General features: G+C 50.2%; 12 protein-coding genes, 1 long non-coding RNA gene and 2 pseudogenes across 39 annotated transcripts; 9 read left to right on the top strand and 6 right to left on the bottom strand.

The window, feature by feature from the left end:
- Nucleotides 1-12,134: 12,134 nt before the first annotated feature.
- LOC306646839 (olfactory receptor 7A40-like) lies at nt 12,135-13,120 on the bottom strand (annotated as a pseudogene). The gene has a single exon. The product of its transcript is annotated as an olfactory receptor 7A40-like (transcript).
- Nucleotides 13,121-26,874: 13,754 nt separating this feature from the next.
- LOC306646834 (olfactory receptor 7A40-like) lies at nt 26,875-27,858 on the bottom strand (the record flags this gene model as incomplete). Its single annotated transcript, XM_079115588.1, has 1 exon — nt 26,875-27,858. One exon carries the CDS (start codon nt 27,856-27,858, stop codon nt 26,929-26,931), a length of 930 nt encoding a protein of 309 aa, XP_078971714.1. The 3' UTR covers nt 26,875-26,928.
- An 18,098-nt stretch (nt 27,859-45,956) lies between these two features.
- On the top strand, nt 45,957-46,925 carry LOC306647093 (olfactory receptor 7A17-like; the record flags this gene model as incomplete). The annotated part of the gene is made up of 1 exon (XM_079116117.1): nt 45,957-46,925. The coding sequence occupies one exon, from the start codon at nt 45,957-45,959 to the stop codon at nt 46,923-46,925; it is 969 nt and encodes a 322-aa protein (XP_078972243.1).
- A 4,020-nt stretch (nt 46,926-50,945) lies between these two features.
- Nucleotides 50,946-75,919, top strand: LOC306646829 (adhesion G protein-coupled receptor E2-like). Of its 9 annotated transcripts, none has more exons than XM_079115571.1 (21): nt 50,956-51,039; nt 52,545-52,595; nt 52,745-52,864; nt 53,382-53,537; nt 59,597-59,728; nt 60,956-61,087; nt 61,654-61,800; nt 62,232-62,378; nt 62,502-62,548; nt 62,658-62,735; nt 63,138-63,315; nt 65,968-66,075; nt 66,407-66,630; nt 66,807-66,986; nt 68,140-68,337; nt 69,547-69,782; nt 70,756-70,822; nt 71,422-71,513; nt 72,521-72,689; nt 72,771-72,875; nt 74,983-75,919. In XM_079115571.1, exons 1-21 carry the CDS (start codon nt 51,009-51,011, stop codon nt 74,989-74,991), a joined length of 2,607 nt encoding a protein of 868 aa, XP_078971697.1. In that variant the 5' UTR covers nt 50,956-51,008; the 3' UTR covers nt 74,992-75,919. The 9 variants fall into 9 exon arrangements, 8 of the variants coding, with proteins under 8 accessions (XP_078971703.1, XP_078971700.1, XP_078971702.1 ...); XM_079115570.1 differs by having other exon boundaries at nt 74,943-75,919; XM_079115574.1 differs by lacking the exon at nt 61,654-61,800 and having other exon boundaries at nt 50,947-51,039; nt 74,943-75,919.
- ZNF333 (zinc finger protein 333) lies at nt 70,927-94,331 on the bottom strand. 2 transcript variants are annotated; one of them, XM_079115597.1, is made up of 10 exons: nt 94,061-94,331; nt 91,783-91,826; nt 90,318-90,441; nt 88,156-88,238; nt 84,573-84,660; nt 81,678-81,757; nt 80,834-80,960; nt 80,350-80,448; nt 79,607-79,683; nt 70,927-71,133 (listed from the first exon to the last, which is right to left on the bottom strand). In XM_079115597.1, exons 2-10 carry the CDS (start codon nt 91,783-91,785, stop codon nt 71,056-71,058), a joined length of 759 nt encoding a protein of 252 aa, XP_078971723.1. In that variant the 5' UTR covers nt 91,786-91,826; nt 94,061-94,331; the 3' UTR covers nt 70,927-71,055. The 2 variants fall into 2 exon arrangements, with proteins under 2 accessions (XP_078971723.1, XP_078971724.1); XM_079115598.1 differs by lacking the exon at nt 70,927-71,133 and adding an exon at nt 75,007-76,766.
- Nucleotides 94,332-98,745: 4,414 nt separating this feature from the next.
- On the top strand, nt 98,746-99,597 carry LOC306647092 (coiled-coil-helix-coiled-coil-helix domain-containing protein 2-like; annotated as a pseudogene). Its single transcript has 2 exons — nt 98,746-99,086; nt 99,198-99,597. The product of its transcript is annotated as a coiled-coil-helix-coiled-coil-helix domain-containing protein 2-like (transcript).
- Nucleotides 99,598-108,761: 9,164 nt separating this feature from the next.
- On the top strand, nt 108,762-144,328 carry ADGRE3 (adhesion G protein-coupled receptor E3). Its single transcript, XM_079115578.1, has 16 exons — nt 108,762-108,959; nt 114,024-114,074; nt 116,177-116,299; nt 119,646-119,801; nt 121,354-121,391; nt 125,873-126,056; nt 126,976-127,101; nt 129,578-129,762; nt 130,954-131,121; nt 133,209-133,406; nt 135,341-135,576; nt 136,074-136,140; nt 136,324-136,415; nt 137,386-137,554; nt 141,060-141,171; nt 142,750-144,328. Exons 1-15 carry the CDS (start codon nt 108,887-108,889, stop codon nt 141,168-141,170), a joined length of 1,977 nt encoding a protein of 658 aa, XP_078971704.1. The 5' UTR covers nt 108,762-108,886; the 3' UTR covers nt 141,171; nt 142,750-144,328.
- A 2,112-nt stretch (nt 144,329-146,440) lies between these two features.
- Nucleotides 146,441-159,386, bottom strand: CLEC17A (C-type lectin domain containing 17A). Of its 2 annotated transcripts, XM_079115596.1 has the most exons (12): nt 159,133-159,386; nt 158,984-159,058; nt 157,849-157,881; nt 157,725-157,775; nt 157,602-157,643; nt 157,308-157,349; nt 156,555-156,698; nt 156,409-156,471; nt 155,379-155,474; nt 155,031-155,182; nt 152,520-152,629; nt 146,441-149,506 (listed from the first exon to the last, which is right to left on the bottom strand). In XM_079115596.1, exons 1-12 carry the CDS (start codon nt 159,173-159,175, stop codon nt 149,374-149,376), a joined length of 984 nt encoding a protein of 327 aa, XP_078971722.1. In that variant the 5' UTR covers nt 159,176-159,386; the 3' UTR covers nt 146,441-149,373. The 2 variants fall into 2 exon arrangements, with proteins under 2 accessions (XP_078971722.1, XP_078971721.1); XM_079115595.1 differs by lacking the exons at nt 146,441-149,506; nt 157,849-157,881 and having other exon boundaries at nt 151,493-152,629.
- A 9,303-nt stretch (nt 159,387-168,689) lies between these two features.
- Nucleotides 168,690-172,429, top strand: NDUFB7 (NADH:ubiquinone oxidoreductase subunit B7). The gene is made up of 3 exons (XM_079115599.1): nt 168,690-168,874; nt 171,837-172,005; nt 172,244-172,429. The coding sequence occupies exons 1-3, from the start codon at nt 168,763-168,765 to the stop codon at nt 172,371-172,373; spliced, it is 411 nt and encodes a 136-aa protein (XP_078971725.1). The 5' UTR covers nt 168,690-168,762; the 3' UTR covers nt 172,374-172,429.
- Nucleotides 172,430-172,498: 69 nt separating this feature from the next.
- Nucleotides 172,499-199,339, bottom strand: TECR (trans-2,3-enoyl-CoA reductase). 2 transcript variants are annotated; one of them, XM_079115593.1, is made up of 13 exons: nt 199,202-199,339; nt 175,207-175,257; nt 174,664-174,715; nt 174,250-174,294; nt 174,052-174,155; nt 173,859-173,974; nt 173,668-173,773; nt 173,506-173,578; nt 173,372-173,415; nt 173,242-173,299; nt 173,075-173,163; nt 172,814-172,859; nt 172,499-172,732 (listed from the first exon to the last, which is right to left on the bottom strand). In XM_079115593.1, exons 1-13 carry the CDS (start codon nt 199,214-199,216, stop codon nt 172,605-172,607), a joined length of 927 nt encoding a protein of 308 aa, XP_078971719.1. In that variant the 5' UTR covers nt 199,217-199,339; the 3' UTR covers nt 172,499-172,604. The 2 variants fall into 2 exon arrangements, with proteins under 2 accessions (XP_078971719.1, XP_078971720.1); XM_079115594.1 differs by lacking the exon at nt 199,202-199,339 and having other exon boundaries at nt 175,207-175,479.
- LOC306646849 lies at nt 176,747-201,643 on the top strand. Of its 5 annotated transcripts, XR_013759977.1 has the most exons (7): nt 176,747-177,616; nt 183,911-184,046; nt 197,531-197,700; nt 198,242-198,422; nt 198,707-198,880; nt 199,230-200,788; nt 201,060-201,643. It is a non-coding gene; the product is annotated as an uncharacterized lncRNA (long non-coding RNA). The 5 variants fall into 5 exon arrangements; XR_013759978.1 differs by lacking the exon at nt 197,531-197,700 and having other exon boundaries at nt 176,751-177,616; nt 198,297-198,422; XR_013759979.1 differs by lacking the exon at nt 197,531-197,700 and having other exon boundaries at nt 176,751-177,616.
- A 5,977-nt stretch (nt 201,644-207,620) lies between these two features.
- DNAJB1 (DnaJ heat shock protein family (Hsp40) member B1) lies at nt 207,621-211,208 on the top strand. Its single transcript, XM_079115587.1, has 3 exons — nt 207,621-207,913; nt 208,928-209,508; nt 209,784-211,208. Exons 1-3 carry the CDS (start codon nt 207,703-207,705, stop codon nt 210,012-210,014), a joined length of 1,023 nt encoding a protein of 340 aa, XP_078971713.1. The 5' UTR covers nt 207,621-207,702; the 3' UTR covers nt 210,015-211,208.
- A 7,383-nt stretch (nt 211,209-218,591) lies between these two features.
- Nucleotides 218,592-230,195, top strand: GIPC1 (GIPC PDZ domain containing family member 1). Of its 8 annotated transcripts, none has more exons than XM_079115582.1 (9): nt 218,592-218,740; nt 222,439-222,493; nt 223,898-223,977; nt 226,993-227,310; nt 227,787-227,972; nt 228,060-228,240; nt 228,893-229,005; nt 229,287-229,368; nt 229,463-230,195. In XM_079115582.1, exons 4-9 carry the CDS (start codon nt 227,023-227,025, stop codon nt 229,612-229,614), a joined length of 1,002 nt encoding a protein of 333 aa, XP_078971708.1. In that variant the 5' UTR covers nt 218,592-218,740; nt 222,439-222,493; nt 223,898-223,977; nt 226,993-227,022; the 3' UTR covers nt 229,615-230,195. The 8 variants fall into 8 exon arrangements, with proteins under 8 accessions (XP_078971708.1, XP_078971710.1, XP_078971711.1 ...); XM_079115580.1 differs by lacking the exon at nt 218,592-218,740 and adding an exon at nt 219,870-219,959; XM_079115581.1 differs by lacking the exon at nt 218,592-218,740 and adding an exon at nt 219,870-219,959 and having other exon boundaries at nt 223,898-223,981.
- Nucleotides 230,196-231,346: 1,151 nt separating this feature from the next.
- On the top strand, nt 231,347-235,392 carry PTGER1 (prostaglandin E receptor 1). Its single transcript, XM_079115989.1, has 3 exons — nt 231,347-232,181; nt 233,224-234,191; nt 234,693-235,392. The coding sequence occupies exons 2-3, from the start codon at nt 233,241-233,243 to the stop codon at nt 234,957-234,959; spliced, it is 1,218 nt and encodes a 405-aa protein (XP_078972115.1). The 5' UTR covers nt 231,347-232,181; nt 233,224-233,240; the 3' UTR covers nt 234,960-235,392.
- A 155-nt stretch (nt 235,393-235,547) lies between these two features.
- Nucleotides 235,548-259,336, bottom strand: PKN1 (protein kinase N1; the record flags this gene model as incomplete). Of its 3 annotated transcripts, none has more annotated exons than XM_079115986.1 (22): nt 235,548-235,813; nt 236,144-236,224; nt 236,307-236,414; nt 236,620-236,762; nt 236,855-236,931; nt 237,013-237,075; nt 237,204-237,380; nt 238,516-238,607; nt 238,693-238,768; nt 238,847-238,926; nt 239,854-239,947; nt 240,033-240,174; nt 240,272-240,347; nt 243,398-243,541; nt 243,627-243,736; nt 246,742-246,936; nt 247,729-247,942; nt 248,307-248,452; nt 251,666-251,801; nt 253,012-253,163; nt 254,328-254,622; nt 259,096-259,336. In XM_079115986.1, 22 exons carry the CDS (start codon nt 259,114-259,116, stop codon nt 235,610-235,612), a joined length of 2,826 nt encoding a protein of 941 aa, XP_078972112.1. In that variant the 3' UTR covers nt 235,548-235,609. The 3 variants fall into 3 exon arrangements, with proteins under 3 accessions (XP_078972112.1, XP_078972114.1, XP_078972113.1); XM_079115988.1 differs by lacking the exon at nt 259,096-259,336 and adding an exon at nt 258,031-258,087; XM_079115987.1 differs by lacking the exon at nt 259,096-259,336 and adding an exon at nt 255,314-255,567.
- Between the last annotated feature and the right edge of the window lie 8,261 nt (nt 259,337-267,597).

Below are 267,597 nucleotides of genomic sequence, written 5' to 3'. Positions count from 1 at the left end.
AACAATTCCACCACCAACCACAGCAACCTCACAGCCCTGGACAAGGGTGGATGAACTTGCTCTTGGCTGCCAGCCTCTCAGAAGACCTCCTGCAGCACCTGCTGGGCTCTCAAACTCACCTGGATGAGTATTCTGGATACAAGTCCAAATTCCTCCCTGGGTGGTTGATCACGGACCCTGAAGTGATGTGCCACACGAGACTGCAGGAAGGGGCCAAGTTTCAGATCCCAAAGCAGATGCAGAGCTCCAAAGTGAGGAAGCCCACTCCACAAACCAAGGCTCCACACTGCTGAGGGGCACGGCACGAAGATTTCTCTCTCTGAGTCTGCCCATGAGGCACATTTCCCTCTTGTTATTCCAGCATTCAGACATCATCTCCCTGTGGGACTTGGCTCCGCACTAAAAGCAATTTATTTCTTGCTGATTCTCTGTTCCCAAGATGACAAATTAAATGCCACGTGAATTAGTCATTATTAGTTTTCTCCAAAACTGTTCTGCCTTCTATATAGCTAACCTCCCACACCTCACCCCAGGCCTGACAAAGATTTTTCTGAAGTCTAAGCCTGAGAAACCTTCTGTGACCAGATCCCATGGATCCCCATGGGCTTCAGTTCCATCTCCAAAAAGTTCACTATTCCTCTCTTCAAATATGAATGAACTGTGATTGCTGAATACAAAATCAAACGACTACAACCCTTGGCTTCATGATACCTTTGCACATCCAAAAAATATGCTTATAACACAAGCTAAATGATTTCATTTGATCTTGTACTCATAAAAATTTAATAATTCAAAGAGAAACATTTGGATCTTTTATGCATTGCCCTGTGATTAGCAATGCATATAATGATCCTCTCATTTAGTTTCCACAAAAGCCCATTCTTTGTGGTCTACTTTGTTGTTCACCTTACCCTACATTCAAACACATGGGTCCAGAATGGCCAAGTGATTTGCCCAGTTGGACCTTTTGGGTGTTATGATCTCAAAGTAAGAATTTTAGAGGACACAGAAATATTCTGTCCTTAGTAGATTGGAACCACCATAAAGGCAGGACCCATGGGCCTGGAACATAGCTGGTGCTCAAAAGTTCCTTGCGGTGTGAATTAATACATAGATCATTTGATAGGGCAGATGGTTTGAGATGTTAGTACAAAGTGCTGCTAAAGAGCTCAAGAAGGTGGATGAGTGAGAATTCACACCAGTGGGAAAGAAAAAGGCATAAGGCTTACAAACATGGAAAAATGGGTTGGGGACAGCAAACAAAGGAAGCCTAGAAAGACAGAGATCGGGAATGCCTCAGCAATGACTAGGGAAGGGGTCCTGAAGAGGGTGTGTGCTCTGCTGTCCTTGCAGTAGTGAGCTGCCATGTTGGAGAGGCCCCCGTGGCTACAACCAAGGACAGCTCCTGGTGCTGAACGTGAGCCTTCTCCAGTAACTGGAGCTCAGTCCTACCAATGCAAGCAACTGAATTCTGCTTGTTTCCTGCATCAGCCTGGAGGAGACTCCACAGTTCCCACTGAGAACATAGGCTGGCCAATACATTTTTAAGGTTTTTTTTATTCACTCCATACAAACGGGGTACAATTTTTCTTTTCTCTGGTTGTACAATGATGAATACTTTGATTTGGCCAATGTGTGATAAGACCTGAGTAGAAAAAGCTACCATGTCATGCCTAAGAACAGGGCATAATAAATGGGTGTTGCTTACTATGTGGTGATTCCTTCTGAATCAATGCCAAATCACAATGCATATTCTATCTCTCCAATTAGTTAGGTCGTCTTTATTTAGGTCCTCCTCTCTATTTTTAACGGATGCAGAATGGTACATATTTTAAGGTTATGGTGTGCTATATTTATAAGCATATAAAAATCTACAATTTGGTCTGGGATTGTTGCTCAGTGGTAGAGCACTTCCCCAGCTCTGGGTTCAATTCTTGACACCACATAAAATAAAATAAATAAATTTTAAAAAGCTCTTTCCAAATATCTACAGTGTGTAATGATTTATTCGGGGTGATTAACATTTCCATCACCTCCAACATTTGTGATTTATTTGCATTGAAAATATTTGAAATAATGTTTTCCAGTGATTTTGAAATCCACCATAAATTATAATGACCTGTAGTCACCCTACTGGGTTATAAAAGATGAGCGCCTTCTCCTCCTAACTGTGTTTTTGCACCTAATCACACACTTCTCTTTATTCTCCCTCCCTCCAGCCCCTCCCAGGCTCTGGTGACCACTACTCTACTGTCAACTTCTATGAAATCAATTTCTTTAGCTTTCACTTACGAGTTAAAAGAAGTGGTACTTGACTTTCTGTGCCCAGTTTCGTTCGCTTAACATAATATATCCTGGGCCTATCCGTGTTACTGCAAATGACAGGATTTTATGGATCAGTTTTATGGATCTGTCACGTTACAATGTGTATTTCCACATTTTGCATTATCTATTAATCTGGAAATGGACTCTCAGGTGGATTCCATATCTTAGCTATGGTGAAAATCCTGTAACAAACATGGGAATGCGCACATCTCCTCAACATACTCATTTCCTGTCCTTAGGATTTATCCTACGTGGGAGAATTTCCAGATCAGATCGTTCTATCTTCAGATGTTTGAGAAATCCCCATACTGTTCTCCATAATGGTTAAGAATTCCTCTTTCTCCCCCTCCTGAGTGTTTGAGAATACTCTTTCTAACTGGGCTTGAATGGTTTCCATTGCAGTTTTGATTGGAATCCCCATTATAATCAGTGATAACAAGCATCTTTTCATTTAAGGGTCCCATTTCTTTCATCTCAAAATAGATATCCAGTGTCCCAAGCCCCATTTTTTGTAGATGTCATTCTTTCTCCCATGGATGTTCTTAACACCTTTGTGGAAGTGAGTTGACTTTAAATTGATAGATTTATAAATGCGCTCTCGATTCTCTCCATTGGTCCATCTGTGTCCATGCCACTACCATACTGTTTTGTCACTATTGCTTTGTAGTACGTTTTGAAGGCAGATGTTGACCTCTATTCTGCATGCTCAGGATTGTTTTTGCTATTTGGGATTTTTACAACTTCCTTAAAACCTTTTAAGATTGCTGTCTCTACTTCCGTGAAGAATGTCATTGGTACTGTTACAAATTGCATTGATTGCATGGAGTGCCTTTGTATGTTGGACATTTTAACAATATTAATAATTCCAATCCATGAACATGGGATATCTTTCCCTTTGTGTGTCTTCATCAATTTCTTTCAGTAATGTTTTCTAATTATTATAGAAATCTCTTACTTCCTTGATTTATTTTTTTCTGTGTGTCTAAAGAGATTTTGGAAATGGGATTGTTTTCTTCATTTCTATTTCAGATAGTTCATTATTTTTGTATATAAATGCTGCTGATTTCTGTATGATGATTTTGTATCTGCAGCTTTCCTGGATTTATCGGTTCTCTGTTTCCCAGTGAAATTTTTCCGGTTTTCTATCTAAAAGTGTTTTGCAAGAGGAATAACTTCTGGTGTCCTATAGCACAGTAAGTTCATTTTAGTTTTACAGCATCTCATTATGTGTTTTATGAAAAACTAGGAAGAGAGGACCTTGCACACTGCACACAAAAGGAAATAATAAGTGTTTAAGGCAATGGAAATGCTGGTAATGCTGGTTTTATTATTGCATGCTGTGCACAATATCAAATTAGCACTGAACCCCATGAAAATGTATAATTATGTGACAACTAAAGTGTTAAAAATCAGGCCACCTCAAATGAGACAACCTGACATTCTCCTGTCCTGTTTGGATGCCCTTATTATTGGAACCTCCAGAGCCATGATGAAGAACAATGGTGGGAGTGGGCAACCTCACCTTCCTCCACATCTTACAGAGAAGCTTCCAACCTATCCCCATTCACTAAGCCGTCTGCTGTGGTTCGTCATATACAGTCTTTACTCTGTTGAGCTATGCTCCTCCTATGCCTAACTTGTTGAGAGTTTTTATCATGTGGGGAGGTTAGATTTTATTAAATGCTCTTTCTGTGTCTTTTGAGATCATCATTTAGTTTTTGTCCTTCATTCCATTGATGTATCACACATTGATTTTTTTCTGTTGATGTGATGCATCACATTTATTGATTTGTGTGTGTACAACTATCATGTGAGAAAAATTGTGTGATATAAATCCTATTTGATCATGGTGTATCATCTTTTAATTCTATAATATGCACATATGGATGTGTCTAAATGAACCCCATGATTATGTATGACTACAATCAACTAATCAAAAATAATTTTTAATTATCAGTATATCTGCAAAAATACTACCAATTTTATCTTATATCATTGTTTTTAATAATGGGAAGACAAGAGAGGGTATAACAAATTTAAATCTAACGTCCTGTGTTAGTTAGTAGTCTTGGTAAGCTTGTACTCTACTTTGGAAATGCCGTAACAGATAAATGCACTTTCATCAAGAAAAGCACCCCTACTATTTTCATATCATGCTCTGTCTCTCCCTTCTGACTCTGTAATATTACCTTTGCATATTTGGGTGATTCGCTGATGGGCATATGCGTTCACAATTGTTATATCCTCTCATGAAATCCAATTCTTTATCTTTATTGAATGTCCCGTGTCATGTTCTTTACAGTTTTTATAACCAGATTTCATGTCCCCAGTAGGAAGGGCACATTCTTCCCAACTCAGAGATAACCCCAAGGAGACAAAATTGGAGACGGGTGGGGGGGGAAGGGGAAAATATAACAGAATGAATCAAACAATATTGCCCTATGTAAATTTATGATTTTTAATTAAAAAAAAAGAAATGACTGAAAGGGTACTGAATATATATCTTAGTATCTGCTGATGTCACTCAGGATGCACAGTGGGTATTTATTTACAAACTGATTTCCCTGTATTATTGGAGAGCCAGTCTCAATTCAAATGAAGTATTTTTGCAAACTGTTGGGATTTTGTGGGTGTGTGAATGCCATGCTGTGTAGATTTTGGTGAAGGAGGTGGTATACTCATCTTTGCCATGGTCTACGAATTTCTTGATAGTGATTTGAAGGGTAAAGAATGATACAAGAACACCATTTTGAAAGAAATCATGTTTGAAGAACTAAACCAGAGACATTGGGTATGTTTCATGTTTGTGGTGTATAGAAGAATTTCCAATAAAAGAAAGGATTTCGTATGTTGTATAAAAAAAAATTGACTGGAAATTTTCCACTCAGGTCTTGTCCCCAGAGGTCTAGCAGATGTATATGGCCTAGAGATGACAACATTAGAAAAAAATTAGATGGGAAGCGTTGAGTGTTGTGGGGTGCTACTTAAGAACAGACCGATCACCATTGAGAAGTTCAGACTTGTGAGTTTCTATTAGCCGGCTGGCTGACTGACTGGCATAATGCCCAAAAGGGCTATAGGGAGGACAGTCCCAAGATCAGGGTTGCAGGGTTTTTATACCATAAGTCAGTTCATTAATCATAAGTGGCTGTTGCTATGATTCAAAACTACAAACTCACATCATGAGATCTAAAATCAGAAGCAGAAGGGGAAGTGGGTCAAAATGACCTTAGTTGGGTACAAGTTAAAGAATGGTTACTAACATCTAGACAATCATTGTCTGACAGGGGACATTGTCCAAGAAAAATAGGAACCGAAGAGAGGACAATTTTACATTATATAAGAATTGCCATTTTGTGTTGCCAAACATGCTAAGCTAAGCAACTGTTGATGGGTACAGAGGCAGGGTATTCCCATGGGAGAAGCATTTCCTACATGACATGGGGTCTCAGGGTGAAATGGAGTCTGTTTGGACATTGCCCTGATAGCCTGCCCATAAGATTGAGAATGCAGGTTCTAGAATTCCGATGTTGTCAGTTCACTGAGCCAAGGACAGAAGGAAAATCTCTCCTGCCTTATGAACACGACTGTGCTCCATCCCCTGACGGTGAGGACCAGGTGCCGCCTCCACCACGCACAAAGCTCAGGTGCACATGACCACAGCAGAGTGAGCAGGAGCCCCAGGGTGAGGTCTCTGCAAATGATATAGGAGGACTGAGAAGCAGCTCCTCTAGGGGCATCGTCTGGGGTGAGGAAATGGGGAAAGTTCACTGAATCAGAGGAGAATTCCTAATGCACAAGTGCTTAGGGAAGAAGGAAGCCTCAGGACAAGTGACTACAGCTGATAAACAAGGGACCATGTTGTCATATTTAAATGAGGTCGTTCTACCTGTAATGTCCTGCCACGCCCTGGCACTTCCACCCTTTCTCACAGAACAAAATCCTGCCCATGGCAAGTGCCAGGGACCTCACCTCCCACACCCGTGTCTCACACTGTGCTGTGCCTTAGTGGTACAGAATATGTGCTCATGATACAGAATATAACTAAAGAAAAGAATCTGGGGAACAAAAAGAAAGGGAAATGAGAAAAGGTGAAATTCAGTGATTTCAAAATGCTGCATTCAATGAATTTTAATGGAGTATTAAAACTCAGTGAAACAATACATGTAGAACAAAATTCTGATTCTGTCATAATGGATTAATAAGTAAATTGGCAAATACCTAGACATGACAGAATACAACAAAGAATATTCCTTGAGTGTGGTGGTATCAAGCAGGCATTCACATACTGTTTATGCAATTACACAGGGAATCTGTATACATGGACAACTAAGAGATGCTAAAGTTGTATTTCAACTTCCTTGGAAAAGCTTAAGTAGATAATTAAGAGCTGGCATCAATGTCTATCCATCTTGAGGAAAATGAGGGTGGTCCCCTGTTGGGAGAAATCCTAGTTCTTGGCTGGCAGCAGTGAACGTCTCAAGCGTGTAAACCTGCGGGGAGAAGCGTTCCACTTCAGCCACCTAGGAAAGTACATGCTCCCCCAAATCGACCTAGTGTTACCAAGGGAACCCATATAGGAACCTGGTGGTCTGATCCCCCGCGGTGCCTTGTGATTGGGCAAGAAACCTATAAAATGTATAGCTGTCCCCGCAATAAACAAGATTGCAGGCTGCTCACCACAAGCTTGCTTCCACCCAACTCCCAGGGTCTGGGTCTTGGCTCCATGCCGCTTACCCCGTGTATGAGCTAGGCCCGCACAAGAGACGCTACAGTGCACTGGCACAAGAATCTTACAAAACAAGAAGAAATTAACAATCTCTATGTGAAAGGAAACAACACATCTCAGAGAAACATCAAAAGAGCGTCATTTAAAATTCATGGATGGGCAAATCGTCAGGAGTAAGTCAACAAAATCAAACGTAAGAAGATAAACATGTTTGATGACATAAAATTTAAAATGACTGATTTCCAAAAAAGTGGTTCCCAAAGTCAACTGAGAAAAAAAAATAAACTGAAAAATTCCATCATTAAAATGTAAATAATCATATAAATTTGACTTGTGATAATAATAAGCCAATCAAAAGGATGCATCATCTCAGACATAACAAATGTCCTCCTGTCCTGCATGCCCCTCTACAGGTGACAGGCATTTCTCCTTTCCACCTAATTCATTGCCAAGGTCCTGGACACATGCTCACTTACACTGAAACCACATGGAGCTTCCGCACCCTCTTCTCATGGGGCTGCCTTTGCTACCCGTCATTGTCAACAGGACCTGGCTGAGCTCACTCACTCCTCTTTCCACCATGATAAACATGGATACCAATGAATAATCAATCACTGCAGCAAACAACCTCAGTAACCTCTCAGCTCCAACCAAGGCTGCATGGGCTCTCAGGTGTCCACAGGTATATGTTCTTGGCATCTAGCTTCTCCCTGCAGCACCTGCTGGGCTCTCAGACTCACCTGGGTGGGTTCTGACTCGGTTCTGGTTTCTGACTGCAAGTCCAGATTCCTACCAGGATGCTGGACCTTGGAGACAGAAGCTCTTTCTCCAGACAAGGCCACAGACGGGTCAAGCAGCAGTTCCCCAAGCCACATGCAGGACTCTGAAGTATAAAACCAGGTCCCGAAGTACAAAACCAAGGTGGCACACAAGCAAAGGGACAGCAGCAGGGCAGATATCTTCAACTCTGTGTCTGCAAATTAGGCTCCTTGGCTGCTTGTTATCCCAGCCCCAAGGCATCAATTCCCTGCAGAAAATTGCTAAAGGTCAAAAGCAGTTTTTTCCCCAAGACACGAGGTGAAAGTCAGTTAGTCTTTATTACTCTGACAACTCTTCTGCCTTCTAGAGATCTAATACTTACACCTTATCCCAATCCTAAAATAAAGTTTTCTCCAAAGTCTAAGACAAAAGAACCTATATCATGACCACTGTGCCCCACAGCTTGGCTTGTGTTGGGGACACCACCCCAACATCTCCAGAAAATTTCCTATGCTTCTCTTCAACTACACTGCACTAGGATCCCTTGTTAAATGACTGTGACTCCTGAATCTGTGACTTCATGATGCTTTTTCCAAAATAACAGAAATAGGATGTTTATCATCCCAGTTAAGAACTATCACATAGAGATGTGTTTATAAAATAGTGGATAATTCAAAGACATAGATGTTTTATATGCATTATTAGCAACTTATGAGAATGCTCTGATTTAGTTCTTATTAAACCCCATCCTTTGTGGTCTATGTGTGCACGCCCTTATTCTTCCTTCTGTCTGGTTGCACTGGTTACAACTGGCAGAACCACGGTGAACAAGGGTGGGCATCCTCGACTCCTCCCACATCTCCCAGGACACACTGCCTGTCTTTCCCCGATCAGCACGACCTTAGCCATAGGCTTCTCTCAGTCCTTTGTGGAGGTAAATGACCCTGACACTTAATTGGTTGAGAGTTTGTAGCATAAATGGAGGTTGAGTTTTACCAAATGCTCTCTCTCCACTCCTGAGATAATTTTTAAATATCTTTGTCAAGGACATCGCCATATATTTGTCTGAGTCCTTACCTGACTTTGCTATCACCATAATGTTGGCCTTGTAAAATGAGTTTGGAAGGATTCCCATCCTTCCTTTCCTTTTCTCCTTTGGAGAATACTGAGATGACTGCCATCAGCTCTCCAAGTGTTTGGTGGAGTTCTTCAGGGAAGGCATCAGGTCCTGGCTTTACCACATGGGACATTTCCTATGACTGATTCATGCTCCTCTCTCATTATCATTATTTCCAATTTTCTGTTTCTTCCGGATTCACTTCATAGTAGCTTTTATGTGTCCAGGGATTTATACATTTCCTGTTGGTTTTCCATGAGGGTGGATAAGAGTTCAGAGCAGTTCCCCATGCATCTATATTTCCATCATACCAGTTGTAATGTCTCCAGTTTCATTTCTGATTCATTTCAATGTTTTCTCTGTTTCAAGTCTATCAGAAACATTTTTGCAGCTGTCCTACTGTTGCAGTGCTACGAACATCCTGCTATAATCCTTCTACTCCCAGGAAGCCCATTGCACTGGAACACCTGATAGCTGTTAACGTCAGAGCCAAGGGTCAAGGCTGTTCATATCCTCAGCTTTTAGCAATGAATGTTTCCCAGGCTTGGGTTTTGCCAACACCATAGGATCAACCAATGGCAGAGGCTCATTCACTCTCCACACATTATCCTTTGATTCTTTTTCCATTTTTATTTCTCTCAGGATACTTTACATTTCCTTGTATTTTATTCGTTGACCCACTAGTTGTTCAAGGGCATGTTCTTCAAGGACCTTGCATTTGTACATATTCAGAAATTCCTAGTTTTGATTTCTAGTTTCAAACTATTAGAGTTGGAAAGGATACCAGATATGATTTCCATCTTCTTGAGTTTGCTAAGATTTCTCTTTTCTTCCCTCTCCAAGTGCCACTCTGCCTCCCCTTCCCTGTCCAAGCCTCAGTCTTGGGAGCTTCTGTTCCTGCAACACAGCTTTCCTTCCCTACTTTTATCCCTTATCTTGCCCACTCTTGTGCCAAGTCTTACCCTTTCACTAGTGGTGTGCATATACTTTTATTTCATTCCGATGTTGCTACACTCAAATATATTACTTGAGAGACAACAATAATGTACTGTATGCTTTTTTAAATGGTGTTTCATTAGTGCCATATGATCATACTTGACTGTGGGGCTCAGTGTGACATGTTCATAGATCCACATAACTCAATATGCTCCATTCCATTCCCCGATACTTCCCCTGTGTCTCCTGATTCCCCTCCCATACGCTCCTGGTCTCCCTTTTATTTTTTACATTCATGCCTTAATTTCTGCACAACCATGGTAGTCATGAGATGTGCTCATACACACACATCATAATCTTGCCAATTTCATCTCCTGCTACCCTCGCTCTCCCTCAATCCCCTGTCTCTGCGGTACAGACAGAGGAAAGTGATGCACACTGCAAGAAGCCGGGAGGATTTTGAAAGTTTTCACCATGACACACTAATAAATGTTTGAGTGGGTAAATATGGTCAGCCCGACTTGAACCTTACATCATAGGTACATGTTTTCAACATGATCTGAAACAACAGTAAATGTGCATACTTTTTTTTTCAGCTAAAAATAAATCTGGAAACTTTCAGGGACAATTATAAAAATTGTAAAAGGAGACAAGGAGAAGGATGTGATATGACCAGAAAAGGTCCTGTGTCAGAAGAGGCTGTTGGGTGCATAAATATGTATAATTGCTGTAGCCTCTTCTGACATGGGACCCTTGGGCAGGGAAGTGGGGGCAGAAGGCACTTGGAGAGGACAGAAAAGAGAAAACCCAAGGGGTTCCTAGAGCTAAACTTTGCAGAATGTTCATATTGCGGTTTGAATATGCGTGTCCCCCAAAGGCTCCTGTGTGAAGGATTCCAGTGGATTGGAAGGACTGTGACCTAGTCAGCCCAGTCCCAGTTTGAATGGACTGACTGGGCAGTAACTATGGGCAGGTGGGCATAGCCACGGGAGGCAGGTCACAGGGGCATGCCTGGGAGGCTGTCTTTCCCTGGGCACCTACCCTGCTGCTCCTTCTCTGCCTCCTGCCTGGCATGAGGTGAGCAGAGCTTCTCCACCACACCTGTCTGCCATGCTGATCTTCCTCACCTTGGGCCAGAGCAATGGACTCAACCTCTAGAACCAGGAGCCAACATAAATTTTTCCTCCTCCAAATTGTTCTTGGGTATTTTGGTCCCAGTGATGCAGGGTTGACTAACCCACATCCCCACCCTCAGCCTTTAACCAAAGTCTGAGAGTATCAGCCAAGGTTAGCAGAAGATCCCCAGGTGACTCTTAGTTGACAATAGACTTAAAAAGGAACAGAGACATATGAAGACATGGAAAAGGCCAGAAGATGGAGAGTGGTATTCGCACATGATATTGTTACAGTGTGTTCAGCCACAAATATGTAACAACAAGTCCTAACAATATATACAACTCTGAATCAACAATTTTAAAAGGTGAGGAAAAAGAACGAAAGATTTACCAAGATGCACTCCAAAACCAAAAGCAATATTTTTTAAACCATTTATTTTGGGATAGTATTCTTGGTAGCAAAAGTTTGTTGACGCTACAAACAGTGCCAGCAGAACTGAACATATTCAGAATAACCTGCTAAATCTCTCTTTGTCATTTGCTCTGATATTTATAAAAGCAATAGTTCTGACTACCTGGTGGTTCATATTTATTTCAGATAATAGTACCAAAAAGTGACCATGGGTGAGTTTCCAGTTAACCTGGATATAGAGCTTAAGTTCATTTGAGCAGAAGTGGGTTGGATCTCAGAGGCACAAATCTTCAATCTCAGAGGCATGACTGGACAGGAGACAAGCTCTTGTGCATGCCTGTCCCACACAGTCAACTGTAAATCCACCACTATGTGGATCTTGACATTTTAAGGAAAAGCAGTTAAGGTAGCAACACAGAAAGGAACAAAGAACAGAAAATGGAAAAACAGAATTTCTCCTTCATAAAATAAAGGAAACAGCCTTGGTGACCAAAGTCATTATTCCACTGGACCAGTGCAACTCATCAGGGTATCAGGCTCCCGGGAATCTGAAAAGTGCTTCTGATCTAAGGTGGAAAGGACATTGGGAAAAGGGAGAGAATGTTGAATATCAGAGAGAGGACAGAGCTTCCTCATGAGCATCCTTAAACACTAACGCAGTTGAGAAGAAAGGAAACTGCACGAAATTCACAGAAAGCACAACCTCTATTTCCATGGTCTAGATAAAGAATTGCAGTGTCTGGTTCAGTGTCTTTGAGTCCTGAGTCCACAGGCACAACTTGGAAAATGTCTCCTCTACAGTTTCCCTCGGAAAAGTCTTCTCAGAGCTCCCGTGAGGTCCTTATTCCTCAGGCTGTAGATGAAGGGGTTCAGCATGGGGGTGACCACGCTGTACATCACCGAGGCTCTTGCTGTCGATTGTGAGTTCTGGGTAATGGAAGAACTGAGGTACACCCCCAGGAGTGTAGAGTAGAACAAGGAGACCACAGAGAGGTGAGAGGCACAGGTGGAGAAGGCTTTGTACTTGCCCTGAGCTGAAGAGATTGCACGGATGGAGGACACTATCTTGGAGTAGGAGTAAAGGACCCCAGCAAGGGGGCCACCTCCCAGCAACACCGCTCCAAAATACATCACCATATCAATGGAAAACGTGTCAGAACAGGCAAGTAGGACCAGCTGGTTGAGTTCACATACAAAGTGTGGGATCTCCAGGTCTGTGCAGAAGGACAGCTGCACTGCCATTAAGATATCTATTAAGGAATTCAAGGCAGTGGTGGCCCAGCATGCCAGCACCAGCAGTCCACAGAGCCGGCGGTTCATGATGACCGTGTAGTGCAAGGGGTGACAGATGGCCACATAACGGTCATAGGCCATCACCGCCAGGAGGAAGTTGTCCAAAACACCAAAGAATATGAAAAAGTATATCTGGATGATGCAGCCTGTGTAGGTAATGACCTTGCTCTGGGTCTGGATGTTCACCAGCATCTTTGGGATGCTGGTGGTGGTGAAGCAGATGTCTGCAAAGGACAGGTTGGCGAGGAAGAAGTACATGGGCGTGTGCAGGTGGGAGTCTGAGATGGTGGCCAGGATGATGAGCAGGTTCCCCAGCACAGTGACCAGGTACATAAACAGAAACAGCCCAAAGAGGCAAGAGGTTGCAATTTGGGGTCCTCTGAAATTCCCAGCAGAAGAAATTTAGAAATGCGTGTTTCATTCCCTTGCTCCATATATTACATGTGACTAGTGAAAAAATACACAGAAATCATTTGATATTATTATTCAGTACTAACCTGAAATAATATTATCTTTAAAGTATACTGTCAAGACTAATTCCTATATTTTGTTTATGATCCTTTTTCCTTTAAGGGATTCCTTGCCTTCTCTGATATTGAGTTCCTCTCTCACTCTCAGTCTTTCCTCCACACAAACTTTATTTCAAATCACTAGAACTAACTCTTTCTTCTATTGAGGGATATCATTTTATAACAATGTTGATCCAGTCATGGACTCAGCAATGAAAGGTCACTCCCAAGACACTGAATGTCCCTTGAATCTAATGAGGAAGAAATAATGGAAGGAAGTCAGAGCAAATGCAGGTAGATAGAGCACTAATCCTCACACGCTCAGGTGTGACGGGTACACTGAAGTTCTTAGGGAGAAAGGGCACTGATAGTGTCATTTCCTTCTACTTCTTCAGGCAAGATCAGCCCTGAGGTGTCACTTGAGTTGAGCCCTCCAGGGAGACAGGGAGGTGGCCACAGAGTTACCTGCAGCCATGTGTGTCTGGCAGAATGGGGGATGGTCAGTGCAATGGGTCTGAGGGGATTCTCATTTCAGATGTTCAAGTTCAACCAGGAAGCCAGAGGGGCAGGAGGATAAGGGGGAGGGAGAGGGACGTGAGCTGGTGTCCCAGGGTGACGAACACAGATTCCCCTTGAGGCGTCTCCTGGTTCTCTGTGAATTGGGACCACCCTGTTTCTCTCAGTGGCTTATGCTAGAGGTTCTGTGTCATGAGTCGCCTTCTGGAATACTCTCAGCCCAGGTCCCCTTTCCTTAAAGGCCTTAAAGTCAAACACAAGCACACAGGCTCACACGCACACACACACACACACTCAGCTGCAGTCCAGGGCAACCTGGGCTGAGGTCAATGCCATGTTCTTCCCATCTTCAGTCCCCTATTTAAAATAAATAAATACCCACCAAGCGCTCAACAGCAAGTTATTTTTCTTCAAAAGGAAGGGTTAGTCCTCAGAAATTTCGGTTTGTCACTCTGCCACACACTGATCCATCATGGAAAGGTGACTTTGAACTCTGCATTCAAGGTAACACAAAGTTCTACTCAGTAAACATGAGTGACTCTAAGGATAAAACAGTGCATTGAACTCAGGTGCATCTAAGATGTTGCTAGGAGGACAAAAGAGCTGCTTCCTTCTGGCTGCATCCCAACTCCAGTCACCTTCCAACCACCAGCAAAGGTAACGGAAAATCAAGACACATTTCTCGAAGGACAGATATAGTATTTACTCGGTGCTGACAACAGATTAAATGTCCATATTCAAAAAAGAAGAACAAAGATTTTTAAACCAACCAAACAACAACACAAATGTGGGTATTCTTAAATGAAATACTAGAAGACATGTGTCTCCTGCACCATTCGATTAGAGTTGATTAGAGTAGCTGCGTTTTTCAATTTTTAATTGACACATAGAAGTGCACATATGAAGCCTGCACTCCCTCTTCCACAGGGCTTCCTTTGCCATCACGTCATTCTCAACAAGGACCTGCCATTGCTGAGCTCACTGTCCACTTCCCTTTCCAGCATGGTAAAAATAAACACATCAGTCAATTCACCAAACAATTCCACCACAAACCACAGCAACCTCACAGCCCTGGACAAGGGTGGATGAACTTGTTCTTGGCTGCCAGCCTCTCAGAAGACCTCCTGCAGCACCTGCTGGGCTCTCAAACTCACCTGGATGAGTATTCTGGATACAAGTCCAAATTCTTCCCTGGGTGGTTGATCACGGACCCTGAAGTGATGTGCCACACGAGACTGCAGGAAGGGGCCAAGCTTCAGATCCCAAAGCACATGCAGAGCTCCAAAGTGAGGAAGCCCACTCCACAGACCAAGGCTCCACACTGCTGAGGGGCACAGCAGGAAGATTTCTCTCTCTGAGTCTGCCCATGAGGCACATTTCCCTCTTGTTATTCCAGCACTCAGACATCATCTCCCTGTGGGACTTGGCTCCGCACCAAAAGCAATTTATTTCTTGCTGATTCTCTGTTCCCAAGATGACAAATTAAATGCCACGTGAATTAGTCATTATTAGTTTTCTCCAAAACTGTTCTGCCTTCTATATAGCTAACCTCCCACACCTCACCCCAGGCCTGACAAAGATTTTTCTGAAGTCTAGGACTGAGAAACCTACTTTGACCAGATCCCATGGATCCCCATGGGCTTCAGTTCCATCTCCAAAAAGTTCACTATTCCTCTCTTCAAATATGAATGAACTGTGATTGCTGAATACAAAATCAAACGACTACAACACTTGGCTTTATGATACCCTTTGCACAACAAAAAAATATGCTTATAACACAAGCTAAATGTTTTCATTTGGTCTTGTACTCATAAAAATTTAATAATTCAAAGAGAGACATTTGGATCTTTTATGCATTGCCCTGTGATTACCAATGCATATAATGATCCTCTCATTTAGTTTCCACAAAAGCCCATTCTTTGTGGTCTACTTTGTTGTTAACCTTACCCTACATTCAAACACATGGGTCCAGAATGGCCAAGTGATTTGCCCAGTTGAACCCCTTGGGTGTTATGATCTCAAAGTAAGAATTTTAGAGGACACAGAAATATTCTGTCCTTAGTAGAGTGGAACCACCATAAAGGCAGGAACCATGGGCCTGGAACATAGCAGGTGCTCAAAAGTTCCTTGCGGTGTGAACTAATACATAGATCATTTGATAGGACAGGTGGTTTGAGATGTTAGTACAAAGTGCTGCTAAAGAGCTCAAGAAGGTGGATGAGTGAGAATTCACACCAGTGGGAAAGAAAAAGGCATAAGGCTTACAAACATGGAAAAATGGGTTGCGGACAGCAAACAAAGGAAGCCTAGAAAGACAGAGATCGGGAATGCCTCAGCAATGACTAGGGAAGGGGTCCTGAAGAGGGTGAGTGCTCTGCTGTCCTTGCAGTAGTGAGCTGCCATGTTGGAGAGGCCCCCGTGGCTACAACCAAGGACAGCTCCTGGTGCTGAACGTGAGCCTTCTCCAGTAACTGGAGCTCAGTCCTACCAATGCAAGCAACTGAATTCTGCTTGTTTCCTGCATGAGCCTGGAGGAGACTCCACAGTTCCCACTGAGAACATAGGCTGGCCAATACTTTTTTAAGGTTTTTTTTATTCACTCTAGACAAAACGGGTACAATTTTTCTTTTCTCTGGTTGTACAATGATGAATACTTTGATTTGGCCAATGTGTGATAAGACCTGAGTAGAAAAAGCTACCATGTCATGCCTAAGAACAGGGCATAATAAATGGGTGTTGCTTACTATGTTTCCTTCTGAATCAATGCCAAATCACAATGCATATTCTATCTCTCCAATTAGTTAGGTCGTCTTTATTTAGGTCCTCCTCTCTATTTTTAACGGATGCAGAATGGTACATATTTTAAGGTTATGGTGTGCTATATTTATAAGCATATAAAAATCTACAATGTGGTCTGGGATTGTTGCTCTGTGGTAGAGCACTTACCCAGCACTGGGTTCAATTCTTGACACCACATAAAATAAAATAAATAAATTTTAAAAAGCTCTTTTCAAATATCTACAGTGTGTAATGATTTATTCGGGGTGATTAACATTTCCATCACCTCCAACATTTGTGATTTATTTGCATTGAAAATATTTGAAATAATGTTTTCCAGTGATTTTGAAATCCACCATAAATTATAATGACCTGTAGTCACCCTACTGGGTTATAAAAGATGAGCGCCTTCTCCTCCTAACTGTGTTTTTGCACCTAATCACACACTTCTCTTTATTCTCCCTCGCTCCAGCCCCTCCCAGGCTCTGGTGACCACTACTCTACTGTCAACTTCTATGAAATCAATTTCTTTAGCTTTCACTTACGAGTTAAAAGAAGTGGTACTTGACTTTCTGTGCCCAGTTTCGTTCGCTTAACATAATATATCCTGGGCCTATCCGTGTTACTGCAAATGACAGGATTTTATGGATCAGTTTTATGGATCTGTCACGTTACAATGTGTATTTCCACATTTTGCATTATCTATTAATCTGGAAATGGACTCTCAGGTGGATTCCATATCTTAGCTATGGTGAAAATCCTGTAACAAACATGGGAATGCGCACATCTCCTCAACATACTCATTTCCTGTCCTTAGGATTTATCCTACGTGGGAGAATTTCCAGATCAGATCGTTCTATCTTCAGATGTTTGAGAAATCCCCATACTGTTCTCCATAATGGTTAAGAATTCCTCTTTCTCCCCCTCCTGAGTGTTTGAGAATACTCTTTCTAACTGGGCTTGAATGGTTTCCATTGCAGTTTTGATTGGAATCCCCATTATAATCAGTGATAACAAGCATCTTTTCATTTAAGGGTCCCATTTCTTTCATCTCAAAATAGATATCCAGTGTCCCAAGCCCCATTTTTTGTAGATGTCATTCTTTCTCCCATGGATGTTCTTAACACCTTTGTGGAAGTGAGTTGACTTTAAATTGATAGATTTATAAATGCGCTCTCGATTCTCTCCATTGGTCCATCTGTGTCCATGCCACTACCATACTGTTTTGTCACTATTGCTTTGTAGTACGTTTTGAAGGCAGATGTTGACCTCTATTCTGCATGCTCAGGATTGTTTTTGCTATTTGGGATTTTTACAGCTTCCTTAAAACCTTTTAAGATTGCTGTCTCTACTTCCGTGAAGAATGTCATTGGTACTGTTACAAATTGCATTGATTGCATGGAGTGCCTTTGTATGTTGGACATTTTAACAATATTAATAATTCCAATCCATAAACATGGGATATCTTTCCCTTTGTGTGTCTTCATCAATTTCTTTCAGTAATGTTTTCTAATTATTATAGAAATCTCTTACTTCCTTGATTTATTTTTTTCTGTGTGTCTAAAGAGATTTTGGAAATGGGATTGTTTTCTTCATTTCTATTTCAGCTAGTTCATTATTTTTGTATATAAATGCTGCTGATTTCTGTATGATGATTTTGTATCTGCAACTTTCCTGGATTTATCGGTTCTCTGTTTCCCAGTGAAATTTTTCCGGTTTTCTATCTAAAAGTGTTTTGCAAGAGGAATAACTTCTGGTGTCCTATAGCACAGTAAGTTCATTTTAGTTTTACAGCATCTCATTATGTGTTTTATGAAAAACTAGGAAGAGAGGACCTTGCACACTGCACACAAAAGGAAATAATAAGTGTTTAAGGCAATGGAAATGCTGGTAATGCTGGTTTTATTATTGCATGCTGTGCACAATATCAAATTAGCACTGAACCCCATGAAAATGTATAATTATGTGACAACTAAAGTGTTAAAAATCAGGCCACCTCAAATGGGACAACCTGACATTCTCCTGTCCTGTTTGGATGCCCTTATTATTGGAACCTCCAGAGCCATGATGAAGAACAATGGTGGGAGTGGGCAACCTCACCTTCCTCCACATCTTACAGAGAAGCTTCCAACCTATCCCCATTCACTAAGCCGTCTGCTGTGGTTCGTCATATACAGTCTTTACTCTGTTGAGCTATGCTCCTCCTATGCCTAACTTGTTGAGAGTTTTTATCATGTGGGGAGGTTAGATTTTATTAAATGCTCTTTCTGTGTCTTTTGAGATCATCATTTAGTTTTTGTCCTTCATTCCATTGATGTATCACACATTGATTTTTTTCTGTTGATGTGATGCATCACATTTATTGATTTGTGTGTATAGAACTATCATGTGAGAAAAATTGTGTGATATAAATCCTATTTGATCATGGTGTATCATCTTTTAATTCCATAATATGCACATATGGATGTGTCTAAATGAACCCCATGATTATGTGTGACTACAATCAACTAATCAAAAATAATTTTTAATTATCAGTGTATCTGCAAAAATACTACCAATTTTATCTTATATCATTGTTTTTAATAATGGGAAGACAAGAGAGGGTATAACAAATTTAAATCTAACTTCCTGTGTTAGTTAGTAGTCTTGGTAAGCTTGTACTCTAATTTGGAAATGCCGTAACAGATAAATGCACTTTCATCAAGAAAAGCACCCCTACTATTTTCATATCATGCTCTGTCTCTCCCTTCTGACTCTGTAATATTACCTTCACATATTTGGGTGATTCGCTGATGGGCATATGCGTTCACAATTGTTATATTCTCTCATGAAATCCAATTCTTTATCTTTATTGAATGTCCCGTGTCGTGTTCTTTACAGTTTTTATAACCAGATTTCATGTCCCCAGTAGGAAGGGCACATTCTTCCCAACTCAGAGATAACCCCAAGGAGACAAAATTGGAGACGGGTGGGGGGGAAGGGGAAAATATAACAGAATGAATCAAACAATATTGCCCTATGTAAATTTATGATTTTTAATTAAAAAAAAAGAAATGACTGAAAGGGTACTGAATATATATCTTAGTATCTGCTGATGTCACTCAGGATGAACAGTGGGTATTTATTTACAAACTGATTTCCCTGTATTATTGGAGAGCCAGTCTCAATTCAAATGAAGTATTTTTGCAAACTGTTGGGATTTTGTGGGTGTGTGAATGCCATGCTGTGTAGATTTTGGTGAAGGAGGTGGTATACTCATCTTTGCCATGGTCTACGAATTTCTTGATAGTGATTTGAAGGGTAAAGAATGATACAGGAACACCATTTTGAAAGAAATCATGTTTGAAGAACTAAACCAGAGACATTGGGTATGTGTCATGTTTGTGGTGTATAGAAGAATTTCCAATAAAAGAAAGGATTTCGTATGTTGTATAAAAAAAAATTGACTGGAAATTTTCCACTCAGGTCTTGTCCCCAGAGGTCTAGCAGATGTATATGGCCTAGAGATGACAACATTAGAAAAAAATTAGATGGGAAGCGTTGAGTGTTGTGGGGTGCTACTTAAGAACAGACCGATCACCATTGAGAAGTTCAGACTTGTGAGTTTCTACTAGCCGGCTGGCTGACTGACTGGCATAATGCCCAAAAGGGCTATAGGGAGGACAGTCCCAAGATCAGGGTTGCAGGGTTTTTATACCATAAGTCAGTTCATTAATCATAAGTGGCTGTTGCTATGATTCAAAACTACAAACTCACATCATGAGATCTAAAATCAGAAGCAGAAGGGGAAGTGGGTCAAAATGACCTTAGTTGGGTACAAGTTAAAGAATGGTTACTAACATCTAGACAATCATTGTCTGACAGGGGACATTGTCCAAGAAAAATAGGAACCGAAGAGAGAACAATTTTACATTATATAAGAATTGCCATTTTGTGTTGCCAAACATGCTAAGCTAAGCAACTGTTGATGGGTACAGAGGCAGGGTATTCCCATGGGAGAAGCATTTCCTACATGACATGGGGTCTCAGGGTGAAATGGAGTCTGTTTGGACATTGCCCTGATAGCCTGGCCCATAAGATTGAGAATGCAGGTTCTAGAATTCTGATGTTGTCAGTTCACTGAGCCAAGGACAGAAGGAAAATCTCTCCTGCCTTATGAACACGACTGTGCTCCATCCCCTGACGGTGAGGACCAGGTGCCGCCTCCACCACGCACAAAGCTCAGGTGCACATGACCACAGCAGAGTGAGCAGGAGCCCCAGGGTGAGGTCTCTGCAAATGATATAGGAGGACTGAGAAGCAGCTCCTCTAGGGGCATCGTCTGGGGTGAGGAAATGGGGAAAGTTCACTGAATCAGAGGAGAATTCCTAATGCACAAGTGCTTAGGGAAGAAGGAAGCCTCAGGACAAGTGACTACAGCTGATAAACAAGGGACCATGTTGTCATATTTAAATGAGGTCGTTCTACCTGTAATGTCCTGCCACGCCCTGGCACTTCCACCCTTTCTCACAGAACAAAATCCTGCCCATGGCAAGTGCCAGGGACCTCACCTCCCACACCCGTGTCTCACACTGTGCTGTGCCTTAGTGGTACAGAATATGTGCTCATGATACAGAATATAACTAAAGAAAAGAATCTGGGGAACAAAAAGAAAGGGAAATGAGAAAAGGTGAAATTCAGTGATTTCAAAATGCTGCATTCAATGAATTTTAATGGAGTATTAAAACTCAGTGAAACAATACATGTAGAACAAAATTCTGATTCTGTCATAATGGATTAATAAGTAAATTGGCAAATACCTAGACATGACAGAATACAACAAAGAATATTCCTTGAGTGTGGTGGTATCAAGCAGGCATTCACATACTGTTTATGCAATTACACAGGGAATCTGTATACATGGACAACTAAGAGATGCTAAAGTTGTATTTCAACTTCCTTGGAAAAGCTTAAGTAGATAATTAAGAGCTGGCATCAATGTCTATCCATCTTGAGGAAAATGAGGGTGGTCCCCTGTTGGGAGAAATCCTAGTTCTTGGCTGGCAGCAGTGAACGTCTCAAGCGTGTAAACCTGCGGGGAGAAGCGTTCCACTTCAGCCACCTAGGAAAGTACATGCTCCCCCAAATCGACCTAGTGTTACCAAGGGAACCCATATAGGAACCTGGTGGTCTGATCCCCCGCGGTGCCTTGTGATTGGGCAAGAAACCTATAAAATGTATAGCTGTCCCCGCAATAAACAAGATTGCAGGCTGCTCACCACAAGCTTGCTTCCACCCAACTCCCAGGGTCTGGGTCTTGGCTCCATGCCGCTTACCCCGTGTATGAGCTAGGCCCGCACAAGAGACGCTACAGTGCACTGGCACAAGTATCTTACAAAACAAGAAGAAATTAACAATCTCTATGTGAAAGGAAACAACACATCTCAGAGAAACATCAAAAGAGCGTCATTTAAAATTCATGGATGGGCAAATCGTCAGGAGTAAGTCAACAAAATCAAACGTAAGAAGATAAACATGTTTGATGACATAAAATTTAAAATGACTGATTTCCAAAAAAGTGGTTCCCAAAGTCAACTGAGAAAAAAAATAAACTGAAAAATTCCATCATTAAAATGTAAATAATCATATAAATTTGACTTGTGATAATAATAAGCCAATCAAAAGGATGCATCATCTCAGACATAACAAATGTCCTCCTGTCCTGCATGCCCCTCCACAGGTGACAGGCATTTCTCCTTTCCACCTAATTCATTGCCAAGGTCCTGGACACATGCTCACTTACACTGAAACCACATGGAGCTTCCGCACCCTCTTCTCATGGGGCTGCCTTTGCTACCCGTCATTGTCAACAGGACCTGGCTGAGCTCACTCACTCCTCTTTCCACCATGATAAACATGGATACCAATGAATAATCAATCACTGCAGCAAACAACCTCAGTAACCTCTCAGCTCCAACCAAGGCTGCATGGGCTCTCAGGTGTCCACAGGTATATGTTCTTGGCATCTAGCTTCTCCCTGCAGCACCTGCTGGGCTCTCAGACTCACCTGGGTGGGTTCTGACTCGGTTCTGGTTTCTGACTGCAAGTCCAGATTCCTACCAGGATGCTGGACCTTGGAGACAGAAGCTCTTTCTCCAGACAAGGCTACAGACAGGTCAAGCAGCAGTTCCCCAAGCCACATGCAGGACTCTGAAGTACAAAACCAGGTCCCGAAGTACAAAATCAAGGTGGCACACAAGCAAAGGGACAGCAGCAGGGGAGATATTTTCAACTCTGTGTCTGCAAATTAGGCTCCTTGGCTGCTTGTTATCCCAGCCCCAAGGCATCAATTCCCTGCAGAAAATTGCTCCAGGTCAAAAGCAGTTTTTTCCCCAAGACACGAGGTGAAAGTCAGTTAGTCTTTATTACTCTGACAACTCTTCTGCCTTCTAGAGATCTAATACTTACACCTTATCCCAATCCTAAAATAAAGTTTTCTCCAAAGTCTAAGACAAAAGAACCTATATCATGACCACTGTGCCCCACAGCTTGGCTTGTGTTGGGGACACCACCCCAACATCTCCAGAAAATTTCCTATGCTTCTCTTCAACTACACTGCACTAGGATCCCTTGTTAAATGACTGTGACTCCTGAATCTGTGACTTCATGGTGCTTTTTCCAAAATAACAGAAATAGGACGTTTATCACCCCAGTTAAGAGCTATCACATAGAGATGTGTTTATAAAATAGTGGATAATTCAAAGACATAGATGTTTTATATGCATTATTAGCAACTTATGAGAATGCTCTGATTTAGTTCTTATTAAACCCCATCCTTTGTGGTCTATGTGTGCACGCCCTTATTCTTCCTTCTGTCTGGTTGCACTGGTTACAACTGGCAGAACCACGGTGAACAAGGGTGGGCATCCTCGACTCCTCCCACATCTCCCAGGACACACTGCCTGTCTTTCCCCAATCAGCACGACCTTAGCCATAGGCTTCTCTCAGTCCTTTGTGGAGGTAAATGACCCTGACACTTAATTGGTTGAGAGTTTGTAGCATAAATGGAGGTTGAGTTTTACCAAATGCTCTCTCTCCACTCCTGAGATAATTTTTAAATATCTTTGTCAAGGACATCGCCATATATTTGTCTGAGTCCTTACCTGACTTTGCTATCACCATAATGTTGGCCTTGTAAAATGAGTTTGGAAGGATTCCCATCCTTCCTTTCCTTTTCTCCTTTGGAGAATACTGAGATGACTGCCATCAGCTCTCCAAGTGTTTGGTGGAGTTCTTCAGGGAAGGCATCAGGTCCTGGCTTTACCACATGGGACATTTCCTATGACTGATTCATGCTCCTCTCTCATTATCATTATTTCCAATTTTCTGTTTCTTCCGGATTCACTTCATAGTAGCTTTTATGTGTCCAGGGATTTATACATTTCCTGTTGGTTTTCCATGAGGGTGGATAAGAGTTCAGAGCAGTTCCCCATGCATCTATATTTCCATCATACCAGTTGTAATGTCTCCAGTTTCATTTCTGATTCATTTCAATGTTTTCTCTGTTTCAAGTCTATCAGAAACATTTTTGCAGCTGTCCTACTGTTGCAGTGCTACGAACATCCTGCTATAATCCTTCTACTCCCAGGAAGCCCATTGCACTGGAACACCTGATAGCTGTTAACGTCAGAGCCAAGGGTCAAGGCTGTTCATATCCTCAGCTTTTAGCAATGAATGTTTCCCAGGCTTGGGTTTTGCCAACACCATAGGATCAACCAATGGCAGAGGCTCATTCACTCTCCACACATTATCCTTTGATTCTTTTCCATTTTTATTTCTCTCAGGATACTTTACATTTCCTTGTATTTTATTCGTTGACCCACTAGTTGTTCAGGGGCATGTTCTTCAAGGACCTTGCATTTGTACATATTCAGAAATTCCTAGTTTTGATTTCTAGTTTCAAACTATTAGAGTTGGAAAGGATACCAGATATGATTTCCATCTTCTTGAGTTTGCTAAGATTTCTCTTTTCTTCCCTCTCCAAGTGCCACTCTGCCTCCCCTTCCCTGTCCAAGCCTCAGTCTTGGGAGCTTCTGTTCCTGCAACACAGCTTTCCTTCCCTACTTTTATCCCTTATCTTGCCCACTCTTGTGCCAAGTCTTACCCTTTCACTAGTGGTGTGCATATACTTTTATTTCATTCCGATGTTGCTACACTCAAATATATTACTTGAGAGACAACAATAATGTACTGTATGCTTTTTTAAATGGTGTTTTCATTAGTGCCATATGATCATACTTGACTGTGGGGCTCAGTGTGACATGTTCATACATACACAAAACTCAATATGCTCCATTCCGTTCCCCGATACTTCCCCTGTGTCTCCTCATTCCCCTCCCGTACGCTCCTGGTCTCCCTTTTATTTTTTACATTCGTGCCTTAATTTCTGCACAACCATGGTAGTCATGAGATGTGCTCATACACACACATCATAATCTTGCCAATTTCATCTCCTGCTACCCTCGCTCTCCCTCAATCCCCTGTCTCTGCGGTACAGACAGAGGAAAGTGACGCACACTGCAAGAAGCCGGGAGGATTTTGAAAGTTTTCACCATGACACACTAATAAATGTTTGAGTGGGTAAATATGGTCAGCCCGACTTGAACCTTACATCATAGGTACATGTTTTCAACATGATCTGAAACAACAGTAAATGTGCATACTTTTTTTTTCAGCTAAAAATAAATCTGGAAACTTTCAGGGACAATTATAAAAATTGTAAAAGGAGACAAGGAGAAGGATGTGATATGACCAGAAAAGGTCCTGTGTCAGAAGAGGCTGTTGGGTGCATAAATATGTATAATTGCTGTAGCCTCTTCTGACATGGGACCCTTGGGCAGGGAAGTGGGGGCAGAAGGCACTTGGAGAGGACAGAAAAGAGAAAACCCAAGGGGTTCCTAGAGCTAAACTTTGCAGAATGTTCATATTGCGGTTTGAATATGCGTGTCCCCCAAAGGCTCCTGTGTGAAGGATTCCAGTGGATTGGAAGGACTGTGACCTAGTCAGCCCGTCCCAGTTTGAATGGACTGACTGGGCAGTAACTATGGGCAGGTGGGCATAGCCACGGGAGGCAGGTCACAGGGGCATGCCTGGGAGGCTGTCTTTCCCTGGGCACCTACCCTGCTGCTCCTTCTCTGCCTCCTGCCTGGCATGAGGTGAGCAGAGCTTCTCCACCACACCTGTCTGCCATGCTGATCTTCCTCACCTTGGGCCAGAGCAATGGACTCAACCTCTAGAACCAGGAGCCAACATAAATTTTTCCTCCTCCAAATTGTTCTTGGGTATTTTGGTCCCAGTGATGCAGGGTTGACTAACCCACATCCCCACCCTCAGCCTTTAACCAAAGTCTGAGAGTATCAGCCAAGGTTAGCAGAAGATCCCCAGGTGACTCTTAGTTGACAATAGACTTAAAAAGGAACAGAGACATATGAAGACATGGAAAAGGCCAGAAGATGGAGAGTGGTATTCCCACATGATATTGTTACAGTGTGTTCAGCCACAAATATGTAACAACAAGTCCTAACAATATATACAACTCTGAATCAACAATTTTAAAAGGTGAGGAAAAAGAACGAAAGATTTACCAAGATGCACTCCAAAACCAAAAGCAATATTTTTTAAACCATTTATTTTGGGATAGTATTCTTGGTAGCAAAAGTTTGTTGACGCTACAAACAGTGCCAGCAGAACTGAAGATATTCAGAATAACCTGCTAAATCTCTCTTTTTCATTTGCTCTGATATTTATAAAAGCAATAGTTCTGACTACCTGGTGGTTCATATTTATTTCAGATAATAGTACCAAAAAGTGACCATGGGTGAGTTTCCAGTTAACCTGGATATAGAGCTTAAGTTCATTTGAGCAGAAGTGGGTTGGATCTCAGAGGCACAAATCTTCAATCTCAGAGGCATGACTGGACAGGAGACAAGCTCTTGTGCATGCCTGTCCCACACAGTCAACTGTAAATCCACCACTATGTGGATCTTGACATTTTAAGGAAAAGCAGTTAAGGTAGCAACACAGAAAGGAACAAACAACAGAAAATGGAAAAACAGAATTTCTCCTTCATAAAATAAAGGAAACAGCCTTGGTGACCAAAGTCATTATTCCACTGGACCAGTGCAACTCATCAGGGTATCAGGCTCCCGGGAATCTGAAAAGTGCTTCTGATCTAAGGTGGAAAGGACATTGGGAAAAGGGAGAGAATGTTGAATATCAGAGAGAGGACAGAGCTTCCTCATGAGCATCCTTAAACACTAACGCAGTTGAGAAGAAAGGAAACTGCAGGAAATTCACAGAAAGCACAACCTCTATTTCCATGGTCTGGATAAAGAACTGCAGTGTCTGGTTCAGTGTCTTTGAGTCCTGAGTCCACAGGCACAACTTGGAAAATGTCTCCTCTACAGTTTCCCTCGGAAAAGTCTTCTCAGAGCTCCCGTGAGGTCCTTATTCCTCAGGCTGTAGATGAAGGGGTTCAGCATGGGGGTGACCACGCTGTACATCACCGAGGCTCTTGCTGTCGATTGTGAGTTCTGGGTAATGGAAGAACTGAGGTACACCCCCAGGAGTGTAGAGTAGAACAAGGAGACCACAGAGAGGTGAGAGGCACAGGTGGAGAAGGCTTTGTACTTGCCCTGAGCTGAAGAGATTGCACGGATGGAGGACACTATCTTGGAGTAGGAGTAAAGGACCCCAGCAAGGGGGCCACCTCCCAGCAACACCGCTCCAAAATACATCACCATATCAATGGAAAACGTGTCAGAACAGGCAAGTAGGACCAGCTGGTTGAGTTCACATACAAAGTGTGGGATCTCCAGGTCTGTGCAGAAGGACAGCTGCACTGCCATTAAGATATCTATTAAGGAATTCAGGGCAGTGGTGGCCCAGCATGCCAGCACCAGCAGTCCACAGAGCCGGCGGTTCATGATGACCGTGTAGTGCAAGGGGTGACAGATGGCCACATAACGGTCATAGGCCATCACCGCCAGGAGGAAGTTGTCCAAAACACCAAAGAATATGAAAAAGTATATCTGGATGATGCAGCCTGTGTAGGTAATGACCTTGCTCTGGGTCTGGATGTTCACCAGCATCTTTGGGATGCTGGTGGTGGTGAAGCAGATGTCTGCAAAGGACAGGTTGGCGAGGAAGAAGTACATGGGCGTGTGCAGGTGGGAGTCTGAGATGGTGGCCAGGATGATGAGCAGGTTCCCCAGCACAGTGACCAGGTACATAAACAGAAACAGCCCAAAGAGGAAGGGTTGCAATTTGGGGTCCTCTGAAATTCCCAGCAGAAGAAATTTAGAAATGCGTGTTTCATTCCCTTGCTCCATATATTAAATGTGACTAGTGAAAAAATACACAGAAATCATTTGACATTATTATTCAGTACTAACCTGAAATAATATTATCTTTGAAGTATACAGTCAAGACTAATTCCTATATTTTGTTTATGATCCTTTCTCCTTTAAGGGATTCCTTGCCTTCTCTGATATTGAGTTCCTCTCTCACTCTCAGTCTTTCCTCCACACAAACTTTATTTCAAATCACTAAAACTAACTCTTTCTTCTATTGAGGGATATTATTTTATAACAATGTTGATCCAGTCATGGACTCAGCAATGAAAGGTCACTCCCAAGACACTGAATGTCCCTTGAATCTAATGAGGAAGAAATAATGGAAGGAAGTCAGAGCAAATGCAGGTACATAGAGCACTAATCCTCACACGCTCAGGTGTGACGGGTACACTGAAGTTCTTAGGGAGAAAGGGCACTGATAGTGTCATTTCCTTCTACTTCTTCAGGCAAGATCAGCCCTGAGGTGTCACTTGAGTTGAGCCCTCCAGGGAGACAGGGAGGTGGCCACAGAGTTACCTGCAGCCATGTGTGTCTGGCAGAATGGAGGATGGTCAGTGCAATGGGTCTGAGGGGATTCTCATTTCAGATGTTCAAGTTCAACCAGGAAGCCAGAGGGGAGGGGCAGGAGGATAAGGGGGAGGGAGAGGGACGTGAGCTGGTGTCCCAGGGTGACGAACACAGATTCCCCTTGAGGCGTCTCCTGGTTCTCTGTGAATTGGGACCACCCTGTTTCTCTCAGTGGCTTATGCTAGGGGTTCTGTGTCATGAGTCACCTTCTGGAATACTCTCAGCCCAGGTCCCCTTTCCTTAAAAGCCTTAAAGTCAAACACAAGCACACAGGCTCACACACACACACTCACTCACTCACTCAGCTGCAGTCCAGGGCAACCTGGGCTGAGGTCAATGCCATGTTCTTCCCATCTTCAGTCCCCTATTTAAAATAAATAAATACCCACCAAGCGCTCAACAGCAAATTATTTTTCTTCAAAAGGAAGGGTTAGTCCTCAGAAATTTCGGTTTGTCACTCTGCCACACACTGATCCATCATGGAAAGGTGACTTTGAACTCTGCATTCAAGGTAACACAAAGTTCTACTCAGTAAACATGAGTGACTCTAAGGATAAAACAGTGCATTGAACTCAGGTGCATCTAAGATGTTGCTAGGAGGACAAAAGAGATGCTTCCTTCTGGCTGCATCCCAACTCCAGTCACCTTCCAACCACCAGCAAAGGTAACGGAAAATCAAGACACATTTCTCGAAGGACAGATATAGCAATTACTTGGTGCTGACACACAGATTAAATGTCCATATTCAAAAGAGAAGAACAAAAATTTTTAAACCAACCAAACAACAACACAAATGTGGGTATACTTAAATGAAATACTAGAAGACATGTGTCTCCTGCACCATTCGATTAGAGTTGATTAGAGTAGCTGCGTTTCTTCAATTTTTAATTGACACATATAAGTGCACATATGAAGCCTGCACTCCCTCTTCCACAGGGCTTCCTTTGCCATCACGTCATTCTCAACAAGGACCTGCCATTGCTGAGCTCACTGTCCACTTCCCTTTCCAGCATGGTAAAAATAAACACATCAGTCAATTCACCAAACAATTCCACCACAAACCACAGCAACCTCACAGCCCTGGACAAGGGTGGATGAACTTCGGTGAGCTGAGGAACATGTTCTTGGCTGCCAGCCTCTCAGAAGACCTCCTGCAGCACCTGCTGGGCTCTCAGACTCACCTGGATGGGTTTTCTGGATGCAAGTCCAAATTCCTCCCTGGGTGGTTGAGCACGGACCCTGAAGTGATGTGCCACACGAGACTGCAGGAAGGGGCCAAGCTTCAGATCCCAAAGCAGATGCAGAGCTCCAGAGTGAGGAAGCCCACTCCACAGACCAAGGCTCCACACTGCTGAGGGACACAGCAGGAAGATTTCTCTCTCTGAGTCTGCCCATGAGGCACATTTCCCTCTTGTTATTCCAACACTCAGACATCATCTCCCTGTGGGACATGGATCCACACCAAAAGCAATTTATTTCTTGCTGATTCTCTGTTCCCAAGATGACAAATTAAATGCCATGTGAATTAGTCATTATTAGTTTTCTCCAAGCACTGTTCTGCCTTCTATATAGCTAACCTCCCACACCTCACCCCAGGCCGACAAAGGTTTTTCTGAAGTCTAAGACTGAGAAACCTACTTTGACCAGATCTCATGGATCCCCATGGGCTTCAGTTCCATCTCCAAAAAGTTCACTATTCCTCTCTTCAAATATGAATGAACTGTGATTGCTGAATACAAAATCAAATGACTACAACCCTTGGCTTCATGATACTCCTTGCACAACAAAAAAATATGCTTATAACACAAGCTAAATGTTCTCATTTGGTCTTACACTCATAAAAAATTTAATATTTCAAAGAGAGACATTTGGATCTTTTATGCATTGCCCTGTGATTAGCAATGCATATAATGATCCTCTCATTTAGTTTCCACAAAAGCCCATTCTTTGTGGTCTACTTTGTTGTTAACCTTACCCTACATTCAAACACATGGGTCCAGAATGGCCAAGTGATTTGCCCAGTTGAACCCCTTGGGTGTTATGATCTCAAAGTAAGAATTTTAGAGGACACAGAAATATTCTGTCCTTAGTAGAGTGGAACCACCATAAAGGCAGGAACCATGGGCCTGGAACATAGCAGGTGCTCAAAAGTTCCTTGCGGTGTGAACTAATACATAGATCATTTGATAGGACAGGTGGTTTGAGATGTTAGTACGAAGTGCTGCTAAAGAGCTCAAGAAGGTGGATGAGTGAGAATTCACACCAGTGGGAAAGAAAAAGGCATAAGGCTTACAAACATGGAAAAATGGGTTGGGGACAGCAAACAAAGGAAGCCTAGAAAGACAGTGATCGGGAATGCCTCAGTAATGACTAGGGAAGGGGTCCTGAAGAGGGTGAGTGCTCTGCTGTCCTTGCAGTAGTGAGCTGCCATGTTGGAGAGGCCCCAGTGGCTACAACCAAGGACAGCTCCTGGTGCTGAACGTGAGCCTTCTCCAGTAACTGGAGCTCAGTCCTACCAATGCAAGCAACTGAATTCTGCTTGTTTCCTGCATGAGACTGGCGAAGACTCTGGAGTTCCCACTGAGAACACAGACTGACTAATACTTTGATTTGGTCAATGTGTGAGAAGCACTGAGCAGAAAAAAGCTGCCATGTTATGCCTAAGAGCAGGGTGCAAGACAGGGGTGTTGCTTTAAGGCACTTACAATGTGGTGATTTCTTTTGCATCAATATCAAAACAAGGTGCACATTCTATCTCTGCAATTATAAGTCTTGATTTTATTTTTAAAGAATGAAGAATTGGACGTATTTGGGGGTTATGTTGTGCTATTTATATAAATGTATATAATGTATAATGATTTATTCAGGGTGATTAGCATTTCCATAATCTCAAACATTTATGATGTATTTGCATTGGAAATATTTAAAATTAACTATGTTTTTGCACCTAATAACACACTTCTTTCTAATCTCCCTCCCTCCTGCCCATCCTAGACTCTGATAACCACTATTCTACTGTCAACTTCTATGAAATCAATTTTCTGTAGCTTCCACTTATGAGTTAGAAGATGTGGTACTTTTCTTTCTATGCCCAGTTTCTTTCAATTAGCATAATGTATCCTGGATCTATCCATGTTACTGCAAAGGACAGAATTTCACTCGTTTTTATGACTCTGTAACTTTACAAAGTGTACATATGCCACATTTTTTACCCATTCATCTGTAAGTGGACACTCAGGTTGATTCCCATATCTTAGCTATTGTGAAAATCCTGAACAGACATGGGAATGCAGGCATGTCTTCAGCAAACTCATTTCCTTTCTTTAGGATTTATACTAGGTGGGAGAATTTCCAGATCTTTATCTTTAGGTGTTTGAGGAATCTCCATACTGTTCCCCATAATGGTTGTATTAATTTACATTCCACCAACAATGTATAAGAATCCCTCTTTCTCCCCCTCCTCACCAGAATTTTTGTATGTGTTCGAGAATACTCATTCTAATTGGGGTTTGATGGTTTCCATTGCAGTTTTGATTGGCATCCCCATTATAATCAGCGATAGCAAGCATTTTTTCTCTTAAGGGTCCCATTTCTTTCATCTCCAAATAGATATCTAGTGTTCCCAGTTCCACTTTTTTGTAGACATCATCCTTTCTCCCATGTATGTTCTTAACGACTTTGTGGAAATGAGTTGGCTTTAAATTTATAGATTTGTGAATGTGCTCTCTATTCTCTCCATTGTGTCATCTGTGTCCTCGCCACTACCATACTGTTTTGTCACTATTGCTTTGTAGTATGTTTTGAAGACAGATGTTACCATTTCTTCACCTCTGTTCTCCATGCTCAGGATCGTTTTCATTATTTGGGAATTTTAGTGCTTCCTTAAAACTTTTAAGATTGCTTTCTGTACTTCTATGAAGAACATTATTGGTGTTTTGATAGGAATTGCATTGAATCCATGAATTAATTGCCTTATGTATATTGGGCATTTTAACAATATTAATACTTCCAATCCATGAATTTGGGATATCTTTCTCTTGTGTATGTCTTCATCAATTTCTTTCATCAATGTTTTCTAATTATTGTAGAAATCTCTTACTTCCTTGGTTTATTTTATTTCTGTGTGTTTAAAGAGCTATTGAAAATGGGATTGTTTTCTTCATTTCTATTTCAACTAGTTAATTATTGTTGTATATAAATACTGCTGATTTCTGTATGAGTTTGGCTCCGTAGCCTGCAACTTTCCTGTGTTTATTAGTTTTCATTTTTTCCCAGTGAAATCTTCCAGTTTTTCTATGTAAAAGATCATGAAACTTGGATAACAGGTACCAAAACATAGTTTCATAAGCAGAAAATCTTCTGGTGTTCTACAGCACAGTAAGTTCATATTAGTTTTACAACAACTTATATGCATTTTATAGAGAACTTGGAAGAGAGGACTTTGCAGCCTTCACCCAAAAGGAAGTAAGTGTTTAAGATGATGGAAATGCTGGTAATGCCGGTTTTATTATTGCATGCTGTGCACAATATCAAATTAGCACTGAACCCCATGAATATGTATAATTATGTGACAACTAAAATGTTAAAAATCAGGCCACCTCAAATGGGACAACCTGACATTCTCCTGTCCTGTTTGGATGCCCTTATTATTGGAACCTCCAGAGCCATGATGAAGAACAATGGTGGGAGTGGGCAACCTCACCTTCCTCCACATCTTACAGAGAAGCTTCCAACCTATCCCCATTCACTAAGCCGTCTGCTGTGGTTCGTCATATACAGTCTTTACTGTGTTGAGCTATGCTCCTCCTATGCCTAACTTGTTGAGAGTTTTTATCATGTGGGGAGGTTAGATTTTATTAAATGCTCTTTCTGTGTCTTTTGAGATGATCATATGGTTTTTATTCCATTGATGTGATGTGTCTCATTTATTGATTTGTGTATGTAGAATCACCATGTGAGAAAAGTTGTATGATATAAATCCTATTTGATCATGGTATATAATCCTTTTGATATCCTATAATCATTCTTTGGAAAAGATACTGGATATGACATCAATCTGCTTGAATTTTCTGATATTTGTCTGTGGCCCAACACATGATATCTCCTGGAGAATGACCAATGTGTGCTGGACAAGAAAGTGTATTCTCTTGCTGATGTCCTGTGCGTGTCTATAGGTCCATTTAGTCAAAAGTGTGAAGTACAGTGTTTCCTAATTTTCTGTGTGGATTATCCAAAAGTAGTATATTAAAGTCCCTTACTATTGTAACATAATCCCTCTCATTTCTGGAATCTATAAAAACTTGATCTCATGAAAGTGGAAAGCAAAATGGGGGTTATCACAGACTAGAAAGAAAAGGGAAATAAATGATGGAAGGCTCATCAATAGATACAAAATGACAGATAGTAGGAAAAATTCTGATGTTCTATTGCACAGTAGGGTTAACTATAATATAGGTAACTATAGTTAAATTTTCCACTCAGTTTTTGTTCCCAGATTCCTGGCACATATATATATATATATATATATATATATATATATATATATATATATATATATTGCCTAGAGATTACAACATTAGAAAAAAATTAGATGAGAAGCTTTGAGAATTCAGGTTCTGGAATTCAGTACACATCTTGATGCCATCAGTTCACTGATCCAAGGACAGAAGGAAAATCTCTCCTGCCTTATGAACAGGACTGTGCTCCATCCCCTGACGGTGAGGACCAGGTGCCGCCTCCACCACGCACAAAGCTCAGGTGCACATGACCACAGCAGAGTGAGCAGAGTGAGCAGGAGCCGCAGGGTGAGGTCTCTGCAAATGAAATAGGAGGACTGAGAAGCAGCTCCTCCAGGGGCATCGTCTGGGGTGAGGAAATGGGAAAATTTCGTTGTTTCAAAAATTTTCAGTTGCCTAGCCAAGAAGGAAGCCTCAGGGCTAACTGCAGGCTCCTCTCTCTGAGCATCTCCCTTACCCTCTGCTCACTCTGACCTGTTCCACAGCCCTCTCCCTTCTCACCAGGAGCCACCTTGCTAGTGCCCTCCAGGGTGATGCTGGCTTGCCCTAATGTCTTTCCTGGTGTCCAGTCTCCTGCTCACCCACAGGCCTTTGCACATCACAGCCACCTGGCTCCACCACTCACACATTCAGTGACCATGTAAACCACCCACAGTGACTTCTGCCATGTGCATAACTGACAGCCCTCTCCTCTGGTGTGTTTCTAGGCAGACAAAATGCTGTCATTGAGCAGAAGGGACTGATAAAGCTGCTGCCACTGGTAAGTGCAAATTAATCTGACTTCCTATTCATATCCTGTCCTGTTCGCCTTCAATGAGCCAAACCTGGTCTATGGATGTAACATTTTTGAACAATATTGAATACAACTTTTTTGCATCGTGTAGCTGCCAATTGCTGCAAATAAGGAAGAAAATTAAGTTTGTGTGTTATTATTTAGCCTTATCAAAAAGACTTTTGAGTAGACTTTTCCAATCAATTTGAGTTTGTCCATATTAGCATCTGGATGTGCTCTATTTACATTTACACAAGATGTGAAGCTGCAGTTGCTTCTTCTTCTCTAGGTCGCATTGGTTTGAAACTTCAGAACAGCATTGGGTAGCAGTAGTGTCACTATATGAGCCTCATGTGAATTCCTCGATTCCATGTCAGAGTGACTATACCTGACAAACAAGGGAACTAGTTTGTCATATTTAAGCAAGTTCATTCTGCTTTTTCAGCTAATTCCATGAAAATTTTTGCATCTAATTACATGATCCTATAATATCTAAAGGATCTTTTTCTTGCTTGTTGTATTATAATAAGTGACCAGCATGAAATCTTCATTGCTTTCTTGATCACATGCCACCTGTTCATTGAATTTAGTACACAAAGTACAGAGTATAGCTAATTTGTTAATTTGTCTGTGATTTGTTCTATTTGTCCTAATTAATAAAAGTAATGACTGCTTTATCCTGTAATGCTTCTAAGCTATATTAATTTTCATATAATTCCAAATAACATATAGAGATTACAAATAGCTGACAGTTCAGAATTGCTAATCTGGCATGATGTCTTTTTGGGTGATGGATTTGGTTAGTGATGATTTCTTCATTGATTGGTCTATTATACTTTTTAATTAAAAATTAACCAAGCATATAGAAAATGAGGCATTCTCCTCATTTATGGGAATTATACAGTTCCAACTTTTAAAGTTTTACCAAAATTGTAATTATTACTATGATATTCAAAAGTAATTCAAAAGGCCCCTGAGATAATTCAAAAGGCTGCTGAGCAGGTAGTTGGCTGGGTAAAGTCAGCTCTTGGTACTAAATTAGGTTTTGAGTCTGGGTTTTCCAGTTAGCAGTGGTAACAAAGGGGAATTTGGTGGCACTGAGGAGCCCCAATCTGACCAACTGCGGAGAAGTCACCACCAAGCCCATGCTTCCTTTCCTCAGAGCACTGGGTTCAAGCTCCAGGCAGCCAGGTTCCTGATGGCTGTGGACTGCTCACTTCCTCTGGCTGCTGCTTCTCTCCTGGAGACGTTTACTTTACATGGAACCAGAAACCCACACAGGGAGTCCAGTGTTTCTCCTCCAGGACTTTCTGAGGAGACAGAGTTCCAGTCTGTTCTCTCTGGGCTGTTCCTATCCTTCTACCTGGTGGTCATCAATGGGAAACTTTTCATCATCCTGGCCACCATCTCAGACTCCCACCTGCACATCCATGTCCTTCTTCCTCTCCAACCTGTCCTTTGTGGACATTTGCTTCACCTCCACCACCATCCCAAAGATGCTGGTGAACATCCAGAAAAGGAGCAAGGTCACTACCTATGCAGGCTGCATCAACCAGATGTGCTTTTTCACAGTTTTTGGACTCGTGGACAATCTACTTCTTACTGTGATGTCCTGTGACTGCTTTGTGGCCATCTGCTGCCCCCTGCCCTACACTGTCCTCACGATCCCCAGGCTGTGTGCCCAGTTACTTCTCCTGACCTGGTCATTGGCATGCTGAGAGCCCTTCCTGAGAGCTGAAGTGCAGTGAGGCCTCTTTCTGCACAGAGATGGAAATCCCACACTATTCCTATGAACCCCTGAGGTCCTCAAGCTTTGCTGCTCTGATACCTTCATCAGTAGGGTCATGGTGGACATGGTTACAGGCATTGTGGGCTTTTTTCCTCTTGCTGGAATCCTTTTCTCTTATTCTAAAATTTTGGCTTCTCTCCTGCAGATCTCAACAACAGGAGGGAAGTATAAAGCCTTCTGCACCTGTGGTTCTCACCTCTCAGTTGTCTCCCTGTTCTACAGGACCTGCCTGGGCGTCTATCTCAGCAACACATAGACATGCGACTCCTGGACAGGGGTGTTTGCCTCCATCCTGTACATGCTGGTCACTCATATGCTGAACCCCTTTATCTATAGCCTGAGGAACAGGGACATGGAGAGGGCCTTGAGAAGACTTCTGTGCAGCCTGCTGACCAGATGGTGACAGCAACACTGACCCTGTGCCTGGACAAGTGTGACCAAGGGCAATGGAACAGGGCCCTTCATGCTTTGACTCTGCAGCTTTCCTGGCTAGACCCCAATGCAGATGCTTGCTTACTGTGCTTAGGGGCCACTTTCAAATATTTTATGATAAAGGGTGTCTACAAGTCTTTTGTCCATTTTGTATTGTTTTCTTCTTTTGGATTTGTAGAAGTGATTACTTAGTTTTTTGTTGTTTATTTGTTTTGTTGCTGTTGTTTGAGACATGGTCTCTCTGCGTTGCCTGGGCTGGCCTTAAACTCACGATTCCCCTGCCTCAGCCTCCTGGGTAACCGGGATGACAGGTGTGAGCACCATGCCCAGATTTGCTTGTGGGGTCTTTTGATGAGCAAAACTGTAAAATTTTGATGAAGCCCAGTGTTGCTCCTTTTTTTTAATGACCTTTCATTTCTATGGATCAGAATTTTGGATCACGAGAAGGACTATTTGAGCTCAGAAAGTCATCCAAATGGACCCCGACCTCTGGGAAGTGAGATGTCTTCAGTTGAAATCCTACTTTGAATTTGGGGGTCTACCTTTTCCTCAGGGTTCAATATGAGCAGCAGCAGCTGCCGCCCACAGCTCCCTGGCAGCTGCTCCGTCACCAGTCACCAACTCCCTCTCCACAGTCCAGTGACTGCCGAGCTGCAGCGCTCATGGGGTTCAGGCTCAACTTACCACGGTCGAGCTTCTGATGGGCTCACTGGGAGCACCATTTAGACACACAATTGTTTTGAAAATCAATCTTATTGATTTATACACAAACTATCTCAGAAGAGAGGAGAGGGTCCGTGGCCAAAATTAAAAAGTCTTTAAAGTCTGAAGCCTTAATGTTCTATAAATTAATATTCTCATCAAACAAATTTAGGGTACGGCATGTGAGTCACTGCAGGAAGAGAGCACGTAACTATGGAATCAGGATGCCTAGCCTTTTCATCAACTTCAACCTTTTTAAAACTTTTTGAATAGCACACAAATGTTTATTTTAATGAGGTACAATTTTATATCTCAATGCGGGTGTATAATATGCACTGATCAAATCAGGGTACTTAACCTTTCATGTCCTTAAACATTATTAAATTTTTGATAAGCAATTAATGATTGCATATGTATATGTGTTGTATTTCAATACATGGAGACAATATATATGGAGCCCTGGGCGTGTTGGCACATGCCTGTAAGTCCAGCAGCTCAAAGCTGAGGCAGGAGGATCACAAGTTCAAGGTCAGCCTCAGCAATTTAGTGAGTCCATAAGCAACTCAACAAGACCCTATCTGTAAATCAAATATTTTTTAAATATATGTATGGATCAAATAGTAAAAGGAACGTTTCAATATCCTTATTGTTGCTTTGTGTTGAGTCTCCGAGCTCCTGTCCTCATTCATCAACTACACAGTAGGTCACTGTGAAATCTGGTGACCCCGTGCTGCAGAACACAAGCCTAATTCCTTCTCTCCGTCTGGGTTTTGCTTCCCGTTGCCCAACCTCTGTCTATCCCCACCTCCACCAGTCTTCCCCACCAGTCTTTAATTCCCATATAAAAGTCATCTGGGGTTGTGGATGGAAAGAAGTGTGTGTCCTGCCTTGTCCAGCCAGGTGATGGTTAACTGTTAAGCATTCGTTAGATCCTCTGAGGAGTGTGTTGCTCTCCTTTGCAGAAAACACACCAAGTCCCAAGCTAGAGTGCTTTCCCATGAGCACAGCCTTGGCCCCTTCACTATGGGCTTCAGGGTGTGTGGCTCTGACCCAGGTGCGTTTTGCCCCATGTGCATAATCATTCTGGGAGTGTGGCTGAGGAAAGAGCTCCACAGAAAGGAGCCCAACCTTCCTACATAGAGGAAGAAAAGGACGTGGCAGAATCTCAAAGCCTCCTGCAGCTTCTTCCCAGGGAGCAGGTCATGTCTGCCCTCATTCTATCAACTAATGCAGGGCACTTTGCATTAGGCTTCTCCAGAGAAAGTAGACAATGGTAGATGGAGATGATATGAGATCGACTCTCGTGATCACAGTGCCTGAGTATTTGCACAATGGCTGTGCAGACCCAGAGAAGCCAACCATGTGCCTCAGACCTAGAAGCCAGAGGCCTCAGTGCCAGGGAGGCCAATGGTGCAGCAGCCAGTCCAATATAAGAGATACCAAGACCCCAGAGGCTGCTTGTGCCAGTGGCAGCAGCCAAGGCTTAAGAAACTGGGGACAGATGTCCAGCAGCAGCAGCAGGAGAGAACACACCAGAAGCAGCAGCAGCAGGAGAGAACACACCAGCTCCAGAGGAAGAGGCAGCAGAGAGCTTCCCCTTCTTCTGTTCTGTTCAGTCCAGGGCCCCACATAGACTGTTTTGTCCACATTCAGGGAAGCTTCATCACTCTGTCCACGACCAATCTTCTCTGGAAACACTGTACCAGAGATACACAGAGTTCAGATTTACCAGTTTTCAGGGCATCCTGCAACCCACTCAAGGAGACACTCCAAAATTAGCCACCCACTTGTCCATATCCAAAGTCACACAGGAGGGATATGCATTCCTGTCAGACAATACAGGGCCAAGGCCCACAGTAGTGGGTAGGGTTGTATGTCCTCCTGCAGAAAATGTGGGACAGATAACTAATTGTAAAACATAAAATGAGCTCTCCATGGGGCAGAATCAAAGAGGAAAACAGTTTATATTTCCGGTGTCATAAAAAGTTTATAAATTATATTCTATGGATATGCACCAGGAAGGATGAGAAGCAAGGGAACCTCAGGTCTGGTCACAAGTCCTGCATGGGTGAGGGAAAGGGTTCTATCAGAGGGTTGGTCTGACTGTAAATTAATTGCTAAGAAACTTATGTAGTAGCAAAATCACAAGAGACAATTATCTTTTGAAGCAGGGGACATAATGGATTGAGCCATGCTAGGATCTGGCTCTAACAAGAAATGGAGCCCTATCTTGGTTTATTTATAGTGGTACAGATCAAAGGGGGACTGGTAGGAACTTCTGTGAGAAACAGGATGGGGTAGAGTTAAGGAAGCCATTTTGCTCTAGCGGGTCACATGACACATCTAGGACATGCAAATTTCCCAACAGTGAGCCACTCTGCACAGGAACCACATACTTCAGGCTATCTGAAACAATCTCTCATGACTGCCAGTTCCTGAAAACCAGGTTTCCATGTCTGATGGCTCAACCAAGTCTGATTTTGCTAGTCATAGATAGCTCCCTGTAAGGGAGGATAATTTGATGCACCAAGAAACATCAGTTTTATAGATTTTCCCAAGAGTAGAACATAGGATAACAGCTTTAAAAGTCTGAAAATCCTTACTGTGCCTACTTGGAGCCATGAGTGGGTCAGAGATGGTGTCCATGAGTCCAAGGAGAATAAGGTAAGTGGACTCTGAGCTCCCTGCCTGGGTCCTGAGACCATGTCCTCTCCACCACCACTCCCTGTCTCCCCGGAGCAGGTCAATGCTGTACTCACTTCCTGTGCCAGGAAACCCTTGTGATGTCACAGTGACCTGAGCCAATGAGGAGCAAGGCGATGGTCACATGGTTGCTATTTGTGGAGCATCAACTCTGGGCAAGTCATTTCCTATGAGCTTAGCCTCAGCTCACACAGAAACCCCATGTAGAAAGGGGAAATCTACCAGATTTATATATAAAGAGCCAAGGACAGTAAGTTTGATTTCCTATCATCAGGGAAACATTCAAGAGGCAAATGTCAACTTGTTTAGGCAGAAGCTGAGCTACTGAGTCCACATCTGACCACCTAAAATCATATCTGAGGTGGTGGAGGAATTCATGGTGGAGAAGGCCTCAGGATGCATGCACTTGACTCTGATGCTGAGCCTCATGCTCCATAATGGAACCACTGTGTGATCCAGCCATTCCACCACTGGAAATGTTCATCCAAAGGAAATGAAGTAAGCATCTCACATACTTCTGCACTTCCATATTAATTGTAGCATTATTCAGAATAGCCAGACATAAACACTTAAGTGTCCATAATGGATGGATGAATAAAGGAAACACCATATGTATACTCAGGAGAATATGGTTCAACCATAAAAATGGAAGAAATCCTTTCAATTGTGACAACACAGATGGAAGTGGATGTCCCCATATAAGTGAAATTAGGGAGATTAAGACAAATGCCACATGATCTCACTCATATGTGGAATCTAAAAATGTTAATTTCATAAAAATAAAAAGGGTAAAATAAATGGTGGTCACCAGGGACTGATGTGGTTTGTGGGAGAGATGTTAGCTAAACATCCAAGGTTCAGCTAGATAGGAGGAAGAGTTCAAGAGATCCACAGCATGGCGACTCTAGTTAGCAACAGAATCTTTAAAAATGCTGAGTGGACCACCACAAAAATTATCGTCATGTGAAGTGATGCACCTGATAATTAGCTGTATTTAGTCATTCCACAATGTATGTGTTCTTGAAAACATTATGTCATACTCCATAAACACAATTTTTCCATTAAATAAAAGAAGAGAGATCCACCATCCAAGATTGGCAGCCTCAATGCCAAGTGGGAGCTCCTTCAAAAGTACAATCTCTGACCACTCTAACCTGCCAATCACAACCTGCATTTCGACAAGATCCCCAAGTGACTCATATTCACACTGAAGTTGGAAAGATTCTGGTTGGGAAAGTGTTTCTCAAACTCCCCGCTGTGGACATTTGTGCTAAATAACACTATTATGTGTGGCATCCTGTACTTTGCTGGCCAGTGAGCTGCATCCCTGGCCTCAACTCCCTAGGTTCAGTACAAATCCCAATACGTAACAACCCAAAACTTCCTCAACCACTGCCACCATCATGCCTGGTGGAAGACCAGTGCCCTGGAGCAGGAGAACTGGGAACACCAGGAGGAAAGCCCATTATTATTCAGTTCATACCTGGGGGCAGATCTCTTAGCCTCTCTGGACCTGATTTGTACAGATGTAAAATGAGTCCATAACACTGTTGATCTCATATAGTGTACATCTGTAAAAATCAAATGAAACAATACTTGTAACATTAACTTCAGTCCATCCTACACAAAAAAAAATCTAAATATATCTCTAATAATGACCTAATGTTTTATAAATGAAGGCATAAAGCATAAAATTCCTAAGTGTGTGTTTAAAAAATCATGACTCCAAGGATTGTGGTAAGTTACCATGGCTTTATAACAAATGAACACAGTTCTGTCCCTTGATGAATAGGGAATAGCAATTTTCTGAACATATTGGGAACTGTGTCCCTCTACAAGCCAGTGCTTGGGATTTCCATGGAATCTAGCAAAGACAAGTACCTCAGACCCTGAAGGAAATTATAGCTAAGGATTGGGCAAAAATGGTAAGAAGTCTAGATCTCTGGAAGGTAGATTTTATGGACAAAGAAAAATGAAGGCTGGATTCCTGATTGCCCTGATCTCTTGGGAACACAGAATGAGCAGGAACATTTTCCTTTCTGCTCAGACCAATGTCCCCCAGGGAAGTCAGGTGCTCAGGGGATGGAGTGGTGAGAGGAATTGTACCTAATGAGCAGAGACAGGGAGCTACAAGTAGATGCCCTGATGTTGTCCCTCAGAATGTGCAATCGCAGGCTGAAGAGCAGGACGTGGTGGTTTGCTCTGAAGTCCTAAGTCTGACTCGGGGGTCAGAGCTTCACTCCTCATGCTGTCTTGTCTGGGGACAGAGATTCAATCTCCACCATCAACTGGGGAGGAATCCAGACATCCACAGGGAGACCTTCTCAGAGACCCATCCATGTAAGTCTAAGACCCTGGTAGGTACTGCTGGAAATGTTCAGCCAGAACTGAAGCTGATAGAATTTACCTGAGGCCACTGAGAACCCAGTCAGTCCAGCCCAGAGCTGTGTGTCTGCATGCTCACTAACTCCTCTGCAACTTGTTTAACCTATTAATGAGCAGACTCTCTTAGACTCTGCAATGCCTAGCTCACTCTTGACAACTATATAACAGGAACAGAGTCCAGTTGGATGAGAGTGGAAAAGTGGTGTAAATTATTTTCCATAAAAGAGAATATATCCAGGGAGTTCCCCAGTAGCAGGTTAGGCAAAATGAGTCTTAGGTGTGGCAGGCGCACAATGAGGCAAGGGTTTTTCTTTCTTTAATTTTCAGTCTGGAGTGTATTCGGGCCCATTTCCATATTCATTATAAAGGTGAGACTAATGAGCTCTTACAAATACTACCTTGCAACAATCCATCAGGAGGCATGCATCTCACAGAATCTTCTCTCATGCTGGGTGTTCACATGAACAAAATAAGTTTTATTTGATAGATCAAAGTAGAAACTAAAGGGATTTATTTTGCAATTCTTTCCTTATTGCACAAACAATGCATTTTTTAGCTCGTTAACCTTTTTTTTCCCCTCTTTGCAACTGGAAATCCTTTGCTTTTATAGGATCTGGGGTTCTTTATGTCTGAGTTCAAAGAAGCAATCGAAAGTTATTTTCACTAAGTTTGCTGTTTGCCATTTAGTTCTTTTATATGTGTATTAACATTTTGAGAGGGAACTTATGAACTTATGAATTTCACATGGCCACACCTATGAGTCGGTCACAGTGCTGACTCACACCTCCATTGCTTCTTATGTTTACAGTTCTTCTTCATGATCTGTAGTAATCAAGTTCCTATTATACCACTCTGTATCTCAGTACTTATCTGTTTTTCCTTATTACTCCCTTTCTGCCTTTGGTTTTGGTTCTATTATTAGGAGCAGCAATCACCCTCTGCCCTCCTGTGGAGTGTATTCTATAGCACTCAAGTGAAGGTTGACTGCATCTTTCTCATGAGCACAAGCTTCATACACGGGAGTTTCATTACCTCTACCAGATCCCCTCTCTGCACAGTTGGAATAGGCACCGGGCCTCCCGGGTTTACCGCTGGGAATAGATGAGAAGATGTAAGAACACACCTGGCCCCAGGTGCCTGGCAGGAACTCAGGACGGGAGCTGTGCACAGGCTTTAACCATGGTGGCTATGCAATTCCATCATTCTTACCCTTAGGTCCGGTGTCATGAGCATATCTGGATCCATTCTTGTTTTTACAGGGTGAAGTTATAACTTTGGATACCACTTCTTTCACTGCTCCTTTAAAAAAAGTATGTTTTATCATTTTGTTTCCAGGTTTTTGTCAATCTTGAATTAGAGACTTGTGTTGAAGGAATTAAATAATTGTTGTTTTAGTTCTTTTGATGGAAATTTTATTTTAAACTTTCAATTTCATTTAATGACCTTGTTTTGAAACCATTTATTGATCTGTGTAGAAACTCTAAATTTCTTTAATTTTCTCTGTATCAATGCCCTTTGAAAACATAAAATGAACAGAACAAGCAGACTCTCTTCTTGTTTGGACCGTACATTATAATGGCAAATATAGACTGCACAGAAATAAATGTGTGTATGTTATAGAGGATAAATCCTCTGAGGACAGGTGAGAGAATGTCATGAGAGGCGCAGGATTTTATGGAGTTAGTCTAGATCAGCACCTCAGCTCATGTATTCCAAATTGGGAATGATCCTTTTAACACACTGTTGACCTCATTTTGCAATTATTTCGTTGAAGATTTTTGCCTCTATGTTCATCAAGCACATTGACCTGAAATTTTTCTTTTCTTGTTTAGTCCTTGTCGGGCTAAACTGAGGCCATTACAATATAGACCCGCCCCCGATCCTAACCAAGAGCAAGAAACAAGGAGGAGTCCACTTTGGTGCACAGGACCCCTTTGAAATCAGAACAATGTGTGATTCTGCATCATGAGATTTCTAACATGGTCACACTCAGAGACACACAGAAGAGAAGGGTGGTGTCAGGGTGTGGAGTAGGGAATGTGAGCCTGTGTTCCTGGGTGGAAAGTTAAAGTTGTATATGGAGATTAATGTCCAGACACCTGCTAGACAGCGTGGAACCAGCACTAACAATACAATATTGTGCATGTGAAAAGGTGCTATTAATGTAGACCTCAGGGTAAGTGTTCTTGTCAGAGGAAAAACAACAAAATGATACGACAGGAACCCAGGGACACTCTTGGAGGTGAAGGGCACATCTCTGACATTGAAGTGGGGAGGGGGTGGCCAGGGTTCACATATGAATTCATCCTCTCATCCACATAAAGCATGTGCAGGTCCTCGGGGGTCTGCTCCCTCGGTAAAGCCGCCTCCAGCAGCAGTCAGGAGAACAAGGGCCCTTCCTGAGTCTTGGCATCTCCACAGCAGCAGGAAGGCAGCTCCTTCCTCAGCACTCACAGACGGGGCCTCTCCTCCACCTGCCTGGCTCACTCTGGCTGCCACTTTAGAACCTGGATGTTGCAGCAAGTACCATCCTCAGGTCTCTGTGCCACTCGCCCCTTCTGCCAGGCCCAGGCCTCTGCAGACCACCTCAGGGCACCCTCCTCTCCTGCAGGCCTCTGCTCAAGCATCACCCTTGACCTCTCTTACCTGGACCCTCATAAGGATAGCACCTCCACCTCCTTCCCTTCTTACCTGCCCATGTTTGATTCATAACAATTACACCATCTGTATATTATGTGCATATATTATGAGAATGCTCCATTTATTTTTAACAGTTACATAACATAAGTATGTGTGCAGTAATTTGTGATGTTCTCCTATATGTACAAATCTATCTCCTCCCACAGGTATTGTCACTTCATGGAGAAAACCTCAGAAACCCTCTTCTAGTGTTGTTGCTTTTAGTGACTGTCTACCTTCATTCTCTCTCACGACTGGATTTAGGCACTTTTATTTTTCAGCACCTGTGCCCCTGGTCCAGCCAATGCCAGGAACAGGATCAGAACTCATTGTCCTTCCTCAAGGGCATGGAAGAATTGCTCACTGAAAATGTAGAATATACACCATGCTGAAGAAAATCCATAAGGACTGAAACTCCTAAATCAGTTAATTAGGGAACCAATCTCCTAACTAAGGATGGCACTGGGGTCACCCTAAAGGGAGCTAGGTACAAAAACTACTCATGTTTAATTTTTTCTCTTCATAGCACATGGAACCAAAAAATTTTACACATGTTTCAGAATTCATCCTTCTGGGATTTTCAGAGGACCCAGAACTGCAGCCCCTCCTCTTTGGGCTTTTCCTCTCCATGTACCTTGTCACTGTGCTGGGGAACCTGCTCATCATCCTGGCCACCATCTCAGACTCCCACCTGCACACACCCATGTACTTCTTCCTCTCCAACCTGTCCTTTGTGGACATCTGCTTCACCTCCACCACCGTCCCAAAGATGCTGGTGAACATCCAGACACAGAGCAAGGCCATTACCTATGCAGGCTGCATCACCCAGATGTGCTTTTTTGAATTATTTGTAGGGTTGGACAACTTCCTCCTGGCCGTGATGGCCTATGACAGGTATGTGGCCATCTGTCACCCCCTGCACTACACTGTCATCATGAACCACCGGCTCTGTGGATTGCTGGTTTGGGTGTCCTGGATCATGAGTGCTCTTCATTCCCTATTACAAAGTTTAATGGCATTGCGACTATCCTTCTGCACAGACTTGGACATACCACATTTTTTCTGTGAAACTAATCAGTTGGTTTATCTTGCCTGTTCTGACACTTTCTTAAACAATATGGTGCTATATTTTGTAGCTGGGCTGCTGGGACGTGGCCCCCTCGCCGGCATCCTTTACTCCTACTCCAAGATAGTGTCCTCCATCCGTGCAATCTCATCAGCGCAGGGCAGGTACAAAGCTTTCTCCACCTGTGCTTCTCACCTCTCTGTGGTCTCCTTATTTTATTGCACACTCCTGGGAGTGTACCTCAATTCTTCTATTGTCCAAGATGCAGACTCAAGTGCAACAGCCTCAGTTATGTACAGCGTGGTCACCCCCATGCTGAACCCCTTCATCTACAGTCTGAGGAATAAAGATATCAAGAGCGCTCTGAAAAGACTCTTTGAGGAAGAAATTATTAAAAGGCCCATTTTCCTGGGTCTTAAAAATTGCTTTTGATCTCAGGGCCCAAAGCCTCAGTGCAAAAAAATCACAATATTTTGATCTGATTTTAGATCCTATGATTGTTCCTTCTATTCACTCTCTGGAGTTTTTCTTTGATTTCAATTTCTGTACAAAAGTTAAAAAGCACACCCTGCTAAGTTTTTGGCTCCCTCTGAGATCTGAACAGTTCATCATTTTCAATCCTGGATTAGAGATATTGGAAGTTCACTTTTATCTTATGGGATGGATGACATGCATTTCTGAAAAATCATTTCTTCTTAAATGACAGGTCATACCCAGTAATTTTTCTTTAGTTGATACTAAAACACAGTCATGTGTGGTACTTCGCCTATGAAAAAATGCACTTGACAATTAAGACAGCCTGTATAATCCTATACTGGAGGGAATTCCAGAACCATGGTTTTGCACTTGTCCTTGCCTCCTGCCTCCATGAGTCTCCATCTCAGCTGCTCTTCCTGATGATGCAGATTCGAACAGACCAGTGAGCTCCATGGCTGATCATCAGTTTTTCCTCTCACTGTTGGTACACTGCTCTCTTGCTCAGTTTGGTGGGCAGGTGCTCTACCACAATCACTGGCAAAGCTTATTTTCAGAGACTTGTCTCCACTTGAATTGTGACACGGAAAGAAAAACTTGAAATGACAGTTTAATTACTTTAGCCTCAGAATCAGAAAAGACTTTAAGATGAGATAAACGTCTGCATTACGTATTGTCTTGTTATGTAAGATACATATTTTCATACTGCGAGTAGGATCACTGAGGTGTGGGAGGTTGGTGTTCATGTGTTGGGGTTTACTCACTAAGGATTAGTCAGCGCTTTTCATGTTGCATTATTGAGTCATCTATTTGTTTCTGCTTGACAATGTCCAGTGCTACCTAGAAATGCAAATCCTTCCATTGATCTAAATGAAATATCCTCCCGTTTCTGAATTTTGCCACCAGCCCTGGAAAGGTAGTAAGTGAGCAATACCCATGTCCTCCATTATGTGTGTCCTTCAGGCTCAAATAACTTCAGTCCTCAAGATCAAGGGCTGACTCACAAGGGAGCCAGAATTCCTGCCCCATCGTGTGGTTTCCAGCCACAGGTTCTCCTGCCAACATGTTCAATTACTGAGCCAGGCTCAGAGAACCCCTCATCAGGTAGTCCCATCTGGTGATAAAAGCCTCATTAAACCATTTGCATTGAGGACTGCTTGTTCTGCAGCAATAGCTAGCCTCTGAAATAACAAAAGGGAACAGAGCTGAGGGTAATAAAGTGCCAGTGTGCATTTTTGGTATTTGTTCTAATTTTGAAGACAATATTCACAGTTGGATACAAAAGGTGGGGTAAAATAATCACAGGTTGCTCATGAATAACCAATTAGAACAAATTAAAATTTTTTTAAAAATCACAGGTTGCAGGAATGAGGGTTTGGACACCTGTGGGGACTGTACTCCTGTCCATCACATCCACCATCCACCAAGCAACTCATGCACATGTGCACGCGCACACACACACACACACACACACACACAATCACTAACATGATTCTCACCTTGACCACTGGCTTGAATGAAGTGTCCAGCCAACTTTTCTGGAGGAACAGATAATAAATGTTTTGGGCTTCAGAGGCCGGATGGTCTCTCACAGGGACTCAGCTCTGCCACAAGTGTGGCAGCCGTCACAGACAACAAAGGAGCAGGTGTGACTGTCTCCTAATAAAACTTCACTTTCGGAGACCCAAACTTGAACCTGATGCAAATCAAAACCACGATGAGATGCACTTCACACCCCAAAATGAACATAGAGAAGCGAAGACTGCATAATGCCCCTTGGAGGTGGAACCTAGAACTGCTGAACTCTTGCAAGTGGAGAGTAGAGTAATGGTAACCAGGACAGGGACGATCGGAGGGCAACAGAGGTTGTCAAAGGGCACAAAGGAGGAATGCGTCCTGATGTTCTGCTGCGTACTAGACAGACTAAAGCTGATTAGCATGTAATCATCTTTTTAATCTAGAAGATTTTGGATGATCTCAGGGCAAAGAAATGATACATGTTTAAAGTGGTGCATGTGTCCATTACCCTGAAATGATCATCACACATTATTGACAAAAGTTGTCAATAAGTAGTATAAAAAGTAACAATTTTTTTGAAAAAGAAAATAATAATATTGGTGAGGGTGGGGAGAATTTGGAATCCTCATACAACACTTCTGGGAATGTGGAATGGTCCAGTCACTGTGGAAAACAGTTTGGCAGTTCCTCAGAAAGTTAAATAACACCACCCCAAAGAACAGAAAACAGGGACTCAACTAGATGCTTATCCACCAATGTCCATAGCAGCATATTTAGTGCTAAGTTGCTGAAGCTGGCTTTAAACTTGCAATCCTTCTGCCTCAGCCTCCTGAGCCACTGGGACAAAGAGAAATTTATGTGTTCTTAACTGAAAAAAGAAAAACAAATAGCTAATAAATACACAGTCATTGAGGAAAGTGAAATTAATTTTAAAAAACAAGGAGCTAATATTTCAAGCATTCGTTTAGGAAAATCTACCAAGTTACTTATATTCAATCATTGTTAGACCAGGGTGAAAAGGATATCCCTACATGGTAGGTACTGGAGTAAATTTATGTGGACATTTTATTCAGCAATTTGGTACAGTTATGAAAATTTAAGCTGTGTGCACCTAAGGCCCAGAAATCACACTTCTTTTAATCTACCTTACATTAAACAATCCTGTGTTCACAGAAAGCTATTTTTAAGGTTTACTGCAGTATATTTGCAAGAGTAAAAAATTTTACAACATACAAGCAACTATCAATAAAGAATAGCAAAATAAATAGGATATGCCAGTATAAATTTTTAACAAAATAGGCTACATCTGTCCATAGGATAGCTCTTATACTGATATAAAAAGATCTATAATCCACAAAGTTAAATGGGAAAAGCAAGCTGAAATAAAATACATATGGTATTATCCAGTTAATACTTACAGTATAATATTTTATCTTTTTACAGATGGAAGGTGAAAAGCCTAAGATTAGGAACAGTGATTTAAAAGTATAACAGCCCCCATTGGTAAGATGAGATTGTTTTCAATAGTGCCTATCATTATTAGTATTATTTGTATGTTACAAGTGTTGGCTTGGGGCTTGTAAGGGAGAACACACATTATATTCATAATGGATGAGATTTCAGCTGAGCAAACTCAGACTGGGACAGGAAGCAATGCAGAATTTGGTGTACTCTGGGGGTAGGGGCATTTAAAATTACAGTGCACACAGAGCACACTTGGACTTTTAACAATAAAGTCAGCAAAGAATAAGGTGTCTTCCAGGTATTTGAAAGACTAGTTTAATTTTTCACAGCAATTACCCATTTTTCTTTCAATGTGATTATGAATGATAAATACAGAAAAAAATAATGCTAAAATTTATAAAGAGCGAGAGTAGCATGGGGACCCAGGTGGCTCTGCAGGAACTGCCTTCTCGGATTTTTGGGGTGTGAGGGTCGGGAGCTCCAAGTCTTGTCTCAGGTTGGGGAGCTGGTGCTCTGGGTGGAAGGCAAGCAGTAAAACATGAGCTTACACAGACTCACCCTCTCCTGCCCTGGAGGAGAGTCATGTCTTGGGCCACTTTACTTCTCCTGACCCCCCATCTATGGAAACTCCAAGTTCTTTATTTAATCATGAGGCTTGTTTTAATGTAAATTATACAAGTAAGTCTACTAACAGATCATAATCAGATAAGTCGGTTCATTCTGAACCAAGGTCCTTAGAGGGACAAGAAGACCAGTAGAATGATCCTTCATGTTTGAGGCTTCTAGTACACAGCGGCACACCTTCCCATATCAAAAGACGCAAGAGTCGCCCCCAAGGAATCTTCAGTATGATTACCACCCATACTCAGCAAATATTTGGAAATAGACCTCTGAGTTCTGAGAAATCCACCATGGAACTGCAAGGAGGAAGAAAGCATCCAGCTCAGCGACTTCCTAAATGTGGTCCTCTTAGTCACGAGTCATATTTAAACAGGAAGTATTCTTAACTCAGACCAGAACTGAAAGTCCCCTGTGCCTGGACTTGCTGGTCTCTGCACTATGAGAAGCAGATGTCCAAGACTGCTGCCAGGTAAGTCCAGTCATGACCTTGGTGACAGACAAGAACGAGAGCCAGGGGCCACCCCTCCAGTCCTTTGCTTCATTTCTGGCTTGTTTCTCACTGTCCCTATAAGAGAGAGCAGAGAAGATATTTTTAAAGAATATTAGCTCTTTTTTTTTTTTTTTTTTAATTAAGTTCTCCAAGAAGAAAGTTAGTCCTGGAAAGTTACTCCCTAGTGCAAACTTTGGGACTTAGTGGGAATTTCTCATTATATTCCCCGTAGGCAGCAGGTTCCAGACCTTGCTAGGCTCAGGCTCCTTCCTGTCCCCCAGACCGTCTGGGAGAGGCCGCCTGGGCTCTCTGATGAATGGACAGGTCCAGACAAACAGGACCAATGGGGCACTATACAGAGAGAAGGAAAGACGATTATTTTAAGGCTATGGCTCATGCAATTGTGCAGGCAGAGAAGTCCAGGCTCTGCCAGGTAGGTGGCAGATGGAGACCCAGGGAAGAGCTGATGTTGCAACTGGAGTCCAAAAGCAGCCCGGGTGCACAACTCCCTCCTCCTAGGAGGATCGGTCCTATTGCTCGTAAGGCCTTCTACACATCAGATGGGGCCCACCTACAGGATAGAGGCATTCTGCTTTACTCAAAGTCTCCACATTTAACGGGGTCTCATCTGAAGAACGCCTCACGCCGGCATCTAGAGTTTGACCAACTGTCTGAGTACCACCTCTAGATAAATTGACAAAAAATTAACCATCAAAACTCCTAGACTTTATTTTAGGGATAGATAAACACTCTTCATCTCCTTGCCTGTCTCTCCCTGGTGAATAGCAAGGAGATATCTAAGGCCCTTTGACTTGAGGAGGGTCCCCCAGGATGTGCCCTGGGAGGGGGCAGCTGCTGAGCCCAGACATGCCCACAGCATCTTCCTGTTGGGGAAGGCAATAAGTCACCACTGGGTCTCAGGACAGGCCATGGGCTGACAACAGTGGCTTCAGATGTAGCTCTCAGGTGCCCCAGTCACAGTTGCAGCCCGGGTGGCTGGTGTGGTGTGTGCCCCTGAGGAAGGGGACAGGGCCAGAGCACCTGAAAGACCAAGCTGGGGACCTGAGAGACCAGCCAGTCCAGACCCTTCTCTTCTACCTAAAGAACGCGATGTGCTAAACCCCAGACACTTTGGGGTTTGTTTCCACACAACCCTAGGAAGTGAGGGGCATGTCGGCCTCATTCCACAGAAAGGGAAACTGAGGCAGGGGCAGGGAGGCAACCTGCCTGTGCTCCAGGATCTGATTCAGGGCCGCCGGGCTCCAGTCTCCTGCCCACAGGCCAGGAAAGCCACAGCTGGAGCCCAGACCTTGCTAGGCTCAGGCCCCTTCCTGTCCTCCAGACCCTCTGGGAGGCACCACCTGGGCTCTCTGAGGAATGGACCAGGTCCGAGCCCCGGGGGGGTCCACAGCCCCCTTCCCTCAAATGCATGGCCTCCGGCCTCCTCTCCCTGCTGGGCCTGACCCGCCCTCTCTGTGTCGCAGCCCTGTGTGTCCTGCTGAGTCTCTCGAGAACCGGAGCCCAGGACTCAAAGGGTGAGTGTGCTGGGAGCTGTGTCCCCAGCTGGAGCCTGGGGAAGGTCCCCTCACCCAGCCCAGGAGGAGAGAGGCCTCCCCTCCGCCCTGGGTGCTCCTCCGGGACCACGCTGCCCCCTCCCAGCCTCTGACCAGTCTGTGCCCCACAGCTTGTGCCAGCTGGTGTCCTCCCCACTCGGAATGTGTCAATGCCACCGCCTGTCGCTGCAAGCCAGGGTTCGCTGCTTTGTCTGGAGAGGTCTTCACGGACACCCTGGAGATTTGTGACGGTAAAGAGGCTTGGGGCAGGGCGGGGCACATCAGAGACTGCGGGGCATTGCCCAGTGCCAGTGGGGTCGTGGGTAATGGTCAGGGTCTCGGCCTTTGACCTCGAGACCATCATCAAAGACAGAAAAGAAAAAGGAAACAGGAAGAAGGTAGAGAGACCAGGAAATGTGCGTGGCTTTCTGCAGAGAGAGGACCTGGGCCCCAGGAGTTGGTCTCAGCCTGCCCTCAGGTCTGGGGAGGGTGACATTGAGCTTCTAATCCACCCCCCACCTTGGCATTGTCCCCTGTATCCAAACCGGGGGTGTCGGCCAGAGGACTGAGATGAACAGCAGATTGTGTGGTCTTCAGGAATGGCTTGCTCCAGTCACAGCACAGCCTCAGCAGTACAGCCCAGGATTCTCTCCAAAAGATTCTAACTCAACATCAGACCCCATGCTGGGGTCAGGTAAGGGACAGGAGTCTCTTCCCTAAGAGCCTGTACACCTTTGGGAGGTGACCCATGGCCCTATTATGTTGCAGACATCAATGAATGTGAGCCACCCATGAAAGTGTCCTGTGGAAAATTTGCAGACTGCCAGAACGTGGAGGGGAGCTACCACTGTGTGTGCAGCCCAGGATACGCTCTCCTTTCTGGGGCAAAAACGTTCACCAATGCGAGTGAGAACACCTGTCAAGGTAAGGCCCGCCCCTCGCTGGCCCTTGACATGCAGATCAGGGCACCAGGGCTGCTCCGGGGCAGCGCCCAGTTACAGCTTCAGCACCTGGACTCGGAGACGGGGCAGCTGTGCCTGCACCCGCCACCAGGGCAGGCAGGGCGTGAGGGCCAGGGCCCTCTGGGACCGGCTGCCTGGGCCCCATCCTGATAGCTGTGCCTGTGACATAGCCAGGGTGCTCATCAGGAACCCTGTGGACATGTGAGATGTGATGACATCATTGTGATTTTCTGTTTAAAAATTTTAAAAAAAGCCCTGCACAGTGATCTGTGCCTGTGGTCTCAGCTACTGGGAGGCTGAGGCAGGAGGATCACTGGAGGCCAGGAATTCAAGGCCAGCCTGGGAAACAGAGAAAGACCCTGTCTGAGGAAAAAGTGGGGGGAGAAATGGAAAAAAAAAAAGAAAAGAAAAGAGAAACCACAGGAAGGAGCCCCTATGTTCTAAAGCTAAACACAAAAGCAGAGGCTGGGGTGCAACTCCGGGCAGAGCGCTTGCCTGGCAGAGCAAGGCCCTGGGCTCCCTCCTAGCACTGCCAAAAACCAAAACCAAAACCAAAATCAAAGGTGGCTTTGCTCTCAGTTCACTATGTGACTTCAGACAAGTCACTTCACCTCTCTGTGCCTCTGTTCACCCATCTGTAGAAGGGGAGTCATGGGCTGGGGCGTAGCTCAGGGGTAGAGCATTTGTCCAGCAGGCACGAGTCCCTGGGTCGGGCCCCAGCACCAGGGGAGGAAGGGGGGAGGGGAGCCATAGGTGCTTCCTCATAGAATTGAGGGACATGAGGTCCAAAGGCACTTAGCAGGTCCTGGTTCACAGAAAGTGCTATTTCAGCGATGGCTTTGGACTTCAAAAGGGCCTGGGCCCCAGGAGTTGCCCTGAGGTCTGGGGAGGGCGATGCTGAGCTTCCAGCCCACCCCCACCTCAGCATCCTCTGGGTCCAGATCCAGGGCTGCAGCCAGAGGACTGAGATGCGCAGGGACCACCTCACATCCTCCATGCCCCCAGTTCACAATTGTTGGGGTCCAGAGAGATACTCCGGTGGCATCCGAGGGCCAAGGCCCTGGTCTACCCATGTGGTGCCCGCTGCACGCACACCGTCCCACCAGCACAGAGAGGCAGGGTGGTAGGAAAGCCAAGCTCAGATGCAGGGATCAACTCTCGGGGTCCAAAACCTGGATTGGTCATCGGTTAGCGGCATGATATCAGCATAATTGCTTCCTCTCTGTGAGCCCTGGGTATATCCTGCCCCCCAGGAGCCTGGAACCCCCAAGATCTCATGAGGGCTGTGGCTGTCAGTGACTGGTTTCTTGGGGGATCCGGGGAGATGGGAGGGAAGCCCAGGATCGTGTGTGAAGTGTGAGAGCGTGGTGGAAGGACCCCTGGGGCGCCGCCACACCCAGTCAGCTCAGCTCCACCTCAGCCCTTCCACCTGGAGCACGTGCCTGCAGCCAGTCCTACCAGCTGGGAACAGAGAAGGAGACATCTGATCACCCCGTGGGGGCAGGACAGGGGACCCTTACTGTGCATCCGCCCCTGTTCCGGGCTGGTCCTGCTGCTGCTTCACACAGCCCAGGTGACCAGTATCCTCCAGGTAAACCAGAAGCCCTCCTGCCTCATCCTGACTCCATGAATCCATCTGGACCTTAAGAATCTTTGTCCCTTTCTGGAATACCCCGGCCCATTCTGCCATGAATTTTTACTCATTCCCGTCTTGGGTTCTTCCGAAGCTGTTGCTGTTAGCCTTTCACCTCCAGCTTCTGTTCTGTGGGTCCCTGGGACTCACATAGGGGACCTGCTTCGTGAGCATCTTCCTATCCTATTTAGAGAACAGAGAGGGACGAGATGCCAGGAAGCACCCCAGGGCCTCAGCTGGGGCTGCTGGGAGAAGCTTCCTCATTTCTTATCTGTGGCCAACTCTGATAAGGGGGATCTTCTGCCCGAGGAGGAAGCAGCAGACTCCCCTGGAGACGTGCCGGGGCACCTGGGAAAGGCCCACCAATGTCCACCTGCATTGCTGAGCGTCACACTAGGAGCTGGGGGCTTCTTGGGGATGATCAAGGGGTGCATTTGTGCCATGTGAGGAAATGGAGGTAGAAGCTGGCAGGGGGCTGGGGCCTGAGCACCTGGGGGTTTTTGTGTTCTGTGTTTTGTTTGTTTGTTTGGTACTGGGGATTTAACCCTGGCGCTTTACCACTGAGTCGCATTCCCAACCCTTTTAATTTTTTTCTTTTGAGACAGGGCCTCACTAAATTGCTTAGGGCCTCCTGCTGTTGAGGCTGGTCGCAGACTTGCCTCCGCCTCCTGAGTCACTGGGATTATAGGCATGCACCACCACACCTGGCTTGAGCACCTAGCTTTTGTTCTTGCTGCTGCTCCATGGCAGGGGTTTTCTAAATTATTAAAAAATATGCATACCATAAAATGTATCATTTTAACCACGTTCCAGTGTACTAGTTCTGTGGCACCGGGGACATTCGCGTTATAAAACCATCTCAGTCGTCCCTCTCCATAATGTTTTCCTGGGTTTTTTTTTTTTTTCCTTTATTTCTTTAACTGACAAATAAAAATATTATACATATTCATCATGTACAGAATGATGTTTTGAAATAGGTATGCATACTGGGATGGCTAAATTGAGATGATTAGCGTATGCAATGCCTCACCTGTTTATTTTTGTGGTAAGAACACTTCAAATCTAATCCCTTAGTGATTTTTCAAGAATACAGCACATTGTCCAGACCCAGTGGTACACACCTATATTCCCAGCAGCTCAGGAGACTGAGGCAGGAGGGTCACAAGTTCAAAGCCAGACTTAGCAATTTAGCAAGGCCCCAAGCAACTTAGTGAGACCCTGTCTCAAAATTAAAAATAAAAAGGGCTGGGGATGTGGCTCAGTGGTAGTTGAAGACAGTCTACTGCCTTTTGTCACAGCGAGGGGTGCCAAGCGTACTTTTCTCTGCCTGCTCCCCACACGTGTTCCCACCCAGTTCCTACAACGCCATTCCAACAGGCGTGAGGCCATGTTCCATCACCCCTCATTTCTAGTCCCCTGATGATCAGCAATGCAAGTGTTTTCTCCTATGCCTCTGGGCCATTTGCCTGCCATTTTCTGAGAAATGTCTATTCAGGTTATTTACCCATTTATGAATGGGGTTAATGGTTTTCTTTTTTTAATATTTTTTAGTTGTAGATGGACACAATATTTATTTTTATGTGGTGCTGAGAATCAAACGCAGGGCCTCATACATGCAAGGCAAGCACTCCACCACTGAGCCACGACCCCAGCCCTGATATTTGATCAAGCTCCTTATTATATTTTGCATATTAACACCTAATAAGATGTGTGGTTTCAGTATATTTCTCTTATTCCTTAAGTTGTCTCTTTACTCTGTTGACCATTTTCTTTGCTTTACAAAAGCTGTTAGTTTGCTACAATCCCATTTGTCCACTTTTATTTTGTTGCCCATGCTTTTGGGTCCCATCCAAAAAACCACTGGCCAGATCAAAATCATGAAGCTTTTCCCCTGTGTTTTCTTCTAAGTAGTTTGACAGTTTCCAATCTTACATGCCACTATTTAATCTGAGCTAATATTTATGTGGTCTGACATAAGGGCCTGATTTCCTCCTGCGTGTGCATATCCAGTTTTCCCAAGACCATTTATTGAAGAGTTCTTTCCCCATTGTGCATTCTTGATCAATCAACTGTAAATATATGGGTTTCTTTCTGGGCTTCCTATTCTATTTCCTGGGTACGTGGGTCTGTTTTCATACGTGTAGCACCCTTTTTTGACCACTACAGCTTCACAGTACATTTTGAAGCCAAGGGATGGGAGGTCCCCAGCTTTGCTCTTTCTCCGAGCACCTGGCTGTATCCTCAGGCGTTAATGATGAGTGTTGCTCTGGGAAGCTCTTGGCGATGATCCCCACCACCACCACTGCTTTGGCATCAAGGATGGCCATCACTGCCCCTTTCTCTGAGTGGAAACCACCCATAGGACCCCAGTAGTGGAAAGATTCCCACAGGGGAGGGTCCAGGGATGGCTGAGCCTCCATCTGCCACTCAGAGATGGAGGGGGGGATGTAGATGCCTTGCTAGGCCCCCTCTGGCACAGAATCTGAATCTACACGTCCTTGGGCTCTGTGGTCCTCGGGACTTCCAGAGCAGCCCAGCCTCAGCAGGTCCACCTGGGATCTTAGTCCTGTCTGAGTCTCACAGCAGCGTCAGGTCAAGCACCAGGATCCCTTCTCTGAGAGAAAACACAACTTTGGGAGGTGAGCCTTTGTCTTGTCTTGTTGCAGACATCAACAAATGTGGGCCAGGCATGACGATGTCCCATGGAAAATAGGCAGACGTAGCGGGGCCAGAGCAGAGGGGCACTACTCTGCACACGCAGCCCAGGCTGTGTGCTCATTTCTGGAGCCAATTTTTTTTATTAATGACAGCGAGAACACCGGCAAGGCGGACCCTCCCCTCGGCCCCGCTCCCTATCGTAAGGATTGAGGTTACCAGACCCTTTGCTGTGACATCTAGAAGGAAGAACCCTGGTTACAGGAGAGGTACCCTGGTCTGAGACAGGCAGGTGTGCATGTACCTGTCCCTACACAGAGGTAGCACGAATGCCAGAGGCAGGCTCTGCAGCTGGCTCCCTGGGTCCAAATCCCGACTGCACACCTGTTAGTTGCATGTTATTAGTCAAACCACTCCCTTTCTTCGAACTTGGTTTACCCATCTGTATTAAGAAGATGATAATAACAGTGTCTACCTCCTGTGTCTTCCAGGAGGATTAAGAAAATTACAAGTGCCTTTAAGAGAGCCTGGCACAAGGGGGGTGCTAACTCATCTTAGGTGCTTAAAAGCATTACTCCATGGTGTACCCACTTAAGGAGTTGCCCAGGGAGTTTCAGTCTTCCTGGGGACCATGTCCCTGCTACTCAGAAAAAAGCTATTTCCACACAACTTGCTCCAGTCCTTGCCATGGTCTTGCCTGACCCATGATTCCCAGGAGGAATAACTCCTGTTCATCATCAGCTTTGCCTCCATTCCAGAGCAAGATGGTTTGACAAAGAAAGCCGCTTCTGGCATCCATGGGGCCATATGGAATCCAGCAATAGGCAGGAAGGAGCCAGGACTCTGAAGAGAAATGTTAGTGCCAAGGACAGAGAGAAAAAGGAAGGTACATGAAGGTAGGAGGTACACCAGGCTAAATTGAGGATACAGGGTCCCTGTGGGTGCACATTGTGCCATGTGTACACACCCTGGCCAAAGGAAAACGCTTTCCTATGAATTGTCAAAAAGCTCCTCCTCTCCAGGAAGACACAGCCAGATGTGATGCCTAGAAAGTGGGTGGGTTTTCAGCTCCTGCTTATGCACATGCTTGGGCACCCTGATGCAATAAGCAACCTAGACAACTGCACCTAGGGGTCACAGATCCTTCTAAGCACAAACCCTCCTCCTCAGATGGTGGCTGTTGTTATTGAGGAGGTGTGTTGCTGGGTTAGAAATAAGCCAGGGCTTCAGGGGTGAAGGGACAGAGCTCATTCAGGTGGATGAGCACAGGTGAGCAGGGTTGAGGTCCCCTCCCAGTGGACTCCACAGAGAAAGAGCCAACTTCTAGTTTGGAAGAACCCTGCAGGTGAGGCCTCAGCTCAGTGAGGGGCTCAGCTGGGCCCTTCTTCTACCCCTCCTCACCCTTCAACATTATGGTCTCCATTGCACCTGAAGATATGGCCACTGATCTCACAGTCCAGGAAGCCTACGATGGGCAGACCTGGTACCCACTCCATGGGTTCCTTGCCCCACCTTCTTGAGGCATCTGAGAACTGTGAAAGACACTTGGCCACCCATCCCTGTTCACTCCCAAGACCCAAAACCTGTGCAGAGAGCCACTTCTGGACCTTCAGGACAACCCGCTGCCCAGCTGGCATCCTTTTTCCATGAACTGAAAGCGGGTGGAACTCAAGCTATTCCAGGAGCCCGCAACGAGCACAGTCCAGCACCATTCTGTCCTCTCCCACTGCTAGTGGCTGTTGGGATGAGACCTGACCGTTCTGGGACACACAGGGGCTCAGCCGCACCTGGAACACTCTCTGGTCCCCCAGCCACGATGGACCCAGGGACCCGGTTTGGAAATACAGGAGGAAGGAGACTTGAGGGTAGACCCCAGTTCCCAGCCAACACTCCTGCGGGGAGAAGACACGCTCTGTGCTCCACGCGTTTCTCAACCACTAGCTCCTCAACCTCGCCCTTCTTGGCCATGCCCCCACCAACCATGCCCACCAACCACGCCCTTCTTGGCCACGCCCTCATCGACCACGCCCTTCTCCGCCACTCGGCATCATTCATTTCACTGCCCTGCTCTGCATCCTGACTCCCCACTAACTTTGGTCCACTTGAGGGCACTGGAGGATGGTGTGGCAGGGGTGGGCTGGGTGACATCGAGTTGGGTGGAGGAAGATGCTCCAGTCTGGAACACACAGCAAGAGGGTGACACCTAAGACACCCAGCCCCAACCCGCTCCAGAGAAGGTCAACCCAGATCTCAGGGGGACTGACCACTGGGGACAGAGAGATGCTGGGTCCCACTCAGCAGGCCCACAGGTCTGTGTCCCTGGTGGAGGTGAAGGACAGATGGTAGAAGTGCCTGCCACCCCTCCCTGTCAACACGGCTCCACTCTCTGCCGCTATCTTCACCCACGGCTGGCCTCAACAGACCATGGATGCCTTCATGGGGGTCAGGAAGACACCTGCAAGGTCCCAGGGCTGCCTGGCTGGATGTCGACCCTGGCCTCTCTGGCATGGTCCTTACTCCTGTCCCTGCCGTTGATCTTGTCCCAGTGAGCCTGGCTCAGGGGCGGATCTCAGTTCATCTCCTTGGAGCTGGGCTCTCAGAGCTAGTGGGACGAGAGGGCACTGTCCTGCTAGGTCACTGGGACCCCAAGGAAAACTCGGTCATCGAGCAGCCATGCTAGCAGAATCAGGCCAAAGGCCCCCCTGGAAGCCAAGACAGACCCGCCTCGGGAGCTCAGAGCTTCCCAGTACGCAGCTCCAGGAGGGCACATCTGGCCTCTGCTCCACATCCTCAGGCTGGGACACATGAGGCCAAGACACCCTGCCCAGCTGGGAGCTTCCCAGGGAGGCAGAGGGCACCGGAAGGAAGCAGCGTCTGGAGACCATGCCCACCATGGAGTGCCTCCTTGTGGATTAGGAAAGGCTCCTGGGGGGCCAGCGGGGTCCTCCTGTTGCTTCCATGCCAGGAAACCGGGACGACCGGCAGCCTGGGCTGACAGCCAAACCCTCTGATCACCAGGCTTGCATATGTCCCAACCAGCCCCCTGAAGCTGCCGGCTGCCGGAATCCTCCACCCTCCCCTTCCTCTTGCAGACGTGGACGAGTGTAAGCAGAACCCCAGAATCTGCAGGGGCCACAGCACCTGCACCAACACTCAGGGCAGCTATACCTGCAAGTGTCTGCCTGGCTTTGAGTTCAACCCGAGGGACCCAAAGCTGTGCACAGGTAGAGGCCCCAGGAGGACACGTGAGGTTGGACAGGAGCAGGGGTGCAGCCCAGGCAGGTCCTGCGCCGAGGGGGGAGACCTGCAGGTTCCCACAGGTCAAGGCCATGGACTCAGCCTACAGATTCGGCTCCCAGGAAGCTCTTGCCACAGGGCAGGGAGGTTGCAGGGCCTTCTGGGCCCACGGGTCCTGGTGGAGCCCCCCAGACCTCAGCCTGGTCCTCGTCTGTCACGTGAGAGTAGAAGAGAGAGGCACTCTCATTCGGAGAAGGGAGCCTCCACCGTGGCCGGGAAGGGAGCGACCAGAGTCCTTGGTCAGCAAGTTCGCCCCCTGGCCTCAGTTTCCCTCCTGGCTCCACCTCCTGTAAACTGGAGACCAGGACCTTGCTGTGCCCCTCATGCAGGGAGGCCACCGTGAGATGTTCTGAAGGGGAAGTTGAAGGTCACCAGGTGGGGCACAGGCAGGGGTCCTTGACTGGGGTGGCGACAAGATGGGGAAACGGATGCACCTAGTGGGGGCGTGGCAGCCGGTCAGGGGCGGGGCCTGACCCTCTGGCTTCGTCCTCAGATGTGAATGAATGCGCCCCTGGACTCAACCCGTGCCACAAGTCCACCCACTGCCTCAACTTCATGGGCGGCTACCGGTGCCGCTGCCTCCCCGGCTGGAAGCCGGTGCCCGGATCCCCCAACGGCCCGAACACGACCGTCTGCGAAGGTCAGAGCTCGGAGGCCACACCCAGACCCACAGTCCAGCCCTGATCACAGCCCTTCCGGGCACACCGACCAGACCCGGTGCTCGGGCGCCTGCGCCAGCCCCAGTGCTCCCGGGCTGTGCATGGAAAGACAGGGTCCTGGGAAGGAGCTGGGTTCTGACGGGAGGCTGCGGGACCCGGGCAGCAGCCATTAACTAACGGGGTGACGTGCTTCCGCAGTGTCACAACTGCACCTGTACAGGGCAGGCCTGGGGCGCACCAGGCCTCGCACGCCCCCTGACCCCGCTCCCGCCACGCCAGGGTGTGGGTCGCCAGGTGGCAGCACCGCAGCCCAGGCCGGGCACTAATGGCAGGAAGAAGGGGTGGAGCTCGGACAGCAGGGAGCAGCTGGTCGTGGCTGGGCCGGGACCGACCCCTCTCTCCGTGTCCCCAGATGTGGACGAGTGCGGCTCCGGGCGGCATCAGTGCCACAACTCCACCATCTGCCGCAACACCGTGGGGTCCTACAAGTGCCACTGCCGCCCAGGCTGGGAGCCGGTCCCTGGGCGCCTCAATGGCCGGAACAACACCGTCTGCCAAGGTGCCTGGCCTGCCCTGACCCCAGATCCTCCCACACGCACACGCGCATACACACACACATACACACGCGCGTGCACACACGCACACGCATTCCTCCTAATGAACCACTGTCCTGTCCCTGCAGTCAAGCCCTTCTTCACCTGGCCGCTGCCCCCCGGAGTCAACAGCCAGGTGAGCTGCCCCAGCCAGGACAGGGAGGTGGGACTCCCTGGCGCAGTGCCAGTCATCCCTTGACCCTGAGCTTCCCACCCACCCGTGACCCCTCATCTCACCTCCCCAGAGTCTGTCCCGCTTCTTTGACAAAGTCCAGGATCTGCACAGGGATTTCAACCCAGTCATGGCCAAGGACACAATTCAGGTAAGGGCAGGATCCTGGGGAAGCAGGTGGAGACCTCCCAAGCTGGTGGGCAGCTTTGGTCTGGGTGGAGGGGGACAGGCCCAAGTACAGTGGGGTCCCGGTCTGATCTGGTGGCTCTCCCAGGGCTGGCGGAAGAGGACTCTGGAGGCCACACACCCTGCTGGACGCCCAGGTGCACTGCCTTTCCTCTTGCTCTGATCCTGGTCTTTGTTTTTTGTCATCCTTGACATTTAAGGATGGAGCTGACCTCTGAGGAGCAAGGGCCATCCAGAAAGTCCCAAACAGTGCTGTCTTTAACCCAGCTGGACAGTGTCCAGGGTCTGTTCTCTGGGGCTAAGTGGTCAAGCTCTTCACGTGGTCCTTCTGACCCAAAGCCACTGGCTCTGTGTCCCCTTCCTCCAGGGGCTCATGCAGGAGGTGGATGAGCTGCTGGAGACCCCTGGGGACCTGGAGACCCTGCCCCCCTCACAGAGGCACTGTGTGGCCACACGCTTGCTGGCAGACATGGAGAACGCCCTGAGAAACCTGAGCAGGGCTCTGCCTGAGGGGACATCAACCTTCAGTTATTCTGCAGGCACACGTAAGTCCCTGGTTCTGCGCCAGGCTCCTGGTCCTTGCCTCGCTCCTCTTCAACCTCACTAGAGCTGAGCGACCACAGCTGTATCTCAGAGTGACTCACATAAGCAAATTACAACAACTTAAATGCATAAAACCACAAATAAGGTACACTTACAGTATAGTATGAATTCTCAGCGGTAAAATGATAATAAAGAATTTTAGGCAGCAAAATTGAAAAACAGCTTCAAAAACTAATTTGGAGGCATATAAATTAATCTCGCTCAATATTTAAGAAAGATTTGTTTCATTGTGGTAAAATCCACAGAACAAAATTCGCCATTTAAGTTCGCCATTTAAAATTCACCAGTTCTACATTTCACTGGAATCATGAACATTCACAAACTTATGCAGCCACTCACCTCCATTTCCAAAACATTTTCACCACCCCAAAAGCAAGCATGGTACTTCCTCAGCTGTCATTCCTCACTCCCTGCCCCCAGTCCCTGGCATCTGCTAATCTGCTTGCTGTCTTAATGGATTTACCTAAACTACCATTTAGAATAAATGCACGCATACAATATGTGACCTGTTCATCTAGCTCCTTTCACCTGGAATAATGCTTTTGAGTATGGCATACCATCACTTCATCCCTTTTCATGGCTGAGTATTATTCCATCCTATGGGTGTTTTGTTTGACCCATTCAGCCACTGATGAACATATGGGTTGGTTCCACATTTTGGCTATTGTGAATAGCAATGCTAAGAATATTGATGTATGAGTGTTTGAATAACTGTTCTCAGTGCTTTGGCGTGTCTACCAAGAAGTGAACTCACTAGGTAACCTGGTAGTTCTATGTTCAGTTTGGGGGGGAACCACCAGACTGTTTGCAAAGTGGTCACACTATTTTATATTATCACCAGAGGGGCACAAGAGTCCCTCTCCACAGCCTCAGCAAAACGTGTTACTTCCATTTCATTTGGTTTTTATCACGGCCTTTGTAGTGTATGCGAGGTGATGTCTCCTTGTGGGTTTGACTTCTCCCTGTTGACTGGTGATGTTTAACATCTTTTCTTGTGCCTCTGGGCCACTTGTGTATCTTTGTGGAGAAATGTCGATTCAGATCTTTGTGTATTTGTGATTGGGTTGGTCCTTCAGTTGTTGCATTGTAAGAGCTTCTTATCTGTTTTGACAGCAGCACATTGAGATGTGCAATTTGGAAATGCTTTCTTCCATCCCGTTAGATTATCTTTTCATGTCTTTGGAAATCGTTTCACTTTAATGTCAGATGTTTTAAATTTTGAGGAAGTCCACTTTATCTACTTTCTCTGCCTTGCTTGCACATTCAGTTTCATATCCAAGAATCTATTGTCAAATTCAAAGTCAGAAAGATACCACCGTTTCCTCCTGTGGGCTTCAGTTCTTAGATGTAGGCCTTTGATCTGTGTTGAGTTAACCCTCCTGTATGGTGTGAGGTGGGGGGTCCCACTTCCTTCTCTACATGTGAGTATCCCCCATCAGTCACTGAAGAGACTATTCTTACCCACATTGAATAGTCTTGGCCCCCTTGCTGAATACCAACTGACCATAGGTGCATAGGTTTATTTCTGGACTCAACTTTCCATCTGTCTTAACGTCAGCACCATGCTGCTGTGATACTGCTCATTTGCAGTCGGTTCTGAAATCAGGAGGTGAGTCCTTCAACTTTGATGCTATTCTTCAACAATGCCTTAAGCACTTGGATCTCTTGCAATGCCATGTTAATTTTAAGGTGAGTTTTTCTATTTAAGCAAATCAGAATACTAATGGGTTGTTGGGATATTGCTAGGGATGACCTTGACTCTGTGGATCTCTTTGGGGAGTATCACCATCTTACTAACTTAAAGTTTCCAAATCCATGAACACGAGGTGCCTTTCCAATCATGTAGGGTCATTAACTCCTTTCAAAACCCTCTATAGTTCTCCATGCACAAGTCCTGAGTCTCTTAGTGAAATTTATTCCTAATGTTTTGTCAGACATTTCTAACAGATATAGGTCTCTTATTGTCTTTTCTTGTGATACTTTGGCATCACAGTAATATTAGTCTCCAGGGATTATTAGGTGGTGTCCCCCCTTCTGTTTTTTGAAACAGCATAAAAAGGATTCATGTTAATTCTTCCCTAAACGGTTGGTGAAATTCACAATCAAAACCATCTGACCTCAGATGTTCGTTTAGGAGGTTTTTCATTATCAATTCAATCTCTTTACCCATTATAGGTCTCTTCAGATTTTAAGACTCCTTCTTGAGTCAGTTTTAGTAGTTCACGGGTCACTAAGAATTTGTCCATTTCATCTAAGTTATCTAATTTGCTGGTGCACAATTGCTCTTACTGTCATAACTTTGTAACTTCAGATTCCATACAGATGTATGTATATACACATATGCGTACACAACACATATATCCACATATATATGAAATCTGAAGTTATGAAGGATTATATACACACATATGTATGTATATAGATATGTGTGTATATACACACATATACATATTGTGGTTATAGTGAATTGGAAGTCTCACACATATCCACGTGTATATCACGTGACAGATGTGATATATATATGTGCATATATGATATTCACATGTACACACATGTATTCCTAACATAACTCTTCTTTTTCCCACAACTCATAGAACTGTCCCTAAAGGTGCAGAAGCAAGGAGACGGCAATGTCACCTTGAGTCAGAATCAGGCAAAGATGCAGCTGAACTGGAATCTGGCACAGGAATCTGGTCACACAGGTAACACCTGGGATGGGGAGAAGGTGGGAATGTCCATCTTTATGCCAGTACCATACTGTTTTGAAGAGGCCTCAGGGTGGGAAAAGATGCCCAAGGATGTGAAAATACAGATTTAAAGCTAAAGGGTGGTGTGGCGGGGAAGAGGTCGCAAGAGGCGTGTCCCAAGGTGAGGTGCTGGGGAGTGACGTTCACCAAATTGTGCTCCGTGCATGTGTGACCGTGTGACAAGTCCCACCACTGTGTATGATTATAATACACCAACTCAGAAGACCACCTAAGGAGGAAGGGGCCCTGGTGGAGACCCTGAGATGCCCTTGGCCTCATCCTGCAGGCCCTTCTGTGGTGGGCTTCGTCTCCACTCCAGGGATGGGCAAGCTGCTGGCCAAGGCTCCCCTGGTCCTGCAACCTGAGCAGCCGGTGGCTCCCCAGGGGACACCCAAGGACTTGCTGCCGAGAGTCTCGCCTGTTCTGCTCTCAGATGTCATCTCGGCCTTTCTGAGCAACAAGGACACCCAGAACCTCAGCTCGCCAGTTATCTTCACCTTCTCCCACCGTGTGAGTGCGGTGGGGTGGGAAGAGCCCCAGGCCTGGCACACCTCGCTGTCCTTCTTAACCTTGAGGTTCAGTGGGGCTCCCTCACAGGTGCACCCCTTCCAGGAAAGCCAGCCCTTCCCGGGCCAGCCTCTCTGAGCACAAAAAGACCAGCTCACACCTGTGTCCTGTCCCTGTAGCTGGTGACCCCGGAGCCAAGGCTCAAGGTGCTCTGTGTCTTCTGGGACCATGACCAGAATGGACACGGTCACTGGGCCACCGCAGGCTGCAGGACCATGGGCACCGGCAACGGAAGCACCACCTGCCACTGTACCCACCTCAGCAGCTTTGCCGTCCTCCTGGCCTTCTCCGACGTGCAGGTGAGGGCCGCCTTCAGCCTCATTGGTGCAGAACCCGTTATGCCAATGACCCTGCTTCAGTAAGACAGATCTGCTCCTCACGGTTCCTGGGGGTCGGCAGCCCCCACGGGAGACAAGTTCCTTGCACAGGGTCTTCCAAGACTGAGCTGAGCGCATCAGCCAGGGCTGCAGGCCCATCTGGGACCTGTGGCCTTCCTCCAAGCTCCCAGGTTGCAGGCAGAATCCAGCTCCCTTCCCTTAGTAACTATCAGCAGGGGACCCCACTCTGTTCCTAAGCCACCCACATTTCTTCTCAGAAGATCCTCTCGTCGGCCTTCTCACAAAATGCCAGAGTTCCCATCTGAAAATCAGCAGGAAAATGTCCCTCATAGGGAATCCCTCTCAAGTTTTGAATCTGTTTTCCCAGGAAGAGTCCAGATCTTTATAGGGATCACCTGATTAAACCAGACACACCAGAATAAACCCCCTAATCTAAAAGCCAACAGATTGAGACCTGACTTCCGCCTGCTAAATCCCTCTCCAGCAACACCTAGCTCATCACAGGATTGAATAACTAGAGGAAGGTTTTGTAACAGCAGCAGGTGGAGATATGAAGACCAAGTTAGAATTCTGCTTACCACCAGGTCTGTAAGACTAGGGTGGTCAGGTTTCAGGAAGGTCTGGTGATGGCAGGGGTTAGAGAGGGCCCCGGGAGTCAGGGAGGACCAGGGGCTGTTTGCCTCTCCTCTAGCCAGGTGAGCTGGTCACTTCTGCTTCCCCAGGATCAGACTCTCCTCAGGTGAGCCCATCATGAGCACTTACTGGGAGCACCCTGTGACTAAATCATAACTACATTAATAGAGATTGCCAGGTTTCAACATATAGAAGCTGAACCTGTCAACAACCCCACCAGCATTACATGAAGGTGTGTGATTACTTGCAGACCTCATTTTGGGGCCCTTACCTAACTGAGAGGTAAATATATCTAGGTAAAGATTTGTGTCCTTTTTAGCAGGAGTGGAATGGTTCATTAAGAACCATTTGTATTTCTGCCTGGAGGACTTTTTATTTATTTTTAAATGTTTTCTGAGGAAACGATTTCAAGTTTATAGATAGGGTAGGGTCCCTACCCCAGAGAAGGGCAGCGGCTATGAAGGCTCCTTCCTCTGACCAGGAGGACGACCCCGCGCTGCACGTCATCACCTGCGTGGGGCTGGCCGTCTCCCTGCTGTGCCTGCTCCTGGCAGCACTCACCTTCCTCCTGTGCAGAACCATCCAGAACACCAACACTTCCCTGCACCTGCAGCTCTCCCTCTGCCTTCTCCTGGCCCACCTGCTCTTCCTCACCGCCATCGACAGGACCCAGCCCAAGGTACCTAGGGTGTCCCCGCCCCGCCCACCCCAGGGGCTGCTGAGCCCACGGAGTTGGCTGCACTGGGCTCCTAATCAAACAGCCTTGGGTCCTGGGGAAGTCTAGGGGTTAGATGCCCATTTCACATCGACGGATTCAATCAGAAAAGGGACCCTGTTTACATCCCCATCATCTACTGTCGCATGTTGCTTAGCTACAGGGCTTGCCCGGTTGGGCAATTCCTTCATTCTGTGTGCCGCATGGGATGAACTGACCGCAAACTTTAGATGGTATCCATCAATCACGTGACGTGGCCTCCTGATGCAATCAAGAGACACAAGTCTCAGGCAACTGGGCTGGCAGCACACAGCATCCTGTTGTACAGCAAACTTTTTTTATCAGTAGAAAAAGGAGGTTCTACTGATTTTCTAATTTGATGTATTGAGTCTTTCGTTTTCAGAATTTCTACTTGGTTCATTTTTATAATCTCTCTTTATTGAAATGATCTTCCACTTCCTGTATTTCCTCTCTTAAGTTCATTCCTCACATCTTGTTCCAGCTCTTTAAACACAGCAACCAGGAACTTTCTAAATTCCTTCTCCAGCATTTCCTGTACTGTGATGTCCAAGGAGTGAGTCGTTGAAGTGTGGTGGGCTGTCTTGCTTTTTCATGCGGCTTGTATGTCAACCCACCTTATGGGATGATTATCACCTCTGATTTTATGCAAGGGATTATTAGTGAGCTTCTTTCTCCTACCAGCCCCAGGATGGGTGAATATTCAGCTCCTGACTCTTTTGTTCAATGTGCATCCTCAAACTGTTCCCAGGATCAGCACCATTTTGGGAGAAGAGACTAAACCCTATTAACTACAGTCACTTCTAAAATAATGAGAAAAGCCTAGGATAGTAAATGCGTAAGCCAATAACAATCATTTGTTGCCATTTATAAGTACCAGGTACTGTACATAATTGTATTACCCTGCTTTTATGTAACCACAAATGCATGAGCAACCCGGAGCACAGCAGCGCTTCCTAGCTGTGACATCACTAGGCATCAGGACCTTTCCAGCTGTGTTGTAATATTATGGGTCCACCACATACACAGCCCATTGCTGATGCATTACTGTACCGCGCCTGAGTGCACATGGGAATCCCGTGCCAGAAGGGCGCAGGGGGCGTCCTGGGCCACGCCCAGACCCTGACTGCTACTCTGGGTCCCTCTCCTCCCCAGGTGCTGTGCGCCGTGGTCGCGGGCGCCTTGCACTACCTCTACCTGGCCTCCTTCATCTGGATGCTGCTGGAGGGGCTGTTCCTCTTCCTCACAGCACGGAACTTGACGGTGCTCAGTTCCTCCAGCAGGAACAGATTCATGAGGAAGGTCATGTTCCCTGTGGGCTACGGAGTCCCAGCTGTCATTGTGGCGGTTTCTGCAGCATCCAGACCTCACCTCTATGGGACCCCTACTCGGTAAATGAAGATTCCACTTGTCCTTCTCCTCCTGAACATATCCATGGCCATCACTCAAATCAAAGTAGCATTTTGAGTATTTCAGAGCTTACGATGGAGAGACACTAGTAATCCTCATGCACTTACCTGAACTATGCCTCTATTTACTCATTGATAAAATCAGGCTACGCTTTCTTTCTGCATTTTTATTGGTGCATGATAGTTGTCCATAATGATAGGATTTGTTGTTACATAGTCATACATGCACACAACATGACAATGTAACGGAAGTGTGTACTTTCATTGAGTGAATTCTATGGGACATGAACTACATCTCCATAAATCCATGAAAGAGTCATAGTCATTGGATAAGTTTTGCAGCAGACAAAAAAAAAATATACTGAATCATTCAAGACAACCCTTAAAACCACATCCGGTTCACAGGACTCTCAAACACTGTGAACGTGTTCATGGACCTCTGCCTGCTTCAGTGCTGATTACCTCAGTGACTCCCATTTGTCTTCATGTTTTCCTTGACATGATTCCCTTGGGGAATTCTCCTTAACCATCTTAATCCCATGGACCCAAAACTTAATATGACAGCCAAGGATCCAGCTTCAGAACTTTGCTTTTTGTTTTATCATGACACTGTGTCTACAGTGTGTATCCTCCGGAGGAGAGACGCATGGCATATAAAACCATGTGCACTTTCTTGATATCTTCAGAGTCTATCACAGAGACACTCAATATTTGTTAAGGAAGGGAGGAAGAGGTCTAAGTAACTGCTCTATTTCTTCAAGGATCAATGCACTTATTCTCTTTTTTGATTTTTTATTTGTTCCTTTTAGATAGGCATGACAGCCGAGTTACTTTGACATAGCATATATACATGGAGTATGACTTCCCGTCCCCGTGGTTTACGGATGTGGAGTCACACTGGCCGTGGATTCCTATATGAACATGGGAAAGTGACATTATTCTCTCTCTTGCTCAGTTGCTGGCTCCATCCAGAAAAGGGGTTTGTGTGGGGCTTCCTTGGACCTGTCTGTGCCATCTTTTCTGTGAGTGATGTCATCAGAGTTCCTCGCTGTCTATCTGAGGGTCACCAGAAGAGCGGAACTATGAGGATAGCAGCAAGAACAGGAATATCCCTGGATTATTGTGGGTTGGGTTGGATTTTCCAGGACTTCTCCTTCATCTGCAAATTCTAATGCTACTTACAAATATTCAGACCTACTTCAGTGTGGAATTGATGCTTTATGGGCTAGAATGCAGAGACAATGGGTTGAAATTTTTATTCAACCTTCGCCTTGGGGGTGGGGGTATATAGCTCAATGGCAGAGAACCTGCCATTGGGATTCCATCCCCAGAACTGCAAAAGAGAAAAGAAGATGTTAATAAACCTTCTGTGGTTTCCTCTCTCTCTCTCTCTCTCTCTCTCTCTCTCTCTCTCTCTCTCTGGGGGCAGGGGCTTCTTTTTAGTTATACATGACAGTAAAATCCATTTTGCAAGCATGAACTATATCTCATTCTAGTTGGAACCTCATTGTCATGAATGTGCTTGATGGTGGGATTCACTGTGATGTTTTCAAATATGTACACAGGAAAGCTATGTCAATTCATTCCACTCTCTTTGCTTTTCTTCTGTGGCTTCTTGAAGATCAATTTCATTTTCTTCCTGATAACCCTCTGGATTGTGAAGAGCAAGCTGTCCTCCCTCAACAGAGATGTGTCCACCCTCCAGAACATGAGGTGAGATGGAGCAGGGGACACAACCCCACAGACATGGATGATGCCCAAGAGCAAAGCCATGTACCGGGACAGCCCCTCTGGCCCTCCTCGGGGGCTTCTGAGTGGCCCGGAATCAACAAGTGCAGCTGTGCTTCCATGGCTGCCAGCTCAGACTCAGGACTCACTGCTGACACCCCAAAACACATCCATCTCTGATCCTAGCTTGTGACCCCTCAGCCTCAGGAAGAATTGGCATAGGTTGATAAGCCATCCTTGGACTTTTCTCAGTAGTTCTACAACAAAAGTTCAAAGAGCATTTATGTTCTGGTGACAGTCACCACATCTCGGCCCGCACTTCCTTGTCCCACCCTCAATTCAGAAAGCTTCTCACCCGCCAATGTTCCTCCCTCTAGAAAAATCCTAATCCATTCTGATCCTCTAGGAGGCTTGGGCATTCCTTCGTTCAGCATCTCTGTGTAAAAGTCATGCTTTTTCTTCTAGGTTCCTCTCATTAACCTTTTGAGTTTTTGCATATCATTATTTAGTTGCACTAGTCACTTGAACAGACTGTACACTTAATGAAAACAGAAATTTTGTCCTATGTTTGTTTTCCGAGATGGGGTCTCACTATGTTTCCCAGCCTGGCCTCCAATTCCTGGGCTCACGCGGTCCTCTTGCCTCAGCCTCCCAAGCAACACCACTGCCCCAGTTTCTCTGTGTTAATTTTTCTGTCCAAGCCCTAGCATGGGGCATCCTCAGCAACCCTGGCTAATGAAATTTGGGATCTTCATGGAACATTGTAAAAGTTTTGGAACTAACCTTATGAAGTATCACTGTCCTTGGTCCAAGTCAAAATGCTATCCTGGACCCAAAATGGCATTTTTCTTGTGGGATATCACTGAGAGTAAAGTCAGAGCTCAGCCTGAGGAATCGCATACCGGGGAGGGTAGGTGCCTTCGTGGGTGGAGATGAGAATGGCCTGATTGTGTTGTGGGTGCATACTAAGCCTCCCTTCTCATCCAACCTAGGCTGCTGATATTTAAAGCAACAGCTCAGCTCTTCATCTTGGGCTGCAGCTGGTGTCTGGGCACTCTGCAGGTGGGCCCCGTGGCCCACATCATGGCCTACCTCTTCACCATCATCAACAGCCTGCAGGGTGTCTTCATCTTCCTGGTGTACTGCCTCCTCAGCCAACAGGTACCCCTGCCCACTCCCACCCCAGCCTTCCCACCGCACCCCTCTCAGTGAGCTGACCTGGAACCTGTGTTGCCTCTGCAGGTTCGGGAGCAGTACAGGAAATGGTTCACAAGGATCAGGAGAGCTGAATCTGAGTCCTACACCCTGTCTAGCAGGGCTGTGACTGACAGCTCCAAACCCAACATGGTAGGGTCACTCCCTGTTCCGAGGCAGGATGTCTCTTCTCCTGTCCACAGACCATGCTTCCTGCCTTCTGGACTCCATCATTCATGCCTGCCTGTCGGCTGGCCTTACAGGATTCCCTCTCCCGCCCTTCCTTCCGCCTCCTTCCCTCTTATTATCATTGTGTCTCGCCCCTATCTTTGAGTCTCCTGCATGCCTCTTACTCTCATAAAGACCTGAGAGTTGACAGTAGAGTCACCTGGACAATCAGGACAATTTTCTCATCTTGAGATCATCTCACTCATATGTGAAGTGCAAAAAAAGTTGATCTCATAGAAATTCAGAGTAGAACGGTGGTTCCCAGAGGCCGGGGGAGGAAAGGGACTGGGGAAAGATTGATCAGTGGGTACTAGGTTACGGTCAGGAGGAAGAAGCTCTGCAGTGCTGTGCACAGTAGGTCACTAGATAACAAAGTGTGCCATGCGTTTCAGACAGCTGTGAGTGGGTGGGGTGCCGCTCCATGGTGGCACGTGCAAGGCCCTGGGTTCCATCCCCAGCACCACATCTTCTTAAAAGCTAGAAGAAAGGATTTTGAAAGTTTTTACCCAAATAAATAATACATGTTTGAGGAGATAGCTATGTTTAGCCTGATTTAAACACTCCACAATATAGACACATATAAAAACATCGCATTATACCATTAATATGTACGATCTAAATGAGTTTAATTTAAAATTAGATTTTTTTTAATCTTTAACATACTCATACTTAAGAAGTTCCTTTTTCCATGCATGGTAACATTCACAGGTTATGGGATTAGGACGTGAACATCCTTTGGAGTCATTATTTTGTCTCCCACCCTGATTACACAGGTATGGTGTATCTCATGGAGCCGTCCAAATCTGCCTCCTGTTGTAGGTATTTGAATTAACATTTACCACCCTCTCCCTCCACCACAGCCCTAGATATAAATGTTGAAGAAAAGAAACATTGACTTTTTGTGTACAAAATAGGAGGCCACCAGACAGGGAAAGAGGGCTTCTGAAATTCAAATGATCTGAGCAGATGTTTCTACCATCTGTGGCACTGGACCAAGAGAGCCCACTGTGTTGTTTGCCTGATGTCATTTTATCTTCTAGTGTCTCCTTAAACTGGGGGTCTCCAGAGTGGGAATATGCTGGAGTATCTTCCTCCCATTTTGGAACCCCTCCCTTGACTCGTGTAATAAAAACAAAATATTTTGTCTTGTGATCAGTTCTGAATAATTTTCTGCAGCACGGCATTCATAAGGCTCAAGTGAAGCTGCCCGTCTAGAACACTAGAAATATGCTGAGTTTCCACAGACCCAGGAGTAAATAACTCATTGGGGAGGGGAAGATATGGAAAAAAAGAATTCAACACTTCTTCCTTTTATAGTAGGTGATGGGCGATAGATAACACGTCTGACCTTTCATTAAGTTTCCCGCTGCCCTTGGACATGACCCCAACACACACCCTGAAGTGGAGGAAGCAGGATCCACCTTTGGAAAGATACATTTCTTTTTTTTTTTTTTTTTTTTTTTTTGCAGCACATATACTTGCTTTTATCTTCAGTAGCTTAAATGTAGGGAGAGGAGACTTCTGAGAAAGACCAGGGTCAGCAAAATGTAATCTGAGGGCCTGTTGATCGTGCCCTGAGAAATCCACTGGGCAAGAAAATTTTGTGATAGAAATCTTCTTTTGAGGTGTGCGAGTGACATTATACCCCATCAACATATATGATCATTATTTGTCAATTAAAAATTAAAATTAGGGATCAGGATGGTGGCTAAGATCTTCCAGTGATCATCCACCAGGCAAACAGGTTCAACAGCTATAATTTAAAAGTTTGGTGTGTATATTTGAGGTTTGCAAGATGAATATAGGGTACATACAGAAAACACAATGTTACTATAGTAAAGCAAATTAACTTATCCATCATCTCACAATTTTTTTGACATGAGCCGCTAAAATCTGCTTATCTTACAAATTTCTTCTTTCCTTTTTTAAATGGATTTTGTCAGTTATCATTCTACAACCTTACATGTCATTTTTAAATAATTATCATTCCAGATTAATTAGAAAGATCATCTGAGCTACTCTTTTCCCACAGGAAATCTGAACATTTTTTGAGCCATTAGGACAGGACAAAAGACTTTGTGCTGCATGTTTCAAGAAATCCATGGTGTCGGCAGTGTGAAGGGATTCTTGGAGGGCGTGACCGACACTCAACTCCTGCAGAATCGGAAATCTGTCTGTGCCCAACACGGTGCCGAGCAAACTCTCAACATCCGGAGAGCCGACTGCAGCCCGATTCCTCAGTCCCTGTGTTAAATGTTATTCCACTGCCTCCCCTTCCTACAAGGCCTCTTCCAGGTGCAGAAATCCTAGAAGCAAGAAAACCAGTCTCAATGCTCATATCAACAACATTCAAAAGGACTGGAATTTGCTTTAAACATTTTAACAAAAATCAGAAAAGGTTTTATGGAAATTTTGTGGTGTCTGCAAAGCATGCTCTATGTGGAACTTGGACTTTTCAGGATGTGGAAGGCTCCCCAGAATGCTGCATCCCACTTAAGATCTTTCATAGTAGTGAAGCAGAGGCCAAATTGCCAAGAAAAGATATCCCCAGATAATTTCAGGACAGATGAGTTCATGAAGTCAGGAGGATGAGATAAGACTGGGCAGATGGGGAGTTGGGCCCCTGGGTAACTTCCTGAGCGGTAACTGTACAAACAGCACCTGCAGAGATTCGCTAAGAAACTTACAAAAAGGCTATTTTTATGTCAGACCTACATGACTGGGGGCCATGCCTCTCCAAAGAAGGGAAGATTACTGATGGACATTTTGATTGGACTAAAGGCTGCATGAACACCTTGTGGACACTGAGGGCCTTACCCAGAACTGGGCAGAGGCTGACTTCCTTAAACCTGTAGATCTATGTAAACCCCAGACAAAACCACTCCTCTATATTCCTCCTTGGGACCCCCTCCCTCTTGGGGAACTCTTTTTTTCCTATTACTCTAATAAATCCTGTTACTTTGCTTTCACCCTTGTATCTATTTATTTTATTCTTTAAATTCATGAGATAAAGAATCCAAACCCACACTCTGTGCTTTATTAGTAATCCTGTTTTCATCTTGACAATAATATAGATCAGAATTTTTACCTTAAATAAAACCCACTAAATATGTGCATGCTCCCAATATTCTAAATAAAATGCAGATACATATTTTTGCATATGCTGAATGTTTGTCTCTGGGTAGTGAACTTTAGAACAAATTTTGTTTTCTGCATTTTTGCTTTTGGCATTTTTTAGAGACTTTAGGCAATGGGATAGATCACTTCTGCAATAGGAGAAAGCCGATGCTGTCTCAGCAATCATGATGCCTCTGCACACCACATCACAAAGCACTAGATAAGAAAGAAGTTGGGAAATACACAGGCAGGTTAGGCATAAATATGTCAGAGTTGTTTCTTTGGAACTCTTTAATTATACTATTACAGTAACCAATGAAAATGACATAAAACATGGAAATCTTACATCTGCCATCAAACCAAAGTCTGTTGACTCCCCATTTGAAAAGAGCACAGTGAATCAAGGGCAGTTGTTGGGGTGAGGAAGAATCATTTATTAAGTCAGCAAAACTGAGCTGATGGTGGGTGAGCAGCCTAAGACTACCTTTACTGAGCAAAAGCTTAAGCTCCTTTTAATCTTTAGGCAAAGAGGAAAGAAGGGGAGTTCAGTTAGGAAATGATGGATGATCAGACTTCTAGGCAGCTCTCCAATGGCCTGGAGTGAGAAGCTGCCAAACCCCGTGGCTGGCACTCTGTTGCTCATGATGCTCCTGCAAACCCTGAAAATGTCTTGGTTACTCTTATCTCGGTATCATCAGCCTGATGAGGAAGAGGGAGATTAGGGAGGTTTTGGACAAATCAAATTTGTGCTGCTAGCTTGGGGGAAACATTCCTCAAATGACGAGCACAGCTATGTGCAGAGTGGAGCAGAAACAGCCTGCATGGGCGGTGGAGGCAGCCACGGAGGTGGACGCCGCGTGAAGGCGGGGCACCCAGGCAGCTCACACCTGCACGGCCCGAGGAGAATCAGAGCTGCTGACAGCACGCCGTCAATGCTGGCCACGTGTTGTCACGCAACGTGGATGAACCTCACTGACGTTATGTTAAGTGGAAGTGAAGAGGGCTGCGTGGGTTCCATTTACTGATGGGGGGCGTGTCCCAGGGAACCTTTGTGCGATGAAGCATTTATACTTTCATAGGGAAGCAGTCATGTAGACACAGGTAAACCCATCAAGGTACACACTAAGATTTATGAACTCTGGTGAAAACCGTCCCTCAAACATGGCATTTTAAAACGAAACAGCACAGTGAGAAGAGGTACAGCGGAAACCAGCGATTCGGAGCACTGTGGAGAGCCACTCCCCAGCCCTCGTCCAGGGCCTCAGAACTCCCCCCAGCCCACTGAGCCCTGCTTCCTCTTTAATGGGGTGAACGCAGTACCCACCTCAAGGTGTCCTTGAGAAGACTAGAGATGCAGCTCCCCGCAGAGGCTGCAGTCTGTAACAGCAAGCCCTCCTGGGGTGCAGGGCTCAACGGCCACCACTAGGGGACACGGTCAGTTGATAAAAGTAAGGATTCACTGGAAGTGCACAAAATGTCAAAAGCCTTCTGTTTAATTCCATTGCTTCAAAATATACACATACTCTTAAAACCTGACAGAAGTACAAGGATTATTCAGCACTCTATCTCCATGGTGGGAGAGTATGGCATATCCCTACCAGCAGATGACAGATCAGAAATCAGTATTTATAAATGTGTATTTACACAAATAACGTGCTTGATCCAGGGGGCTTATATAGAACATAGTACACTGCCTTCTACCACCCATGAAGTGTTTGTATAAACTGACATAACAAATGTATCCGCTAGGGGTTTGTGGTAAAATAAATAAACCCACCCCCACTCTGTCCTATTGTGTCCTCAACAATGTCTTGTATAATAGAAATTCATTTTCGTGTAACAAGAATAAATAGGCCAGGGCTGGTTTCACCCGCCGGACGTGGCAACATGAGACACAGGCTAACGAGTGTAAGAAGCACTGGCGGCCCAAATGTCTACCCTTTTACAAACCCAGAGCTAGCTGACAAGGCCCCGTAGGGCTGAGGCCCTGACGGAGGCAAGCCGCCATTCCGGACGCTCTCTCTGCCTGTGTGGGTCCTCCTGTGCACGGCAAGCGACGAGCTGTGCCTGAAGGCTTTCTCACACTGGTTGCACGGATAGGGTCTCCCCGAAGAGTGGGTCCTCACGTGGACGATGAGGTGTGAGGACTGGCCGAAGGCTCGCCCGCACTCCTGGCACGCGTAGGGCTTCTTGCCTGTGTGCGTCCTCGCGTGCTTCCTGAGGGACGAGGGCTCGCTAAAGGCTCGCCCGCACTCCTGGCACGCGTAGGGCTTCTCTCCCGTGTGAGTCCGCATGTGACTCTTCAGGGTGGACAGGCGACTCAAGACCTGACCGCAGGTCCCACACTCGTACAGCTTCTCCCCCGTGTGGATTCTCTTGTGCACGTTCAGATGCGTGCTGGTCCGGAAGGGCTTCCCGCACTGGCTGCACGCGTAGGGCTTCTCTCTGGTGTGGGTCCGCAGGTGCGTCTTCAGCGACGAGTGCTCCCTGAAGGCTTTCCCGCACTGGCTGCACTCGAAGGGCTTCTCTCCAGTGTGGGTCCTCACGTGGCTGCGCAGAGAGGACGGCTGATTGAAGGCTTTCCCGCAGTCCTTGCACGCGTAGGGCTTCTCTCCCGTGTGGTTTCTCTGGTGCAGAATCAGGTTGAAGTTCCGGGTGAAGGTTTTCCCACACTGACCGCACTCAAAGGGTTTCTCTCCAGTGTGAGTTCGCAGGTGTCTCCGCAGATTCGAGGAATACTTGAAGGCCTGTCCACATTCTTGGCACTCGAAGAACTTCTCTGCGGTGTGAGTCTTCTCGTGCCTGAGGAGGTCAGAGCTGTATCGGAAGGACTTTTCACACTGGCTGCATGCGTACGTTTTAGCCACGCCGCGGACTTTTCCAGGCGAGATCAGGTGAGTGCTCTGGAGGAAGGCCTGCCTGCTCTCTTGCTGTGGGTAGGGCGCCTCGCCAGCAGCAGCTGTCTGGTACTGAAGAAGTGGCTCCTCGTACTCGCGGTGCTTTTCTCCAGGCTGAGGCCGCTCCTGCTGATTGAGGAAAACGTGAAGGCCAAGGGCTCTATCGCGTTCAGAGGTGGTCTTCCCGTGTAAACTGCATGCGGTGTATCCACTCAGTCCCCGAGCGGAACAGGGTGGACCCTCCTCCACCACCAGCGCCCTTTTCATTACTTCCCTGGGCTTTCTTAGATCAGAGCTTTTCAGAATTGTCTAAATGAAATTTAAGTTTCAAATACTCAATGCCTGCAACCAATCTGTGAAAAGGATTGCGGATGGGAACTCTGTGAAGACACAAGGGTTTTCTCCAGTGCTGGGATGGAACCCCAGGTCTCTCAAATGCTAAAGCACACGCGCTACCACTGGGCTACACCCCAGTCCCAAGACACAAGTCCTGATCTGATCTAGAGTTTCCCCCCAACTCATGACATTCACTGACTTCAAAAAATGAAGTACAGTCTCTCTTGGCTCTCAGCCTGCTTTTCTACCCTACCAACCCCAGCTTGTCTACCACAGAGGTCCACGAGTGATCCCTGTGAATCTTACCTGTTTTGTGCCAATGGATGGAATGCCCACAAAAATATCTTGGCTAGGAATTGATTCTTGGGGTCGAAGGTGAGGTCCTGAAATGAATTAGGGAATAAAAGAATTAAAGGCCCAGAGAAAGAAACTGTGGGATCAAGATGACCAAAAAGAGTAAGTAAGGTAGGCTGAGGCTGCGGCTCAGTGGTGGAGCGCTTGCCTAGCACGTGTGAGGCACTGGGTCTGATTCTCAGCACCATGTATAAATAAGTAAATAAATAAGTTATTAATTTTTTTTTTAAAGAGTAAGCAAGGCAAGTATGGATTTTTTCAAATACTGATCCTAAACATAGGAAGAATATTGCAAGGAGGAAGAAAGTATCAGAGAGCAAAGCAAAACTATGGAAGGCATTTGACTATGTGTAGTTATGTAATCACAGGAACGGGTCAGACTCACAGACGATCTGCTGAGAAAGGACTCCACGAAGACCGGGCCTGAGGTCAAAGGGAAACATCAGCAAGAATGTACAGTGGGGAGGTGAAACACATGCATGAATGAGTAAACACGAAGAGGAGGTGGGACAGACAGCCCTTTGAAAGCAGAGGAAAGCATTAAAGATAGAAAGGAAAGGTTGACTTGCTGAAGGAGCTCAACCAAATAGCCCTCTCACTCAAGGGCACTGAGAAGGTCTCCCTGCTGACAGTTTCCAAGTCTCACACCGCTTTTCCTCCCAGAGCTGGTGCTCATGGGGTCTGCCTGGACTCACCTAAACAGGTCTCTGGGAAGACTCCTCTCCCAGTGCTCCACAGCTCCTCTCTTTGCTCCCAGTGGGACAACGTACTGGGTTTGCATAGTTGATCTCCTGCTTGTGGGAAAAAAGATGCACAGTGTGGGTGACCACCCTGCCATGACCCCAGGACTGATGATCCAAAGTCTTTAAGCTTCTAGAGATGGGCACAGCAAAGAAGCATGCCTGAATCCTGATGGACACAGCAAAGCTCTTTCACTAAGGAATTAAAGTCAAGCCTCCCCACTGGGACGCAGAGGACACTGGGACTCCTTGGTCCCCAAAACCCAGGGCCTGGCTCAGAGACATCACGGAGAGACAAAGTAGAGACCAGACATTCGCTTCCATGGGGAGGCCACTGTAAGCAGTATGGGGACAGCCTGGCCTGTTTGCCTCTCGATCTCCCAAACCCGGTTTCTCAAACCCATGATGGCTGCATGAGAAGGCAACAAGGCCAGCTTACCCACGAAGGCCAGGTTCCTATAGTTCTCCAGCATCACATCTCTGTACAGGCTTCTCTGAGCAGAGTCCAGAAACACCCATTCTTCTGGGGTGAATACCACCGCCACATCCGCAAAGGAGACTGGTTCCTAAAACACACACCCATTCCAGCTCAGCCAGGGACACCCCTCTCTCCCACCCAGTCACAACAGGATGGTGGAGCTGGCAGGGAGAGGGAAACTTCAGCATGGGGTCTTCAGATGGGGTTCTGAGATCTCCACGACCTGCCCCTCAGCTCAGGCCTCAAAATCAGAACTCTTAGGGGCTAGAGTGCAGCTCAGGGGCAGCCCACATGTTTGGCATGCACAAGGTCAGGGGTTCTAGCCCCAGCACCAAAAGCAAAAGAGAAAGAAAATTAAAACTCTTCTGTATCTACCCGCCACTCCCTAACTAGCAGCAGCATGAGGTTATGTCCCTTGGTAAAAGACCTCTACCTCATGAAAGGACCCCTCTCCATGACCAGCCAAGAAGCCTTGAGATTTACCCTCTGCCAGCTCCGGGGCCCAGCAGACCTGAGCATGTTGCAGACAAGAGAGAAGGACCTAGTAAATGACTGAACCCTACGTCCCCCAAGACCACAAAGCCCATGAAGCAAGGACAGCTCCAGCGTTGTTTTCCCTCCTGGTGCTCAGCAGGCTGCAGAGGGTCTGAATGAGGGCAGGGAATTGTTTCCTGGGCTGCCCCTGACCAGGACAAAGGCCTGGCTCCTGGTGCGGCAGGTGGAGAAGGTCCAGGAAGTCACTCGAAGGGCGCAAGCTGTTCTCCAGCACAGAAGTTATCTTTTGGAGCAAGGATTTCACACTTACCTGGGAACAGGTGGTCAGCAACCCAGGAGCCGTGGCTTCCTCCTCTTCTTGGAGCCAGGCAGGGTCCTGAGCAGGCAGAGCTGGGGGAGAAGAGCCGAGGCATGAGGGTCAGTGCCTGGTCACGTCCCTATGTCATCCCCTGCTCTGTGGGGCTAATCCTGCCCAGGACAGCCGAGGCAGGGGACAGATCAATCACTAGCTCCCTGCGAATCTGGCCGAGAGGGGCACACCCTTCCTACCCAGCTTCATCCGGATACCAGCCCTCCCTCTGGCCAGTAATGGAGAGCAGACAGCTCCCTGGGCCTCTCCCTCCTGATGGGAGCTTCTCCCGAGTATGTAAACCTGTGCCTCATCCAACCCCTGTGTTAGTGTCCTGGGCTGTAATTACAGTTACAAAGTACCACAAATTGAGTGGCTTCAAGCTACAGAAATGTCTTCTCTCACAGTTCTGGAAGCCTGAAGTCCAAGATCAGGGTGGCAGCAGGGCCAGTCCCCTGAGGTTCTGGTGGAATCCTTGCCTCCTCCCCCTCTGGTGGCTCTGTGCACCTTGGTACTCCCTGGCCTGCAGAGCGCCCTCTGGTGGCCGCCGCCGCCTCAGCCTCGCACGCCTTCTCCCTGTGCCCTCACTTGGTATCTTATATTCTCCCTCCTTAGGACGCTGGTCACACTGCATTGGGCCCACCCTCATGACCTCATCTTATCACATCTGCAAAGGCCCTGTTTCCAAATGAGGTCACATGCCCAGCTGCTGGAGGCCAGGACTCCAATGTATCTTCTTTCGGGGGGACACAGTCGGGGCCACAACACCCCACTTTCCTGCTGGCTGCTTTTCATTTTCACTCCCTGTGGTGGTCTATCACACCCCTGCACCCACTCCTTCACCTCCCCGACCCCAAGGACTGACTGAGCGAGGATGGCAGGTGGCCTGCTCCTCGGTGGGGCTCAGCCATCCCACCCGTCTCGAGCCACTCTCCAGGGCTCTGGTCACCACGCCCCGGCCTCCTTCATGGTCTCCTCCATCAGGCTGGTGGCACCCCAGTCAAAGATTCCTCCCAGCTCCCCCGGTGCTGCGCCTCAGTGGGCAGTCTCATCCATCCTCTGGACGCTGGTCCTATCGCCAAGCTCACTACTACCCAGGCTGTGTACCCAACCAGTGGCTCGACCCTCCCCACTTATCTGAGGGAACATAAGTGAAATGAATTCCAGAGGACAGAGCCTTGAGCCACAGGAGACTATCCTCGGGCCTGGAAATCCCAGAATTTGCCCTGTGGGGCTTTGAATTTGGCCAGAACCCATGATCCCATTGTTCCTCGGTTTGCCACCTCTGGGGCAGGAAGTCACCTGTGCCTGCTCCAGCACTGTACCTGGGGAGCAGACAATGTGTCTTCCATCTCACAAGTCCAGATGGCGTGGACCACACCTCGACTTCCATTCATACCTGATTTAGAGGATTTAGCTGATGAGATGTGGGACTTTTTTGAGCTGATACTTAGATGAGATTTTGCACTGGCGTTGATGCTAGAATGGGTTAAAATTCCAGGGATGTTGGGATCATGCAAAGGTAATTTGTAGGACTGAAAGCAGGAGGACTGTGGTTGAGAAACCCCGGTCTAAGATTCTATTTACTGGATTTTATTATGTTTATTTTATATTACTCTGGAGGGAGATGAGGTCTCACTGTTTCTCTGGCTGGCCTCGAACTTCTGGACACAGGCAGCCCTCCTACCTCCACCTCCCCCAAACCCCTGCCCCAGTAGCTGCAGCTGCAGGTGTACACCACCACCCCCAGCCGTGGTTTAAGTTTAAATATCTGTCTTTCCCAAAATTCCTCCCTGTGCCCAAAATGAAGTCCTGTGGCATGTGCTTCCACTGTATCCTGGTCTTCACTGAAAACCCCTCGGCTCGTCCAGACTGTGAGCTCTGTGGGTGAAGGGCCAGTGTTTTCTTTGTAGTCATTTCCCAGCTCCCACCTCACCACAGGACCACAGTCAGGCCTGTAAAGAAGTCACAAGGAGGACGGGGTGTCCTTCAGTGGTAGGGTGCTTTGAAACCCTGGTTCCACCCCAGAACCAGGGAGGGAAGAAAGCAGGAGAGAGGGAGGGGAGGAGGTGGAGCCCAGCCCAAAAGACTTAACCACAGATAAACTGAAGAGCAACACAGAATTGCAACCTGTCCAAACACAAGACTGGATGATATTGGTAACAGTTTATTTTTCTCACTGAAAGGCAGATGGAAAGAAACCAATACCTTGCTATTAATGCTAAAATGTTATTTATCTACTTGAATTAATTTTCTTTATTCATTTCTCAGAAGATGTGGCTTTTAATCTCATTTTTAAAAGCTCAAGTCATTAAAACATAGGTCTTCATTTAAAAATTCATCATGATTTTCAAAATTAGCATCGTTGTATAGTCAAGAACTTAATGGTGTTCAAAGTACCCTTGATAAATTGCTTACACAGAAATAAAATGTAACTTTTTATGTTATAAAAAATAATTCAATGCTTCACAAATCTGAGCCCTCTCTTTTAGTTTTTTTTTTTTATTTGTTTAACTGAGAAATAGAAATTATATGTGTTCCTGGTGTATTGATGTTTTGAAACATGCACACGTATTGTGGACTGGCTAACTCAAGATAATTAACACGCATGACCTTGCATAATTACGGTCCTGCTATCTCTTAACAGAAAAAAAAGAAGAAAGGGTCCCAGCCCACAATCTCAGAAGTACCTTTCCCCTTGAACAGTCAGATAATGAGGGCAGCTGTACTGTCTCTCCTCTGGTGTCTCGGCAGTGCCCACAGTCAGGAAATGAAGATGGGATGGGTCACAAGTCCTGGACAAAACACAGAACACTGAGGCCCTGCGGCCACACGTGCTGTACATCACTCACTCACCAGAAGCCCTGGCCACCCATGGGATGGGGAGACCCAGCGTGGGCACCGGCGTCACCACCCTCTGAATCTGCAAGGCCACCTTCAGTCCCTGGACAGAGGGACAGGTCACAGATTAGTCACACAGCCAGGGGAACTGCTCACACCTGTTCACCCTAACTGAGCTTCCGTGGTTGGGCCTGCCTTGGGGAATGTATGACGAGAGAGGGACACAGTGCTTTACCCTGTCAGGATTCACCTAATCCCAGACACTGAGCTAAGCACTGGGGTAGGATGTTGACGCCAAAATGCGATGGAGAGGGGTGCCCCATCAGAGAGGCAGCCTCTGAGCCACTTCCTGCAATGAGGAAAACAGTGGAACTAAAGGGGCTCCAGGGAACTCTCCAGGGAATGGCCAGCAGGTTGAGGGACAGAGAGCAGGTGCAGAGGGGACACCAGTGGATGAGGGGCAGTTAGTAGGTTGTTCCCAGAAGGAAGACCTGTCATGGGTGCTGTGGTCTGAGTGCAGTTTACCCCCAAAGGTACATGTGTTGGAAGCTCAGTGCTCAGCGTGGTGCTGTCGGGAGGCAGTGGGACCTTTAAGAGGTGGGACTTAGTGCAAGCAATCAGGTTGTCGGGGCGTTGCCTTTGGAAGCGAGTAATGTAGTTCTCCTGGGTCCCCAGTAAGCTCCTAAGAGAATGGACTGTCATAAAAGAGCAAGTGTGACCATGAACCTCTCTCTGGTTTTCCGTTTTATCATGTGATCTCCCTCTGGCGCACACTTCCCCCATGACATGATCTACCATAAGGCCCTCGCCAGCGGCCAAACAGATAGGACCACCCAATTTTGGACTTTCAGTCATTTCAACCCTTTTTTAACAGAGTACAGAGCCTCGAGTATTGGTTATAGCAAAAGAGAACGTGTGGGAGAGGATTTGAATGCTTCTTTACTGGCAGTTGCTCCCTCAAGAAAGATGTCTGGCCTAACTTGCATTTTTAAGGGATCCCTCTGGTCTCAGTGTCCAAGGTAGGGCCCAGGAACCTGTTGGGAGCAGTCCCTCGCTGTAGAACTGATGGTGGCCCTAGGTAGACTGACCGCAGTGGGGATGGGAGGAGGCCTGGAGGTGGGTTACACGGTGGAAGTAAAGCTGGCAGGACGTGGTGGCAGCTGGGAGGTGGGAGGCCCTTGCAGCATGTGCCTGAAGAGAAGTGATGAGGAGGGGCAAGTGGGGGAAGACCCTCTGCCCAGGACAGTGCTCAGGATGCAGCTTGAAGTGTCCCTCTCCTACGCTCTCTCTGCTTCAGTAAGGAAACGCAGGGACCTGAGCCAAGTGGTCTTCACAGCCTGGACACTCTTTGCCCAACTCAGATCATGGAACCTACACATTTCTATAGGTTCCAAGATCTTGGAAAGAGTAGGGGTGGGGGTAGAAGGAAAGGCCACAGAAAGATAGGACAGAGGAAAACGGCAGGGCCCAGGGTCCAGCAGCTCACCCCTTCCCCAGAACTCTGTCCCTGGCCAGAAGCCCTCTTCCCCAGGAGACAGTGGCCACAGAGCTGCCAGCTGACTGGGATGAGGCTCAGTGGTACACTGAAGAGCCCAGAAGGGCCAGTCGAAACATCGGGACCCTCAGCCCAGCAGCAGCTGTGTGACCCTCAGGCTGTAGAGTTTCTGGTGAAGGCTGCAGTCTCTGCAGTTAGGCCTACACTCCACTCCCAGCTCCAAAGCCAGCCCTGCCACTTACAGGCTGCACGTCCCCAGGAATGCACTGCTCAGCTTCTCTAAGCACGTGTCCCTAGGTGGAACTCCTCTGCCCTCTCAGAATACCCTGAGACGGCCTGTTTTCTGGGATTCTGAAGCAGCAGAAGCCCTCCCATCCCACACTACGAAGGATCCTGCTGGGATGGGCCAGCAGAGAGATCCCTGGAAGGTGCTAGAACTCTGTACTCAAAGGAAAAAATCCACAGAAACTAGACAGGATCCCCAGGTGTCACTGTTCATTCTCCCCTTCGCTCACATGGTCCATCCGCTGACCCACAGACAAGGTGGTGATGGAGCCCCAGATGTCTTCCCCTGCACCTATCCATGCATTTCTTCATCCAGCAAGCACTAACTGAGGACTCTTTAAGGACACGCAGAATGCTCTGTAATGGGGCTTACTGCAATAACACGTCAAGTGAGGCCCTTCAATCCAGCAGCTCAAATAAAACATTCTGGGGTCTCAAGTTTTCAAAACCATGTACCCTTTCCCAAGCAGCCACTGGAGGATGTTCTCAATCAAAATAAGAGTAAAAACCAGAGAAAAACAGGATGCAGGGAGGGAAGGGTCTCAACTACCCAGGACCTGTCATGGCCAGGCAGGGACAAGGGTTTTGGCTGCTCTGCAGTCCACACCAGGCTGTCCAGGGTGGAGGCTTCTCTGTGCTCTGGATGGTTCCCCATCAAAGGAAGAACGCATGGTTCTCTACAACGCAGGCCATTCCACCCTGTCCACAGGGCTGGACGTCTCTGGCACTCTGATGAAGACACTGACCCATGACCAAGGGACAGGGTGCAGATTGAGGAATCCCAGGGACCTCACTGGCTCTGGGACAAGTGGGCCCAGCTTGGGTTGGGGCTCTGACACAGCAGAAGCCCCTTGCATCCTACAGGCAGTGCACACTACTGAGGAGTGAGACCAGGCTCTGGGGCTCAGTCTAGCCAAACCCAATCCCAACTCTTGCCAACTCCCAAAAATGGGAACCCCTGCCATGTGAGGAAGAAGGGACTCAGAGCCCAAGTGGGGACCCAGGGGACTCTGTGCATTCTTCCATGCACAGTAACATGAAGGCCAGTTCTAAGCGCTCCCTCACATGAAAGGGCACCTTCCAGGAAGGATTCTGAAGAGAATCCCCAACTACCTGCCCACATTCTTTAAAATCAAAGTGGCCTCTCCTTTGCCTGTTCTCTCATCAGACCCAGGTTACATGTTGCCCAGATTCCCTGCTGCCCTGGTTAAGCTCATTGGTCCCCTTCTCTCTAGGTGGAGGTTGCTCCCAGCAAGAGGTGAGTGACAGCGAAGGGCTCCCCAGCTGCCCAGCCAGGACCCAGCAATGCTCCCTGCAGTGAGCACATTTCCAGCACCTTCCAGGCAGGCCTTGCTTCGAGAGCTCGCGTTCCCTCAGTCTAGTATGCTGTCTGCTCTACGGCAGCGCTTTCTCCTATTCGTGGTTTTCATGGGGCTTCTACACCAGGCAACATTTTTCTGATCATTGTTGCGAAGTAAACCATACCATGTATGTACAATATGTCAAAACACATTCTGCTGTCATGTGTAACTAAAAAGGACAAATTCAAAATTTTTAAAAAAGACAGAGAGGTAAATCATATTGTACACACTCAATGTCTGACTCACTGATGGAAATGTGTACTTGGGAAAAACTTCTAGAATGAAGACAATTGGGATTTGCCCAAATTCAGAAGTCACAGCTCCCCTCTGACACGGCTCCCCTTTGAGGAGATTCCCCTGCCCCAAAGGTCTCCCTGGTTCTGATGCTGGTTTTCCAGTTCACAGACTCTTCAACTTTTCTGCAATAGGGAGCTAGGGATAATCCCAGAAATCTTACCATCTGCATGTCACTGAGTGATATGTCTTCCAGTGTACCCTGCAGAGACGCTGACTCTTTACATCTGCACTGAGATCCCCAGTCTAAAATGAATAGCAAAAATTACTTTCAGAAAGAAATGGTGTACAAATGGAAAAGTATAGTCAATCCTACGTATCTATATCTATATCTATATATATACATATATAGCATACACATATACACATAAAACACACACACACACACACACACACACACACACATACACACACCCATGTCCACAAAGGGTTGGTTCCAGGTCCAACCTTGGATACCAAAATCCAAAGTTAATAAAATCCCTTGTACAAAATGATACAGTATTTGCATAGAACCTACACACATCCTCCCAAAGATTTTAGGTCAGCGCCAGAAAATTTATAGTATCCAACAGAGCTGGGCCCAGTGGCACATGCCCGTAAACTCAGCACTCAGGAGGCTGAGGCAGGAGAATCGAAAGTTTAAAGCCAGGCTCAGTGACTTAGTAAGGCCCTAAGTAAGCAACTCAATGAGACCCTGTCTCTAAATAAAATACAAAAAAGGCTGGGAATGTGGCTCAGTGGTTGAGTGCCCTGGGTTCAATCTCAGGTACCAAAAATAATGATAATAATACCCAATAGAATGTAAATAGTTGTACCCTAGAAAGTAATAACAAGAAAAAAAGTCTGCATGTATATCTGTATGTGCTGTGTGTCCAAAGTACAGAGGCAATTTTTTCCAAATATTTTCTATTTATGGTTGGTTGAATTTACAGATGCAGAACCCTTAGATAAAGAGGGTCAGAGGAGGAGAGAGGTGGGGGGAGAGAGAGACAGACAGACACAGACACACACGTGTATATATCTGTAGGCTTTTTATTTTAATGCTCAGCCTAAACTTGGAAGAATACTAAAAAATAATAAGGCATCCATAAGTAGGTCTGTGTGAAGAACTTAGCAGTCAAAGATCTGAGGGTGAAATGAAAGGTGATTTCCTAGCAAGAGATTATATGAGGATTGAGACTGATAATTCCAAAAAAGGGGTGTTATTAGAAAAACAAGTAAAAAGCAACTAGTTGCAGAACACACATAGCACTGGGGATACAGCTCAGTGGCAGAGCACTTGCCGGCACACACAAGGTCCCAGGTTCAATCTCCAGTTTTGAAGAAAAAAGAAAAGAACACACATGGGAATGTTAAATTTCAAGAGGAACTGAACAACAAGTGTGGCTAAGAAAGGGAGTAGAACCACCATGCACCCTTGGCTCTGCTCTTGGCCCCAACAGGAAGGCCAGCTGGGGCTCACACGGGGGAGTCCCTGCGCCTGAAGAGGTGCAGAGCTGAGGGCCGCCAGCTTGCAGAGAGCAGCAAATTCACCCCGGCTCAGAGCAACATGGGCTTCAGATGGTGAAGTGGACAAGGACGTCGGGCAGCAGAGTGACCATGCCCACCTGTTAGTGCACTCAGCAAAGCTCTTTCATCAGCACCCTGCAGAGGTCTGGCTATGGTCTGGGTGTGCCCACCCCCACAAAGGTTGAGGCACTGGACAGACAATCCATCTTCAGTGGATTGGCACTATTTGGGGGGTGGGGGGTAGGTTGCTGGGGTCACTGCTCTCAGAGAAGGTTAGTGTAGTCTCGCAGGACCCCCATTAGTTCCCATCCCATAAGAGTGAACTGTTATAAAAAGAGCAAGCCTGGCCCTGATTCTCTGTGGTTTCCTGTCTCACTGTGTGATCGCATCTGCATGCACTTTTACCACTGAGTCATCCACCAGAGGCTGAATCCATGGGGCCACCAGATCTTGAACTTCTGTTCTCCAAACATGTGAGCTAAATACACCTCTCTTCTTTATAAAGTATCTAGCCTTCAATGTTTTCTAACGGCACAGAAAACGGACTAATACTAACCCAAATCACAATCCCCTCCTCTCTGCCTCTTGAGGCACAGACTCTCTTAACCCTTTTCCAGGGCCAAATTCAGTGAGGCCCACAGACATCCACGCTATAGAAAGAATGAAACCAGTGCAACAAATGAAGCTTTGTAAATCTAGGGAAGCCGGCAGACAATAAACCCCACAAAGCCTAAACCACATCTGCTTGTCCCCAGGGCAGACACTTAGGAAGTATTTGGCACATGTGCAGCAGGAACAGAGAGCTGCTGGCCTTACCCCTGCAGGTCAGGGTCTGGCAGTCGTCCAGTATCACGTGTCTGCACAGGTCCTTCCGCACCTCATCCAGCAATGCCTGCTCCTGCATGAGCCCCATGGCCGCATCCTCAAAGGTGACTGACTCCTTAAAAAGCACACATGTTCTGGGTCAGCAGAGATCACCCCCAACAACTGGTTATCATGGAGAAAAGTGAGACACCCATGCAAGGACATGCAACAGGGAGCTCTCTCTACACCTGGAGGCCTCCCGTCACTCTGGGAGGCATGAGGAGGACACTGTTTTGGCACCCAGACACACCCATCTGTAACACATCTGACTTTCTATGCCACTATGGCAGAACTGAGTATCTGCAGCAGTGACCACATGGCCCACCGAGGTGAAATGTTTACTTTCCTTTCACATTTGCACAAATCCTGAAGTGTGAATTTGGCTCTCTCCGTAATTCAGCTGACCGGTGATGGCAGAACTTGTTCATCCCAACTTCATAGGGTTTTCTTAGACTTCTTAGTTATGGCATCACAAATTTGGGTTTGACATCTTAATTTCTGTAACGTCCCTAGGCTCCCTCCCAATACTTAGAGTACAGTACCCCTCTAATCTACAGGGGATGCGCCCTAAGACCCAATGACGCCTAACGCCACAGACAACACCAAACCTATTTGCAACAAGTTCTTTCTTTTTTGTACATACCCATGATACAAAAAAGTTTAATTTATAAATTAGGGACAGCAAAAGATTAACAGTAACAGAAAAATTACAGCGATTTACTATAGTAAAAGTTATGCAAATGTGACCTATTTCCACTCCCTCCCCCAAATCTCTTGATGTGCTGTAATCACCCTTTCTCCTGATGACTCGGAGTAACTGAAACCACAAACACAGCTCTGCAGGGGATCTGAGGGGTCTCCAGATACAAGGGGTCTACTGCCAATATTTAATAATCTTTTATATTTGTTAAAATAGGCTTCCATTTTATCTGAGAAACTGCATGACCTCCTCATCTCCAAATTCTCTAGAGCTGTGCTGTCCATTAGTGCTCTCTGTCATCATGGGAATGTTCAGCCTGCACTTTCCAAAAAAGCGTGTGCAGCTGCAGAGCCCTTGAGGAATGTAGCTAGGTGACTGAGAAATGCAGTCTTTATTTCATTGAATCTTTACTAATTTAAATTAAATTTATACGGCCACATGTATTCTCAGTAAGTCTCACAAAGGATGGCAGGGATGGTCCTGGAGGAGTCCCCACTCTGCAAACAGTGCCTTGGGGGGCGAGGGACTCTCCTCCGATAACAGTTCCTTCTAGAGGTCATGCATAAAGAGAGGTCCCCAGGTCCTCTGGGGCAGGAATGAGGGCGCTCCACACTCCCTCTCCCCCTTCTCCCTCAGTTGGGGTGGGGAGAAAATAGAGTCCAGAATACATGGTTATCAGCCCCACCTCAAACATCCAGATTCCCCCAATTTCCTCACCATGACATCAGCTCCAGGGTTCAAGATCTCAGTAGCTGTCCTCCCTGCAATAAAAGAGATACTAACGTTAAACAAAATAAAAATACAAAGGGAGGCGAGGGTGCAGGCAGGGTACCAAGCAGGGCTTGAGCCAGGTTATTCCATTTTTGTGGACCTCCAGCAAGGCAGCAAGCTAAAAATCCTTGTAGGGAATTTATCCCAATAAGCAACACGGTGCGGCCCAAACCACCTTTCAGACAACAGTCCTTGGGGATTCCTACTGGCTCCTCGAACCTCATGAAGGAATCATGTTTCTTCTTATATTCCTTCAAATAACCTCTAACACCCTCTACTTTTCCTGTCCTGCTCTTTCAAGTTGTAATATTTATTCCTTTAGGTGAGTTTGCCTGTCTCTCTCCAGCTATCTGATAAGCATAGATAGACCTGTGCCCGCTCTTTTCAGGACTCCACATCCAGCCATCAGCACAGTGCTTGATGTGTACTAAGTATTCTACGTTTATGGGTCTGCAAACTTTTTGCAAAGGTCTAAGCACAAATGTCTTAGGATTTATGAGCTATGTGGTCTCTGTCATATCGACTTAACTATATGCTTAAAGCACAAAAATAGCCATGGACAACATATAAACAAATGGGTTGCAATAAAACTTGATTTGTATAAGCCAGCAGTGAACTAGATTTTGCCTGTGGGCCGCAGATTGCTGAGCCCTGCTCATGGGACACACAAAACACATCATCCATCAAATTCTCTCAATCCCACCTTCTACACGTATCACAATTATTTCAACTTTTCTGTTTTAACAGTCATCAAGTCCTTTCTCCCATCCAGTAACTTCTGAAGTTACTGAAGTACCTAGATAAACTCTGAATTCATTCTTCTCCGTCCTAAACTCCATACTCAACCCAAAAGCCAATGTTTTGTTTAAATCACAAACATAATCAGGTCATTCCCCTCCTTAAAACCTGGATTCATCTGGGCACAGTGGGTTAATTTTTCCTCATTTCTCAGTAGAAGTTACTTTCCATTATCAAGAAAGACATCCCACTTATGGCCAACTCAGTTTCAATTTCTGGTAACAGAACTTATCTTTTTCCTGGAGTCCCATATGTTTTAAAGATTTATAGTTCACAAGTTTGGGGTAAGGACTGTTGCCCACTTGAAAAGAAGAGTCTTACTTTTTCCTTTATAATAACATTTGTGACAAACTGAGAAATAACTTTCCTTAAGATACATTCATCTCACAGTGAGGAAAAAGGGGGAAAAAAGGAAAAATAAAAAGCTGATGGCCATAGCCAAAGCAAAAGTCATAAATTAAAAACTCACTTAAAAGAAAGAAGGAACATCCCAGCCTGGTGAACCGCACCCGTAATCCCAGCTACTCCAGAGGCTGAGGCAGGAGGATCACAATTTGGAGTCCAGTCATGGCAACTTAGGGAGTCCCAATGTCAAAATAAAAAAGGGCTTGGGATGTAGCTCGGTAGTAAGTGCACCCTGGGGTCCAATCCCAGGACTAGAAAAGAAGGACTAGAAAAGAAGAAACGAAGAAGTGAAGATAAGAGATATTAAGCTGGTGGGAGGGATGGGGGGAAGGAAAAAAATAACAGAATGAATCAAAAACTATTACCCTATGTAAATGTATGATTACACAAATGACATGCCTCTACTTCATGTACAGAGAAACAAGATGTATCCCATTTGTTTACAATAAAAATAAAATTTTTTAAAAAAGAGAGAGATTAAGCTAAGGGACCACAAATTGTCAGTCGCCAAAATAAATCCCCTAATTCATCCCTTCGATTTTTAAATACATTTGACAAGTCACTCAAACAATTTGCACACGTACACCAGACCTAACTTTACAGTTGCCCAAAGTAGACAATATTAAATGTCTTGTAAAACTTGAATTAGTAATACATAGTTATCTTGCATAAGGGAGGCAGATAAAGGTCCTCTTAATGTACTTTTCCTATAAATCTGGGGGGAACAGGAGAGGGATAGGGCCGGCGTCAGCACATTCCTGAGCAGCCAGACCTGGACTGTACTACGGGGATCCTTTTCGACAGAATGACAATCCCGCCTGCCAGACCCTGAGCAGACGGGAGCGAGCTGCGGGCCGAGGGGCGGCGAGGCCCGAGCTGCGCGGGCCTCATCCGGGCCCTAGGACCACCGCGAGAAGCAAGTGCCTCCGGCCAGGTCTGGGCTGTCCTTGGCCCTGCGGCCCCTCCCAGCGCCAGGCAGACCATCCTCCCCGCCCCGCCCTCCCGAGGGGCCGGGCCGCACCTGCAGACCGGCCGGAGACACTCCCACCGCCGCGAGCCGCGCAGTCCCGCACGGCCGCAGACGCCTGCCGCCGCCGCGCAGTTCCGCTTCCGGTCTCGGGGCAGCCGGGAACGGAAGTGCCCCGGTCTTCGGCTCTCGAGGCCAGAGGTGTTTTAGGGAGCCGCGGATGCCTGACTCCTTCCTCATTCAGTCTCGTAGGAGAAATTCTAACTTCCTTCCACAGGGGTTACAGTAGACTCCAGAGTGGGGTCCGACACGGCCAGGAGGGTGGGGCTGGGGGCGGGCCTATAGCCGAGGGGCGGGGCTTGGGCGGGGTTTAGGTCCGACCGCCCGAGATAGGGCGGGGTCTACGCTTGAAGGGCAGAGTAGGGGCGGGGCTTGGGTGGTGGGCGGGGTAGGGGGTGGGGCTCGCTGACAAATCAGGAATATTTAAGTTTCCATCTCCCGACACTATCCCATTATGCTTTGCTCCTTTGGCTCAATCCAGTGCCCTACCAAAACTTATCCATACCTAAGTTTTTATTTCTAATAAAAATTTTCTAATTTGTATTAAAAATAGGAGTATATATTTAATTGCTTCCACATCTTGCTTTTCTCATGAGAAAAAGATGTGCAGATCTGTCCAAGACAATACATAGGAGATCTGACTCTTGTTTCCAAAAATTACATGTTTTGTAAATATATACATAACAAAAGGTAATATGTTTGTTTTGTAGCTATGTAGGAAAAGTTCAAATGAGGGTGGCTAACCTAAGTTTTCCTCCCCAGAAAGGATCACTAACTAGTTCCCTAATATTTTTTATGTATGAAACTTATGTGTGTGTTCTTTCAACAAATACCTCTGGAGCATCAGTTGATTGCTTTATGCTGGGTACTAGGGTTACCAAAGTGAGATGTTGCTTTGTACAAAAATGCTCCAAAATGAGGAGTGGGGGGGAGTTACAGATAGGAGATGGTGTTCCTCAAGTCCAATAAAATGAACTCAATTGTAGTATATGCTACATTAGCAGAATGGGTTTTTTTAATGATAAGATATGAAGGGAAAATGAAGAAATTTGGCATAGAAAAGTTTGTTGAAGGTGGGTCCTTAGCAATGGAATATTACTCAGCTATAAAGAATAATAAAATTATGGCATTTGCAGGCAAATGGAAGAAATTGAAGAATATCATGTTAAGTGAGATAAGCCAATCTCAAAAATCCAAAAGACGAATGATCTCACTGATAAGCAGAAGATGACACGTAATGGGGGGTGGGAGGGGGACAAGAATGGAGGAAGGAGGGACTGTATAGAGGGAAAAGAGAGGTGGGAGGGGTGGGGGGAAGGAAAAAATAACGGAATGAATCAAACATCATTACTCTATGTAAATGTATGGATATGCAAATGGTATGCTGTTACTCCATGTACAAACAAACAACATGTATCCCATTTGTTTACATAAAAAATAAATTTAAAAAATAATAAAAAATAAAAATAAAGTATATAAGCAGATGTAAAAAAAAAATAAAATTTTAAAAATAAAAATAAGAAAAAGATTCGGGGTGTGGCCAGTGAGGTGGATGAGGACCTTGCAAGTTGGAGGTATAGTGTAGGTTAGAACAGGTGTGGGGAGATATGCAACCTGAGGATGCTTGGGTAATGAGCTGTGGCAAGAGATCAGGGGCGTAAGCATGGGCATAAGCATAGACAAGCAGAGCTCGGAAGCAGACTGGGGTAGATATCCAGCAGTATGTAGATATCCAGCCCATCTTAGAGGAAATATTAAAATCACTGGAGCAAGGAAACCATTGGGTCAGTTGACTAAAGGATCAAACCAAAGTAGGTCCTTATTTCACATCATTCACTAAAACAAATTCCAGATTGATTACAAACTCAAACCTTAGAAAACAACTTTAGAATATTGTTATGGTTTGAATGTGAGGTGTCCCCCAAAAGCCCACATGTGAGACAATGCAAGAAGGTTCAGAAGAGAAATGAATGGGTTGTGAGAGCCTGAACCCAATCAGTGAATTCATCCCCTACTAGCGATTAAGTAAGCAGTGATTGAAGACTGGTAGGGTGCAGCTGGAGGAGGCGTGGCTCTGGGATATACTTTTGTATCTGGCAAGTGGAGATATCTCTCTCTCTCTCTCTCTCTCTCTCTCCCTCCCTCTCCCTCTCTCCCTCTCTCCCTCTCTCCCTCTCTCCCTCTCTCCCTCTCTCCCTCTCTCCCTCTCTCCCTCTCTCCCTCTCTCCCTCTCTCCCTCTCTCCCTCTCCCTCTCCCTCTCCCTCTCCCTCTCCCTCTCCCTCTCCCTCTCCCTCTCCCTCTCCCTCTCCCTCTCCCTCCTCTTTCTTTCTCTCTCCCCCTCTCCCTCTCCCTCTCCCTCTCCCTCTCCCTCTCCTCTCTCTCTCCCTCTCTGTCTCTCTCTCCTGTCTCTCTCTCCTGTCTCTCTCTCCTTCTGATTATGATCTGAGCCACTTCCCTCTGCCACACTCTTCCACCATGATGCTCTGCCTCACCTGGAGCCCTGAGGAATGGAGCAGCATTCTGTGGACTAATCCCTCTGAAACCATGAGTCCTCAAATGAACTTTTCCTCCTCTACAATTGTTCACTCAGGACTTTCAGTCACAGCAGCAAAAAAGCTGACTAAAATTTTGCAAGAAAATGCAGGTGTATTTCTGACAGGTTTTGCTTTGTATTTTTCAAGGATATGATGGTGAGATGGTTAAGAGTTGTGGAGTTCAGTTCTTATTAACCAACTCATGATCTACTTAACTTCTCTGTGTTCAGTCTAAAATCGTTGAACCACAACAAGGATGATGGAACTGGCAAAGCTGAGAGTGCCATGACATCTAAAACCTGTAGAAGAGATTCCCACCTCACCGTAGCCCACCCAGGTGATGCTCCCACCCGATTACCATGTAATTGGTAAATGCGTTGATCTACTCCTTCCGTTCTGGGACTATAAAAGTTTGTCTGATCTTTTCTACAGTGGAATATGTCATTCAGGATAACTCACATCTGTTTCAGGGCCATGACCATGCATATTTGGCTCAAAAAATTTTTCTTATTTCCTTTAAAAAATATAGTAGAATTGGGACAATGATGGAATTTCACTAAGGATTGGATGATACAGCACCTGCGTGTAAACCACTTACAGTCCTCAGTAAATACTGGCTGATCTCATATTTTTTAAAACATTTTTTTAGTTGTAGATGGACACAATACCTTTTTTTTTGGGGTGGAGCTGAGGATCGAACCCAGCACCTCACATGCGAGACAAGCGCTCTACCACTGAGCTGCAACCCCAGCCCATCATTATATTTTTGATAAAGTAACCTTATTATCAATAATATTTTTAAAAATCCCCTCTTTCCTAATTAAAACAAATGGGATCAATGAAACTCATAAGACATGTTCATTTAAAGGAAGTTGATCGTGTGTGTGTGTGAAATCGAGGAGGGTGAAGAGCTTCTTGGTATGCGTGTTGCCCACATACACACAAAGCACATGAAGCACTCAGTGTTCCTTACGGCTCAGTGCCAACACGCACTGATGACACCAACTGTGGCCCCACACGTCTTCTGCCTAAGAAATGTCATGGCACCAGGTAGGCTAATTGGTGAGCTACAGCTAGGACCACTTGTACCTTCGTCCCCTGTATTTCTCCAGAGAGTGATCCAAGGCACCTGTCTGGGGGCCCTTGCTCACACTGCGAGTCTGTCCTCAGCAGCACAGCAGCAGCAGGGAAGTCTGCTGTGGCAGAGAGAGAGGCGGCACATCCGTCTGACAAACCCACGCCCACCGCAGCGTCTGTCTGCTCCCCTGCTGTCCTGAGTGTGGTAGCTCAGGAGAATGCTCACTGGGCAGTGTTTGTCATAGGTTAAAACTGGACAGGCCTGGCGATGCAGCACAGTGCTGGAGTGCTTGCCTGGCATTCGCCAGCCTTGGGTTCCAACCCCAGTGCCACGAAAATAATCGTCATAATAACCCAGAGGCGCTTACCACTGAGCCACATCCCCAACCCTTTTTTATATTTTATTTAGAGGCAGGGTCTTGCTGAGTTACTCAGGGCCTCACTAAGTTTCTGAGGCTGCCTTTGAACTTGCAATCCTCCTGCCTCAGCTTCTGAGCCTCTGGGATTACAGGCATGTGCCACAAGGAAAATAAAATAAAACCGGAAGCAACCCAAGCACCCATTAGAACTCAACAGTAACTAAGTCCACACATTGCAATACTATGAAGCCAAAGTGAAGCAGTAAAATTGTATCTAAATGAGGCATAAATATTTTTGCAATGTATTTTATAATCAATACTCAAAATATATCAATGTTATGGGTTAATTACACAACAAAATTCTTGTTCTTCTGCCTTGGCATTTTATTTCCAAACTTCCTTTGCACCAACTCTCTGATGTTAGTCTCTAGAACTATTTCCATTAAAATGCTCTTTTAATGAAGGAAAGAATATCAACTTGTGTTAATGTCATAAATGTATTTCTTCCCAACCTGAAACTTAATGGCAAAAAAAAAAAAAAACTGAATAGACATTTCTCAAAAGAGGACATATAAATGACTAACAGGTGTATGAAAAATATTCAACACTAATCATCAGGGAAATGCAAATTAAAACCATGATGAGTAGCACCTCACACCTGTTAAAGTGACTATTTAAGAAGTAGCCAACGCGCACTTATGTGGAAGTATGCCGCGTGGAAGCCGGAGCTGCACATCGCGAGTAGCGCCCCCGGCCAGCCGGGCCCCTCAGATGAGAGCTGCACCCAGGCCGCCACCAGCAGCTCAGCCGCCAGCTGCAGCGCTGCCAGCTGCAGTGGGCTCACCTGCTGCGGCACCCCGGCAGCCAGGTCTGATGGCTCAAATGGCAACCACTGCAGCAGGTGTGGCTGTGGGCTCTGCTGTGGGGCACACACTGGGCCATGCCATCGCAGGAGGCTTCAGCAGCCGGGGTGCTGCGGAGCCCTCCAAGCCCGATATCTCCTCGAGGAGCCTCAGGGAGCCCAGCCAGCGCAGCAGCAGCAACTTTTTTTTTTTTTTTTTTTTTTTTTTTTTTTTTTTTTTTTTTTGCGGTACTGGGGATGGAACTCAGGGCCTTGTGCTTGCAAGGCAAGCACTGTACCAGCTGAGCTATCTCCCCAGCCCAGCAGCAGCAACTTGGTGGCCCTTGCTTTTATGAAATTTTTGGAGTGTTGCCCAGAACCAGACTGATGTTAAGTTCTGTGAGGTTTTCATTGAGGCTGAAGCAGTGCAGAATTGCTAACGGATTAGTCTGATCCAGAGGCTCAAATTGAAGAAATGGAAAATCGGCTCTGATGACCAAGCTATTTTAGCATAAAAATGTAATTGATAGTGAAAGTATGAAATGTAAAACTGCAGTGTAAATCCTCACCTAATAGCTTCAATGTTTCTGAATGGCAGCAAAAGAGTGCTAATTGTATGGAAGTTCAGTGAGTTGGTTCAGATTTGGAGCTGGTCAAATGTTTCTGTGCCCTCCTTAAGCCAGTTGTTCTGACATTCTTTGAGTTTATTAGAATAAAGTGATTTTTCTCCTGAAAAAAAAAAAAGTAGCAGTGTAGAGGGTAGTTGCCAGTGGCTGGAGGGAGGGGGGAAGGAAACTTTGCTCAAGGGTGGAAGGCTCAGTCCTGTGAGATGTGTGAGTTCCGGGCTGTTCATACACAGCAGTTAACCACAGTGCATTGTGTGCTTAAAATTTACTAAGAGGGTAGATCTTAAGTGTCTTCACCACACACACACACACACACACACACACACGCACACACACAAGCACAACAAAATGGTAATTAGGTGAGATGATGAATATGTTAATTAGCGTGATTTTCATCGTTATTTCACAACATGTACATATTTCAAAACATCAAATTGCATGCATTAAATATATTCAGGTTTTATTTTCTTCAACCATACCTCAATAAACTGGCAGTGAAGAAAAGTAGCTGGAAGCAAGATCCACCCCAATTTAAATGTGAGAAGATAAATATTGAGTAAAATGAATCAACCTGACAGGAAGTCACCGTGCACTGAGGCAGCTTGTCTTAACATGCGTGGAAGGGCAAGCTGAGGGATAGATGGACGGAGGTCAGATACATGCATGCATGGGTACCTGTGAAGACTGTTTCATGTGGAAAGACTCCCCATTCCATGCCCTGGTCACTAAAGTTACTTTATTAACTTGATTATCTTTGGGCCTGAATGTTCAAGTGTAATAAGAATATAACAATAGATTGAAGATGACGTTTCCTGCAACCAGCACCAGCCCTTAATTCAGAAACCAGAGGGGCAATGGGGTGGGGGGGTCAGGTGGTGAAGAAAAGACAAACAAACACACACAGAGAAGAAGCTGGGGCCAGGTAGGACAACCAAGTCCTGATGAGGCCTGACTGACACCAGAGCTAGCTTAGCATGTTTTACTATGTAGGTTTTTGTCATCAGAAAGTTATTTGTGGGAAAGTTTCAGCAAAGCAGGCCGTCCGAAGGATGCAGACATAGAGGTCATCTTGTTATGCCCAGAGTCCTCTACCCAAGGGATTTGGTGCCTGAGCTCAAGTTTCCAGCTGATTACGGCAGGCTCCTCTGGCCCATCATCACCATAGCAACTGGGCCATCCTGACCTGCACCTTCATACAGGCAGTTCACAGGTAAACGCAGCCATGAGGGAATCGGAAGCCATGGCTTAAGTCACAGTTCTCCACAGACATTGAACGTAAGGAGCTAACACCTCTGTACAATTTTGCTCAACTCTTCACACCCTGAAGGCTTAGACCTACCTTCCGCATCATAAATACAGCTCTCCAAGCAACTTCAAATATCACTCCTTAATTTTACCAGAAGGTGGCAGTGTGGTGCAAAGACCAACCGCTACAACAAAGGGATAAGGCTTGTGGGGGCTGCTTTTTGCTGCTGATGAGCCGGATTTTACTTTTTTATTCCTTTCTCTTTCTTTTTTTCCCCACGTTGTAATTTGGTGCACCATAGTTGTGCACGGTGGTGGGATTTGTTGTTACAGATGCATACCTGCACACAACATAACAATAGAATCTGACCAATATCCTTCCCCAGTATTTCCCTTCCCCTTCCCTCCTCCCTACCCCGTCCCTTTCCTCTACTCTTCTGATCTTCCTTCGGTTTTTATGAGACTCTCCCCACCTTGCTTTTCCTTTTCCCTCTCCAACTTCCACATATGAGAGAAAACAGATGACCCTTGACCTTCTGAGTTTGGCTTACTCACGTAACATAATGGTCTCAATTTCCACCCGTTTTCCTGAAAATTACATAAGTTCATTTTTCTTTCTGACTGAATAAAATTCCTATAATTTTTGGAGGGTGATGGGGCCCATTACTAGGGGTGAGATATGTATATATTTATTCATTTATCCGTTGATGGAGACCTAGGCTGGTTCCACAGGTTGGGTATTGTGTGCTTTTTTTATTCTTATTGACCTATAATCTTTGTATATATTTCTAGATTACAATATGACAACTTGATGCGTGTAGAGAATGTGTACTGATCCATTTAGGGTAATTAGAATTTGCATCTCCTCCAACATTTATCATTTCAGTATTGGGAGCCTTCAGACTCCTCTTCACTTATTTGGAAATATAACAAGTTATAACAAGTTGGAGGAATAAGTTTTTAAAAGACCTGTTGAGTAGCCCAGTGACCACAGATAATAAAAATGTAGAATTCAAATTTGCTTTTAAAAAGAGATTGTAAATGTTCTCTCTATTAAAAATGGGAGGTAATGAAAGTTAACTAGCTTGATATAATCATCCCACCATGTATACATCTATCAAAACATCACACTGCACCCCAGAAAGGTACACAATTATTGTTTGTCAATTTAAAGTAAAAGATTAGGCTGGGGATGTAGCTCAGTGATAAAGGGCTTGCCTAGCATGCACAAGGTTCTGGATTTGATCTGCAGCACCGCAAAAAAAAAAAAAAAAAAAAAATGTAAAAAAGTCGCCCATTCAATGGTGCATGCCAGCTATGCAGGAGGCTGAGGCAGGAGGGTCACAAGTTCAAGGCCAGCCTGGGTACCTTAGTGAAACCCTGTCTCAAAATTTTAAAAAGATAAACAATGAAAACATAAATGTAAAACTAAAAGAATTGTGTTGAAACAGCTCACCCCCATCTTTACTATGACTTGAAGTGGCTCTTGGGAAATCATCGTTATTTCGAGCACTCTAAAGTGAAGAGGAAGTGACCTTCGCACAACCTGTGTGGCAATGCCTGAGGCAATGGGAAAGCCTGCTGCAGAGAGAGGTTTGAGCGACCGGTGCGTGTGCCTGGGGCCCGGCGCAGCAGTCCCAGGTTGTGTCTGAACCCCACCCCTGCTGTGTGAACCCCACCCCTGCCTGAACCCCGCCCCTGCCGCAGCCCACAGCCGAAGAAGACTGAGGCGGGCCTGTGTGAACGCCTGCCTCAGGACGGATCCACCACACCGCGCAGACTCCCATACTCCCATGGGATGAGGCTGAGGCTCAACCTCTGCTGAGACCACATCCTTGCTTCGCACCTCCCGCTTCCTCAGTATCCTCTTCTGAGACTGCCCCAACAAACCAGGTACATCCAACCCTCATCGTCCTGCAAAAATCATGTGTCTCTCACCCCCTGCATTCCCCCAAAACATCAAGTGCATCCCAAACTCTATCCCCCAAACACCATGTGTGTCCAAACTCTCACCTCCAGCAAATGATGTTCCCCATCACCCCAAAAAGGTTATGTACATCCCATCTTCCATCCCCCCGACAAGTCACATGCTTTCCAACACTTACCTTGCATAACTCATGTGCATCCTCACCCCTACTCCTCCAAAACTCCTGTGTGCCTCAGCCTCCATCCCTCCCCCAACAAATGGAATGCGTCTCAACTGTCTATGCCCAGAAAACCACATACCTCCCAACACCTACCTCAGGATCTGCTTATTGGCAGCCTGACAACATCATGAAGGAATTTCTATCAGAATGGGCTACACGTGGAGCTATCACTGGGCAAACTTTGGGGTCAGGCGAGGGGCGAAGGGGGATTTGAAAATAAAGATTAACAGATACAGATCTTGAAGACTAGGCTGGGATCAGGTGGAGCCTGCTCTCTGATGGAGATGCAGTTCTGAAGAATTATGCCAGCAATCTTTATTGATATATGTCTCCTTATCAGGTTAAAGACTGCAAGCATTATTCTTTGTATTCAGGAACATTACAGAAACTAGGGCATCTATGTAGCTTTTCCACAGTAGCAATCCATGGTTGCAGAGTGTGATATTAGGAGCCTTGTGTAGCTCTCAAGAAAGTCCTTTGTTAAAAGTTGCTATAAGGTGGGCAGGAACCAGAGAAGGGGAGCTGGTGAAACACTGTGGTTGTCTAGCATAAGATCCTTCCTTCCCGGGAGTGTGTGCCTCAGATCAAGGTTAGAACTGACCTGGCTCTTGCCCAGAGCCTCCTCAAGCAGGGCATTGCCACAGCAGCTAGGCATCCTGAGCCCTTGCACAGAAACATTCCCAGGTACCGGGCACGCCATGGTCATGAGCTCATGAGAGACCCCTGATCTCAGTGACTGCTCTCCCATCCTCCATCACCGCTCCCCGTACTACAGTTGGAGCTATAATGAAGGCTGCTTCACAGGAGACGCTTCTTGGGTTTTGAAGAATTAGGTGGCCTAGGGTTGGGCGTGGGGGTGGATTCGAGGTAGAACAGCATGTGCCAAAGAAAAAAGATCCACCAAAACAGGAATTTTTTTTTTTTTTTTTTTTTTTTTTTGTGGTACTGGGGATCAAACTCAGGGCCTTGTGCTTGCAAGGCAAGCACTCTACCAGCTGAGCTATCTCCCCAGCCCATGTTTTATTCTTTATTTCATCCCTATGCCTAAAATAGAACAGTGCGTCCTGGGGTAAGGCTTGAACCTGGACTCTGAGGTGTGTAGATGCCAAGAGATTCCCATTGTTGAAAGCCTGGAGATTCCTACTGTTGGAAACCAAGCTGCTGGTGATCACATGAAGACCACTCAGGAGCTAGTCAGGAATTTGATGTCACTAAGGTTAGCCACTGCTCAGAGTGGCTGATAACTGCTCTCTGTGCTAAATGTTATGTCCATTCATTCATTTACATAAAGATTTATTGAGCAACTACTATGTGCCAGACCCCAAGTGAGGTATAGGGGCTATAACAATGAATAAACCAACAAAAATCCTTTCCTTATTGAGCAGGCAATCCAAAGGGGACAAAGACAGTGTATTAATCAGGGTTCTCTAGAGGATCAGAATTAACAGGAAGTATGATTATAAAAGGAAATTTATTACATTGGCTTACATGACCAGAAGCTGGATAGTCCACAGTGGTTGTCTGCAGCTGGAGAGCTGGAAAAACCAGCAGCTGCACAGTCTGAGACACATAAGCCCCAGAACAATACAGATCAACAGTGCTACCCTAGTCTGAGACCAGAGCTTTTGGAAACTACCTGGAGAATCACTTGCAAAGTCCGCCTTGGAAGAGTGAAGAAGCAAGAGTCCAGTACCCTCAGAGGATGAAGCAGCAATCAAGAACCCTTTCAGAAAGAGCGGAGCTTACGTTTGCATTTGCATTTGCATCTGCTTCCTGGTTGTTCCAGCTTTTATTCCTTCCTATTGGGTGGTGCCACCCACACTTAGGGAGGGGCTCCACTTGAGTTCACTATCCCACATTCCAATCAATACTAGACACTCCCTCATGGACACACCCAGAGGCCTCATAATCATCTGCATCTCTTAATCCAATCAAGTTGACAATTCAAATTAAGCATTACAGACAGTAAGCAAAAGAAGCAAATAGTTTCATATAGTAGAAGGTGGAGGGTGTAGTGAATAGAAATAGCTGAGCAAATGGATGGTTGAGTTTAAGAAAGAAGGAGAAATTTTAGGGCAATAAGGGAAGGTCTTGCTGAAACAGGTGCATTTAAGCAATGACTTGAACTGAGAAAGTGAGATGCGGTGGCATGCAGGTACTGGGAGAAAGCAGGTAGGTAGCGGGACAGCAACTGGAAAGGTCCAGAGGCAGGAGCGTGCCTGGCATGTTAAGATTCAGTGTGGCCAAAGCAGAGAAAGTGGTGGAAAGGAAGCAGAGAGAACACTTTTATCAATGCCTGGGGGAGTTCAAGCCTGAGGGGAAAACATGCAGCAGGACCAAGGTGCTCTGTATTCCTTGGTCAGGACAGAGGAAAAAGCCAAGGAAAGTGAGGGACCCTACAGGTGGAAGGCATTCTTGGAAACATGGACAGCATGTGCAAAGGTCCTGCAGTAGGAGTCTGATGGGTTAAAGAACCAAGAAGAGACCACTCTGGCTGATACACAGGAAAACAGGAGAGTCATAGTCAATCAGGCTGAAGATGTAAATGAGGAAAAATCATGTGGGCTCCTATGGCAAAGAGAGAGAAATGTCATTTTAATCCTAAGTATAATAAAGAACTTCAGAAGAGTTTTGCTTTGCTTTGTTTGCAGTGCAGGGGACTGAACGCAGGGCCTTTCATATGCTAGGCAGGTGCTCTACCATGGAACTACACCTCCATCCCCGAGATTTTTAAGCAGGGGAGTTATAAGCTCATGGCCCACAAATGACAGAAGCAGGAGACCGGAGGCAAACCTCAAATCAGCAAGCTTTCCTTCATTCTGCAGCAAAGTCCATCAATCAGACACGGAAGGGCCCATTTTCAGGGTATGGAGTTGGTCCCAAATTACAGGAGGAGTCTGGGTTTTTATAATTTCACTGGAGACTGTGGACGTGCAGTTTGGGCAGTCAGGGGTAGTTGTACAGGTTAAACTTTAACTTAGGACAGTAGTTGTAAAAAGGTTGAAATTCATTATCTGGGGAGAGGGGAGTCCAGATCACGAGGGATGAGTACTCAAATCTTGCCCACTATTTTACTTTCTCTGGGATCCCTCGTTTCCCAGAGTTTCAGTATTTGTTGTGCCTCCATTGAGTGCTAATTTGCAATGGAGCAAGGTCACAGTTTAAGGTCCAGCATTCAGCATCCTTCTTTCAAGATGCACTGGGGTTGGGAGAGGTGAACATTTGCTTTTGGTGGAGAGGCTGGGGATGAGCCTGGGAAGGGAAGAAAGTTTGCTTCTTCCCCTGAGCGCCCATTGTTATTGGGAAAGGGTGCACTGGGACAGGTTTAATGTTTGGCCATTTCCTTCCCTTCTTCCTCCATTTTTCCTTGGGAGCTGTCTTGGAGGAATATTATTTTCCATAATCCTTCAGGAGTGATAAAGTGGGACGCGTTTCGGTAGGTAACTGGCTGCATGGTGGAGATGCCGGGAATGTGGAGAAGACAGTTAGAGGGCGGGCATTGCAGTGGTGATGAGCTCAGCCTGGATTCCTGTCCAGACTTGATCCTCATATCCACTCCTGCCACCTCCAATCCATAACATTCACAAACCCCCCAGAACACAAGCCAATCCTATCACCATGTGCTATGGTTTAAACATGATCACCAAAACTCACCTTGAAATTCAATCCCCATTGTGAGGTACTGAGAGGTGGGATCAGGTGGGGGACCTTTAAGAGGTGATTAGGTCATGAGGGTGCTGTCCTTGTGAATGGATTAATCCATTTATAGACTAATGGGTTAAGGGATCATCTCAAGAGTGGGTCTGTTATAAAAACCAGTGTGGCCCTGTCTCCTATGTGCCTTTCTGGCTGTGCACCACCTTGGGATTCTGTAGAGTCCCCAACAACAAGAAGGCCCTCGCCAGATGTGGCCACTCAGACCTGTGGACCTCCCAGCCTCCAGAACCACAAGCTGAATAAACCTTGATTCTTTATAAACCACCCAGTCTCAAGCACTCTGTTATAGCAACATTACCAAAAACCGCTGCTCCCAGCCCGGGTTGCTCCAAGCAGCTCCGCCGCCGCTTCTTGCTCTTTCGGCCCAACCAGCGGGACAAAAGACACATACTCTTCTGAAGTTCATGAGCAGCTTTTTGTTTATTCAAATAACACCCTCAATATATAAGCAGTCTCATGCATAAGCAATTGTAACCAGATATGTCCATCCAATCCTGTTAAAGGTCAAGCGATCACTTGCTCAAGTATACGTGTAAAGTATATCTGTCCACGCGCTAGGCGGCTGAACTGATTATCATACAGCCAATTGTAAACGCTTCCTGCCCTTCTCCAGGCATAATCAGGACGCCGTTTGCTCTCTGCCAGTCGCCATCTTTAGATGCACGTGGTGTAACCCTGGGCCCCGGGTTTCACCCACCACAAACATAAAATAGACAAAGATGCCACACCTGCTTTAAAAAATCCAGCAGCTCTGTGGTAGAACAGTTGTCTGGCATATCAAAGCTCTGGGTTTAATCTCTGGCACCAGCCCCGGAAAATCCAGTGATTTAAATGTTCCCCAAACTCCTCTCCAAAACAACTCAAAGAGAAAAGAGGAAAAAAAGACTTTAGGAAGCAGCTTCATACTTGGGAGACAGGAAAGAATGACTCGAAGACCTTTTCCTGTGCACATTATGAATGAAATTCCTTATGTTTTTGATACTTTAATAATGGCTTCTTGTCTATTTCTTGAGTGATGAATTTCTTGGCTTATTAGAGGTTTCTTTCTTGGATCTTGAATTGTTGACTGTTCAAAGAAACATCCTCTTGCTTAGACTGGAACATGAAGTTCAGCTCTATATGGATGACACTTCTTTAGTGGTCTGGCTTGCCCACCAGTTCTTGGCTCTGCACAGGAAAGACTGTGTCTACAAGAAGACAAGTACCACATGTTTTCTCCCAGGTGGAGACTAAACGAGAGTCAACCTGAAGGCAGACTAGTGAGTACTAGCCATTAGGAAGGGTACGAAGAGGGAGGGGGGACGCTGCATTTGGTCAAAGCACACACTGTGGAAATATATGTACAAGTAATATGTGTTAATTTTTTAAGTTTAAAAATAGAGGGAGTCAATTTTATTCTCTGCTGTATTTCCAGATGGTAGCACAGCAAATTTTCTTTTTGACACCCAGTCTCATGACATTGCCCAGGCTGACCTTGAACTCCTAGACTCAAGCAATGCCTCCATCTCAGCTGGTCAGTAGCTGGGACTCCAGGTCAGTGATTGGTCAGCAAACCTGGCTAGTAGGTGTTTACTGAAGATAGGAAAGATTGAGAGATCTTTCCTCCCAAATCTTCAATTAGTTTGGATTACCCCCAAATAACAAAAAAATTTATCACCTTCCACCAGATTTTGAGACTCCAGTCAGAACTGGCAAGTATCATTTGCCTGGTGGGGCGGGGACGGAATTCCCAAGGATTGTGCAAATGACTTCTCTGGGAACTTTAGTTGTCAACACAAATTCCCTAAGTTTGGGCTTGTTCCGCTCAAAAGCCACAGATTATTTAAGATTTATTTTGAATCCAAAGGCCCTTCCTGACCTTCGGTACTATGATGTAACCCAAGAGCATTTCTGTGCTGGAGTCAAAAGATCTTGTCATCCTGAAGGCAACTGACAATAACCAGGAAAACCCACTGCCAAGGAACCTTAAGACAACAAGCACAGAAAAGTTCTCAGAAATAAACACATGTCAGGGCTGGGGATATAGCTCAGTTGGTAGAGTGCTTGCCTAGCAATCACAAGGCCCTGGATTCAAATCCCCAGTACCACAAAAAAAAAAAAAGAAAGAAAGAAACACATGTCAAAAAAATAAATAAATAAAAAACAGAACTTGGGTCTGATGATGAAAGAGGGAGAAAAGTTCACGGTGAGACTGCCAACTTCCTCGATCAGTCGACCTAAGATCCCTATCTCATTCTCATGAGCCGCCTGAGGCTGGAGCAGTGGCTGACTGAATGGCACAGGAGGCAGCCTGCAGAGCTGGCGGGTGTTGCCTGCACCACAGAACGCTAGGGGCTCTTCTGGCAGGTACGTGAGCCTGGCGGGCCCTGCCGTGACCCTCCCCAGCAAGGGGTCACGTGGGTCAACCATTAGCTGGGGTTCTCCTTCCCCTTCTTCTCTGCTTTGAGTATGCGCTCCTTTTTCCCTTCATTTGTGGTTCCCGCCCTATTCAAACCATGCCGTGGATGCTCCCTCGCTAACATCTTCCTCCAGGTCCAGTCCAGTGCGATTTTCTTCTCCTTCTTCTTCTGCTTTGTGTTCTAATTGCTGTTCTCCCCGCCCTGAGTGCTTCTGTGGACTAGCACCACCCTGATCCTTTTTCCTTCCTGTCATGTTGTCCTTCCCTCCTCCTCCTTTTTCCTTTTCCTGGGCCAAAAACATTAATAACCATGACCAACATTTTGGCGCAATCGCTATGTGTCTAACGTGTATGGATGGTCCCCAACAGATGAGGCGTCCCAACCTTGCGATGGCGGGACAGCGCACCTGTTCAGTGGTTCTGTCCTTCACTTGTGAGCGGTGCTGGAATACTGCGTGAGATGCCCAACACTTCATTATAAATAGGTTTTATGTGAGATGGTTTTGCCCAATCGAAGGCAGAAGGACGTGTTCTGAGCTCATTGAAGGGAGACTCTGCTGAGCTGTGCTGAGCACTAAGTTAGGTGGATCAACTTAGGATATCCAGCTTGTGACAGGTTTATCAGGGTGTAACCTCAGGCTGAGTCGAGCAGCATCCACATAATCCCATTTAATCCCCACCATAGACCAGGGAGGTGGGCACTATTATCCCATCTTACAGGTGAGAAGATTCTGACACAGAGAGGTTGTTATCTGTCTGAGGTCGTACAGCTGAGAACAATTCAAATGACAGAGACGGGATTCACGCCCAAGCCATCCGACCCTAGATCTTCGCTATACTACTCCTCCCACAGAATTCTGCCTGGCTCCTCCCTTTTTATATTCCCTCTCCTTATAGGAATCTTTTGTTTCTGTGACTTCAGCGACCACCTCTTTGAAATTTCATCCATCCTTCCAGCTCTAGATCAAACAATATCCACAGCCACAATGTCATCTGATTTCAAAGCACCTGTGGAAGCCTGACACCGGGCTAAGATGCTTTCCACTCATTAACCCACAGGGTCCCCACATTACAGATGGGAAATGTCACAGAGAAGTTCTGTGGATTGCTGAAAGTGTCATAGCCACTTAGTTTCAGAGGCAGGCAATAGACCATCAAGTCTATCAAGATAATATAAACTACGTGGAAGCAAACGTCCTCACCCTTGCAGTCCCCAGCAGAAAGTCTCACATATGAAAGGTGTTCGGTGTGTCTGTGTGGAATCGAATACGTGAGGAGCTCCAAACAAGACTTTTCCTGGTTTTTTGGCAACTGGAGGAAGAGTCCTGGATATTTCTGAGATGGATTGTTTGTGAATTTCAGTTATCCATGAACTCTCTGCCCACACCCTAGGACAGGACAGGCGTGTGTGGTGGAATGGGCATCGACTCAAGAATTAAAATAGATTCCAGTCCAAAGGATAGCAGAAGCAGCGCTTCTGGGGTGCTTTCTGCCAGACACGGCATTTAACACACTCCACGCATTCCCTAATTTAGCTCTTCCCCACAATCACAGAGTCGGCTCTGCTGTCACCACAGAAGAAAACAGAGAAGTTAAACAACCTGACCGAACTTGCACAATTAGAGTCCTAGTCGTAACCCCTGAAGACCTGTTTCCTCATCTACAAAATGAGTCAGTGAGTGGCCTCTAATTTCTTAGAATTCTGGGGTTCTGCTCTGCTAAATGACCCTTTGGAAACTCTAATTTAAGACACACACCCAGATTAGCAAGTTCCAGGTTAGCAACTGGAATAAAACCTAATCTTAAACATGAGGGTACCCAGACGAGTTGACCAGGAGCTAGAAAACTCTATTCAGATCCTCATTTTACCATCTGGCTCTGTGAACTAGTTATCATTTGGGAAGGTGTGAGGTTTATGTATCTGCTGCAACATTAATCATTGCCCAAAAATAAGAGGAAGGGGGTTTGTAAGGAAACATGGGAGGGTCAGGCCATTAAATGTTCATAGTTAGTCAGAAACAAACTACCTGATATAAATAACTTAAATGGATGGAAGATTTATTTGGCTCACGGTTTCAGAGATTTCAGTCTGGGTTGCTTGGCCTTATTGCTTTGAACCTGTGGAGAGGCAGGGCATTGTGGAGGGAAAGCATGGTGGATCAAAAGGTGCTTACCAGATGGTGGTCGGGTAAAGAGAGAGGGAGGAAGGAGTTGGGGTCCCACCATCCCCTTCAAGGGCATGCTCCCAATAACCTAACTTCCTCCCCCCAGACCCCTCCTCTTATAGGTTATAGCACCTCCCAATAGAGCCATCCACTGGGGACCAAACTTTTAACACATGAGTCTTTGGGGGACACTTAAGATCCAACCACAGCAAAAGCCCAGCTGAGCATATACTCAATGGGAGAACCAGAGTATTCAAAATATTCCAAGGTTGCAGTTGAAAAAGTAACTGATCACACACTAGACCTGGCACCTTTGGGGGAAGGCGGAGAGTCTAGGAGGATGAATAATGCCCCCCAAATGGGTGCCTGTCCTAGTCACTGGAACCTGTGAACATGTCACCTGATGTGGTAAAGGGTCTTCACAGGTGCTGAAATTAAGGGTCTTGAGATGAGTTTTCTGTCACTGTGATGACATACCTGAGATTGACAACTTAAAGGGGGAAAGGTTTATTTGGCTCATGGTTTCAGAGGTTTCAGTCCATGGTCACTTGGCCCCATCACTTTGGACCTGTGGCAGCATCATGGTGGGAGAATATGGCGGAAGAAGCTGCTTACCTCAGGGCAGCCAAGAAGCATAGAGAGAGAGAAAGGAATGGCATCCCAATATCCCCTTCAAGGGTACGCCCCCAACGACCTAACTTCCTCCCCCTAGGCTCCACCTCTTAAAGGTTTCTCTGCTTCCCAATTACACCATAGGCTGACAAGCCAGCCTTCAACAGGTGGGCCTTGGGACACTCAAGATCCAAACTACAGCAAGGAGAGCATCCTAAATTATCCATGTGGGCCTAACATCATCACAAAGGGAAGGCCGGAAACTGGAAAGAAGAGATCACAGTGGTGAATTTAAAGGTGGAGTAAGGGCTTGTAAGTCAAGGAATGTGGGCATCCTCTGGAGGCTAGAAAAAGCAAGCAGATGAATTCTTCCTGCTCGCAAAAGGAGCCAGTCTTGCCAACATTCTTGATTTTAGCCACAGGAGACTGATTGCAGACGTCCCATCTCCACAAGGGTAAGTGAATATGTTTGTGCTGCATTAAGCCACTAACTTCACTAACTTTGTATAATGGCCATCAGAGACTCTTGGAGGTCCAGGCAGGTTTAGTATCACTCTTCCAATTTTTGAAGGATCACAGCCAGCCCATAGATCTTTTCTCCTAATCCCTGCATTTGGTTTGGATTGACCCAAAATGATCAAGTAAATTGTCACTGTTTACTGGACTTTGAGACTCAGATCTGGATTTCAAGTTGGGGAAAGATGCCATGAGCCAAGGAATGCAGGTGGCCTCTAGAAGCTGGAAGGACATGAATTCTTCCCTAGACCTTTCGAAAGAAACCAGGATGGATGAATGGATGGATGGATAGATAGATTTGAGAAGGGATTTATGAAAGGAATTGGCTTACATGATTATGGAGACTGAGAAGTTCTACAATTGACCATCTGCAAGCTGGAGACCCAGGAATGCCATCAGTGTGGCTCAGTTCAAGTCCAAAAGCCTCAGAACCAGGGAGGTTGATGGTGTAACTCTCAGTTCAAAACCAAAGGCCTGGGAGGCTGGGGGATGGGAAAGGGTACTGCTGGCAAAAGTCCCAGAATCCAAACTTCTGTGTCCCAGCTCCAGGAGAGAGAGTGAGCTCACCTTCCCTTTGCCTCTGTGTCCCATCCCAGCCCTCAGCCGGTTGGATGGCACCTGTCCTCAAAAAGGGTGGGTCCTCTCAACTCAGTGCACCAACTCATGCCAGTTTCCAGAAGGACCTCACGGACACACTCAGAAGTAAAGCTCAACCAGCTATCTAGGTATCTTTTTACCCAGCCAAGACATTTTAACTAAAATTAACTGTCCCGGGCATTATAGAGATAGGGCTGGGAACTTAGACCAATTCCACCCCAAGATATTAATGCATAATTGGGGGTTAGTGTTTCATGATGCAGAGCTTCAGTCGACAAGACAAAAGGAGTTTTGGAGATGGCTGGTGAGGATGGCCGCTGTATGGAATTCCATTTAGAAGAGGTTAGGATGAGAACTTTATGTCGTGTGTATGTTACCAAAATAAAATAATGGGAAACATTAGTGAGTATGATGATTTGGATGTGTTCCCTGAAGTTCATGTGTTGGAAACTTAATCCCCAGTGCAACAGTTTTGAGAGGTAGGACTGTTAAAAATGGATTTAATGTCCTGACCATGGGAATTTATTCATTATCATAGGAGATGTTTCCCTATAAAGAATAACTCATGCAACTCTCCCCGACCCACCTCATTCCTGCTCTCACTCTTTCTTCTATTTCTGCCTTCTGGCATGTTTTGAGGCAACAAGAAATCTCTGACCAGATACAGCACCTCACTTGGACTTCCTAACCTCTAGAACCATGAGTCAAATTTCTGCTCACTATAAATACCCAGTCCCTGGTACTCTGTAATAGCAACATACAATGAACTAGAACCATGATCAAGGTAGATCTTACTGACTCATTCACAAGCAAGATGAAAGTGAGGGGCTGGGGAGATAGCTCAGTCAGTAGAGTGCTTGCCTTGCAAGCACAAAGCCCTGGGTTCGATCCCCAGCACCGCAAAAAAAAAAAAAAAAAAAATGAAAGGGAGTTTGCATCACAAGGTATGTTGCATTTTACTCGAAAAAATAATAATTCCCACCTCCTCCAAGTCTCACTCAAGTCTCATTTCACAGCCACCAGCTACATATGTCTTCCCTCTATACATAACTGATACACAACCTTTGGAGGAGTTCCTGGACTCTCTCCTCAATATTCTCATATCTCTCCCTTCTGTTGCAGGACTCTGCTTTCTGCTGAGCTTGTCTGGAGTTGTGGCTCAGATTGCCAAAGGTGAGTGCTCAGAGACTGACCAGGTGGGTGCAAATCAGGGTTAGAGCTGGGGACACCCATGTCCTCAAACATGGGAGGTCTTTCCATCTTCTAATTTCTTTAGTGTCCTGTGGTTTCCATTGTAGAGACCTTTCACCTCTTTTATTAGATTGATTCCCAAGTATTTTATTTTTTCAAGGCTATTGTTTTCCTTATTTCTCTTTCAGCTGATTCATCATTGGTGGATAGGAATGCAATTGATTTGTGGGTATTGATTTTATATCCTGCTACTTTTCTAAATTCATTTATGAGTTCTAGAAGTTTTCTGACAGAGTTTTTTGAGTCTTCTAAATATAGAATCATGTCATCGGTAAATAGTGATAGCTTGAGTTCTTCTTTTCCTATTAATATCCCTTCAATTTCTTTGGTCCGTCTAATTGCTTTGGCTAGTATTTCAAGGACAATGTTGAACAGAAGTGGTGAAAGAGGTCATCCCTGTCTTGTTCCAGTTTTTAGAGGGAATGCTTTCAATTTTTTCTCCATTTAGAATGATGTTGGCCTTGGGCTTAGCATACATAGCTTTTACAATATTGAGATATGTTTTTCCTATCCCTAGTTTTTCATGTCTTCAAGTCTATTGATGTGATGAATTACATTTATTGATTTCTGTCTGTTGAACCAAACTTGCATCCCTGGGATGAACTCCACTTAATTGTGGTATACTTTTTAATGGGTTGTTTTTTTTATGTGATTTGCCAGTATTTTATTAATAACTTTGCATCTATGTTCATCAGGGATATTGGTCTGAAGTTTTCTTTCCTTGATGTGTCTTTTTGTCTCTTATTGATATCAGGGTGATACTAGCTTCATAGAATGAGTTTGGAATGGTCCCCTCCTTTTCTATTTCATGGAATAATTTGTGGAGGATTTGTGTTAGTTCTTCTTTGAAGGTCTGGTAGAATCCAGCTGAGAATCTGTCTGGTCCTGGGCTTTTCTTTGTTGGTAGGCTTTGGATGGCATCTTCAATTTCATTACTTGAAATTGATCTGTTTAAATTTTCTGCCCTCCTGGTTCAATTTGGATAGGTCATATGTCTCTAGAAATTTTCTGACATGTTCAAGATTTTCTAATTTATTGGAGTATAAATTTTCAATAGTTTCTGATTATCCTCTGTATTCCAGTAGTTTCTGTGGTGATATTTCCTTGTTCATTCACTAATTTTAATAACTTGAGTTTTTCCCCTCTTTCTTTTGGTTAGAGATAATATCTTGCATTCTATCAGATAATAATGGAATGAAATTAGAGATAAACAATAAAATAAAAAATAGAAGCTGCACTAACACCTGGAGATGAAATGCCTGCAGGCTTGCTCTTTTTGCTGAGGATTGCTTTGGCCATTCTGGGCCTTTGGTTTTTCCAGGACTGCCAAGGCCCCACGCAAACTCTTAACCCATTCCAAAGAAATAACTTGGATGGACTGGGGCTGTGGCTCAGTGGTACAGCGCTTGCCTAGCAGGTGTGAGGCACTGGGTTGGATTCTCAGCACCACATACAAACAAATAAAATGAAGGTCCATCAACAACTTTAAAAAAAATACTTAAAAAAAAAAAAAAAGGAAAGAACTTGGAGGACTCAAGGGAGAGGCTGGGAACGCTTTACCCCTTACTCCCCAGCCGCGGGAGGTTGGAATACACAGAGGCCTGTCTGCTCCATGCCTGCAAGAATAGGAATACCTAGGACAGGGGGCCGGCCCACTGCCCAGGCGGGTTTCTTCGGGTGTCGTGTGAGTGCATTCCTCTGCTTCACACCAGGTCGCTCTGTTTGGGTCCTTAGCCTCTGGGGGTAAGGGGAGTGGCCAGCTCCCCCTCCCCGTTCCCCGTTACCCCTTCTTCAGAGCCTTTCCCTCTCTGCGAGCTTCCTGAGGCACTCATCAGTGTTTGACCCAACAACAGGAATTTTGGATTTTTTCCTAGTTCCATAAAGAACGCCGTTGGTATTTTGATGGAATTGCATCGAACCTGGAGATCACGACGGCAGAACGGCCATCGTAACAACTCTGATTCTGCTGACCCGGGAACCGCATGACCACGGCCAGGTCTAACCTGCCTCTCTTTTCCCCACAGTCCCGTGTCCTCGGTGCCCGCTACACGGCTCCTGTGTCAACAGCACCCACTGCACCTGCAACCCTGGATTTATTTCTGGATCTAAGAAGATGTTTTTCACATTCCCCCTGGAAATATGTAAAGGTAAAGGGGCATTTTGCACAAGGGTCCGTGGAGGCATCATGAGGGCTGTGGGAGAGAGAATTCCCAGGAATGTGCCAGGCTGAGACCTGCCATCCAACCTGCACCCAGAAAGAAACACTTCGATAAGGTCAGAGAGGGTGAGCTCACGCCTGTCATCCCAGCAGCCTGGGAGGCCGAGGCAGGAGGATCGCGAGTTCAAAGTCAGCCTCCGCAAAAGCGAGGCCCTAAGCAACTCAGTGAGACCCTGTCTCTAAATAAAATACAAAGCAGGGCTAGGATGTGGCTCAGTGGCTGAGTAACCCTGGGTTTAACAGCAGGTACCAAAAGAAAAAAAAGAAAGGGCGAGCTCCTCCAGAATCTGGCTACCTCTGCATCTTCTCAGAACCCCGGGCCACAATGCTGACCTCACTCGGGTGGTCCGGGACTGAAGAGGATCGTGAACGTGTCGGCACTTTGTGAAAAGCATGGGGCCATTTTTTTAAAAGAAGGAGAGAGAACACGTACTGAGGCAAGGAGGCCATAAAAGCTCCAGCAGAAACACGTCTCATGTAAGGTTCTGTGGTCACTGGCAGGCGAACTTAGTCTCCACTCGGTGATGCAAACGTTCCGTCCCATGGGATTATAAGTGCTCCAGGTGGGGATTGATAGCAGGCTGTTCCCCTTCCCTAGTTCCCTCATGGAAGCCTGTGGTCAGGGACAGCCGGTGGCCCTGGCTTCCCTTCTCTTTCCCCCACTTAGCACTTAGTCCCAGAATCTTGATAGAAAAGAAACCCTGGAGGGAGAGAGAGAGAGAAGGCGTCTCCACCTGACTCCTGCTCCGGTCGGGGCTGGGCTTCTCTGTTCCTGAGACAGAGCAGACGCTTGCAAGGTGAACCTTGCGGGACCTTTGGAGACCAGGCCTCCCTCCCAAAACCACTCTCCTGCAACCATCTTGACAACAGCAAATTCTTCCCCGCACCTTCCTCACCATGGGGGGCTCCTGGGAACCCTCCATTTCCAGGTACCCTCCACGAGCCGGCAATCTCCACGCCCGACTCTCCTCCAGTTACGTGGAAACATCGCCTACCTGTAGTCCATGGATTAGGGAATGGGCACATGCACTAGATGCATCTTCCTTACCCTATCACAAGCCAGTGGCTCACTCTTTAGATTTTTCAGAGGGAAGTAGCTGCCAATCAATTTGGTCCCCACAAAATGCAAGGAGTAGCAAGCTTGGTGGACTCCTTAACCTCCATTCCTCTCTCCAGTGGAGAAGAGGAACAACCCACACACTTCCATTCTTGGGTGGTAAGTGGGGGGCACTTGCCGCACGGCATCGGCTCTCTCCAGATGAATCCTTCCTCTCTTACTTGCCCGCTTCCAGCCCTAACTCACATCTCCCTGATAGAAGTTCATTGCAGGACCCTGCTTTCGGTTTCCTGCCCTGGGTGTCCTGGAACACATTTCCAAATGTCCACCCAGCCCGCCATGGAGGCAGTGTTAAGTGGGTTCTCCTGTAGACACCTGGGCTCTCTTCCACCCAGACCCAGGAATGGTAGACCTGGGAGAAACAGAGATATAGCTGACACAGAAGGAGAGAAGAAAACCCCACCCAAAGCACTAGAATGCTTCCATCTGATTCTAAGACCTTGTTAATGCATGGAGCCCAGCCTGCCTTAGGAGCCAGGAAAAGTCCCCAGCTCAGCCAGGAATATGTCACATGGATTGCACAAACCAGACTTGTCCATCCCTCTGTTTCACCTCCGAGCCTGCCAAGGTGGTCATCCACACAGTACAGTTCTGAGAAACATCTTCAGGAGGAACAAAACGAGACAGCTTGCAATCTCCATCCTTTGACCTTTTCTCCACTCATGAAAATATGATTGTTCTTGCTACCTATTGGGGCATTTTTAAAATACCCCAAAACCATGACTCTTCAATCCACCGTTTTGTTTTTCTCATAATTCCGTGAGTCAGGCGCTCTGGAAGGACATGGCCAGGAGTATCATCTCCAGCCCAGCGATGTCCACTGAGACAGGGGAGCCACTTCCAAGAGAGCTTGTTCTCTGACAGTCCAGCCTGTCTTTCTCTCCCTCTTTCTTCGTCCCTCTCTCCTGTCGGCCATCCATCCCTTTTTCTCTCTACCTCCCTCCAGAATGTTCTCACTTGGCCCGGTCTCGGGGAGGCAAGCCTCCCACATGAAGGACGGTGCGTTCATTTCCTGGGACTGTGACAACGAAGCAGCACAAGCCAGGTAGCCTGGAACCACAAAACTTCCCGTCCTGGAGACGAGAAGTCTGAAATCAAAGCATCCGCAGGGCCACACCCCAAAGGTTCTGGGAGAGGGAGGCCTGTCTCCTGTCTTCTGGTGGCAGCCACCCATCCTTGGAATTCCTGGGCTTGTCACTGGTTCACTCCGGTCCCTTCTGCCCTGACACGGCCTTCTCCCTGTGTGTCTCTGTCTTCACACGGCATTTTCTTCTTAGAAGAACATCAGTCATGTTGGAATCCCTCCTAACAACCCCGACTTTTTTTTTCCTTTTTTTTTCCTTTTTTTTTTTTTTTTTTTTGGTACTGAGGATTGAACCCAGGGGCACCTAACCACAGAGCCATATCCCCAGCCCTTTTTAATATTTTATTAGAGATGGGGTCTCACTGAGTTGCTTAGTGCCTCCCTAAGTTTGCTGAGGCTGGCTTTGAACTCATGATCCTCCTGCCTCAGCCTCCCAAGCCGCTGGGATTACAGTCACACGCCACTGTGCCCGCCACAACCTAAAGCCTTATTTCCAGGCAAGGTCAAACTCACAGGTACCAAGGTTGGGACTTCAGTCTTCGACAGCAGGCAGGGTCAGTATCCAGCATATGTAACCTTGACATTCCCCATTCCTTCACATACCAAATATGAGGTCTTTTCTGGATACTGGAGGCCACTCAGGCCCCACTCAGAAAAGGCAGAAAAGCTGGCTGCTTCCTGGGAGCATCTAATGCTGACATGCGTGCTCTACAACGCCTCCCAGAGGTTCACCAAGGAACTGAGCCCCAGTTGCCCACTATGGAAATTTGCCAAATAACATCCCTTCCATCTTCTGCCTTCCCTCTTCTTTCTCTTTTAACCACTTCCCTCTCAGTGTTCCCTGGGATCAACTTCCAAATAAAGTGCTTGCACTTGAATCCTTGCCTCAATGTCTAATTCTCAAAGTACTCAAGCAAAATCAACAAAGAAGGAACAAAGATAACCACTACCTCAACTAATTTATCTCAGATACCCAGGACAGAGCCTGGGGGGAAAGGCACAACTTCTGGCACATAGTAGGTGCTCAATCAATGTTCATTGGATGAATGGCCAAATTTTTCCTTTGTCTTTCAGATATCGATGAATGCAAACCACCCATTAGCATATACTATGGCTTAAATGCTGAATGTCAGAATATCGAAGGAAGTTTTTACTGTCGCTGTGTGCCTGGCTATGAGCTTCTCTCTGGAGATGCACGATTCAACAATTCCAGTGAGAACACTTGTCACAGTAAGCCAATTCTTGTCCTCTCATCACCCTTCCTCACATCTCATTGAGTCTAACACTGCAGGAAAAAAAGATTTTCTTGTTGTGGGACCGGGAAATGTTTCTATTTCCTGGAAAGAGATGGAAAGAAGAGAACAAAGAGAAGGAGGGAGTTCAAGTTCAGAGAAATAGTGGAGTCAGGAGGGCAAGGGTAGTTTGGAGATGGGGGGAATGGACGGCGGTGACTGAGACAGAATCCGTTGACCTGCAAGGAAGAGAAACTAACTCAGGCTAACATGTGCAGAAAATATGGGTTTATATAAACGCATGGGCATGCAAGGGACTCCAGGACAAGAGTGCAGCTGGAATCGTGAAATGAACTAGAGCTGGTGACTCTACACCAGGAGCATGCTCCCCCTACCCTCAGATGCATCTTCTTGTGTCTGTTCCTTTCTTCTCTTTCCTGGAAGGCTGGCTCTGCTTCCTAGACCACAGCACAGAAAATATGACCATCCACAGCTCCAAGTCTTACCCTGCTTATTTCTCCAAGCCAAGAGAGACTAATGAACTCTCTCTCTAACCCACTTGCAGATTCTCTGAAAATGGGCAAATTGTTCCAGTTTAAGTCATGTGCCCACCCTTGGATCTGTGCCCAGATTCCATATTCTATAAGCATAACTCTTCCCATGAAAACCACCTAGATGGGGAAAGTCTATATGCATAAATCCAGTAGGGCTGGTAAGCACAAGACTTTGCATTCTTGGGAAAGGCAGTCACATTTTTCTCAATGAGTATGGTTTCCTAGAACAAACACCCATTAGGTGGTAAGTCAGTGATCTTGAAGTCTTCAGACAAAGCCATCGATATTACAGGGAAGCCCTTCACCCTTAGTAAATAGACTCTGCTGAAAACCATAGACCTCACCTCAGCCCTATGGTAACAGGTAGGTCACATTGCCAGCCCCATCTTTGTAGGACAGAGGTGCTCGCCTTCAGCAGCTACAGGCAGCATGCCAAGGTCTTCATCCATAGCTGAGAGTCCAAACTGGATGCTTTAAATCTGCATTTATTCTGTGTCTTGGCTTTCAGCTGAGTCCCTTTGCTAAAGAGGGCAAAGATCTTTCTTGTCACATCATTATCATTCTCAGCCAGGATGACGTTAAAAATCTGAGGCTTCTAATTTTCCATTTCCTTGACCATTTCAGTTATAACTTCCAGACAAAACCGAATTGAACAACATGGCGCCTGCGCCTCTGTGGAAGCCACGTGGCGTCGGGCTCTGATGGCTCTTCCTGCCCAGGGCCGCCTTGATGCTGTAGGATGTTGAGTGGCATCCTGGCCCCGCCCACTAGAGTCCAGTACTATCCACCCAGGTTGTGACCCCCAGAACGTCCTCAAACTTCACCAATGTCCCCTGGGGCACAAAATCACCCAGTTAAACATCACTCTGTGAGCCCCAAATAAGCAAGCAGACTTGTCGGTGAGCATGAGTGTGAACCCCGAGCTGCAGAGGCAGAGCCGCCAGCCCACCCCTCACTCTTCCTTCCTCCAGTAACACCTCTCTGTGTCCTTTGCAGGGACCACCTCCTCAAAGCCAGCCAAGGGCCACACAGAGGTGAGTGAAGGCCAACCCTGGAAACTAGCCAGGTTATAAAAATCAGGTGACTGATATCCACAAAGCCCACAGTTAGCATGTGGAGGGGGGTTAGTGCAAGATGTTTATATTATGTATGATCATGTGATGTTACCTCGTCATAATTGTGCATTATGTAATGACCTATTATACTGCACCATATTTTATTATGTATTATATAATATTCTCATAGGACATAGTACGATTATATATGATTTAATTACACTATATATTATAATTATATTCTTAGAATAGTACTGCTATCCATTACTAATTATATATGATTTAATTATGCATTATATATTAATTATATAATATTACATACAATTATATATATAATGTTTTCATATTACATAGTATTAGTTTACAATACTATTATAAGACAGCAAGATATAGACAGGTGATAGGGAGTAGATGCATAGAGAGCTAGCAGTTCATTATCAAGAACTGGTTCACATGATTATTGGAGTCTGTCAGTCAGGGGATCTGCAGCTGCAAGTTGGACACCAGGAAAGCAGATGGATATTTTTCTAGTTCAAGGGTGGTCAGGCTGTCTTCAGAAGAGCCACTCTTTCCCATTTGAGTCCATGGCGGGAAACGACATCCCAGGACAAGGCCATCGGGTAGGAGGACATTCTCTCCTACTCACCTTTTGGCTCCATTCAGGCCCCCAGTGATTGGATGAGGCCCCCCATTTGCTTATGCCTTCATTTGCTGATGCATCTTTAAGTTGTCTCACAATTTGACTATGTGAACTCGTGCTCCTACGAACAAGTATTTATAATTTAACTTTTTACACATGGGATTCAGAAAGGTCATCTGCTTTGCTCCATCTAGAAATTCAGATGTTAATTCAATCCAAAGAAACACGCTCACAAAGACATCCAGAAGAGTGCTTGACCAAATACCTGGGCACCCCAGGGCCCAGTCAAGTTGACACGCAAAACCAACCATTGCCTTCTCATTGATTTACTCACCTGTGAAATGGGTTGTTAATGGCACCCACCTCCCCCAGTGTTTGGGAAGATCAAAAGAAATAATGTACGCAAAGTACTTAGTGCAGCGTGACCAGACTGCACATTACGCCCATGCTGCCCCTGCTGTCTCCACCAGACCAGTGATGGTCACAGGATGTGTGATCACACTCCATCATCACCCCCCAGCTGTGGGCAGAAACAATACCACGCTTCCATTAGGAGCTCAAAGAGTACCCCTTGAAGTAGTGAGCACATCAGTAATCAGATAATCACAGGAACATTGTGTTACAAAACTGCATCATCAGTTCCTTTAAAAAGCTAAACGTAGACTTGCCACGCCCTCTGACAATTCTACCCCGGGGCAGATACCCAAGAGAACTGGGACTCACATTCTGTTCACAGCAGCCCTGCCCACAATAGCCAGAACGGGGTAACAACCTAAAGGTCCATCAGTGAATAAATGAATACACAAAATGTGAGCTATACAGACAGTGGAATACTATATACCACGGAGAAACAAGGCCTTATGCATGCTTGCACGGTGGAAGAAACTTTAAACGTTGTGCTCAGTAAAGACCCCGGATTCAGGGCTGGAGGTGTAGCTCCAAGGTAGAGCACTTCTCCCCAACCAAAGCAAGAAAAAAGCCAGATGCAAAAGGTCACATATTGGATGACTCCATTTACATGAATGTCTAGCCATGTGCTGTGGCGCATGCCTATAGTCCCAGCTACTCTGGAGGCCAAGGTGGGAGGACCACCCAAGCCTAGGAGTCCAGGTCCAGCCTGGGCCACATAGCAAGACCTCATCCCAAAAAAAAACAAAAGGTTAGAAATGTCCAGAACAAGCAAATTCACAGGGACAGAAGGAGGATGGATGGTTGCCCAGGACTGGAGGAGGGAAAGTAGGGAACACAGGGTATGGAGACTCATTTGGGGGTGGTAAAAATATTTTGGAATTGTGGAGAGAGAGAGAGCTGCACATCCCGAGTGTCCGCACCACTGACATGTTCACCTTAAAGTGATGGATTTCAGGTTATGCAAATTTCACTTAAAAATGCTTTTCCAAATAAAAAAGTCATCTAGTTGGATTAGAACTCCAGTAGTATTTCTGAAGGGAAAATAATTCAGCACCTACTCGGTGCAAGTGAGTTAAGCTAAGAAGACTTTTGCCACCGTTTAGAGGAGAACGATGCATTTTATGTATCAGGCGGGAAATGGGAGGCCACTCCTCACCTAGAAAACTTGGCTCGAAGCAGGTGCACATTTGTAATTCCAGCCACGTGGGAGGCTGAGGTAGCCTCAGGAACTTGGTGAGACCCTGTTTCCAGAAGGGATAAAAAAAAAAAATACTCTGAATTTTCATGAAGACTCATTGAACAAAAAGAGAAAAATGTTAAAAAGATTTATTTGAACCTCAATTCTGAGAGTTCCTCCAATCCTTTCTTTTTATTTCATTCTTTGATTGACACATAACTTGTGTAGGTGTCTATGAGATGCAATGAGGCACTGATGGTCTGATGCACAGGTACACCAGGTAGGGATCAATGCAGGGTAGGTAGTTAGCACATGCACCACCGTAAACTCACCGTTCTTTTATGGATACTAAAATTCCCTCTTCAGTGTGTTGTTATTAACTATATCCACTCTGCCTCGCCACAGAGCACCCGAACTCCTTCCTAGCTCTCTGTGCCACTGATCAAACTTGCTCCATCCCTTCACCTCCCCACCCTGCCTCTAGTAACCACTACTCTAACCTCAACTTCAACGTTGCAGTTAATGTTTAGATCAACGTTTTTAGATTCCACAGGGAGATGGTGCAGCATTTGTCTTTCATGATTATTTATCGCTCTGCTCTTGACACGTGGGTGTGATAGCATTTCTCTCTTAAGAGCATCCACTCATCCTAGGAGCATTTATTGAGCAGCTACTCTTTGCCAATCTCTATCCACTTACTGAGAAAGACCTGTAAGCAAGAAAAGTCCCTACACTGATGGTCCTTAATGCACTCAGGAATCCCCTAGAGAGCTTGGTAAAGCCAGGTTTGGATTTAGTGTACCTGGGCTGGGGTTTGAGATTCTGCATTCCTAACAGGCTTCCAGGTGATGCTGCTCCTCCAAGGACCATATTTTGACTACAAAGATACAGGGAGAGGCTTTTCTCTCCCCCTGACTCACTTTCTTTCTCCTCCTCGCTTTTCATACTCTTTCTTGCTCACGCCCTTTCTCTTTCCCTTTCTTTTCCTATCATTTTCTCTCTTACCCTGCAGGGAGACACTTTGTTTGCTTAATAAACTCCCTTATGTGAAAAAAAAAAAGATACAGGGCGAGGCATTCAGCATTTAAAAAAAAATTGTCTTTCAAATCACTTCTGTTGCAATTTTTAAATTTTCACTTTGGCCCTTCCTTTTTCCCCCAGCACATTTCTTGGCTAGCCATCTGTATTAATTTTCTCATTACTATAATAAAATGCCTGAGACAGGTTAATTTTATGAAGAAAAGAGGTTTTTTTTTTAGTTCTAGATGTCCATGGAGTTGGTGTCAGCTTGGCTCCAGTGAAGACGTCATGATGGCTGATGTCACAATGTGTGTGTGTGTGAGAGAGAGAGAGAGAGAGAGACAGAGAGAGAGAGTGTTTGGGGGGCAGTCACAATCCCAAACAGGAAGCCAGAGAGCAATTCAGAGGTCAGATTTTCTCCTATCAGAGTTCATTCTCACAAGAACGACCATAATCGCCTTCCGAGGGCACTGCCCTCAGTGACTGAAGGCCCTCCCACTAGACCCCACCTCTTAAAGGTCCCCAGCACCTCCCAACATCGCCACATGGGGAACCAAGCCGCAGAATCCTCAAGCGAGCGTTCCAGCTGTCCAGTCACAGCGCCACTGCAGACACAGCCCTTGGTTTGGAAGGGCCAGTCAGAGTGCTCCTGCGCTGTGACTCTGATTCAGGGTGTCTCAGCTTTGGTGCTACTGGCACTGGGGACTGGGTCAGGCCCAATAGTGGGCAGCGGCCCTGGGTTTCATGAGGTGTTGAGCAGCATCCCTGGCCTCTGCTCACGAGATGCCAGCAGCAACCTCCCCTCGTAAGGAACAAAAGTTTCCTTAACCACTGGCAAAGGCCTCCACGTCGGGGGAAGGAGCAGATGCACCCCCAGTTGAATCACTGATCTGTTTCTAACGAACTTACCACTACAGAGATCCCTATCCTTTATATGGTGTTTACCAGGCAAAAACACTATTCTGAAAGCACAGAAGCATCTCATAACTCATTTAATCTAAAATACACACACAACAACAGCCAAAAACAACCTCTATAAGTTCCTGTGTCTGCCTTGGGCACAGGATTGGGAGACTTGCCTAAGGTCACACAGCAGGACTGAATGGTGCGGTCAGGATTTGAACCTGGGTCCTCTGGCTCCAGAGCCTGCTTTCCACTCTCCTCCTGGATATGAGATCTACCATTTTCTAAAAATTATTTCTGTCTTCAAAGCTGCAACAGATTGTCAATACCTTCAAGTCACTTCTCACCAATCAGACTCTCTGGGGAACTGGAGGCAAGCAAGAAGTCGCATCCACAGCCTCATCTATCCTCCAGAATGTGGAATCGAAAGTTCTAGAAGCTGCCTTGAGAGCCCCGGGTCAAAAAATCCAGAAAGTCCAAAACAGTACTGTGGGTAAGACAATAAGGAATGGAACACTCTGGACCGGCTCACCAGCGGGGTCTGGGTGGAGTCATTAAAGACTGCACTGCACGTGCCCTGCTAGGAAATGCAGACTGGTCTGCAGAGAGAGAAAGAAGGCTGAGAAAGGATGACAAAAAGACAGGAGGACATTTGGAGAAACGGATGACAGGGATGGAAATGTCCTCATCGCCATGATCGTGTGGTGGCTTCACAGGCGTAGAAATCAACAACTTGTGTGCTTGGATGTGTGCAGCTTATTGGGCTGCAATTACACCTCTATAAAGCTGCTTTACAAGGATACTGAAATCCCAGCAGCTCAGGAGGCTGAGGCAGGAGGATCCCAAGTTCAAAGCCAGCCTCAGCAACTTAGCAAGACCCTAAGCAACTTAGCGAGACCCTGTCCCTTAAAAAAAATATTTTAAAAGGGCTGGAGACGTGGCTCAGTGGTTAAGCACACCTGGGTTCAATCCGTGGTACCAAAAAAATAGATTTAAGCCAGATGCAGTGGCGCATACCTATAATCCCAGCGACTCCGGAGGCTGAGGCATGAGGATTGTAAGCTCAAGGCCAGCCTTAGCAAATTAGCAAGACCTGTCACAAAATAAAAAAGGTCTGGGGAGTAGCTCAGTGGTAAAGTGCCCTTGGGTTCAATACCCAGTACTGAAAATGAGAAAGAATAATAGACAATGGTCTCCAATCCCGGGTTTATTATTTTGACTTAAAAGTAATTTATTTGTTGGTGTTGAGCCTATAATTTTGACTTAAAAGTAATATTTTGGAGGCGCTGGGATCCAACCCAGGATCCCGTGCATGCTAGGCAAACACCCTACCACTGACCGACGCCCCAGCCCACTGCAACTTTTAAAGTTTCTTATAACATCAGTGAACTTGACCCTTGCTCCCTCACCAGCTGTTGAAACTCGAGTGGTTTCAGACAATTGCTCTGAAGAAAGAAAGGTCTTCCGCTTACACTCCCAGATGAACTCCGTGGACATCCACTGCAAGGACGTCATCCAGGGACGGCCACCAGGTACAGGTGAGGCCAGTCAGGGCCCTTCAGAGCAGGGCCTGGGCAGGTCCTGGGGAAGGGTGTCTGGCAGGCCCCTCCCCGATGGGCTTGCTACCCTCAGGCCTGGCCAGTCCAGTTTTTTTTCCTTTCAAAAATATAAAATGTCATCTTCCCCAACTGGACCCTTTCTGTTCTGCAGCATGGGAAAGACTTCTTTGCCATGTGGGGGTGGGGGTGAACCCTTCCTGTGTCTTGGTTTGCATTCACCCAAAAGCAGACCCTGCGTGAACAAACGTAGGGAGTCTATTTGGAAAATGATACCAGAAAACACCATGGGTATGTTAGTCGGGAATCTCCAGAGAAACCCAACCAAGGGGGATGTGCATGGGTGTTGCAGAGAAGAGACTTTAAGGCACTGGTTCCCATGATGACAGAGGCCGGTCAGTGCAAAATCAGCAGAGTGGGCAGGCCAGTTGGAGACCCAGGAAGAGCTAATGTTGCAGCTGGATCCAAAGAGAGTCAGGAGGCAGAATTCCCCTTTGCTTGCAGTCCTCCGTCTGTTTTCTCCTAAAGCCTTCAACCGATTAGATGAGGTCCGCCCACATTTCACGGAGGGAAATCTGCTTCTACCCAAAGTCTCAATGTGAATCTCATCTAAAAAAAATCTCTGCAGCAATATCCAGATGGGTGTTTGACCAAATATCTAGGCACCATGGTGTAGGGAAGAGAGAAATGACCGCTAAGCAAAGGCAACCTGTCAGGGTATTTGAGTGATCAGGTTACTGGTGGGGGTGGGGGAGCTGGGGCGTGTCCTTCCCCTGCGACCCAAGGGGCCCCACCCACTTAGGCAGGCGGCAGAGGAGTTGACCCCCTGCTCTGGTCCACCGTTGCTTGAGGTCTGCTCTTGGGTGGTAACGGGCCCCTCCGGCCACCCTGTCTGCGGCCACACACCTTCACTCGGGGAAGGCTCCGCGGCAAAGGCTCGGCCGCTTGCTGTAGAACCCACTTGTGGGCCGGGGTCCCCACAGCAGCTTCTACAGCTTACACAGAAAGCAGTGGCTCGCGACTCATTGTCCCAGGGACATCAGATTTTCTGAGTTTTCAAGAAAAAAACAAAAACTGGATTGTGTTAGCATAACTTCCAGTTTTGGCAAGAATATTTCCCCTCTACTTCCCATTTAATTATGATGGCCACGGCCTAATAAATAGGGTCTGGCTTCATCCATTTGGGTTGCCGCCAACAGGATCCCTGAGCCTGGGTAATTTATAAAGAACAGGAATTCGCGTGTCACGGTTCTGAAGGCCGGGCGTCTAAGATCAATGCACAGGCAGCAGGTGCAGGCCTTGCGGCTGAGTGGTTCCATCGTGGAAGAGGAGGGGCGGGAGAAGACCACACCCTTCTAACAAGCGCTTTACGGTGTCCCTCACGCGTTCGTGCAGGCAGAGCCCTTGTGACCCAAACACCACCCCCCGAAAGCCCACCCCCCACCACCACTGCATGGAGGATTAAATTCCCAGCACATGAATTTTGGGGAATACACTCAGACCCAACAGGAGCTATCAATGGCTTAACCTGTAACTAATGCAGGCCACCCTGACCCACCCCCACGGCCCTGTATCACAAGGAAGCTGTGGGTGCTGTGGTTTGCATGCGTACCCCCAAAGTTCATGTGTTGGAAAGTAAATCCCCAGATTCCCATGTTGGTATTTGGAGGCGGGCCTTTGGGAAGGATTGGATGAGGTCAGAAGGCTGAGGCCCCATCATAGGATTAGTGGCTTTTTAAGAAGAGGAAGAGAGACCTGAGTGTGCAAGCTCCACCTCTTGAAGGCTTTCTCTTGCCCTTCCTCTTCCAGCATGGGATGAGGCACCAAGAAGGCCCTTATTAGATGCCGTGCGGATGTTGACATCATGCCCTTGGACTTCTCACCCTCCAGAACTGCGAGCCAAACAAATTTCTTTTCTTTATAAATTACCCAGTCTCTCATCCTCTGTTATAGCAACACAAAACAGACCAACAGTAGGTGCTCATTTAATTCAACAGATGTGTGCTGATACCACACGCACAACCTCGGTGCTCAAGGTGTCATTAAGGGAGATAGTCCACTACTTACGTAAAGGGACATAATTTGTTGGGTGCTTTTAGGAACAATAAAGAAGGATAAGAGTGACCGTGGGGAGGAACTGTTCTGTACGTGATCCATGAAAGCCTTGATTAGGTGATGTTTGAGCCAAAACCTGAAGAATACCAGGAACCAACCATGCCGTTCTCTGGGGGAAGAGTATTTAAGGTGACAGACAGAGCCAGTACAAAGGCCCTGAGGCAGCAACATGCCTGGGATATTCAGAGAATGGCAAAAGGTCAATGGGAATGGAACACTCCCAAATTATTTTTTATGGTGGTGCAGATTGAACCCAAGGCCTTGCATAATAAGCAAGCACTCCACACTGGGCATTTCCCCAGCCCACGCTGTCCCCCTAAAGACTCCACTTCCGTTTGCTCAGGTCCCAGCGCAGTGGCTTTTATCTCCTACACTTCTCTGGGAAACATCCTCAATGCGACCTTTTTTGAAGAGGCGGACGAGAAGAATCCCTTGTACCTGAACTCCCAGGTAGTGAGTGCTGCGGTGGCACCCAGGAGGACTGCGTCCCTCTCCCAGTCTGTCACCCTGACCTTCCAGCACTTGAAGGTGAGTGGAAGCTGCAACTGCCCCGGACAGTTGTTCTGAACCTAAACCAACTTGCATGCAGCCCCCGCCCAGCAGCTGCAGAGTCTCCCTGTCCAGTATGGTAGCCCCAAGTACAGAGGGCAGTTGTGGGTCACTGAAATGCAGCAGGCCTGAACTGCAACCGCAGGGCCTGCACAGCCCCGTCTTCGCGTCTGTGGGCCTGGGTGCCAGGGTGCCCCCCGGCCTCTGCACAACTGTGTGGTGTTTGCCGAGCCAGGTGCCCGTCATCTCTCAGTGACTTATAATACTCAATCCAGTGGGAATGCCAGGGAAGGAGCGGGTGTGTCGTTTAGGGAACGCTAAGGGAAAAAACTTCAGGCAGGTTCAATACATATGCCAAGTTTTTCTGAATCTTTTCCACCTGAGGTTGGCTGGATCCACGCATGCACGACAAGAGGGTGGGGAAAGTCAGTCACAGCACAGATTGCAGTTACAGAAGGAAGTAAGTTCCAGCATTTTATTACATAAGAGGGTGAGTTTGGTTAATAAGGATAACAGTAATAAACTCTATATTTCAAAATAGCTGGAAGCCAAGACTTTTAATACACTCACCAAAAAGAAATGATATATATTTGAGGATATGTATATATAATATACATATAAATGTATATTTAATATACAAATATATATGCATATATTATGTTTATATATGTTTATATAGAGAGATATATATTATTCTATGTATAATACATATCCTTGAATATATGTATATATTATACATATGAATATGTGTGTATATATGTATGTGTGTGTGTATATATTCATAGATAGATAGACCCAAAAAGTACAGCATGGTCAGGTGCAATGACCCATGTCTGTAATCCCAGCTACTGAGGAGGCTGGAGCAGGAGGATTGCAAATTCGAGGTCAACCTGTGCAATCGAACAAAATCCTGCCTCAAATGAAATGTTTTTAAAGGCTGGGGACGTATTTCAGGGATAGAGTCCCTGCGTTCAACCCCACTACCACAAAAAGAGCACAGTGGACCCCATAAATATGTATAATTACCAGGTGTCAGTTAATGGTGAGTTTTAAATAGACGTCACCTGAGTGGCTCCTAACCCATGAGCCTTCCCGTGGCACACTAGCCTGGACAGACACTGAGATTCACCCCTCCGGAGGAGGAAGACAATGAGCTTATTCTGCTTTCAGATGAACCCCAGCAGCAAAAAGACTTTCTGTGTCTACTGGAAGGTCACAGAGGAGGGTGGCCACTGGTCCAGGGATGGCTGTCTCCTCGCACACGTGAACCAAAGTCACACCATCTGCAATTCCACGCACCTGTCCAGTTTTGCTGTCCTCATGGCCTTCACCAGCCAGGTACGATGTCAGCATTCAACTCTTCCCCATAGGACAGTCGTCCCTCAGTACTCATGGGGAACCCCACGCAGACACCAAAGCCCATGGATGCCTGAGTCCCTAAGATGGCATAGCATTGGCACAGAACCAACCCACATCCTCTGCATATTTTAAATCCTGCCTAAATAACTTACAACACTTAATACAATGGAAATGCTGTGCACATCGTTGTTATACTCTATTGTTGAGAGAATAATGGCCAAACAAGAAGCTTGTACCTGTTTAATACAGATGCAATTTTTTTTCTGAATGTTTTCAGTTCAGGATTGGTCGATTCCTCGCTGTGTTAGTCAGCTTCCTGTTGCTGTGACAAAATACCTAAGAAAATCAATGTAAAGGAGAAAAGATTTATTTCAGCTCCTGGCTTCCGAGGTTTCAGTCTGTGGTCCCTTAGCCCTGTCACTTTGGCGGGTGGCGGGGAATAAGGGTCAGGTATCATAAAGACAGGGGGAAGATTGGCAGAGAAGAGGAGTTTGAGGGGAAGGGAGGAGGGACAGGAAAGGGAGAAAATGCTGGACACGTGCTTCAACTTCTCAGATTCAACTTCTCTGGTGAATTTGACAAAACTATGCTTTGTGCATATATACAGGCACCATAGTGAATTCCACCTTTATGTATCTATAAAGCACCAACTAAAAACACATAAAGGAGAGCTGGGCTGGGGCTCTGTGGCAAAGCACTTGCCTAGCACGTGTGAGGCACCAGGGTTGATCCTCATCACTACCTAAAAATAAATAAATGAAATAAAGGTATTGTCCATCTACTACTAAAAATATTTTTAAAAATACATAAATGAGTGCAAGATAGACCAGAAGAGTAGAAGGGAAATGGGGGAGGGGTTCAGGAGGAGAAGGGGGCAATGGATCTGAAACAGAGTACATTAAATTCCATGCATTATGTCAAAATGGACCCAACTATTATGTACAATTCTAATGCACCAATAAAAGCAAAACAGGCAAGTATATGACCTCATGCATATGCTGATTAGTTCAATTTAGCCATTCCACAATGCATACATATTTCAAAAGGTCATGTTGTACACCATAAATGTACACAAGTTTTGTCAAAGTAATGACAATAATTAGAAAATATCACAAGTCATGGAAACTCTCATAAGGAGAGATTCAAAAACCCAAAAAAACATCCTAAACTGAAAATAACATGAAGTCAAAAATGCACTGAATCCACTTCCCCTAGTGAACATCCCACCTTGACAGCACAGCACACTGCAGAGCATTCTCTGTACTGCGGTCACAGGGGCTGCCTGGAAGCTGCTCTCCCTGCTGCTGTCCAGTATCACAAGAGAATATTACATCATATCATTAGCCCAGGAAAATCACAAAACTCAACATAACTCTCTACTGAATGCGTAGCACTTTTTTGCACCATAATAAAATCAAGAAACTCTCAGTCAAACCATCATAAGTTTGGACCCTGCCTATTGAATTGGACGAACAGCAGTGAGTTCTAAATGTCTGACAAAGCACAGGAGCTTGAACTAGGGCAGTGGGTCAACTAGATGGAGAAGACCAGGAAGAAGCCAAGCAGGCTTGCTCTGCAGAATTTTCTTCACTTCAACTTCTCTTGTGATAAGAATGTCACCTTTGCAACCTGATATAGGGAAAGCATCTTCCATATGGAGGTTTTGTCTCTTCCTTTTCAGGAAGAAAAAGAGGAAGTCAGAGTGGTTTTTGTTGCACCTTCTGGTTTGGGGGGATTTGTTGGGTTTTTTTCAGGGGGGTGCTGAGGGAAGGTAGTGCTTTTAGCTCAAAATAGTGCTTATGCCAAAATGATATGCTTGGGGTGGTGTGTTCAGCCACCCTTCATAGGCATGTGTCCAAATGCTGCCAATGTCACTGATAAACAGGTCGGCTCTGCATCTTAGGCAGGCCTCAGTAAAGCTGAGAGCAGAAAAGGGTGGTCTGGAGGAGGCTTCCCACCTGCCGGCAGACATCATGCCTAAGCATGGGATGTCCTGGTCCAGGGATGAGGGGGGACCAGAACCCCAGAGCAGGGCAGCGACTGTGAAGGCTCCTTCCTCTGACCAGGAGGACGACCCCACGCTGCATGTCATCACCTGCGTGGGGCTGGCTGTCTCCCTGCTGTGCCTGGTCCTGGCGGTGCTCACCTTCCTCCTGTGCAGAGCCATCCAGAACACCAGCACCTCCCTGCACCTGCAGCTCTCCCTCTGCCTCCTCCTGGCCCACCTGCTCTTCCTCACCGCCATCGACAGGACCCAGCCCAAGGTACCTAGGTGTCCCCACCCCGCCCGCCCCAGGGGCTGCTGAGCCCACGGAGATGGCTGCACCAGTCTGTAGGCGAGATAAACGATTTTCCCTCTACCCTCTGAGATCTCAGCTGGGCCTCCCATAACAAAGATGAGCAAGAGAAGCAGCCAGAAGTTTATTACCATGGATATTTCACTACCAAGGAGAGAGCAAGGGACTGAGCACTTCTCACTCTGGTCAACACAGCATCCTCAAGACAGTCAGGTTTTGGAGAACAAGACAAAGGAAGAGAAATTTAGAGTCCCTAGGGGTAGTAACTTGTGGAAAGGCACACATACAGGAAATGAACAGTGGATAAAGGCGCCTTGGGAAAGTCTGCCTTGTAGATTCCTCTGGTTCCTGCCCCAGGCTGATGAGGATCTGAAGTTGTCCTCAGTGACCAACTGTTGTTCCTCCTGTTGTGGTAGAGAGGAGAAGAGGACACCCCTGTGCATTTATGTCCTGGCATATGATTCAGCCTTTTTTCAAAAGTAAAAAAAGAAAGAAATTCTGACATTTGTGGCAACATGGATGAAACTGGAAGGTGTTATGCTATGAAACAAGCCAGGCACAGAGAGGCAAAGGCTTTGTGATCTCATTTATGTAGAGCGGAATGGCGATCACCAGAGGCTGGAGGAGGGGAATGGGGTGCTGGAGAGATGTTGGTCAAAGATACAAATGTCATTTAGGAGTAAGTTCAGGAGATCTATTGAGCAACAGCCACTAGTGCTAGTAACACTGTATCATGTTCTCTTAAAAAAAAATCACTGAAGGCCCAGTGCTGTGGCTCACGCCAGTAATCCCAGCAACTCAGGAGGCTGAGGCAAGAGGATTGCAAATTCAAAGACAGCCTCAGCAATTTAGCAAGACCCTGTCTCAAAATAAAATATGAAAAAGGCCAGGGGATGTAGCTCAGTGGTTAAGGGCCCCTGGATTCAATCCCTGTTATAAAATATATTATATATATATAATAATTTATTATATTTTATATATTAGATTATTTAATGTTCTTATCACAGAATAAGTATATAAATTTATGTCTTATTTTTCAGCAGATAATGGGAAAGAGAGCTTTTTTGTTGTTTATTAGTTGTTGTTGTTGTTGTTGTTGTTTAATCTGCTACTTTATATCTCCTTGCCTTTGGCTCAAAATAATCCTATGCCAAAATGGCAATTTTTTCCAGATTTTATTTTTATTTAACAAATAATAATCGTAGACACTTATGGGGTACAATGTGATGTTTCAATACATGTCTACGTTGTACAATGATCAATTCAGGCTAATTACCATTTATCACTTATCACTAAAAAATCTGTTTTAGCAAGTTGAAACCTGCAAGGTTCTGGGGGTGTCCCTCGGCAGTAGAGCAGCAGGCTTAGTGTGTGCAAAACCCTGGCTTCAACCCCCCAGTGAGGGGAGGGGAGTGGAGGAGAGAGAAGATACATTATTATTAATTAGAGTAACTTGGGTCAAATGATACAAATTCTTGGTTAGATCAGAGGAATGAGTTCAGGAGACCTGTTGTACACATGGTGACTTTAACAGTGCATGATAGTCTTAAAATTGCAAAGAGTGAATTTTTAGTGTTCTTACCACAAACCAGTAAAATGATAAGCGTGTGACCTCTATGCACTAGACGTAGAGCTAGGGTGGTGGTCTCAGAGGACCGTCTAAAGGGCCAACTGCACAGGGGCAACCAGTTCTAGAACTTACTGCCAAGTACCTTGTGTCCAGTGGCTATCCTGCAACCCTTGGGTCTTGGGTCTGGCTGCAGGGGTCACTGTCAAGGTGGCCCCCGCTGGCCTCGGCCATGATCATCCTTAGGTTAATGCCCCTGGTCTGAGGTCAGGTGTTCTGAATCCCAAGCCCGCGCTGGTCGCACTCCAGCTGGCGCCCCGGGGTCTCTCCCCAGGTGCTGTGCGCCGTGGTCGCGGGCGCCTTGCACTACCTCTACCTGGCCTCCTTCACCTGGATGCTGCTGGAGGGGCTGTTCCTCTTCCTCACGGCACGGAACCTGGCGGTCGTCAACTACGCCAGCGTGAACAAGCTCATGAAGTGGCTCCGGTTCCCGGTGGGCTACGGGGTTCCTGCCGTGATCGTGGCCGTCTCTGCGGCATCCAGGCCTCACCTTTACGGGACACCTGCTCGGTGAGCGCTGCACGCGCCCTGTGCCCCTGGCCACCTCCCAGGATGGCCCTTCAGAGGCGGTGTCCAGGGCGATGATTGGACTAGGGTACCCACCGTGCTCCACGTTCTGCTGTGTAATAGCCTCAGCCTAGTTTCCAGTGAGACGGTTGAAGATGGTGGCAAGAGTTCAGAAGGCTCTGGAAGGAGAGGGTTTTGTGGTTAAGTCTCCACTCTATCCCTCGCATAATCTGGGACCTCCAGTCCTCAAGACTTAGCTGTCTACGAAATGAAGGTGACAGCTGTCCCAACTTCACAATCCTGTGAAATCGCAACAGGACTGTTACTAAAATGCTTAACGGGACAGTAGTAAAATGCACAGTAGTAAGCCACAAAGCCACCAGTGTCTTCAGGTAGCTTTCAGAGACGGTCGGGAATGCCCCCTGATAGGGAAGGTGTCACTTCGTGACCACGTCTGTGCTTGCTCTGATCTCTCTGGGTCCCTCTTTCCATTGTCCCAGTTGCTGGCTCCGCCTGGACCAGGGATTCATCTGGGGGTTCCTCGGCCCCGTCTGCGCCATCATCCTGGTGAGTATGCGTCCCCAGTGTTCCCGACTGAAGAGGAGCCACCGGAAGTGCATTTTCTCAATCGTGTGGTTTGATTTTTTCCATCTGCTGTCAGTTGGATCCTATGCGCCGGTGGTAAAACCGTGAGTCTTTGAAGCGGACGCCATAGATGATTTTAACTTGTACTCTGTATTGTTCCTGCAGGTGAATTTAGTGTTTTTTGTTTCCGTCCTATGGCTTCTGAAGAAGAAACTGTCCTCCCTCAACAGAGAGGTGTCGACCATCCAGAACACAAGGTAGGAGGTGACAGGGGTGCTTCCTGCTGCCTTTTCCGCTAGGCAACCCCCACCCAGCCCTCCTGCACATCCACCCCCAGGGGCAGTCCACAACTCCCGGGGACAGCAGGGCCACTGCACCCATCCACTGCCACGGTTAAGAGGACTCCTATTAGCTAGAGTAGGGGCTGAGCCGCGCGGTGAGAAAGACCCTCCCCCTCCACCCTCCCAAAGAGTGGGAAAGAAGTTGATCACTCCCGCAGCCCAGGGCTGGCGGAGAAGCTCTCCTCCACAGAGCGACCCGGGCACTCAGGCTCTGTCTGATTTGCTGCTCCACCATCCTCTGGGTGACGTAGAAGCCATCCCATTGGCTGATCTTGGTCACACAGTGATACCCAACTACAAGGAAGGCTGGGAAATGTAGTCTAATTGTCGGCCATGTGCCTGATAAAACTCAAAGAGAGAAGACATCTAACTCTGGACAGAAAAAGAGGAGAAAGAAAAAATGGGCAGTTTCTGCCACAGGATACAAGATGCCTAAAGGGGTTCCATAGCTTAAGGCCACTACATGCATTTTTTTTTCTTTTTAATTTTTTTTTTTTTAGTTGTTGATATATCTTTATTTCATTTATGTATTTGTATGTGGTGCTGAGGATGGAACCCCGTGCCTCACATGTGCTAGGCAAGCGCTCCACCACTGAGCCACAACCCCAACCCACTAAGTGCCTTTTTGACTAAGTGATACTTTCCACTTCCCATGAGTTTATGGGAGGCAACCCTGTGGTAAGTCAGGAACATCTCTAGGATGAAGATGCAGGAACTGAGTTATGAAAAGATGAAGGAACTTGTCCAAGGTCACACAGTTAGCAAGTGCTGGATTGAATTTAAATGCTGGTGATCTCACCTGAGTCCTCACGACTAACAACCACCCTGAAAGGGTGTCCATGTCCATTACAAGCTTTTGGACATCACCATCTCTGACCCCTCTCAGGATGCTGACTCTCAAAGCAACAGCTCAGCTCTTCATCCTGGGCTGCACATGGTGTCTGGGGGTCCTCCAGGTGGGTCCCGCAGACCGGGTCATGGCCTACCTCTTCACCATCGTCAACAGCCTTCAGGGCTTCTTCATCTTCCTGGTGTACTGCCTCCTCAGCCAACAGGTAAACGCTGACCCCTTCCTCTGTTGTTTCAAACTGGTGAAAACTTTGGAGACGTGTAGTTCAGTGAGCATTTAAGTTCCATGTCTCTAAATTTTCATGAGTTTGTCGTCAGTATGTGAACAGACCCTGTAATTTATCTACTTTAAAATGCTTTTGAAGGTAAACATTGACTGGGGAGAGGACGGGTTGGGTGGAGGAGGAACCAGGAATGTACAATGGCTCTGGAGTGTTTCTTGGGTGATGGAAGCATGCTAAGTATGTGTCAGGTGAGGGCTACGGGACCCCATGGACTTATGAAAAGCCATTGGGTTGTACAGGTTGAATGTATGAGTCGTGTGATATGTGAATTTTATCTCAAGAAAGCTAAGAACAAAAGAAGAATGTCACTGATTATAAGACCCCCTGACTTATGAGTGGCTTTCAGAAAGCAGATCATTGCTGTATCAAGGAGGTAGGTTTTCATCCAGCTTTCCCACCACAAGTCAGCTAATGCTCATAACAGGTAACATCAAAAATCTGTGGCATGAACACAAATATTTACCTCTTACCCTCAGGTCGGCAGGTAAGGTTTGGGTTCAGTGACCTCAGCGGGGCTCAGCAGGGCTTGGTTCCAGGGTGCAGATCAGATTCACATCTACTCCTTGAACTCATCCTGAGACTTAGGCAGAATTGGGAGCAGTTCTCCAGCATGCTTTTCTCCTAACAATGGCAAAGTCACAAAGAGGCCAGGGCTACCCCCACAGGGCCATTGTAAGCCTGTGATTCTGCTCACTTCACCTCCATGATGCTCCACTGGACAAAGCAAGTCAGGTGGCCAGGCCCAAAGCTAATGGGGAAGGGACACTTCGCCCACCCTGAGGCTAAGACAGGGTGTCTTACTTCTAACTGGTAGTGAATAAAGCAAGCTCCCATACCACTTTCCATAAATTCTTCAACCAATTTAACCAGGCCACGCTGACCCCAGGCAAGATCAGCCAAACCCCACAGACCTGCAGACCTAAGAGTGAGAAGAGTGAATATTTGTGTTTAAGCTACTGAGATTTTTTTGAAATTGGTTGTTATGTAGCATTAGCTGACTATTACAAGTGAGAAAGCTGGAGAAAAAATACATGGTATGGTTGCCACATTGACATACTTACCTGTAAGTTCTACATGGAACACTCACTTTATTTTATTTCTTTTAATTTTTATTTTTACAGATTGCATTTTGATTCATTGTTCACAAATAGGGTACAACTTTTCATTTCTGGGGTTGTGCACAATGTAGATTCACACCATTCATGTAATCATATATATACATAGGGTAATACTGTCTGTCTCAGTCTACTATCTCTCCTTCCCCCACCCACTCCTGCCCCATTTTCCTCTACACCATCTTAAGTTCCTCCATTCTTCTCTTCCCCAACCCTGCCACCCTCTCCTCATTATGTATCATCATCTACTTATCAGAGAAAACATTCGGCCTTTGGTTTTTTTGGGCTTGGCCTACTTCACTTAGCATGATATTCTCCAACTCCATCCATTTACCAGCAAATGCCATAATTTTATTCTTATTTGTGGCTGAGTAATATTCCATTGTGTATATATACTACAGTTTCTTTATCCACTCATCAATTGAAGGGCATCTCAGTTGGTTCCACAATCTAGCTATTGTGAATTGAGCAACTATGAACATTGACATAGCTGCATCACTGTAGTATGCTGATTTTAAGTCCTTCGGATGTAAACCAAGGAACACTCTATTTTATGGAATTAAGTGTCATCTGATTCCAGAATTGAAAATAAAGCCAGTTGATATCTTTAAACTCAATTATTGTGGTTTGACCATTGATGCTACTCCAAATTCAGATGAGCTGGATGTGCAGAATAAACACCAAATTCCAAAGGTTTTGTCCAAAAAAGGAAGATCCTCCCTTTCTCCCTCTCTCCTCCCACTTCCTCACACTGTGCCCATGTGCCTAAGAATCAAACTTGGAAAGGAAAAATAGCTCCTCGGGGATAAAGAAACTGAGCTTGCCAGAGACCAGACACTCCCTAGGGAGTACAGGATGACCGCGAGGCTTGGAATAGCCACGTGTGAGTATTTGTGCAGGCATAAGCATATTTTGCGACTGGAAGGACATTCAAAATACATCAGTGAAAAAAGCAAGTTTCAAAGCATTACTCCAGAGGGCTCCGTTTAATTTATATGATCACATGAACGTTCACTTCTTATGCTATTTTTTGCATTCACTTGAGTGTGGGTAGACAGGTTACGACCTATTAAAAGGGATGGTTAGGGATATCTGGAGACATGTTCGGTTGTCACAACTAGGAGTGGGTTGCTACGGACATCTAGTGGGTGGAGGCCAGGGATGCTGTCCACACCCTCCAGTGCACAGGACAGTCCCCACCACTGAGCACCATCCAACTCTAGGTCTCAAAGGTGCCCGGGTTGGGAAGCCCTGGCAGAGCAGATGCTGTTGGTGGCCCTCCCACGGTCCTTTGGTTCTCTCACCACATGCCTGAGGTTTCCTGTTACAACACCTATGGCTTCATGCCAGTGGGCTTCTTGTTGACCACGGGATGCACGTGACCCACACGGGGGGGCAAGGTGGTGATGCCAGACAGCACTGGTGTTTGAGAGCAGCCCTTGGCCAATGACCGAGGGAGTTGGTGGACAAACACCCCAGCCCCCTCACCTCAGTGTGATGGCTCTGGATTAAGCCATAGAGCGTCTCCTGGGGCTGCCCAGGGAGCTGAGCCCCAGTTGCTCACAGTGGAAACTTCCTGGATCCTGCATCCTTGGAACCACCCCTCAAAATAAACTCCTTACACTTAAACTGTTGTTCCAAGTTCTATTCCTGGGGTAACCCAAATAAGAAAGATGTATTATGTCCTATGAAATTGTTTTATTGTAGTAAAATACATACAACATAGAATTATCACTTAAATAAATGTTTTGAGATGGGGTCTCACTATGTTTCCCAGACTGGCCTCAAATTCCTGGGTTCAAGTGATCTTCCTGCCCCAGTCTCCTGAGTAGCTGGGACTACAGGTGGGCACCATCATGTCCAGCGTTTCCATCTGAATAATTTTTAAGTGCATGGTTCAAAGTCGTTATATTCATAATGTCATGCGACCACTGCCACTACCTCCAGAACTCCATCAAGACAACGGAGACTTGGTACCTATCAGACAGGAACTGCCCGATTCTTCCTGCCAAGGTCCTGGCAACCACTGGTCTACTTTCTGTCTTGAGTAATTTGACTATTCAAGGTACTTTATGTAAGTGGAATCTGTGTTCTTCCGTGTCTGGCATAATTCACTTGGCACAGTGTCTTCAAGGTTCATCCATGTGTGGCGTGTGTACAAATTTCCTTCTTTTAAAGGCTGAATAACATTCCATCACATGGATTTGCCACGTATTATGAAATGAATCTCTATCTTCTTACTGATTCACAAGCTTTTCTCCTCTTTGGTAATGTTAACAAAAACCATCCTGGTATTTCCTTTGATGTCCCAGGTCCGGAACCAGTACCGAAAGTGGTTTAGTGATGTCACAAAATCAAAGTCTAAGTCTGAGATACATACACTTTCCAGCAAGACTGGCCCTGATTTAAAACTCAGCGAGTGAGGTAAGAGAACCCGTGACTTATCCTAATGTTTTGCCACCCCTGACATCCCAAACTTCCTCTCCATGTCTTAACACAAGATCCCTTTGCTAGAGATTTTGAGGAAGAGCTCTGTCTAGTCAGCTTTCTGTGACTGTGACAAAATACCTGAGATAAGCAGCTTACAAGGATGATGGCTTCAGAGGTTTCAATCCATAGTCATTTGGCCCCGTCACTTTGGACCTGTAGCAAGGCAAAACATCATGGTGGGGAATACATGGTGGAGCAAATTAGCTCACCTCATGGCAGCTGAGAAGCAAAGAAAGAGAGAAAGGAGCTGGGGTCCCCATACCCACTTCCAGGTTCTGCCCACAGTGACCTCACCTCCTAAGATTTCCGCCACCTCCAGTGACAGGGACCAAGCCTTCAACACACAGACTTTTGGAGAACACTGAAGATCCAAGCCACACAACTAGCTTGAGCTCCTCATTCCCACTGTATTGTTCTTCAGTGACTTCCCCGTTCACTAACAGCACTGCAGCTGACTTTGAATCTATTCTTGTCATTCAAAGAAGTAGGGGTTAAACATGTGTAGCAATGCTACCATTCAGATAGTATCCCACTGGGGAAATTTACATGCACAGACATAGAAGAGTGATCGACATCCCTCAAAACACAAACTATTCTGTAGAAAGGTGGGTGTGAGCCCGGGGGAGTTGGTGGACCGTTAAAAGGGCCCCAAGAGAGGAGGCTGCCACCAGCCAGATGCTCTACATACCTATAGAGGTTTCTGGGAATTATGGGACCTTCCTAGAGGGATAAAATGGTCATGACAGAAAGGAAATACAAAAAGTAACAAAACAATACACTTCCTACCTTCATGGAGCTTAGAGTATAACTTTTCTTCATAGGCAAAAAACACCTTCCAGGAAATTGAAATTCTGGAGTGGCATACTCTCTTAGTCTGTTTTCTGTTGCTATAACAAAATCACTGATACTGGGTACTTTATAAAGAAAAGGTTATTTCTTATAGTTCCAAAAGCTGGAAAGTCCAAAGTCAAGGAGCTACCTTTGATGAGAGTCTTCTTGCTGGTGGGGACTCTCTGCAGAGTCCCATGGAGGTGCAAGGCATTACATGGAGACACAGAACAAGTGTGCCCAGAGTGCTCACTTTTATAGCAAAGCTACTCTCTCAATAATCCAAAGTCCAATAATCCATTAATGCATGAATAGATTAATCTATTGATAAGAGCAGAGTCCTCATGAGCCTTCACCTCCCAAATGTCCCACCTCCAAATACCTTTAGCATATGTCTTTGGAAAGTAAGTTTCCAACATCCACATTCAAATCATAGAAGATACCATGTCTGAAAATGTGTCAAAAAGAAGAATTCTTCATCCTGGATTTTTGAGAAATCCTCCCACCCTAGGCTAGAGAATGCCACACCTGCCCTCAGATTCTAAAATTCTAGGTCATTTCGTCCCTGCCTGGTGGCTGGAGCTGGCTTTAACTCACTCCTGCTCTTTCTCCATGTTTGATTTGTCATTCTTAATCCATCATTAATCTAAAAATCTTCTGGGGGGGGACTTTTTTTTTTTTCAGAACAAGTGAAGAGATGATACTAAAACTGGAACATGTAGCTTCACATGAAAGTTCATGCCCACGGATCTTGTTGGCATCGCGAGAATGAAATGGGATACAGTAAGGAATAAAGCTGAGCATGGGAACTCCTTGCATATCATGTGGGAGAGGAAATATTTAACCTGTACTTCCTGAAGCATGAACTCTGTGTGATCCTAAGCTTTCAATAAATGTGCGTTGAACTGGATTTCTCCTGCTTACAGTGTGTTCAGCCAATGCCTGGCCCTGGGTACCCACATCAGGGTTGGTGCAAATTCTTCCTTGACTTTTTGCAAATGAGGATGCCTTTTGTCAGGTTCTTAACTTGCTCTTTAAATTCATTTAGCCCCTTAAACCATCGGCTTCTCCCAATGCTTCTCAGAAACGAGCACCTTCTTACTGGCTTCGCCTCTTTTTGTGTCCAGGATAAGTCACATGACATCTCCTCCTGCAGAGGCGATCAACGGTCATGATGGGAGTTTCCTCACCTTCCTGACACCCCGTACAAATACGATCCCATCCTGGCCCATCCTCCCCTCCCCTCCTTCAATGCTCACCATCTCCCACTCCTTCTGCCACGGTTCTCATTCAAGACTGACCCCATCCTCCATGCTTTGGTCTTCCCTGCTCCCTCCTGCCTCTTTGAAGACCTTCCTCCACTGATTACATCCCTTCTCTCCAGACTCTTTCACTTTTCCCACACCCCCGTCCTGGTGGCACTGAAATATGCTGAAGAGAGGTCTGTTGGCTTTTTCTGTAAAGGGCAAGATGAACATTCTAGACTCTTCAGGACACATGACGTACACACATAGCTGCATGCCTAGCTTATGGTGGTGAGTCACACCTCGGTATCCACAAGGGGCTGGTCCCAACACACCCCGTGGACACCAAAATCTGCAGATGCCCAAGTTCCTTATGTCAGATGGCATTGTGTTTGTGTAGAACCCATGACTTGAAACCATCTCTAGATTATTTATAATACCTAATACAATACAAATTCTAGATAAGGGTTTTTACACTGTGTTGTTTAGGGAATGATGGTGACATTAAGAAGTCTGCACGTGTTCAGTGTGGAGGCCATTTTTTTCTGAATGTTTTTTATCAGCATTTGATTGGATCCATGGGTGCAGAGCTGGTGGATATGGAGAAGAAGAGAGATATGGATATCGGGTGAAGAGATGGGTGTACAACCCCTTAGAAGCCAACCAATGACTACTGGCTCAGTGTCCATTGAAAAGAAAAATAAATAGGCTGCAGGTTAAAGAAAGAGAAATGAGAGATTCTGGGAAATGGCCAGCTTGCAGGAGTCCATTTCCCTCCACTCCCTAGCCTAGTATAGCTGCCTCTTTGAACCAAAAATCTATTGGGACCTAGGGCAGCTCAATGGGAGGGGGCTTGGTGTTTCTGGGAGAAACCACAAAGGGAGATTTGGGGTCGAAATGTTTGCTCCTTGCATCAGGGGCAGAGTCTTGAGTTAGGGTGAAAAGTGTTCTGGGGTGAGGGTCAAACAGTCCATTCTGGAAGCATCTGGCCACAGAGGTCCTAGAGGAAAGAGAACACCACCCGTGTGTATGCATGAGCGCACATGTGCGTGTGTGTGCACGCGTGCATTTATGTGTGTGTGTGTACTTTCTTTCTGGCCCCCAGGAACCTCAAGAAGATCCTTATTCCTAAACCTAGGAGGAAGTGAGGAGATGGGCAAGGAGAGGCATCTGGTAACACACACCTGCCTGGTGTCCGCTGGGACGGAGAACCCAGCTCCCTCCATCACCAGGGAAGCTGCCAGTCCTTGACACTCTCAGCACCAGACCTGACTCCCAAAGGAACAGGATAACACATGAGAAGCCCCGCAGCTGAAGAGAACTGTCCAACGCAACACACACAAACACAGAGTAGGACAGTGGTTACCAGGGGCTGGCTTGGGAGACTCTGGTCACATGGTACACAATGTCAACTCAATGAGAGAAATCAGTTCTACAAAATAATGGCTAGAGTAAGTAAAAATATATCATGTCTTTTTTTATTTTTTGGTACTGGGGTCTAAACCCAGGGACGCTTAACCACTGAGTCACATCCCCAATCATTTTATATTTTTTTTATTTTCAGACAGGGTCTCACGAAGTTGCTGAGGGCCTTGCTAAGATGCTGAGTCTGGCCTTGAACTCTTGATCCTCCTGCTTCAGCCTCCTGAGTCACTGGGAGTACAGGCAGGTGCCAGTGCACCCAGCTGTGTGTGTACTTAAAAATTGCTGGAAGAGTAGATTTTGAATCTTCTCGCCACAAATATAATAACTATTTGAGAGAAAACACATGTACATTAGATCCATTTAGCATTCTACAATATATACATATTTCAAAGTATCTAGCATACGTGATAAATATACACATTTTTATTTTCTTTATCTTACCATAGACAATTTTATGTCAATTTAAAATAAGTAAGCTAATAATTTCTAAACATATCAGAGGGCTGGCTCCCTAAATTATTCTGAACCTCCAAATCAAATTTTCAGAAGAGGAAAAAAGACTAAGGAGACAGAAGTCCAGTGGCCACGGGGTCTACTCGGCTAAATAAAAAGGGAACGAATTTTAAAAGAGATTTTTGCTGTGAGAACTGAAGAGAAAGGTGTCCATTCCCAAGAGTGACACGGAGCCAGGTGCGGAAGATCAAAATACCGAAGGAGGAAAGCTGGTCGGTGGGATCCAACGTGGAAATAATAGAAGCTCCTGCCTCAGAGCAGGGGGGAGGCTGGGTCCCGTCTTCCCTCCCTCCCTGAACCTGCCCTCCGGCTGCCACCGCCAGCGTCCCTCAAGCCCTGGGAAAGCCGGGCAGTGGCTGGAGGCAGAGGCCTTGCCTGGCGTTCATGAGGCCCTGGGTTCGATCCCCATCACCCAAAAAAAAATCCAGGAAAAGAAATCGTCTACACTCTGCCGACCCCACTTCCTCCCGGAACCTCGCGCGCCCCTCGCCTGCCCTCTAACCCCCGGCACCCCAAAGAACGGCCTGCTCGGGGTCCCCAGGGCCTCCCGGTGTTCAGCCCACTGGGCTCCTCGCTCTTACCCAGTGTGGCCGCTGGAGCGCAGGTGACTCTGTTGATCCCTTTTCCTCCTCGGGGTTTCCTGATGCGCCCTCTCCTCCGCGAGGGCCGTCGAATCCATCCGGAACCCCAGGACTTGCCCAGCCTGAGCAATGGCCGTCCCACCTCCAAGCACCCCTGGACCCTGGCCAGCGCCTCTGCCCTTCCTGCGGTGCGGGCCACCTTCGCCTCAGTTCCCCGCGAAACCAAGTCAGAGGGGAGGATTCAGGGCAAGCGCGGGCGGTCGGCCCTCCCTGGAAAACGCTGCGCGGGGACCGTCTCCGCCCAGCAACGCGGCCCGCCGCAGATCGGCCCGCGGGGCCGGCCGGGCGCCGGGGCCACTGCCCGCATCGTGAAAGAGACTCGCCCAGGAACACATCGGGTACAAACTCCCTGAACGTGCGTCACTCTCAGACCGCGGGGAGGGTGACAGAATGGTCAGCGAAGTCACTGCAGGTCAAACTGTCCTGCCGTGATGCCAGGACAAAGCAGCAGGTTGTGAAGAAATGAAGCAGAGAATCAAAGGGGCCTGGTGCCGTGCCTGATGGACAGTATGCGTTTGAGCAGCAGCAGCTGCTGCTGCTGCTGCTGCTGCTGCCGCCACCGCCGCCACTGGAGCTTAATCCCGCCAGCCACCCCCAGGAGAGAGTGCAGAGCTCACCGCTGGGAGGAATGCTCTCTGCAAGTCTCCTGAGAGGCCAGGAGCTGGGACATGTGTACACCAAGTCCAGGCTGTGGTTGAAATCGGTTCCTGGGGGTATTTTTCCACCCTGAAAATTCCTACTGGCCACATGGCCAATCAGGTAACTCTCGTGGCGGATGCCAGCTACGAGGAGTCACTGAAAAAGTGAGGATCAAGGAGATCCACAGAGCAGAACCTCATCCACTACACAGGAGGTTCCATTCCTGGGCTGGGGACATGGCTCAGGGCTAGAGCACTTGCCTAGCACCGTGAGAGATGCTGGCTTCCATTCGCAGCCCCTCCCCACACACACACACACATTTCCGTTCCTGACCCCCTGCTTACTGGATAAGAAAAGTTCTAAGAATGTCTGCAGAAGTTCATGAACTACCCAAATTTAAACGGTGTTCACTAACATTTTCTCTTCCCCATCACTGATAATGATAAGTCCATCTTTCCTGTTGCTTGGACTGAAAACCTAGGAGTCATTCTTTCCTCTTCTCTTTCTCTGACCCCTGACATCTAATCCATCAGCATATATCCTAAAGGCTGTATCTTCAAAGTAGATTCAGGATTCTCCAGACCTTCACAGGTGGACTCCCAGGTCCTCACCATTTTTGTAACAACCCCAGAAAAGCCACGAAGACAACTATCACCTCACCCAGAATCCAACCCCTAGTCTCCTCTCCCAACCCAGGATGTCAGTTCCAACCACATCACGCTGTTCATTTCCCAAAATAACCAGCTGAGATCAGAGCCACAAGGTCAGGGTCCTCAAGGATAATTCAAGTTCACAAAGAGTCCCTTTGAAAGCAGCAGATGCTGCAAAAAGAAACCAGCCATTGGGTAAATATCAACTGTTCCATTACCCACTGATGGGCAATGGACGTGCCACAAGACCCCTGTGGGCTCAGTTTTCCCTGCTACAATGTAGGGTCAGTAATTGTCCTGAACTCACGGTCATGGTGAAGCTTAAATAAGCATGACTACAGGAATCCAGCACATAATACATGCTTGATAAACTGTGGCTATTATTATTTTTGTCCACCTAAAAGCACCCAATCTTTGCTCCTCTGGACCCAAAATGGTAAAAGGAAACCTCTCTTACATTTACCCGTCTGTCTTCAACTAGACAGTTGTGAGATGTGGAAGGGCCAGCTCCCCATGGACCCCACACCTCGGAGTGACTCAAGAGATGTGACCACAGCCCCCCGCCCCCGCTTCTTCATTTCTTAATACATATTTTGGAGGAAACTCAAGTTTCCTCTTCTGAGATACGGAACTTCCCCTGACCCCCAGATAAACAGGCCCTGGGACCCACAGTCCCCTGGGTAAAGGGCTTAGAAGCAGACACCCACCCACTCTGCAGGCTGTGAACTGCGTGGGGAGTAGGTTGGACCGGCAGTGGGGTGGGGACAGCTGTAGAGGTGGGAGCCCAGAATGGAGGGACAGGAAGTAAAGCAAGCTCAGCCTCCCCCACTCCCCTGCCTCCTCTCCATAACCTCCTGCTCTCAGCCAAAACAGGAAGGACTCTGCTACTAGGCAAGGGCACTCACTGGCCAAGAACTTGATCCATTTGAGGACTGTCTACGCACTCTTGACTACACTCCATGGGCTGTCCAAAAGGATTACCATGTCGAGTAACTGGTACTGCTTGATGGGGACAGTACCAAGCCTCAGAGAGGTGTGTTTTGGGTGCCGTAGTGACCAGAGGGTACTTCCGGTACTGATGGGTAATCTACTTCCCAAAACAATACATATGTTGAAGTCCTAACTCCTAGTTCCTCAGAACATGATCGTATGTGGAGATTAAGAAGGTAACTAAGAAGCAATTGAAGTAAAATGAGGTCATTAAATGGACCCTAATGCAATATGACTGATGTCCTTGTAAGAAGAGGAAATTGGGACATAGACACACCCGGAGGGGAGACCCATCAAAGTCACAGGGAGGAGAAGACAATTTTCATCAAGACAAGGAGAGAGGCCTCAGAAGAAACCAACTTCACTGATACCTTGATCTTGGACTTGTCGCCTCCAGAACAGAAAGAAAATATCTTTCTGTTGCTTAAGCTGCCCAGTCTCTGGTATTTGGTTATTGCCACCCCAAGAAACTAACACCGTGGGCAAGGCTACACCATGGAGTCCCGTTTTGAGAAGCACTAACCTTGCAAGAGTGAATAGCCCGGGAGAATCCACACAGATGTGAGTGAATTCTTACACCATCAAAGGCCCACACACAGCCAGGCATATGGAGACAGACATGGCCATCACCGACCAAGCCGTGGAATGGCCCGGCTACACCCTGCAGAGGTGCTCTTGTCTTTCTAGAAGTTCTGTGGGCCAGGTCTTGTCAGAGATCTGATTCTGCCACCTGGTTTGTGCAAATACACCCAAGACTTTGAGAAAGTTGACAGTCGAGGTTCATTGTGCCCAACGGCTTCCCAGAGGCTGGTCTGCGTCAGGTAGGCAGTAAAGGAGCCTGGTTCCATCTCAGTTCAGGGGAGCCAGGGTGTTCTTCCCAGGGTTCAACATCATACTCAGAGCCCCCCGGTTCAAGTCAGACTCAGCATCACCTCTCAAGAGCCATTATCAGGAAATTGATGAATGTCCTCCACATCTCAGAAATGGGAGAGCACCTGCCACCAAGTCCCCAGCATCCCTCCAGCTCACCATCTGCTTGCACGGGAAGGCCTGGCTTGCATCCAGGCCACACCCAGGCTGCCAGTCACATCTTCAACACACCATGTCAGTTCATGGAGACGCAGAGCCTTCCATGGACCAGCAGGAAATGCTCATCCCCAGGAGGGAGGCAGGCTTGATCAGGGACCTCTAGCTTTCGCCCCAGGTTCAACAGGAACACTTCCGCTCGCAAATCCAATACGTAGTTTTGGCACAAGAGAGATCGTTCCAGGTGCCACCGTTGTTCATGCTGGCACAGTCCTCTTCCAGGATGTTGTTGGGTTCCTGTGGGGCCCAAAAACTGGACGGAAGAAACAGAGAGAAGGGTGAGCAAAGGGACCGCAAGGGATTTGGGGGTGGCCAGACTGCTCTGTGCGATTCTGCAATGCAAGCGCGTGCCCTGAGGCAGCTGTCCCAGCCCACAGGACTGCCAGTCACTGTGGCACATGCTGGGGTCCCCGGTACTCCGGAGGCTGAGGAGGGAGGGGCACAAGTTCAAGTCCAGCCTGGGCGACTTAGCAAGACCTTGTCTCAAAATAAAAAGGATTATGTAGCAGCAGAGTGGAAGGGGCAGGAGGGGGTTGGCGAGAAAGGGAAGCTACCGGGGAACAAGACCAATGGAAATGTGCAGGCATGACCTCGGCTGAGTGAAGGCCACCGTGATGAGTCCCCACCGGGCACCAGCACATTCTTCAAAAAGAATAAATGAAGAAATCAGAAGAGGGGCCCGGCACAACTGCGTACACCTGCCATCCCAGTGGCTCGGGAGGCTGAGGCAGGAGGATCCCGAGTTCAAAGCCAGCCTCAGCAACAGGAGGCCCTACCCTGTCTCTAAATAAAATACAAAAAAAGGCTGGGGATGTGGCTGAGTGGTGGAGGCCCTGGGTTCAGTCCCTGGTACCCCAGCCCCAAAAGAGAGGGATATAGTTCCATGGTAGAACGCCCCTGGGTTCCATCCCCAGTACCACAAAAAGAGAAAAAAGAAAATCTATTCACTTTAAAGGAAGGACTGAGGGTGGGAGAGGAAAGTCGTCCGTGGTCTGAGGGTCCTCCCCTCTGAATCATTTCCTGCCTCTCAGAACTACCCGAAGATACCACACGATGCCCCTGTCCCCAGCTTGCCCATCCTCCCAGCGCCCCCCACTCGGGGCGTCTCCTCCCACCCCACCCCCGTGCCTCCTGAACTAGTTTCCTCTGCCCTCTCCACTTCCCAGGGTCCCTTCCTTTACACACCCCGGATCCTGCTGACTCCGCAGGAATTCTGCTGTCTTGGGTCACACTTTTAAAGCAGGGTCTGACTCGGGGACATGGGAACATGGGGGAACATGGGACACATTAAGGGATGTCCTACAGAAAAGAGGGGAGGGCGAGGAACTCGGGATGTGAATGGCCTCTGGGGTCACCCCCCTGAGACAAGAGTCCTGCCTTCTCTTAGGATGTCACTGGTCTTGGGTTGACCCCAGTGGGAGTGGGGTAACCTCTCAGATGAGCAGCATCCCATTCAACAGAGGACAAATTTCTAGAAACATGGTGATCGTGAGCCCTTGACAACCAATGCCTCCTGCAGGGAGATGCACGCACCCCAGGAAGGGACCTGAGCTGGGTACCCACAGTGCCACACCCCCCTTAGAGAGCCAGCTCTCCTATCAGGAATCTCTAGTTTAAAAAAAAAAAAAAAAAAATCCCGCTTGTCAATTTGGCCAATCAAAACCTTCCTCTCAACCTGTGGCCAGTCTTTTCATTCTTACAACTATTAACCTGGAAGCTTGATATACTTGAGAACTTGTGCTAAGCGGTTGATATGTTGCAAATGGAGGAAAAATCAAAGGTACGTGTTGTGATGTGTCTGGAATGTTCCCCAAAGTCGCACAGGTTCGGAGGTGGGGCTGAATCAGGAGGGTCTGATCTCACTGGCGGATCGAGAGTCTGACAGGATCACTGGGAGGTGGTGGCACTGGTAGGAGGCTGGACCCGAGTGGAGGAAGTGGGTCATGCAGGCAGGTCCCCAGGGGCTTGTCTTGAGCCCAGCCCCTCCCTCCTGCCTGGCCACCACCAGCGGACAGCTGCCCTCCTCCATCGGTCTCCACCTTGATGCTCCCCTCACCTCAGACCCAGAGAAACGGAGCTGGCAGACCAGGGACTGAAACCTCTGAGCCTGAGCCAAAATAAATCCTTCCTCTTCCAAGTCCTTCTCCTCCGGGGTTTGTCACAGTGACAAAAGCTAGCACCATACAGGGACCAGAAGCCCTGTCATCATTAAAAAAAAAAAAAAAAAAAGCCACCTTGTCGTCCAACCTGGAATTCTGAGAACTGCCATCCATCCTAGACGCACAGGGAAGAGGGGTCCCCAGAGGGGCACCGAAAGGGCGGCCAGCTCCCATGACCCCCCAGTCAGGGTCCCCAGGTCCCTTGTGTGCCAGGCATTAACCTTCAATTAGGGAAGACCCTCGGGGCTTGAGGGCAAAGCAGCTGATCAGCCAGAAGAGAAGTGTTTCTGTATTTAAGATCAGCACACCTCGACCAGGAAGAGCCAGAGCCAGAGCCAAAAAATAATAATAATACATGTATATCTATAAATACGGTAGAGTCCTGTGATTTGCAGCAACCTGGATGGAACTAAGGATACTCGCTCAGTGAAATAAACCAGCACAGACAGACAAACGAGCGGGTCCCACGTCCAAGTGGAAACTGAAAAGCGGATTCTAAAGAAGAGAAGAAGAGCGGAGGCCGGGGCCTGGGAAAGGTGGAGCAGGGGCGAGGCTGGGTAGGGGAACGACTTCTGACGTTTTATGGCACAATGGAGTGACTCTGGTCGACGACGATGAATAGTGTTCTTCAAAACAGCCAGGAGATGGGACTGGAAATGTTCCCGGCACAAAGACACCAAGAGCGTTTGAGGCGAGGGATGCCCGCTCCTCGGAGCGGCCTCACCCAGGAGCCGTGTGCAGGGAAACACCACGCTGCCCCGTGAACAGGCAGTTACACAATAATGCCACTAAATATAATGCGGGGCCGGGGCTGGGGCTCCGTAGCAGCACTTGCCTGGCATATGGGAAGCACTGGGCTTGATTCTCAGTACCACACATACATAAATGAATAAAATAAAGGTCCATCGACATCAAAAAAAAATAGATTTAAAAAATAAAAAATAAATAAATATCATGTATCGATTAAAAAGAAAAATCTCTTTTTTAAAGTTTTAAAAAAGAACCCGTTTCTGACACCCTCAGCCACGCGCCCCTGCTCCCTGTCCTCTCCCCAACCTCAGGGCCCACAGCAGAGACAGACAGACCCCAGGAGCCACGGACACTTGCCTTAATGTGACAGGAGACCCATCCAGCCACCTCCAGTCCCCTTCTCGGCCCTTGTCATTCAGCCCCAACCAGTACACCCGCGGAGAGCCGTGAGCCTTGGCCACGAAATTCTGCAAGTACAAACTCCATTCAGCCGTCGAGTCTTCCAATGGCCCTCAGGGTGAGAGCCCCCCTATCCCTGCACACAGGGCTACAGCTTCACAGTGCTGCCCCCACATCATCCCGGGGCCCCACGGCCCGCAGAGCAGGGTCAAGGCCTCCCCTGCCTCAGCGTGTGGGTGGAAGCAATCCTGCAGCTTCCTGGCGCAACGGATCACTCTGCTGTGGTTTGCATGTGGTTTTCCACCCAAAGGTTCTTGTGTTGGAAGCTTGGTCCCCAGGGTAGTGGTACTGAGAGGTAATGAAACCCCTAAGAGGGAGGATCTGGTGGGAGGTGGTGACGTCATCGGAGGCATCTGCCTGGAAAATGGTTTTGTTCCCAAGAGAATGAGTTGTTGTAAAAAGAGCCAGACTGGCCCCTCTCAGGTCTCTGGCTTCCTCTCTGGCCATGTGACCTCTCCCTCTCATGCCTCCTCCAAGTTGTGATGCAGTCAGAGGGGCCATCACCAGAGTCGGCATCATGCTGTTTGGACTTTCAACTTCTAAAACGTCAAGACAAATAAAACTCTTTTCTTTATAAAGTTCCCAGTTTCAGGTATTTTGTCACAGCAACTGAAACAGCAACTAATGCACATCCTGTGCCTCATTTTCTTCATTTGTAAAATAGGATGATAACAGTACTACCTCCTCATAGAATAGGATTTGCAGGCAGATAAAATAGGATGATGTACTTAGAGTGCTCAACACAATGACTGTCACATAACGACTACTGTAACATCTTAACATTTAATATCACAATATTTGAATAACATTTTTAGCAATAGGAAATGACAGGAGGTTCTTCCCCCCTGGTATTTTCCACCCACTCTGCAGCCCTAATCTGCATCTATACAGAGGAGTTCATTAAGAAAAAAAAGTGAAAGAGGAAGAAAAGAAGGAAGAAGGAGCTTCCCAGCACTGGTTTATCTGGGCTTTGGAAAGAAAAGAAAGGATTTATGTTGAATACAAAAGATCAGGAAGACGTGGTTAAAAGCAACTCCTCTCCAGGAAAGCTGATTTATGGTGAAGGAAATCGTACTGGCAATTGCAATGTCAGGGAGGATTAACTCGATAAGGGACATGAGAGGATGTTTCAGGGTGGTAGAAATGTTATAAGTTTTGTTTTGATTGGCAGTGACGCTTGTCAAAACACACACTTCAGATATGTGCATTCACTGTATGTAAATCATACTTCCAACAACCTGCTGTCAGACCAGGATCCTTCAATGCAGGAAGGAGAGATGGCAATAGAAAGGAAGCTTTGAATAGAGACAAGGTCTGGAAATAGAGGAACCCTGCACCTCATCCCCAGGGAGCCCCAGAAGGTGGCAAAAAAAGAAAAACCAGATTTGGGGACTCTAAAAAGCAAAAGATATCTGGACACTGTTTCCCACTAAAAACTCCAGAGAGGTTTCAAGAAACCAGAGGCCAGGTGTGGTGGTCCACACCTGTATTCACAGCAACTCGGGAGGCTGAGGCAGGAGGATGGCACATTTGAGGCCAAGCTCAGTCACCTAGTGAGACCCTGTCTCAAGTTTTCAAATTTATAAAGGTCTGGGGATGGAGCTGGGTGTTAGAGCATCCCATCAGTACCCCACACAAAAAAAAAATAGTGCTATGACATTTATGGTCAAGATTATGGACCTTGAAGACAGCTACCTGGACCCAAATCCCAGCTCTGAAACTAGTTATGAGTGCCCACAGGTGAGTCCCTTACATGTACTATGCTTCCATTTCCTCAGCTGTGAAATGCAAATGACATGTTCTGTACATAAATTATACTTTTACCTAACTGTCAGAGCACTAAGTCACTAAAGTTGTTTACAAATATTCCAATTCTCCCTCTGGATACACACAGATAAGACCTTATTTCCTATCACCTCAAGGGACAGGCATGCTCATGTGAATTGCTTTGTGAGCATAAGTGAACACTCTGAGCGAAGGTGTATGATTTGCTTCCTACATGATCACAACTGGGCTGAGGAGTCTCTCTGTTATTGCAGCATAACACAACCTCTCCTGACTGTTACACTGAAGTACAGAGTTGTGAAGATTACATAGATCATACATGCTAATGCATGCAAGATGTAAGGTGTTTGGAATATAGCTGGAAGACAGGAAGGACTATCTTAGAGAGAGTCATTATATTTCCATGGAAGAGAGAAGACTGAGCTTGGCAGAGGTTAAATCAACACCCTCAGCACTTGAACTCAAACGAAACCTATCTTCTTTGCTTCTGCATGATACTCTCTCAGTAAGAGCCTGCTATTCTCCAAAATAATTACAATCTCTCTCGATCCAGGTAAGAAAAGGGGAAGTGAATCCCAGAAGCAATGCAGACTGGTTCTCAAGGGTTCAGCAGGGACAACTCACGTGCTCAGCTAAGGTATTGATGATGACCAAGTGAGAGTAGTTCTCCTGGCAGAACTTCCGGGCCTCATCCCACGACTTGGTGCTTAGAGAGAAGTAGTAGCACTTGCCTTCAAAGGGAAGCCAACCTTCAGGGCAGGTTACCCTGGTGCAGTCTGGGGACAAGACAGGATGCTGTCAAAAGGCTCCAGAGTCCACGTACCTAGCATGCCATGGACAGTTGTTCAGGCTATGCATCTCTCAACCCCAGTAAGCACCATTCACATAAACTTCACTAAAAATCATTTCCATGAAGTCACACAATGTCCTGGTTTTGCCATGTTCCTCATCTCTGGGTCGTTCCCCACTCACCTAATAAACCCTGAAGTTCCACCAGGGACCGGCTGGTGTCTGCTCTTACGCGGTCAATGTCCTTCTTCAGGCCGGCCAGCCCTGCCATGCCAGTCACTGTCAGAAGAGACCAAGGGTGAGAAACCCAGAGCCACATCCTCCTGCATCCCCCTACCCACCATTGACTGCAGACACATCATAAAGAAGACCTTGCTCCTCACTGCATCCGGGTCCCTGGGAAATGTGAGGATTCAAGACCCACGTTCTCAGTGTCCAGGGGTCCTGGAGTGGCTGAGAGGAGGACTTGAGGACAAATGGAGGTGGTGTCCCTCCTGGAGATGCATTAGACATGTGGATGGAATTGGGAGAAGGGATGGAGACAGGGTTAAGGAAGAGGGTGATTTGGTAACTGGCAGGGGAGGAGGGAAAACAGGCAGGCAGGGGTCTTTCCTCTTCCCTTGGACTAGTCTGTGACACTCAGAATTTTGTATTCATTGGGTAATATCTGACTAATTACTGCCTATACCGTGCTGTCCAAGAGAAATTCAATGTGAATCAAGTATGAATGTTTACATTTGGTAGCATCACATTTTTAAGTCAAAAGAAACAGGTCAAATTAACTTGAATAATATTTCTATTTGTCCCTATACATCCACAATAGTGTCATTTCAATCTGCAACCAGTATTTTCAAATCGCTGGTGAGACATGTTACATTCTATTAGAATAGAACATTGTTCTATTTTGGAACAAGTCTCTGGAGTCAGTGTGTACTTTATAGTCGCAACACGTCCCATTTCAGACCAGCCACATTTTAAGTGCTCAGCAGCCACCCGTAGCTCGCGGCCGCCATATTGGACAGTGGAGGACTAGACACACACTGTCTCCCCAGGGAAAAGTGTGTGACAAGGGTTATATCTGATGTGTTCACCATTCTACCCGCTGACACCCAGCAAGGTGCCTGACGGAGGAGGGCTTGGTCTTGGACTTGGGTCTGAGGATCGTGTTGAGGCCCCAACATGCGTACATGAAGGAGGGACTGAAAGCACTCACCGTTCACCTGCCACGCTGTCTGCTGAAAGGCGAACATCCTCAGCTTTTCCACCACCTCCTGGTCTATGAGGAAGAGTCCAGCTTGACCCCAGGTCCTCCTGTGCCCCACCCCAACCTCTCTCTTGCCCCATCCTGGCCCTACTCACACTTAATCAGGGTCACAATCAGACTGATGCAGCTCAGGATCAGTGACATCACCAGCAGCAGCAGACACAGGTACACCATTAGCCTTTCCTCCTGGTAACACCCAGAACTCCCAGACTTTTGATGGAGCCAGGGCACTGGAGTGGCTGGTGGGTGGGGATGGGGACAGAGCATCTGATACTGGTGCTTCGGAATGCAAGGAAGGGACCCTTGAGCCTTTCTCCAAAAGCCCAGGGACAGAGGTCTATGGTCCTGTCTATTTCACCAGAGAAAGTCAGCAAGCAAGTGTTGGGGAAATGAACTCTGAGGGGGCCCAGTGCACAGCTCTGGAGCTTGGGCTGTGTTCTCAGCAGCGTGTCTTATGGATCTCGCTCTTATGGTGACGTAGTTATAATTATCATTCCCATTTGGGGACTTGCTTGGACCCAGTTCTGCTCTTCATGTCTATGATGCATTATTTTCTACTCTCCAGCAGCTCCTGCCCAAGCTACCCCCATTCAAGGAAGCCTGTGGACCTTGGGAGATGAGAACACTTCCATATCTTCTCCAAGTAAAAAGGGACTTGGAAGACACCCTGGGTCCCTGGGGGCTTGTCCTGGACTCCCCACAAGGAGCAGCTTCTGAACAGAGACACTCCTCTGGTCCAGGGTCTCAGTCTGGACCTGTGGGTCTCAACCAGATAAACTGGCCACCATGAGAGCTGAGAAAGGGAGACACTCGAGGGCAGGGAGACACTCGAGGGCAGGGAGACTCACGGGTCTGTGACAGCTGGACTGGAGGAGGCTCCAGATCAACACCTGGGAGAAAGGAGAGAGGTCTGTTCAGAAGTTCGGAAAGATTCTGTCTTCCAAGATCAACAAGCCTCCTCGGAACGGAGGGATGAGAAGGAAACTTCCAAGGTCCCCTCTCGGGCTTCTTTTCCTCCCACCTTTGTCCTGGTGCATTGGAGTCGCACACAGTGGTGGGGTTTGTTGTTCATCCGCACATGCGCCTGACAGAACAGCATGACGGGCCACCGTCACTCCCCAGCACCCCCTCCCACTGCTCACCCGGCTGATGAGACGTGAGGGTGACAGGTGGGACGTCCAAGGCTGGAAGGATCAGAAAGACAACGGTCATTCAGAGCAGGGCTTCAGCCAGGGGAGCAGGAGGACCCCAGCCCTTGACCTCACCTGCCACCGTTGGGGACTTGCCAGGAAGAGGAGGGGTCTTCATTTTCTTTCCTGAGGAAGGAGGAACGGTTGCTCAGGCCCAGGGCGGGGCAAGACCGCTCCTGGATCCCCAGCTCCGGCTCACCTGTCCGCGGAGGCCTTGGCGGAGCCATCCAACCTGAGGAAGCAAAGCTCAGAATCAGGGCCCGGGAGACGAGGGGAAGGAGACAGAAGGCGTGGTGAACACAGGGCCCGGGATGAGGTCGGGGCTGGAGAAGGCGCTGGGCGTGAGAATGCAATTGGGATAAGGGACGGGGACAAGGTTGAGGTGCAGCCACCAACCACCCGGAACTGCCTGGGAATTTCTCCATATTGAGACTGAAAAGTCCGTGTCCTGGAAGCCCCTGAGTCCTGGGTGGACCAGGACAGTTGGTCACCCCGGAGACACAGCTGAGGCTGCAACTGAGGATGGAGTTAGGTGGGATCGGGACTGGCATTGGGATTGGTGATGGTGGAGATGGGTGCAGGAGAAGGGTGGCCATCGGGACAGGGTCAGGCTGTACCACGGTGTCGGGCTGGGGTTGGGCCTGGGGTGAAGAGTTGGGGAAGCTGAGGTTCCGCTGTAGCTGGGTCGGGATGAAGTGACGACGTTGTATTCGGGACACGAGAAGAGGGCTGTGTTTGAGGAAGGGGTGGCCCTGGCGATGGGAACAGGTGGGTCTCGAGTGGGGATCATGTTGGGACAGTGTTGGCATCAGAGATGGGGCTTTCCGGCGGCACAACCCAGCTCACTTCCCGCCTGGCACAGAGCCAACATGTCCCCAGACCTCAGAAATGGGGTCCGCAGAGGCCCGTCTCGCTTGGGACAGCTCCTGTCCAAGGACACCAGGGTGGCACTATCAGCCCCAGAAACCTCTCCTGGCCTCCAGGCCCGGCTGGGGGTTCACCCAGGGAGACCTTCCAGATCCCCACTTTTACATCCCTTAGCAGGCTCTCCTCCGCTGGTCGTCCCAACCAGCTCCTGCTCACCCCCGGTGACACGCCCGATGCCCCTCCTGGGACCTTTACGGCTCCTGCCTCAGGCCCCTTGGGGTCTCTCCCCTCCCTCGGTCCCCTCTGTCCCTCTCTCTCAGTCAGGTGGTGCCCAAGCTTCCCCATCAGACCCGCAGATCCTCACGGGCAGGGTGCGGGTCCCAGGGCGCCTGCCATGGTGGCAACGGGCCTGGGCAAGCATCTGCCAGGCCCGAGGCCGCGGCTCCCCTTCCGCCCGGGCCTCGTACCTGGCTTGGGGGGCAGGTCCCTGTAGGGTGGCGCCATGTTTTCATAGTCCTCGCCGTCAGACTCTGCTGGGGTCCCTTCCGGAGAAAGGCCAGTCAGGTGGTGCCACCCCCGCCTCCCGACCCCAGCCCAGGCCTGGCCAGGGCCCTACCTGGTGGGTCTGGGCGCCCAGCGTTAGTGTACAGGGTGCTCATGGCAGCAGAGGGCACAGGAGCCCAGAGGAGCCGGCCGCTGGGTACTCCTGCCCGCTTCCTTCTACTCTGGGGCCTCTCTCAGTTCCCTTTTCTTTAAAAATCAAATACATGCAAATCCATCTTGAGAGGAGCCCCTCTAGACCCCATGCCTGAGCTGCTCCTTCTCCCCAGTTCAGGGCCACAGAAAAAGGACAACGGCCCCCTCCACCGGGCTCGGGCAGAGTGCCAAGTCCAGGTGGAAAGATGGTCCACCTCCTCCCGCCATGCACTTCCCAGCTCATCAGGAGGGGCAATAAGCCAGCAAAGAAACCCAGGAATAAGCAGGAAATGGCTTGTACTTTATTTTCAACAGTGAACAAGCATTACTTGGGGGAAAAAAAAAAGAAGAAGAAAGAAAGAAAACACCAGGGCCATGAGATGGAGGAGAGCTAATGTGGAGAGGTGGTCTGGGAGTACTTCCTGGAGGTGGTGACGTATAGCCAGACGCTGGAGTGAGAGGTGCTAAGTACTCCCACAGTCCATAATGAAGTGCTAGGACACTGGATCAACCATCTACAGCTGGGTCATAAACTATCCCAAAATTTAGTGACTTTAAGCGACAATACATCCATGTTATCCTGGTTTCTGTGGCCTGGGGATCTGAGAGCAGCTTCGCTGGGTGGCTCTGACTCGGGATCTTTTCTATGAGGCAGTCTAAACGTTGCCCAGATGCCCGTGTTTGTCAGGCGCTGGTCCCGCTAGCTCAGAGGTGGGATCCGCCTAGGTGCCCCCAGCAGATGGATGCTGCATGCCTCGGCCGTGAAGGAGAAAGGAAGCCTGCCATTTGTTGCAAGAGGGATGGAGCTGAAGGTTGTCGCATCAAGTGACAAGCCAGACACAGAAAGACAAGCACCTCACGTTCTCGCCCCTAGGTTGAAGCTAAAAAAAAAGCCAACCTGAAAGTAGCAAAGTGATTTCTAGAGATGGGGCAGGTGTGGGGGCGAGGGGAGGATGGAAAGCGGAGGCCGGGGCTGAGCAGCAGGTGCCGTGCGTGGGTATGGAAAGGCCACACGGAACCTCAGCGGTGTCCGCAATTCATGAAATCTTAATAAACTTCCCCAAAAAAAAATTCTGCATCGAAAAATAGATGAATAAATACTTTGAAAGGGGGTTCTAAGATAAAGCCTTAGTTTGGACCTCTACATGAAACAAGGCATGATATAACATGTCCTAAAACTTTCTTACCAATCTACTATGGTCAATAACTAAAACTATAAAACTATTTTTTTCCACACAGGGGATGGAGCCCAGAGCCTTGTGCATGTTAAGCAAGCACTCTACCACTGAGCTATGGCCCCAGGCCCAATAAACAGAACTTTAAATAGGACTTTTAATTTAAAAAAAAAAAAAAAAAAAAAAAAAAGATGTCTCCTTGAGCAGCTGTTACCTGAAGGCCTGACGGTACTGGAGATCTGCTTCTAGGACGGTGCGCTCACGTGACTCTGGACAGGAGAACTCCATTCTTGCCAAAGGAATGACCGAGTGTCCCCAAAAGATGGTGGAGGCTGAGGTGGAAGCCACAATGCCCAGCCTCACAAGCCAAGCAACGTCTACTCTGTGCTCAATTTACCAGCTGGACCAGATCTGAGTCGCTGTGGGACGAGACCACACAAGGGCACAAGTGCCAGGAGGTAGGAGTCGCGGGGGTCATCCTGAAGCCTGCTGCCACAACTGCGCAAGCAGAATTTGCAAAACCTGTACAGCGTGTGTGAGTCACTGAAGCACAATCTGAACTGGGCAGCAACAGGAGGGATTTTAGTTTTGTCTTTTGTTTCTCTTTGGCGGTCCTGGGGGTTGAACCCAAGCACACTCTACCACGGAGCTACATCCCCAGCTTTTACTTTTTATTTTGAGACAGAGTTTTACTGTTACCGAGGCTGGCCTCAAACTCCAGATCCTTCTGCCTCAACCTCCTAAATAGCTGGGAGCATAGACATGTGCCACCATGCCCAGCATAGTGGGGATCTTAAATGTTCCCCAGAGTCTCCTGTGTTAAAGCCTTGCACCCCACGTGGTGGTGCTACCGGTAAAGCCTCATTCAAGGAAGTGGGTTCTCTGTGGGGGACCCCTGCCCTTTTTTTCTCAAGGAAGTGGCTATTCACACAGTCTCAAGGGATTAGCTCACAAATCGTTCATTTAATTAGGATGGGAAAAGCTTCCTTCTACATACAGATGGTTCCTGACATGGAGGTCACCGATCTCATCTTTGGACGCTTCACATAATCACTTCTGCAAAGTCCCTTTTTCCCAAAGGAGGTCAGATCTCCCGTTTCCAGGACTTAGCCGTGTTATTTTGGGAAGCCACAATTTAACCCGCTATGAGGTCCAAGGACTGAATGCCCTTGGATGTGGGGAACTGAGTCGACTCCAAAGAGGAAGGTAGGGGCCACAGGGACGCAAAGGAACAGACGTCCCACAGCGGCCTCCCCAGGACCCACAGCTCAGTCAACGTCCTGGTGTCGGCCCGGTGGAACTGCTTCTGGGCTTCTGAACTCCAGAGCCATGAAGGAATCAAAGTCTGTCGCTTAAACCATTAAATTCATGGAATTTCATTCCAGTCATCTTAGGACACTTACACATACCTCAAAGGCAAGACCCCTCCCCAGGCCCCTGAAAGACCCCATAGAAACAACCTGGTCCCCGTGAGTGGAAAGTCCTCCTAGGCACCTGGGGCAGGGGTGGCCCCAGAGGGGCAGTCGATTGGCCCCACCCTCGGCTGACGGCGCCCCCTGGGGCTGGGCTTTCCCCTGTGGTGGACCTAAGGTCACAGATGCAGCGTGCCCACCCTACAGGTTCGGAAGGGGAGCCCTTGTCTGAGAAGGAAGAAGTCTGTCTGCACTGCCAACCCACTAAGCACACAGGTGGAGCAGCAGGCTCCAGAGGGACACGGACAGGGACGGGGACAGGCTAATGGGTCAAAAGGATGGACTGGTGGCATCTTTGCACATCAAGGGTGCTCACTGAGGGCAGTGGGTCTATAGTGAGGTAAGCACAATTCGGGTAGAATGGTCTTCCTGTGTAAAGATGTAAAGCCCTCTGGACCTGCACACAGTAGGTATTCAGGAACTGGTGATGGAATCCAACCACATCACTCTGGAGAACCTCAGCCCTACCCCCTTCATGCTGTGTGACCTCAGAGGAGCAGAAGAACATCTCTGATTGTCAGAGAGGTTGAATTGGTTCATTGATCCATTCAACAGATGCTTATTGACCACCCACTATGTACTAAGCTGTGTTCTAGGCACTCAGGATTCATCGGTAAACAACAACAAAATCTCTACCCTCAGAGTAGCAACCGGTAGAAATAATAGAATAAAACAAACCAATCCTCAGCACTGCAAATAAATAAATCAGTCAAATATCCCAAAAATCATGTTAATCATAAATATAAGAAGAAAACAGAAGAAAGACAGCAGGAGAGGGAAATCGGATGCACTGATTGGGGTCGGGAATCTCCGTAAAAAGAAAGATCACAGAAACGAAATCATGCCGAGTTCAATTTCATAAACAAAAATAACTGGAAATGGGGCTGGGGTTGTGGCTGGGTGGTGGAGTGCTTGCCGGGCATGTGCGAGGCGCTGGGTTCGATTCTTGGCACCGCCTATAAGTAAATGAATAAAATAAAGGTCCATCAGCAACTAAAAGTACATGTTAAAAAATAATTTTTTAAAAAAACTGGAAATCAATAACAGCGTGATATCTGAAAAATCCCCTAACATCTGTAGATTAAATGACACCCAGAGATCAAAGAGGAGGTCAAAAGTGAGATTCAAAAGATGCTGAGCTGAATGAAAAGTGAAAACGCCTCAAAATACGGCAACGCGAGGCTGGGTAGTTCAACGGCGCGGCGGCCGGGCGGACCCCAGCCCGCGGGCCCTGCGGGTGGCGCGCAGTGCGGCCGCACCCAGGGCAGCAGGTGCCCTGCCGTGGCTGGAAGGTCCGCGTCCCTCCAGACTCCACATGCCGGAAGCCTCATCCTCTTTGCAGTGATATTTTCCTTCTTTCCTTCCCTCCCCATTTCCGTGGTGATGTTAAGAGGTGGGGTCCCTGGGGAAGCGATCCCGCCTGGAGAGCTCCGTGCGCGGGACGCACTCATGCCCTCAGAGAAGGGCACAGGGAGCGCCCTGCCCGCCGGCTCCTCTGCCACGTGAGAGGCCGCCCCGGCCCCTCTGGCGGGTGCAGCGACAGGGCGCCCTCGCTGGAAGCGGAGAAGACGCCCTCCCCAGGCATATGCAAAACCTTCCCGTGCCTCCTGGGACTTTCGGCCTCCAGAACCGTGGGAAAGAAATTTCTTTCTCTCTCTTTCTTTCTTTCTCTTTCTTTCTTTCTTTCTTTCTTTTTCTTTCTTTCCTTCTTCCTTTCTTTCTCAGAAAGAAATTTCTGTTTGTTGTAAATTAGCCTGTCTCAGGTATTTGGTTATAGCAGCATGAATGGACTGACCATCGTTAGATGCTCAAATTTTTTAAAGTGGTCAGGAAATTCTTGCTGGAAAGGTGCCGTCTGCAACCAGATGGAGGAGATGAGGGGAGTCTCCCAGACGCCTGGGGAAAGCAAGCAGAGGCTGTACCCAGTCCCCGTGGAGAGCAACAGGAAGTCTGTCCAGAGTCGCCTTCTCAGTGAGACCTTCCCAAATGGCCCTGTTTAAAATTCCAAGATGTCCCTTCTCATATACCAGAACCTCATCTTTCCTCTTTAACAGTTATCACCATTTTTTAGCCATCAGACATTCCAAATATGTCACTTCTTAATCTTATTCTTTTTTGTGGGGGGACATTGGGGGCACCGGAGATTGAACCTAGGGGTGCTTAACCACTGAGCCACATCTCTGCCACTTTTTATATATTATTTAGAGACAGGCTTTCACTGAGTTGCTTAGAGCGTTGCTATGTTGCTGAGGCTGGCTTGGAACTTGCGATCCTCCTGCCTCAGCCTCCTGAGTTTCTGGGATTATAGGTGTGGTCACGGCACCTGGCTTTCCTAATCTTATTCACTGCCTGTCTCGGAGCCCCTACTCCCCACCCCCACTGCCATTGCAACTCTGCTTCACGAGGGCAGAGATCTGTGTCTGTCCTGTTCACTGTATGTTAGTGCCTGCTATCTGGTAATGTAGTGCTCAGGGACGACTTGTTGAATGAATAACTGTTCTGCCTGCCAAGTCCTGATTAAGATCACCCCCAAAGTCAGACCCCTGCAGGTTCACTTGTCTTTCAAACACCAGACAGGCTGGGTGCAGTGGTGCACACCTGTAGTCCCAGCAGCTTGGGAGGCTGAGACAGGAGGATCACACGTTCAAGGCCAGGCTCAGCAACTTAGTGAGGCCCTGTCTCAACACAGAATTTTTTAAAGGCTGGGGATGTAGTTCAGTGCAAAGCGCTTGTCCAGCTGGTGTGAGACGCTGGGTTCAATGCCCAGGACCATAAAATCAGTGTAAAAATGCCAGCCAGCCACTTCTCACAGAGAAGGCAATCCCAGGCGTCCTTGTTCCCCGCCTGAATTAGAGGCGAGTGGTGGGCCCCATAAGCAGAAGCAAGTTCTTCCCCGGGGGCTTACCCCAGAGCTGATTTACTCAGGGCACCCACCACCCCACCAGCAGACCAGGGAGAGGCCGGACACCACCCAGAATTTCCATCCCAACCCCTGGTCCACGTGAGGATCTGGGCTTTGTCCGCAGAGGGCCAAGGGACCCAGAAGGGCTGCAGAGGAGCGTGGGAAGAGGAGGAAGGAGGGGCAGGAGCCACGGCGATAAACTAAGGCCCCTGGGGGTGGCAGGGCGGAGGCACAGGAAGTGCTCCTTGTCGGGTGATTGACAGAGGAAAAAACAGGAAGAGCTGTCTCAGGAGGCCCAGCCCACTCCCCACCGGCTCCCACGCCACTTCATCTCACCCTGCGTGACATCGGCACCTTCCCATCCCCCGCCCCGGATAAGGACAAGCCTGCTGAAGCACTCAAGCCACCGTGAGCCTCTGCCCGCCTCCCAGGGCCTTCCTGGCTAGGACCCCTCAGCCTCCACTGCAGCGGTTGCTCACTGGAGCCCCCTCGTTTGGCTTTACAGTTCGAGAATCTCCAGTTGGAGAGTGACTTTCCGGTTACACGGCAGGAGTAATAGAGAGCATATGTCCGTGCCTACTAGGTGCCAGGCAGCGGGTACTTTTCATGCAACCATCTGACTGATCCCTCCAAGTTCCCTCTTCATTTATTCATTTGGTTTTTTGACAAATATTAAGCACCTCGACTTTGTGTTGCTATCACAGACTACCAGAGACTGTGTCCCTTACAAAGAAGAAAGATTTATTTAGATCATGGTTCCAGATCTTGGACTTTCGGCCTCCAGACCGTGGGAAAGAAATTTCTTTCTTTCTCTTTCTTTCTTTCTTTCTGGGAAGTCCAAGGGCATGGCACCAGCACCTGGGGAGGGCTTTTGGGCTGCATTATAACATGGCAGGGCGTGCATGGTGAGATGAGCCAGCAGACCAGAGAGAGCTTGTTTTCCATAACAAAGTCATTCCCTCCATTCATGAGGGCTCTCCCCCAAAACTAAATCACCTCTCAAAGCTTTCCGTCTCTTAAAGACCATTAACACAGGACTTGGGGGATTAAGTTTCCAACACATGAAATTTGGAGACACAGTTAAATCAGAGCACACTTCTGTGTGCCAGCCCTATGCTGGGTGCGGGAATATGCGGTGGACAAGACAGACGAAATCTCCTGCTCCTCAGAGCTAACGTTTGAGAAGAGAGACCAACAACAACAACAGCGAAAAGACAAATGAGTCTTTTAGACAGTGATAAATGCTAAGAAGAAAACTGAAGCCATGACCAGGGTCGGGTATGGGGGGGCTCCTGTCTGGGAACACTACGAGGTGGGTATTACTGATTTTATTTTACAGATGAATGAACTGAGTTTCTGAGAAAAGAAGTCACTTCCGGCAGTGGCAAAGGAAGTGGGACCTGAATTTGCCTTTGTGGATTTCCTCCCAGCTCCAATCTCTGGATGATCTGCTAAAGCACAGAGAAAAAGAAAGAGAGGAAAGACAACCAGGACAGGGCAGGGGCGACTCGGGCAGCTGTGCACACTGTGCACTGCACAACTCCAGGAGTACCATTCGCAAAGACCATACTATGAATGCCACACCCCAGAGTCAGGAAAATCTAGCCCCGCGATTCTCCCTAGGTGGTCCCCAGACCAGCAACCTCCCTGTCACCTAAGAAGGTGCTAGAAATACAGATTCTGGGAGTCCACCCCTGACCTCCTGACTCAGACATTTTCAAGCTGAGTCCAGCTTTCCCTCCACATGAAACAGAACCACAGGAGGGTTTGACACAGGAACGGCAGGATCTGTCTTCAATTCTGACAGGCACATCTTGGGAGCAGTGAGAGCTCAGGCAAAGCAAGGTCAGGGAGAAGGCTTCTGCCGCCAGTCACGCTGGCCAGAGGCAATGGTGCCTCGGATGGGGCTGGTGGCCACAAGGCGGGTAGGAAGGGGTCACGTTTCTGCATAGCCATTGACAGTGCCGCCAATGTGCTGATGGCTCCTGCTCTGATGTACTGTGTCACCAGTGCCTCAAGGCAGTGGGGACAAGTGACCACAGACTGATACCAGGAAACCAAATAAACCTTTCCTCCTTGTAAGTTGGTTAGCTCAAGTATTTTGTCATAGTGGCACAAAGCGGACCAACGCAGTGGGTAATAGTAAGGACGTGCTTAGTCGAGGTGAGTGTTAGGTCGGAAATTAGGCGACTGTAAGGGGCACAGCTGAGCAGCTAGAACAAAGACCAGCTCGCCAAAGGTGACCAGAAAGTTCGAAGCAAGGTGGATGGAAAGTTCCACTGACCCTTCACACCCACCTGTCACTCAACAAGACCCCCTCCCATCCTAGTCTATAAAAACCCTGGGCAGCGAGGGCCACGTGCGATTTTCTCTGGGTCCCTATACCCCAGGAGTCTGGGAATTTCACCGGAGAGCCAAATTCCAATAAAGCTTGCTTGAGCCACTTTTCTGTCCCATTTTATTTGGCTGCTAACTGTGCCCACCGAGACCCGCCGAGTTTACATTTGGTCCCGCCGTTGAGCCCGCCCGAGCTTACGGTGAGAAGCCGGGCGCTGCTGTCCTTCTTCATGTCCTCAACACACTTGGGTCCACACTGTTGTGGCTGAGCTCTAACAAGCACGCCTGTGTCCTTCCAGGGTCGGATGTTTCCAGTTAGAAGAAGTTCACGGACTACGCCTCTTTCACCAAATACCTGGGTCACCTGTCAGTCATAAGCAGGGCCGTCACAGATTCTTTTATCCCAGTCTGAACTACTAGTATCTGTAACACTCAAGTCACAGGGCACGCAATTTACATATATACATGAAATTACATACATGTGATATCGAAAGGCTAGGAGAGGGTTGAGGAAGCCACAGGTTGGGCAGACTGAGCCCAGAGCAGAGGCAGGCAGCAGACAAACGCAGAGGCTCACTGCAGGTGGTCAGGAAAGACCAGGAACCAGCCCCAGGACTGCGCAGCGGTGCAGAGCTGTCAAAGTGCAGGAAGTTCTGTCATCCCAGCAGCTCAGGAGGCTGAGGCAGGAGGATTGCGGGTTTGAAGCCAGCCTCCGCAACCTGGTGGTATTGGCAGGGCGAGCTCTCTCTGAAGGCTCTGGGGGACCCGCCCTTACCTCTGGTGGTCGCAGGTGATCCTGCGGGATCACTCCAGCCTCAGCCTCCGCCTCCAGCCTCACGTGATTTCCTTCCCCGGTGCGCATCCTGGCCAACCTTCCCTCTTCTTAAAAGGACCTGCCATTGGACTAGGAACCACTTTAATTTAGTATGACCTCACTTTAATTTCATTACACCTGCAAAGACCCTATTTACAAATAAGGTCATAATTCTGCAGTTGCTTCCTAAGGAGTTAGGAGTTATGGAGGACACAATTCAATCCACAACATCTTGTTAAATAAAACCTTTTCTTTTTGTTGTTGTTGTTGTTTTGTTTTCTGTTAACAGCGCTAGAATAGAACCCAGCACTAGATTGGCTTTCGCTTATTTTAATTTGCCTTTATTTCGTTAAAATATTTCTTTTAAATCGCTTAAAATTCCGATATTCTGGGCGGCGGTGCAGCTCAGTGGTCGCGCACTGTATCCAGCATGTACAAGACCCTAGATTCCACCTCCAGCACGGCAAAAAATATGACCAAAAGTCATATTTTTTATATTCGCTAATGGTATAATCAGTATTGTGCCTTTTTCATTTAAAGAGAAATTCTAATGTTTTAGAAGAAAAATATTCTTCCTGAAAAATATGAAATACAATTTTCATGTATGCTCTAGAATCGGGCTGAGTCCCCCCTCCGGCGTCCAATCATGTCCCGCGAGCCGGAGCCGCGCCGTCCTGCCTCCATCAGACCGCCAGGTGGCGCCCGCCGAACAGGAAGTCTTCCGAGGGTTCGTGTCTATGATCCCGCAGCGGCCTGGGCGACCCGGAAGTCATGGGTGGAGAAGAGGGCAGTGCTTCCGGGTAGGAGTGAGGTGACCCCGGCCGGCGCAGGAACCTGCGGCGAAGCAAACATGGGGGCGCACCTGGTTCGGCGCTACCTGGGCGATGCGTCGGTGGAGCCCGACCCTCTGAAGATGCCCACCTTCCCGCCCGACTACGGCTTCCCGGAGCGCAAGGAGCGCGGTGAGGCCCAGCGCGCAGGCGCGGCTGGCAGGGCGGGCGCGGGACCCTCCGAACTCAGACGCCGAGGCGCCGGCCTGGCCCCGGCGCGAAGTCCGCAGGAGCCCGTCACCCTGCCGAGCGTCCAGCACTCGGGGTAGAGGGCCCGGCTGGAGCGAAGGCCCGGGGCCAAGAGGGGCGCCGGGAGCGGGGAGAGCCGGCCCTTGTCCTGAGGGCAGCGGGGAGCCGCGAGGAGGCTGTGGCGGAAGGGACACCTTCGCGGACCCCGTTCGCTGTCGCTCATGTGGGTTTGCACCAGCGACGCCAGCGGGGCTCGCGTGGTGTGCCCTGCGCTGCCCACCCGGGCGGTCCCGCGGTGCCGGGGTGGAAGCAGGCCCTTGCGCCGCGTGTCACCGCGGCGCTGGTTGCTCTTTTCATGCAGTAATGTCACAGGCACCTGGAGCGCCAGCCGTGGGCCACGTCCCAGATTGGGCACCGCGGGGATACATCAGGGAGCTAGAGAGATGCAGGCACCGCGTGCATGACCTCAGCCCCGGAGGGAAGACGGCGGGCCCGGCAGATCCGGGGGGACAGTTGGCGGGTATCAAAGCCGGCCTCTAGGAGGCAGCGGGTAGACGATGGGAAGGGGAGGAGGAGGTGAGCAGACGGAGAGCGGAGGGACACAGATGGCTGTGTCTGAAGGTTGCCTTGGCTGCCGGGTGGACGTGGACTTGGAGGCAGAGAACCTCCAGATAGTAGGGGTGAAGAAAGGTATGTGTCCGAGACAGTGTTGCAGGTGGCATCAGAACCGTGTCCCCTCTCCGGGTCGTCCTAAAGTTACATCAGAGCTTGCAGCCCTTGCACCGCCTGCCCCCTTACCACTGCCCCCAGCCCCTCTCTTGCTTGACCAAACCAAAACCGTGGCAGGAGGCAGCTCCTCCCTTCCCTTGGCCTCTACCCCTGTGCGGCCAAACAGGAGGGGGGGCCGCTGACCAGCCTCCCCCAGTGGCCCCTCGGTGTTGCCGGGCACTCCTGTCAGTCACGGTCTCTTCCACCCTCCAAGGCCATTTTGCATCCTCTTATTGAGAAAACACAAGAGCTGTCTTGGGTCCCCTACCCCAACGCTGTGCACCCCAGACTGCTGCTCCTCACCTGTTATTCTAGGCTGAGGCCCCGCTACAGGTGAACCCCCTTTATGCCCTGCATCCCATCTGCTCAGAATCAGGGTCTTGCAACACTGGCTTTCCCATCCACATACAGTTATTCCCCATCATTCTGGAATCCCCTTGCCCCACCTCCACCTCCAGCTTTCCCGTCACTTCTTTAAAGGGCTTCTGTCAAGCCCTCCTGACACTCAGCCCCATTGTCAGTCCTCACTTCTTGCCTAACCTTCACCACTGACACCTCCCGGAAGACCCTCTTCACCTGCCTCCAGGACTCAACCTTGCTGGGGGCACCTACACTGAATTCTTGGGTGTCCCAAGGCTCAGGCCTTGTCCACCACTGCCTGGGAGGAAGTGTCCCTGCCAGTCTCCTGGCTTCAAGTGCCTTCTGTAGGCCAGAGCTCCCGAGTTTATTCCTAGGGGGGCTTGCTCTCCCACCACACAGATCCCACCCACAGATCCAACTGCTGAGGTTAATGGCATCTTGACACCTGGCCTCTCACCTAGGCCTCTGCACCTGGTTTTGAACACTGCTCCCGGGTGCCCAACACCCTCCCCCTCCTGCTTTGTCTCCTTAATCCTTACCATTGCCAGTCTGTGACACTGTGTCCTGTCTGTTCTCTCCCTCCAAGGGTAGGGACTTTTCTGGCATGTTCCCTACTGTGTACCCATGAATACACCATGCATGCAGCAGGTGTCCCATAAGGCCCTGCTGGTTGATTAAGTTCGAAACAAGAGGGAAGAGTCGAATTGCTCACCCAAGCCCCCAGTGTGGGTGGCTCCAGGGGCTCAGATGTGTGGAGTGGGGGGCCCAGGTTGGGTTCCTTAACATAAAGGATGGTAGTTGAAGCCATGGATGAGGACCCAGTTTAATCCTGAATGACTCTCAGGAAGTGGCTAAGGCTTGGGTTTGGGGTAGCCTAGAAATGGAAGGGAACCTGGGGAGGATGCATAGCAAGAGCCAGAGGAACAGAAAGAAGGAAGCAGGGGAGAGGCTGAGGAAGCCAGTTGACCTGGGTGGGGGGTGGCCAGGGGAGCCACCTCTGGCATGATGGACTTGAAGCCAAAGGAGGTGGCACGCAGGACAGGAGTCCAGAAGCGGCCCAGTGAGATGGAGAATGGTGGCTGGGCATCAGAGGGGCGAGGAGGGAGGCTTGGTCCACTTGGTGGCAGCGTGCAGAGCAAGGCCAGGGACACCGGATCGCCAGGCAGGGGAGCACAGCTCGGGTGCACAGCCAGAGTTCCTGCTGCCCAGTCAGCCTCCTGAAGGTTGATTTCCTCTGGGGTCAGATTTTGCCAGGTGGGTGGGACACCCCCACCGAGGGCTTATCCATCACCTGGTGACGCCATAGCTGTCTTAGTTTGTGTAAGTACACTCTGATGTTCACACAACGATGGAAATCACCTAATGGTCCTTGTCACTGAGTGTTTTGGCTTGTTATTGGCTCAAGTGACTTCCATGCTGGGGGCTGTAAATCCTTTCTGGAGGAGGAAGCTGATGCTCAGAGAGGACATAGCAATGGCCAGTGTGGAGCAGCCCTACCCGCGCTGAGAAGGGGCTGAGGGGGCGCTCAGGGAAGGCTTTTTCTCAGCCCCAGTCTGTCTGGAGGGGAGGCAGCCTCCAGTGCTGTGGAGCAGGTGGGCGGGTGAGGAGGAGAGCCAGCTCCCCTGGGTCAGGTTACCTTTGTGCACCCTGGGAGAAGACCCTTGTCAGCAGGGGATCTGTACCCCTTCTCCACGAGCATGCCACTGTCCCCAGGGGGCACTGGCCCTGGAGTCTGGGCAGGGGCGGGCCCACTGCTGAGCCCCGCCCCTCCCCTCAGTGATGGTGGCCACGCAGCAGGAGATGAACGACGCACAGCTGACGCTCCCGCAGCGCGACTACTGCGCTCACTACCTCATTCGGCTGCTCAAGTGCAAGCGCGACAGCTTCCCCAACTTCCTGGCCTGCAAGCACGAGCAGCACGACTGGGACTACTGCGAGCACCTGGAGTGAGCCCCTCCCGGCCTCCCCCCAGCCCCAGGTCCCTGGCCAGGCTTCAGCCAGGCCAGGCTGCAGGTGGGGACGGGAGGAGTCTGGGTGGGGCAGGTGGCTAAAGCCACCTGGGGAGCCACCAGCCAGCACCAGACAACCAGAGGGGCACTTCGCTTCCCTCGAGGAGATCAGGAGCCAGGGCAGTGGAAGGGCTGAGCCCGCCTCGGAGCTGAGACCCTTCCACTCTCCCCTCAGCTATGTGATGCGCATGAAGGAGTTTGAACGGGAGCGGCGGCTGCTCCAGCGGAAGAAGCGGCGGGAGCAGAGGGAAGCACAGTTGGCCAGTGCCCAGGGATCTGGACTGGACCCTGAGGTGGCTCTGTAGGAGGTCACCCACCATCCTCTGGACCAGTCTGAGAAATAAAAGCCTCCAGCCCCTCAGCCTGAGCCTGCCTCTTGCAGTGTGCCTGGTGGTCCCCACCTCACAAAGGAGCACAGCCCGAGTCCAGCTGGGGCAGGCAGGGTTTATTCCAAGTGCTGCAGAACTGCAGCCACCCCAGCATGACGCTGGGGTGCAGGGTGAGAGCCCGCCTGACTGAGCCCCGTGGGTTGTGGCTCAGAGCAGGAAGGGGACGATGGGCATGCGCAGGGGCGGGTAGTCGCGGAACTCCTTCAGGTAGCTGCGGTGCTTGCCCTTGGCCCAGATGGTCATCTGAGTGAAGCCCACCAAGGAAAAGAGGGCCACTGTGGGGCAGAGCAAGGGTGTCAAGATGGGGCTGCCCGGCAGGATGGCAGGACACCACCAAGACAGGATGACAGGCTCACCTGGGAGGCACTGCGTCATGATGGCAAAGCCAATCCAGGACCCCACCTGTGGGCGGCACAGGTGGAGGTAGGGGCAGGCAGAGCTGGGCCCCGCAGGCTGTCGGGCCAGGCTTAGCACCTCCCTCACCCTCCCCAGTGGCGGGGGAGCTGCGCCAGCCCAGCATCACACTCCACCCCCAGAGCAGGAGCAGCAGACCCCCTCCAGACCTCACAGGGACCCCAAACCCAGGGAAGAGTGGGAAGAACAGGTCAGCTCCTCACCTCATAGGTGTAGTTGGGACAGGACACCAGCAGGAAGAGCCACGTGAAGGGGTTCTTCGTGGGATACGGGATCTTCCTGGTCTTGGACCCTGGTGGGCAGGACAGGAGGGGCAGGTGAGATTCTCCCACCTGGCCCAACCACTCCCAGTCCCCAGCAGGCCACTCACCAGCTGGCCGCAGATCCCGCAGAGCCATGTGGATGGAGAAGTTGCCCAGTTGGCAGATCTGGCAGGAGGAGCAGAGTCAGCCCAGAGCCCCCATGGTCCCCCACCCCCAACACTGCCCCAGACTCCTTACCACAAAGATGGCGAGCGCCAGTTTAACCTGCTGAGCTCCATAGGCTGAGGAAGAAGCAGGGAGGGGAGGCCTGTGAGGGGAGGGCTAGTGGGGCGGCCTCCCTTGGGGGCGGGACTCAGGTTGAGGCCACTTACTGGGGGGCGTGTAGAGAGGGTGGTTGATGTAATAGGCCATCCACGCAGCAAAGCCCCAGTAGTAGGTGCAGTTCTGAAAGGGAGCAGGCAGGGTAGGAGGAGGGCCAGCAGTGCAGGGAGGGGAGGGCACGGAGGCCAGGCGGGCTGAGTGGCAGGGCTCACCTTGAAGATGTTGCGCAGGGGCATGGTGCCGTGGGAGAAGCGGTGCACGAACAGCGTCTCCAGCAGGCGCTTGACGTAGTGGAATGAGTGGCAGATGCAGGCGAGGCTGGGGGGAGCAGGCGAGGCTGGGGCTGGTCCCGCGGGCTCCCTGTCTGTGTGCGCCACCCTCCCACCCACCTGACCCCACTCACTGCACCACTGTGTGCCGACTGGACGTGAAGTCGTATTTGTGGCCATAGATGAAGGGCACCCGGAAGTAGAAGAGCAGGTAGATGAAAAGGGGCCCAGCATACTCGGTCAAGAAGACCTGGGGGCCCAGGGAGGAGAGTGAGCCGCCCAACGCGGCTGGTGGCAAAGGCGGCTGGTGGGGGGGTCAGGACTCACCGTCACCCAGCTGATCTGGGCCCCCAGGTCCCGGAAGTAGAGTGTGGCTGTGGTGCCCACAGGCAGCTTCTGCAGAACATCCTCGTCCTTCAGGGACTTGCCCTCTGCAGAGAGGCAGGCCAGGGCTCAAGGGTTGCCCCAGCCTTCCCCCACTGCCACCCAAGAGCCAGGGTGGACCCAGCGGACAGCTGTACTCACTGGGGTCCAGGCGGAGGGATTGGCGGGCAGGGTACCACTGCGGATCTGTGGGGAGAAGAGTGTTGCAGCCCTCAGCCTTGCAGGACCTAGCCTGCGTGCTGCACCCCACTGTGCCAGCTTCTCGGGTCTGTGTTGCCAGGGCTCAGGGACCCCACAACTCCCATCCCAGGCCAGGCCTCTGAGGCCTGTGTTGTCCCAGGACACGGGCCAGGAGCACTGCCAGAGCAGGGTTTTGTCCTTCCGGAAGCCCAGCAAGGGCACTCCTCCCGATGGCCGCACGGGGGCGCCTGCTGCAGTCAAGCCCAGAGAAGCCTGGGCCACAGGGGGCATCTCTGCAGGCCTTTGAGGGAGAAGCACACAGGGCACAGCCCGCCCAGGAGGGCCGAGGTGGTCGTGGTGGGGCCTAGGACTCACGGGTCTTGGTGAAGAGGTTCTTGATCTCTGCAATGGTGGCCTGGGGCTCCACCTGGAGAAAGACCAGCACAGGGACATCAGCCCGGGGAAAGCCCAGACCCAGGATGGAGACTGGCAGGGAGAAGGGACTGGAGGCCTGGCAGCTGCTATGGGAACAGGAGAGGAATGGGGTCCAGGCCCCAGCTGCTGGCCTGCCATGGACACAGCAGGGGGCTCCAGGCCTGCCTCCCTACTGCTCCTCTCTGCCCTGGAGTGAAGGATCTTGGTGGGGTCCAGACTGCAGCGACGGTCCAAGCCCCTCCCCCAGGACTGGCCTCAGCAGGAACAGGTCTCAGTCCAGACCACAAGCTTCACTTCCTCCCCAGCCAGGAGGCCAGTCCCCAGGCACACCGAGGGCCACAGCTGCCCACTCTACCCCAAACGCTGACAGCATTCCTCCTGTGCCCTCTGAAGGGCAGGGGGTGGGTACAAAGGGCTGAGTGGCTCCTGGGCTGGAAGGTGCTGGGGGTCCTTGGCGCCAGGCCACAGGCACCGTGGCCCTACCTTGTCCAGGAAACACAGCTTCTCCCTCGTCTTTGCATCCAGAATCTCCACCTCAAAAAAGAGAACAGCCTTTTTAGGTTTCTTGGTTGTCTTGGGGGGAGCAGGCCGGGGGAAGCAGTCAAGGCCAGGGCTCAGCCCCTGGCTGGCCTCCCGGGCCACCAAGCTCAAGCTGATATCCATACTGCCCGCCACCGGCCCGGCTGCTCTGCTCTGCCCACCCAGGCTGCCGCCCCAGCTGCCGGCCGTCAGCCCCCACCACAGACCTCCCCAAAGAGGAGCAGCTCTGGGCCGGGCGGCCGCGATCAAATTCTGCCGCGGTGCTGGAAGAGAGCCCGTGCCTGCCCTGGCACTGCCGGCTTGTGTGCCAGATGTAACTCGAGTGGCACCAGAGCCACAGCCCAGCTAAATATAAAACTGCCCGGACTGAGCCCACCAAGGAGTCATGCCACAGTCCTCCTCGGGGGAGGGCCCGGGGCAGCCCCTGGGAGCCAGGTTGCCCTGAGGAGGCTTTCGAGTGGACACCGTCCCCCCAGCAGCACCAGGGCAGGGCGATCTCCAGAGGCAGGCAGGCACCTCACAGCCCCTCCCCTGCCTGAGAGGGGAAGGGGCCTCTGGCCACTGGCCAGAGGAGGCGGGAGGCCAGCCCAGGCCCCAGCACCCAGCTCAGGCGTAAGCAGTTCACTGCACTTGGAGACACCCCAGCTATTTTGAGAATCCGTGAGATAGATCATCCATTTCCCCTTCTGAGCTGTAAAAGACACTCTGGATTATTTTCCTTGTGCATTTGTGTTCCCAGGGAGGTGACAGATTCCACAGTTATTGGTGCAGAAAGCCTCTAAGTGGAAACGACCCGGAACAGGAAGTTAAAGACAAGTTATGAGGTCTCAGCCCTCTGCCTCCCCAGCCTCCCTCTCCACCCATTTCTGACCAGGTCCATCCAGACCTTGTTCAAGGCTACCAGTGGGGCAGTCTTCCCATGGGGTCAGCCAGTCACCCGCATCCCGGCCTGAAGACCCCCAAAGGCCAGAGCACACAGCCTGGGCCTCCGGGTGTAGAGGGGTGGTACTGGGCAGGAGGGAGGACCAGGGGGTCTGAACCATCCATCCCAGCAGGTCAGAGAAGGCTGCTGGAGTGAAGGCAGGCAGTGCCCAGGCTGGGCAGGGTACACCTGATGCCCATGGGGGTGGACGCAGACCCCACTAGACAAGTCATGGTGAGCAGAGCTGTATGTCATCCGGGGCCAGGGTTGGCCCCTGGCCAGCAACTGCTGTGGACCCTCCCCACTCAGCACTCCAGTGAGCCACCAGTTATTTTCTGCCTGAGGTAAAAGGACTAGATACTCTGCTGTGGGACCAGAGGTTCCAAGGCAGTCCCGCCCGGGGCCCTCTGAGGGTGTGGTACGTTCATCCACCCAGAGCCCAGGGGATGGGCCACTGCAGCCAGAGGCCCCCTGAAGAGGGCTCACCTCACACACCTCTTAACCACAGTGGCAGCCGTGCCCTGCAGCCTGAGCGGCCCCAGGCATGGCACATCTCTGTGCCTCAGTTCGGGACAGGCAGGAAGGGGCACGTGGGCTGCTTGGGCCTCCTGAGCCAGGGCACATGAAGAGCCAGCACCTCTGACGGCTGGGAAGCAGTCAGAACGGGGTCCTGGGGTCCATAGGAGGCAGCCCTGCCCAGTAAGGCAGCACAGCCTGTGTTCATATCCTGACGTCCATGGCCAGCAGGTCAAAGCAGCACGTGAGCTTGTTTGTCCATCCATGACATGCCCACCCCACGTCATGGACCTGAGGGGAGGAGAGGAGATAGAGCCCAGGAATTCCTGGCCAGTGCTGCCTATTTGAACTCCATCAGAGAAATCACCTGCTGTCCACTCTGGGCTCTGCTCAGTCCTGTGGCCTTGGGGAGCAGGTTACTGAATCCCCACAGGGTCAAAAAGGCCACAGAGAGCGGCTGGCATAGAGAGAGGCCTAAAAAGGAGTCGGTCATACCCCTCGGGGCCCACCAGAGACAGGAGGGGAGGACAGCACTGGCAAGGGCTGGGCGCCCCGTGGTTGCAGGTATATTAATAGTTCCCGGGCCCCTGGCGGGCAGTGCCACATGCCTTCAAGCCCGTGTGGCCCACAGGAGAGCAGCATGGCATCCACCAGGACAGGTCTCCGAGTTCCTGCTGAACCACTCAATGGCTTAAAATACAACCAGCCAGCTGCTGGGGGAGGGCTGAAACCCTACTCTCCCCCACCCCGCACCAGACCAGGGCCTGGCGGGGAGCACTGGCCAGGCTGCTGGGAGAGGAAGCCAGGAGGCAGGCGGGGGCAGCTGGGAGAGGGGCCGCCGCAGCAGCCGCAGCAGCCGCAGCAGCGCCCAAGCTGGGGCGCAGCCCCAAGAAGAGCTGCCTGCACCGCGCACAGGTAAGCTAGGGCCGCGGGACAGCACCCAAGGGCCAGCAAGGCTGGAGGCTGCCCGCTAGCAGGATCTGTCCCCAAAGGGATGGCTGTGGCTTTGCATGCCCTGCCCGCACGCCCACACCCAGCAGCCATCTTCTCCCAGGGAGAACCGAGGCCCTGACGGCACCCAGGAGCACCCACCAACCCCCTGAGCCTCTGTCATCATCGCAAAACCAAAAGGGAAGGCTAGGCTACGTGGGGTCCAAGGCCAAGTGGGCAGAGGCAGCCGGACGCTGAGCCACAGGTTCATGTGACACGCTCAGGGGAGACCCTGAGCAGGCCGGTGGCCCGGGCTGGGGCTGGGGCTGGGCGGGCTGGGTGTGACGGCTGAGGGCACCTGGTCTCCTCCCGGGTGGCGGCAGGTTGAGGCACTGGGCAGAGGTGGTGGTGGCAGGGCACTGAAAACGTACCGAGTGCCACTCACTGTGCATGTTTTAGTTTTTTTGAGACTGGGTCTCACTGTCACCCAGGCTGGAGAAACTCTGCCGCAGGCCCCAGCAGCTGGGACTCCAGGCATGCGCCACTGCGGCCACTTGAACCTCAGGCTTCTGAATGGCTGTGAATAACATTTCAACAAAGAACTTTCTTTTGGTGCTAAGAATGGAACCCAGGCCCCCACCTGCTACACAGCTCTACCTGACTGATGTGCAGCCAGCTCAACAAGTGACTTTCCCAGAGGGTCAACAAGCCGGTCACACCTACCCATCAAAATGAGAGAAGCCCCCACCCTCCACCCTGACCTGGGCCTAACTAGGGACCTCCCCACGCACTTCCCACCTCCACCCCCCGCCATGCTTGCCCCGCACAGACATGGCCTGCCCGGGCCTGAGGCCACCCAAGGGGCACGAGGGCACAGGGGGCAGCTGAGCAGAGCCCCAGGCCCAGGACCCTGAGTTTGGAAGGAGGCAGCAAGTTCAGGCCCAGCCCTGGGGAGGCAGTGCGGGGGGGAAGACACGCCTGGACAGACAGGGACCCAGGGAGGCCTGCAGGGGCGTCACCCACGAGATCCTCACACTGGTGGTGGACGGGGGTGTGGCTCTGCGGTGGCCGGCACAATGGACAGGCAGAGGGCGGGACAGGGCAGGAGGCTGGCATGGACCCGGGAGTGCGGCTCTGTGGTGACAGTTCCTAGCCCAGGAGGCATGTTCACCAGAGGCCGCAGATTCCAGGACCCGGCCAAAAGCAACCCGTGCTCGCACAAGGTCAGGGCACGGTCTGGGGCTGGCCGGGGCGGGGCCGGGTCGCAGCCCCTCCACTGGAGCCATACGCCTGGGGCAGGAGCAGTAGAAAGGGGGCTGCCGCCTTCCGGGTGCTTCTGTGAGCCAGCACCAGGCCCAGAGCCACCAAAGAAGCAGAGGTCCCAGGATCGTCCCCACCTGCACACGGGGAAACCAGGGTGGCAGGAAAGCACAGCAGGGCGACTGCGGGAGGCAAGGATCCTTGCCCTGGCTCTGAAGCAGACCCACAGGGCCCCCTCCCTCACGGGCCTTCAGAGGGCTTTTGGGCCTGGCTGTGTATTTACAGCAGTGACCCCAGATGTGTCCTGACCACCCCACGGCAGCGTGCGGGCTGCCCCACCCCGAGCTCAGGTGGGCACAGGAGCCGGCTACAGGAGGCCTCGCTCCACAGAGCTGCAGAGCCCCAAGTGTGCGCAGCCAGCCCCACGGCCCACATCTGGCTCCCAGGGAGGCATGGGTCTTCCTCAGTGGCACCCACATGCCAGCAGGCTCCGCGTGGCCTGGCCTTCAGAGGCAGCACCGCGTGAGGCCACCGCGTGAGGCCCCCTCGCAAGGCGGCGCGAGGCTGGCGGGCCACAGTAGGCCTGTAGCCTCAGCTGCGCTCGCGTCCCCAGGCTGAGGTAATGGCACACCCACTTCCTATGGTGTGTGGCCCTGGACTAGTTGCCCACCCTCTCTGAGTCCTTCTTCATCTGCAGAGTCTGCTGCTCCTGCATGTCATCTCATAGGGTTATCTTAAGAATTATATAAAAATAGTATCCAAAAAAGGTACATAAGCATCTCCAATCTAGAATAAATCTTATTAAGAATAAATATTCTTGGTCAGGTACAGTGGCACACACCGTACTCCCAGCCCCTCAGGAGGCTGAAGCAGGAGGCTCACAAGTTCCAGGCCAGCCTCAGCAACTAAGCAAGACCCTGTCTCAAAACGGCAAGGGCTGAGGGAGGAGGTCAGTGGAGGGCGCTCCTGGGCTCAGTCTCCAGGACCACCATAAACAAGTTCTAGCACAGTAACCGCGGCAGAGGCAGAGCAGGGCCCAGGCCCTGGCTCAGCACTCAGGCCCTTTCTCCAGAAATCCTGACTGTGGCCATGAGGGGGCCCAAGGTCTGGGGCGCTGATGCCACGATGCTCCCACCCAGCCGGTGATCGAGAGTCTAGACCCTAGCAACAGCAGGACACCTGTAGGTGGAGAGCCTGCCCTCTTGTGGCCATTGCTGGAAGGGCGCCTGCTGCAGCCAGCCCACACTCTACATTACTAGAGTGTAAGATGGGACAGACCAAGCTCTTCCCCCGACCCTGCAACTTACCAGCCAAAGGCCTTGGGAAGCCACCACCCTGCATCGTCCCTCCCCCAACATCTCAGGCGCTGCTCTAGGCCCTAGGACACAGCAGTGCACAAAGCCAAGCCCCTCCCTGCCTTCACTGGGCTTGCACTCCGGTTAGGGAGCGGGGAAGAGGCAGACAACAGTGGCTTGACTTGTTTTGTCACCAAGAACAGAGGAGAATAACAGGGTGAGGGAGTGGACGAGAGTGAGGAGATGGGCATTTTCAACAGTGGTCAGGGAAGGCCTCCCTGGGAAATGTGTCTGAGCACAGGCCACTAGGAAGTAAGGAAAACGGCCGTGCGCAGCCTGGGGCCTGGCTGCTTCGGGTGGGAGGGAGCAGCATGTGCAAGGCCCTGTGGCTTTCCCCGCCTGTCAGGAGAAGGCCAGTGGCCAGAGCACGGCAGGCGGGGGGGAGGTGACAGGAGCTGCTGGTGCAAGGCCTATGGGCTTTGAGGAGGGCCTTAGCTTTCATTCAGTGAGGTGGTGGTTGTGCAGGGTTCTGAGGCGGGAGCGTGGCCTGACTCGTGTTAACAGGTGGCTGCTGCCAGAGCAGCAGACTGGAGAGGGGAGGCAGACGCAAGAGACCAGGGCAGGGAGGGGATGAAAAGCGGCCGCAGACCTGGACAGGGGGACAAAAGTGCAAGGAGTGAAGCTTGTGCGTGAACACCAGAGGGAGGCCAGGCCCCAATCAAGCCCAGGCTGCGGAGCTGCGTGTGTGACCCCTGTGCCAGCCAAGGGGCAGCAGCCAGCAGGCATGGCTCGCCTGGCCAGGCACCCGTGCCAGCCTCCCAGGCCACAGTGCTGTCCTCTTTACAGACAGCTGGGCCTGGTGCTTCCAGACCCCTCCCTCTGTGGACAAGACTGGGCGGCCTCCCGGGCTGAGGAGCTCGAGCTGCGAGGCCAGTCCAGGCACCCCACCCTCCTCGCCAGGATGGGGCCTAAGGGCAAGCCTGCCTTCTGCAGCACCCCGATCCCTGTACTGAACTTCTGTGGGTCCCGGTGGGGAACGGCAGACAACAGTGCGCCAGCCCAGAGTCACCCACGCCCACAGCAGCCCAGGGAGGAGGAGCCATCGGCTCCCTTCAGACGAGGACGCCAAGGTCCAAGGCTGAGGAGCGCAGCCCCTACCACACGCAGCCGCCCTCTGGAGACCCACATATGTGGTCAGAGCCCGCACACGCAGCCCTCAGACACTCCACAGGCTCTCTCAGACCCCGCAGAGGCTCCTGCCAGAGAAGAGCCCCTCCCAGGCTGCCTCACCGGCACCTGCCTGGGACCATGAGAAGCCTGGCTGGGTGCGCGCCTGCTCGGGGCCAGGGCCCAGGCTAATATGCAGACAGCCCAAAAGGCCCTTCAACCTGCCCGCCCAGGAAGCCCAGGTCCTTCATGTGGGCACACGGGCTGGTGCACCCACAGCCTGAACTCCTGGGGACACTGCCCGACCAGGCCTGCCCTGGGCAGTACAGCACACAGGGCTCACCCACGCTGCCCAGGCAGAGACCAGGTGCTGCCCCAGACTGCAGCTCAGCATTTTCGGCTCCCTTCCCCTTTTACTTTCCAGAAATATCAAGTCACAACACTAACCCCAGGATGGCTGAAGACCTGGGGCTCAGCAGCCAGGAAGCCAGCAGGCACACCTGCTGGGCCAGAAATACCTCCCTCCCTGGTGGCTTCAGCTGTGACCTCCTTTCTCTGTGACAGTGCAGGGAAGGGGGGTGCTAGCCTCCTCCAGGTGCCATGGTGGGAACAGAGTGTCACCCAGGGTGGGAGGTGTGGAGACACTGACCTGGTCCGTGACCAAGGTGCTCCTCTCTGTCACCCTGCTAGCAAGGTCAGAGGAGCCAGGTCCAAATGACCATGTCCGTCGGGCTCTCAGAGCTGGGGCCAGGGCCAGGTGCAGAGGCAGTGGAGGCCCAGGGCCAAAGAACCCGGGTTGCTGTCCCCACCTGTCAGAGGCCCTAGCCACCAGGTAGCAGCCTGACCTCAGAGGACATCTGTCAGATGTGCACGAGCCCCTGGGTTGGCTGACGTGACCACTGAGGAGGAAGAGGAGGGAGACGCTGGTCAGACAAGGGGGCCGCGGGGCCCTGGCCTCCGTCCTGGGCCAGCCCCATGCTCTCAACCACTCGGGGTCCATGGCCACACACCTCCTGGGCCGCTCAGAGGCTGCAGGAGGTGCTGGCCACCCAGAGCGGCTCTGCCCAGGCAGTTTCACTCAGATGCGCAGCTGCCAGGGCGCACGCCTTCTGGCCAGCATGGCACAGAGCCTCGCTCGGGCTCTGGTGTCAAGGACTGTGGCCCTGCTGGGCAGCTCAGGACACTGGGCTTGAAAATAAGGTTGACTTAATCCAAGGCAAGCAGCAGGCAGTGCCGGCACTGGCCCACCAGGCCCAAAGCCCCTGCGGCCACCAGGCTGCTCAGGTCTCCCTCTGATGAGCAGGGCGGATGCCAGCAGAGGCAGGGAAAGGCAGTCCCCAGAACAGCCGAAAGCCGCCACTGGCACGGCCTCAGACCCGGCCATGTGGGAGGCTGGGCCCGATCCCTCAGGCCCAGGCATTAAGGTCGTCACAGGAAGACCCACCTAAAAACAAACGGGGCCAGGGTAGCTCAGCAGATCAGCACCCACCTCGCACACACCACGCCCTGGGTCCCACCCCAACACCACACTCCAAAGAGAAAACCCTGATCTCTTCAGAAGGGACAGCTGGGGCCCCGAGGACTAAGCTGCGCTTCTTGGCACCAGGAACCCCCTGTGCCTCACCTCTGCCCACCCAGCCTGGCACGACCAGGCTGCACCCAGAGCAGGTCTGTCACCTCCTGATACCATCCAGAGGGACCTGGGCAGGGTGGGGCAATGCTTTCTGCAGGCTTTCCTGACCAGACTAAGGCCACCAACAGGCCCGGAAGAGCAGGGAGTGTCCCCAACACCGAAGAGTGTCCAGCCCTCCTGACAGAGCCTCTGCTCCTCCCTGGGGTCAGTGGGAACGTCCCCAGGGCTCCCTACCACGCAGGGTTGCTCGGCGATCGGAGACAACCGCTGTGGCGCCAGTCCACGGCTGAGCGTGCCCATGGGCTCACCCAGAGTCCTGACCTCGACCCCAGCACCAGAGACTGAGTGCAGGCCCAGGACGCAGCGGAAGCTGCTGGGACTGGGGAGTCAGTGGTGGGGTGTGCTTCTCACGTTAGGACAGGTCCAAGCCCCAGGACCAAAAGATAAGTAAACGGGAGCTTCCAGGGACAGGTGGAGGCCCTGCCCTTTGGATGAAGGGAAGCCCTCCTCTCTGTGAACAGGGGCTCCCAGTGGGGAATCGGTCAACCCCAGGGCGATCCCGGTCCCCTGTCCTTCCCCCCACTGGCACCCGCACAGCCTCAGGCTGACACTGTTAACCCACTTTACAAGATAAGAGTCCAAGGCTCCCAAGGCTCAAGGGATGCGAGTCACCAGCCAAGGACGCACAGGCTACACGTTCCCTGGGACGGGACCCATCCACTTTGTTCCTTGGAACGCTCAGGGCTGGACAAGCCAGCACTCACCCTGGGCACTTCGGTCTGCAGACCCTCTTCCTTCCTCCAGAGCTCACCCTGCCGCTCTCCTCCCATGCTGTGGGCCCCCGGAGGCAGCCCAGAGCTGCACCCCACCCCTGATGTCCTGTTGCAAGGGTGACCACACATGGGTCTCTCCATCTCTGGGCAGGAAGTGGCTGTCAAGCCAGGAAGCTGGCAGAGGGCCAGAGACCCTGAGCTCTGCGGACCCGCTGACCCGAGGAGCAGCTCCCAGCTGACCGCCCATAGCTGACCACCAGCCGCCCCTCGGCTGAGTGAGCAGGCAGGTGAGTACCCCCAGGCTCAGCGTGCACCCAGCCCCCCTGGGACCCCGGGAGGGCTCATCATGCAGCAGCGGCTCCCGCCTCCCCGGTCACGTCCTGTACTGTCAATCCCTTTTCGTGATGAAAAGCAGACTCGTTTGTCAGACATGCGGGCACCGCCGGGGCTCTGAGAACTTGCTGTGGATCCAGGGGCAGGGGATGCGGCTCCATGGCAGAGCACTCGCCCAGCACGTGCCAGGCCCTGGGTTCCGTCCGCAGCACTACTAAAAAAAAAACTCCTTGCACATGTGGGGCTGACATTGATTAGACAAGGAAATAAGGGTTTTTACATAATATCAGAAGGTGACACATGACAGGGAAAAAAAACAAAGGGGGCTGGGGAGCAGCCAGTGCACAGAGCAGGGGTCGTCATATACAAATTGGCTAAGAAAGACCTTCCTGGGGCTGAGAAGCCAAGGCCTGAAGGAATTAAGGGAAGAGTTGTGAGTCATCCAGGGAGAAGAACGGCCTGTGCAAAGGCCCTGAGGTACAGCATGGTTAATGGCTGCAGCCTATGTGGCAGGAGGGAGTGAGCCGTGGGACGGAGGCGGTGCCGGCAGGCAGGTGACGTGCGGTGCTGGGTCCCTGAGGACTTCAGCTTCCACTGAGTGAGGTGGGGAGCCATGGAAGATGGTGCGAAGAACAGGGCTGGGGCCTGACAACGATTTTTTTCGAGCCCTGGGGCGCTTGGGGCGTTTTTCCACTGAGGTACCCCACTCCTTCTCGCCTCTTTATTTTTTATCTTGAGACAGGGTCTTTCTTGCTAAGTTGCCCAAGACGGCCTCAGCCTCCCGAGTCCCTAGGACCCGGTGTGCGCCACCACACCCGCCCCTGATCCCAGCTCCTCAAGGGGCCCCTTGGACTTAAGGGGGGAGGGGTGGAAACGGGGCCCAGCTGGAAGCGGTGGAATGACCACAGTGACAATGGCTTTCATGGTGCCTCCTCGCCTTGGAAGGCTGGCATTTTGTCTTTGTTTTGAAGTACAAGTATTCACTTGTTTTCGTCTCCACAAAAACCTCCCCACGAGCCAGGCATGGTGGCACAGTGACGGAGGCTGAGGTGGGGCTGCAAGTTCCAGGCCAGGCTGGGCAGATGCAGGGCGCCCTCCCTGAACCCCACCTTAGGCACTAAAACCCGCCGGGGTTTCATACTCCACCCTGGTTAAGGCCCCACGAGGACAGTGTTGTTAAAGCTGCTCTGGGGCCGGGGAGGGCGCGCGCCCAGCACGCGGGACAGCGGGGCCCACCCAGCCCAGGAAGGCAGGCTGCTTCGCGGCCTGAAAAGACAACGAGGCTTTGACGAGAGGGCTGCAGGTTCCAGCCCGCGGGCCGCCTCGTGTCCACCACCTGGTTATAAGGTCCAAGAATGGTTTCCGCATTTTAAAATGGTGGCGGGGAGAGAAATCAGAAGAATCCTATTTGGTGACTCGTGAAAATGACATGAAGCTCTAACAGCAGTGTCCGTACGGGGTTTTAGGGGGCGGCTGTGCTCTCTGGCGACCGCGGAGGCTCTTGGGCTGTAATGGCGGGGTGCGGGGGGAGCTGCCAGGGCGTCGGGCCCACAGACCTGCAAGCTGGCCCCTGGACCCTGGCTTAGGCTGGTGAGTGGTGGTTCAATTCCAGATGTGTCCTCCAGGCTAAGCCAAGGCACTTGCTGACTTTGGGACGTAAGAGGAAAGACAATTAAAGAGCTCAGGGCATGGGTGACAGGAGGGCTGGAAATGCCATTAGGGGGGCAGATGCAGGTGGGGAGGCTACAGCGAGTCGGGACATCAAACCTGAAATGCCCGTGACACGTCCGCCTGGCTGGGAGGCTGGGGATGCAGCTCGGAGGCGGAGCACAGCCTAGCCCGTGCAAAGCCCTGGGTTCCATCCCCAGCACTGCAAAGAAAAAGGACAAGGAGAGCCCACCAGGGGATTCAGAAACGGCACTCCCCGCTGCGCCCAGCCTCCACCTGAATTGGGGCGGAAGCATCTGCAAGCGACCAAAGTATTCTCCTCTTCCTGCTTCGTGATTTCGCAGGTGTTCCTGCAGCAGGTTTTGGTTTTATTGTTGTTGTGGACGCAGATCCTCGGTGTGGCGCCCAGGCTGGCCTTGGACCCCCAGGCTCAAGCAACCTCCTGCTCCAGCCTCCAAGTCCCGGGGAGCACAGGAGCACAGGAGCGGGTTCCAGGCCAGCTCCCCAGCAGTTCTCCTGCTGTTCTTGGTTTCCCAAGACAAAGCCCTTTGTGTTGCCCAGGCTGGCCCCAGACTCCTGGCTCAAGTGAGCCTCCTGCCCGTCTCCAGGCAGAGGAGCCTGCATGAGCGCAGCCCCACACGAGCACAGCCCCGCACACGGCAAACGTTTTGAGGCTGGCATCTCAGGTTTTTTACCTAGGCTTGAATAGTTATAAATGAGGTGATATACCTAGGATTGAACAGTTATAAATGAGTTATAAATGAGTTATATAAATGAGGTGATCTCATTGTAGATCTCTGAAATTTTCATATAGACATTTATGGGTCTCTATCTACAGTCTAGACACTTCATTAAGTTGAGGACCTGCGATCATCACTGTAAAAAACGAAATACAGTTGGATGCAGGGGCCCAGCTATAGTTCCACCCACGCAGGAGGCTGAGCAGGAGGATCACTAGAGCCGAGGAGTTCAAGGCCACCAGGCAAGAGGGACCCTGCCAAGAAAGCGGGGGAGGGTGAGAGAGGAGAGGGGAGGGGAGGGGAGGGGAGGGGAGGGGAGGGGAGGGGAGAGGAGAGGAGAGGAGGCGAGCACACGATGAACAACTGACATCGGCTCCCGCTTTGCCTGGAAGTTGAATGCGGGCCCCTCCCCCACAGCATTCAGCCCTGAAACATGCTTATGAAGGGTGTTAGGGGTCTTTCTAGCGTATGGATCAAATTGAATTTTCTTTTTTTGGGGAGCTGGGGATGGAACCCAGGGCCTCACACATGCTAGGCAAGCGCTCCACCACTGAGCCACATCCTCAGCCCTGAAGTTTAATTTTTAAAACACATTTCAGGGCCCCAGGGCTCTATTTGTACAAAGAAAAATCCTTTAAGATGTGTTATTGTGGGCTGGGATGTAGGTCCGTTGGCAGAGTGCCTGCCTTACATGACAAGGTCCTGGGTTCCGTCCCCAGCACCCAAATAAAAAAGTGTCATTGTTACCCTATCAGCACGAACTTAAGTCAACAGCGTGAATCAACTACTAATGAATATCAACCGTGTACAGAAGGTCACTGTCACACCGGTCCCAGTGGGACAGAGGTACCTTCCTGGCCAATTAGTTCATGTCCTAAGGTGAACAATGGGCCGGCGCTCAGCATCCCTTTTATCCTGCCATTTCTTTATCCTTCTAGTTTCTGTTTATCTGTTTGTTTGGGGGTGCTGGGGTCCAGCCCAGGCTCCACGCACGGCGCTAAGCTCACCTCTGGCCACTATCATTCTCTTTTTCGATATACACACTACAGGAGGGGTGTTCACCTAAGCAAGCAGGTGGAAAAAGGGAGAGCTTTGTTAGAGCAAAAAAATCCACACTACAAACCTCTTCCGCCCGAACCGACCTAAGCCGGCTAGGGCCTGAGCCAGCTAGGGCCTGAGCCCTGGGCCCCACTGTTTTTCTGGAAGCTGAGACTTGTTACCACCTGAGGCACAAAAGGATGCTCACTTCCTCACCACCCCCTCACTGGTCCCCAGGAGCCAAGCAGCAGGGTGGGCGTGACCCAGCCAGGGTGGCCCTTCTGGGTCCCTCCGATCACCTCCCTAGGTTCTGTGTGGCCCGGAGGAGCTCCGACCAAGCCCACCCGGCCCCCCACCCCCCACCCCACTGCATTGGGCACTGAACGCTACGCTCAGCCAGCCTGGGGCTGCGGCAGCCGGCTGGGCTGGGACCCAGTTTCCAGTTCTCCTTGGGGATAGCAGGTTGAGGCTGGAAAACCCTCACCACCCTGGAAGCCACCCCTTCCTCCTCAGGGCCTGGACACACTGCACCTGCGGCAGAGACCCCAGCGCTCAGCAGGGCAGGGGCCTGCCCCCGCAGGGCCCCTTCTGCCAACTGAGCAGTTCTCAGTCGCCGCGTGCTGAGCAAACTCTGAGCTCCTCCAGGAGCTGGGCTCCGTGATGACTAGGACTCGGTCCCCAGTCAGCAAAGGCCTGTGCGTGACGGCAGGATGACAGGCAGTGTTGAGGTGCTAGGGGCCTACAGGGAGGACAGAGAAGCCATGCCCAGCCTCCTGCACTGGCTCACGCTCGAGGGCAAAGCACCAATTACATAATACCAGGATGCACCAAGTGCTATGAAGAAAGCAGGGTAGCCAGGTGCGGTGACACCCACCTGTCATCCCAGTGGCTCGGCAGGCTGAGGCAGGAGGATCACGAGTTCAAAGCCAGCCTCAGCAACTTAGCAAGATTCTAAGCAACTCAGAAAGACCCTGTCTCTAAATAAAATGTAAAAAAGGGCTGGGGATGCGGCTCAGTGATTAAGCACCCCTAGGTTCAATCCCAGTACCAATAATAATAATAATAATATTTTAAGCAGGGTAGAGAGCCCAGACTGGGTGGTCAGGAGAGGCACTCTTAGGAAATGAGATCTGAGCCAGGAGGGCCAGCACAGAGCTCCTTAGAGATGTGCAAAGGTCCTGAGGAAGTGCTTGGCAGGGTCTAGGAACGTTCAGAGGTTAGAGAAGAGTGGACTTTAAGGAAAGCAAGTAACTGAGGAAATGGATGGAGTTTTATCCCGGAGTGATGAGAAGGTCCCAGAGTGTCACAGGCTAGTGTGATTTGTAGAAGGATACTTATCACTACTGGGAGCAGAGGGAGAGTAGGTGAGCAGATGCGGCTACAGAGACAGCAGGGAAAGGCTCAGACAACTGCAGCAGTGACCCTGGTGGTGCAGACTGTGGGGGGCACACAATGGAGTGGTGGAAAAGTTACCCCATTCCTGGATCCTGAGACACCAAGCCACCAATTTTGGGGGAAAAAAAATTGCAAAAGAAACCACAAAGCTGGACGGGGTAGCACACACCCGTCATCCCAGAGACTCAGGAGGCTGAGGCAGGAGGGTCGCGAGTTCAAGGCCAGCCTCAGCAACTTAGTCCTAAGCAACTCAATGAGACCCTGTCCCTAAATAAAAAAACAAAAAGGGCTGGGGATGTGGCTCAGTGGTTAAGCACCCCTGGGTTCAATCTTCAGTACCAAAAAAAAAGAAAGAGAACTGCGTATGTCAATGGGAGATATAAGTCAATCACAATCATAAGATGCATCCCAACTTAAGGAATATTAAAACCCAAGCGAAGGAAAACTGCATCTTAGAAGGGAGTGAAATAAGAAGTGAAAGATGATTCTGGAAGATGAGGCAAGATTGGCCTCAACTATACGAGAAAATCACGTTGATGGAAAAGGCTCCGCTGGCAGTTGAGAGCGGGGTCCTGGAGATGCCCACGGCTCTCTGCACTGTGTTCTGTGAGCAGTTCTGAAGGTCAGGACCCCCTGGCTCCCAAAAGTCTCTGCAGTCAGCACTGCCCTGCCCTGGAGGGCAGAGGAAGGAAGGGTCGCGTGAGGGACAAGGAACCCAAGCACCCTGGGTGGGTGCCCAGCCCTGTGCCTCCTCCCTGGCCCAGCTCAGCTGACCAGGAATGGCTTCACCCCTCAGCATGCCATCCACTGAGGCCCCAGGTGAGCCAGAAGGTAGTAGTTAAGTGTAGCTGCTGGGGACACAAGGAAAAGCCCGTGAGGAAATGCGACTGGGATTTGTGGCTTCCCTCAGGAGCCTCAATCTTACGTTTACAAGAGACTCAGACCAGGGCTGGGGGCACCCAGGGATGGGTTACTTGCCTCACAGGTGAGAGGCCCTGGGTTCTATCCTCAGAACCACAGGAGAGGAAAGGAAAGAAATAGCAAGACAGAAAGAATGGCCAAATTCCTTAGTACCTGAGAGGAGCCAGCAGCTTCACAGAGGAGCAGGAGTCCACGTTAATGCAGTCTAGGTGCCAGGCGCCCACGCGCTCCCAGTCCCAGGCAATGGCCAGACCCAGAGGACGGGCCCGCACCCGGGAGCAAGCGTCCTCCTGCAGGGGCTGCGGTGCCTCCTTTAGGAAGTGGGAGGGGGTCGATGACGTGGCTGGACACCAGGCTGTCCCGGGCAGGGCTCTGCTCTGTAGTCGAGCGTCTGCAACTGACTGCAAATCACAGTTCCACAAACAGCCACCAAGGCCTGCCAGGGGCCATCAGAGGGTGCCGAGTGCTGCACAGAACACCAGCACCTGATGGGTGGCTCGGGGGCCTCAGGGAAGAGGTGAGGGACAGGCTGAGACCTTGATGCAGGATCACCAGGCGATCAGAGCGTGGGGCGCATGCCTGTGATCCCAGCACCCGGTGAGGCTAGGGTGGAGCAGCGCAAACCCAGGGCCAGCCTGGGCGATGCAGAGAACTGCAGTCTCTAGATAAGACACACGGCCAGAGACAGGATCACCCGTAGGGTGTCTGCGGGTTCCATTCCCCAATGACAGAAAAAACGGATCACCAGAAGTAGGACTGAATCTGCCCCTTCCAAAGCTAAGCACCGGGACTCCCCCTGCCGTCCCTCCGCCAGCGGGGCTGCTAGTTAGATTTCATCCTCTGCAACAAGCAGCGTTCAAACACGTGGCAGCCCTCCGTCCCCGTGGCCACTTCTGCAGTCAGCCCACTTCGGGCCACAGTGCTTTTTTAAAAACCGCGTCTGTACCAAACCTGGGCAGTCTTTCCACTGACCCTCAACAACAGTGTGGTGTGACAGTCTTTCACATCGTACTTACAGATCAGGTCCCCTGAGTGCTCTAGGGTCGTCGCACTGTGCTGCAGGGCTGTCAGTCCTGGGCAAAGGCGACTTCACTTTACAGAAGGGAAATTGGAGCATCGGGGATATTGGTGTCCTTGTTCTAGAACCCGTCCCCTGGGGACACCAAGGGACAAAGGTATGCTTTTAGGCCACAATTATCCCCACGAGAATTCTGATATGTCCTGATACCCCCCAAAAGAAGCCGGGTTCCCGCAGCCTTCCTCCTGAGACACATCCATTTGGGGGCTCTGCCCGCCAGCGGCCTCCTCTCAGCAGCTTCTCCTACCCTGACCCGGGGGCTCCAGCTCTGTGAGCCCTCAAGCTGCAGCCTGCTTCCTGGTGTCTGGAGGCCAGGTGCCTGTGCCACCCTGCCCCTCCGACTTGGCAGGTCCAACCTGAGGACAGGCACCACCCCACGCACCCCCAGGCTGCCCCCGAGCCACCACAAAGCCCTGGAGGCTCCAGAGCAGAAGCAGGCAGGGACAGGACTACGCCAGCCTGGCACAGCGACAGAGCAATTGAGAGGCCTTTATCCCCAGTGGGACTAAGAGATCCTCAGGGCCCATCTCCAACTAAGCACGGGCTGCGGGCTGCGAGTCCAGTCCTCCCACAAGCATATCAGCACCCCAAGCCCCCTCAGAGTGAGGAACTACTGCCCTCTCTATTTCTACAAGTATGCTAAGGTTAGGACCCCTCCTCTCCAATTTAAAAATAAAAGCCAGGCACATGGCACACGCCTATAATCCCAGCAGCTCTGGAGGCTGAGGCAGGAGGATCACAAATTCAAAGCCAGGCTCGGCAGAAGGGAGGTGCTACGCAACTCAGTGTCTCTTAAAAAAAAAAAAATACAAAATAGGCTGGGGGTGTGGCTCAGTGGCCGAGTGTCCCTAAGTTCAATCCCCAGTACCAAAATATAAAAATTTTAAAAAATAATAAAACACCCTCTGATAGTTAAACTTTTAGGTCAAAGCAACAGAAAAGGGGATTTCATTTTCCCCAGGATAAAGCCCACAGGTCCCTTTGAGTAGCCACAAAGCCCTGGCGGCCAGTTTCATGTCCTGACATGGGACACCCACAAAGCCTGGCTCTCGGACCTCTGTACACACCACTTGGTTCCCTCTGCCCACAGCACTGCTCCCCTCCCCTCCCCAAAGACCCCGTCCTTCAGCTTAGATGAAACAACCGTGAGGCAAAGACCGTGGTTCCTGGGTCCTGGTTACCCAGCGTAGGTCTGTACAGAGGCAGAGACGTGTGTGGGAGAATCCAGTGATAAGTGATGGCGGTCCCCAGGTCCTGGTAACCCAGCGTAGGTCTGTACAGAGGCAGAGACGTGTGTGGGAGAAACCAGTGATAAGTGATGGACTGATGGGAAAACAGGAGGAACCCGGGGTAGAGCCCTGTGCCAGCAACACCGCGTGCTGAGGGGTGGCCCAGGGCCGTGATGGCAGCAGGCCACAGAGGAAGGGCTCGGGGGACAATGGGAGCAGGCCAGCCAGGGACAAGGTGAGTCCAGCCCACAGGCAGCCAGCCTCCCTGCCAAGACTGCTAAGGACTGGCCACCGTGGCCTCGGTCCAGGGGGAGGCACGGGGCTCCCCCAGTGCCTGCAGCTCCTGTGAGCCCAACACAGAAGCCACAGCCCTTGTGCACCGGGCAGCACCGGGAGCCACGGGAACAGGTCAGGGTCCTGCTCCTGGAGCCAGCTTGACTGGGCAGGACCACCAAGTACCCAGACGATGGGCCACGGGGCGGTGACGGGGACGCTGCTGGGACGGGGCAGTCGTGCTGCAGGCAGAAGGGTCAAGAAGGCCTCTGGGTGACACCAAAGCTGAGCTCTCTGTGACAAGGGAGCAGCATGGGGAAACCGAGGGAAGAGCACCCAGGCCCAGGAATGGCGGGTGCCCAGGGCAGGAGCCAGGTTGTGCGTTGGAACGATGACAGCATGGTGACAAGTAGAGCAGCAAGGGAGAGAGGAGGCAGGACGCCTCTGAGGGAGGGTTCTGGGTGGGGGAGTGCCATGACCCCCTTGGTGGGAAAGCCCTCAGGCTGCAGCTGGCGACAGGCGTCCACAGAGGGGGCAAGGACAGCGGCTGCTGTTTCTGAGTGAGGCGGCTGCCGGGCACCAGGGGCCAGGCCAACTCTGAGCATCGGCTTCCTGGGGTGGTTCTTTGTCACAAAGTTAAAAGTGAGTTAAGTGAGTTAAGCCGGGCGCATGGAGCTGCCGGTAATCCCAGCAGCTCAGGAGGCTGAGGCAGGAGAATTGCGAGTCCAAAGCCAGTCTCAACAACAGTGAGGCCCTAAGCAGCTCAGTAAGAACCTGTCTCTAAATACAATAGCAAAAAAGAAAAAAAGGCTTAGGATGTGCTCAGGGGTTAAGCACTGCTGGGTTTAATTCCCAGTACCAAAAAAAAAAAGAACCAGCCTGAACTTGACCAATAGCCCAAGGTCTCTGGCTTTTCTCACCCAATCAAGTCTATTGGTGAAAGTGCAGGATTTCCAACCGAATCCAACAACTTTGTCAGAGCTGAGACCTTCTAAGCAGACCCCGACTCAAGGTCTCCTTTCTCTCTCCTCAGGAGCCAGTGGGTCAAGAGGCTCTGCCGGGTTCAGAAGGCCTCCACCAGTACAGTGAAATATACCCACTGACACCCAAAATCTAGCACTCAGCCACACATGGTGGCACATGCCTGTAATCCCAGCAACTCAGGAGGCTGAGGCAGGAGGATCACAAGTTTGAGGCCAGTCTCAGCAATTTAGTGACACCCTGTCTCAAAATAAAAAAGGGCTGAGGATGTAGCTCAGTGGTAGAGTGCCCCTGGATTCAATCCCCGGTGGAGAAAAATAAATAAAACACACCACTTACAGCTCCTCCTGCCTTCCTTCTCCGCCCCCACCCTGCCTCCCCGACAGAGGCCTGGCTGAATAGGTCAGCAGGACTCGTTAAATGTTATCTGCTCCATGATGCCTGGCACTGTGCTGATGCGGGCCACCAGCTCCAGTTCATACCTGTGTATCACCCTAGGGATGAAGAAACTGGCTCCAGAGGTCAAAGAACTTCCCCACGCACCACACCTGGCACAGCGATACATGACTGTAATCCCAGCTACTCAGGGAGCCGAGGCAGGAGGACCGCACGTTCCAGCCCAGCCTGAGAACCTAGGGAGACCCTGTCTCAAAAAGCAGAAAGGGCTGGGGGTGTGGCTCAGTGGTAGGGCACTTGTGAAGACCTGGGTTCAATTCCCAGGACTGCGAAAAATAAAAATACAAAATAAGAGGAGGGACTCAAGCAGGAGAAAGTGCCAGCTGAACTACCATCTGCTCAGCACAAGAGGCTGAAACGCATGACCGCCCACCCGCCTGCCCCCACCAAACAGGACCTGGGCACGAGGCCTGCTGCCGTGGGAAGGCTGTTTAAAGCTCACCAGGTTCACAGTCTCCAGGCCCAGGGCTGCTCTCACCTCCAGGGCTCCAGGGCTCCAGGGCTGGCCATGCAACTGGAGGCCACCATGACCCGCAACTCCCACCCTCTGAAAAGGAAGGCTCTGTCCTCGGAACAGAGCAGCACAGCCACCAGCCACCTCAGGGCAGCCTCCACAGGGAAGACATGGACAGGACAGATAAACCAAAGTCCAGGCTCAGCTCTGCCGCTTCCCTGCTGTGACCTGAGCCATGGCACCTCTGGGCCCAGGCTCACTCATCTATAAAGCAGAAGTAATGTCCGTTTCCACCGACAGAGCTGCCAGCTGCTGCCAGAGCAACACTCCCACTGTGTGGCCAGGCTGCTCCCCACTCCAGGAATCACACAGACCTGGTCGGATCACATGAGGAGACGTTGGGCAAGGTCCTTTGCCTTTGTGGGCCTCGGGTTCCTCATGGGGGAAAGTGAGGTAGAGCGTACCTACCTCTCAGGGTCTTTGGAAGGCACGATAAATGTGATCTCTCCTTGATGTTATTTGCAAACAACAAAACAAAAAGACAGCACTGGGCTGGGGATCTAGCACAGAGGTAGAGTATTTCCTCGGGCGCTTGATGCCCTGGGTTCCGTCCCCAGCACCAGTTAAAAAGTAAATCAGCAGAAGCAAATTCCACCTCCCAGGTTTAAAAGATATCATTTTCCTCCATTTACTACAGATTCCTTAAAAAAAAAAAAAGGTAAAGCTGCCCCACTACTTCCTGCCCAAATAAGCAAGAGCCCCTCTAACTATTATGATATGCCCATAAATTTCTAACTTTTTACAATTTCTCCTTCTATTATGTATATGCTTGTAAAGAACAGAAATCTCATTATCTCATGTAGTAGGATTTTTACATTTTTTTTTTTGAGGCAGTGGTTACTGAGGATTGAACTCAGGGGCACTTGGTCACTGAGCCACATCCCAGCCCTATTTTGTATTTTATTTAAGGACAGTATCTCACTGAGTTGCTTAGTGTCTCACTGTTACTGAGGCTGGCTTTGAACTGGCGATCCTCCTGCCTCAGCCTTCCGAGCCACTGGGATTACAGGTGTGCACCACTGGATACTAAATGTTTTAAGTTTATAGGCTCTTGGGCTGGGCAGAGCACTTGCCTAGTATGTGTGAGGCCTTAGATTCAGTTCCCAGCACTGGAAGAAAAAAAAAAAAAAATGATATTTATAGGATCTTTTGCAACTTGCTTTTTTTCCATTCAACATGAAAACATGATATCTGGAGATTTACTAAAGGCCTGTGTAAATCTAGTCGGGATTTTCTTCTTCGAATGGATGTGCACAGCAGTTGAAATGAATGCCCCTTTTCTTTGCACAAGACCTTATATTACATATCTCTAGCCATTTCATAATGTTCTTTAGCTGTTGCTTTCACAATCAAATGAGTTCCAACCACAGAAAGGCTCAGAGAGGTTAGCTAATCTACTGAGCCAACCATTTAATTAGTACAGTGCCAGGATTCAGCCCTAGGCCTGTCCAAAGTGCACACACCTATGACACCATTTTTACAAGTCCACCTTCTCCTTAACTGTCACCTTCCTACCCAGTTTTCTGACTCCAAACAACTGCACCTTGATAAGAACTCTACTTCCAGAACTTTCACACTTACTCCCAAGGAGAAAGCTAAAGCAAGAACTTGACTGAGGCAGACACCAAACTGGTCTGGGTGGCTCACAAGGTGTACCAAAAGGGCCACCTCGTGGAAAGATGGAAGCCTCTACAGAAGGGCTTCTCAGCCTGCAGGTACTGGGCTGCAGGAAATGAGTGGTGGCCTGAGCTCCCACAGGTGAAGATGGGTGGATTGTTCCAGGAATTTACAGGCTCATTCATAAGATGCAGTATCTGTTTTTCTAGCTGCTACTGGGATCTCAATTTGAGTCTTTGCCTGTAGCAGCAAAAAAAAACAAAAAAAAAAAAAAAAAAAAAAAAACAGCAATAAAAAACTCCCATAGCCTAGGATAAGCAGTTCTCTTAACAACCTTGCTCTGACTCCAAGATAATCCCAAGGTCTTCTCTGCCCTTCCAAGGAGCTGGCTGCAGCTAAGGCCCAAGGGTGGCCTGTTTTACAAGCTTCATCTCAACTAGGTCACAGAAGGAATACTGTTTTTCCTCCTAGATGAGTTTGATAAGTGATATGAAATTCAGCAAAACAGCCAGGTATGGTGGGGCACATCTATAATCCCAGCAACTCGGGAGGCTGAGGCAGGCTGAGGATCAAAAGTTCCAGGCGAGCCTGAGCTAAAACCTAGCAAGATCCTGTCTCAAAACAAAAAGACAAAAACAAGCTGGGGATGTGGTTAAGTGGTTCAGCATCCCTGGGTTCAATCCATGGTACTTAAAAAAAAAAAAAGGAGAAAAGAAATTTAGCAAAACAGCTACAAATCTCTCCTCCAGTTAGGACCCTCACTGCCATGCACTGGACTCCGACCTGACATGTTGTATGACAGTGAAGGAGTCCTGCACCCTTCTGAGCATCATTCTATCACACGTGACAGCACTTGGGGCTGGCGGGATAGCTTAGTGGCAGAGTGCTCGCCTAGCACACACGGGGCGATGGGTTCCATCCCCAGTACCACAGAGTGAAAAGTAAACTGTACTTCATACACTCCAAGTTCTCTCCAGGGCCAATAATGTCTTTTGAGAAAGGCGAACCTCTCAGTGGACTGGAGGATGAAGGATGGACTTAGTCCCAAGTAGAAATATATTCTTCCATGTGGAAAACTAAAACCTTTTCTCAAACTGTTAAGTGTGAGTGAAAGCATCTCCTCTATTTTTATTGGCCTGTGAGAAACACTTGAAATGAAACTAATCTGCTCACACAGGAAACTAGGCTGGAGGACAACAGCTCCTCCCATTCAGAAACTTGTTTAGCTATCACCTCAGTAGATAGAGGACAAATGTTATCAGAGAATGATAACAAAGAACACAGTAAAAGAACAATTCCCCCTCACCAGGTCACTGATTTTTGTTTTATTTGGTGATGCTGCAGAATCAAAATCAAGGCTCCTTCTGGTACAGACAAGGTTTAAGCATGTTCTCCAGGACAAGCCATGGGACTGGCAGGCTGCTCCCAGCTTCCTGGAACAAAAGTGCCCAGGCCTCCTGAGGGGCCTGCTTTAGCAGATTCCAGTCTGCATTTCTCTTACTAAATGTGGCTTTTTCTCCTGGGTTAGACAGAGGTTCAAAAGAGGAACCCACATGAGAAGAACTTTATTCTACAAGCCTAAAGATGAATGGGGCATCTACCTGTTCTTGACACCATGTCAAAAATGAGGACTTCTAGATCAAAGTTTCCAAAGAATTCTGGGCAAATTACCAAGTATAGTAAAGGTAGTAGGTAGAGGTAGGGATATTCAACTTGTATGAAAAAAACAAAAAGACCAGATGTGGTAGGGCATGCCTGTAATCTCAGAGACTCAGGAGGCTGAGGCAGGGGGATTCCAAGTTCAAAGCCAGCCTCAGCAACTTAGCAAGACCCTGTCTCAAAATCAAAACTAAAAAGGGGTTGGGATATGGCTCAGTGGTTAGGTGCCCTGGGTTCAATTCCTGATACCAAAAACAACAACAACAAAAAAATCTCTTCTACTTATCAGAGGTCCTTAGAGTAATCCAATTCATAGAGATAAGTAGAATAGTGGTGTCAGGGACTGGGGGAGCAGGGAATGGGGACTTATTGTTTAATGGGTACAGAGTTTCAATCTGGCAAGATAAAAAGAGTTTTGGAGATAGCTCATAGGGACAGCTGCACAATAATGTGAACATACTTGATACCACTGAACTGTACACTTAAATTTTTATCAGTTTTAAAATTTGGGGAGGCAGGGAGAACAAGAAATCTCTCAATGTGATAACTTTCATTTAACAATTTGTATGGCAATTTGTAGATAGGAACTATGACTCTGGAGTCCCGATTTCTTCTCTCTGTCATGCACATAGTAGCTGGGGGTCTTTGGACAAGTCACTCCTGAGACTTTCTTCATCTACACAAGTGGGGCAAATAATAATCTCCTACCTGATACGACTTTGAGGATGAGAACAATGTAACAGAATCTCACGAGCACAAGAGTAAGCACTTGCTATTTTTCCTATGCATGTTATTATACATTTGTTTGTTATTTAATGATAATTACTTAACAGTCAGCAATAAATTATTAATATAGTATCAGCTAGATTGATAAGCGCATCAGAAGGTTCGTTTTAAGAGAAAAAGAAACCCAAAGTTGGGAGTCAGAAGACTTGGGCTTCAAGAGTGGCTGAGGGTGTAAGATTTCTCCTTGGTGACAAGCGGGGATTGACAGAGATGATCTCCGAGGTCACCAGAAAGTAAGATCTGTTTTGCTGCTCGGCAGGAACTGGCTGTGGACCTGCATCTCCTTCACTGCCTAGGCTCTCGGGGACCGGGCCGGGTGAGGAATGGGGTCCAAGGTCATACAGGAGAGAACTGATTGCAGAGCCCCTTCCTAAACCCCAGGCGGTAGCATGGTGCAAGGTTTGTGCAAGACTCCCACGGATCGAAAGAAAAGGTTCGATACTTTCGCTCGTCCCTGGACAAAGTCTACAACTCGGTCCGCTGGCGAAGCTGCAAGGGAGCTTTTCCCACGCCCTGTAGAGACCCCAAGAAAAGGCACCCCCAAAAACAGCCTGTGTTGCAGATTTATAAATACCTCCCCCGCACATGCGCACTGGGTTTTACGAGTGGCCCCAGGCGCAGCGCGCGCCCACTGCGCCTGCGCGTTCGGCTCTCTTCGGGGCACAGAACTGGAAAGAGGGGATCCCACGGTCCTGGAAAGTGGAAAAAAGAATAGGTCTACGGTGGCTGCTCAGTCCGTTGCCTCGTTTCTTACCTCATAATGCTTCATGGCTCCCTCACAGGGTGGCTCCTGCTTCGACTACTGCGGACAGTTTTCCACCTGCGCGCAACACAGCACACAGCCCCTCGCAGGCTCGCGACCGCCGCGCGAGACTGCGGCTCCTCGGCCGCCCCGCCCCTCCCTGCCGCGCGCGCCCCTCCGCCAATCAGTGAGGAGGGAGCCCACCCTCGCCCCCGCCTCTCGGGGACGGTCCGAGAGAAAACTAGACACTCGCACCACAGGTCTGACCAATCAGCTTACGGGACCCACTGAGGCGGGGCGGAGCAAGGGCAGGAGTGGCTAAAAGAAGGGGCTCGGCCACCCACCAATCAAAAGAGAGCAAGACGGCGCCGCGCGCACTCTTGACCCGCCCCTTGGCGGCGTAGCTGTGGAAACCAAGAGAAGCGACGGTTACTGTAAAGCTGGGGGCGGGAGAAGTTGAGTGACAGGGAGGGCAGCGTCCTCATGGCAGACGGAGCGGCTAGGTGAATTCCAAGGTGGGTGGTCCTGGGGTTCTGGGGAGCATCGGGAGAGGGCCGGGGAGCGAGGGCGCGGGCAGGAGAGCCTAGGTGGCAAGGCCGCTGTGGTGAGGGAATTCCATCTGTCATGACTGGGAGGAAGGAAAGGAGAAATGGGGTGGCTTAAATCTGCCTAGAGTCCCCCAGCCTGCAACTTGAACCCACTGTGGGGTTGTCTTCTTTGCCCTTTTCAATAATAACCCCTGACCCACCCTCCTCGGTCCTGTAGGCAGGAAGCCCACAATTGTCTCTACCTGCACAGTTGTCCGGTGTGGTCACTACTGGTCACGCTGGCTACTGAGCCCCTGAAAAGTGGCCTGCCCAAACTGTCGATGTTAAAATGCAGATTTCAGAAATATAAGACAAAAAGGTGAATGTAAAGAAAAACCTTGCTAATGGTTGTTTTGTTTCGTTTCGTTTAGTGAAAGGATGATTTTTATTTCCATCCTGAATGATTACCATACCATTATTTAAATATGTCTGAAAAAAAATCCTGAAATAATTTAAACTGAAGGCATAGAACAAACAAAAATATTTCACTGTAAAAACTCAAATGAGAAAAATGCAATATTTTCTCAGTAGCAATAAACTATGAATAAGCTTCCATCACTAAACCATAATGTTTTATGAGGATTATACATTGAAATGACATTATTTTTGCTATACTAGATTAAAATAAATTAGTAACCCATTATGTCCCATTGTCCTATATAAAATTGAAAACTTGGGACTTAATGGATTAAAATTAAATTCCCTTCTTTCTTTTTATTAAAGCTAGCTTCCTCTTCCCAACTGAGAACTGAACCCAGGGACACATTACCACTGATTACATTCCCAGCCCTTTTTATTTTTTTGTTTTGAACCAGAATCTTGCTAAATTTCCCAGCCTCAAATTTGCAGTCCTCCTGCCTCAGCCTCCCTAGTTGCTGAGATTGCAGACATGAGCCACTGCACCCAATTCTTTAACTCTTTTTACTTTATTCATGTGCCCTTTCTCTTTTTTTTTTTTTTTTTTTTTTCTCATTTTCTGCTGGGATTGAATCCAGAGCCTTGAGCATGCTAGGCAAGTACTCTACCACTGAGCAATACCCCCATTCCCCCATTCAAGCATTTTAAATAACAGCTTGCATTGGGGATTCTCAAAGTCTTTCCACTGGAATTGCTGGTCTGGGGCCATGATACGCTTTTGTCCCATTGATTTTGCTGTCTGAGCCACTAGGAAGATTTGAGTAGTGCACACTCAGACTCATGCACACACTCAGCACTTCAGGAATGGCTGAAGAGCAGGCAGAACTTGTCTCATATCACCTTCTCCTCCCCGCTCCTGTCTCCAGATCCTGCCCTTGAGCCTCCATCCACTGTTGAGCCAACCCGTCAGAACTCAGAGGCCTGGCATCAGGGGCACAAGAAGTCCTTACAGGTAGATCGCTGATTCACAGCAGAACAGGTTGGGGCCAGGGTGAGTCACTGCTTGGAACTTAGTCATCCACATTCCATTCTGGAAACTTGTGAAGCTGTACGTAGCCTTGGGGGATTCTTGTCTCCAGAGCAAAGGAAACCAGTGCTGTGGTCTTCAAAAACTCATCTTTTTTTCACTGGGGTTAGCTGGACAAAAACAAGTGAAAACACAAAGGTGTTTTAGAACTGTGCTTTCAAACGCAAACATCTTTTTCTGCCGGATCCACAGTATTTTGAGGCACTTTTTGTCCCACCCTGAAAACCTCATTCCCAGCGCTTCTGGTGGTGGGGAGGGGGTGATTTACTTAGAGGCCACCAGATAAAACCTACCAAGTTGAGTTAGTCAACGCTCTGTGGGAGGCCAAGGAAGCAAGATTGAAAACCCTAAAATCTAGTACATTTTTCCATCTTCCAATTGTCCCATTTCCCTGCTTCTCTGATGTGATCTGGGTAGGTTAGTCTCTATTATGGTGTTCAAACCAGATGTCATTTTGTGGAAATCCCACATCTGTTCCCACGAACTCAGAATGTTCTGGAAACTCCCTTTGATGACTCCTTTTATGAACCCCACACTCACTCAGCAGGCAACAGATCATTGTTGTGCCACCTACACTGCTGTGTGCCATCTAGGCGTCTAACTAATTTCCACCCCTCCTCAGCCCAGGAAGCTCCTATCATAGAAGGGCAGAAGCCAGACTTGAGAAATAGAGTTCTTTTTCATTCTGCTGTTGTTGTTGTTTGTTTTTGGTTGGGGTGGGGGCTGCATGTGGTACTGGACAAACCCAGAGCCTCCTACAGGCTAAGGACACAGTCCACCCTCTGAGCTGCATCCTCCGTGCCCTCTTTGTTTTGTTTTGTTTGTTTTGGGTTTTGAGGCTGGAGTCTTGAGATGTTGCCCAGGCTGGCCCTGAACTCCTGGGCTCTAGTGATCCTCCTGCTCAGCCTCTTTGTAACTGAGACTACCGCACCCTCTGCCATGCCGAGCTTCCCCTGATTTTGATGAGTGTTGCAGGCGTGAGGAACCCCTTGTTTGCCTCATCTGGCTTCCAGTAACCAGTCTGTCAGCAGAAATCAAATCCACCCTCAGAATGAGGACTGCCACTTTGTTCAAGCCGCTGATGACACTGTCCTGTGGCCCTGACAGTGCCCGTCTGGAGGGACTGTTGGGTTCTAATGTGTCTTCACATCCCCAGCCCAGTGGCTGATTCATTCCTAATGATAACTAGTGAATCTGCTTCACTAGTGCTCACTTAGCCTATCAGCAAGGTTCCTAACTAAAGCCATTTTCAAGAGGGAAACTGCAGAGAGCTCTTGAGGAAGGGTGATCAGAGACTCCTTGGACCCCAGGTTTGGGAAGCCCAGGGTCATTTGGATGGCCAGGATCTGACGTGTTTGGTGATGTCTGTTTCACAAACTCCTTTTGTTTTATCTACATGCGGGTAAAGTAGGATGTTGATTTTCCCCAAACCTGACTTGGCTTGTTTTGGGGTGTGTGATCCTGCTGGTTCTGAGCTGTGTGAAGGAAGGTGAAGCCCAGACGAGGCAAGCCAGGGCTGGTTCGCAACTTTCCGCTGTGTCAGGAACCCCAGGAGAGGTTCCCAAGCCCTATCCTATCTTGCCTAGGATGTTTGGGATTTTAAATTTTTTTCCTTTCTTTCTTTGTTGTTTTTTATTCAGTTATAATTTACATTCAGTAAAATCCTTCCCTTTTAGTGTACAGTTCTGAACATACACAATTATGAAACATCCCCCACAATCAAGATACAGAACATTTCCATCATAAAACATTCTCCTCTGCCCTATTTGCCAGCCCCTGGCAACAACTGATCTGCTTTCTGTTCCCATACTTTTGTCTTTTCCAGAAGGTCACCGAAAACAGAATCACACAGCCTTTTGAGTCTGGCTTCTTTCACTAGCATAATGCATTTGAAGTGCATCTGCATTGTTTGCTGTATCCATAGCCCACTCCTTTTCATGTCTGAATAATATTCCATTGTATAGAAGGATCGCACTTTGTTTATCCATTCACCCATTGAAGGACATTGAAGTTTTAATGGCTGTTGGGAATTTCTCATACATCCCCATTTGTTACCTGAGCAGTTCTTTTTATTGCACATGGCTATCCCACTAGTGGAATTGCTGGCTCATGTGGCCATTATGCTTTTGAAGTTTTTTCTGATGAACTGGTAGAGTTGAAGATAATGATACTACATTTTTTTAAAATTAAGGCTTCATGGGTTGGGGTTGTAGCTCAGTGGTAGAGCACTTGCCTAGCACATGTGAGATCCTGGGTTCAATCCTCAGCACCACATAAAAATAAATAAAGGTATCGTGCCCATCTACAACTAAAAAAATATATTTTTTAAAAAATTAAGCCTTCAGGCTGGGATATAGCTCAGTTTTTAGAGTGCTTGCCTCGGAAGTACAAGGCCTTGGTTCAATCCGTAGTATCACCAAAAAAAAAAAAAAAAAAAAAAAAAAAATTAAGGCTTCATTATCATCTGTGTCACATCATAAACAAGCTGAGTGCTTACCATAAGCTCCCAGCATGCTGAACACCAGCATTTTACTCCCTGGGTGCTGGGTGACCTTGAGCAAGTCACATGACTTCTCAGAGCCTCAGTTTCCCCAGCTATAAAATATGGGTAATGACAGTCCACCCTCATCGGGTCGTTGTAATGATGAAATGAGTTAATAGGAACTAGGGGTATAGTTCAGTGGTAGAGCACTTGCCTAGCATGCATAAGGCCCGGCTTCCATTCCCTGTACCACAAGAAAAGGAAAATGAAAGAGTTCATATGGGGGCTGGGACTGGGGCTCAGTGGCAGAGCGCTCGCCTAGCACATGAGTGGCACTGGATTCGATCCTCAGCACCACATAAAAATAAATAAAATGTGTTGTGTCCGTCTACAACTAAAAATATGTATAAATAAAGTTAATATACATTGAGCACTTAGAATAAGCTTTGCCATATCAGTTAGCTATTCTTATAGTAATTTTTATTTCTTGTCCTATGTCAACTTTACACACATAGTCACTATAGGTGGTGAAGTCTTTTATTTTTTCCTTGTGGTTGCAGGGATCAAATCCGGGGCTTCCCGCATGATAGGCAAGTGCTCTACCACTCAGCTGTATTCCCAATTCCTTTTGTTTTATTTTTAGGACAGGTCTGGCTAAGTAGCCCAGGCTGGCCTTGAACTTGGATCCTCCTGCCTCAGCCCCCCAAGTAGCTAGAATTATAGGCATATGCCATCAAGTGTGGCTAAAAATCTATTCTTTTTGTTTGTTTGTTTCCTTAGATTGAACCCAGGGGTACTTATTCACCAAGCCACCTCCCCAGCCCATTTTTGTTTTTCATTTTGAGATAGGGTCTCACTAAGTTGCTGAGGCTGGCTTTGAACATGTGATCCTCCTGCCTCAGCCTCCCAAACTGCTGGGATTACAGATGTGTGCCACTGTGCCCAGCTAAAATCTATTCTTTAAGAGCACAGACCTACTAGAGATCAAGCACTTGTGCAAGATTACAGAGTGAATAAATCAATAGTAAGTCTAGGGTTTGAACTGAGGCAACTCACCCTACATTCACCCCACACTCACCTGCTTAGTTCCTACAGTATCAGGATTTTACCATAGAAACAGAGCAAATAGTGTGGGAGGGCGAAGAAGAAATTTATTTCAGGGCCTGGGGAATGTAGCCCGCCAGAGTGCTTCCCTAGCATGCACAAAGCCCTGGGCTCTGCCCCCAGCATTGCAAGAGAGAGAAAGATTGATTTCAGTGAATTAGCTTACTCGATTGTAGGGACTGACTAAACAAGTTTGAAATCTGTAGGCCAGCAGACTGGGAACTCTTGAAAAGAAGCTGTTGGCTTCTTCTGCACGGATCCCTGATGTTTGCTTTTAAGGCCTCTTGACTGATTGAGGAAGGTTCACTCACATCATCAAGGGTCATCTCCTGTACTTAAGTCAGCTGGTCACAGGCGTGAACCTAACCACGTCTACAGAATTGCCTTCACAGCACACCTAGATTCATGTTTAACTGAATCGATTCTAGAGCCTAGTCAAGCTGATGCACAAAACTAACTACCATGGCTTCTCGGAGTTGAGAGCCCACATCTGCTGAGGTTTCTGAAGAAGCCGTTTTCCCGGTCTGAAGTGCCAGTTCTTTCCAGGTCAAAGCACCATAAGGGATGATGCAGTGGCACATGCCTATAACCCCAGTGGTTTGGGAGCCTGAGGTAGGAGGATTACCAGTTCAAAGCCAGCCTCAGCAACTTAACAAGGCCCTCAGCAACTTAGACCCTGTCTCAAAATATAAGAATTAAGGGCTGGGGAGATAGCTCAGTCGGTAGAGTGCTTGCCTTGCAAGCACAAGGCCCTGAGTTTGATCCCCAGCACCCCCCCCCAAAAAAAAAGACAAGAACAAAACCCACCATAGGGTCATTGGGTCAGCTTAGTGTTTTGGTGGTGGTGGCCACCATGGTGGTTGTTTGGTGCTGGGGATCAAACCCAGGGCCTTGCACATGCAAGTACACACCCACCCACTGAATACATTTCCACAAGGCTTGGGATTTTGTTTAAACAATTAAAATTTCCTAAATGTATTCCAGGATTACTCAAGGAGGGGGGAGTGCCCAGCCCTAAGGTTGCCCCCAAACATGAAGATATCCCTTTCTCTGGGTTTTTGGTAAGATGTTTTCCTCCAGCGTGGCACAAAGCCTTACTACAACCAGATAGGCCCATCTAGAACCCTTTCTTTAAAGCTATTCTATAAAATACTAGTGTATTAGTATGAGGAAGTCCACAGACTCTGGGTTTTTCCCCATGATGATGACTCTCTGTTTATTAGTGTAACTTTTTAAATATCAACTTCTCTCCCCTTGAGATTGGTTCAGGACCCCTTCTATGCTGGACACCCAGACCCAACCCCATCCTCCAGGTGGGCCTGTGTGTTAGTTTAAAGTCCTTACTGATTCTGTTCCCTCAGGATCAGTGAGTGGGTAGAGAGAGCCAGAATTCCCCAGCTGGACAGCAGGAACAAGCCATGGTCCTCTTTCTCAGGAGTACCAGCCTACCCAAGGGCAGTGGTCACCAGAATCTTTCTGCAGTGGAGCTGCCAAGAAGGGCGTGGCTCAGCAGCCCACCACTAAACAAGACAGTCACCCCTTAGACAACGCTTCCTTTGTGCCAGGCCTGTCTCGAACCTTTACAAATATTGACTCACGTAAACTTCAAAGCCCTCATGAGGTGGGTACAATTTCCATCCCCACTGTACAGAGTGGAAACTGAACCCAGGATGGCAGCTAAGTAACCAACCCAAGATCACGCAGCTAGGAAGTGCTGGAAGCAGGGAACTGCCTGGTTCTGGAGAGGCCTTGACCTTCAGTCACTTCTTTCAGGAACCTCTCCCCTTTGGGAGCCACCACTGCTTGATGCACTCCCGTAGGCCCTTCTCTCAAGTGGCATCCCTTTCTGAGCCTCCTTTCCCCATCATCAGTGGCGTCCCTGACCACAGGCACCTCAGACTTAAAGAGCCGAACAGGACCTCGGTCACCCACAGATGATCCCCAGATCTTAAGGGTAGTGGTGAGAGAAAAAGAAGCACGCGTGTAAAACCAAATGGAAATGTTTACGAAGTGTGCACTGCAACTGTGCCAGGCACTGCTCCAGGTACTGGAGACCCAACACGGGAGCCAGCCCCTGCCCTGGTGTTAATCCCAGACAGGAAGGGAGGTGACATTTAGCATGAAGGCCAAGATCAGGCTAATTTCAGATTTAGTGGTAAGTGTTCTTTAGGAGTCTGTAAAGTGAAAGGCCTGAGGGGCAGGAATGCGAAGATCTCGCCAGGCAGATGAGCTTTGGTCCCGGGTCTTCACCTCGCTTTACAGGAACAGGGGGCAGTCTTCAGTTGCATCCCTACAACCGAAAGATGAGGGCGAGAGGGTACTTTCAGCCCGGTGTTACACCAGCGGAACCTGGACAGAGAGGTCAGGTAGTGCGCCCAGAGCCACCTCCAGCAGTGAGAGCAGCAGTCAGATTTAGCACCTCCCCAAGGGGCGGGACAGCCTCGAAGCCAGGTCGTCCCAAGCTCCGCCTCTTCCCGGAGCAGTGTGTTTGGTTGTGGTTCAGAAACGCGTCGTAACCTATTGGTAGGGACTGGGCGCAAGGCGGGCCGGATTGTCGGAGGTAGAGAAGGAAGATCGCGATTGGCTCTCCCCGAAGGGTGGGCGGGACTCCGTCGGCTGGTGCGCGCGCCGCGGGGAGGCGTTGCCCAGAGCGGAGTGGGAAGGGGCGTAACCCCGCGCGGGCGGCCGTTGGCAGCTTGGCCCCGCCCCGGATGTCGCGCGTCACGGGCTGGGCATCAGCGATTGGTCGTCGCGGAGCGAGGGGCGGGGCGGAAGGTTCTGGAGGGGGCTGGCGGGCTCTGGAAGCTTCCGCCGGACGGGTATATAGAGTCCAGGACCGGGCGGCGGCGGAGCCGGGGGACGGCGACAGCTAGGCGGCGGGCCGCAGGTGGGGGCCATGGGCAAGGACTACTATCAGACGCTGGGCCTGTCCCGCGGCGCGTCGGACGAGGAGATCAAGCGGGCCTACCGCCGCCAGGCGCTACGCTACCACCCGGACAAGAACAAGGAGCCCGGCGCCGAGGAGAAGTTCAAGGAGATCGCCGAGGCCTACGACGTGCTCAGCGACCCGCGCAAGCGCGAGATCTTCGACCGCTACGGGGAGGAAGGTGCGTGTGCGCGCGCGGTGCGGGTGCGCCCCCGCCGTTTGACAGGCGGGGAAACGGAGGCACGCCGAATGCTCGGCGGCGCCCTGGGGAGGACCCGGGCCCGGGCGAGCGGCCCCCGCCCTCCGGCGGTGCGGCCTCCGCCCTCGGGTTGGCAGCCGCCGGGTGGGAGGAGGAGCCCTGGACGCACCGCTCGCCCAGAAGCTTCTAGTATGTCTGGGGCCGCCCTCTTGGGGTGCCGCCGCCCACGTCCCGGAGCGGCCCTGGGGCGCGGGAACCGGGGAGGGTGCGGGCGGCGCGGCGGGGCCCGGCCGCAGAGCGCTGGGGGAGCCGCGCCGCGCGCTGCCCTGCGGCCCGGGGCAGTGAGGTAATCCCTGCCCGGCGCTGACCCAGCTCCGCGCCAGGCACGTACGGGGCGGGGCGCCGGTGCGGCCGTCCAGGTGCGGGAGCCGGCGGCGCGCCCGGCCAGCGCCGCGTTCCTGCAGTCCACTCGCCAGCGATGCCTGCACTGGCGTGTGGGCTTGATCCTAAGACAAACTGACTTTCTGTTTCGGGGTGATGGCTACTGATCCAGAGAACTTGAAAGTCGTCGGTGTGCTGATCTTCAGTTATTTGTATTCTCTGCACACATCCCCAGCCCCTGGGCGTTTAGAGTAAGCTACTGCCTGCCCATCTGAACCATGCCTGTCTCTACCGTCTTTAGTGAGTTCTCTGTGAAGCCTTGTAACAGCTGGGAGGATGGGTCAGTCAAGAAGTGGAAGGGCCTGGGTGGCACCTGGGGGTAGCCACCTCAGAGCTTAAGTCCTTTGCCACTGACATGTCACTGTGAAGTAGAGTGGGGTGGTCTTTTTTGCTGCTGCTGCTGGAGGTAGTAAAGCTTGGGATTCTTCCATGACAGTCTGTAAAGAATTCTTTCCCCGGGGGTCCCAAGTATTTTTGTTTGTTTGTTCCTTATCCTTAAGGAAAGCTAGAGAGAAGCACCTGGCCAGCCAACTGACTTCTGGTTTTGCTTTTCAGGCCTAAAGGGCGGTGGCCCCAGTGGCGGTAGCAGCGGTGGTGCTAACGGTACCTCTTTCAGCTACACATTCCATGGAGACCCCCATGCCATGTTTGCGGAGTTCTTTGGTGGCAGAAATCCTTTTGATACCTTTTTTGGGCAGCGGAACGGAGAAGAAGGCATGGACATCGATGACCCATTCTCTGGTTTCCCCATGGGCATGGGTGGCTTCACCAACATGAACTTTGGTCGCTCCCGCCCTCCCCAAGAACCCACCCGGAAGAAGCAAGATCCCCCTGTTACCCATGACCTGAGAGTCTCCCTTGAAGAAATCTACAGCGGCTGTACCAAGAAGATGAAAATCTCACACAAGCGGCTGAACCCCGATGGAAAGAGCATTCGAAACGAAGACAAAATTTTGACCATTGAAGTGAAGAGGGGGTGGAAAGAAGGGACCAAAATCACCTTCCCCAAGGAAGGAGACCAGACCTCCAACAACATTCCAGCTGACATTGTCTTTGTTTTAAAGGACAAGCCACACAATATCTTTAAGAGAGATGGTTCTGACGTCATTTATCCTGCCAGAATCAGCCTTCGAGAGGTAAGGGACTAGGTGGGGCAGTGTGCAGGGAGGTGGCGGCTTTTTTAAGCCATTCAGTCTTTTTTCTATGAATGTTTCTGAGCAGGTGGTTTGTGCCAGGCTTGGGGAGCAAGACTGATCAGGGCTCGTGCTTCCCTGCCGGTGATATGGGCAGATTTGAGGTAGCCTCTTGCAGCAGAGGCCTGGCAGATCTGACCCTGCACCAAAAAACCTATGGGCAAGAGTTGAGCTTCCTAAGCTATCTTTCATCTAACACTGTCTGTCTGTTTTCCAAGGCTTTGTGTGGCTGTACAGTAAACGTCCCCACTCTGGACGGCAGGACCATACCCGTCGTATTCAAAGATGTCATCAGGCCTGGCATGCGGCGAAAAGTTCCTGGAGAAGGCCTCCCCCTCCCCAAAACGCCCGAGAAACGCGGAGACCTCATTATCGAGTTCGAAGTGATCTTCCCGGAAAGGATTCCCCAGACGTCAAGAACCGTACTTGAGCAGGTTCTTCCAATATAGCCACCTGCATTCCCCAAGGACTAACCAGGGACCTTTCCACAGCTCAAGGATTTCCGGACCGATCACCACTTGTGGACAGTGAGAGGGCGGGAGGGCCCAGGGAGGGCTTTCGTACTGCTGAATGTTTTCCAGAGAATATATTACAATCTTTCAAAGTCGTGCACTAGACTTAAGTGGTTTTTCGAGCGATAGAGCGGCAGGTGGTGGGCACAGCAGGAAAAGGCATTACAGTCTGCCCTGCTGGGTCCTGCAGCCCTCCTGGGATGGGCCCACCTTCTGCTCCTCCAGTTCCTGCCCAAGGGCAAGAGACAGGCCCACAACTGGACTTGATCCCTCTGTAGTCCCTTTGCTTCTGGCTGTTAGATGGTGTCAACCTGCCATCTTGGTCACCAGACCCTGTGCACTCCTCAGTTTGTGTTGTATGATCGGTTCGTGTTTTATTCTGTATTTGTCTCCCACGCCTTGCTTGTCCCCTGAAGAATTCTCTCTTCTCTTTGACCATCTCAAATTGAGAACCTAAATCAGTTCTGCAGAACTGCCTGGCTGGCGCCACAAGCAATACCTCGTTCCGGCAGGACCAAGGGAGCCAGCCTCCAGTGAGTGAGTCTTGCAGCCACCTCTCCCTCCAGGTTCTGGGGGCCTGGCTAGAGCAGGGCATCCTCCTGACCTCTGGCTCTGGTGAAGCCCAATGTGCTGATTTATGGGTCACGCTCTTTTCCTTTGTCCATGAGGCAATCCTTTGGCACACCTAGGGCTTAACCAGTGTGGCCCAGGTAATTTTTTGTTTGTTTGTTTGTTTAATGGACTTTGGACTCTCTCAAAGGGATATGATCCCTTTGAATTTTGCACAGCCCTAGATATAATCCCTTTTGATAAAAGGGTCTTTGCTTCTGATTACAGGAGCACTGTGGAACGTCTGTAAATATGTTTTTGTAATTCCATGTAAAGTTGGTGTGCACTCAAATGAAAATAGTCCACAGCAGCTCTGCTCTCCGTACAGGGCCATAATGGAATTCTGAAGAAACCTTGGGAGTGGGAGTGGGGGAAGTTGGAACAAAAATGTCTGTTCTCTGGAGACTAGTCTGGTGCTCAGACCTTTAGACTTATTGTAAGTTGCCACTGCCGACACAAGACCAAAGTGTGTGACTTGTCATTATGCAGCGTGACAGCATTAAAGACTGATGCTAAACCTCAGGGGAGCTGTCCTGCGACTCTGTTTGAGGGCTCTGCTGGTTCTGGGGCTGGGGGCGGTCCTGGGCATCCCTCCAAAGACAGTCAAGGAGAGAGGGTGGGATGGGCAGGAGACAGGAAAGAATCCTCTGCAGGGGAAAGAAGTCTGCCTTGCTGGGCCACATGTGGGTTAGGGAACTTCAACCCATCCAAATAGCAAGAGACTCGAGTACAATGGATTCAACTCCTTTGGTGGAGGTTAGGGCCAAAGTTGGGCAGGGACTGGCCCCTAGCTGTTGCCTGTCTTCCAGGGAGGACTCTGACTTCCTCTGGTGACCTGGTCACTGGGGCCAAGGAGAGATGTGATCTGCATTCATAATGCCCTGTCACAGCTTTCCTGCTAGGGCAGGGTATGTGTCAGACAGGCCTGGCCAAACCAGATCTAGAATTCCAGTCACCCAGGAGCCAGTCCAGTGCTGACCCCACCCTGGGGAAGATCCATTTCCTGCCTCTTATTTGTTGGCCACAGAGGCTTTTACTTTGTAACTTTTTTAAGGAACTGGTTTTATTATAAGGTAAGTAATTACACAGGCTTACAAAAATGTAATGCTACTTTGTTACAAAGTGGTACTTTGTTTTTGGCAATACTGGAGGATGAAGCCAGGGCCTCTTGCATGCTAAGTCTGTGCTACCTCACTGAGCAAAGCCCCTAGTTGCTACAAAGTGTTTTAAAGTCAAAACTTAAAATCACACTGTGCAGAGGTTACCTAAGACCACTTTCCCTTCCCACTGAAAGGCCCACGGGCCAGTCTTGAGACGGCACTGCCCAAGGCCACTCTGCCATGGTGGGAACTGCATGTATCTTCCATTTTTAAAACATTTTAGAGAGTCGGGAAGGTTACGATAGTTTCTCAGTTGTTCATCACAAGCGCTCAACCACCACTTGCATGTGGCTAGTGGCGCCTGTTGCATGGTGCAGGTACAGAAGGTTTTTAACCAAGTATAATACACAGGCAGCTTCTCCAAACTGGAGCTGGGAGGGGTGGTCCCAGCCAGACCGGGAGCCCTGATACTGGAGCCAAAAAGGAGTATTGAAATGGTGACTAGCTCAGGTCCCGGGGTCACATTTGCTGCAAAACAGGCCCAGGCTTCAGTTGGGGTGGCAGTTATTTTCAGGATTGCTGCCCCCCCCACACACACACCCCTGCCCCAGTTGTCATTCCGCAGCAGGTCCCTGTGAATTTCACACTGATTTCAACCACAAACAAAACCTCAGCGTACATAGAGTCTTAGGAACTTCCACAAGCAGCATGGCCCAGCAGCCTACCTGGGGTGGGGAGAGGAAGGGTGGGAGAATCCTGGAGGTCAGGGGCTGGGCGTGGGGCTCAGCAGCAGAACGCTTGCCCAGCATGTGCGGGGCCCTGGGTTCCACCCCGGCACCACAAAAAACATGATCCAACCCTCAAAATGCCCATGTGGTGGAGCCGAGCCCCATCCCTCCTGGGGCCTGAAGCTCCCTCTCCCCGCTCACCAGGATAGGCAAGCCACGGTGTGGATCCAAGGGGGTGCTTATATAAGAATACTGCTCATTTTTGCATTTGACTTTGGCTGCACTGTTCTACAAAACTGGAAAAGGCACATGGAGTGAAGTCCTCCCTCGCCCCTACCAAATGCTGCCATGTGTACCTCTTGTGTACCTTTCCTGAGATGCTACAAGAATGCTCTTTTTTTTTTTTTTTTAATGCTGTGTACCATCCACTCCACTCCTACCCCCCACATGGTATATCGCAGGAAGTGTGCTGTTTGATTTTGTCAGCTCTACCCATTCCTGCTTCCAGGAATAGAGTCTCAGCTTGATTGCTTTCTAGCTCGGTGACCTTGTGCAAATGACCTAACCTCTCTGGGCCATCATTTCTTCAACTATAAAACAGGCATGATAATACTACCTCTGCCCTAGGTTTGTGAGAATTTCCAGACGTACATGCTCGGGAGGTCCTGGCATGGAACGACCTCTGTGTGTGGCTCTTGTCATCATTACACTTTTATGTGAGGGTTTCTTGGCTTGTAACCCCAAAGACAGATGAGTCTAGAGTCATCCGGGTCAGTGCTCTACTGAGCTCCGGAACCAAAGCCCCAGGTGAGCCGCTGAGATCCCACCCAGCCTGAGGAAGCCTTACCTAAACTTAGCAGGCTCCCTCCCACGGCCCCTCCTGACCACCTACCCATTCAATAGGAGGACACTGGGCTCCAGAGCTCGGCAGCCCTGGGTCTGGATCCCCACTCTGCCACTCTGCTGCTGTGTGTCCTGGGGCAAGTGATTTCACCCTGGTCTCAGTGGCCTCAGAAAAAAGGGGGACATGAAGGCACAGATCTCCTAGGGATGTTGTAACAACTGGTGAGGTGATGCCTTAGGGAAGCCAAAAAGCACAATGACTGACACTCAGCTCCTGGGGTTGGCGGGGTGTGGCTCAGTGGCACAGCATGCGCTTAGCCTGTGCAGACCTGGGCATTGATTCCCCACAATGAAAAGAACTTACTAACAAATATTTCTGAAGTACCTTGCAGAAAACTTATCTTAAATAGGTGCTGTTCTCGTTGCCAATGACACAGTGCCACTCACACAGCTAGCACTTATACATTTAATAAGCATTTATTGAGCACCTCCTGTGTGCCAGCCAGGTCTTGATTCTGGCAACACAGTAGTGAAAAATTCCTGTCCTTGGGCTGGGGTGCAGCTCAGTGGTAGAGTGCTAGCTTAGCATGTGGCAGGCCCTGGGTTTCACCCCCAGCACTGTAAAAAAATAAAAATAAAAAAATAAAAAATAAAAAAAAAAATCAATCCCTGGCCTTGTGCAGCTGATGGTCAAGTAAGGGTAAAAAGAGAATAAGAATAAATAAATAAAACATCCAATGTGCTAGATAGTGATGAGAGTAATGGAGAAATAGAGAACTAGTGGGTGGAAAGTGTTGGGTACATTTTAAAATAGCACAGCAAATGCCTTGCCAAGAAGGTGACATTTGAGCAGACAAAAGAAGTCAGGAGGAGCCATGTGGATACTGAGGGAAAAGCATCCAAGAAGTGGAAACAGCCTGTGCAAAGGCCCTGAGGCCAGAACATGCTTGAGTTGTTTAAGGAGCCAGCCAGGGGCCCTGAGAGGCTGGAGCACAGGGAATGGTCTGAGTTGGGGAGGAGAGGGCAGGGAGGGGGCCAGCAGGTGAGCCAGAGCCTGCCGAGCTGCCGAGCAAACTGGTTTTTTTCCTGAGTGACTTCAGAGTGTGCCAGGATTCTGAGGTTGGTTTGTTCTCCTTTGCATGGAGCAGGGCTGAGGAGGAGCGTGGGTGTGCATCATTTTATTGCATGATAACCTCAAAGCCCTGAGATGGATCATCAGTGTCTTGAGATCTCACTGCACCAAAACTCCACCTCAAAACAGCACAAGGCAGACAGTCAGCACCTAGAGTGTTCTACTTAGGTCTGGGGGCTCAGGGTCCTGTGCTCATCCTCCTCCCACAGCTCTGAAGACGCTTTCATGGTCTGCTGATTCCATACCCGAGAGGCATGGAGTCTGGTTGCTTGTGAATTCTCAAACTCTAATCCTCCATCAAATGCACATCTCTCTGCCATGAGGGGAGGAGAGACAACCTCGGGGGAACGCTCAGAAGGTCCCCTTCCAGAGCACCCGTGACTTTCCTTGAGGTCACCAACCATGTCCTAATGAGCTTTGCACAGCCAGTCCCCAGAGTGACTCTGGGTCCCTAACTGACTCTCAGAGTGTTGGTTGAATGAGTAATTGACAAAGTGACTCAGACAAGAGCACTTACAACATTTGTCCTGGTCATTCATGTCAAGGAATGTGCAGAAGGACAGCCAGCCCTGGGGGCTGCTGGAAGTCCTCCCTGGGAAGTGTCATCCCCATGTCCCATGTTCCCAGTTATTCTTTCTGGCTCCAGGAGAGCCCCTTTCCTGGGGACCCTGTTTCTACTTCATGATTCATGGGTTAGTCATGGAGCACAGTTCTTGAGGAACAGCTCAATGCCAGGCCCCGGGGACCCTTTAAACAACAAACATGGCAGTCTTGAAGCAGCCTCATGAAGCTCAGTCTCCAGGAAACACGGGCCTGGAGGTCTCAGTTTCCTGTGGCTACCATAACAAACAACCACAAACCGAGTGGTTTAAAACAACAGAACTTTATTGTCTCGTGTTCTGGAGTCCAGAAGTCCAAAATCAAAATGTCAGAAAAATTGGTTCCTCCTGGACGCTCTAAAGGAGCATCCATCCCATGCCCGGTGGCTTCTACAGACATTTCATCTCTGCCACCATCTTCACATGGCCCTCTCCTCAGTATGTCTCCATGTCTCCTCCTCTTCTGTCCCTTACAAAGGACATGTTCATTGGATTTCAGGCCCAGCCTAATCCTGGATGATCTCCTTTCAAGATTCTTCATTAAGTCCATCTGCCAGGGCTGGGGATGCAGCTCAGGGGCAGAACATATGCTCAGCAGGAGTGAGGTTCTGGGTTCTAGCCCAGGACTGCAAAAAATAAATTTAAAAATTGCCCCTGCCAAGAGCTTTATTCCGAAGACTGTGGCATTCACAGATTCTGGGAAGTGGGCATACATTTTGGTGGGAAGGGGGCACCATTTACCCACCATACTGACAAGGCACTTCTCTGAGCCTGGTAGGCCCTGGGAGACACCGGAGTTCCTCAGGGTCAGGGATGGGCCACTCTGGGGTGGGACTCCGCAACAGATGGGGGAGGGAAACCAGCAAGGCCCTCCCCCACCTCGGACGGGGCTGAAACAGAATGAGCAGGGCAGGGTGTGCCCAGAGATGCCACAGGCCAGGCGTCAGGGTCCTGCTGAGGCAGGCCCTGCGTGCCTGAGGAGGAAGAGAAGCTGGCTGTGAGAGTTTGAGTCAGAAGGGACATGGCTGGGGTTGCTTTTGCCCGGGAGGTGGAGATGGGACCTGGGTGATTTGCCTTAATGGGGGCCCAGCTTTCCCCAGGAAGACTGTGCTGGACATCCGTGTGGCCAGGCTTGGCTCTAGAAGAAACCCTTCTGCTCACAGGAACCTGGTCTTTGACGTGGGGAGGCTTGCTGGCGGTCCCGGGCAGAGGAGGGTCGTGCTCCGACTCAGGTGCTCACAGGCGCCCTCTGGCTGCTGTGGGTGGAACAGGTAGCAGAGGAGACCACCGGTCCAGGTGTGGAAATGATGGAACTGAACCCAGTAGGTCTGTGAAGGAATTGTTTTGTAGTTTGCTTTTGGTACTGGGGACTGAACGCAGAAATGTTTTAACACTGGGCTACTTCTACAGCCTTTCTTCTAACTTTTGTTTTGAGACAAGGTCTCACTAAATTGCCAAGGCAGGCTTCAAACTTGGAATCCTCCTGCCTCAGCCTCCAGACTAGCTGGGATTCAAGAGGTATTTTTGAAAGTAGGGGCCTGAGGTGAAGCTTAAAGCTATGGCCCAGGTTTAGCATGCCTGAGACCCTGGGTTCCATCCCCAGTACTGCAAAAAAGAAAAAAATGTAATTGAAGAAAGTATCAGTACAGATGGACTGTCAAGGCACAGTGCTAAAACAGACAATACAGCACTGAGTGGGAAAAAGAGAATTCAAATATCATCATAGAACAACATTAAAACAATGTGCATCTTCAAGGAAATACACACCCGCAAGAGGGTCACCTTGGGATGGGAGAGAAATGGGGGTAATTCCCCCAATATTATTTTGAGATGTTCAAACATGTAGAAAACTTACGAGAATAAGAAGACAGGGCTGGGGCTGGGGCTCGGCGACAGAGCGCTTGCCTTGCACATGCCAGGCACTGGGTTCCATCCTCGGCACCACACAAAATAAATAAAGGTGTTGTGTCCACCTACAACTAAAAATAATTTTTAAAAAAGAGTAAGAAAATTAGTACCCATAGACCACCTTCCTGGATCCAGCAAGTATTAATATTTTGCCAAACCTGCTCTCTCTCTCTTTGTTCCCCCATATATACGTCCTATATTGTATTAGATATAACATTCTGTACACGTGAACTTTTTTCCTGAGTCATTTGACACAGGCACTCATCACAAGTTTACCACCAAAAAATCCTCCTCGGGATGAGGCATTTCCCTGCAGTGGAATGGCGGCATGCCAGACACGGAACATGGTACAGATGCTGCTAACCAACAGCCATGTACCGTCCAGATTTCCCCAGCGGTCCAAGAACATCCTTTGTACCTGTTTCATCTTCTTTTGAACCTTTTGCTGAAGATCCCATCAAAGGGAGTTTGGCTAGAATGCCTTTCTGCTCCCTCCAATCCAGGGCCATTGCCCCATCTTTTATCCACACGTTCACGCATTAGTTCATCAATGGATGCTGTGGTGTACAACTTTGATCTGTTTGAAGAGTCCAGCCCAGTGGCTTTGCAGAATGTTCCTGGATCTGGATCACCTGATTGTTTCCTCATGGTTAGATTCAATTCAACTCTTCTGGGGACTATGTGCTTCAGAGGTGATGCTTAGGTCTCAGTGCTTGACAGCAGGGGTCATGTGCCGATGGGGCTTGGATCACCTAGCTAAGGTACCAAAATCAATCTTGATGGCTTGGTTAACAGTGACTCACAGGTTTCTCCTCTGTCCGTGTGTGGTTCCTACTAAATCTAAATACACATTATTTTCTCACCATCATAAACCCCCCAAAATTGGAAGTCAAACCTTTGTAAGATGGGAAACATCAACACAAGTTACTTTTTCCCCCGTCATGATTGAAAAATGTAATCTGTGAGCTAATCCTTGACAAGTCTTGCCTTGAACCAATTATCTCTGGTAGCTACAAAATGGTGATTTTTCTAATACAACCTCAGTTTCCGCATGTATTAGGGGCATTTCAGATGAGTTTTTTTTGTTTGTTTGTTTGTTTTTTCTCCAAAGGGATAGAGGCGACACTCAAGTCTGAGCTCCTCCCCAGTCTGTTTTCAGGAAGGCCTCATGAGCTATAAAATCGGGGTAGGAGGTGCCCAGCCCTGTTCTCTGCCCTTGGGCAATCCCATGACCCTCTTCTCTGGGCACTTCCTTATCAGTCGACAGGAGGCAGGTGGATTTGGGCTCAGGTCTCTACAGCCTGGGTTCATGTTGTCCCTGAGACCCCACATCCTGCCTTCTCTAGGTGCACAGGGGGCAATTCTGATGCCAGGCTCAAACAGGGCAGTGGGCACAGGCCCAGCCAAGGCCACTGCTGCCTCAATGGGGGTGGCAGAGGTCAACAGAACAGGAAGGGAGGGACAATGGCTGTGCCTATTGCCCTGGCCATGGAAGAATCTGTGTTTGCTAGCTGGGTGGGGCCAGCCAGACACCTTCAGCAACTAAGCCCAAGGCCTGTGCTCCTGTTACTCTGTGCCCTCTCCAGGTACTGACCAGGCTGGGATGACCAACAGCTCTCCCTGGTGACCGCAAAGACCCAGTCATCCAGTACGATTCCCTGAACACACAGCACACTGCTGCTCCAGTGACCGGCTTTGAGCCAAAACAGAGAAATCTCCTCTGTCCTGGGAACTGAGCGTCCAGGTGTGTTTGTGTCTTTCTTTCTTGGACCTGGGCCCACCAGAGGGCTGATAAACTCAACCGGACTCATCCATCTACGCGGGGTTGTTGAGATATTGTTCTGTGCCAGTCTGGAGGGTGAAGTGTGTGGGGTGGGGGTGCGGGATGTGGTTGGCAAGGGAGACTGAGCCTCTGTTCTCAGTGAATTCACAGTTAGATGGAAAGGCAGCCCTCCCCCCCCCCCCGAAAAGTCAATTTCCTGAGAGCAGAAACTGGGCTAGTTGGTTCCACCTGTGATCTAGCACATACTAGGTGCTCAACTAGTCTTCTGTTCCATTCTGCCTTGTCTGTCTTGCTAGCTCGCAGGGTGGTGGCCCATCCTAGCGTGCCGTGGCTCTGTGTGGCCTGCACCTTTTTGTTCAGGCTGTTCCCTTCACTGGCAGCACATTCAGCTATTCAGTGATCTGTCTGTAGAGGTAGACCGCAGCCTGGCACGGAGTAGGGGGCACATTAACTATTTGACGACTGACTGAATGAATGAATGACTGAATGACTGCCTTTGTCCATTGTGCACCCCAAGAAGCAGGGACACTCGGGACCCTCCCTATTCTTCTCTGTCCATCGTCCGCCCGCCTGGGATGAATGCATCTTTTCATTCGCTTGGAGGATGGCAGGGCTGGAGCAGAGAAAGCTGAGCGGGAAACTGGGTTGGGGGCTGTCCCTTCCCCGCCTCCAAAAGCGTCTGCTCTTCTGGACTTTCCGAGTTTGTGTCCTCTCTCGGACACTCAGCCTCAGTCACCTGACTCCCACGGCCAGTCCCCCCAGCCGTAACACAGGGGCACCCCAGACTAACACTCAGCCAAGCACGCGGTGCAGGGGTCCCAGCTTTTCATTGGCCGCTGGTCTCCTTTCCGCGGCGATTGGCCGGGGCCCAGTGGCAGCTCCCCCCTCCGCAGCCCTGCAGTAGTACAGCCCGCCGCGGCTTAGGCGGGGCGGGATGGTCCACTAAGCGCGGCGCAGGGGGTTCGGGAAGAGCCGGGCGAGGCGGAGGGATCCCCCTGGAATGTTTCCGTCGGGTCCACCCAAAGCGGGACAGCGCGGATTGGCCGCGAACGCAGGGAGGCGCCTCCGATTGGCTGTCCCTGGGCGGCGGCCCCGCCCCCTCCGCGGCTGCCGGAGAGGCCCGGGCCGGAGTTTGCGGAGGGCCGAGCCAGGCACGCGCAGGGCGACGGCTGCGGCTCAGGTGAGTGTACCCGGCCGGCGAGGTGCCGCCGCCCGGGCCCGGGTGGGGGCAGCGCGGACCCTCGGGGCGCGGACCCGCGAGGATCTGGCGATCGTGCCGGGGGGGCCGGCGGCGTGGACGCAGCCGGAGGTCGAGCCTGGGCGCGGGGATGCCCCAGACCCCTTCGCAGCGGGACAACTCCCTTCCGGCTGGTGGCAGGGGGCACACGCCTCCCGCCGCTGGACGGGGGCCTCCCGCCGTCCGCTTGCCTTCCTCTCCTTATTTAGACTCCCCGGTTCTGGTGGAGACAGGCGCGGAGTCGTATTTCTGACTCTTCCCGGGGTACAGTTCAAAGCCGGGGGGATGCGGCGCGGACCACGGTCTGGGTGGTGATGATGATGATGATGATGATGATGATGATGATGATGATAATGATGATACAATTCACCCGAGCTAGCATTTGTCAGCCATTTACCACTCGGATCGTTGACTCAAAACTCCTCATGGGAGGGGCTGTTAACTTCTTTCAGAGGTGAGGCAGCATGCCCAGAGAGGTGGAGTGAGGTGCCCAAGGTCACACAGCTAAAAGTGGCAGATCTGGGTCTCCGAGCAGTGCAGGGGTCCTGGACTGGAGTCTCCTCCGCTAGACCAGATGCCCAGTTACTCCCGGGCTCAGGTGTTCCTGACCAGCTCCTGAGCCCTTTGCCACCCCACACGCACATGTGGGCTACACCTGCTAGTCTTTGCTTTCTGCCCACCCAGAGGTCTCCAGACACCAGCCACTCAAACAAGAAGCTGGGCTCATGTCCCTTCTCCCTGGCCTGAATTCCTGGGTGGGGGTCCTGACAGAGACCGACATCCAAGGAAATGGGCAGGGAGCCACGATGCTGGAGTCCTGGGCCCGCAGGGCCTCCTGGCCTCTGGGCAGTCTCGGCCAGGACTGGGCAGTGGGCGTTCTCCCTGGAACCACTCAGGAGCCGGTTTTGCAAGAGTGAATCAGAGGCCTCTCGTCTTCCTCCTCCCCAAGGCAGTACCTTGCTGGAGGGGGAGCCAGGGAGTGGTGTCCCCCACAGGCTTACGTGAGCTCCCAGGAACCCCCGTCCCTACTTCCCGCTCCCCTCACTTTGCTTCTGGGTGGCTACAGTTGCTGAGTTTCGGGGCCCTCTCAGGGAGGAGAGGGTGGGGATGTTGGAATTTCACTCAACCTGTTTGATGCCCAAAAGTTCTTCGCGGGCGGCGGGGGGCGGGCACAGCAGCTCACCAGCAGGCACATTGAGGAGGGGCCCCAGCAGTCGAGTAAGGTCGGACACATCCATTCAGCCCACAGGTTGGGGGTTGGTGGTGCTGGGATGGAACCCAGAACCTGGCACACACCAGGCAAGTGCGCGCCACTGAGCTACGTCCCTAGCCCCACAAATGCTTACTGAACACCTGCTGTGTGTTAGGCACTGAGATTGGCACCACAGGCTACAAAGTGAGCAGGACAAACCCTGCTCTGGGGGCGGGGCATGCTAGTGGAGCAACAGACAAGTCAATGAGAACGCAGAGGAGCTACTTTAGATTTCGCTTAAGGGCTGTGCATGCAATACGAGGGGGCATGGTAGAGTGTGGGCGGGCTTGCGGAAGAAGGTGACTCTTTTTGGTGGTACTGGGATGGAACCCTGGGCTGCTCTACCACTGAGCCGCATCCCCAGCCCTTTCAGTTTTGATCTGGAGACAGGGTCTACGCTGAGTTGCTGAGGCTAGCCTAGAACTTGTGATCCTCCTGCCCCAGCCTCCCGGGTCGCAGGGATCACAGGCATGTGCCATCACGCCCCCGCTGGAGAAGGCGGGTTTTAGAGTGGAGACCAGAACAAGAAGGAGTCAGCCCTGCAGGGACCAGGCAGAGAGCAGGGCAGGCAGGGCAAAGCCTTGGGGGCCGGCCGCGGCCGGGAATGTGCGGTTGGGCAGGAGATAAACCAGGGCGACCCTGCAGGAGTCTGGGGCAGAGTAAGGGGGTTTCGTTGTGTGCAGTTTTTTCCTGTAAGGTGGGATCCTGTTGTGATGTGAGGCAGAGGAGCAATGTCATCTGGTTTACATTTTAAAATAGAGACACAAAGTTAAATAGCAGCTTGATGCTGGAGGACACCCGTTCTGTCAAGGCACCATGTAATTAGGTTCACGGGCTCGAGCTGTCTGAACCATAGGGGCTGGTCCAGCAGGCTGGAGCAAGCCAGGAAGACTGCCTGGAGGGGCGGCCTCAAGTCAGCCTCCGCAGACAGAGGAATGGGTTTTCCTGGGCAGAAGAGGGAAGACTGTAACGGGAGAGATGAAGGCAGCGGGCTGGGGGGTAGCTCAGTGGCAGGATGCTTGCCTAGCACGAGCGAGGCTTCAGCAGGGCAGGACAGTACTGACCACAGCTTCCCTGAATGGGGAACAGTGCTAGCAGATCACACGCATGCACCAGCTCCTTGGATTCCCATAAACACTCCCAGAGACAGGAATTCTGCCCGTTTTTCAGATGAGGAAACTGAGGCCCCGTGAAGTGAAGTGAGTTACCCACGGCCACACAACTGGTAAGTGGCAGGGGTGGGATTTGAATCCAGGCCAGGATGCCTCTTATGACCCGGAAGGTGTGATCACCCATTTCCCTCAGCAGCATTGGCCTCTTCACATAGGAGAACGCCAGAGCCGTGGGTGTGGTCAGAGAGAGTAAGGAGGTTGGGAAGTGACACTTGGGAAGAAGGGGTCCTGGAAACTGGAAATTTGGATCTTGGTGACTGACTGAAGGATGGTATTGATGGAAATTGTAGTAATAATCATGGACATTTATAGGTCCCTTATTTTGTGCCACGAACTGTTCCAGACACATACATGGATTCCTCAGAGCTCAGAGAGGTTAAGATACTTGCCCCAAATCACACAGCTAATTAGAGGTGAAGCCAGGTTCCACACATGTTCTTAGCATCCACCTTCCAGGAGATGGAGCTGGGGGCAGTGATGACAACACATAATGAAGGGTGTGTGTGTTTTTTTTCCCCTCCCTTCTTTCTTGTCCTTCCCTTCTTCCTTCCTTTCTCATCATTGAGTTTGCTGAAATAACCTGAGGGGGCATTACTGTTTTATTCATTTAGAATTTTTTTGGTCAAATTATTTAGTGAGTGCCTACTGTATGCTAGACTTGATGGGTGCTATGGATAGAGAAATGAGAGAACCAATAAAAGACTAGTATCCAGAATATACAAAGAGTTCCCTCAAACCAATAACAAAAAAAAAAAAAAACTAGGCCACACAATTTAAAACAGACAATGCATTAAAAGGGGAGGGGGCCGAGTAAGGGGGTTTTGACTTAAACAGGCAATTCAGGGAAAAAAAGCCCAATCCAGAGAATCAGTAAATGTATAAGAAGGTATTTGGCACCATCGCTTATCTGGGGGTGCAAAGCAAAACTACAGTGACAGGAAACGGAGATGGCTTGATGGAACACCTTCCATGAGCCAAGCAAACTGGGAAGCAAGGGATGAGGGGACCATAGACTTGGACTTGTGCTTTTGCTGGGGAGACAAGACCCTCTTGGGGACAGGGACTACAACCCATAGCCCTTCACTGCCACACAGTGGCACAGGGACTGAAGAGCGAGGGAGCCTGGGATCATCCATTCATCCAGCGTATTTGTCGAGTGCCAGCTGACACTGCGCTGAGCGGAGGCTTCAGCAGGGCGGGATGTGTGGCTAACGCAGACAGCATCCCCTGCCCGTCCCGAAAACAGACAGCGAGCGAGGCAGACGAATGAAATGAACGCCCCAGCAGGGAGAGGAGAGGGAGTGCGTCACATCAGTGGCAGCAGCCAGTGCAAGGCCCAGAGGCTGGTCTGTGCTAGGGCGTTGGAGCCCAAATGCAGCGGACCGAGTGGCTGGAGGGAGGCGGAGGCGGGAGGGGTCAGAGCCGAGGTCCGATATGATGCGACTTATGTTTTACAGGATTATTCTGGCTGCCGTCTTGACAAGGAACCGTGCGGGGGTGAGGGCAGACCAGAGGCCCGAGGAGGCAGCCGTGTAGGGTAGGTGAGTGAGGATGTGGCTGGACCACGTGATGTCAGAGGCTCAGTGAGCGCATGCGTGAGCGCCCGAGCCGGGAAAGGCGTGCAGCCGGGCTCGAGAGCCCTTCCCGAGGGAGCAGGCGGGGAGGCCCCTGCACCCAGGAAAGTAGAACTTGGTCTGTAGTTTGTTCCTTACCATGACCCAGTGAGATGGGTAGGACCTTCCCACTGAGGATCACCCAGCGAGGCCCAGGGAGATGGAGTTGCTCCGGGCAGATTCATGGCTGTGCACTTGGGCTTGGGAGTCAGGCTGACTTGGGGGTGCCTCTGGGCTCTGTGGCTGTGGACATGTGACTTAAAAGTGAAATCTGGCGGGATGTGGTGGCACACGCCTGTAATCCTAGTGACTTGGGAGGCTGAAGCCGGAGGATCGCAGGTTCAAGGTCAGCCTGGGAAACCTAGAGATCCTATCTAAAAACCAAACATGAAAAGGACCAGGGGGCTGGGCGTGTGGCTCAGTGGTAGAGCACCCCAGGGTTCAGTCCCCAGTACCACAAGACAAACCAAAAAGTGACCCTTGAGCCCTCCCCCAGTTTACAAGTCCCCACAGTGCTGGTCCAGGCCGCTCCTTCCCTCTTCACCTCCTCCCATTGAGCCACTGCAGCCGCAGCATCTCTGCCATCTGTGTGCCTGGGTCAGGGCACGTCCCTCTGCGGCTCAGAACCCTCCCATCTCCTGTGGGATAAAAGCCAACATTCTCCCTGAGATCCGAGGCCCTATGTGCTGTGTCCCCTGTCACCTCTCTGCCCTCACCTCTCCTACTTACTGCTTTACTCAGTTCCAAAACACAGGCCTCCTCTCTGTTCCCCAAAAGTGCCAAGCATGTCCCCACCTCCGGGCCTTCGAACAGGCTCCTGAACGTTCCTGCCCCAGATCCTCACATCGGTGCTTCCTGCTGTCATTCAGGTCCACCTTCACTAGCTCAGGGAGGCCCTCCTCGACCTGGTGTGTAGAATTAGTCTTGCTTTATTCTCTTCGTAGCACTGTCAGGGCCTCGCCAAGTGGCTGAGGCTCACCACGAACTTGCGATCCTGTCCTGGTGCCTCAGTCTCCCCTGTCACTGGGATCACAGGCATGTCCACGCCCAGCCAGAGCATATTAGAAGTTTCATTAGATAGCCACACACCGACGGGCTCTAGACTGCGTGTGCTGAAGAGTAAGGTCAGAGCGCCAGCTTGCTTGCATAGCCCCTGTAAGTGACTGGGAAAAAGACAAGCCTTCCTCCTGGCGGACACGGCCCCAGCCAGGGCATGTAGTTTGGCAGGTGGAACAGACTGAAATTCAGTCCTGCTTGGTATCTTGGTGTAGCACTTTTGCATGATAAACAACCTGTAGAACTGCACTGGTGTTCCCGCCCTGATCTCATTAAAATGGTGCATGGAATGTAGTAAGTACCCTGCTCCACATGTTTGCTTAAAGGGAGGGAGAAAGAGAAATAAAGAAACAGGAAGAAGAAAGAGGAAAGGATAGTCATGTCCACTTAACAACGAGGATACTTCCTGAGACACACATCTTTAGGCAGTTCTGTCATTGTGCGAACGCTGGTTTCACTTACACAGACGGTGGTGCCCTGGGTGATCTGATCCTGAGGGACCCCTGTTGTGTATGTGGTTCTTTGTCAACTGGAATGTTACGCGTGGCGTGGCTGTAAGTCCATCAGGACAGGTTTTGCTGCAGTAACAAACATCCCCCAAATATGAGTGGCTGAACTAACCAGGGTTTGGGTTCCGTTCTTGCTGAGCTTCCTCTGGAGCTCAGCAGGAGGTTCTGTTTGTTGTGGTCTCCCAGAGCCTGGCCTGACAGAGTGGCCACCATATCACATGTGGCGACCACCCTGCCGAGGCAGGTCAGCCAGCAGCTCAAGGCCCTCATTCTAGGGGAGTAAGTGCTCCGGCCCCAAAGTGTCCTGTATTGCTTCCTCTTACGACTCCTGGGCCAGAGCTAGCCGAGTGCCTGCCGCGTCCCGGAGGATCAGTAGCGCCATCGCCTGCGTGCTGGGAAGGGGACACTCAGGGTTTGCACACCACGTTGACGCCTGAGACTGACAGGAAATGAAGGGAAGCACCTTGCTTCCAGCCTCCATTTTCCTTTCCTGTTAAGTGGACGTGATTGTCGCAGGAGGTAGTCTCTTCAGCGTAGTGTGAGGGTGGAGTCGCAGGGCAGTTGCGTGGAGTTGTGATTTAACACTGAGCCGAGAATCCGCACCAGGCCCATCTGTGTTCTGAGGAGTCGCTCCGCTGTGCCCGCGGGGTCAGCATCCATGGGTCCAATCTGTAGTGGACAGGGAAGAGTCGGCCTCTCCACTGAACACAGGCTCTTCCTTATTATCCCCTAAACAATACAGTGTAACACCTTTTTTTTTGTACCAAGGATTGAACCAGGTGCTTAACCACTGAGCCACATCCCCAGCCCTTTTTATTATTATTATTTTTTTTGGTACTGGGGATTGAACTCAGGTGCACTCAACCACTGAGCCACATCCCAGCCCTATTTTGTATTTTATTTAGAGACAGGGCCTCACTGCGTTGCTTAGCACCTGGCTTTTGCTGAGGCTGGCTTTGAACTCGCGATCCTCCTGTCTCAGCCTCCTGAGCCTTTGGGTCCACAGGGGTGCCCCACTGCACCCGCTGTAACAACTACTTTTATAGCATTTGTGTTGTGTGAGGTCATCTAAAGTTGATTTAAAGTATACGGGAGAGGCTGGGGTGTAGCTCAGCTGTAGAGCAGGCACCTCGCATGCACAGGCCCTGTGGTCCCAGCGCCACGAAAAATACAAATAAATAATTAAAAATAAGATATGTGCAGAGGCCCTGCAGTCAGCTCCATTTTACATGTGGGCCTCGAGCCTCCTGTGGCTGAGGGGTCCTGGAACCAGTCCCGAATACTGAGGGGAAATGCAGGTCACGGTCTTGCCTGGGGGTGCAGGTGAGGGAGGGCCCTGCGCTGCCCGCCCTGAGCCCTGCCTCCTGCCTGCAGATCTCCTGGTGCACCCCGCTTCTCCTGCTCATGCCGCTGGGACTGGGGCGGCGGAAAAAGGCACCACCCCTGGTGGAAAATGAGGAGGCCGAGCCCGGCCGTGGTGGGCTGGGCGTGGGGGAGCCGGGGCCCCTGGGCGGAGGTGGGGCAGGGGGGCCCCAAATGGGCTTGCCCCCCCCACCCCCGGCCCTGCGGCCCCGCCTCGTGTTCCACACCCAGCTGGCCCACGGCAGCCCCACCGGCCGCATCGAGGGCTTCACCAACGTCAAGGAGCTGTATGGCAAGATCGCTGAGGCCTTCCGCCTGCCCGCGGCCGAGGTACCCTGGAGCGGGGTGCAGGGCACCGGGGTCCCTGGTGGTGAGTGGCCAGCCTGGGTGGGAGCTGTTGCCAGGCGCTGAGTGCGGAGGCGGGGCCCACTCACGGTGGGGCTCCTGGTCACGGGTGCAAGCGGACCTCCCATCAGGCCTTATGGGTCGGGCCGGGAGGTTGTGGGGGGGCTGGAGGCCTGAACCCAAGGGCTGTGGGGGCAGCAGAGAGGCAGGCAGGGAGACAGCGGTGGGATCCCCATTCACTCCTCAGGCTGTGCTGAGCCTCACCCGTGCCTGGTTCCACTCCCAGGGAGCGGGAGGGAGAAGTCCCAGGGCTGGTGCAGCTGATGGGCTAGCGGGGAGCGCCACCCTGGCTCAGAGGGTGCCCAGGCCTGGGGTGGGGACCCCTCGCCCTTTTCCACCCCCAGGTGTTAGCAAAGGGGCCCCAGGGAGGGAGGCCAGGACGAGCATCTCCACCCCCGCAGGTGATGTTCTGCACCCTCAACACCCACAAGGTGGACATGGACAAGCTCCTGGGGGGCCAGATCGGGCTGGAAGACTTCATCTTCGCTCATGTCAAGGGGCAGCGCAAGGAGGTGGAAGTGTTCAAGTCGGAGGACGCCCTGGGGCTCACCATCACAGACAACGGCGCTGGCTATGCCTTCATCAAGGTGCCAGGTGGTCAGGCCGGAGTCCGGGGCCCGGGGCAGGCATGGCCAAGGCAGGGCCGCCAGGGCTGACGCTCCTCTCCTTCCCAGCGCATCAAGGAGGGTAGTGTGATTGACCACATGCAGCTCATCAGCGTGGGCGACATGATTGAGGCCATTAACGGGCAGAGCCTGCTGGGCTGCCGGCACTATGAGGTGGCCCGGCTACTCAAGGAGCTACCCCGAGGCCGCACCTTCACACTGAAGCTCACAGAGCCTCGCAAGGCCTTTGGTGAGGAGCTGCCTCCTGGACCCCCATAATGACCCTGCTCTTGGCCCATGTGGCTGCAGTGCCTGGACCCACCAGCAGATGGCGGCCACGCCCGGCTGGCTGCAAGGGGAAGGAGGGAGGCTCCACCCTGCCCCAGGGGGCGCACTGGCTCTCTGCCAGCCTGGGAGCAGGGGCAGGGGTGGGTAAGGAGGAAGTTGCCCCCACACCCCCTTCCAGAAGCCATTAGCCCAGCCAAGCACCCCCAGCCCTGAGAAGCCAGGCTTGGCTGCCCTGTGCCAGCACCCCCACTTCTGCATCTGGCTTCACTAACTCCCAGGAATGGGCCCCAGGCCCCTGTGGTGGGGGTGGGGGACCCGAAAGCGTTGACCTGGCAGACCAGGCTGTCTGTGGCCAGCAGCTATCCCCCCAGGCTGTGGGGACAGTGGTCAGAGACCAGTTCCCATCCCCTTTCTATTCAGGCCCAGGGAGTGAAGGGGACCCTGCCAGTCTCCTCTCTGGCTCTCCAGCCTGGGCTCCAGCCCCCCAGCCGAGGGAGCCTGCAGAAGCTTGGAGAAGGTGGGAGGGGCCCCTAAGGCCAGAATGCCTGGTCTCTGGCCAGGGCTTGCTGGACTCCATCCCCCTCCTCCACCCTCCTCTTCCCTGCCTCCCACAGACATGATCAGCCAGCGCTCAGGGGGTGGCCGCCCTGGCTCTGGCCCACAGCTGGGCACTGGCCGAGGGACCCTCCGGCTTCGATCCCGGGGCCCTGCCACCGTGGAGGATTTGGTGAGTGATCCCCCACTCCAGCCCCTCACCTTCACTATTGTTGGTGGCATTACCTGTAGCTGAGGGGACTCTGGCGTCCTGCCTGCATTCAGATCCACCTCTGCCCCCTCTGCAAGTGAGCCTCAGTTTCCCCACCTGTAAAACGGGAGTGGTAATAGCAGATGTTATGGATAAAAATACATGTGAAGCCACGGAAAGGGCACTTAACAGAGACACTAAATAAGCACCGTGACAGTCTGTTCCTGTCATGATGCCACCCCTGTCCCTGCTTCCCACCTTAGCCCTCAGCCTTTGAGGAGAAGGCCATCGAGAAGGTTGACGACTTGCTGGAGAGTTACATGGGCATCAGAGACACGGAGCTGGGTGAGCTGGCCGCAGGGACCCCGGCCCCAGAGTTCTGGGGAGGGGGCTTCCAGGTCCCCTGCCATCTGTGCCTCCGCTCCGTCTCCCCACACAGCTGCCACCATGGTTGAGCTGGGGAAGGACAAAAGGAACCCGGATGAGCTGGCAGAGGCCCTGGATGAACGGCTCGGTGACTTTGCCTTCCCGGATGAGTTCGTTTTTGACGTGTGGGGTGCCATTGGGGACGCGAAGGTCGGCCGCTACTAGGACTCCACTGGACCTCGTGTGATGACCAGGCCCAGCCTGGGGGTCCCCAGAGGGACACCACGGCCTGGGCCTGAGTTCTCCGCCTGGGCTGTAGCTCAGCAACCCAAGGACAGTGCAGAGCAGCGGCGGGGCCCAGCGCCCACGCCACCGGTACCACCCCCCTGGTTCCCAGCCTGGCTGGGCTCCCCAGCCTCCCTGTCCGGTTCCCACCTACCTCAGCCAGGCCGGGCGCCCTGGGGGGATGGCCACATTGGGCGGCTGCCCCCACCCCCAGCTCTTCCCACCGTCAGCTGCCAGACTGGTCCTGGGGTCTCCCTGGGGCCTCGGGTCCTGTTTGGGGACTGTGACCTCCCCAGGGAATGCAGAAGGGGGGCATCCCCCACTGCCAGCAAACGCAATAATACCGCCCCCCAAGAGGAGCCCTCCGTGTGGATTCTGTTACCTCCACATCTCAAGAGCCTGCTGTGAACCCCTCCTGCCCCTCATCCCTCCTCGTGGCTGGGCCCCAGACCAGAGAGGAGGGAGGGACTTTTGTATCTGGACTCGCTGTCTTGAACATAAAGAATCTATCTGGTATTGGACCTGGTGGCCTCGGGGTGGGAGAGGAGGTGGGCCAGCCTGGAAGGAATGCAGCAGCTGAGATCTATCTTCCCTGGGCTCCAAATTGAGTTAGGAGCTGGCCCTGGACACCGCCCCCTCCCACTGTCCTGATGCGGCTCCTGGCCATGAGCCAGCGGCTTCCAGGCAATGCTGGAGAGTCCTGGCCTGCCAGGGGTTCAACTCCTGTCCCCTCTCATTGGGGCCTGTCCCCAGCCCCTGCCCTTGGTGAATGGCGGACATGAGGTTGCACTATCAGTCCTGGCCCACGCACGCAGCTCAGAAGCCAGTGCTGGGCCTGGATGCGCAGGATCTGCAGGCCCGTGGTGCGTGGGCCTCCCACAGGACATAAGCCCGCAGGCTTGTTTTGACAATCTCTTCATCCCGGAGGATTGAGAGGATCAAGGAAGGGGAGGGGCGGGACCCTGGCCAGACCTGGAGGGAAGGGAGAGGATTGAAGGGGGGAGCCGGGCCAGAGGTCCCGGCAGGAATGTGTGCGGGTGAGCCGGGGTGCGCAGGGGGAGGGGAAGGAGCCTCCTGTTTTGTTCACCAGGTGGCGGGGGCAGTGCTGGGTACCTTGGGACATCCCTGGGCACTTGAGAACTCTCGGTGTGTCCGCCAGGGGACAGCCCTGGGGCGAGGGGTGTGGCTGGGTCTTGGATGTCTGTTGGTGCTGATGGCTGGTGACCATGTTGAACAAGGGCTGTGACTTGCGTCTGCTGCAGGTAAGGTCTGGGTGGGTGTGACTGGCAGAGCTGGCGTGGGGCTGTCCTGGGTGTCCAGTGGTAGGAGCTGGTGGTTGGCCTGCTGGGTCTCATGGTTCCCAGGTGCCATGGAGTGCACCTGTGGACCCTTCCTATATTGTTGGGGAGTGTCTTCAGGTGGCCTGAGGTGACTGATCCTCAGTGCTGAGGGGTGTTGGGGGGTCATTGCAGGAGCTGCATTTTGAGGTGTTGAGGGAAGTGGTTGGTGTCACACTTGGTAACCGAGGGCCCCACTCAGACTTGCCTGCAGCATTGCATGTCCTGGCGCACAGCCACAGGGACCTCTGGCCCGCCCCCCTTCACCTTCTGCCTTCTCTCCAGGCCTGGCCAGGCCCCGCCCCCCACTTCATCCCTCAGTCCTCCAGGAGGGTGCTGAAGGAGGGGTTCTGGGACAGGGCACAGGTGAGGCCGCAGTCTGCCTGTCCAAGGTGCATCTTTGTGTCTTGGGGTCCCACAAGTTGCTCCATTCGCCCTAAAGCTGTGTGCAGAGGCTGGCCTCAGCTCCAGGCCTCCTGGCTCCCCCAGGGCCCCCAGCCTCCCCCCTTCTCCTCCAAGGGTGTGACTCCTGCTGCCCTGGCCTGGGCTTAAGCCCCTGTGTAAATAGTGGGCGGATCCCCTGGTCAGGCTGGGCCTGACCCAAGCCAGTCCACCCAAGGCACTGACCACAACCCCCGTCTGGACACTCGGAGGTTCTGGCAGGTCGGGATGGTTGCTGCCCCCCACCACATGCTGGACCAGCCCCCCAAACCTCAAACTGGGTGGGGACAGCACCACCCCCTGCAGCCCGCCCAGCTCGCCCTGGGCGACACTCATATTTTCCAGTGTTTAGATTTTATCCACTTTATTAATGAGGCAGGCAAGAGGCCCGAGCCTGGGGGGAGAGGGGCTGCTCCCGCCCCGCTGGGAGGAGGGGGCCACGGGACCAGGCCAACTCCCAGGAGCCTCCCCCTCCAGAGCGGGAGCGGCTGTGCGCTCCGCCCACTGCCAGCGGACAGAGGGGTCCCTGCCACTGCAGGTCCCCAGCAGGCCCACGAGGGGTGGAGCAGTCCCTGGAGGCCCACAGAGCTGCGGGTGGAGGCCAGGAGCACGGAGCCGCCCCAGGAAGAGGGAGGGAGGGAGCGGCCGCTGCAGAGCCAGGCGCAGCGGGTGTGGGCAGCCAGGCCTGAGCGGTGGGCCATGGGGACCCGGCGTCCCAGGCTGCACTGGGTAAGAAGGCTGGTTCAGCCAGTCAGGCTCGGGATGAGGATGGGACCTGGGCTACTTTGGTTGACACTGCCGTGTTCCCTGGCTCTCAGCCTGTCTGTCTGTCCTTGGGTCTTACCATCTGTCCATCTGCCTTTCCTCGGGGCTGGGGTGAAATCCTGCCCTTTCAGCCCCACACCACCAGGGTGTGGCAGAGTGGGAGGGAGTGAGGGAGGCAGGACTCGGGTCTCCCTGAGGTCTCTGCGACAGGGACAGGAGGCAGGCAGTGTGGAACTGTGGGCCTCCAGGGTGAGGTGAAGGTGGTCAGGGGTCTTGCCTGGGTGAGACAGCAGTGGATCACAGAGGCCACCTGCAGGGACAGAGTTGTGGCCGTGGGCACAGAGCTGGGACTGTGACAACAGCAACATGACCATGGGGCGCGCAGAGATGAGGCTTTGGGGAGAGAGTGCCATGGAAGTCGGAGCTGGGACTGTGGGGACAAAGACATGGCATGGCTAGGTGACAAGGTGCTATCAGGCTCTGAGGCACAGATGTGAGGCCTTGGGACACAGAAATGGGTCCACAGGCAAGAGATAGACTGTGGGGGAGAGGCAGGGTTAAGGGGACGGACACCGGGCCATGGGGTCAGGATGTGGGAGTATGGTAGTGGAGCTGGAGCTGGGGGCGGGCATCAAGGATGGGACAGAAGTAAAGGTGACATGGTGAAGGTCAGACAGGGCAGCTGGGACCCCGGGGTCAGAAGTAGGTGTATCTGATGGGGCTGTGGGCCAGGAATTTGCTGTGCTGTAAAGATGGGAGCTGGGCTTCAGAGGAGGATCTGTGAGGTCCAGAGGTGGGGTGCACTGGAGGACGGGGCCCAGTGAGGCCAGGAGCTAGGGGCCGGTGGTGAGGGGTGGGGGTCAGAAGCAGAACAGCTAGGGTCAAGTGCAGTTGCCACAGGCAGAGGGGCCAGGGGGACCACTGGGCCCTGGTGAGAGGCGCAGTAAGCCCCATGGCCCTGGGCTGTGTTCCGCCAGCCTCATTTGCCCTCATCTCCTCCACCCAGCCCTTCCGGCGCCTGACATGAGTCCTTGCGGGCCCCTCAACCAGAGCCTGGCCGGAGAGGCGACCACATGCGCAGCCCCCGGAGTCCCCAACGTGTCGGCTGTGCAGCCCTCTGGCGGTCCGGGAGGGTCACCGGCGCTGCCCATCTTCTCCATGACGCTGGGCGCAGTGTCCAACGTGCTGGCACTGGCGCTGTTGGCTCAGGCCGCAGGCCGCCTGCGGCGCCGCCGCTCGGCCGCTACCTTCCTGTTGTTCGTCGCCAGTCTGCTGGCCATCGACCTGGCGGGCCACGTGATCCCGGGCGCGCTGGTGCTGCGCCTGTACGCTGCGAGGCGCGCACCAGCCGGTGGAGCCTGTCACTTCCTGGGCGGTTGCATGGTCTTCTTCGGTCTGTGCCCACTGCTGCTGGGCTGCGGCATGGCAGTGGAGCGCTGTGTGGGTGTCACATGGCCTCTGCTCCACGCGGCGCGCGTCTCGGTGGCCCGCGCGCGCTTGGCGCTGGCTGCGCTGGCTGCCGTGGCCTTGGCGGTGGCGCTGCTGCCACTAGCACGCGTGGGTCGCTATGAGCTGCAGTACCCTGGCACCTGGTGTTTTATTGGCCTCGGGCCACCCGGTGGCTGGCGCCAGGCGTTGCTCGCAGGTCTATTTGCGGGCCTCGGCCTGGCCGCACTACTGGCCGCGCTAGTGTGCAACACGCTCAGCGGCCTGGCCCTACTGCGCGCCCGCTGGCGCCGCCACTCGGGACGTTTTCCCCAGGCCTCCCGCCCGGATAGCCGCCGACGCTGGGGGGCCCGAGGACTCCGCTCAGCCTCCGCCTCGTCTGCCTCGTCCATCACTTCGGCCTCCCCAGCCCTCCGCAGTTCCCGGGGTGGAGGCTCAGCGCGCAGAACCCGGGCCCACGACGTGGAGATGGTGGGCCAGCTCGTGGGCATCATGATGGTGTCCTGCATCTGCTGGAGCCCGCTGCTGGTGAGGGGCGCCTCTCAAGTCACATTCCTTACCCAGTCCCGCCCAGTCTTCTCTACCTTTGTAAACTAGAGACCCTCACCCAGCCAAGGCTCCGCCCCTTGAAGGCCCCACCTGCCAGGAAAGCATCCCTTTGGCATCCTTTCTTCCAGTCGCGTTATCTTCGTTCTTCCTGGGACCTGTTAACCCACCGTGCCCCACACCAGTCCTCTCTCCAGCCCCCTCCCAAGCCCGGAGGCCTCATCCCCTGGCCTCTTCCCTCCTCCTTTGTATTCTCGCCTTCTCCAGTGTGCCTAGGGAGACTTGGCATTTGTCTCCCTTCTGGCCGAAGCCCCCCTCCACCCCACCCCCCCCCCTTTCTGGAAGCCTTTGCTTCTGCTCCCCTCCTTCCACAGCTCTTTCCCACATGGATAACCATTTAAGGTCCCTACGACGCTCCGCCCCTCCCCCAACCTCCTTCCGGCCATGCCCCACCCTCCACCCACCCGTCTCTTTCCCCCGCAGGTGTTGGTGGTGCTGGCCATCGGGGGCTGGAACTCCAACTCCCTTCAGCGGCCGCTATTTCTGGCCGTGCGCCTGGCCTCCTGGAACCAGATCCTGGACCCCTGGGTATACATCCTGCTGCGCCAGGCTGTGCTGCGCCAAGTGCTTCGCTTTCTGCCCCCAAGGGCTGGCGCCAAGGGCGGCCCCGCGGAGTTGGGCCTAACCCCGAGCACCTGGGAGGCCAGCTCTCTGCGCAGTTCCCGGCAGAGCGGTCTCAGCCACTTCTGAGTGCTCCCGAAGGCTAAGCCCGCCGAAGGTGCTCAGTGCAGGGCCTTTGAGGAATATGGGTTATGGCCCGTCGGGGCTGCGGCACACACTGGGGCCACGCTGGGGCGGCAGAGGCTCCGCGTGCGCCTCGGGACCGCTGCAGCTCCGAGATTTGCCACGCGAGGGCGCGGCATCCGACGCTCGGTCATCAAGCTGGGAATCCCGACGCGGAGCCAGAGCCACAGGAGCATGCGCATCATGCCAAGGCCGCAGCTCTTTGGGAAACTAGCGCAAGAGTGTTGGGGGGCGGATACTTTGTGTCGCTGCGGTCGCCAAGACGGACTCTTACCATTCTGTTCATTATGACCCTGAGCTCCTCACAACAGCCCCAAGACGCTATCCCCAACCCACTCACCATCGCGCCTCGAATTCCAAAGACCCCAACACGACCGATGCCCCTCCCATCGCGGCTTCCCATTCCCCAACCACCCCTGAGTTCCACCCCCACTTGACCCTCTTCAAATGACCCCCATCGGTCTGTCCCCTCTCCAAGCATGCCCACCACGCCCAACCCCAGTACAGCGCACAAGAAGGGACAGGACGCAGGGCTGGGGCACACCCCAAAGGCCTTTTTAAAAACTAAGAGCTCGGGGGCAGGGGAGGGGAATGGGCTAGCAGCCGCCGGCCACGAAGTCGAAGTCCCGGAAAGCTGCCTGCTCGGTGGCAGTGAGGGGCCGCGCGTCGCGGGGTGGGCTCAGCGTGGGCGCCTCCCCGGTGAACTCCTCGTCGAAGTTGCTGACATCCGTGCGCCCCGAAAGCGTGGGCACGAAGGGTGGAGGCAGGCGCCGGGCCAGCAGGGCGTCCCAGCCCAGTGTCTGGGAAGCGGGAGAGGGAGGTCAGGATGGGAGGCTCAGGGCTGGCGTGGGGAGAGGCCGGCCCTGGGTTTGTGGCGGTCAGTGCAAGGTAGAGGATGGGGACGCTGGGGCTCAGGAAGGATCACTGCCGACGGTCGGCGGGGGCAATGGGACTCACCCAGGGCACTGCCCATGAGGCCGGCCTGGAGGGACTGGACCTCCACAGGGCAGTGTGGGGAGGGGAAGGGAAATGGGAAGCATCCAGGGCAGGTGAGGAAGTGGAGGGACGCACGCGGCCTGAGGGCCACAGGGCCTGTGGGGTGGGAAGTATGGCCAGGCCCGGCGTCTCACCCTGAAGAAGGGCTGCTTCTTCACGTCTTCCGCATCCCGCTCGCCAGACCCCAGCCTCCGCTCTGGATTCCTCCGCAGCAGCTGGGGGCAAATCGGGTCAGGGCCTGGCTCCTGCTGCGCCCCCGCGCCCCTCCCCGGCCGACCCCACCCTGGCAGTCCTCACCCTCCGCATGATGCCGATGGCTTCGGCAGACAGGAAGCGGGGGTAGCGGACCTCATCGTTGACGATGCTGTCAAACACCTCCTCCTCGTCATCCCCTGGGAATGGGGACTGGGGACAGGGGCGGGCTGACCGAGGTCCCTCTTTGGGATACCACACCAGTCCCACCCGCACCCCTGGCTTTGGCGGGGCTGGCTTGCGCAGGGGTGAGCCTCCCACTTCACCAGGGAGGCAGAGCCACGCCCTCACACAGAGCAGGTGGCGGCAGCAAGCTCCTGCCCGCCCGCGAAGGGCACAATGGTGGCCCGGGCCTCACCTCACCAACCAGCATCTCGTAGAGCAGCACGCCCAGCCCCCACCAGTCCACGGCCCGAGTGTAGGACGTGTCCGTCAGCACCTCGGGCGCCAGGAACTCCGGGGTCCCGCAGAACGTGCTGGTCCGGTCCCCGTAGCCCATCCCTGGAGCAGCAAGGCCAGGTGAGCTCAGAAGGTGGTGGAGCAGCCAGCACGGCCTGCCCCTCCTCGGTCAGATCCCCATCCCAGCCCCTCACCCTCTTTGCAGAGACCAAAGTCTGCGATCTTGACATAGCCCTCGGTGTCCAGGAGCAAATTGTCCAGCTTGAGGTCCCTGTGGGGTCAGAGGATGTAAGGCGGGTGGGCTGATGGGGAGGGGCTCCGGGCTGTGCGGCAGGGAGGTGCCCCCACACACCTGTAGACGATCTTATGTTCATGCAGAAACTGCAGCCCCAGGACCACGCAGGCCGAGTAGAAGCTGCGGGCAGAGCGGGCGGGTCAGGGAAGCCTGGACCCAGAGGCCGGGAGGCAGGGCCCCAGGGTGGAGGGGTGGCCAGAGGGTGGCGGCCCTCCGGGCTGCGGCTTGGGTCCTGGGCAGGGGCTCACACGGCTCGGGGCTCGGAGAATACGTCGCTGTGGATGTGCAGCATCAGGTCGCCGCCTGCCGAGTACTCCATGACGAAGCACACGTGCTCCGGAGTCTGGAAACAGCCGAAGAGGTTCACCAGGAATGGGTGTCCCGCGCTGGTCACCGCCGCCAAGATCCGCTTCTCACACATCAGGCTGGGAGGATGGGGGGGTGGAGATCAAGGGTCATGGCAACCCCTGACCCCGACTCCCACGCTCCCCAGTGTCCTCCTCCACCACAGATCTCACTGCGCACTTTGGATAAGTTGCTTACTCTCTCTGACCCTCAGCAGCCTCATCTGTTAAGGAGAACCCAGCGTCCATCTGTCATCCCAGTAATGCCCATGACCTTCCTTTGGGGAACGCAGGCCTGGCACAAGGCCCAGGTCAACTGGGGTGCTCCAACTCTTTGGCCAGGGATTGGTTCAGGGACCTGCAAGTCTAATTAAGGGGCCTGATACCAGGATTTCTACTGGGATTATTAAAGAACAAAGGCTAAAGCTGGTGGATGAGTCTCAAACTGTCGGAGTACAGAGGTATCTTTGCCCTCTGGAGGGGAATGCAAGCCAAGCCTGCACACAAGAACACAGAACTGAGAAACCTCATCTGAGCACCTGGATACAGCCATGCCTGAAGGCACTCAGAAGGCACTCACCCCTGGACTTTTCTGGTCCAGATCAATAAATTCCTTTGTTTGTTTAAACCTTTCTCGGTTGAGTGTCTGATTATTAAAAAGGTTGTTGGGAAGACTGGGGACAATCCCAGTACCTCTCTCGAGGGTTTACAGGGGTTAAGCACTGTTTAGAGTACTTCAGATGAATCCTCTCATTTAATCCACCCTGCAAGATGGATGTTATCATTCCCCTTTGATGGATCAGGAAACTGGAGTTCTGAAGGAAGAAGTGCCTTCCCCAGGTTCTCCAAGCACACCCAGCAGAGTTGGGATTTAAACTTGGGACCCTGATCCCAAAGCAGAGGCAGTGCAGTGGCACCATTAATAACCCGGGCTTCAGAGCCTGAGTCCCTAGGTTCAATGCCGGATGCTGCTTACTGGCTGTGTGACTTTGGACAAACTGCTCAACCTCCCTGTGCCATCAGCAGAAAGGGGACTCCAACAGTCCTTACTGCTTGAGGGAACATTACTGAGCAACCACTTTTTAAGTTGTTACTATTAAGTTCCAGTGGCTAATATGAGTCACTCTCACTACAGCTCCCAAAACAGGATGGCTCTGCCTCTCATTTCCCAGAAGAAAAGACAGAGGTCCCCAGAGGGTCAGAGCAGGGTTCTTACCTCTCTACCTCATCTCGGGCCACAATGTCCCCTTTCTTCAAAGCCTTGATGGCGAACAGCTCCCCGCTGGACCGGAATTCAGAAAGCAGCACCTGGAACCACAGGTGGCCTGAGTGGGCAGCCCAGGACCCAGTGGGACTGGACCCTCAGCCCCCAAGTCCTTGCTCTGCACCTCACCTTCCCAAAGTGACCCCGGCCAAGCACTGCCAGGAACTTGAAGTCCTCGAGGGTCAGAGGTGACTTCCTCAGAGGGCTGTGGAAAGAGAGCACGGTGGGGACAGGGACGGGGACGGCGGCAGGGCTGGGGAGGGGGTTTGGGGAGGGGCCTCACCTGCACAGGGCAGGGCCTGGGGTCTCCTGGGTTTCTGGAGGTGGCTCAGGAGTGCTGGGGGTTTCCTGGACGGGAGAGCTCTGTGTGGAGAGAGCAGGTCAGGTGGGAGCCAGATGCCCACATCCATGGGGACCCCAGGACTGCCCAGACCCCTGTCCCCACGCCCCGCACTCTTGGCCCTAGGACTTCTGCAGTCTCGCCTCTGGGGATGGCTCTGGTGGGCCGCGGCCGGACGCCTCCTCCCCTCTAAGCCTTTGATGGCGGCCACCTTTGCAGACGGTCAGCTGACCTCCATGTTAAGCTGCAGAACCCCTAACATGCCTGGGTGCTTTTCTCCCGGCCCCTTTTTTGGGGGTGCCAGGGGTGGAACCCGGGGTGCTCCCCCATGGCCCACACCCCAGCCCTTTCTACTTTTTATTTTGAGACAGGCTCTCACTGGGCTGCGAAGGCTGGCCTCGAACTCGCCACCCTCCTGCCTCAGCTTCCTGTGTGGCTGGGATCACAGGCAAGTGAAGGAATCTTTGTGATCCAGAGTTCTATGGCATCCGATGCCAGTGTCCGCGCGAGGTCCTGATGGGCAGGGCCATGCCCCTGCGTGTGCTGGCCACCTGGAGCCATTTCTGACTATGAGGCAGACGAGGACCAGCCGGCCCCAAAGCCGAGGGGACTCGCGGCCCCTGTCTAGAGAATGACGAGATCCAGTCCTCTCCCATTCACAGGAGGTGGGCGCCGAGGCCCAGCGACTCGTGTGGGTCCAGCAAGGAGATCAGAAGGGCGATGGGAAGGGACGCAGGGAGCCTCTCCTTGGGGACGGTCCCCGGGCCTCGCCTGGGCAAGTGCCCACCACTGAGCCCGCCCCAGCCTGAACTCACGCCTTTAACCAGGACAGGAAACCTGGCCCCAGTTCTACCAGACACGCTGTGTGCCCCAGGGAAACGCGGGCTCTCTGATAGAGGACCAGGAGCCTGAGGCTGGCGGCGAGTGGGAGGAAAGAGACAGATGCCTACCAGGCTCGACGGGCTGGAAAGAAGGCCTGGCGGGCTCTTCTGGGGCGAGCTGTCCGAGTCGGCTCCGAGGTTCAGCTTCTCTACGGAGACGTCCCTGCAGCAGAGGGGAGGAGAGCATGTCGAGGACCCGGCACGGGGAGCCGCGGAGGCGGAGGCGGTGGCCCGGCCTCCCTCCTCACCCTGCGGGGCGGGCCTCGGAGCCGGGAGAAGCCCCGGGACTGAAGTTGCCCGTGGCCGTGGCGTTGGGAATGAGCCTCCGAAGCAGTCGCACCCACGTGGCAACGTCGATGTTCATCTGCCGGGCGCGCTGGAACGCCTTCCCTAGAAGACCGAGGCTGCGTCACCGTCACCGTCACCGTCACCGTCACCCCGGGCATTCCCGGACCTGCCTCCCTCTGGTCCTGGAGCGTGCCCTCACCTTGCTGCTTGGAGAAGATTTTCTTCTGCCGTCGGAGCCGAGGGATCCTCTCGATGACAGGGTTACGGAAGGTGACCTGGGGGCAGGGACAAAGGCGAGGACCCCTGATCACTGAGGGCAGCATGGTGAGGAGCCCTCAGGAGACCAAGTGTGTCCGCCCCGCGTGCTGTTGGTCCTGGCCACCATGCACTGCCTTCAACCCGGAGTGCCGAGTGCCGGGTGCCGGGGCACGGGCACCAGCCCCCCTTGGCTTGCCTCCGGAGCCCTCCTGGACAGGAAAGCAGGAGGCGACCAGGCCCCCACTGGAGGGGCAGCTGGCCCAACGCCGCTGGCCTCTGAGCAGCAAACAGGTCCTGCCTCGCCTCCCACCCTGAATCCCCAGAGGTGGGCCCAGATGTCACCTGACGCTATGGTTTCCATCTGAAGAGGCCCCCAGAGGTGCCTGTGTTAAAGGTTGGTCACCAGCCTTGGCACTCCTGGGAGGCAGGGCCTGATGGAAGGCAGTTGGGTCACCATGGGCAGGCCCTGGACGGGATACTAGGCCCCGGCCCCTCTGGCTCTCCTTGCTTCCAGCTGCCCTGCCATGATGTACTGTGCCACACAGGCCCGGGAATGGCCCCAAGCAACCATGGACCCAAACCATGTGCAAATGCATCTTTTGTCTTTTTAAGTTGACTACCACAGGTATTTTGTCACAGTGGTGGAAAGCTAACACCTGGGAACGTGCTAGAAATACAGATTCTCAGGCCCCCATCTTGGACCACTGAATCAGAAGCACCCCTCTGTGCTGGGGCTCACCCGTTTCCAAAACCCCCTGGTTAATGCTCCAGTCCACCCACACAGGGAAACCACCGTCTGGTTTAATCTTCCCGATTCTAACAACTCGCAGGTCCCGAAGTCCAGAACCACAGTATCCTATGCAGTCACCACACGTGGTGACTTCAATTTAAATGAGCTAAAACTTAAGTACAATTAAAACTTTGGTTCCAGGGCTGGGGATATGGCTCAGTTGGTAGAGAGCTCGCCTCACAAGCATGAGGCCCTGGGTTCAATCCCCAGCACCGCAAAAAAAAAAAAAACTACTTTGGTTCCCCAGTCACACTGGCCACACATTAGATGGGGAGCATTCCAGCTACAACAGAATCCCATCCTGTGGGCTCTCGACAACAGAGCTGCAGCCAGTTCTGGGGGCTGGCGCGTCCCAGGGGCCTGGTATCTCTATTTCTTGGTTTTGCGGTGCTGGGCATGGAACCCCGGGCCTCGGCATGCCCGGCAGGCCCTCTCCCACCTGGCCTCACTCCAGCCCATTACACTGCGTTTTGGACAGTTTTCCACACAGAACAATTTCACTGCCCACCACCTGAAATCAGCCTTTCCTTCAATGACCAGGTCAGGTAAGAGCGTGTGGGTGAGGGTATGGAGACAGGAGGCACACAGATTCAGATGCAGAGAATCTTTCTTTTTTTTTGCCGTGCTGTGGAAGGAACCCAGAACCTCACTGATGTTAGGCACGCACTACCACCGAGTCCCACTGGGACCCACCCCGCTGGCTCCTCTGCTTCCCACACGAGCCCATCCTAGGTTGAAAATGTGGTAAGTTACTCAGAACTGAATGCCCCCAAGCCACCGAATGTCCCCCTCTGCCTCACTGCCCAAAACCTGTCGGAACCCCCCGCGCCTGCAGTTGAGCAAAACCGCCCACCGCACACCTAGGTAATCAAGGCACCGAGCAGCTCAGGTGATGTATGGACTACGGTACTGAGGGTCCGAACCAGGACGCCGGGAGCCCGGGAACGTAGCTTCTAAGGCAGGTGTCCTTTCCCACACACCGTCCAGTTGAAAAAGCATTAAGTCCACGCTGGGGAGGTCGCTCAGGGGCACAGCACCCCCGAGGAAGGAAGAAAAGGAACGCGCGTCCGCAGGGGCGTACCAAAGACTTCAGGGGGAGACCTGGCTGAGGGGGTCAGAGGCTTGGCTTCTCCGCGCCTGTGTCCCCCTCCGTCAAACCTAATCAGCAGTGCTCCCCTGTCCACGGGGCCAGGAGCTCAGCAGTCTGGCTCCATGCTCCTCAGGATCTGCTGAGGGGTCACTCCACAGGGCTCCACCAGGGGCTCTTGTCTGGAGATATATATATATATATATATATATATATATATATATATATATATGGACCTTTTTTGGTGGTTTGGTTTGGTACTAGGGATTAAACGCAAGGGCACTTCATCCCCAGTCCTTCCTGGTTTTTTTTTAATCGTTTTTCGTTGTTGATGGGCCTTTATTTATTTATATGTGGTGCTGAGAAGCAAGCCACAATGTGCCAGGTGAGCACTCTACCACTGAGCCCCAGCCCCAGCCCCAGTCCTTCCTATTTTTAGAGACTGGGTCTTGCTGAATTGCTGAGGGTCTTGCTTAGCTGGTCTGGACTCGAGATCCTGCTGCCTCAGCCTCCCTAGCCACTGTGCCCAGCTGGAGATATTTTCAACAGTCAAAACTGGAGCAAGAGTGGGCAGAGGTGCACTGGCATCCTGACGGGGAAACCAGGAAGCATCCTACAGTGCACAGGATGCGCCCCCCCTGGAGAATGATCCAGGACCCTCGCCTAAGTGTCTGCGGGAGTCTCTGCTGGACAAGGCTCTGGCAGCAATCTCCACGACATGCTGCCACGTGAGGTTTCTTTTCCGGCGTGATAAAATTGTGTGATTTGTTCTTTCCCTCAGCGCTGGGGCTGGAAGCCAGGGTCTCAGGCAGACCAGTCACACACTCCAACACTGAGCCACACCCAAGCCCACTTTTTTTTTTTTTTAGAAAAACAGTTGGTCAAGGACCTGTTCTGAAAATGTCAGGCATTTCCATCTCTGTGCAAACACTGTGAGTATATTTCACACAGACAAGATAATAAAGTTAAAAAAAAGAACCACGTGAGGCGGCCATGGCATCACTGAGCGACGTCATCTTATGGGGCCACCTCTATGTGTCCGTCCATGGCCTCAGGACAGACCCAACCAGCGTCACTGATGAACTAACGAAGCAAGGTTCCAAGACCATCCCAAATGCGTCTTACCCTCCTAGAAAGCTGCGGGCGGGGGAGGCAGGAAGCATATTCTCGGGGTCAGGGTGGGGCTGTACCTCGGCCACCAGGCAGCCCTGGGGCTCCATGTCCAGCTGCACCTCATGCCTCTCGTTGTCCAGAAAATCCTCCAACTTCAGGAACTTGAGGGCACACAGGCCCCGCTGGTCCCGCCAGAACACCGCCAACTCCAGCTCCCGTGCCTCGAGGGAGAGGAACAGGGTCATCACCTGGGGTGTCCAAAGCCCAGAACTCCTCTGCCCCCATTTGTCCCCCAACACAGCTCACCCTCTCCAGCTCCAGGGTGAAGCTCTGGTCCCAAGCCTTGGGGCCACACGGCTTCCAGGAAGTCTGTCCCACCACTGTGTTATCAAGTTTGAGCACCGTGCTGACCTCACCTGCAACAGCAGAGCTGTGTCAGGAAACCAGGCAGGGTCTCTGGGGTCTCCTTTATGTCTCCTCTTGGTACCAGGGATTGAACCCGGGGGCGCCCTTTTTATGCTTCATTCAGAGACAGGGTCTCGCAGAGTGGCTTAGTACCTCACTCAGTTGCTGAGGCTGGCTTTGAACTCACTACCCTCCTGCCTCAGCCTCTAGAGCTGTTGGGATTACAGGCAAGTGCCATGGTACTCGGCCTCTAGGACTGCCTTAAAGAAATCCCAATAACATTTTGCTTCACTATCTTGGCAAAGTTTTGAGTTTTGTCTTTGATGTTAAAGCCTTAATCCAGTTGATTTTTTTTTCATATGGTGTGAGGTAGGGATCCAAATTCACTTTGTGTGTCTGGGGGTACTGGGGATGGAACCCAGGGACACTCCACCACTGAGCTATGTCCCAAATCCTTTTAAATTTTTCTAAGATTTGTGAGTCAGGGTCTCACTAAATTGCCCAGGCTGGCCTCAACTTGCAATTCTCCTGCCTCAGCCTCCCGAGTAGCTGAGATTACAGTTGTGCACTACCACGCCCAAACCAAATTCACTTTTGTTCATTACAGAAGTACCAGCTGTGTACCCCTAAGAATTTATCCTAAAAAATGCATATAGGTATTATACTTCAGGAAATACACACGTATGCCTCTTATATAGTGGCCCTAAACTAGAAACATCCCACTGTCCACAAATAGGAGAGTACAGGTTGCACACTGCTAATATGAAACCCCAAATCTATAATGCTCCAAAATCGGAGGCTTTTTGAGCACCAACCTGACACCAAAAAAAATATGTAACTTTTGAACTTAGTTTCATGCACAAGATTACTAAAACTGTCACATAAAATTACCTTTGGGCTTTGTGTATAGAGTATATGAGACATAGATGAATTTTGTGTTTTGACTCGGGTCCCATCCCCAAGATATTTCATTAGGTATATGCCAATTCTCCATAATTTAAAAAAAAAAAAAAAAAAAAAAAAACCTGTATTGTTGGAGATACACAGGTGCTAAATCTAAAAGGAAAGCAAGGAAATTATAACCATAAGCATCAGAAGACTAGTTACCTAGAGGATAAAGGGATTAGAATTGAACTGGGGAGAGGGCTTCAGGAAGGCTGGCAATATTCTATTTCTTTTTCTTTTTTTGGTACTGGGGATTGGACCCAGGGGTGCTTTACCACTGAGCTGCAACCTCAGACCTTTTTATTTTTTATTTTGAGACAGGGTCTTAGCCAAATCACTAAGTTGCCAAGGCTGGCCTTGAACTTGCAGTCCTCTTGTCTCCGTTTCCAGAGTCGCTGGGATTACGGGTGGCAATAGTCTCTCTCTCGGCCTGGGTCGTGGTAACACGTGTTTGTTCTACTGTCACTCGATTCTCTTGGTTTGGGTGGCTGGTTTTTGTTCTGTGGTGTGAGGGACGGCTCCCGAGCATGCTAGGCAGGTGCTCCATCACTGGGCCACACCCCGCCTTGTACTCACTTTTTTGTATACGTGTACGTTTTTCCTGTAACCATTTCTGAGCGTACAGTTCTGTGGCACTGAGCAGGGTGACTGCCACCAGCCTCATCTCCAGGGCTCCTCTCCTTACCAAACAGAAACTCCGTCCCCAGTACACACACACTCCCCACTCCCTCACTCGAGGCCCCGCACCTGCCATTCTATTTTCTGACTTTATGAGTCAGACTCCGAGTGAAGTCACAGCATATTAGTCTTTTTGTGACTGGTGAATCCACTTAGAATACTGTCCTGAAGGTCCATCCATGTCGTAGCATGCGACAGGGTCTCCTTCTCTGTAAGGCTGAGTCACACTCCATTGTATGGCTGCAGCATATCTTGTCAGCCACTCATCCAGTAAAGGACACTTGGATGACTTCCACCTTCTGGAAAATGCTGCTATAGCTGGGCGTGATGGTGCACATCTGTAATCCCAGCAGCGCAGAAGGCTGAGACAGGAGGATCCCAAGTTCAAGGCCAGCTGCAGCGACTTAGTGAGGCCCCATGACACTTGGTGAGACTTTGTCTCAAAATATTAAATAAAAAAAAGAGTGGGGATGTGGTTCAGTGGTTAAGTCTATATATATATATATATATAAATAAAAGATCTTGTTTTGCAAGCCAGGTGCAGTGGTGCATGCCTGTGATCCCCATGGCTTGGGAGGCTGATGCAGGAAGATCATGAGTTCAAAGCCAGCCTCAGCAACTTACAGAGGCCCTAAGCAATTTAGGGAGATAATCACACTGCAGAAAATAAAAAACGGCTAGGGATGTGGCTCAGTGGTAAAGTGCCCCTGGGTTCAATCCCAGTTACAAAAGAAAAATCTTCTACGATCCTTTTCTTTTTTCTTTCTTTTGTGGTGCTGGGGTTGAACCCAGGGACTTGTGCTTGCGAGGCAGGCGCTCTGCCCACTGAGCCATCTCCCCAGTCCTCTTCTAAGATCTGTTTCCATTCTTTTGGGTAAGTACCCAGAAGCAGAGTCACTGGGTCACATGATAATTCTGCTTAGTTTTTGCAGCACTGGGGACAGAACCCAGGATCTCACAGAAGCTAGGTCAGTGCTCTCCTTGAGTCACAGCCCGGGCCACGTTCGATGTTTTGAGGAGCATCGCGTTCTCCACAGAGGCTGTGCCCTTCATGTCCCACCACTGTGCCCGGAGGTGCCAATTTCTCCAGGTCCTCGCCGCCACACCATGCTCTGTTCTGTTGCTGCTGCTGTTGTTTTGATAATGGTCATCTGAAGTGGGGTATCCTGGCTGCTTTGTTTTGTCTTTCCTTTTTTTGGCTTCTTTGTTTTCTTGAGACTGGGTCTGGTTCAGATATTCAGCTGGCCTCACACTTGTGGTCCTCCTGCCTTGGACTCCCACACAGCTGGGATTACAGACAGGCGCCACATGTGCACCGTTTCTAAAGTGTGAGAAACGTGGGGCGTCCAGATCCCATCGATGCCCACCCCCAGGGCCCGCGGTGCCCGCTCACTTGCGTTCTCAGCTTCTGCTTTGAGGCTGCTCCGGCCACTGAGGCTTCCACTTCGGCTGTAAAGGCCCCGAGCTGGGCGGCTTAGGAAGGTGGTGCGGCTGTCTGGGGTCCCCGGTACCCCAGCCGAGGGCGAGGGGTTCCAGGGGATGGTCTCTGGGAGGTCTCTGCAGCCCACCACGCGCACCTCCAGGGTTCCTGCAGGAGGAGCAGGATCATCAGGGGCCACATCAGGAGCAGGTTACAGGGGGTTACAGGTGAAGGGGCATATCCCAGAAGTGCATCATACCATGGGGGCCCGTAAAGGACAATCAGGGGAGGGCAGGGGGTCTAGAACAGGGATGGCTGTGCCCAGATGTGAGAACAGGGGATGGGAGCTCTAGGGGAATCTAAGGTAGCACCCAGGGGTCTGGGGCAGAATCGGGTGAGCTGCTCTGGTTGAGACGGACTCAGGCAGAGATCAGAGGTTCCGGGCTGAGGGATCTGTGGGCCAGGAGGCTGGGGCTACAGGAAAAAGACCGGCAGGTGGAGAGGAGTGGGAGGGGGTGAACATTTAGGATCAGAAAGCAAAGTGGGGAGGAGCCAGGCTGCCAGTCACTGTGATCCCAGCGACTTAGGAGGCTGCCACAGGAGGATGGCAAGTTCGAGGTCAGTTTCAGCAACCTAGTGAGGTCCTAGGCAACTTAGTGAGACCCTGTCAAAATAAAATATAAAGAGGGCTGGGATGTGGCTCAGTGGTTAAGCACCCCTGGGTTCAATCTCCAGTACCAAAAAAAAAAAAAAAAAGGGGGTGTGAAGCCCACCGCGCACGAGGGCTGTCTGGCCTATGGACCTGGGGTGCAGGAGGAGAGATGGAGTGGCAAGAGAAGGGAGGGGACAGAGGGCCTGGACTCCAAGACTGCAACATGGATCCAGTTCAGCGGTCGCAGGCTAGGGAATATGCGGGGTAGGAGGCCCAGAGCCGCGGGGGTGGGGCAGAGCGGGGCCCACCTGTGAGCGGCGCTGGTTTGCACAGGGTGCTGTAGTGCGTGGCGGGGAAGGGCCCGCTCAGGAGCGCGCTGAAGGCGGCGGACGAGGCCAGGGCGAGCTCTTCGCGCAGCAGCCGTCCCTTGGGGTGGTCGGCAGGCAGCTCCCCGAGCCTTCGCTCCAGGGCCTCTCGGAGGAGCCCCAGCTTCTGGTTGGACTCGGTCAATTTCTCTTGGGCCTGCGGTGGAAGGAAGGGTTGTGGGCGGGTCCGGCCCCGCCCCCAGCTTGGGTTCCTTCTCTCTAGGGGTTTCGACTTCAAACCCACTGTTGCCACCCTTGAGCTCCCAGTAAACCTGAGCCTCCCCATTATTAAGGGCCCGCCCCCTGCGGAGGCCACACCTCTTACCAAGGCTGAGGTCCTGCCCCATAATGGCCCTATTCCTAGCTGAAGCCCTGCCCCTCACTGAAGCCCCACCCATTGTTGAGGCCCCGCCCCATACCGATCAACGGCCTGCTGAGGCCCCGCCCCTCACCATGGCCTTTTCAGGCAGTCACTGCCCCTCACTGTAGCTCCGCCCATCGCCGACGCTCCACCCCCTCACCTCCCCTATGGCCTTGCGGTCCGGGGTCTTAGCAGAGCTGAGCAGACGCAACACATTTTTGGCGCCCTCGGCCACCGCATGCTCCACTCGGAAGTGATGTCGCAGCTCCTCGATGCGGAGCTCTACAGCTCCCAAGTCTGGATCCCCTGTGGGGATGGCAAGCGGGACAGTGAGTGACCTGCAGCTCCCCAACCAATCAGGTCCCACACACGCAGCCATGCACAAGCACAGCGCTGGTCACAGACATACCACCACCAGGACGCACTCGCTTCTCCCCAGGGGCAGTCGCGGGAACAGTCACACTGCCCCTCGCAGGCACTCTTATCCAAACGCCCCACCCAGAGCGAGGGTCCTAGGGACACAGCCACCCAGGAGTCACTGTAATGAAACAGGCATGCTGTCAACCTAGGCTTAGGGACGGTCACATTGTAATGGTCCCTCTTCATTCCTAGGGAGCAGCATAGGGACAGGCACGCTGTCATCCAGGACAGTCACGGTATTATCCAGATTTAGTCACTGTCATCCAGACAGGACAGCACATTTTTCACCCAGGGGCTGTCACCCACAGGGACAGGGACATAAATCACACTGTCATCAGATGTTGACACACATCACTCCCCACTGAACAGTCACCATCCCACTGTCACGTCCTTAACCAGACACAGAGACATCCGTGGGCATTTGGACAGCCATGGGGATACAATGACAGTGCATGTGATGCTGCTGGAGCAACGGGGACCGTACGAGGCTGCATGGCTGTGGAGCTCGGCCCGTCCTGCAGCCTGTGGAGACGGGGCCCTGGGGGTGGTTAGGGCCAGTGGAGTCGTGAGGGGCTCTGATAAAATTGAGGCCATTGAAGAAGAGCGACCAGGGCGGGTGTGGCCAGCAGCAGAGTGCTTGGCTGGCAAGCGCAAGGCCCTGGTCCATCCCCAGCACGGCCAAAGAGACAGAGAGAGATCAGAGGGACTGCCACGTGCACTAGCTCAAGCACACGCTAGGATCTGGCCAGAAGGCAGCCATGCACAAGTCAGGAAGAAAGCCCTCACCCCACCACACTGTCACCCTGGTGGCAAACTTCCAGCCTGAGACGGAGAAAATAAATCTGTTAAGCATCAGTCTGTAGCCCTTTGTCTCGGCAGCCCAATAAGCTGGACTGGTCACAGACGTGGGCACCTCCACCTGTCCCCTGCAATGGAACACACTCGAATCACAGAGACGGTCACACTGGCACACAGGGGAACCAACACAGGCTGGACTGTCACAACACAGATGCAGCTCCGTCACCTCGGCCCAGGGACACGCCATCACAGGGGCAGAGGGACCTGGCCGAAGGACAGGAATGACCTGATGCCCAAGCACAGAGCCAGGAAAGGGACACAGTTACACTGCAGCAGAGATCCAGGGATTGCTCCAGCCCAGTGAGTCACAGGAGCACGATCCGCAGCCACACGGGGGGGTGGGGTGGGGGGGGGGAGCGATGCCACCACACCGGCTCGGAGGCAGGCTGCATCACTGAGACCACAGACACCGGCGTCACACAGACTGGGCGTCACACCCGGGATGCAGGCACAGGGACAAGCCACAGCCCAACACGAGACGGAGCTGCCCGATGGCACGAGGAGCACGCCCTGTCACACAGGTGCAGGAACCTGGTCACCCACAGGCACAGGTCAGAGCACGCCCGGCTGTGGCTGTCAGTCACTAGGACGGTCCTGCTGTCCTGGACAATGCCCCGGCCCGGAGCCTCGCCCTCGTCACACCGTACCCACGGATGCGTGGCGCCGTCCGAGTTGGGAACGGTGCAGAGTCATAGGGACACTGACGCTCACAGCATGTCACCTTCCCAACAGTCACCTAGGGGCTCCCAGGCCTGCTGTTGCATGATGGTCAACACACCATGGGGACTTCCTGGGATAAAACTCACGGTGAGCCACTCACGGTGACAGCATCCAGAGGCAAAGGGCCACACTCACCGTCACAGGAAGCGAGAAGCCCACGCGGGCATTCACAACACCGCGCACAGGCCCAGACGCACACGCGTCCACCCCAGCACAAGCCAGCAGCCGACCCTCCTCTACCCCTCTGGTCATTGTTTCTAGGACATGTAGCTGTCCCTTGATATCCACGGGGGACTGATTCCAGGATCCCCCTCGGGTACCAAAATCAAGTCTCTTTTATACAATTGAGTAGATTTGCACGTGCACATCCTCCTGCAGACTTTAAACCACCTCCAAGTGACTTAAAACTGTGTCACCCTGCACACGGGTGTGATGCCGCACCGTTTAGAGCAGCAGGAGACAGGTGCACACGCGTTCAGTGGAGCACGAGTTCTCGCCTCAGTGTTTTCAAACTGTACTTGGTTGAACTCACAGATGGGGAACCCAGGGATAAGGGAGGCCAACTGTACATCACCCCTGTCCCCACCATGCAAGTCACGTGCATACAGATGGACCTTACCAGCAGCACAGCCACCACACACAGTACCCCAAGACCCTGACAGCACTGGGGGCTGACAATCTCAATACAGCCAGCTCACTCATGTGCTCACGCGCTCACGCACACACATGCTCAAGCACACACGCGCTCACGCACACACATGCTCAAGCACACACGCTCACGCACACACGCGCTCACGCACACACGCTCACGCACACACACGTGCTCACGCACACACAGAGGACATCCGCAGTCCTCACGCATGGGAGCCAATACGACAAGGCCACCATCCTGTCCGGGGGCCCACATTGTTTTTGTAAAGAGCTGGACGTTAAGCCTTTTCAGCTTTGTGGCCCACGGTGGCTCTGCCACCACTCCTCAGCTTCACTGATGTGGCATAAAAGTAGTCATAATGAAACACAGCATGGCCATGGCCAGACACAATGGCACATGCCTGTAATCCCAGCAACTCTGGAGGCTGAAGCAGGAGGATCACAATTGTGAAGCCAGCCTTAGAAACTCAGTGAGATCCTATCTCAAAATAAAAAAATTAAAAGAGGTGGGGATGTAGCTCGGTGGGAAAGCACCCCTAGGTTCAATTCCCAATACCAAAAAAAGAAAGAAATCAGGTTGGCTGTATACCCTAAAAACTGTGTGTGTGTGTTGTGTGTCTATATATATAGACACACACACACATACATATACACACACACACGTACAGGTGGATTTGGCCTAAGCATGAGAGTTAACTAATACCTGATTTAGTCCAAATCTTAAAATGGGACAAAATTTCAAACAGACCCAGAACAGGTCCCAGTGACACAGGGGAGTCACAGTACCTGCCTTCTTGCCCCAGAAAAGGATGCTTTGTGGGGCTGTAGATTGAAGCCCTGCCCTAAGTTATCTCAGGGTGAGGGACATACCTTGGGCCTCATCTGAGGCAACTTGGCTCTCCAGCTGGCCGGCCTGCAGTGCCCGGCGGAGCTGCATGCGGATGATGTCAATCTTGGTCTTACTGTCCTGCAGCATCTGCTGGGCTGTCAGCAGCAGCTTCCGGTCCTGGAGGCAGAGATGAGTTATGAGAGGAAGGCTGAAGGGCTGGTTCTCCATACCACAGAGACCCTGGGTGGCTGCGTGAGAGTGTTTATGTTAGGTACGACAGCACACACTCCCATAAAGTCCCGGGGCAGAGGAGTAATATAGTTCATGGGGTTTAAATCCTCGCTCTGGCCCCAAAAGCTGTGTGAGCTCAGGTGTGCCACTCAACCTCTCTGCGCTTCAGCCGCCTTCTCTTCCGAGTAATAACTGACTGAACGAGCTGAGCTGGCCTGTGTCGGGCGCAGAGCCAAGCCTGGCTGATGTCTGCACTGGCTGTTAGCATGACGTGCACGTGGGGAGGTGGTCCCAAGGCCACATACAAAAGGCTAAACATCGCGTTTACGTGAGACGTGCAGAACAGGTGTCCACACACGCAGAATGCCAATCGGCTGTTGCCAGGGGCTGGGGGAGGGAATGGGGATGACTACTAATGAAGATGGTTTCCTTACAGGGGGTTGGAATGTTCTGGACTAGACAGAGGTGCTGGCTGCACTATCTGCAGTGCCACTGACTTTTACACTTTAAAATGGGTAAAGCGATGAGCCGGGCGTGGTGGTGCATGCCTGGTATCCGTGTCTCAGGAGGCTGAGGCAGGAGGATGGCAAGTTCAAGGCCTGCTTGGGTCACTTAGTGGGGCCCTGCCTCAAAATAAAAATTTAAGACAAAAGGCTGGTGGTGAAGTTCAGAGGCAGAGCAACCTGGGTTCAACTCCCAGCACCACAAAAATAAGTAAGTAGATAAAACAGTTGGAAATAAAAAATGATGAATGCCTCTGCTTGGGATATGAGTTTCCTTTGTGGTGCTGTGGGGGGACCCAGGGCCGTGCACAAGTTAAGCACATGCTCTAACCCTGAGCTGCACCCAAGCCCTGAGGTCTGTCCTGGTGCCTCCTCAGCCTCCCTCACACGTGACCTCTCAGGCACCCATCTGCCTCCCCTTACCCTTCGGCCATGAGGTCCTCCCCAGAAGCCGAGCAAAGGCCAGCCCTGAGCTGTGCCTCCCAACTGAGCTAAAGTCGCTCCTTTTTATTTTTTAAATAAACGATCCAGTCTGGTGTTCAGTTATAGTGACAGATAATGGACGAAGAAGACGTGCCTGTCCCTGTGTGCACATGCAAGGCGTGCTGGTGTGCACGTGGGCGTGCGCAGGCGGGTATGTACGCGGTGCCCACCTTGGTGCTGCCGTTGCTGTAGGTCTGGATCATGTTCTCTGCCCCCTGCTTCACCTTCTGCTCTATGGCCAGCTGTTTCTCCAGCCCTGCCACGAGGCTCAGGTTAGTGGCTGAGCAGGCAGAGCCGCCTGCACCTGGGGACTGGGGGCCATCTGGAGAGAACAAGAGGAGAAGCAGTCACCAGGGCCGCCACGGAGCTCTGCCTGGAGGTGCTGTGCCCACTGTGAGGACCCGCCCTCAGCCCAGCTGGGATGCCACCCGGCACAGTGGGCGGGACACCGGGGCCAGAGGTCCTGCTACCCAGACCTCCCAGGGAAACCCCTGGGGGCCGGGGTCGGGGTCAGAATGAATGAGGGTGGGGCGCAGGCAGGTGAGTGCCTGCCTCTGGGGTCTGCTGGTGTGAAAGGCCCTGTGCGTGTGCTGGTGTCTGTGAGCCACAGGTGTCACCCTCACTGCTGGTGCAACCATGTGGGGCCCCAGGAGGCAGGACGACCGAGGGAGCCGGGTCGGGCTGCCTCTGCCCGGGCACACCCAGCTCAGGCCAGTCTTGTCTGGCAGTAGACGTAAGTCTCTGGCTGTTGAGGGGACTGCGTTTGCCAGGGTGGGGCGGCCGTGTTTCTCTGGGTGCTGGGTAGCAGTGTGCAGGTCTTTGGGCGTTGCCATGACTGAGTGACAGTCTCTGGGGTTCACAGGACAGTCCTTGGGTACTGGGTGTTGGGTGTTGTGACTGATGTGTGTCTCTCTGGGTAGTATGTGACAGTGCTCATGTTCTGGGGTGCCATTCAGCCATCAGGTGACTGTAAAAATCTTTAGTTGTAAGATGAAAAAGTCCTGGAGACCTGTCACAGAGCAGTGTGAACACACTAAACTCCAGTAAACTGCACTTAAAATGGTAAATTCTATGTTGTTTTAAAATCACAATTAAAAATAAAAATAAATTTTTTTACATATTAAAAAAGAGGGGTCGGGAGTGGACCTCAGAGGCAGAATGCCTGCCTCACAAGCAGGAGGACCTGGTTCCATCCCAGCACCACGAAAATAAAAAATAAAAGACAGGGGTTGTGTGGTGACCCGGGTATCTGGGTGAACATGGGCGTGACTTGTTGTGTCTGGGAGTCGGTGTGAGTGTGCAGCTGTGTGCGGCCCTGGGAGGGGTCCGGGCGTGGCTGTGGGCACCAGTGACCGTGTGGGGCAGGAGCTGGCCGTGGCTGAGAGCCGGCAGGCAGGGGTGCAGTGGCCCGGTGCCTCCCAGGTGCCAGGCAGCTGGCCGGCCAGGCTCTGGGGTCCCCCACGGGCCTGTGTCCAGGGCGCCTCACCGCCAGCAGGCTCGGGCAGCACCACGTGGGCATGCAGCTCCTGCAGCTGCTGGTGCAGCAGGTCCAGGCGGCGCGAGGAGCCGCGCAGCAGCAGCTCCACGGGGCCCAGGCTGCGGCCCAGGTCGGTGGTGGCGCGCCGCAGGTTCTCAGCGCCCTCCTTCAGCTTCAGCTCCTTGCGAATCTCCCGCCGCAGCCGCTCGCGCTCCAGCTCCAGCTGCTGCTGCACCCCGGGGGCCGCCAGGTCTGCCCCCGCCAGGCCCAGCTGCTCCAGCAGGGACCAGCTGCGTGGCTCGCTCTGAGGGGGACACGGCAGGTCAGGCAGGGGGACTTGGGGTGCAGCCTCCCACCACACGGCCACCCCGGCCCAACGTCCACCCTGCACAGACGCTCCCAGGACAAGGCCTACTGGACCTGGGCCCAAGGCTGGGGCGCGAGACGAGGCTCTCTCCCTGATCCCCCAAACTGGAAAGTCAGAGAGCAGGCCAAGAGCAGGGTCTGCCTCCCTCCCTGTCCACTCGGCCCAGGGGACCCCGGGTACGGCCTGCCTCCCTTCATCTGTCCTTGATGCAGTGGGACCCAGGACGCAAGCCTACTGCCCCCAACTCTGCCCCAACAGGGGGGTCCTGAGGGTAGATGCCTCTCCCCACTGATGCACCCCAACCAGGAGGTCCCGGTGTTCCCCAAACTAGGTAGTCCCAGGGACAGGCCCCACGTCCTAAGGTATCTCCAAACTAGAAGGTCCCAAAAGTAGACCCTGTCTTCCCTCCTGCCTCCTAAAACTGGAACCCCAAAGGGCAGACCCCATCTCCTTCCCATCTCCCCGACCTGTGGGCCTGACAGCCGCAGATATGTTTACCCTCCGCGCAGAACTGACAACGCCACATCCCCTTCCCTAGTCTCAAACCAAGAGGTACCTGGGGCAGGGCCTCCAGCTGGTGCTCCTGGGGTCCCATTCCACCCACACCCACAGGGACCCCAGTCCCCACCTCCAGCTCCTGCTCCATAGGGGGATCGGTCTCCGCCATCCTGGGTCCAGGCTGAGGGTCCCGCCCTCTTCCGGAACCTCAGCCCTGCCAGGGCCTCTGGGCCACCACTTCCTCTTTCCTGCCAATCCCGGCACCCCTTGCGCCAGGCCAGCTCTGGGGCATCTAAGAGGACCTTCCCTCAGCAGCCCCTTCAGGGCCATGCCTGCTTCTCCAGAGGCAACCCAGGGGCAGCTCTCGCTCCCAGTGCCAAGCAAATGTCCACAGTATATATACCCAAAGTATGTACGTGGCAAAAGGGTTCCCACAAGGGTGCACGGGCTCCAGAGGACAAGGTGAGTGTGCACACGCTTTCATATGTCTACAGGAATGTGCCCAGAACACAGGATCACAAGGGCGTGCACACTTACAGGTCTGCAGGTGTACCCACGGAACCTGGGCTCCTGGGTGCACAGAAGACAGGCTCGCAATGGGCTGGGGTGACCCGTGCCAGCTTGCCTAGCATGCAGAGGGTGCTGGGTTCCGTCCCCGGCACCACACACACACACAAAAGTGCACAAATGTGTGCTCACGAGTATGTGAACACTCCTACACCTACAGGTGTGCAGGTTCACACTAGTACCCACATGCATACCTATGTATATGTGCACAGAACAAGGGCTCATAACACCTTCCACACACGTGTGCACACTCCTATGCCAACCTGCACGCACCTTATGTGCACATGCTATGAATTCTTATCTGGGTCACCCAGACCCATGCAGTGCACACTCCACCGGCCCGAGTGGACACAGCTCACGTGCTTGTGCACGCACGCACACTTCTCCAGGCCCCACAGCACGCCCACGTTCCCACAGCCTCCAGCCGCCGGCACTACCTATCCCCAGGCACACCCTCCCACCCGCCTCTTGTCCCTAGCTTCCCCTTTGGGGTCAGAACAGGCAGTCCTGCAGAGGCCAGGCCCCCTTCCTGCAGACAGGCTGTCCCAACTTCCTGCTTCCTCCCTGTACAGACGTCCACTGCTGCTGGCCACAGTGCCGAGGCCTAGGGGCCTCACCAGTCCAGTGGCACCTCCCTCAGGCCGGCACTATGAGAAGACAGCCCTGGGGGGCTGGGACAAGAAAGTCCTCCAAACAAGCAGTCCACAGACTACTTGCTGAACACACAGTAAAAAGTTCAGCTGTTCATTAAAGGTCCAGGCTGGGGTGGAGCTCAGCGGCGGAGCACTTGCCTAGCACACCCCAGGCCCTGGTTTCATCCCCAGCACTGCAGAAAATAACAGCCATTACTACAAACCTCCCCCAGGGTCTTGACTGGCACAGTTCTGTGACATCGGTGCCATGTCAACCCATCTTCAAGATGAAGAAACTGAGGTCCAGAGCAATGCTGAAACTTGCCCCAAAGGCCCAGGGTCAACAGGATGCAGGGCCAAGATTTAAAATGAGAACTCCCAGAATCCCAACCCCAACTGGAAGGTCCCCATGTGCATTATATGCCCTGGCTGTGACAATCTGTTTTGCGGATGAGGAAAGCCATCCCTGGCTCCTGACTTGAGGGCAGCTGCCCCCAGGCTGGACCATCACAGGCCAAGAACCTACCTCCACCACCAACCCTGCCATCCCTCACCACACACCTGAGCAGCTCCGGTGCTCCCCCTTCACACAGGAGGAAAGGGATTTTGTCCTCACCCCCAGGGGACATGTGGCAATATCTGGAGACATTTTGGTTGTCACCCCTGGGGGTGTGGAGGTGGCATCTCTCAGGATGATTCCAGGAATGTTGCTCAACATCCATGGTGCACAGGACAGCCCCCACCACAAAGAATGACTGCCCACCCAGCGCTGCCCGGGCCTGTCTCGCCCCACTGAGTCTCTCTCAGGCCTCTTTCCCCTGGCAGAATGGAGGCTCAAGAAGTGAAGGCACTTGGCCCAGGACATACAGTGAGGATGGAATTGAAACCTAGGCTCACCTAATACCACCCAGGCCCAGCTGGGCTCCACCCACCACCCTGCTGCCAGCCCCACCCTGTCCCCAGCAGGCACAGCAGACATAGCCAGGAGCAGGGCCAGTTCAAACGGGGGGGGAAGTCCAGGCAGAGAGGAGGAGTGACCTCCCTCAGCCCCACCTCCAACAGCTGAGGCCTGAGAATATGCAAAGCAGGGAGGGAGGCTGGGCCTCCTGAATCCTCCTCCCTTGGGTGACTCACTGCTACCCAGGGGCACGGGGTCACCTGAGGGCCAGAAAGGCAAACCCAGGAATCCGGCCTGGCATGGCCTTGGAGAATCCATACTCCACCTCTCACCCTGGAGTAGGAGACAGCAGACCCAGAGTGCCCACCTCCCAGAATTCCCCTCTCCCCAGAGCAGCCAGGGACGTAGACCCCGACGTCCTGAGATTTCAATGCCTTGGGCGTTTCAGGAATCTGAACAGGACATCCGTTTGCCGGACACAGAATAGACAGGCACACATTGAGACAGAGGGACAGGGCAGCATGTCCAAGCAGCCACAAGAAAGGGATGACCAGGAGGGGAGAAGAGTGGGCAAGAGGCAGGGACAGGGACCAGGGCATGGGTCCAGCCTCATTCCAGGATCACAGCCTCCATGTGGGTCATGTGTGGTACACACTAAGCGCATGCACGCGCCAGGGGACTCCTACACGGCCCTTCCTGGACTGTGGGTGGAGGCAGGGACCCAGGCCCATCCCAGCCCCGAGGTCTGACCTTGTGTGATCGGCAACACCAGATACGCCCAGCTCCTCGGCAAGGCTGGCAGGCCATCAGCAGGACTGGGGGAAGGGGCACAGGGAAGACACAGAGGGGACGGAGGCAGGTACAGAAGATGAAAACCTGGTTACACAGCAACCACAGGACAATGGACTGAATGGTGAAGCACCAGTGGAGGCAACAGCAGCGAAAGTCTCAGATTTGGGTCACTGAACCAAAGAGGGTCAGAGGTCATGGAGGCCCAGATTGTGATGGGATGGGAAGGTGAGTCCAGGACAGTGATGCCCACCAAGTGGCACCAGGCAACCTGGCCGAGCAGCAGGCTGGTGCCAGTCACGTCTCTGGGTTTGGGGTGCGGGGGGTGACCCAGCCTTGCCACCCATGCATATAGTTGGGATTCTAGGTATGGGAGCATCCTGGTCTGTTGATCTGGACACTTCCCACCTGGGATAAGTTTCCACCAGGCTGCCTTTGGCAGCCTGAAGGGTGGGTGAGGGGGTCCCCAGTTCCTTAATCTAATGAGGTGACTCCGACGCTTCCGCCAACAGGTGCCTATCTGGGTGGCGTCGGGACCATCGTAAAGCTCGGTCTGGAGGCGGAGGTGGCCAGAGCTTTGCTGTGCGGGGGAGGGGCACGAGCCGGGCAGCCTCCTCCCCTCCCGGGGCACGGCGCCAGACACCTGTCCCAGGTGAAGCGGCACCTGCCAGGAATCGAATGCTGAGGAGGGGGATGAAGGGAGGACCAGAGACACCCGGACGCACAGCCAGCCACAGACACCCGAGGGGGGGCCTCCACTGCGCCCCCTCAAATTCTCAGGAAAAGGGCGAGGTTAGAGGTGCGGCAGGAGCCTCTGGACAGCACCCGCTCCTCGGATCCCGTCTATGCCTCCACCTGCCAAGAAGGGGGCCGCGCTGGCTCCCGGGTCCCGGCCCAGGGAGCGAGCTCCGGGCGCTAGGGAGGTCCCCGTCCTCGCCGCCCGGGTACCGGGCGCCCCGGCAGCTCCCGGGCGGGGTCCCGGGCGCCGTCCCGCCGCCCCGCGGGTGCGGACGCAGGTGCGCCTACCTGCACGGCGTCGCTGGCCATGTCCTCCTGCCGCCCGCCAGGGGTCCCCGCGCGGAGGGAGGGGCGGCGAGAGGAGCGCGCGTGCGCCCCGTGCGGGGCGGGGAGGGGGCGGGCGCGGGCGCGGCGCGACCCTCCCCAGGCGCGCGGCCCGCTCCGGCCTGCTCCGCTCGGGCCCCGCCTGGTCAGGCCGCCGCGTCCGCGCGCCGCGCCCTCCGGCCCCAGCGGCCGCCGGGCCGGGTCACGTGACCGCGGAGGTCGGCGCCCGGGGAGGGGGCGGGGCCGAGGGGCGGGGCTCCCGGCGGCCCCCGGGGCTGCGGGGTCCCTTCGCTCCCGCCCGCCGAGCGCCACCTCTGCTCCCTCCTTGCCTCTTCCCGGTTCCGCGTCTCCGCGCGGGGGTCCCAAAGAGAGGTGAGCCGCGTTAAAGCGGACGGGGCAGAGGCCTTCGGGCCTCCGGGACCCCTGAGAAAGCAAAACAGTCATTTGTCCCTTCTGCCTTGCAAGCTCGGGCCGCCTGAATCCACGGTTCCCCGCTGCCTGAGACCAACTCTGAGCGAATCCGAGTTCGAAGCCCAGCGAACGATGTGGAGGGAGCCCCACACCCGAAGGCTTGGGGTGGGAAATGGGAAGGGGTCACTCACCTGTCGGGTGTTGGCAGAAATTAAGACAAGTGCATGCCCAGTGCTGCGAACACCGTGAGTGCTCAGCAAGAGTCAGCCGCTGTCACTCTTAAAGTCACTGTCATCATCATTAAAAGGGGTTCGAATCGTAGCGCGGCCTCGACTGCGTGGCGCTGGGGCCCTCTGGCGCGGCTGAGCTTCAGTTTTCCCCCCGCTGCGACACGGGACCAGCTTTTTTCCGCAAATGCAGATGAGTGCCCAAGCGAAGGGCGGAGGTTTCTGCAGAATTTCTCCGAGGTCTCTGGAGTCCCCGAAGAGTGCAGCTGGGTTTGTGACCGCCGCCGGCCCCCTTGCTCCCACAGAAGTCCCGTGCAGACGCCTGGCCTTGGTCCCCGGGGCTTTGCGCGGGGAGCGCACCCTGGAGAGGGTGCTCGCACGTTGGCGCCCTCCCGGGACCTGCCGGAACACAGGGCCGTGGGTATCTTGGTTACCAGCAGCACAGCTCTGCGTGGTTTCTGTTGTCCCAGAGATCAGGCTGCGGTGCTTTCTTTCTTACTTCTGGGCAACTCTTTGGGGGATTTTAACAGAGAAAGAAAGAGAAGTGGGTAGATCCAGAATCCACTCACTTCTTACCCTTCCACCTCCCTTACCAGGTCCAGTCCTCAGGTCGTTCCTCTGGACCAGTGTAATTGCCTTCCTCTTCTCGAGGCCTCGTCCTCATCCCCCATAGTCTGTTCTCCCCACAACAGCCCAAGGGAGCCCGTGAACACCTGAGTTGGGGTATGTCCTTTTTTTGCATAGAACACTCCATGGCTCCCAGCTCACCAGGAAAAAAAGAAAATCCTCCCCGCAGCCTCCAAGACCCTGCACGATAAACCCTTACTTCCTCCCTTCTCTCCTCTTCGTTCATTCCCTCCAGCCAATTGTCTTCCTAGCTGTTCCTCAGATGTTTGTTGAATGAATTAAATAATTCTCCAAGCGTTATTTTGCTCCTAGTTATTAGCAGATAAAAACAAAAACAAAACCCTGAGAAGCCTCTTACTCTAATCATCAAGACAGGATGTTTGCCAGGCGCAGTGGTGCACACCTGTAAACCCAGCGACTCATGAGGCTGAGGCAAGAGGATCACAAGTTTGAGGATAGCCTTAGCAATTTAGTAAGGTCCTAAGCAACTTAATGAGATCTTGTCTCAAAAAAATTTAAAAAGGGGCGGGGCATTTAGATCAGTGGTAAAGTGCCCCTGGGTTCAATCCCCAGTACTGAAAAAAAAAAAAAAAAAAAGCAAACAAACCCAGGATATTTATGGTCCTTGCTCTGATGGACATAGCATCTCCCTCTAATTTTCTCCCACCCATTTAACAGAAGGGAAGCCCAAGGCAGAGAGGTTTCCAGGAGGCCAGAGACAATTGGCAGAAAGCACCTTACCCAGGGACAAGCCCTCTCCCGCCTGCCAGGTTTCAGGCTGCCTCCCTGGACGCAGCTGGGGAAACCAGCCAAATGCTCTCTCCAACCTTCCGGCATTCATTTACTCAGTGAACATTTATCAGTGCCCACTGGGGACTTCAGTGGCACTGGAAACAGAGTTGCAATTGGGATTTAAAAGGGGAGACAAAGGACTAACTGTAATATCACAGCTAGTGGCACATCCCTCCACTGGCCCCTCTCCAACCCACTCTGGGGCTCTGGAATCCCTGAAGGACACCAGCTCCCACCTTTCCCTGCTGGAAAACCTGCTCCTGGCTTCCCATCAGTCTTAGAGAAAACTTCTCCCCCGTTACCTGTCCTGCATGGTGTTTTTGTCAGACCTCTTAGTCCACCTGTCCAAACATTCCACTTCCTCACCTCTATCCAGGAACATTGCCCTTCATTCTGGACTCCCACTATTCTCACCCTACTTCCAACCACAGGGCCTTTGCACTGACTTTTATCTGGTCTGGAATGCCTTTCGCTCACATCTCCACAAGCCTGGCTCCTTTTCTCATGGAGAACTCAATTTAAATGGTACTTCTTCTGAGAAGTGTCATTGCCATTTCTGGCCCACAGCTCTGTTTGCTTTACTTTGAAAGACACTCCTCTCTGAAACTGCCCAGTACCTGTGTTGTGTCAGTCTGTGGAATAAATGACTGGACACCACGTAAGGTCTCAGGCCTGTGAAGACCTGAGGAGGCAGCCATCCCATGAAGGAAGGAGCAGCCAGCACAGGCTTCCCAGGAGGGCTGGCACTGGAGCTGAATTCCGAAGGATGAATTAGAAAATCGCCAGGTGGTAAAGAGGGGCAAAGGCCTAGAGATGAGTCGGGAAAACCAGGAACCTTCCAGGGACTGCTGACTCCTTGTCCTCATCTCCCACAGACCTCCTCGATCGCTGCACTCTGGAGGCACATGCCTCAAAGCTGTGGAGCCTGTTCCCCCAGGGGCCCTCTGCCACTGAGCTACATTCCATCCCTTTTTATTTATTCACTTTTTAATTTTTGAGACAAGTGCCAGGCTTGGTGGGGCACAACTATAATTCTATCGACTCAGGAGGCTGAGGCGGGAGGATTGCAAGTTCAAGGCCAGCCTTGGCAACTTAGTGAGACCCTGTTTTCTTTCTTTTTTTTTTGCTTTTTTCTGAGATACAGTCTCACTAAGTTGCAAGGCTGACCTAGAATTTGAAGCAGTCCTCCTGCTTCAGGCTCCTGAATCAACTGGCATTACAGGCATGCACCATCACGCCAGCCTCATTTCCATCTCTGTGCAAATGTCACCGCTTAGAGAAGCCTTCCCTGATTGCACCCCCACCTAAAACAAATCCCATCCCATCCTTTCCAAATTTCATCCCTCACTTGACTTGATTTTTCTTTCATGAAAACTTTAATAAATTTTCTTTACTGTTCCTTGTATATGTCCCCCAGGAAGATGTCAGCAATCTAAGGGTGAGGATTTGTCTTGTTCCCTGCTGGGTTCCTGGCTCCTAAAACAGGGCCTAACACATCCTAGATGCTCAATAAACAGTTGTTGAGGGCTGAAGGTGTAACTCAGTGGAAGCCAGCTTGTACAGCATGTGGGAGGCCCTGGGTTCAAGTCCCAGCACTGTAAAATAAAAAATAAATAAAACAGCTGCTGAATTAATAGACAGGGAAGCAAACCAAACATCACATGTATGGCTGGAACTTTTAGTGCTGATAAACCTTGGTGTGGAGGCAGCAGTTTCCAGATGCTGCCCACAGTGTGGTGGGGCTCCAGCATGCCCACAGAGTTTCAACTTGACCCTGAGGACGGGGAGAACCAGTGATACATTCTTATCAGGCAGGGACAGAATGAAGCTGTTTTTCTCAAAGATAAATTTCTTTGCAAACCAAGTGAGGACTAGCAGGGGCCAGAGAAAGACAAGGGAGTGGATTTATCTGAGAGCAGAACTAAATGTGTCAGTCAAGCTATCTCCAAAAACATTTCCCTGGAGACCACTGTGGTGGTCCATGCCCATAATCCCAGCTACTTGGGAGGCTGAGGCAGGAGGATCACAAATTGGAGGCCAGCCTGGGCAACCTAAGAAGACCCTGTCTGAAAAATAAAAAGGACTGAGGATGTAGCTCAAAGGTAGAGTACCTCCCTGGGTTCAATCCCCAACAATAATAATAATAAAGATACAATGTGATACCATTTTTATATCATTTACTAAAATAGTAAAATAATGTATGGAGGTATGGAAGCTGGTATGGGGCTCACACCAATACTGAGCTCAGGCAGGCTACGGCTCTGTGTCTTAGTTTCTTCCTCTGTTAAGAAAGGATGATAAAAAAGGATGATAATAGCAGCCTCTAGTCATAGGGTGGCTGGAAGACTAAAATGAACCAAGTCTTGTGGAACTCGAGGCTGTGACTGTTGGGTACCATTATTTTTATTATTATTTTATATATATTTTTGTTGTACATGGACACAATACCTTTAGATTTTTATTATTATTTTAATGTGGTGCTGAGGATCGAACCCAGGGCCTCACACATGCTAGGCAAGCGCTCTGCTACTGAGCCACAACCCCAGCCCCTATTTTTATTTTTATTCTATTTTATTTATTTATTTATTTTTTGCGGTGCTGGGGATTGAACCCAGGGCCTTTTGCTCGTGAGGCAAGCGCTCTCCCACTAAGTCACAACCCCAGGCCCTCTTTTTATTATTTTTTAAAATATTTTTTTAGTTGTGGATAGACACAATATTTTTATTCTTTTTTTTTTTTTTTTTTTTTTTTTTTTTTTTTGATGTGGTGCTGAGGATGGAACCCAGTTCCTCACGTGTGTGAGGCAAGCGCTCTGCCCCTGAGCCTGAGAATTATATTTTTAGGGCGTTATTTCTGTAGTTGGGGAGGTGGTGAACCCAGGGTTCTTTGACTCCATAACGCGTTTTCTTTTACTTTAAACTATTTTGATTGAAGGACATTTTAGCCACGGGAAGATAAACAGATCTTTTGGTGGGCAAGCTGGGGAAACTGTCTCAAAGTAAAAAACAAAAAAAGGGCTGGGGATGTAGGTCAGAGGTGGAGTAGCCCTGAGTGTAAACCCCAGCACCACAAAAATTAAAAAATAAATAAGTAAATAAAACTAAATAAATAAGACTAAAAGTAAATAAAACCAAAATGTATGATCCAGTGATTTTTACTGTATTTATAGAGAACATGTTGGCTTTGAGATTCATCCATAATGTTGTATCACTATTTTGCTTTTTTTTTTGTTTAAATTTCTAGCAGTACAGTATTCCTCAGTCAAGGGGGATTGGTTTCAGGACCCTCCCAACACCAAACCACATGGCCGTTCAAGTTCAACTCCCTTTTATAAAATGGTGTAGTGTTTGCATAGAACCCATGCACACTCTCCCAGGACTAGGGACTGAACCCAGGGGTGCTCCACCACTAAGCTCCATCCTTCCCCCTTTTTGTTTTTAATTTTGAGAACGGGTTTGGCTAACTTCCCTGCGCTGGCTTTGAACCTGGGATCCTCTACGTCTGCCTCCTGAGTCACTGGGATTCCAGGCGTGTGCCCCAGTGCCCTGCTGTCCCCATATACTTTCAACGGTCTCCAGATGACTTAGTAATAACACAGTAACGTAAATGCTCTGTACATAGTGGTTGTATTATGTTGTTTAGGGAATGATCACAAGAAAAACGTCTGTATATGTTCAGTACAGAGGCAACACAGTTTGGGCTTTTTATTTATTGATATATTTTGGGTACTGTGGATTGGACCTGGGGGCACTCAGTCACATCCCCAGTCCTTTATATTTTTTTGAGACAGGGTCTCTCTGAGTTACGGAGACTGGCCTCAAACCTGTGATTCTCCTGCCTCGGCCTCCTGCATCGCTGGGATCGCAGGTGCGCCCGGGGTGGTGCTCATGCCTTTACTTGTTCAGTGGGACTGCAGTGGTGTCCAGCTTGGGGCTATCATGCATAAAGTCTGTGAACAAAAGTGGTTCCCTGACTGTTAGGTGTTCACCTAGGAGGAGTGCTTGGCCATCATGACAGGTCTGTTTAACCAGGGGGTCTTCCCGGTGTGGGAGGATGTTGCCCCTTCCTCTGGGGGGAGACGTTAACAGTATCTGGGGACATCTTTGGTTGTCATGACTAGAGGAGAAGGCACAGGTATACAGGGGCCAGGGATGCTGCTTGGCAGCCTACAGTGCGCAACACAGTCCCCAACACCCAGCTAGGTGTCAAGGGTGCTGGGGCGGAGAGACCTGGTTATCCTTACTGGGAAGTGCCCAGCTGGCCGGAGGTGTCACTCAGCAGCAGAGCCCCGGCCTGGAGGCTGGAGGTGCTGGGTTCTCTCCCCAGCACCACAGAAAACAGAAACCAGAAAGAAAAACAGTGGCCAACCACTCCTTGCCTCTTGGCTAAGATGAAGACTGCCCAGACATGGTTTTCCCGGCTCACCAGCCCAGCAGCAGGGGGTGGGGACTCTGCCTGTACCCCACCATTGACGCTGTCAGTCTTTCTTTTTAGCTCTTTGGGTGGGTGTGTTTTAAGTCTTTTCTATCTTAAAACATTCCGAAGTGAATCGAGCCAATATGACAAATGTTAACATTTGCTAATCTTGGGTGGTGGGTGTATTCTAGGAGGTTCTGATCTTTCCTGTAAGTTAAAGTTTGGTTTTTTTTTTTTTTTCCCTTCTTTTTTTGTAAAGTAGAGGCTTCTCCCAGGCTGCATGGATATGGCAAGTGCGCTTCTTCCTAGACCTCTCAGCAGGACTCAACTGGCTTCAGCCTCCTCTATCAACTCATCTCAGATGATCTGATTACTCCATGATCACCTCCCACCTGCTTCCACCACCCTGCACCCTCTCTGGGGACTGATTTCCCCTAGGCCTCCAAGTTACTTGGCCTTGGGCATGTGGCTGAATGGTAGAATGCTTGCCTAGCAGGCACGAGGCCCTGGATTTGACCCCTAGCGTGACCAGAAAAACCAAACCGAACCAAAACAATAAAAACCCTCAGCCAAATTACCTGGGCTTGGCCTCTGTCTCCACTTTCCGAGGGTACAGCCTAAGAAAGGGACACAGCCTGGTTTGGAACTCGGCCAGCTCTGTGACATTGGGCCTGAAATTAACCCTCTCTAGGCTTCAGGCCACTCCTCTGGCAAAGAGTATGCTAATGGCATCCCCTTCTGCTCCACATCGGGATTAGATCTGTGGATGGACTTGGATTTCTCAGAATAAGGGCTAGCGCCTAAGCCCAGGACTAGGGGGGAAACAGACACTGGTTTAGGGAATAAAACTCAAAATGTGCAACGTGTGCTGGATGTGGTGGCATACGCCAGTAGTCCCAGCTACTCGGGAGGCTGAGACAGGAAGATAGCAAGTTCCAGGCCAGCCTGAGCAATTTAGCAAGACCCTGTTTCAAAAATTTAAGAGCTGGAGAATGTAGCTTAGTCATAAAGCTCCCCTGGGTTCTATCCCCAGTGCCACAAAAAAACAAAAGACAACGCAGAATTGTGGTGGTGGTGTGTGTGGGGGGTGGCATGGCAGCACAGCAATTGAACCTAGGGCATTTAACCTCTGAGCCACATTTCCAGTCCTTTTTATATATTTTGAGACAGGGCTTTGCTTAATTGCTGAGGTTGGCTTTGAACATGTGATTCTCCTGCTTCAGCTTCCCCAGCCCTGTCTCAAAATTTTTAAAAAGGGCCAGGGATGTAGTTTAGCCACAGAGCAACCCGGGTCCAATCCCCACTGCTGAGTTCAATCCCCAGTATTGAGGGGGTAAATCTACTAACCCTGGCATACACAGTGATTTATGTTCCACCATTCAATTCCTAGGAATCTTGCTCGGGAAAAATCTGTTCACAAAGATACTTGGACAAACTTCCTTAACATCCGCCAAGCTGGACGTGGTCCCACATACTGGGGAGGCTGAGGCAGAAGGATCGCTTGAGCTCAGCGGCTCAGGACTATCCTGGGCAACATAATAAGATTTGTCTCAAACAACAGGGGTTCAGGGTGCAGGCCAATGTTAGAGCGCTTGCCTAGTGTGCGCAAAGGTTTGCATTATCCAAATAAAATCAACAACCACAACAAAAACTGGCCAAGCAACCAACTGATAACAGACAAATGGATAAAAGTGTATTGGCTGTATTGTAGTAGACTACACAATGAATACCACTCCACGAGAGAAAACAACAAACTACTGATATGACCGGCAATCTGCGCTAATATGGACATTCTGTTAAGCAAAAGCAGCCTGCTGGGTGGGCGTGGTGGCGCGCCCTAGGGAGACTGAGGCAGGAGGCTCATGAGTTCAAAGTCAGCCTCAGCAAGTTAGAGATTTGCTGCCTCTAAATAAAAAACAGAAAAAGGGCTGGGGACGTGACTCAGTGTTAAGCGCCCCTGGGTTCAATCCTTGGTACCAGAAAACAAAACAAA

The sequence above is a fragment of the Sciurus vulgaris genome (assembly GCF_902686455.1).
Source record: "Sciurus vulgaris genome assembly, chromosome: 16".
In the NCBI taxonomy this organism is placed as follows: domain Eukaryota; kingdom Metazoa; phylum Chordata; class Mammalia; order Rodentia; family Sciuridae; genus Sciurus; species Sciurus vulgaris.
Note: the sequence above shows the minus strand (reverse complement) of the source record. Positions and strands in the feature narration are given on the sequence as shown.

Bases quoted from the DNA above. Each gene is read 5' to 3' on its own strand.
- LOC306646829 (XM_079115571.1), top strand. From the start codon at position 51,009: ATGAGAAGCAGATGTCCAAGACTGCTGCCAG. The intron at 59,729-60,955 runs GTAGACCCCAGT...TTCCTCTTGCAG, and splicing joins AGGAGGAAGGAGACTTGAGG to ACGTGGACGAGTGTAAGCAG. The intron at 70,823-71,421 runs GTGAGTGATGTC...GGCTTCTTGAAG, and splicing joins CTGTCTGTGCCATCTTTTCT to ATCAATTTCATTTTCTTCCT.
- DNAJB1 (XM_079115587.1), top strand. From the start codon at position 207,703: ATGGGCAAGGACTACTATCAGACGCTGGGCCTGTCCCGCGGCGCGTCG. The intron at 207,914-208,927 runs GTGCGTGTGCGC...TTTGCTTTTCAG, and splicing joins CGACCGCTACGGGGAGGAAG to GCCTAAAGGGCGGTGGCCCC. The intron at 209,509-209,783 runs GTAAGGGACTAG...CTGTTTTCCAAG, and splicing joins CCAGAATCAGCCTTCGAGAG to GCTTTGTGTGGCTGTACAGT.
- ADGRE3 (XM_079115578.1), top strand. From the start codon at position 108,887: ATGGCACAGGAGGCAGCCTGCAGAGCTGGCGGGTGTTGCCTGCACCAC. The intron at 121,392-125,872 runs GTGAGTGAAGGC...CTGTCTTCAAAG, and splicing joins CAGCCAAGGGCCACACAGAG to CTGCAACAGATTGTCAATAC. The intron at 126,057-126,975 runs GTAAGACAATAA...CTCCCTCACCAG, and splicing joins AGTCCAAAACAGTACTGTGG to CTGTTGAAACTCGAGTGGTT.
- ZNF333 (XM_079115597.1), bottom strand. The intron at 88,239-90,317 runs GTAAGGCCAGCA...TATTCATTTTAG, and splicing joins CCAGACCCTGACCTGCAGGG to ACTGGGGATCTCAGTGCAGA. The intron at 80,961-81,677 runs GTAAGTGTGAAA...TGTGTGTTTTAG, and splicing joins TGCTGACCACCTGTTCCCAG to GAACCAGTCTCCTTTGCGGA.
- PTGER1 (XM_079115989.1), top strand. From the start codon at position 233,241: ATGAGTCCTTGCGGGCCCCTCAACCAGAGCCTGGCCGGAGAGGCGACC. The intron at 234,192-234,692 runs GTGAGGGGCGCC...TTTCCCCCGCAG, and splicing joins TCTGCTGGAGCCCGCTGCTG to GTGTTGGTGGTGCTGGCCAT.
- CLEC17A (XM_079115596.1), bottom strand. From the start codon at position 159,175: ATGAGCACCCTGTACACTAACGCTGGGCGCCCAGACCCACCAG. The intron at 157,776-157,848 runs GTGAGCCGGAGC...CTCCTTCCTCAG, and splicing joins GCCAAGGCCTCCGCGGACAG to GAAAGAAAATGAAGACCCCT. The intron at 156,472-156,554 runs GTGAGTAGGGCC...TCTTCCTCATAG, and splicing joins GATTGTGACCCTGATTAAGT to ACCAGGAGGTGGTGGAAAAG.
- GIPC1 (XM_079115582.1), top strand. From the start codon at position 227,023: ATGCCGCTGGGACTGGGGCGGCGGAAAAAGGCACCACCCCTGGTGGAA. The intron at 228,241-228,892 runs GTGAGGAGCTGC...TGCCTCCCACAG, and splicing joins AGAGCCTCGCAAGGCCTTTG to ACATGATCAGCCAGCGCTCA. The intron at 229,369-229,462 runs GTGAGCTGGCCG...CTCCCCACACAG, and splicing joins CATCAGAGACACGGAGCTGG to CTGCCACCATGGTTGAGCTG.
- NDUFB7 (XM_079115599.1), top strand. From the start codon at position 168,763: ATGGGGGCGCACCTGGTTCGGCGCTACCTGGGCGATGCGTCGGTGGAG. The intron at 168,875-171,836 runs GTGAGGCCCAGC...CCCTCCCCTCAG, and splicing joins CCCGGAGCGCAAGGAGCGCG to TGATGGTGGCCACGCAGCAG. The intron at 172,006-172,243 runs GTGAGCCCCTCC...CTCTCCCCTCAG, and splicing joins GACTACTGCGAGCACCTGGA to CTATGTGATGCGCATGAAGG.
- TECR (XM_079115594.1), bottom strand. From the start codon at position 175,386: ATGGATATCAGCTTGAGCTTGGTGGCCCGGGAGGCCAGCCAGGGGCTG. The intron at 174,295-174,663 runs GTGAGTCCTAGG...TTCTCCCCACAG, and splicing joins GAACCTCTTCACCAAGACCC to ATCCGCAGTGGTACCCTGCC. The intron at 173,164-173,241 runs GTGAGTGGCCTG...CCTGCCCACCAG, and splicing joins GCGGGATCTGCGGCCAGCTG to GGTCCAAGACCAGGAAGATC.